The 288,358-nt window shown below is 40.3% G+C and overlaps 3 protein-coding genes, 1 non-coding gene and 1 pseudogene across 10 annotated transcripts; 3 read left to right on the top strand and 2 right to left on the bottom strand.

Moving 5' to 3' along the window:
* Positions 1-75,602: 75,602 nt before the first annotated feature.
* Positions 75,603-233,276, top strand: Rev3l (REV3 like, DNA directed polymerase zeta catalytic subunit). 6 transcript variants are annotated; one of them, XR_013105471.1, is made up of 34 exons: positions 75,603-76,186; positions 122,685-122,874; positions 130,806-130,880; positions 134,674-134,834; positions 152,099-152,195; positions 157,499-157,593; positions 158,655-158,759; positions 159,739-159,823; positions 159,906-160,057; positions 167,040-167,159; positions 170,211-170,448; positions 173,040-173,182; positions 173,715-177,885; positions 179,756-180,669; positions 182,977-183,056; positions 184,489-184,614; positions 186,819-187,011; positions 188,377-188,488; positions 190,902-191,017; positions 195,184-195,302; positions 197,378-197,496; positions 200,508-200,649; positions 201,050-201,294; positions 202,520-202,628; positions 205,792-205,918; positions 206,380-206,586; positions 209,069-209,178; positions 211,069-211,209; positions 213,175-213,289; positions 218,799-218,936; positions 219,858-220,048; positions 220,624-220,870; positions 224,573-224,782; positions 232,152-233,276. XR_013105471.1 is itself a non-coding variant. In XM_076917130.1 (34 exons), the coding sequence occupies exons 4-34, from the start codon at positions 122,780-122,782 to the stop codon at positions 232,290-232,292; spliced, it is 9,171 nt and encodes a 3,056-aa protein (XP_076773245.1). In that variant the 5' UTR covers positions 76,046-76,186; positions 77,932-78,080; positions 85,652-85,779; positions 122,685-122,779; the 3' UTR covers positions 232,293-233,276. The 6 variants fall into 6 exon arrangements, 4 of the variants coding, with proteins under 4 accessions (XP_076773243.1, XP_034379912.1, XP_076773245.1 ...); XM_076917130.1 differs by lacking the exons at positions 205,792-205,918; positions 211,069-211,209 and adding exons at positions 77,932-78,080; positions 85,652-85,779 and having other exon boundaries at positions 76,046-76,186; XR_013105470.1 differs by lacking the exon at positions 205,792-205,918 and having other exon boundaries at positions 75,608-76,186.
* On the top strand, positions 91,944-92,071 carry LOC117724978 (U6atac minor spliceosomal RNA). Its single transcript, XR_004608852.1, has one exon. It is a non-coding gene; the product is annotated as a U6atac minor spliceosomal RNA (small nuclear RNA).
* LOC117724653 (E3 SUMO-protein ligase PIAS2 pseudogene) lies at positions 193,001-194,363 on the top strand (annotated as a pseudogene).
* A 10,548-nt stretch (positions 233,277-243,824) lies between the features above and the next one.
* On the bottom strand, positions 243,825-252,369 carry LOC117724810 (sodium-dependent glucose transporter 1C-like). 2 transcript variants are annotated; one of them, XM_034524733.2, is made up of 4 exons: positions 252,009-252,369; positions 248,760-248,928; positions 248,019-248,135; positions 243,825-246,868 (listed from the first exon to the last, which is right to left on the bottom strand). In XM_034524733.2, the coding sequence occupies exons 2-4, from the start codon at positions 248,806-248,808 to the stop codon at positions 245,619-245,621; spliced, it is 1,416 nt and encodes a 471-aa protein (XP_034380624.1). In that variant the 5' UTR covers positions 248,809-248,928; positions 252,009-252,369; the 3' UTR covers positions 243,825-245,618. The 2 variants fall into 2 exon arrangements, with proteins under 2 accessions (XP_034380624.1, XP_076773246.1); XM_076917131.1 differs by lacking the exon at positions 252,009-252,369 and adding an exon at positions 251,856-251,987.
* Positions 252,370-271,498: 19,129 nt separating this feature from the next.
* Positions 271,499-280,859, bottom strand: LOC117724638 (sodium-dependent glucose transporter 1B). The gene is made up of 4 exons (XM_034524563.2): positions 280,653-280,859; positions 278,921-279,089; positions 276,385-276,501; positions 271,499-274,102 (listed from the first exon to the last, which is right to left on the bottom strand). Exons 2-4 carry the CDS (start codon positions 278,967-278,969, stop codon positions 273,141-273,143), a joined length of 1,128 nt encoding a protein of 375 aa, XP_034380454.1. The 5' UTR covers positions 278,970-279,089; positions 280,653-280,859; the 3' UTR covers positions 271,499-273,140.
* Positions 280,860-288,358: the final 7,499 nt, after the last annotated feature.

Below are 288,358 nucleotides of genomic sequence, written 5' to 3'. Positions count from 1 at the left end.
CTGGTAAGATAATTCAGTATGATTCTCACTGATCCACATAAAGTAGCTTTGGTTATTTCTGATGCTAAGGTATGTCAACAAAATGGCTACCAACACATTAAAAGTTAAATATTTTCATGCAAGTAACCCTACAGTGTCAATTCAATTTTAACAGAAAATTATGATTCTAAAATACGTGGTAATGCAATGGACATCTCAGATGAATCATATAAGTGTATATTTTATTACCCAGGTTATTTTTTGATTGTTGAAATTAAAGTACACCATTATTATGGAAAGACCATCAATAATATAACCAATGGAAACTTTTGTCAGGTGAGGGAAACATACTAGAACCTACATAAATAATGTAAATCTTAAAGAAGTATAGCATCAGAAGAATGGGAGAAAGGAAGGGCTCACATAGGAGGGCTACTTAGGCCAAAGGGTAAGAAAGGCTAGGGTCAGTCTGACACAGAGTGTCAAAGCCAAAAGGTACTGCAGGGATGGTATAGTTCAGGGAACTGGGACCCCAGGTGGGCTGAGGCTGTAGGTGCATTCTGGGACATGGTTTCAGATTCTACATGAGGTACAGGATTTTTGCAAAAAGGTAGGTTGGTGTATGTGCTGGAGTCCAGGCAAGTTGAAGAGAGCATCCCAAAAGAGAGGTTATTTGATGTAAGATACCAGAGTGTGGGTGAGACGAGGGAAGTGTCTGTCCAGGAAAATTCTCCATCAGAGGTTGTTAAAGTCAAAGTAGACATGCTCTATAGCACAGCACACAGTAAGAAGAACACATGGCACCTCTGCAATGCTTCTAATAACTCTAATTGCCAGACAAACTCAGTGAAGGATATTCTAATACAAAATACCAGCTCATAGTCTTCTAAAGTATTTAGGGTCTGAAAGTCAAGTAAAAACTCAGGGACTACTCCAGAGTAAAAGAGAGAATAAGAAGATATGGCACACAGTTTAAATACATAGTTCTGGGCAGGAAAAATTTTCTATAAATTAGAATTTGTTGTTAAGAAATGGAGAGGACTTAAGGAGTATCTCAGTGGCTAAGAGCACTTCCTGTCCTTCCAAAGGACCTGTGTGTGGTTCCCAGCATCCACATCAGTGACTTATAGCTGCTTGTGTCTCTCGTTTCGGATCTGACATCCTTTCTGGATTCCATGGGCACCTGCACAGATGTGGCAGACACAGGCATGTACACACACACACACACACACACACACACACACATACACATACACACAAACACACACACATCTTTTAAAATGTTAAAGTGAAAGAGATGTAGAGATATCTGACTAGTGTTCGGGGATTAGACTCCAATGTAATCTATCTTAATTTCCCAATTTTACAGTTTGAACTTGAGTTATATAGGGCAATGTCTCGTTGGAAATTTTTTCACAAAGATATTTGTAAATGATGGGGAAATCAAGTTGGCAGCTTCTTCCCAGTTGTTCAGAAGCCAAGAAGGCTTTTGAGTTTTTTGAGAAATCCTGGCTGTCTTAACATTTACATATTAAATAAGAAAGTCTAATAAAAGGGGCATGATTAAGGGAAAGTTATTTGTTTAGGTTATGTAGTCATTAGAACGGCAGGCCTAGTGGTGCATGTCAGTAATTCCAGCACTATAGAGGCTGAGGCTGAAGCAGGAGGATGGTAGTGAGTTTGAGGTCTACCTGGGCTCACTATGTAGAAAATAAGTAAAGATTTGGGGAAATACTGGTGCCACAAAAAAAGAATAAAATAATGTGTAAAGTGTGATAACTGTTTAGAAACACACAAAGCAGCACACCATCCTATACACTTACTCTGTGTTCAGTATTTGTGTAAGAAATGTGTTACTTACCTCATTTACACTTCACATGAAGCTTACAAAGTAGGTGCTACTACTTTCTCACACAGATGAGGAATCTGAAGCACAGAGAGGCTAACAACTGGCCCGATAGAGCCTGTTTGCTGTCCGGAGACTGCAGGACGTGCCCGCATGGTAACAGCTGTCCTGGACAGCGGCCTACAGAGGGTTCCTGGACCCTCCTGATGTTGAGTTTTCAATGTTTGCCCAAACATTTGCCATAGGATACTGGCTTGTAATTGGGGCGGGGGGTGGGGGGAAGCTGCTGTTTTAAAAGAAATAATTTCTTGTAAAAGAATGTGTAAAATGTGCCCATTGTTCAAAGCTATACCGAATAGCTCAAACTGCTAGTGATGCTGTTGTCTCTCAGCAGTATACATTGTCAACATTCTTAAGCGTTCTTGCTTCTTTGTAACCCACAAAGTTTGTATGGTTAAGTCCTTCATTCAGTCAACAGTGACCCTCTGCTATGTTATACTCTTATAAGGGAAATATTTAAAAGACCTGGACCTCATCCTCATACAAAAATCTACACGGCCGACCTTTAGAAGGTTCTACCCCTGCAACCCTGCTGACTAAATTCTGCACTTGATCTTAGCCAAAAGGCCAAAAGCAGTGCTGAGTAAATTCTGGGCAGCAATCTTCTTATTCACAGCATGCCAGCCTCCTTGATTCCCCTGTCTTCCCTTAAACATGCCAGACTGATGGCTCTTAAAGTTTCCTTTACACAAAGTTGTCTTCTGCGAGGATGCTCTTCAGATGTCTCTTTCTGGTGACATCGGGTAGAAGCAAGTCTCCCAGGCACCATCCTGTACCTTGCTTTTCTTCGCAGCAGTCATCAGCATCTGGGGCACCTCTGCCTGCCAAGAGTGGTTCACTTTCCTGAACATGTGGTATGACTACACTTTCTGGCCCTCTGTAGCTGGCTGTAACCCTGTGGTTTGTTTTGGCTCTGAAAATGAGAGATGTGCCATGTGCCATAGTTATAAGCTTTTCGAATCAGTGCAAATGTATCATTTGATCTTCTCCCTAAGACTAGCCTTACCCCATGATAGTTCTCTGGATGACCCCTGTGCCATGCAGAAGTGACCCAGAGGAGAGTCCCTCCTTCTGACCTTCAGTGAACACACTTTGATGAGGAATGAACGTTTTTGTTTCAAGCCTCTGAGATACAAGTGTGTTTACTGCCACAAAACAATGTAATCTATCCTGACAGACTCCCTGACATATTTATCTGTTTCCTGTCTCCCTTCTCTAAATTATTATCTGTATAAATATAGGACTCTGTTCCCTGCTGCATCCCTAGTGTCTGGAATAGTGTACACAGGTTATATTCTCAGCATTTGCTGGCTGGCTGTGTGAACCATGGCTTGATCACACTGTGTGAGACAGGGTATTTAACAATGGCAGGTAAATCTAACTCTGGATAGAATAATTCTACAGAAATATTCATTCAAGCTGATGGGGACCTGTTTCAAGATCCCAGTGTTTAAAAGGACAATGCCTACAAGTAACAGCACATGAAGTGGCCAAAACTGTAAAACAAATGGAGATCTGGTGTTAAGCTGAGGGGCTCAGTGACAATCTAACTAAAAAGGATCAGCAGTGTTTGTGTCAAAGCTGAATACTGATGTGGTTCCCTTTCCCTGTGTGGACATTAGCATTTGAAATGAACAGAGCTTCACAGACCTGGGATTTTATCTGCTCTTATCATACACTGGCCCTCAGCCCCTCCAAGGACTCCCCCTAAAGCTGTGTGGGTTTTTGTGAGCCACTTTCCTTTCATGGGCTTCCTCCTGGTATGCCTGCATTGGGACAGGGATAATGCACTTCCTGTACCATGTGGCACAGCACAAGGAAACTCTTTGTATCCCTACAGAGGAAGAGTACATCTGTAAGTAGTTTTTAAGAGTGTACTGAAGGGTCTTGTTAGGGTGACTTACTCTCCCAGTTAGATTTGGGTGATGGAGTGGATCACGTGACAGACATGCATAATGAACTGCTTCAGCTGCTGCCAGTGGGAAGCGTGGTTGGTGAAGTGAGAATCTCACGGAATCATTGAGAGCAGGACCAGAAGCAAGAAGCTAGCCTCCTTCTCAGTTGCCTTTTCTCACTCCACAATGTCTCAGTGTTACTGGGTTTCTGCGTTTACTGGTTTCTCCCAAAGCAACTGCCTTTCCAGTTAGTTCCTAATTCAAGCTAGAAAAGCATGATTTCTGCACACAATTCCCTAAAGACCAAACATTAGCAAGATGGGTCAGTAATCTCTCATTAAATGCACTTGCAAGGATTCTTTTGATGTTTTGTCATGAAAACAGGAAATGCATCTCATCCCAGAATGAGAATGCTGGATCTGGGTTCTGCCTTTTCCAAACTATTTCTTTTCCTCTTCCTTGTATTTTTTTTTTTTTTATCTGTTCCAATAATTCCCTTCTCCCTTCTTATCCTCATTAGTAATTCCCTAATGACTATGACAAGGCATATAATTGGTGGCACATTTTCTGTGGGTGGCAGACAACAGTGATGTACAAACCCCAAACCACTGGCTCACAAATCTATTACTGCAGTGGCCCACCTTGAGGTTAACTCTGGATGCTTCTGGTGGTGCTGATGAACTGACTTCAGGTCGGCTGTGTTCACTTCTACCAGAGAGCTGCCATGTGTGCTTAGCATGGCCCTAGGCACTGGGCAGGAGAGGCTGAAGCAGCAATGCGGCTATGACCTGCCCTTTGATGTGATGAGTTCATGGATAAATGATACCTCTGATAGCAAATCCAAATCCATTACAGCTGCTGGGGTACTAGGTCTTGAGGTGGCCCTGAGGGGACTGTCAGGAAAAGGACTGGTAGGAGGCAGGAACTGAGTTGAACCTTCAGGCACAGGTATGTTTTAGATGTTGATACTCTATTAGAGGTCAGGAAAGTGACTGAATTCAGCTTTTTTTTTTTTTTTTTTTTTTTTTTTTTTTTTTTTTGTGGCAACGAACTTCATAGCCTCAGTCTTTCAACTAACCACACGTCAGCTACGTAAGTCATCTAAGGAAGGTTTTTAAATATTCATCAGATGTTTGTAATTGGCAATTAATTCCAGCATAGAGTACCAAGACTCCACAGCTGTGAGCTTTATGCGGGATGTGAAGACGGAGAATTATTTGTCCAGTATACCAGTGAGTGTCACAGATCAGTGCTGCAGAATGGGAGGAAAATGGAAAGTAGATTCTGAGCAAGGAGAGCACAGGCTTCAAACAGCTTTGGAGGCCTCCTTTGAACACTTAAAAGTATGTCAATTTCACACTGGTGACTTTAGAGAATTTTTTTTCTAAGTTTATTTTTTTGTATGAGTGCACTGTTGCTCCCTTCAGACAGAGCAGAAGAGGGCATCAGATTCCATTACCGATGGTTGTGAGCCACCATGTAGTTGCTGGGCATTGAACTCAGGACCTCTGGAAGAGCAGTCAGTGTTCTTAACTACTGAGCCATCTCTCCAGCCTGAGAATTTTTCTTTATGAACAGAAAGCTGGCACTCTAGAAAAAGTCTCGGGCTCCTCAGCTAACTCCTCCTGACTGGCTCTGGCTGACAACTCTGGCTCTATTCTGCAGAGGAATGGCAAGACCTGGCTGCATCTGTTGAGTTCACAAAGAGAGGAATGGCTTGCTCTTAGGGTCAGCATGGGCAGAGGTGAAGAGTTCAAGTCCAAGTGTTGGTTTCCAGACCCTTTCAGAAAAGTGAGACCCTCTCTAATAGCCACCTAATTGGAACCAGCCTCAGGACACAGCACAGTAACCGCCTCCTCTCAGAAAACCACCTTAGATTTGATGCAGTGTCAATTCCAGAACAGCTCTTACCTAAAGCTGATACCAACAATAAATATCCCCTCACTTTATCTCATGGATCCTAGTAATACCATTTCTGAGGACTTGAATCTGACCATATTTATCCCTTTGGTTGTAAGTGGTGGAAGAAACAATATTCAACAGTGTTTATGAAAAAAACAAAACCTTTTCGACCATTTTCCCTATTGTGAGTTCTATAAATACTGGAATGTGGGACCACAGACAGACACATGGTTTGCACGTGTGCATAAATATGCATCCTTGTACCTCATTTATTTACTGAGAAGTGTTGTGCCAGAACACATATTATGTCTGTTTAAGTCCTGCTTGTGGTTCTTTGGGGACAAGGATCTAACAGGTATGTTTGCTGGCCGCCAGAAACCTAAAATGAGACTAAGTTACTGGCTCTTTTATGAGAGATTGTCCTTCAGCATTTTCATTCCCACACTTTGTTTCCCTACTCCTCACAGGGGCTGAGATCACCACAGACTCTGCTCCAGAGGAAGAACTCTTGAGGGACTGTCGCAGGAAAATCAGCATGCAAACGGCAACTGGCCCAGAAGCCAAGGACTCTGGCTGGCTACAGTGGGGGAATAGTAAAGCCACGGTGGACTCAAAGGCATCTGTGTTCCCAGGTTTAAATGGCTATTGTTTCCATTGTAGCAGTAATGAAATCCAAGAAAGTGAATTCATGATTTAACTTTTAGGGCCTTTAATAAAGGAGGTATTTTTTGGTGTTATTCCTTAAAAGATGGTTTAAAACAAATAGCTGCTGATGTTTGGGTGCCTCTGAGAACGACTTGGAATGGTTCTGTTTGCAAAACTGGGCATCCCTGCTACTCTGTGAATCAACTTTCATTATTCTTTAACGAATCTTTGCAATTATTTATCCTAAAATTTTGCAGGCCTGCCTTGTGCTCACTGTGCTGTGGGATGCCTTAAAGGACGTTTCGTCTGTCGACACAGAAAGAGATAAGCTATAAATGGCAAACCACACAGCAGTGATTTAGATAGCACTAGGGTAAGAGTGTAAACAATAAAATAAAGTTTCTCAGACAACCACTACATAACCAAAGAGGGATACACCAACATGCTTATTAATGTGCAGAATTGAGGTTTTTTAACTTTGAAATTACAAAGCAAAATCCTGGAAATTTTTAATCAGTTCAAGAAGTTCTTTCATATTCATGAAAGAGAATGTAGTAACTTTATTTTAAATGTGGTGACATTTACCTGGGGGTGACTCTGATTTTGTCCTTGTAGCTCTGTGACCTTCAGGTTACTTACTCTCTTTAGTCTTCTATTTCCTTAGCTATAAAACTGGGAATATAGTCTTTCCTACTTTAAACCACTTGAGGGCTGAGAGTATAGCTCGGTGTGGAGCGCGAAGCCCTACATTCAATTCCCAGCACTGAGCAAACAAACCAACAAACCAGCACTTGAACTAAGATTAGCAGAGTAATCAGAGTAAGTGGTCAATGAAACTTGTTCTAGCATATCTTAACATTTTTTTCTTTCTTTCTTTTTCCTTTTTTTTTTTTTCTGGATATTTTCTTTATTTACATTTTAAGTGCTATCCCCTTTCCAGGTCTTCCCTCCAGAAATTTCCTATCCCATTCCCCCTCCCCCTGCCTCTATGAGGGTGCTCCCCCACCCACCTACCAACTCCTACCTTCCCGCCCTGGCATTCCCCTACACTGGGACAACAAACCCCCACTGGACCAAGGGTTGCTCCTCCCACTGATGTATAACAAGGCCATCCTTTGCCACAAGGCCGTTGCCATGGGTCCCTCCATGTGTACTCTTTGATTGGCCGTCCAGTTCCCAGGAGCTCTGGGGCATCTGGCTGGATGACATTGTTGCCCCTCGCCCCAGGGCTGCAAACCCCCACAGCTCCTTCAGTCCTTTCTCCAACTCCTCCATCAGGGACCCTGTGCTCAGTCCAATGGTTGGCTGTGAGCATCCACCTCTGTATTCGTCAGGCTCTGGCAGAGCCTCTCAGGAGACAGCCATATCAGGCTCCTGTCAGCAAGCACTTCCCGGCATCCACAATAGTGTGCAGGTTTGAATACTGTATATGGGACGAATCCCCAGGTGGGGCAGTCTCTGGATGGCCTTTCCTTCAGTCTCTGCTCCACATTTTGTTTCCATATTTCCTCCTGTATTTTGCTCCTCCTTCTAAGAAGCACTGAGGCATCCATACTTTGGTCTTCCTTCTTCTTGGGCTTCATATGGTCTGTAAATTGAATCTTGGGTATTCCGAACTTTTAGGCTAATATCTATCCACTTATCAGTGAGTACACACCATGTGTGTTCTTTTGTGGCTAGGTTACCTCACTAGGATGATATTTTCAAGTTCCAGCCATTTGCCTGCAAATTTCATGAAGTCATTGTTTTTAATAGCTGAGTAATATTCCATTATGTAAATGTACCACATTTTCTGTATTCATTCCTCTGATGAAGGACAGCTGGGTTGTTTCCAGCTTCTGGCTATTATAAATATGGCTGCTATGAACATAGTGGAGCATGTGTTTTTATTACATATTGGAGCATCTTCTGGGTGTATGCCCAGGAGTGGTATAGCTGGGTCCTCAGGTAGTACTATGTCCAGTTTTTTGAGGAACTGCCAGACTATTTCCAGAGTGATTATACCAGCTTGCAACCTCACCAGCAATGCAGAAGTGTTCCTCTTTCTCCACATCCTTGCCAGCATCTGCTGTCAACTGAGTTTTTGATCTTAGTCATTCTGACTGGTGTGAGGTGGAATCTCAGGGTTGTTTTGATTTGCATTTCCCTGATGACTAAGAATGTTGAACATTTCTTTAGGTACTTCTCGGCCAGTTGAGTTTCTTCAGTTCAGAATTCTCTGTTTAGCTCTGTTCTCCATTTTTTAATAGGGTTATTTGGTTGTCTGGAGTGTAACTTTTTGAGTTCTTTGTATATATTGAATATTAGCCCTCTATCAGATGTAGGGTTGGTAAAGATTTTTTCCCAATCTGTTGGTTGCTGTTTTGTCTTATTGACAGTGTCCTTTGCCTTACAGAAGCTTTGCAATTTTATGAGGTCCCATTTGTCAATTCTTGATCTTAGAGCATAAGCCATTGGTGTTTTGTTCAGGAACTTTTCCCCTGTGCCCATGTATGTGTTCGAGGCTCTTCATTTCTTTGTCATTCTCATTCCACATGACCTCCCGACTTGGAACAGAGATATGTGCATTGAATTTGCCTCAAGGGGGAAAGAGCCAAGTGGTAAAAGCTGTGTATACAACAGAGGGGATGGCAGTGAGTGTGGATAAGGAAAATTTAGAAGTATTTCAATAAACAAATATCGATCTATTTAATGAGGGTGGACAACAGCAGAAATGAGGAAAGGGGACTCAGAGACACAAAACAATATAAGACGCAGTAGGGTCCGGCTGATGTGAAAGGTGAGTTTGATCGCTTCAGGGACTGTGTCAGGACAAGGAAGGGAAGAGGGGCTAACAACAAGAGACAGCTGTGTAACTGGGGTTAAGGCACATTCGCCTCCAAACCCTGACTCCCTCATGCTTGTGTTGTGACCGTGCACTCATTCAGTAAACATCTGTGGAACATTAGCGTGGTTGGGCACTTTGGCTGTATCAGAGAATAAAACAGATAAAGAACTTGTTTCTCTGGTACATACTTTCAAGCCACGTTTTAACTTTACTAAGCTTCTGTTTCTTCATACATGAAATGGATAACGATATCCACTCAACAGTTGCTAGGAAGATTAAGCCGTCAACAAATCTGAGAGTCATTATGCTCACAGTTTGAGTCTGGGTAAGCAGGATAAAAGTGACACTAACAGGAACTAGGAAGTCTGCACTTCTATGGGGACAAGGTCCAAGGTGATCATGTCACACTATCAGTCTGCTATCACCCCAAGGTTCTTGCAGTATTCCAACCTTCAAGTGACTGCAGAAAATACAGCTCAAGATGAAGGCAGAGAAGACATTACTGAACAGACAGAACTCTGGCAATATGGAGGTCATCTGGAGAGAGAGTAAAAGAGAGAGAGAGAGGGAAGAGAGAGAAAAAGAGAGAGAGACAGAGAGAGAGAGAGAGAGAGAGAGAGAGAGAGAGAGAGAGCGAACATTACCTAAGGGTACATGTCTAGCTACTGAGGTTCTCAAGTGTGGTCTCTGACCCAGCACCATGGAGATATAGAAGAATGAAAGAGAGAGAGAGAGAGAGAGAGAGAGAGAGAGAGAGAGAGAGAGAGAGGTAGGTTATGAATTCTCAGGTTCTAAACAAAACCTATTCACAGAATCTCCAAAAACGGGGAACAGTCTTTATCTAGATGCCCCCCCCCAAACTAACGTTAGTGAGCTACTGAGACAGAACTAAACCAAGAAATATTTTCCAGCTGGAAGCCTCCAGCCTTCTACTGACTCCATCCCAGTATTTCCCATGAGGGAGGCAGGCACATTTTCTAGACATTTTTCAGCTTGTTGTGTTATTGGTTCCCTTGCTCTCCATATACCCCAGAGTCCTATGTAGCCCAGGCCTGCTATGAAATCACTATGTAATTCAGGTTGCCCTCAAACTTGTGACTTCTGCCTCAGCTTTACCAGTGCTAGGACTACAAGTGTATAATGCCACTCTTGATCATTTGGTATCTGGGAAGATCTTATAGAGACTTAAGTCAGAGAAAACCCTCAACCTCAACATACATTCATATAGGACTTCTGTCTTAGGGTTTCTATTGCTATGAAGAGACCACCGTGACTATGGCAACTATTATAAAGAAAACCATTCAATTATAGCTGGCTTACAGTTTCAGAGGTTCTGTTCATTATTGTTATGATGGGAAGCAAGGTGCATACAGGCAGACATGGAGCTGGACAAGAAGCTGAGAGTTCTACATACTGATGAACAGGCAGCATGAAGAGGACTGGCTTAACCTTCTAAATCCTCAAAGCCCACCTACTAATGACACACTTCCTCCAACAAAAGCACAGCCCACTCCAACAGGGCCACACCTCCTAAGAGTGCCATTCCCTATGGGCCAAGCATTCAAACAGATGAGTCTATGAGGGCCATTCCTATTCAGACCATCCCAAATTTCCACATATTTCTCTGTAAGATATTTCTGGCTTTTCAGAATTCTATGCTGGATTATGAATATCACAGAACTGGAATTCAAACCCATTATAGAAGTATAGATAACAAAAATAACAACAGTAACTAAAATTAGACACTATGCCATAGGCAGTGTACTACATTTTACATGACTTAGTTAATTGTCTAACAACTTAATGCTAAACTCTTATCCAATTTTACAGATAAAAATATCAAGGCTCAGATAGGCTAAGATGCAAACACCTTGAGATGGCAGACCTGCAGTTTAAGTCCAGTCAGTTTAACTTTACGGCCACAGTTTTAACCACTTTGCTATTGGTCATCATGTTGATTCGTTTTTTTGTCAATTTGACACAAACTAGAGTCACCTGGTGCTGGAATGGGTTTTCTGGGAAATGGTGTTTAAAGCTTGCCTTTACAATCAAACTTTTACTCAACTAGTAACCAAGTTAATAATGTACTTCAAGATCATTTCTAGCTGCATTCTCATTCAGCTTACATACTGTATACTCAACTGTTCAGAATTAACCAACTTTAAGAACCATTGTAACCAATCTCACTGTGTTTTGGACACCCCACTGTACCCTATCTCCTATCCCCTATCTTTCCTTCGTGGCTATCTCAGCCTTGTGACTTAGAACAACACGGCCAGGTCTGTCTTATTCACTGTTCTAGTGTGGTGAAAACACACCATGACCAAGACAACTCTTACAAAAGAAAACACCATTTAATCGGGGGCTGGCCTGTAAAGACTGGAAGCTGAGCTGAAACAGATACCATGGAGGAGGAATCTCCGGTAATTCAACCCCTGGGGACCTGGCATTTAAATATATGTGCCTGTGGGGGCCATTCTCAACAACTACTAGATCTAAAGCATGTACTGACAACATGGAGATGCTGAATGCAAAGGCCCTGCCACAAGTGTACTGGAAACAACACTGGGCACAGAGTGATAATATCTGACTGTGGCTCTGTGCACTATTTTCAGTCAGCAAAGCCAGAAAAACAATTTTCTCCCTTGTGAGACGCCTCAGAAAGGTTGATTAGGACAAAAGCTCCTCATTCCTTTCTGTCATCAAATTTTCTGTGATTTTCTGAATATGTCCTTTGTTCAGGACTACTTCTACTTACATTCAACTCTCGTAGATTAGAACACAGGAGACCAAAACAATGCAGAATAAATCAGGCCCACTCGAGTAAATAACCAAGAGTTATTTTATTTTTTTGTGCAGTATTGCCACAATCTGGGAAGAACAAACGTCAAACGAGGAACTGCCACAATCAGATAGGCCTGTAGGCAAGTCTGAGGAATATTTTCTAGATTAATGATTGGTGTGGAGGGCCCGGCTCACTGTGCCACCCCTAGGCACAACGGGTGATCCTAGATCATGTAAGACAACAAGCTGAGCAAGTGATACTCTTCCTCTATCCTCCATGAGTTTCTGTCCTCACTTCCCAAGGGATGGATTGTGTCCTGGGAACTGTACAATGAAATAAACTCTCTCCTCTCAAATTGGTTTTGGTCATTGTCTTATCACAGTAACAGAAAGCAAACTAGAGCAATCTTTAACATTAGAATAACTAAGACATATTCAAAAAAGTGACTCACGACGGGTTCCCATTTCTGAGTTAATTAGTGTGGGATGGGGTCTGGTAGACATCCTTTCTAGAAGCATCCAGGTGATTCTACAACAGACAGGATAAGGATCATGTCAATAAACAATAATAATTTCCATGTTTAAGCATACTGTCCAAAGTCAGTAGCTGTGAACAGTGGAGCTGGCTGCAAACTCAAATCATATGAATCCAGTTTGGTTCTGCCTCACCGCCACTGTGGTTACACTTCTACCATTTCTACTCCAGCGTCTGTCCTAGTCAGGGTTTCCAGTGCTGCACTCAAACACCATGGCCAGACCGACTTCTTGAGGTTTGGTTATGGTCAGAAATATGTAAGTAGGTATAACCTGCACATCAGAGGGCAGCACTTGACATTGTAGTCTCTTTTAAAAGACAAGATTCAGGTTGAGGGTTCAGAGGGTCTGAAGTTTGTAAGATCTAAGTGAAGGAGTTTGGGCGGATAATTTAATCTCATTGTGCCTCAGTTTCCTCATTTGTAAAACAAAGCTTGGCACATTAAGTGAATTCTAAATCCAAGTCCATTTCACTTACAGTTCCACATCATAGTTCATCATTGAAGGAAGTTAGGGCAGAAAACCAAACTGGCCAGGAGCCTTGAGGCAGGCGCTGAAGCAGAGGCCATGGAAGAGTGCTGCTTACTGACTTGCTCAATTTGATTTCTTACAGGACACAGGACCACCGGCCCAGGGGTGTTCCCAACTCCAAAGGGTTGACCTTCCCTTATCGATAATTAAGAAAATGCCCTACAGGCCTGCCAATAGCTGGATCTTCTGGAGGTGTTTTCTCAGTTGAAGTTGCCTTCTCTCAAATGACTCTAGCTTCTGTCAAGTTGACACAACTAGCCAGGTCAGTCACCTTACATTTGAAGGAGCCTTGCAATTTATAATATGCCATATTCAAAGACAGAAAATATTCAGTCACCATATCTTATGAAAACTGTTGCTGTCAAAAAAGCAGTTTCATAGTTCTTAAATAATCTAATATTTTTCAATACATTGTTTCAAAATTTTGATCCCTAAAAAGTACTCTTAACATAAATATGAAAATACTTTTTCTGTGACCTTATAAATTGAAGTATTGTTGGGCTAATAAAATCTTTTCAACTAAAATTTTAATTGAGACCAATTTTAGTATACTTGGGAATTAGTTCCAATGTGTTTGGCTTGTTGTTTGTTTTGTTTTTGTTGTTGTTGTTGTTTTTGGGGGGGCACTGGTCCTGAGTTCTGGCCCTTGGCCCTATAGTGGGTCACCTTACAGCTGTACCTCAAGGCTACTTGCCAAGAAGTTGGTCTTGGGGTAGCACTACTCATGGCTTAACAGCAGAGCACTGAGCCTGAATTCCCAGTCTGGGACTAGAAAGTCACATGACTACAGTTTACCTAGAAAATTCCCTAATGGAGTAATTTAATGTAGAACTGTGGCACGCTCCGACGCTCTGGAAGAAGACAGGACACATTTTCTTTAGTTTGCTCGGAGATGTTTGTTTCTTGAGGTTTGATTTATAGCTAGAAATGAGTAAGTAGACATGACCCGCACGTCAGAGGCCAGCACATGACATTTTATTTGTAGCCACATTTGTAGCTACTCTTTCAAAAGACAAGATTCAGGCTGAGGGTCTGGAGAGTTCAAAGCTTGTAAGATGATCTAAGTGAAGGAGTCTGGGTAGATAATTTAACTGTGCCTCAGTTTCCTCATTTGTAAAATGAAGCTTGGCTCGTTGAGCAAATTCTAAATCCCAGTCCTAAAATTATAACATACATGAATATATATTTACATTTTTCTTGTTTTTCAAAGCTCGGACTCTTCATACAGAATTTCTGAAACTCTGAGATTGCTTAGGGATCTAAGGACTTCAGGACAGAGGATTACAGAGTCTTAGCTGTGGGGCTATTTTGACAATTTAGACTAACTTAATCATTCTAATTTCTTACCTCTTCTTTTCGTACTTTAAAAACTACTGTTTCCAGGAGTTATCCATCCCAAGTGCAGACCAAGAGAGAGTCTAGCCTTCAAGAACCAGTATTCCACAGACAAACTTACCAAAGCCTCGGGTGATCAAAACCACAATCAGTGTTTCAACGGAGCATGTGCTGCAAGGGCAGGCAGAGGCTCGCCCGGATGAGCGAGCTGGGAGTCAGAGAAGGGAGCCCAGAGAAGAGGCATGTACATACCTTCACAGGTAGGAGCTTCACATGTGTCTTTGTATAGGAACCCGAGTCAGTGGAAGGACTGCCCAAGGACACAGAACTGGCCAGTGGCAAAATTGACAGGAGAGTGAACTCAAAGCTCACACTCAAAAGCATAGGCTCAGATGAATGTTAATGACATGAATCAAAACTTTTGTCTTGGTTTATTGGAGCAGATGAAAGGTTAACAGCCCTGGCATTTGCTGCAACCAAATTTAAATGAAGTCTTAAGATTCTTCTCTGGGTTCCAAGTCTAGGGCTCCCTCCTTTCTGCTCTAGTGACCCACCGAAACCTGGTGTCTGAGGACTCACTCCCGTGTACTTTAGGGATGCACAGTCCAGGCCTGAATAGCAGGCGCGGATAAAGATCCTGATCTGAAAGCGTCTTTGTTAGTGATGCCTCGGGAGCAGGACAGTGGTGAAATGAGGTGATGGTCTTCAGGTAGGTGAAAGATTGTTGGAGGGATTATTCTGTGGAAGCTGGAGAGGGAAAATAAGAATCAAAGGGTATACAGTTTATTTTTCTACATAAGAAAACCTGGAGCTGTGCCGGTAAATGATGAGTGTCTTTACACAGAGACAGACGGCAGCTTCCTTGGGGCAGTCCACAGGGCGCTCATGGTTTCAATACAGTCTACATTACAGAGTTCCCGTGACTCTCTAGTGCCACTGTTCCTTTTACATCATCTTGCCACAAGTTAGAATCATTTCAGTAGGGAACTTTAAGAACTGTCCCAGTTGCCTTAACTAATGTGTGAATGGCACCTTCCAAGGCAGCCAAGATGAAAAGGGCGTGGCAGAAGGAAGATTAGTCTCCATCTTTGCTCACGTGACTGCCCCTCTGTTGCCACCAAGCTCATTTACCCTGTTGTTCTGCTAATTCCTTCGCTAGGTATCAGAGCCAGTTCCGAGGCTGGGACTGTTGAGCCAGCCTGTCCCCGGGGTGCCAGCCTCTCAGGTGTGAAATCTGCTGTGGGAAAATCCCACCTTGGAGTTATGCAGCCTCTAAGAGCCAGCAACCTCTCCATATGTTCATCTTACTGGTTCTGTTCCTTCTGGAGACCCCATGTCATCCACCATGCTCCACAGTCGGCCAGCGGAGGCTAACTGTTCTGCTTTCTTATTACTCCTCATTAAACTTGTGCTTTCAGTGCAACTTAATTAGCATTCCAAGCACGATGCTTCTACAGTCTATGCAAAGATACATTATTATATACTGTGATATTTAAGAAAGCGATTTAATGAATTCCCACATGATATATTAATATGTTTGCTGCTAGGCAGTGAAACTTAGAACGTGAGAAAATGGGCAGTTAGGCACAGAAACACAGCCTACTCCTGCACTGTCCTCCTAGACACACTTGGTCTGACAGACTACTGTGCTGATGTCCATCCTTCCACGCCCTCAAGGCTCGGGCGGAGGGGCTTTCTTTTCCTTCCTTTTATTTCTTGTGAAACTGTTGCTGAAATACTGGTTCCACTTGTCTAAAGACACAGAGGAAGTGAAGGGAGAATGCAACCAATGAAAAGGAAAAAATATTATTTGCAGTTTTGGCAGGTGTAATTTAGACTTGCAAATATCAAACTGTTTTTGGAGAACAATGGCAAAAGGCAATTTACATGGTTTTGTAAGGCAGATTATTCTGTTGCCAATAGAATAAAATAAAATTTACAGTTTTTTATACCTACTTTATATGCTTGGTGCCTATAATGTTTTAAATCAAATATATTTAGTGGTACTTGGTGTAAAATTAGTGTTTAGATATTACCTAAAGTCTGAAAACATGTATGCTTTAAAACAATATAATAGTCTCTTATTTTTAAAAGCTTTATTATTATTATTTATTATTATTGTGTGTGTGAGTATGTGTGTGTATGACAGAGTGTAGAATCGGTTCTTTCCTTCCACTTTTATGTAGTTCATAGGACATCTTTATGGATCCAACTCTCTCCTTTCATCTCTTGCATGGGCCTCAAGAGTTGAACTCTGCCTGGCGGTGGTGGCGCACGCCTTTAATCCCAGCACTTGGGAGGCAGAGGCAGGTGGATTTCTGAGTTCGAGGCCAGCCTGGTCTACAGAGTGAGTTCCAGGACAGCCTGGGCTACACAGAGAAACCCTGTCTCGAAAAAAACAAAACAAACAAAAAAACAACAACACAAAAGAGTTGAACTCTGGTCACCAGGTTTATGCAGCAACCTCACTTTCTAAATGAACAAAATCAAACAACACCACAAGAAACAGTGCATGTAAGCTGGTTCCCTGTTAAAGCTGTGAGACATAAGCTCCATTAACATACTGGGAAAAGGTACTTTATCCCTCAGGGTCCTCTATAACCTACCTTAGCTACAAGTCTCTGCTCCACCATGTTCTTTGTTTGTTAGTTTTTTTTTTTTTTTTTTTTTTTGGTTTTTTTTTTTTTTTTTTGGTTTTTTTTTTTTTTTTTGGTTTTTTTCGAGACAGGGTTTCTCTGTGTAGTCCTGGCTATCCTGGAACTCACTCTGTAGTCCAGGCTGGCCTCGAATTCAGAAATCCGCCTGCCTCTGCCTCCCAAGTGCTGGGATTAAAGGCATGTGCCACCACCACCCGGCTAGTTTGTTTTTTAATAAGTCTGTAACTACTGGTTTCCATAGCTCTGTTGGGAGTGGCTTGTCCCCTGACACTACGGGAAGTTACAGGAAGCCTCTGGGATTTTGCTGTGCCCAGGAAGACTCTATCATGTCTTTCAAGGTAATTCAATGGAGTCTTCCCTCAGAGCTACAATCATCTAGCCTCTCTATGCAAATGTAAAATTAAAGCTTTAGATCATATTCACAAGGTAGAGAATGCCACCAAGCAGAGCCTGGGCAAGCAGCGGCAAGCACTTGATATTGTAGAATAGGTTCTTTTTTCTGTCCCTCTCCAACTTAAAATCAAATGTGTCACTAGCATTCTTTTTAAATTTAAAACAGAAATAGTGGTAAAAGGAAGGAAGAAAGACATCGATGGGCCAACCTGAGACTGCAGCAGGCACCCATGAGGAGGAGCAGGCACACATGAGGGGGACTGGGCAGAAGAGGGCAGGCAGTGAGCCATCCAGAAAGGAGAACAGAACAAGCTGGAGCAGACTGTGGGTGGGCGGGCTGGTGTACTCAGAGGGAGCAGATGCCATAGGTTGCTGCAGCTGCTCAAACATCTCCTCTGCTTCAGACAGGGGCGCAGGTGCTGAGAATGCAGGGGAGCACGAACCTTCCTTTTCTGACAAAGTGGAACATGATCTTCACAAAGCTCATTTTGTTCTCATAAGGTGGCTATTTTTAGGATGCAAAATGCTAACCAGGAGGAGGGAGCAGAGACAAACTAACCCCACCCCTTTGTATTTTCTTCACAATACATGATATACCAAAAAGAAGTCTTCAGCTACTTGAGGGTAGAGAGCAGTTATGATCAGAAAAGAAAAAATACTGTTCTTTTAAAATATTAGAGTTGGGGGTGGGGTGAGGGGAAGAAGAGAGTGAACATGCATGATTATTGAGTTGCTTAACAGGTTAAAAGCAGGCTCATCAAGATTTAGGAAAATTTCCTAAAATCAAGTAAGAGAGATGGAATTCAACGGGTATGTGGCAGTCCAAAACTTTTTTCTGCTACTATCAGCTAACATAAGAAAATGGGGGGATTTGCTGTCTCAGAATTCTGTCAAGTTCATCTTTCTTACAGTCTGTACACTGCAGGCAGAGAATGCATGCTTCATTCTACAAAGCTTAAGCTGTTTGTCAGGCTATATGCCTTCACAGGGCTGAGGCACTGTGTGGCAAAACCTCAAATTCCCATATGCATATCCCAACTCTGAATGGAGAAGAAGGATGAGGGGCAGCAGTGTACAGAATATTTTGTTGTCTTAGGAGCAAACATTCTACTCCTGAAGCATGGGTCCACAGAGGAACCTCACCGAGCGCCTAAACTAACAATGCTGCCTTTAGCTGTAGCAGCACTCATTACCTGACCCAACTCAGCTCATAAAGACCATCCTGACAGTTCCTCAATTTTGCTCTTTTTCAGAAGAGGCATCTCCTCATTGTTACCACATGCTTCTGTCATTTCTGTTTCCCGCCTCAGCTATTGCTGACTTCTCTCTAAAATACCTTCGATCTTCTCCACCCAGCAAGGCCTACCTTAAAATAAATAGGGATAAAAGAGTACCTAACACAGTCATAATTCATTATATACATAAATGAAATTATCAAAGAGTAAACAAGTTTTTAAAACATGCACAAGATTGGGCTAGTCAGATTTTATCACTGACTGGGGGGGGGGGGGGAGGTTTATCAGGCCTCATGCCTCCCTGACAGATTACTGGCAGTTTATGGCTGCTAGGGGTGAAGGGTGGGGTTGGTCACTTTTCTTTAGAGGTGTAGCACATCCCCCCCCCAGGCTGCATATGCTGCAGTAAATAACTTCCCACCCATGTTCATGGAAGCAATCCTAATTAAATCCAGTGGGTCTCTGTCAGATATACAAAAAGACATCAAAGGAGGAAGAAGTTTTGGAAAGAAGAAAGATCTCAGAGCAGCAGGAATGACAGAAGGAAATGGGTGTTTGAAAATTATATATATATATATATATATATATATATATATATATATATATATATGTAAATTTTATATATGTATATATGGTATGTGTGTACATGTATGTATATTCAACCATATACATAAAACTATTGAAGAACTAAAAAATGTAAAAATAATTACTCTTTTTGTTTTTGAGACAGGGTTCCAGTTTTCACTGGTTGGTCTGGTACTAATTATGTATGTAGAGCAAGCTGGCCTTGAATTCAGAGTATCACCTGCCTATGCCTCCTGAGTACTGTAACTGCAGGGGTGCATCACCACAGCTGGCTAAGAGATCAACAGTTTAAATGATGTATTCATTTTATTTTACATGTGTGTGTGTGTGCTGCCTACATGCGTAGTACCTGCAGAAGTCAGAAGAGGGCATCAGACCTCCCGGAACCGGAGTTATGCATGGCTGTAAACCATCACGTGGGTGCTGAGTGTCAAACCTGAGTCCTCTGCAAGAGCAACAAGTGCTCTTAAAAGCTGAGCCAACTCTCCAGCCCAAGAATTCAAAATTTAAAGAGAGAATACTTTACACTATAATTTTATTTACCTTCAAAAAGGTTTAAATGGGTCACCCCAACACACTAATAGTAACTAGACACAGGCAGGCAACATCTGAGGATGTCACAAGAAAGCAGTTGTCAGGCTGAAAGTGGTGGCACTGCTGGAGAATCAAAACTCCTAGAAGGAAGGGTCAGAAAATTCTAGGCCATCCAGGCTACAAAGGGAAACTTTCCTAAGTAAATAAATAACCAAACACAAACACCAAACAGCTGCCTTAGTCTCTTCAGGCTGCAGGAGCTAAACAGTGTAAACTGGACATAGTGGCTCATGCCTATAACCCCAGCATTTCAGGGGCTGAGGCAGGAAGACAGCCGTGAATTCAAGGATGAAGTGAGATCTCTCAAAAAACTAAAACAAAACAAAGCAAACTGAAACAACTAATCAGAAATCATAATGGCTTATAAATAACCAACATTCACTTCTCAGATTTCTAGAAAGTCCAAAACCAGGGTGCTGGCAGATATGTCGAGAACAGTTTCCACATAGGTGACACCATCTCACCGTGTCCTCATGGAGTGCAAAAGATGAGGCATCCTTCTGTGTTTTTTATAAGAGGATAGTTTCCTCCATGAGGGTGTCCTCCCCCACCTTGGGGTTAGTTTATCACAATGTGAATCCTGGAGACATAAACATTGGAGTACAGCAGTGGCTGTCTGTAAGCAAAGAGTTGTAAGAAACAAAATTTACCTGTCAACCCTCTCATCTTAAATTTTCAGCCTCCAGAACTGTTAGAATGTAATCTTCCAGGGCTGGGGATATAGCTCAGCTGGAGACTGCCTGCTGGCAGGGGGTGGGGGGAGTGGGGGAGTGGGTGGGGTGGGGGGTGGGGGGAGAAGGGTAGGGTGGGGGGAGAAGGGTGAGGTGGGGGTGTGGGGGGGTGTGGAAGAACAAACAAACCAAACACAAATGGGTGTGCATATCTAATCCTAGCAAGGTGGAGGCAGGAGCATTAGGGTTTCAAGGTCAATCCAGGTCAAGCTGGGCCATATGAGACCATTATCAAAAAAAAAAAAAAAAAAAAAAAAAAGGGCCACTCATTTAATGTATAATACTTTTATATTAGATATGGCAAACAGTGACTATAAATGAAAAAGTAATGGTTTGCCATTAAATTTGGCAGAATACCTGGACAGGGTTTTCACTTTTATGAGGCTAAAAATCATAGTGGTTAAGAATGTTGTGTTAAGTGTGGTTCAGCCACTTAGGAAGCTTTGACCAGGCAAAAACCTAAAGAGACAGGCAATGAAGGTGCAGGGCCCAGTACTGTCTGTGCCCGTTAGGTATAGGACCCAGTGCTGTCTGTGCCCCTTAGGTAAGTGAGGAAATGTACAGCACAATGTCACACAACATAATAAACACTCAGTTAACGTGTCTAGCCACCTGCCTAAGTGTCTTTTGAAGCAAAAATTGTGTAACAGCACTTTCTTAGCATCTAATATCTTCTACCCCTGTCCAAACCGAGTGAAGCTGCTGTACTGGTTAGCTCTGTGTCAACTTGACACAAGCTAGAGTAATCCGAGAGGAAGGAGTCTCACCTGACTACCACAAAACACATATTTACATTATGGTTCTTACCTATACATTACATTACATTATGGTTGCTTACTGGCTAACAGTAGCAAAATTATACTTATGAAGTGGCAATAAAGATCATTTTATGGTTGGGGTCCCACAACATGAGGAGCTGTATTAAAGGTCACAGCATCAGGAGCACTGAGAGCCACTGCTCTGATTTCAAGTCCTTCTGTCCCACTCTATATTCTCTTTCCCACAGAGCCTACAGGCTCTAACGTGTTGTGCCCACTACTTGTCTAACTCTTGCTTTCCAATGCCTCTGTTTTATGGCTGAGGGGATCACAGAGACCAGGACACTAGAGAATTAAATACCATTTTTAAAGTGTCTTCCTACCTATGGGAAAAAAAAACAAAAACAAAAACAAAAAGGGATAACAAAACAAAGACCAAACAATAAGCAGAGGAAATTCTATCTTTAATAATTCTATGGCCCTGCAATGCAGGCAGGCATGGTATAATGGCCTCCTAAGAATGTGGTACAAGTGATTTACATTCTCATATTGCAGTGTCCTGATCTGAACCAAAAAGTTCCAGTTGCTAAAGGATTATAACGTGTACAGCTATTGGACGAACTCTAATATCTAATTTTAGCACATCACTGGCTCTGCAGTATTTAATCCCAGTTAAATAAGCAAAGTATGTTCTCGAGTGCTAACGGATAGCTCTCCATCTCACTCTAACTCCCACACCCCAACTCAGGAATCACACAGCAGCTATGAAGTTATTTAAAGATGTCCCACCAAGGCATTTGTTTTGGCTCTTTAGTAAAACAACGAGGCAGTCGTTTCTTCAGTCATGTGCTCTGTATTAAATCGCCTCCCAGAAGATGCTTAAACTTTTATGTAAGTAGTTAACTTCCATATTTACTTTAGTGTTTGTCAAGAATAGACTAGTCTTAGGAGGACACTGCCAGTTTTGAGATGACTCAGTAAGAATGATCACACACACATATCGATGCTTCAACTAAAACCAGGGTGTACACCTGAGCAACTAGGGGTGTGCTTATTTGTTTTTAGTAGTCCTAAGGTGGTTGGTGAGAATTATTTTACTCTAGCAGGTGTTTTTGTTACTTCACTAGTTTTGTACTGCAAAGGAATTTATTTTGCATGGTATTTAGATATTTGGGGTTTAGATGTAGAAAGTTCTAGTCAATTACTCCAGAAAATTTAAAATACTTTCACAAATCACAAGTCTAACTGAGCTGTTGTGATTGGAATAAAAAATTTGAAAGTTGTTTTAATTTTTTTCACATTTAAGTGAAATATGGATAGAACATAGTTTGAGACAAACAAAAGGCTTTACTTCTTTGTCTCAAGTTCAGGGGTAGTAACTTTCTGGGAAGGCTCCCACTTTCTCACAAGTTTAAGGAGAATCAGAATATTCTTCCAAAACAGACTAAGGGCTTCATAAAGATGATCCATCCTGTGACAGAGGTTGGAAAGCCCTAGCTTCCCTTAGACTTCGCTCCTCTTTCCAGTCATGAAGGACTGGGAGAGGGAGATCAGTCAGAAGAGGGAAGGGTAGTAAAGCACTTCAGACATTTCCCCCAGGCAGCCCCAGTGAAATGCTGTTCTTTCTAAGACATGCCTTGGGCATGGTGTCTGCTCACAGCAGTAAGACCCCAACCAAGACATCCCATCAAGATGGATTCATGCTTCAACTGTTCCTATATGCTCTAAACGCATGGTAATTACAGATACAACAGGAAAAAAAAGCCCAGGATCCATTTCTCATAAAATGAAAAATCATGTGTGGACCAGCAACACAACAGAAACTCAGGTAGTGAGCTGGGTTAAGCTGCACCATCAGCTGTGCTCTTGAAGCAGCTACAGACAATTAAAATTTTAGTCTTTATGTAACTGCAACTCCTACCCAATACGCAGAACAAAGCCAGCTTTGTTACAAGAAGCCTGAAACAGAAGCAAAACTAACTTGATCAAGCATCCTGGGCTTCCTGAGATGCCCCTGGTACCCCCTGCCACCTCCCCCACAAAGTACTTTTAAAGTTAAGTGATGTTTGGGCACAGTGGCTCTGGTCTGTAATTCCTGTGCTGGAAGACTGAAGCAGGAGGATTGAGAGTTTGTGGTCAGTCATCTCTGCACTTCCATTGATTTCCCTATTTCAAAAAACCAAATCTAAGCCAGGAATGGTGGCTCATGCATTCAGGATGCCAAGGTGGGCAGATCTCTGAGTTAGAGGCCAGTCTACACAGTAAGTTCCAGGACAGAGAAACCTGTCTCAAAAAACAAGCAAACAAACAAACGAACACCCAAAACCCAACAAAACAAAAAACAAAAGAAAAAAACCACACCAAGATCTGGGCTAGACCTCTTTGGTATAGCATCTGCCTAGCATGCACAAGATATCAGGTTTTACTGCAAAAATAAATTAATAAAATAATTTAAAATTCTTTCAGACAAACAAGTTAGAAAATTTGTTACTGAGCAGACATGAACTGTAAGATTATAAAATTTTCAGCTTAAAAAATATAAGATCAAAAGGCACATATACAAAAAAGAATGAATACTGGAAATAAAATTTATGAAATAACTTTTTGTTGTTTCTCAATTTAGGATAATTTTATTGTTGCTTTTGTTGCTTGAGACAGGATTTCTCCGTGTAGCTCTGGCTAGCCTGGAACTCACAGAAATTTGCCTGCCTCTGCCTCCCAAGTGCTGGGGATCAAAGGAGTGCACCACCACGCCTGGCTAGGAGCTTTTTTTTTTTTTTTTTTTTTTTTCAATACTATCTGTTTTAGTCAGGGTTACAATTGCTGTGATGAAACACTATGACCAAAAGCAAACTGGGGAGGAAAGGGTTTATTTGGCTCACACTTCCATATCACTGTTCATCACTGAAGGATGTCAGGCAGGAACTCACACAGGACAGGAACCTGGAGGCAGGAGCTGATGCAGAGGCTATGGAGGAATGCTGCTTAATGTCTTGGTCCCATGGCTTGTTCAGTCTACTTTCTTATGGAACCCAGAGTTATCAGAACCCCACCCACAATGAGCTGGGTCCTTCCCCATCAATCATTCATTAAGAAAATGTTCTCCCTTCTGGCTTGCCTATAGTCTGATCTTATGGAGGCATTTTCTCAATTGGCTTTCTCCTCTTCAGTGACTCTGCTTCTGTGAAGGTGACATAAAACTAGCCATCATGGGACTAATTAAAAACTCCATTGTTCGTACTGTCCCCAGAGCTCAGGACAGGTAGAGAGAAGGAACAGAACCCTAAAAAGAGACCTTAATTAAATTGCCCTCGAAAACTGGCACTGGATGAGTAGTGTCCCTTGTCCTGTACCTGTTCTGAGCCCGGAATGCCCCTTTTGTGTGAGACCCCTACTCCTTTGACTCCAACTCTTGACTCACACCCCCCCCCCCCATGACTTTTCAGGCTAGTAAGAGGCTGTCCCTGGTGCTGTTGGCCATCCCGACCTCCGTTGAAGTAGATGGAACAACTGCCTGACTTCACATAACTCAGACCAGCACCTAGCCTGATGCCAACTGGAGAGCAGCCAGACACCTGAGCAACCCCCCTCAAGCTCCAGATCACCTGCTGTTCTGCAAGGCCAAAGAACAGCAGGCCTTGACTCCTGAATATCCCCACCCTAGAGGCACAGGGGTAGAGATTACCCAAATGTCAGAGATAAGAGACTTTTAAATCTAAACCGTGTCCCAGATGCAGCCTTAGAGGGTGGGGCTTAGGATAAATGACAGGTTGTGATTCCAGGATTGGAATCACCAACAAGAAAAAGGGGGGAATGTAGGACTTTCTGGTCTTGGTTTAAATTTAAGATTAAAAGAATCCTACTGTCCCAGGACACATCCCAGGAGGGGCACATTCCTTAGTCAGAGGACACTTGCTGGGTTAACATTCAGAAGAGGAAGGGAGAGGCTGATTAACATTCCTCAGGCCACAGGGAAGAGAACCCACCTGTGGGTGGGGAAGGCCCAGAGCACAGAGACACATTCCAGGATGGGAGATGGTCAAGAAGAAAGTAATGTGCGAATCTGAGTGAGTCATCTATAGACCGGACCTGAGAAGGTCAGCCTTTGTAGTCCTTCGTGGTTGCCCTTGTGTACTCTGTATAAGAACTGTTCCCAGTTTTTGTTCGGGGGTGGGGGGTGGGAGTGGGGTTCTCTTGCCTGCATGCAAGGGAGCCCTGGTGTACCAGAATCATTAAACCTCATGTTGTTACATCGGAGAAAAAACAAACAAACAAGCAAACAAACTAGCCATCACATCATCCCAAAACTTAAACACAATACAGGATTATAACTAGTGACATGGGACTGGGAATACAGTTCAGTGGTAGAGCACTTGCTTACTATCTTCAATACCAAATATGATAATTTTAATAATAAAAATAAACAAATTTAAAGGAGTTAATATTACAAGGATCATTTAGCCCAAACAGCCAGGCTTATTGGTGAATGACTCTAATACCAGTACTAGAAAGGCAGAGGCAGGTTGATCTCTTTGAGTTTGAGGCTAGCCTAGCCTACACAGTAAGTTCCAGGCCAATGAACATTACACAGTAAGACCTTGTCCCAAAGATTACATCTTTGAGATATCTATGTATTTATCTATCATCTCTATATATATTATGTGTCTATCTATCTAAGAAAGAGCACATTTCTAAATGAGTGTCTTACCCAAACATGAGGGGTTCAGATTATGTTCACTGAACTGATCCATGTTGAAGGATTGGAATCAGAGCATATTGTAAACTAGGGAGCTCACAAATTGAGAACAGACTTAATGCATTAGGTGATTAATATATGGTATTTTAAATTATTGTTATCTAGCACTCCATTTAGGACTTAATATTTTAAACATAACACACTATTTGCTCACTTAAAAAATATACTAGTAAAAGATCACCCACTAGGAAGGTGAAACCATTCTAAAGATGTGTTCACTTAACGTATTGTGTAGAAGATCACTGGCAGTTTTAACACTAGTATTTTAACTTCTCCAGTTTCTAGGAAACCGGAGCTAGCTGTAACTTCACTATAGCCTACATGGGCAGCAGTGGGCTGTCATACTTGCACACATTTTGTTTAAGACACTTCCATTTGCCTCAGTCAGCAGGATGCTTGCTCACAGGAATAAACTTATTGGTTTTTCTTTTCTTTCTTTCTTTCTTTCTTTCTTTCTTTCTTTCTTTCTTTCTTTCTTTCTTTCTTTCTTCTTCTTCTTCTTCTTCTTCTTCTTCTTCTTCTTCTTCTTCTTCTTCTTCTTCTTCTTCTTCTTTTTTTTTTTTTTTGACATGCTCTTACTAAGTAGCTCTAGCTATCCTGGAACATCCTATAAAGATCAGGCTGGCCTCAAGCTCTAAACATCTGCTGCCTCTGCCACCAAATGCTGAGACCCATATTAGAAAACAAAGTCAGGTATGGTAAGCTCACACTTGTAATTCAATGGCTGAGAAGGAGAGACAGGAGGATGCCTGAGGCTTACTGGCCAGCCAGTCTACCCTATTTGGTGAGCTCCAGGCCAAAAAGTCTAGGTGTGAAGCAGCTAAGGAAACACATATTTAAAGCTATCCTTGGGCTTCTTTCTATATACATGGACACATACATGTGGGTGGGGAGGGTGAAGGAGAAGGGAGAGACAGAGAGGGAGGTAGGGATAGATAGAGGGTGGGAGAGAGAGACAGAGAAAGAGAGAGACTATGAACAGAGACAAACAGAAAAAAACCCCAGCAAGTTACAAGATGGCAAATAAGCCCAATCATGTCAATAATTACATTAGCTGTAAATGAACTAAGCATACTAATTAGGTAGAAATGTCAGACTAGACAATGAAGCACTATATACTATCGATAAGAAATATGCTCTAGATACATAAACGGGACCCAGCATTTTGCTGCATACTGGAAACCCACCTCAGTGCAAAGACAGACTCTACCTTAGAGTAAAAGGCTGGAAAACAATTTTTTCAAGCAAATGGTCCTAAGAAACAAGCTGGAGTAGCCATTCTAAAATCTCCAGCCCGAGAACACAAAGGGGGGGGGGGGGACTCATGGCTCCACCTGTATAGGTAGTTGAGGGTGGCCTTGCCAGGCATCAGTGGAAGTAGACAGCCTTGGTACCTGAAAGTTTGGATTCCCTGATGTTGGGAAATTTGAGAGCAGGAAGCAAAAATGGGAGGGTGGTGGGAGCACACCCTCATAGAAACTCCCAGAATTATATGGATTAGACATGACAGAGGCAGGCCACCAGAAGACTAGATTCCAGAATTCAAACAAACAATTATCTTGATCCTAAAATTTGTTTTGAGAATTGTATATTGCAGAATACATAGCCTTGGTGTATCTACTCATCAGGCAAGCTGAGCAGACCTTCTCAAACCTCTGATGTCCTGGAATTCCAGCTAGATGCGGTGAAGACACAGTGTCAGAGGCTTATCAATTTACTCTTCACCCAACCCCTCTTCTAATATCCCAACACCCATAATCAGCTTGAAGAAGTTAATGAAGAGTCTGCGCCCCTATTCCCTGGGCTTGGGGACTGAGGTGGTTAATATTGGGCTGTCTTTCTAGGGAAAAGTAGTGGTTTTGGTGGAACACAGAGGATTAGCTAGGACTTATTGCATAACCATAACCTACTGGTAGAAATATGTATAATTGTTATTAAGATGAAGCTATAATTTCCTAAATGGTACAAAATTTACTTTGATTTCAAATTTAAGGTTTTCATTGGTACGAACTTCTTATTAATATAAAAGTGAGATGAATATTGTTACTCTCATAGGCATTGCACCTGTATAACACATTTAGGAATACAAGGCTTAGACCCAGTCCTTCTTTAACTTTTTAAACTTACTTGAGATGGTTAGCCTGTGAGTTAAGGGCCTATAGCAAATTCATGGCTTTGAGTTTATTGTTAGGGTGTTTTCTATATTTTCTTTAGAAATAGCTGAGAGGAGTTAACAGACAACAGTCCAGATTGCCTTACATAAATAGTTGGTTTTCAAAACATCAGAAATCCACAGAATTGACGTTACAAACATTTCTGTATTAATGTTCATTTTGGTTAGAGACCTGTCTGCTCCTGACAGCTTCCTGTCTTGGATTCTAAGAAGAAATTGGGCATCTTTGGAGTTATTCCAATTGTGGTGAGTCAGCCACTCAGCAAGAATTGCCTCTTTCCATCTACAGACAAATCACTGTCCAGAAAAGGACACACTTACAGAATAGTCAACTGATTATATCTGCCAATACAGAGTAATCAGCCCTTAATAATTCTGCATCACTAAGGTCTGTCAGATGATCCTGGGCCAGAAGGCTGAAGATTGGATGCTCCAATGTTCGGTAGTATAGGGACTGTCCAGGTGTTCAGCGGTCTCTATAAATTGGCTATGTTTTAGAAGCTATGCTTTGTGCTTCCCATAATTTCAGTTAACTCAGTCATTCTGGATTTCTGATGGGGTTGAAAACTTATAGTCTCATAGTCAATCCTTGCTATTTACTTTGAGAGAAAAGATTTGAGAGGATGGTTTTCAGCTGACATTCATTCTAAAGCCAAGAAAAAAAAAAAAAAAAAGCCAGGTTCAGAACTAAATCTTTTATTTAGGAGAGATAACAGAGGTTCTGCTTAGTCAACAAAATGATGGACTGGGTATTAGGTATATCTTGCACCTTACTGACATAAATTGGTATAGTTATGCTCTAACTGTATTTTGAGAGAAAAGTTTTGTTTTAACAGGAAAGGTGATATGTAGGAGGAGCTAAGGTGTGAGGAATAAGGAGAGAAGGAGTAAGGCGAGGAGGAGGAGGAGAAGCTAGGTGATGAGAGAGAAAGAGAGAGGGGGGCCAGACATGGAAGCAGATGTTCACATGTCTCCGTCAGTCAAAGGTAGTTGATACATCTGTGTTGGGTATTAGGTTACACTTCTGACTGATATTGAGCATTACCAAATTTATAAAGCTATTGGTTAACATTTAAAAAATTGTATAAAAGCAAAAAGAAGAAGGGGGTATGGGATAGGGGTTTTCTAGGAAGGGGAAATGGGGAAAGGGGATGGCATCTGAAATGTAAATAAAATATCCAATAAAAAAGTGTGGAAAGAAAAAAAAAGAAATATGCTCTAGACATAAAGGCATAAATTAAAAGCAAAATAGTTACACATTTTTAATACTGGTCATAATAATGCTGAAGTCGTGGCTATTATCAAAGTATACTTTAGGTCAGAGGATAAGAATTTCCAGAAATAAAGAGAACGATTTCATAATGGGAAAAGGAGCAATCACCAAGAAATACAACCATTCTAAATATTTGTCTACTTAACAAAGCTTCAAAGTACAAGTAACAGCTAATACACCTGAAAGGTGATTCGATAAATCCACAGTAATAGAGACTTCATCTTCTTTGATTGATAAAATAATTGATGCAACAAACATACAGACACAAAGACACGGACAACTTCAGTCATGTTATCAAGCAACTCAGCCTATTCGTTGTTGCAGAATATACCATATTACATTTTTCTTTTTTTTTTTTTAACATTTCTCTTTTCAAACATTCATATTCATATTGACTATCAACTGTGTCAGTATGCAAGTCTCAAAAATATTTAAAAGGATTTAAAATTATAAAGAGTTTCTAATCATAAAATAGAATTAAATTAGAAATCAAGAAAATTGTAACTGTAAAAGTCCAAAATATTTGGAAATTGAGCAGCATCGTTTTGTTTTTGGACAAGGCTAGTGCCACCAGGAACCCTAGCTGACCTGGACTGCATATGTAGACCAGGTTGGTCTTGAACTCACAGAGACCTGCCTGCTTGTGCCTGATGTGTGCTAGGATTAAAGACATACGTTATCTATGAAGTTCTATCATCATGGTCCCCTAAACATGAGCTGAAGAACACCACCAATAGATGTGCCAAGGTGGATGGGGAAAGCCCATAAGGTCTCAACCCTACACAAAGAACTACAGGCAACTAAAGAACTCTGCACGGGGGGATGGGGGGAAGACATGGAAGAACACACAAACTTGCTATCCAATACCAAATGGTCAGCCCTGAAAACATACATATAAATTATATTATACAGATTAAAATGTGTGTATAATGTTTGACGCGCACGGCTCACGACAGCCCACACCAGGCCAAACAGTTCCACATTAGGTTTATTCAGGAGATAGAGCAAAGGTGACAGGGCAAGAAGAGGGGGATGAGAAAGAGGTCAGGGGGCTCTGCCTACTGATATGGATAATGACATAGTCTCTCGCAGGTAAAGGTGGGAGGTGAGCCAAGTGGATGCTGGGAATGTATGGCAGTTGCCTTGGCAATGATGTGTGGGTTGCCTAGGTGTGCTGTCACTGGGTTCAGAGCCTGATACCAACATATAAGATGGGTTTTCCTTCTTTCATATAAGTGCCAAGGCTCACACTCGGATCATCAGGTTTGGTGGAGTGCCTTTCTTTAACAACTGGGCCATCTGGCTAGCCCGAAGGTACACAATTCTTTCAGAATGTATTTCTCTTAATTCCATAATTCCATTCTCTTAATTTCCATAATTCCTAGACAGGGGAATGCCTGGCTTAGGCCAATTGAAGCTAAACACAAATTTAACTTATGTCCATGAAACAGAATTAGTGAAAGAGATAAAAAACAAAGTCAATCTGCATTTATTTTCCTAAGTCATTTCCAGTTATGTCCTCATAAAAACAAATTTGTACTTCAACAGTGTTTATAGTGTACTTGCAATGTCCCAAGAATACACTAGTAACACGTGCAGAGATACAATGGTAAAAAAGCATGTTTGTGGGTCTTAAAGCAGCTGAGACAGACTGTGGTGGATACACTGGTAACATGTGGCGGTAAAGTGTGTTTGTAGGTCTTAGAGCAGCTGAGACAGACTGTGGTGGTTTGAATATGCATGGCCCACTGTTAGGAGGTGCAGCGTTGTTGAAGGAAATGTGTCACTGTGGGGTGGGCTTTGAGGTCCTATGCTCAAGCCCATCTAGTACCGAAGCTCTCTTCCTCTTGGCTGCCTTTGGATCAAGATATAGAACTCTTGGCTTCTCCAGCACCATGTCTGCCTAGACACTGCCATGCTTCCCACCATGATGATAATGGATGGAACCTCTGAACCTGAAAGCCAATTAAATGTCCTTTATAAGAGTTGCCTTGGTCATGGTGTCTCTTCACAGCAATGAAACCCAAACTAAGACACAGAGTATAAACAATGAATAAGAATATGCTGTAGCTTATAAGATGGAGATAACTAACGAGAGAAACAAAAGCAGGGAGGAGGGGAAATCATTTCTCCTCTAAGCCCCATAAGGGACAGAATCCAGGTCCTTCCTGCATGCTAGGAAAGTGTATATTTACAGTGAACTGTACTTACTGAGGTCCAGGTAGGCAAGAAAGACTTCATTGATTAGGTGATATTCAAGGAATACTAAAAGGAACAAGATGTGAAAATTTGGGCCAAATATTGGGAGTATACCTGGGTATTCAAGAAAGAATAATGAAGCTAGTATGGCGGGTGCAGGGAGAGCTAAGAGAACCTGGGGTATAACTTTGGGGAGGTAAAAGGAACAAGAGAACAGAGAAGACCAAGTAAGGTTCTGTAAGGACTCAGTAAATGTGAGACCTCCAGGAGGTTCTGAGCAGAGAGGTGAAGTGACTGTCTTGGATATTAACAGTATCATTCTGGCTGTCATGATGAAAATGTCAAAGGTGAAGGGAGCTGAAAGCACACCAGATGGGCCACTGCAGGAACCCCGACAACTGGAGCTGGAGAGACAGCTTAGCAGCTGAGTGCACTCTACACTTGCAGAAGACCTGAGTTTGGTTCCCAGTACCCACAGTTGGCAGCTCAGAACCTCTTACAACACCCAACACCTGTCTTCTTCTGGCACCCGCATGTATGAGCACATGTTCCCACCCCCATAATTAAAAATAAAAACAGGGGCTAGAGAGGTCACTCAGCAGTTAAGAGAACTCATTGATCTTCCGGAGACCCCGAGTTTGTTTTCCAGCACCCATGTAAGGTGGGTGCTGGAAATGCTTTAACTTGAGTTCCAGAGGGTCTCACATCATTTTCTAACGTCTTTGGATACCCAACCACACAGAACATACACAGGGGCTGGGCTAGAAAGCAAGGTCTGGGTGAATAAGTGAATGTGTATTGTTGACATGAGCACTGCCACGTCAAGAACTCCAATTCCTCAGACCCCATCCCCTGGCTCAGGCTCAGGAGAGTGGCATAGTCCAAGTATGGCTGTTGACAGTGTGTGCCTGCATTATATAAGGGTGGATGTGGCCACTAACATACAGCCAAGTGAATGGGAGATTGGCCAGTTTGTGGTTCAATGTGCACATGTAAAACTGATGTTTTCTGCTTTGAATTCCTTCCTTATCACAAGAATGCCTAAGGAGAATCAGGGCATTAAAAATCTAGGTGGGCTTATGATTATATGCACTCCCATTTACCCTAAGAGTACAATAAAGGTGAAAACCTTCAGGAGGAAATGAATGTGTAAAGAAGGAAAATACTTATTGAAAGAGACTAGAAGATAAAAATGTTTTCAGAACTACCATGACGACGTTGAACAGGCAACCACAGAGAAAGCTTGAAGGGGTGCATTTTTTCATACTGTGCAAGCACTTCTAATAAAAGTACTCCAATAAACAAGGGGTAAACTGTCGTGCACATGCTGCATAGAGAACAACATCATAAATCCATATGAAGTTTACAGACACTAATTATCAGTTAATGTCCTTATACTGGTACAACTTACCATAAGAATTCCAGGGCAGTAACGATCTAGATGGGCTTCTTCTTTGTGTACTTCCATTTGTTTACAGCCAAGTATACAAGTGAATGGGAGATTGGCTAGTCTGTAGATCAGTGTGCATTCAGGAGAGTAGGGGCTAGAGAGTGTTTTAGTCATGGTGTTTTGTAAGACATGGACAGCATGTCCTAAATTTTATTCTCTATTCGAGAAAAGTAACTCACATCTAAGTTTCACTGTTATTAAAAACCAAACTAATTCATATTCTTTCTCCCTCCCTCTCTTCTCCCCCTTTCTTCTCTCTTCCCTGAAAGGTTATTTAATAGAAATTAGGCTGATACCTATAAACAACTGTTGTTTATGTACAGGAAATATGCTAAAAATAATCATGAATACTGACAAACAACCAAAGACTCAAAAGACTCATTAGACATTTTTGGGGAGTATAACTGAAACACAAATAAACTCAATGGTTCCTAAAAATGTATTTAAAGGTCTAAAACCAGCTATTTTTTCCTATTCTTAAGAACAAAGAAAAGCAATCATAATTCCTAGGCAGAATTGTTTATTTTGTTTGACTCAAATTTCAGTTTTGAGTTTGGTTTTTAATGGCTTTCTACAGGTGTCCATTACCAGACAACATCCATGTAGCTATTTCCAGTACAGTTTGACTCACCATATCTAGATAGTTTGAGAAACACTGAATGAACGTGAATGACAGAAATATTCTAATTAGGTTCAATTTATCATCATAAAGGCCAGAATACTGTGCATGCCATAATAGAGGGCTTTCTTTCCCCTAAAATTTCTCTATGGATTAAGATTGTGTTCCAGAGAAAATGGAACACAATTTATTTATTTATTTATAAATAAAACATCTTGGGGGCAAGAAGTATGCATTGATCACTTGAAGTATGAGGTGCATCTTGCAGTCATCAGGGAACCATGAGTAAGCAGGAGGCACTAGGTCTCCCCTTGATGGTAGCTGGAGCCTGCTTGTCTCAGGCTTATCTCAGTTCCTCCTAGAGTTGAAATGTTACAGGCAGCCTGCTCTGTGACTAAACCACAAACCAGGAAAGGAGGGAATCGCAAACCCTGCAATACACATTAGATAAAAGTTTGTGTCCCAAACCATCAGGATGGCAAATTCAAGAGAGAGCAATCTAGACACCTAGAAGATGATACCTCCCTGATGCACTCAGCCAATGAGGAACTGGGGGGACAGAAATGTAAAAATCACTGCTTTATCATGCCAGCCATGTTCACCTTTTCCCAGGCTGACTTGGAGCTCCTGCAGAACCAAAAATAAATCAGCCTTGCTTTCCTACTTGGACTTTCTAGTACTCATATTATGAAGTATCATTGCTTATCACAGGGAGAATCCAGATTTTCTGCAAAAATATTTCGTATTTTTAGTCCATTCTTTTCTTGAATTAAGAAATTTCATAACTCATATGCTTTATCATTATTTATCCTAAATTTGTCTTTTCATTCTCTCACAGATGGGAAATATAACTCAAGAACATATTCTAGTCAAAATGCCCCTGGCTTAAGCTATTGATGAATATGTTTTAAGAAATTACAGGTAACATAATAAGCCTTTTTAAACAGCCTCTAATGACCCCAGCAATCCCACCCTCATCTGCACAGGTAATTTAGGGCTGGAATACCACCTGCCAGACTCTGTTCAGCTATCATCAAACCATCTCCAGACCTTCAGTATTTCAGCTTGTTAATTCCTTTGCTTTGAAATAATAGAGGGTATGTTTATTTTGTATCTGAAAGATAAGCATCTCTTACATGGGGTATTTGAAAGAATAGTTAATCCTAAAGCCTTATTTGCACCATTAATATAAAAAGAGAAGCCATAAAACCTGAGGTCATTTAAAGTAAGCCTGATAAATCGGTGAGGTGACCTTCTCTGATTCTTCCTCAGAAAACCTTGGTTTCGTCTCTGAGTTTATAGTGCTGCTATACCATGTATACGACATGGATGCTACCATAATCTAATACAACTGTTCTTAAAAGAAACTCACCTCTCATGTAAGCACCATCTATGTATTCTATTCAAATGTACCCCTGTTAGACTGATAAATAATCCTCTAAGGGAATTCATTCTATAGACCAGGCTGGCCTTGAATCTACCTGCCTTTGCCTTCTGTGTGCTAGGATTTAAAGTCATGTACCACCACCGTCCAGCTAGTCCCATGAGTTTTGATGACTGCAATTGCATGTCCACTATAATTAAGACAGAACAGTAAGGAGCTGGAGCCATGGCAGGGCAGCTGTGAGCGCATACTGCTTTTCCAGAGAACTGAGTTTCAGTTCTCTATCAGGAAATTCATAGCCACCTATAATTCCAACTCTAGGGGATCTGGCATCTGTTCTGGTGACCATGGACACTTGTACATACAGAGGAGATACATATGAATAAAAATAAACATTAAGAAAAAAATCACTATCAGTGACCATCTGCTATCTGCTAGTTGAAGTTCCCTCCCCGCAGATGACTCTCATGTCAATTTGATAAAAAAAAAAACAAAAAAAAAAACAAAAAAAACAAAAAAAAACCCAGCTCATTTACTGAACCAGAAGAAAGTCTTGTGGGCCAAATACTCCTCTCACAAATCCAGCTCTTTAGGGTTTTAATTTCCATCCTCCTGAGTTACCATCTTGAGGGCAGGCTGCACCTTGGGTTACAGAATTTGACAGGAAACTCATCCCCTGGTATTCTTAGCACCACCAGTTGTAGGATTGGTGTTCTTAAAGAATTTACTTACTATCATTTGAGAATTGCTGCTTGGGTTTACTATAGTTTGGATCTTCAATGTTCCTCCAAAGCCTGTGTATTAAAGGCTATGTGCCCACCCCAGACCACCCCAGAGAGGTAGAGCCTTGAGGAGGTGAGGCTGAATGGAAGGTTTTAAGTCATACTCTTGAAAAAGATCATGGGACACAGAGTCCTTTCTTTGCTTCTTAGCTGCCATGAGATGAACAGATTGTTCAACCATGTGTTTCCCACTATTATGTGCTTGCCTTACAGGAGGCCCAAAGGTAATAGTGCCAAATGACCATGCACTGAAACCCTAAAACTATGAGCAAAAATATACCTTTTTCCCCAGTTATCTCAGGTATTTATCATAGTAAGAGAAAGCTAACATAAATAATAAACATAGCTAGGGTCCCTAGATGCAGGCTTAGCTCGTTTACTGAAATTCCAGGCCATTCACACAGGACTTCAGAAGAGCAGGCGGCAAAAGCATGGAATGTGCTTTTGCTGACATGGTGCTTAGTGTTGTCAACCTGAAAAAAAACTAGAGTCACCTGGGAGATGAGCCTCTAATCATGGATATTGGGGGGCTAACTTGATGATGCGATTCAAGGTAGGAAGGCGTGCCCACCACGAGCAGCACCATTCTGCAGGCAGGGAGTCAGGGACTGTCCTGTCCAGGAGTGGAGAAACGGAGCAGCAGCACACATGCATCCAGTGCTCTCTTCTTATGACTCAGGTACAACGTGCCTTGACTGCTCTACCATGGTTTAGTTTGTGCTTACTAAACCTTGAATTTTGAGTTGAAACAAACCATTCCTCCCTTAAGTTGATTTTATCAAGGTATTTTATCTTAGCAAACAGAAAAGGAATGAAAACGATCTGGAGATGGGATGAAGGGTCTTTAGTAGAAAAGTAAGTTCCTTGGTGCTGCATTTGCTAGGCACCAGTAGAGAAACCAGAGTTGATTCAAGTTGCCAGTGAGTATAAAGCTAATGGCAGTAAAGGCCTTGTAACTATAAAATCCATTAACTATTTGTGGGTAGGTTTAATCACAACAGGTTTGACTACAGTTTCACTAGTCATTAGATCCATCACTGTGGGGGTTTGAATATGCTTGAGTAGGGAGTGGTACTGTTAGGAGACGTGGTTGTTGGAGGAAGTGTGTCACTGTGAGGGTGGGCTTTGAAGCTCTGACCAGTGTGGACGAACCCCTCCTTGTGTCTGCTCCTGGCTTCCTTTGGATGAAGATGCAGAACTCTCAGCTTCTCCAGAGCCATGCCTATCCTGATGCTGCTGTGCTTCCCACCATGACAATGGACTGAACCTCAGAACCTGTAAGCCAGCCCCAATGAAGAGGAGGACAGCATTTCCACCTCTGAGGGTTATTGAGAGGATGAATGTAATAACATAAGGTTTAGTTAACATGTACTTAGCACACAGTAGGCAGTTCTAATGGTCTAGGGCAAAGCTGAGGTTCACCATGCTGTAGGAGATTTAGTTGACTCAATGCATGTTATTCTCTTTGCATGTAAAAGTACTGACTTTACTCCCACTGGGTAATATTACTGCTTCTGGAGAAAGCTTTGGGAGTCAGCTTTGGGAGCCTGCAGTCAGTTACTCACAAATATACACATTCTCTGGCTGCCATGCAAGGCTGGAGCCTATGAACAGATGAGATAACTTCCACATCGCATTAGCATTTGAAGATTTACATGATCTAATATTACCATCCACAGTAAGGAAACGGTTTTTACTGCTAGAAGGAACAGGGCTAGTTTATTTCAACTAAATCATTTTATGGATTATTCTGGGAGTTTTATGTGATCTGTTTAGGCTCAAAGAACACTTCAGTATTTAGGATTTCTAATTCTGAACGGGGCCTCGTTTTCATCTGCTACACTTTCTGAATCCTGCCTATCTTGATCTAGCCATGAAGCATTCGGTCTACAGATCTTTAGGAAATCACTGATGCTGTTCTTTGTCTCTAAAGTTTTGTTTAGAGCATTCTGAGAAGTAGGAGTTTAAGGTCCCACTGGAACGGTGGAGCAGGCTGGCATGCCAGAAGCCGTGGAGCTCATCTCTGCTCCCACTCCCCATCCTCAGGGTGTCTAAACTAAAGCTATATTGCTCACAGGTTCCTGGTAATCATCATTCCAGCCATGTGGCTCTCATACCAGCTTGTTGGCAATTCCAGCCTGGGAACCCATAGCTCCAGCTCTATATGTAGTGGAGGATGGCCTTGTTGGGCATAGGTGGGAGAGAAGGTCCTTGGTCCAGTGAAGGCTGGATGCCCCAGTGGGGGGGAATTCGAGGGTGGGGATGTGGGAGTGGGTGGGTGGTGGCACATCCTCATAGAAGCAGGAGGAGGGGGATGGGATAGGGGGGTTCCGGGGGGGGGGGGGGGGTAAATGAGGAAAGGGAATGACATCTGAAATGTAAATAAAATATCCAATAAAAATTAATTTAAAAAGAAATCTATATTCCAATGTATTTTTTTAGTTCAAGAGGTTTTTTTTCCCTCCCCTTCTGGTCTTAGATGTAACTTAACCAAAATTTCCCTATGTCAGAAACTTATTTAGAGATGAAAATGATCAGAAGCTAACTTCTAGGTGTGTGGCACATGCAGATGTGCGCGTGTGCATGCATGCATGCAGTTTTTCTGCACGTGGAAACTAGAGGTCGATGTTGGGTGTCTGCCTTGACTAGTATCCACCTTACTTTTGCAGACAGGGTCTCTCACTAAGGGGAGAGACCAATTCAGACACAAGGGTTTGCCAGAGAATTCCAAGGACCTTCTTGTCTCTGGATCCCTAGTGCTTGGGTTATGTCTGGCTCTGTACATGTGTGCTAGGGGTCTGAACTCAGGCCTTCATATTGTATTTAAATAGCAAACATTTTACCAAGAGTCAACTCTCTAGCTCCCAGAAGCCAAGTTTGAGAAAAATACGCATTTTAATTCTTCCTACTTTTGTTTCGAGAGCTAAGAACCTGTCACAGACATCATCCTTAATATGAGATTGGACTCCCTAATTAACCCCGGCAGAGGAACAATTTCAGAGTGGCATATACAGAGAGTACAGTCATCTATCTCTATACTGTTCTCTGTGACGTACTGCTTCTTTTGCTGAGAAAGCTTAAGACTTAACATGGCAGATGATCCCTGTAGCAGAAGAGTTTGATTCCCATTCTTAAAAGAAGGAAACACATGTTGTGATATTTCCTAGTATTTCAGTTCAAACGAGGCATTTTCTCATTGTACTGGATAGATTTTTTAAAATTATAATGAATTGCCTAAATGACTGAAAGCTGGACCCCAAAAGCCAACATCTTAATATCTATTTTTAAAAAATTTTATTTTTATTTTTAATTATGCATATGTGTCGTGTGAGAGTATATGCATGTGAGTGAAACTGCCCTGAAGGTCAAAAGACAGTGTTGGAACCCTGGGAGCTGAAGTTACAGGTAGTTGCAAGTCCCTACACTGTGTGGATAATGGGAGCCAGACTTGGGTCCTCTGCAAGAGCATACCTGTTCTTAATCACCGAACCATCTCTCCAGCTTGGTTAAGATTTGAAGAAACACAGAAATGTGACATTTATCATTTTCTCTAATGGTGTGACCCTACCTATAGCAACCACACACAGAGCAGGCCCTATACCGAAGAGTGTAGAGTGAAAAATTATAAAGGCCATTTTATGAAATATGTGTAGATTTTTTTGCCTTACAGAACTGAAAATAAGATTTCAGGCCTTCACATTCCAGGTGAAGGACACTTGCTGGATTACATTCCTCAAGCCTCGCCCAAGGCAGGAAGGCATTCCTGATTACAGATAAAGATGCTACCACCTAGGTGGGGCCCTAGCCCTATAGCCGGAAAAAGTAAAGATAGCAATCTGAAATGGCCGGATAGGGCACAATGGCATGGTAAAAACCACATTTTTGAGAAGAATGCAGGGCGATTTCCACATGACACTAATCATTTAGAGTGAATACCTCTGAATTGTTCCACTGTTTTCATGTTTTGTATCTTTAACAACCCCATCCCACTCCCCTGGTTTGTGGTTTTTCCCTTTAAAACCCTCCAAGGACTGGCCGAGGGGGTCGGACCTTGACTCCAGCGCGAGTACCTGGTCAGACCGCTGGCTGCCAGCTCTTTCCCTAATAAACCTCTGCTGATTGCATCCAGGTATGGTTTCTTGTGATCTTTGGGTGGTCGCGATTCCGGAGGCTTGAGGAAGGGTCTCCCGAGTATGGGGGTCTTCATTTGGGGGCTCGTCCGGGATATGCGACCACCTTAATCCAAGAACCACGCTGGGAGGTAAAGGGACACCGCGGTTTTTTCTGTCTGGTTGTTGTGTGACCTTTTGTATAAATTGCCTGGTTTTTCATGTACTGATTTCTGGTTTTTCATGTGCGGGTTTGCCTAAATCGTCTGATTTCTCGTGTGCTAGGGTTGCCTAAATTGTGTGCTGTTTTGTCTAGGTTTGTTTAAGTTATTTGGTTTCTAAGTTGTTTGTGCCCGTCTGTCTGAATTATTTGGTTTCTGAAAAGTGCACTTCGGTTTAGACTGGCAGCTGTTTCTGTCTCGTGAGGGGCAGTAAACCATTTGTTTCGAGAGGGGACAAATGAGTGATTAGCAGACGTGCTAGAGAGTCACTAGCTGCTGCACCTCCAGAGACGTTTGGGGGTTCATCTAGGTGCCGGGGAGGACGTGGAATCCCTCTAGGCTGGCACAGGTTTGCATCTAGGTGCCGGAGAGGACGTGGAATCCCTCTTGGCTGGCACTGGAGATTGAGACAGGTTTTTTGTTAGTCTTTTTGTGTGTTAACAATGAAACTAGAGAGAAAAGGTCAGAAATGGCCACCGTGGTTGTTATGCTCTCATGGCAGTGTGTCTATTTTAGGTTTGTTCATTGCTGGCGTGTTAGAAATCTGGTAGACTTGGTCCAGCATAGGCTGACCAAGTTGTCTGAATCTGTTAAATCTGAATCTGTGAAGACTGACCGCGTTGTCTGGTTATTGGAGTCTTACTTGGAAGGCGAGAGGCCTTCCAGAAGGTCAGGGGATCTGACCGTTGGATTTCAGGGGGAAGGTGAGAGGCCTTCCAGAAGGTCAGGGGATCTGACTGTCAGGTTTCAAGAGACTGAGCGCTCCTACTTGGGGAGAAGACGCGGAATCCTTCTCCATCTGTGGTCGTAAACAAATGTAGTTAAGTGTTATTTGTGCCACCCGTGGCAGGGGTGAGCTATCTGTGTTTTATGTACTACCCGTGAGAGGGGTGAGTTATTTGTGTTGTTTTTTTATATGTGTGTGTCTTTTCTTGGCAAATCATCTGTGTGTTAGCTGTTAATCTACTGTGTTAAACATCTTGAGTTAAAAATAGGTAACATGATTGCCGGCAGAGAGAGAAATGAAGCCGCCGGTACAAGAATACAACTGCAGAAAGGCGGGCAGGTCCTTTAATAAGGGGCAGCTACCTCGGTTCGTGCTCGCGGTTCGTGTTCCTACAGCCCGCCTACCGCATGTAGGGTATGCTTCAGGTAACAGCACATGGAGGGTGCCCTCACCCAGCCCGCTCACCCAGCCCCCACTTGGCGGGCTACAACTCGTGGTTCCCCAGCACAGCAACAGCGTGCAACAGCTACCTAGTTTGGTATTCCTGGCTGTACTGGGTACCTTGAGGTCACTAGTGCAACAAATGGCGGTTTTCCACCTGCCGCCTATGAAGATAGATGAGAACCCAGGTGATAAAAGAAAAAAGAAAAAAACCTGGCAGTGGAGCCAGGACAGCTAGACAAACAGCCGCAGCAAGATTGTTCACAAGAACTGGTTAAAACTGCTTACTTAATTTAGTTTAAAACTTACTTGTGAGGCAGTCTTGATTTACACAAGAAAAACTGATAATTCGCCCTGCTCTGTGGCTAGGAGAAGGACACCAGCAGAAAGCAAAAAAAAAGGGGGCCAGCAGTTTTTTTAGCTTCTGTAATAAGGAAGTTGATAATGATTTTTCCCAGTTTTATAAGTAAAGGAGTGCTTTTTTCTAAAATTACAGCTTAAAAGTTATAGGCTGCCCTGAGTCAGAAATATATATATATATGAGTCAGGAATATATATATATATATATATATATATATATATATCCTTCAGTTTTGATAAATTTTTTAGCCATTACTGTTTGAGACAATTTCATTATTTGTATGAGATTTTCATTAAGATTTGGTTCAAAGATGAGAGTTCTGACAAGATAAAATTAAAGAAGTGGTGAAGACTTGTGCTCTTACGTTAGACATAAAAATGTTTACTTTATTGTTCTTGTTGTAATCAGAAATAACTCTTTAAAAGGTTTTTATAGAACTATGACCAAAGTTTCTATTTTGTTAAAAGTTAAATTCAAATAAGTGTCAAATGTAACTCAAGTTGCCTTTTAAAAATTGTTAATAACTGTATGAACCTTCAACATCTTAATAATCCTTGCTGTGAAATGCTACATATAAGGTAAAAGCCTTGCTTTCACAAGACCTTTGCAGGTTCTGGTCTTCAGATTGGGGACCCCGTCAATTGATCAGGCCGTGGTCAGCAGCAGGTCAATTTGGAGCAGATTTGACTGAGACCTCCATGTGACAGAAGGTAAGGGACACCCAGAGGCCCACGCCAGATTCCGCTGATAGGTCTTGAGAGAGAAGATTATATGAGACCCCACTAAGTTTGATCAGGACACATGAGGTTAAGCAGAGATCAGATAAGTTACCCACAGCCTTTCTAGACTAGCTCATAGAGACATTCTGTCAGTGTAGACAAGGCTCCAGAGGCTACAGAGACTACAAGATAAGTCATTGAAAGATTTAGGAAGTATACTACATATTAAAATGATTGATGGTAATAGCAAGTGAGAGAAGATTTAAAAGAAAGGAATAGAGAAGAGGAATAGAGAAGGTTTAGTGTAAGTCTAGAAGAAAAGAGTAGAGAAGAAGAATAGAGATAAGTTGCTGTGAGTCCACAGGAATAGAGAGGAATAGAGGAGACTAGAGAGAGGTGAAGAAAGAGAAAGGTGACAGGAAAGAATTTACAGAAAGCAGAAAAAAGGGATTCCAATCAAAGAGAGATAAAACTCTTTGAAAAAGACCAGTGTGTGCATTGCAAGTAAAGGAGCCAGCTTCAGGGTCCAAGAGGGTCCTAACAAATAGAAGCCAGGGCCAGAAAGTCCCAGGCCTCGAAAAACACCCCAAGTGGCGAAGATAACAGCTCTGTGTGAAGACGGCTATTGAGATAGACGGGGCAGCTTGGAGCCACCCAACTTTTGATAGACACAGGGGCTTCCTCCAGGCCAATGGGTCAAAAGGTATTCATGGACTACCCGAAAATGGTGGACTAAGAGATGGGCTGGGTATCCCATTCATTTATGGTCATCCTAGACTGTTCCTACCCTCTGTCGGGTTGAGACTTACTCCCCAGGATTGGGGCCCAGACAGGCTGCAACTAACTGACAAGAACTCACGGGTAGAGGAAAGGCTCCTCCTACTGACTCCAGCCGGGAGCCGAGGTAACGTGCTTTACAGACGGGAGCAGTTTTCTCCATGCTGGTCAGAGACAAGCCAGCGCTACTGTGGTGGACACATGCCATCTGGACTGACTCCCCACCCCTGAGATCATCGGTGCAGAGAACAACCTTGGAACTTGGGGCTGACAAGAAAGCCAACATCTGCATGGACAACAGGTATGCTTTTGCCACAGTCCATGCCTGCAAGGCTATATGCCAAGAGAGGAAACCCTGATGAAACCGGAAGCTGTAAATATTTGTTGCCCAGGATACCAAAAAGGGAGGAGACTCCAGCCTGAGGCAACAACCGGACAGATCAAGTGGCTTGATACAGGAGCCCTCCCAGGTTTGGGGCCTAAAATAGACAATGGCGCACACAAGAAGAGAGAACTATACTCCCCAGAAAGCAAAGGATTTACCAGGCTAAATACACAGATGGACTCTTAAGATATGAGTGCAACCAAGCAGCTAAGAGACTTAAAGCGTATAAGGGACCTTAGGTTCTAAGCCAGAGAAATAATAAGACTTAGAGTAGATAAGAAATACCTAGGAGAAAACAGCCTAGAATAGGGACCTTCCCGAGGTTTCAAGTGTCCTAGGTAATTAGATCAAAGAGCAGTTTTAAGGTAAGTCAGGAATTGAAGATCCACTGTTTATATTGTCTCCGAAGCTCAGGACAGGTAGAGAGAATATACAGGACCCTAAAATTAAACTACCCTTGGGAACTGGCGCTGGCTAGAGTGTCCCTTGTTCTTGCTCCATACCCAGAATGCCCATTTTGTGTGAGAAATGATTTTTCAGGCTACTAAAAGACTGTTCCTGGTGCTGTGGACCATCCGACCTCCTTGAAGTTCACCATCACCACCTGTGACTGATGTCAACTGGAGAAGATCCAGATGCCTGAACAACCCCCTACTCTTTGGCTCCAGGTCTTCTGCTATTCTACAAGGCTAAAGAAGCAGCAGGCCTTGACTCCTGAGACCACCCCAGAGGCACAGGGAAAATGCTGCCTTGGAGGGTGGGACTTAGTGTGTGTACACCCAAGGTTAAATGACAGCTTGTGATTACAAGATTGAAGTTGAAATGTGAATCTAGAGTTATATAGATTTGTTCCTTTTGCAATTTCTCTTTATTATATATGTGATTTTATGTATATGTAGACAGCTATGTGCCACAAAATGTGGAAAAGTCAGAAGACAACTTTGAAAGTGTGCTACAAAGAAAAGGAAATGTTTTGAAACCCCTAGTCAATAGAATAGAGCCCAAGAACCCCTGCTAACAGATACCTAGTGCCTAAAATTGATAAATGGTAGACTTACAGCTCCGGGTTAACACCATGTGTTTCCACTGCTATCTTTGATGAAAACAAAGATTATTGTGTACTTGTCCAGCTAGATCCTGCAGGTACTCTTGAACTGAGTTTGAGATACACCCTAGATGATTCTGCAGACAGCCTATTTTCCTTGACTCTAGCTGTTACATTGTGACTAGGAGTGGCCATAGGTATAGAGACAGGTGTAACTACATTGATACAGACACCTCATTACTTTCATCAGCTGAGGGCTGCCACTGATGTGGATTTGAGAGCCCTAGAACAGTCAGTAACAAAGTTAAGTTGTTACTAGACTTGCTGTTTCTTAAAGGAGAAAGTCTGTGTGCTGCTCTAAGAAAAAATGTTACTATTATGTAGACCATTCAAGAGTGACCAGAGAGTAAATTCAGAAAAAAGTTAGACCAGAGACAAGATAGAGAGGCACAGCAACTTTGATTCGAGAGTTGGTTCAATCCTCCCTTGCTGGACCCCTTGTGATTTTACTTTTGCTCTTAACCATAGGCCCCTACATTTAAAATAGATTAGTAACTTTTGTTAGAGAAAGGATAAATGCTGTTCAGCTTTTTGTGTTGCGCCACCAATATAAGACTTTGGGTCAAGAAAATGGTAATTATGATGACACTGGAGTTTAAACTTTTCTAAAGATCCTAATCGGAAAAAGTGGGGTGAGAATAGACTTATTAATAATTGAGTTTTTATGATTAAAAACATAGCCAAATCGGAAAAAGTGAGGAATGTAGAGTGAAAAATTATAAAGGCCATTTTATGAAATATGTGTAGATTTTTTGCCTTACAGAACTGAAAATAAGATTTCAGGCCTTCACATTCCAGGTGAAGGACACTTGCTGGATTACATTCCTCAAGCCTCGCCCAAGGCAGGAAGGCATTCCTGATTACAGATAAAGATGCTACCACCTAGGTGGGGCCCTAGCCCTATAGCCGGAAAAAGTAAAGATAGCAATCTGAAATGGCCGGATAGGGCACAATGGCATGGTAAAAACCACATTTTTGAGAAGAATGCAGGGCGATTTCCACATGACACTAATCATTTAGAGTGAATACCTCTGAATTGTTCCACTGTTTTCATGTTTTGTATCTTTAACAACCCCATCCCACTCCCCTGGTTTGTGGTTTTTCCCTTTAAAACCCTCCAAGGACTGGCCGAGGGGGTCGGACCTTGACTCCAGCGCGAGTACCTGGTCAGACCGCTGGCTGCCAGCTCTTTCCCTAATAAACCTCTGCTGATTGCATCCAGGTATGGTTTCTTGTGATCTTTGGGTGGTCGCGATTCCGGAGGCTTGAGGAAGGGTCTCCCGAGTATGGGGGTCTTCAAGAGTAGTCAAAATAAAAACTGGCCTTAGAAAAGGGGGAGGGGAAAGGGGAGGAGTGAAGAGGAGAGACACAGTGAAACATCAAGTTGGATGGGTAGGATGAGGGGGTGTATCTGGGAGGAGTTTGGTGGAGAGAGATGAACACAAACAAAATACAGTGTAACAAGTTATTAAAGAATTATAAAAACACAATTAGAAAGAAGGAAAGGAAGGAAGAAGGAAGAAAAGAAAGAAAAGGAAAGGAAGGAAGGAAAAAAAAGAAAGGAAGAAAGAAAAGAAAGAGAAAGAGAGCCGGGCGGTGGTGGCGCACGCCTTTAATCCCAGCACTTGGGAGGCAGAGGCAGGCGGATTTCTGAGTTCGAGGCCAGCCTGGTCTGGTCTACAGAGTTAGTTCCAGGACAGCTAGGGCTACACAGAGAAACCCTGTTTCGAAAAAAAAAAAAAAAAGAAAGAGAGAGAGAGAGAGAAAGAGAGAGAGAGAGAGAGAGGGAGGGAGGGAGGGAGGAAGGAAGGAAGGAAGGAAGGAAGGAAGGAAGGAAAGAAGGAAGATAGGTAGGTAGTTGGAGATGGCCCAGCTTGTAAGGAACAAGCATTGCTCTTGCAGAGGACCCAAGTTTTAGTGACTTACAACTACTGCCTGTAAGTCTAGCTCCAGGGACATCCAATGCTTCTGGACTCCAGGGACACCTGCATTCATGTTCACCTACCCACACAGATTGAGGTATAGATAAGTAAAAATAAAATCAATCTTTAAAAAAAAGGGAATACATTTGTAGTATAAAAAAATGGGCTAATTTCTAACAAGCTTTTGAAATACAAACTCCTATAGGTTGGCAATATTCTGACTTACACAAATTCTCTTAAGCATGCATTAAGGCAACAAACATTTTTGCATCTTCTAAGCATCTACTATGTGAGAAATTACAGTATCTGTACTAATGTATTTATTACTAAAGATCAAACAGAATGGGGGCTCTCATTATACTATCTACTTCTCTTTTAGATATTTGAAATTTTCCTAATAAAAAGGCTTAGAAACCCTTTAGATATTAATTTCAGAAATCTCCAAAAGATCAGCAGAAGATAAAGCTACATGGCAGTTTAAAGAATCCTAGTTAAAAAAAAAAAAAAAAAAAAAAAAGCCTGAATTTTGTCACATCCACAACAGACAGCAAACAAGTTCCTTAATGTTGAAAACATTTGAAATAATTTATCCAGCTTGGATTTTCCAAAAGGTCACATCATTGTTCTTCAAAATTAAAAATGTTTCCTGTGGCTATCATCTCAGCATGTGGGGGTGCAGCAGGAATGAGAATCAAGATCATCTCTGATTACATTCAACGTCTGAGGTCAACCTGGGCTATGGGATAGTCTATATCTAACAACAGCCCACCACACAAACAAAAGAGCATCCTTCAAATGTATGACATTAAAAATTCATTTTAAGTTGGTGATGATGGCTGAGACTGCAATCCTAGCACCTGGGAGGCTGAGGCAGGAGGATTAAAGCAAGTTTAAGGCCAGTCTTAGCTAAAGTGAAAACTTGTTTCAAAGAGAACAAAACAATATAAAATTTATCTGATTTGAGGTAATTTCCTTACTAAATGGGTACAAATGAATGATCTTTATATCTCTAAGTATGTTAAAATTTCATTTTGTTTTAATCTTAACTCTACTTTCTGACTAAACTACAAACTAGCTCTTTTTAAAATCAAACAGGCAAATATATATTCTTATCAATTATTCAAATAAAATCTCAATACTGATCACCTTTATATATTTCTACTATATTTAAGATATTTAAAACTTCAACACAATTAATATAAACATTTCAATTAATATTTTAAAACCATCTCTTTTTACTGTATCTGTTTTTCTAAAACACCTTTAAAATGTAGCTTAAGACAAATTCATTAGGCTTCTAAATAATTTTATTGAATTCAGAGCTTAAAGTTTACTTTTAAGATATGTGTGGTCAATTTATAAGTTTTCTATAGCATACTTCATATCTTTTACAAACAAAATATATTAAAATTCTAAGACACTGCAAGGTGGTGTCGCACACCTTTAATCCTAGCACTTGGGAGGCAGAGGCAGGCTATCTCTGAGTTAGAGAGCAGCCTGGTCTACAGAAAATTCCAGGACAGCCAGGGCTACACAAGAAAAGTCCTGTCTTAAAAAAAAGAAATAAACAAACAAATCTCCGCCCCCAACCCCATGGTAGGATATAAAAGGAAACAGTAATTATGGTGGAAGAATAATAAATGAAATGTGATATGCCTTCTACAGGGTACCTATGTATGTATGGAGCAGTCATTACAGCAAACGTCCTTAGAGGACAAAGGAGAACAGCAAGCGTCAAGCTGGGAGAGGGCTGCAAGCTGTTTTCTGTTACCTTCTACTGTGTGGTCGTTTACTGCTCCACTCTTTAAACAGAAAAAGGTCTCCTCAAGGGCAAGTCCTGTTTCAGATGTCCCTTATCCTCCTGAGTACAGATAATGTGTTTGTGTAGTATATGGTTACACTAGACAAGGCTGGGAGCACATGTGATTTACCCAACAGTCCTTCCTTTTAAAGATAAAGAATGCTTTTAAGCTGGTTAAACATGAAACTGGCAATTCCTTAGAAGATGTCAACAGAGAATATTATCTTATTTTTACAATATTAGATGCAAAGCCATCTTTGTCTTATTTTCTTCCCAGATAACAATATCAATTAATGTTTCTGTTTATTTTCAGAAAAAAATACAGATGAATAGTTTTCAGTTTTCTTTATAAAAGCAAAATGTCCCCATAAAACATTTACTTTTCAAAAATCTTAATGTGCAAATAACTTGAAAAGGTGTTTTAGGATAAAGAAAAACAACAGTTAAGAGAACAGAATAGCTTCTAGCAGGGCAGACTAAGGCGTACATCTCGTGAAAACAAGCCGCCCACACCCCACACAGCCCTCTGGGAAGAACCCGTTTCCTTAACCTGCTGGATAGTAGACCCCATAGGAATTATTCAAACTGAAAATCCCAAAGCATGCTCACCTAGAGGGAAATGACACAGAGATGATGTGAGTGTAATTATTTCTCAGTAATAACACTAAAGAAAACAACCTTAAACGATAAAGGTTGTATGAGCGTCAACTTCAACAGGTAAAAACTGTGATGTATTTGCCAAACACACAATTTGCTAGTTATATATACATTGTACACAATGAATGTATACATGGCATTTTCCTTTTAAAAAGTAGTATCTCTAGGACACTCATATTTATTAATTATTAGTACCCTTAAATGGTATTTGAAATAATAAAAATATATTTATTTGTGTATTAGATATATTTTAGGTGTTTTACATGGTTTATTTAATTTACTCCTTAATAAACCAGTAAAGTTTATTAAGCAAGCAGTATTATTCCTATTTTACAAGAGCTAAGATACAGGGATATTTGTGTAAACAAGAGATCACAAAACAAGAGTTCAGAATCAGGCATCTTGTCTCCAGAGACCTTGTTTTTAATTTAGCCCCAGTTAATGTGAAATTGAATTTAACTGTATTATTATGCAAGACTATTCCTTGAGGTCACAGCTGTGGATTCGGCTTCTATGTGAACGTCCACCTCCCCCCCCCCCCCCCCCCCCCCCCCCCGACTAACAGACTCTCAGGCCTACCCAATTCATCTTTTGGGTTCATCTGCTTTCCTGACAGCCTAGGTCTAGTTTGTTCAATGCTTGAAAATTCTTCCCATAGCTGCAGAAGGGGGAAAAAAAGGAAAAAAGGAAGGAAGGGAAGGAGGGAAAGAGGGAGGGAAGGAGGAAGAAAGGACGGACGGACAGAAGGAGTTGTTCCTGTAACAGTAGTCATTACTAGTTCCCCCCAGCAAACGGTCACCGATGGTTTATCCTGAGGACAGTCTGCCACCTGAGTTAAGTGAGCGTCACACCTGCTCAGCAACAGTTCACCCATCCCCTGGAGTGTCCACAGCTGTCCCACCCTTTCTCCAGACTTAATTCCTAAACGACTGACCTATTCTTTTAGAAATCACTTCTGAATGGGTTTATTTAAAAATCTACCCACAGCAGAGTTACCAGATAACATAAAGGACACCCAATTAAACTTCAAATTTCAAACATGACTAAAATATATCTCATATGATGTGGTATTTAAGATGATTTTAAAATGATAAATTGAGAAACTACCAAATATTTTGTGTGACACAATTACTAGAAAGTACACTCACTGCAGACCTAGAATGGTGATACATTTACTGGAGCCTAAAGCAGGAGGATGGTGAATTTAAGGCTAAGCTTGGGCAACTGAGATCTTAACTTAAAACATTATCAAAACCGGGGGGGGGGGGGGGAACAGTTAAAAAGTATTCACTCATTATTGGAAATTCAAATTTAATTAGATATCTTAGTAATTTATTACTAAGCCAAATCAATCAAATTCCTTCTTTCCAACCCCAGAAATGTCTTTCTTCTTTTTAAAGGTTAATTCTCTATTGTCTTAGTCAGATTTCCATCACTATAATGAAATGCCTACAGCAATTAGTTTACGAAGAGACCAGGGTTTTTTTTGCCCATTCTTACGGTGTTTCGATCTCAGACCAGTTGCACAAGTGCTTTGTGCCTCTGATAAAGGCAGTGTATCACAGCAGTGCACAGGACAGGACCTGGATATGAGCTAGGAAACAAGGAGACAGGCTCCAGATTTCCATCAAGAACATAGACTCAATGATTTAAGTATCTGCCACTTATTCTACAAAGGTTCTCTACCACCTCCTAATGACAGCCTGGCAAACGAACTTAGCACATGGCAGGTTGTGGGATACTAAACCTTAACACCTATGGGATTCAACTTTCTCCTTCCTTTCCTTTCTCCCTCATTCTATATAAGTAACACCTGTATTGAATACATGCAACTGCCATATCACTTTGCAATCCCTCTACAGAGAGACATTCTCCTTTCCACCCCTGGAATACAGACTGGGCCACACAAACTGCCATGTTAATGGAATGAATCAGAAGTACAAATACGTTATTCTGGACTCTAGATCTCAAGAGGCCTATGCATTTCTATTTGTCTTAGGTATTTTTCCTATTTCTAAGAGAAGAACATGCAAGCTGCCTTGTCCCCAGATACAAGCGATGGTAACTGGAATAGCCTAGTTTAGAGCAAAAGTCCCAGTAGGCTTGCAGCTGTACAAGCTGTCTGTTAACACCAGCCAATCTGCAGACATGTGAGATATGATAGTAATTATTTTCATAGGCTCTGTCTTTGAATGTTTGTTACACAGCAAAAGTACATATTCTTTATTTAAAAAAATCTATCAAAACCTCATTCTGGCGTTATTTCAACTTACTTTCTTGTACTCTCAAACCACTAAAGTATTTCTATTATCTGTACCAATTCTCCCTCCCCAGCCCCATCTCTCTCCTTGGATAGGATCTTACTACATAGCTCAGGCTGACCTCAATTTTGCAGCAAACTATCTCTCCGCCCAGTGCTGAGATCATAGAAATACACAACCACAGTCAACAGACAACTCTCTTTCAACTGCCACCAAAAATGTGCAAGTGAGTCCTATAGCTCTGGGACCTTCCTCATCCATCTAAATGGAAATATTTCACACAAGTTGAGAGTTTTGGGTTATATCCAGAAACTAATTGTCAAAGGCAAAGAGAAGTCTTTTAAGGTCTAGCCTTTGGCAATTTTCATTTTCACCCAGTGTTTGAGAGGTAGCAGCACAACTGGCACCTCTAATGTTATAGTCCTCATGCAGGTCACAAGTGCTGCCACCCAGTCTAGGGTCTGAGATCCTTGGCCCTGAAGACTTGACTTTTTTCTTGTACCCTGGCGCTCTTCTCCAGCATTTTACAGCCTCTTACCCCGATTTCGTCTCAGCTCTCTGCCCTCTTTCCCCATCTCTCATTCCATCACCCGTCCTCTTTCTCGGGTCACTGCACACCTGGAGCTGCAGCTTCTTTAGCTGGAAAGTGGCTAGCTGTCTGATTGCTTTCACACAGGGACTGCTCACTGCTCAGCTGCTCCTGCCACTGGGCCTCTGGGCCTCTGCCATGACCACCACTCCTCTGCTGTCTGCTGCTGCCTTCCTCACTTTACCAGCTCAGCAAGCACTACTAACAGACAAGATCACTGTACAGAAAGAAAAGGTCACTTGAGAGAAGCCTTTTATTGGGCCTGACTTTGCAACACCAAGAGAGGCAGCACAGTGGTGTCTCTCAGGGCAACTCAGTAAGTGAGCCTGAGTTATCTGCTTATATAGACTCAGAAAGGGATGCCTGGACCACTTTGTTTTGCCTCTTAGCGTCAATCATGGTCATTAAGGTGTACATTTTAGACTAATCACTCAGCCTTGCCTCTCAGCACCAGCCACAACAGTCCATAGGCCATCAGCAGAAATGCTCTTGCTCTGCCTAAGGAAACAGTCGAGGATCACCCAGAGCTTTTTAAGACCTGTGATAGCAAAACCTTCAGTACAATCGATTTCAAACAGCTCTGGCTGAGGCTACACCATCAGGAGCCAGAAACAATCCATTGCCATCTTCCTGTAGTTTCCCAAGGTGTCTATGGAGCGTCCTAGAGAGAGCTGCTGCTGGTCTACTGCAGCCCACTTGGCTATGAGACCAAGAGTCCTTTTGCTCAAGGCAGCGGGAATAGAAAGGCAGAGTCCAACAGCTGCTGTATGGAGCCACATTGCCTCCCTCTTCCCAACATCACTGTGTAGCTACAGGGAAATAAGCATCACAAGGTGTATTTAAAATACAAACGTAAAGAATTTACCAACACTAATAGTGATCTTAATTGATTTAAATAATGCTTTTACAGTGCTTGACATCTGCTGGTGACCTAGGGAAAGGTATTCTCCTATTTATTCCAAAACCACTGTTAAAAATTTCCCTCCTTTTAAAGCAAAATCATTCATTCTCATTCTCTCTTATTCTCCCTTCCCAAACTCTCCCTGCCCCACTCCCTGTTCAAGACAGGGTTTCTCTGTGTAGCCCTGGCTGTCCTGGAACTCACTATGTAGACCAGGCTGGCCTCAAACTCACAGAAATCTGCCTGCCTCCGCCTCCCAAGTGCTGGGACTAAAGGTGTGCAGCACCCCTCCAGGCTGCAGTGTCACTGTTTATCTTGTTGCTTACTGACTACTTTAGCTGTCCATCCTTTTTCATTCTTCCAGAAATTCAGCTATTTTCCCAAAAGTGAGCATCATAAATCTGATTCATACAATTGTATCATTACCTTAATCTTCCATTATGTTCTAGTTTAGTTTCTCTATAAGAGGGCCTGTTAATATTCAAAATGCTTGAGTCCCATACTCAGAAAGTCAAAATTAGTAAGCTTAGGGTGGGCCGTGAGACTGAATTCCCAGCAGAGTTCAAGGTGACGCCACTGATGAATCAATGACCCCACGTTGAGGACAATACTCATGTTCCATGTTCCCAACTGTCCAACAGTCTCCACCTGGTTATTAACAGGGCTTTTTGTTGTGATCTGTTTTGAATCAGAAGTCTCACTGTGTATTCCTGGCTGACCAGGAACTAGCTATGCAGAGCAAGGCTATCTCAAACTCAGAAAGATCCAGATGTCTCTGCCTCCTGAGTGCTGGTAATAAAGGCATGTGCCACCACACTCAACCTCCTCCTCCTCCTCCTCCTCCTCCTCCTCCTCCTCCTCCTCCTCCTCCTCCTCCTCCTCCTCCTCCTCTTCCTCCTCCTCTTCTTCCTCCTCCTCCTCTTCCTCCTCCTCTTCTTCCTCCTCCTCCTCCTCCTCTTCCTCCTCCTTCTTCTAACTAAAGCTTAGTAACAATTTGGTAATTTGGAAAGCAGAATTTATCAAGGAGCTCACTGAATCAAGATAAAGGCTGAAGAACCCTATTGCAAGTAAGAAAGGAACCATTTGCCAGTAGGATCTTACTTCTAGTCCAGTGAAATACACTGAACATTTGTCTCCTTTTGAGACCTCCCATTTGAACCAATTCCAAATCTGACTCAGCTAACCACCACTTAGCTATAAAGTTCAGTGTTTGGATGATGGTGGGAGGAGTCACAAAGGGTTCCTTTTCATGTTGTACAGGCCCTCATAATCAACTAGGTGGACTAGCACCACTGAGGACTAGAACACTGGGAAGGGCAGACTCACATTTCTTGAACTATAAGCCACCCCCCTTTTCCCAAGTTTCTTTCAATCACAATCCCTTACTACAGCAGCAAAAAGGTAACTAATACTTAAGATTAAGAACAGAAAATTTTAAAGATAATACCAGTACTCTAGAAAATAGAAAACCCCAGGTTTCTCCTCTTATTTTGCATAGTTTTTAGTCTTCCTCTTCAACATAGATTTTAGTCTTTTAATCTACCAATCATTGAAGTAGCACAAGACCCTAACAGCTATTAATTTTTTCCAGCAACTATTTTGGAAAATTCTAAAATAGTTTACAAAGGTTATACTTCGGGGGGGGGGAAAAGCAAAAAAAACCCCTTAAAGTTGTAAGCAAAAATGTCCACTTAATTATAAGCACTACATATTTACTTCAGAAAGCTGTAACCCTCCCTTCGCATAACTACAATCCGCTGTGGAGCACTTGTTAGCCTCTCGGTCTGAGGATGAACTGAGCACCCCTCAGCCACACAGTGTTTCTTGCACTAACTGGTGGATAGTACTGAGGTAAAGGCTGATGCCCACATAAAAAATACAACAAAATTTACTTTAAACATTATTTTTTAAAATGTACAATAGTTCCTAGCATGAATTACATAGAAAATGTTATTTTTTAAAGCCTGATTCAAGTGCCCATTAAAAGTACTGTCTTAGTTAGGGTTTTACTGCTCTGAACAGACACCATGACCAAGACAACTCTTATAAGGACAATATTTAATTGGGGCTGCTTACAGGTTCAGAGGTTCAGTCCATTGTCATCAAGGTGGGAACATGGCAGCCTCCAGGCAGGAATGGTGCAGGAGGAGCTGGGAGTTCTACATCTTCATCTGAAGTCTGCTAGCAGAATACGAGCTTCCAGGCAGCTAGGATGAGGGTCTTATAGCTCACACCCACAGAGACACACCTACTCCAATAGGGCCACACCTTTTAATAGTGCCACTCCCTGGGCCGAGCATATATAAACCATCACAAATACTTACTGGGGCTGTAAAGATGGCTCAGTGGAAGTGACTGATGCACAAGCCTGCAGAGTTTTTATCCCTAGGACCCACAAAAGACAAAGGCCAAATATGGCAGATAACATTTGTAACCCTAGCACTGGGGTTAGGTGAACCAAGACAGGTGGATCCTAGGGGCTTGCTGACGAGTCAGGCTAGTCCAAACAGCAAGTTCTAGATTCACTGATAGACCCTGTTTGAAAAAAAAAATAAGGTGGAAACATCCTGACATCATCAACACACACACATACCTCACTGCACACTCTCACACGTACACTTTATACACAGTCACATACACACATACAGAAATAAAAATGAGTAAAAGTGCTCTTGCCTTCTTGCTCCTGCTCTGTCCTCTCATCCCTTTCCCCTCCCACCACATGGGCTATTCCCCTGTCTGTCTGTCTGTCTGTCTGTCTGTCTGTCTGTCTGTCTGCCTGCCTCTACTACCCTCTTAACTCCCCTCCCCATGCCCTGAATAAACACTATTCTATACTATAAAAATAAATAAATAAATAAATAAATATGCTTTTTATTCTTTCTGGTTTTGTCAAAAGAGAGACACATTTCTCTATTAGATTCTCTCAGTGTATGAAGCAAGCACATACAAGAGGAAGATTATGAAAGAGGAGGTAAGTGATTGGATGCTTGACTGAATCTTATCTTACGGAGTACTCTGTGAGCATTTACTCCAAGTCTCAATATTCTCATCCACAATCTAAAATCTTAAAACACTCCATTGGTTCTTGATTGGAAGGCTATGATAGACTTGCCCATGGCCATTCTGACTTAGTAGATGTGAAAAGGGAGAGCTCAGGAAACCATATCTTTATAATATCCTAGAAACAATTCTGATCCATGTTACTGATTAAGAACCAATGATCTAAATATTTTCTTCCATCTTTTACAATTCTAAGTGTTACTTTTTATACATTATCACTGGAATTCCAATAGTTCCTGGCTTTTGAAATTTTTTTTCATATTATTAGTGAATAAAACTATTTTTACAAAATAGAAATGTGTCTAAATTGAGACTAACAGCTTCTATCAGTGAGTGCTTACCAGCCTAAGTTTAACTCGTTTAGTATACATAATTGGACTGTTACAACACTGTAAGGTAAGTACTGCCATGCTTATATTATACAAATGAGACAAATATAACACAGAAAGTAACAGCCGAAGTTATGGAGCAGGAAAGAGAAACTGGGTTGCAGAGCCTCAATTCTCAGCTACTATGCTCTTCTATAATTTAATACATTATCCGAACCGGGCAGTGGTGGCGCATGCCTTTAATCCCAGCACTTGGGAGGCAGAGGCAGGTGGATTTCTGAGTTCGAGGCCAGCCTGGTCTACAGAGTGAGTTCCAGGACAGCCAGGGCTACACAGAGAAACCCTGTCTCGAAAAACCAAAAAAAAACCAAAAAAACAAAAAAAAAAAAAACAAAAAAACAAAAACAACAACAACAACAAAAAACATTATCTGTAGTTATAAATAAGAACATCACTGATGCTCACTCAACTAGCACTGTTCCTATGCTATGTTAAGGAAAGGAAAGCATGTCGTGTTTTGGAAAGTGGGAAAGGGAAGAATGAAATGTGTCAATGGACCTGAGTCTAGAGTACTTGGGTTTGTAGAATCCTCTTTAGCTAGTCACTATCCTTAGGAATGATTTCTCTTTAGTTATAATTTCATCCCAGAATATCTAAGATGTGTTCTTTTCAATTGATCAAATATTAGTTTCCAAAATATTAGAAACTTACCGTATCAGATGGACTAGACTCCCCCAACCATAAAGTAAAAGAAAAAAGTGAGCACAGAAGCTATACCAGAGTCAGAGGGAGGTAACACCTGAAATGTGCTCGCAATCACTTTAGATATATATACAAAGGGAAATTTACTGGCATTTAAAGCATGAGCCCAATATACTATAAAGTACAGAGCTCCCTTCTCATCAGCATGGATAAAGAGGGATTTAACTGAAGTCTGTGATCTTAAATGTGCCTCGCTAAAACACTAAGTTACACTGCAGACTTTTTTACACCTAGGTGCACCAAACAATCTGTATACAGGCACCAGGTTAAATTTGGTGGTTACTTACACAAGTTGCAGAACAGAGAAAAAGAGTCTGGCTTCTGGCAAGAGTAGAGACATTAATTTAAGGCAGCTAGAGAAAAAAGGAAGTGAAGACTGGAGAAGGCTGTGAGGGAGATAAAAGTCTACAGACTGCAGGTCCCAAGGCAGACTGACTCTGAGGGGAAAGCACTGGAGATGAAATGTCAGGGAAGCAAACTGATTGAGAAGGCTAAGATCAAGACTGGTTGGAGAATGTAAGGCCTGCATGTATGAACTTTCTGACTGGATATATGGCATGAGCAAAGGTATGGAAAAACAGTGAGTGGCTGAAAGAAAAAGAATCAATAGAGACAATCAGGTGAAGGAACTGCTAATATGGAGTATATTGGGGAGAATTTATAACGCTATATTTTGGAATATTAGGTTTGAAGTATTACAAGATATAACCTTTCCTATTCAACAGCAGTACATAGGCTAACTACATGGATACTGACTTCATTTAGGATGAGTGCAGGAAGAACAGTGAAGAAAATGTCGGCTACATTTTAAAACCTTCAATAAATTAAGTCTTGAAAGATATTTGGTAAACTTAATTTAGGTGAACAAATACTCTAAAAGAGGGGTCCTTTTTGTGCTATGAACTGTTAGTGTAAACCACACAGAGAAGTGCAAACCCAAGCAGCAGCTTAGCAAGAATAAGTAATGTTCATCTTCATTCATAAGCTAATTTTTCAGACTCATGAAGAACCGCTGGTTCATGTTTTGATTCTGAGGCTAGGTTTTCTTGGCTAATTTGAATGAAGAATGAAGTCTTGTGCTAATTCTGGTGACAAGCAAAATATGAGCTCCTGCTCTCCTAAGTTTAGGAAAGTAAATTATAACTCAATTGTTATCATTCTGACTTGAAAGTATCTGGTGAGAATACAGGGTAGCTATCAACTACTTTTTCTTTTTTTTTTCTTTCCTTTGCCTCTCCTCCTTAAGTGTGAAAATAAAGACATACAACAGTTCTTTATAAACTTCAAAGAATAAAGTGGCACACTATTTCCTGGCAGGCTGGTCTTTACCTTCAACAAGCTGGACAGCGCTGTTCCTGATGGCTTTAGAGAATGCTGACTGGTTCAGACTGTGGCAGGAATATCCCTTCCCAATCTATTTTAAATATTAGTGCAGCAAGACGTCTGTGATAGGACAGGGAAAAGGGAGGCAGAGCTAAGAGTGGGGGAGAGAGGGATCCAGGGGAGAAAGGGAAAAGGAAAATGGAAGCAGACATGAACCTGTGTGGCTTTAGTAGCCTCAAGTAGTTAAGCATACATATCAAAAAGTTTGCATAATTGGGATAACCTTTCTAAATTGTGTGGGCGTCTTGTGAATTGAGATTTTATTGATATATAAATCTGACTGGTTAACTATAAGCATTACGAGTTTTGATTTATTGGGTTAGTAGGTATTGTGATATCTAACTGCGCAAGGATGGCGGTTATTGCATGGCGCTATGGCTAGCACCTTGGAGGCAGCAGAGTTGGCTCAGGGGCCATGCCTAGAGCCATGGAGGTCTCGGAGTTGGCGGGCAGAGGCAGCAACCACACCAACATCTGGGGTGGGGGTAGGCTCTGGGTTGGCACCACTGAGACCACCAGCTGGTGTTGATCTTAGTGCAGGAACATGGCGGATGAGCTGGGAGCCAGCCAGATGCCTCTTTTTTAATACCTCCCCATCACATCAGACAGCTGCATGTTTTGTCCAAGTCATACAGAAGTGGCCAGATTGGGCACTGCTTACTCATCAAATGGTGCAATGCAGAGGCTAGCAAGAAAAAAGGATTTCTGAATCACCAACCAAATGTTTATGACTGTGCAAAGTAAAAAGGAAATATCAAGTATGATTCTCAATGTCAAGAAACTTACAACACATACATCAACAACAACACCATGCTTGAGCCCTGGGCTGTTTTACTTTCCTTTTTAGAATCGCCCAGAGCATCTAACGAAGGACTTTAGGAATATCTGGGCATTGATAAAAAGGTAAAGTAGTAATACAAAAAGATTGGAACTAAGTAATAAAATGCATGTTTAGTATAAGTGAAAATGGTTGAGCCGGTGTTTCTGAACACAAACTATTCTTGTCCTTGTGCCAATTTTGTAATATTTTTATTGATGTCAGAATAATTTTAGGGGGGAAAATGCCGCCAACCAAGTCAGGTTTTCCTGCAGGAAAGTAGTGGATGTCAGGTTTATCTGTGCTAGGGACTGAGGATCACTGGGCTTCTTCACTTGTATCCCTTTCCAGATTGCTGAACAAACCAGGCTATGAAAGAGATCTTTCAGACATGTTATTAAAATTCCAGTGGGTATGGTAGCACATGCCTTTAATCTAAACACTTGGGAGGCTGAAGTAGCCAGATGTCTAAAAGTTGATGGATACTCTGGCCTACACAACTGTTGGGTTGGGTTGTAGTTCCTGTGTGTCTGCCACAGTTCAGGGAGGCAGAAGCGCTGAAATTTGACTGAGTTTCCTCTATGCGGACCAGACTGACGCTAAGCTGCAGGGCTCTGCCAGAGTGGGGAGATCTCAGTCTGAAGTCCCGTGGGAGCAGAGCTCCTAAGTGGGGGTCTCCTGGCTGAAGTGGCTGACTGGGAGACTGGTGGTCTCTGTCTTTGGGCTCCCAGACACCGCTGGGAGCCTCAGAAGTACCAAGACATGAGTGCATATGGGCTGGACCGGCCAGTAGCCAAGAGGGACGAGGGAGAGAGCTTTGGCGGTGCCCCACTGGGTGAGAGACTCTTGGTTACAGCACTCCCTTGGCTGGGTCATCGCTGGGTTGGCTAGTGTGCTTGAGTTGGCAGGCCTCCATGGCGGGAACGTAAGCAGCAGCTCAGTAGTCAAAGGCCTTCTCTATGGTTCCACACAGTGAGCCCCAAAGACACGAGGAAGTCCATGGTTTTAAAAGGTTTATTGTCATGGCAAAAAATAAATGTGGTTGTACCCCCCCACCCCCCAGGGCAGGCCTGACTTAAAGGGAGGGAGAAGGGTCTGGGAAGGAATGCTTAATTGGCTACCCTCTGGCCTTTAGGTATCTCATTAATATGGAGAGCTCTTGAGGCTCTGAGGCCTGTAGTCACACCCTCTACCTGTGCTAGGTGACACAAACCTCTCTTTGGGAGGGGCTGTAGGGGCATTTCCCTACGTGAAAGGCACAGATCAATGGAGGTCTTCAGCTGCATGTCAGGAGCCTGGAGTCTGGGAGTGTGGTGAAATGTATGCCGTCCCTGTTGGGTCTCCGGCCATCTCTAGCCAGTGCTCCACCAGAAACCAAGCTTTCCTTTCATGGCCCCAAACACCAGGGCTACAGAGAGATCCTACCTCAACCCTCCCATTCCCTCCAAAACAACAACAACACCATAAACAACTCAAAACACTTCCTGTGGTGGTTTGAATAAGAATGACCTGTAAACACTCATATATTGAATGCTTGGACCCATTTGGTAAATCTGTTTGGAAAGGATTAGGTGTGGCTTTGTTGGAGGTGTGTCACTGGGGTTTCAAAGCCATTTTCTGTTAGCATTTGTCCTCCCCTTTCTCCCCTCACCACTCTACCTGTGTGTGTGTGTGTGTGTGTGTGTGTGTGTCTCCCTCTCTCTCCCTCCATCCCCCCCCCCCCCATTAGATGTAAATTTTTAGCCATGGCTCTAGTACCAGCTGCTATGCTCAGAACTGTAAAACCCCATTAAATGCTTTCTTTTATCAGTTGTCTTGGTCATAGTGTCTCTTCTTGGCAATAGAAAAGTAAGACTGAAGTTGGTATCAGGTTTTTCTTGTTTCTTTGTTTTGTTTTTGGAATGTGAAAGATTTGGCACTTTGGACCAGAAACATAGTTGAATGCTTTAAGTGGGACTTAATGGGCCATGCTAGTAGAACACTGGAAGACAGTGCTGATGGCTATATAAACTATGAATGCTCAGATCAAGAGGTTTCAGAGGAGAACAATGCTGGCCAATGGATGGGAGACCATTCTTCTATTTTGGTTAAAAATATGTCTTCTTTTTGCATTTATCCTAAGAATTTGCCTGAGGCTAAATTGAATAATTGAATAATTTCATTGGCAGAGGATATTTCAAGACAACCTAATACTGACTATGTCATTTGGCTATGAGAGGTCACTCTCTTGCAGGTCTACAAAGAAACACAGCAAGCAGAAAAAAGTAAATACAAAATGTACAACTTGTGGAGATATAGAACAGCAGGAAATTTAATATTGGAGCAAATCTTGTACTCAAAAATTCAAAGACAGACATGATATAAAATGGAATAAGGGACATGGTGTCCTCAAGGCAAGATCCCAATCAACTAATTCAGCAACTTGCAAAAAGGGAAGTTTATGCAACAAAGAAAATCATCAAGAAATCAAAGTTCATGCATAAGAAATTTAAGGAGGTAGCCAGGTTCCATCCCCAGCAGAACTTGGTAGCATTTGTCAGATGGCTCTGACTTTATAGCCATGAAAATTACAAGAGTAAAAGGGTTCTAGAACTTTCTCTGAGGTTATAGAGTCATTGAGACTAGATGTGTGGCAGGGGTGTCCCTGCTTACAGGCCCAAAGAAGCCACTGTGTGAAGCTTAAGTCTGAATTTTGTTGGATATGGAGCTGTGATATATTTACCAAATGCTCCAGACAAGGAGTGGAACCAGCTGAGGAGAGGTGTGTTGTAGTTAGCAAATCTCGAAGGAACAATCTAAGCCCTTAGACATCCAACAGAGAACTTCAGGATGTGAAGTTAGCCCTGCTGGATGTTGCCTTGTTTTGAACCATTATTTCATTATGCTCTTTTAGAATGGTAATGTTTATGATGTATCATTTTATGTTGGAAGTATGTAATTTGCTTTTATAGGAAGTTAAAAGATTACCTTGAATCTTAGAAAAAACTTTGGACTTTATAAGTATTGGGACTGAAAGACTATGGAGACTTCTTGATATGCCTATAGTCTATGGGGCCCAGGGAATGGAATGTGGTAATTTGAATGAGAATAACCCCCACTGGCCCATACATTTGAATATTTGGCCCTCAGTTGGTGGAACTGTTTGGAAAGGATCAGGAAGTGTGGCTTTATGAAGATGGTGTCATATTGGGGTGGGACATTGAGGTTTTAAAAGCTAAAACCATTCCCACCCAGTTAGTGTGCTTTTCCCTGCCCCTATGCATTTATGGTTCAGATTAAGCTCTTAGCTGCTGTTCCAATGCCATGTCTGACAAAATGCTGCCATGCTTCCTGCCATGATGGTCATGGACTTACCCTGAAACTGTAAACCTTTATTAAATACTTTTTGTAAGTTGCCTTGGTCATGGCATCTTTGCAGTGATAGAAAAGTCGATACACTTCCCCTTTACTTTATCTTACACTGTTATCCTTTCATCATTTGTCAAAACACAGAGCATCTCTCATGCCTACAATGTGTTCCTATCTCTTTTACGTATCTCATTCCTTTACTACCACTTCTTTCTCTACATTATATCCCTACCCACTCCTCAGGTCTACTCTACTATTTATCCTTTAGAACTGGCATCCTTCAGAAACTGAGGGTCTCAAGATTCTTAAGTTTATATTTTCCAACTGCAATATTTCAAGTCTCAATGAATGTCCAAATCAAATAGAAGTAGACTATAGTCTCTGTAGGTTTTCAATTTCTTGCTACTGCTGAACCTTACTCTTTAGTTGTTCTTATTAGCAACTCTTTTTCATGTTCTCAGTCTGTCTTTTACTTTATGCCATGCTCACACAAATTTATCTTCAATCAATTTTGAAGCTCAATAATCAATTTTTTCTACTCACTTTATTATCGTTTAGGTTTTCTCTGAGTTCCCTACTACTATTGAAATAGATACTCTTTTTCAGATCTTAAAAGTCACTTCGGTGGTTTGAATAAGAATGGCTCTCGTGGGTTCACATATTTAAATGCTTAGTTATCAGCACTATTTGAAAAAATTAAAAGGATTGTGCGGATTGGCCTTGTTGGAGGAAGTGTGTCACTGGATGGGCCTTGGAGGTTCAGAAGTCCATGTTGGTTTCTCTGCCTGCAGATCAGGATGTCAATTTCAGGAGATTCTCCAGCACCATGTCCACTTGCTTGCTGCCATGCTCCTGGCCCGTGATGATAATGAATCAAACCTCTGAAACTATAAGTAAGCCCCCAACTAAATGTTTTATTTCTTAAGAGATGCCTTGGTAATGGCATCTCTTCACAGCAATAGGACAATGGCCAGGACAATCATCTTCCCCAAAGCAATCTTTATCCTTCTATCCTGTCCTTTTACTTTCAAGTAATCACTTCAAATCAACTGTTTAGTAGCTGTTCTTGTCTGTCAGAAAAGAGATCAATAAATAATGGGCCCTGGGTCAAATGTAGCCCACAACCTTTGTTTAAATAAAGTCTGACTAGAGTTCAACCAGACTCCTGTTTATGTTTTATCTATTAATGATTGGAGCAGAGACCATAAAGGCCTGAGAAACCTAAAACAGTAACTATCTGTCCGCTAATGGGAAGTTTGTTGACCTCTTCAGTAGACTTTAAGCTCCATGAAACTGATGTTTATAATGGTCTTTCTAGCCCACAGACTAATTAATACTCAAACAAAAATACCTTTTTTGTTTGTTTGTTTGTTTGTTTTTTGTTTTTTTGAGACAGGGTTTCTCTGTGTAGCCCTGGCTGTCCTGGAACTCACTCTGTAGACCAGGCTGGCCTCAAACTCAGAAATCTGCTTGCCTCTGCTTCCCAAGTGCTGGGATTAAAGGTGTGCGCCACCACTGCCCAGCCAAAAATACCTTTTGACTGCTTGTATTTAAATCTCTGGTTGTTGTTTGTTTTTAAATCTATGTTTGTGCTTTGCCTGCATGTATGTATGTGTATCATGAGTATGCTTGGTACCCAGATGGGCCAAAGGAAGGCATCAGATATCCTGAAACTAGTTACAGTGACAGATGGTTGTGAGCCACCATGTGGGTATTGGAAACTGAACTCTGGTCCTTTGAAAGAACAAGTGCTCTTAACTCGCGCTAACCCCTCAGCCTTTTAAATCTTAGACTTTAACACATCACTGTGATGCTTACAGGATCAAATGAATCATTCAACATTTATCACATACTTTATAATCCCTTCTAATCCAGATGACTGCAGCATTCTAGTCCAAGGAAAGAAGGAAGAATTAGTCACATAATATATAAATGAGAGACACATGCCATAGAAAAAGTAAATAGTACAACAAGAGATCTAACAATGACTCATAATCAGAGTTTAGAAAGACTTCCCTAAGAAAATGATCTTTCAGATGAAATTTTAATAGTTAACAGGTCAGAAAAACATGGGTGAGGCAGAGCAAACAAACTGGGCAAAAAGAACATGGCATTTAATTCTTGGGAAATATGGCAAGTGTCAGTCATTGGCATTCTTGTAAAATAATAAAACTATAATATGAATGTTTTAAAAACATTGATATCATTCTAAATAGACAAAGGGTTTCAATCAACAAAGTTCTAAATGTACTACTTATAACACTAGAAGGTTTGAACCAGTCTGTTGTCCAACAACAGAAAATAGGTAGGCTACCGTAGATCCATATCACTGTGCATCCTACAGTCATTAAAGTAACTGTGGTGGGTTGAATAAAAATGGCCCCTACAGGTTCATATATTTGAATGATAGTCACCAGGGAATAGAACTGTTTGAGAATTAGAAGGATTAGCAGGCATGGGTGGCTGAAGAAAGTGTGTCACTGGAATAGGCTTTGAAGTTTCAAAAGCCCATGGCAGGCCCAATGTCTCTCTGCCTGCTGCCTGGGGACCAGGACATAATTCTCAGATACTTCTCCAGCACTATGCCTGACTGCCTGTCAGCTTGCTCGCTAACATAATATTTATGGACTAACCCTCTAAAATTGTAAGCAGGCCTATGGGTTTCATACTTTCTTTTATAAGAGTTGCCTTGGTCATAGTGTCTGTTCAGAGCAATAGAACAGTGACCAAGACAATAAAGTATATGAAAAGTTTTAATTGGCATAGGGAGCTTTTGATACATTGCAGAATAAACTGTCCCCACAAAACTAGGACACTAATTCCACTATGTAATATAATCTATGAATGAAAACAATTCTAGAAATAATTGAACTAAAATGTTAATCAGACCATTTCTAGGAGGGATTGAATATTCACACTTTATGGTTTTCCTTAACGTCTGTGCTATACATTTAAAATATCAAATTGAAAAAAAAACATTTGATTGAAAAACTAAAGAAATACAAGGGCCAATACATATTTAGACATCTAAGAATAGTTTTTTCTGATCTCTGGAATAAAGATATAGCATGAGGATCAAATCTCAGAAGAGTTCAGCACCAATAATAGAGGTTACTAAGGGAAGTTTTCCTGGAATTTGATTTAAACTGTAAAAATAAAGGTGTGGTAAGAACTTCTGGGCCAGGAAAACTATCTTGAAATATGTTGTTCCAGATAAGATTCTTGGGTTTGGACTACTGTTAATTGCTCTTAACCACTGAGCTATCTTATCAGCTTTAAAAAAAATCTTATAAAAAATTGCTATCTGAAGTCAACTATAATTTATTGTAGTTTATTTGTATTTGACACTAAATAGAAATAACAAACTCAAATTCAGTCTTTCCTGTTGTCACAGCACACTTCTGATACCACAAGTGTGAGTGTTTTCCCTATTCACTTAGCAAGCCATACTACACTATGAGATGCTAGCTGAACGCCTCTAGTTCAGTTCAGTTCTCATACTAATATATGGGAATAGCATTGGATCTGAGAAGTGAAGACCCAATCATCAGTGGTCTTCAGATGCTTACATCAGATTCCAGGTTGTTTAAGCTGGGCTTATGAGTGGCAATAATGCCAGGTTTCTATAACTCCTACTTAGATTCAATTATTTTCAGGGATGGTTTAAAGAACTCAGAGACACTTAACTTGCTTCAGTTTATTATAAAGAATATGAAGAGGAAATCAGTGAGAAGATTGATGAAAGAGTATAGAGCCTCCATGTACTTTTAGCATACTACTACCCAGTAACATCCATGTGTTCAGCTCTGGAGTTTTCTGAATCCTATCCTTTGGGGTTTTTATGGAGGTTTTGTTATACAGCATACTTGATAAAACTGGTGCTCAATTCACCTTCAGCTATTCACAAGCCCCCAGAGGTTGGAGGATGGGGCTGAAAGTCTCAATCTCTCATCTTGCTTTGAACTTTCTGATGTTGAGCCCCACCCAGAAGGTACCTAGGGGCAACCAGATATCAAGTCAATGGCTAGCATACAAAAAGACATTACTTTGAAGATCTCAGGGATTATATAGGTATATAGCAAGAAACTAGGCTGAACAGCTTTCATAGCATCACATACACAAAAGCCCAAGTAATTTCCTTAGCAATTTTATCCCTCAAATTTGTTTTATAATCAATGTAAATGATATTTTTTTCTGACAATTGGTAGAAAAACCTTGATTCTGTTCTTCTGAGTATGAAATTTGAAAGCTTTTAAACTCAACTTTGTAGGTTCCTCCCTATATGAGTGCCCCGGCCAGCGGGGATTCGACGAGACCTTAGGGAAGGGGGTGAACGAATGAAAGGACAAGAGACACAAAGAATGAGAGCAAGTCTGAGGTTCTGATCAAGCTCTGAAACTTTAATTTGGGGGGCAGGTTATAAAGACACAGCAAACCAGGAAGTTTGGGTGAGGGTCATTGTTTAGGGCTATCTTACTATGGAATCCTTACTGTCTAAGACCTTCCCACTGTCATAATCTTATCACCCTAGACCATCCCACTGTCATAATCTTATCCAAGGAAATGCCAGACGTTCTTTAGGTTCCTGGGACCTGAGACCTGTGAACGTCCTTTCTTAACCTTGTACTTGACTTTCTAAAACAGCAGGTAATTTCCTGGGCTTGGCTCCCGGCATATGAGATACATACATACATACATACACACACACACACACACACACACACACACACACACACACACACATCATGGTTCATAGCTATAGACAGTGAAGAGCACTCTAGGAATTGGTCAAGAATAACAAGTTTTTGCTGGCTTTAGAAATATATGGGACATCTCTAATTGTTATAACAGCATGTAATACACAGGGGATGAGGATGGTAAATGTCCTATACAATGATTGTTACACATTAAATGCATAAATCCCTTTGCTTGGTTTAATGATTTGCTGTCAGAAAAATCTACAAATTCCTGATATTTTTTTTGCTTGAAAATTTATTACTGTGATGGTTTGTATATGCTTGGCCCAGAGAGTAGCACTATTAGAATAGGTGTGTCCTTGTTGGAGTAGGTGTGTTACTGTGGGTGTGGGCTTTAAGACCCTCATCCTAGCTGCCTGGAAGCCAATATTCTGCTAGCAGCCTTCAGATGAAGATGTAGAAGTCTCAGCTCCTCCTGCACCATGCCTGCCCAGATGCTGCCATGTTCCTGCCTTGGTGATAATGGATTGGACCTCTGAGCCTGCAAGCCAGCCCCAATTAAATGTTCTTACAAGAGTTGCCTTGGCCATAGTGTCTGTTCACACCAGTAAAGCCCTAAAACAAAAGTTGGTACCAGGGACTGGGGTATTGCTGTGATAGGTGTGACTATGCTTTAGTTTGGAAGAATGTGGATTTGGGACTGTGGATTTGGAAAGCAGTGGAATGCTTTAAATGGGGCTTAATGGGCTATCTATCCTAGTAAGAATATGGAAGACTTTGTTACTGAGAGTGATTTGAATTGTGAAGACTTGGCCCAAGAGTTTCAGTGAAGAATTTCAGTATGTGCCTAGAGACCATTTTTGTGGTATTTTGGTGAAGAATGTGGCTGCTTTTTGCCCTTGTATGAAGAGTCAGCCTGAGGCTAAGGTGAAGAGATTCAGATTAATTGCACTGACAAGGGAAGTCTCGTAAACACCCATCGTAGACTTTGTTTTCTGGCTCTCATGAAGAGCATTTTAAACAAGCATAGCAAGTTGAGAAAAGATAAATATAAAATATATGGTTTGAATTTTAATGGGGCACCAGGAAGTGAAATGTAGCTGAATCCTGTGTTCAAGGAAATTAAATTGAATTAAGGGAGTAGTGACTTTGGGGCAAGATCCCACCCAGCTAAATTTAGGTCCAGGTATGGTAGTACAAGTCTTTAATCCCAGAAGGCAAAGACAAGCAAATCTCTGAGTTCAAAGCCAGTCTAGAACAGAGCAAGTTCTAGGTGAAAAAAAAAAAAGAAAAAGAAACCCTTAAAATCCAGGCTCAGTGGACCACACCTTTAATTAACCCCAGTGCTCTAGAGAAAGGCATGCAGATCGCTGAGTTCAAAGTCAGTCTACAGAGCGAGTTCCAGGACAGCCAAACTTAGGCAGTGATCAATTTGGAAAACAGAAAGCTGGTGGTAATGTAATAGAACAAAGGAGCCATGTTCCAGCTCCAGCAAGCAGCAGAACTCGGCAGTTTTGGCCACATGGCTCTGGCTTCAGAGTCCAGAATAAAAGGGACTACTGGGACAATTAATGCTGGTTAGCTGCAGCTAAGAAATTAGCGGTGATTAAGAAGAGACCAGCATCATTGAGATAAAATCTTCTGGGAAGTGTTTTTCTGAGAGCACAAACAAGCTGTGTTCCAGATAGCCAAGGTTGTACATCATGCTGCAGCTGTACTTGGTAATGCATAAGAGTCACTCAAGTGGTACTGGTTTTGAAGGCATGAAGGGGTCATGAAGAGCAGCTGAGGCTTGGTACTATGAGAGGCCATAGAAGGCCACTGGTGAAAGTAGTCTCAGTTACAGTTGATGACCCAGGACTGAAGGAGTCATGTAAAGGACTTGAGGCTTGGCACCATGAGGAGAGCCTATGATAGGCTATTTGTGAAGCTTAGTTGCAGCAGAAGACCCCAGCATATTAGAAATGCCAGTACCACAGGGTAGTCACCAAGTACAGCAGCAACTGTGGAGTGGATCAACCTGTGTTTAAAGTGCTACAGAAGACAGAGCTGGAGAAGTGATGTCAGCCCTTTGGAGGATCACAGACATTGGAACAAGAAGCTATAATGTTAAAGTTGTTTTGGAGGCCCCAAGATATTCCAGATGTCAGAGCCCTGAGATATCTGCTGAGGAAAGCTAACAGGGAGTGGAACCAGCCCAGGAAAAGAAGTTTGTTGCAGTCAACAAAGATGAAAAAGGAGTTGGAGATCTGAAGACCTCTTTGACATAAGATATGGAGATGCAGAGTTTGGAGTTTGCCCAGCTGGTTTCCTGTCTTGCTTTGGGGATTACAGTTAAGTGATTGGATGAATCTCAGAAGAGACTTTGAACTTTGGACTTTTAACATTGTTGAGACTGCTGTAGACTGTGGGGACTTTTGAGGTTGGACTAAATGTATTTTTTATTATGCTATATTTATGTATGACCCTCATAGACTCATGTGGTGGAACAAGCCTATAGGGGCCAGGGAGTGGAATGTGATGGTGTGTATATGCTAGGCCCAGGGAGTGGCAGTATTGGAGTAGGTGTGTCCTTGTTGGAGTAGGTGTGTTACTGTGGGTATGGGCTTTAGGACCCTCATTCTAGCTGCCTGGAAGCCAATATTCTGTTAGCAGCCTTCAGATGGAGATGTAGAACTCTCAGCTCCTCCTGCACCATGCCTGCCCAGATGCTGCCATGTTCCTGCCTTGATGATACTGAATTGAATCTCTGAACCTGTAAGCCAGCCCCAATTAAATATTGTCCTTATAAGAGTTACCTTGGTCATGGTGTCTGTTCACAGCAGTAAAACCCTCACTAAGACAATTACTAAGTTAAGCCCAGTGACACAACAGAACATACATAAAGGCAAAGGCTATATATGTTTTTTCTTACTTGTCATCTATACAATACTGTCTGCATGATGCCTTCTGAGGACAAGACAAAAATCAAGAGTTCAAGTGACAAGCATGTTGTATCTATGACTGAGTTAGTCGAGGTGCTGAAAATTCTAAGATGCTATGATCTTCATTTGAATTAAAATTTGCTGCATGTGCATAAAGAAGGTGGTAACATACAAGAAAGGGAGCAAAGAATCCTATTATGCCTCTTCCTACTCAAGTTTCTTTCCTGAGACCAATCACTTACCTGAAAATAACATATAAAGACCAATCTAGACTTCACTTTAGTCCTTCCTTACTCCTTAGTAAGCAGAAGGTAGAGATTATTATTAGAACGTATGGCCGGGCGGTGGTGGTGCACGCCTTTAATCCTAGCACTTGGGAGGCAGAGGCAGGCGGATTTCTGAGTTTGAGGCCAGCCTGGTCTATAGAGTGAGTTCCAGGACAGCCAGGGCTACACAGAGAAACCCTGTCTCGAAAAAAACAAAAACAAAAACAAAAACAAAAGAACGTATGTATAACAAGAAGGGAACTAAGAAACAGTTGAGTTCATTTTGTGCTGAGTTTATACTGTTGTGACATCACAAATACACATGGATGTAGAAGCCATGAAATTCCAACCAGGTGATTTTGGTGATTCCACATATTAGTGAAAGACTGTTATATTTACATTTTAAACTGCTTTGTGCAATATAAAGATGACTGGTGTAATTCATCATCAGAATTTAAATTTTCATTTTTTTTCTTAAAGTGACATTAAAAAAAAAAAAATTAAACCAAGGATGGCATTGCATGCCTATAACCCTAGCACTCAGAAAGCTGGGACAGAAGGATCATATATGTTCCAGGCCAGTCTGGGCTACAAGTCAGCAAATTTAGAAAACATCTTTGCCAGTGGAGGGAAAAAGGGGAAGAAGGGAGGAGGCAGTGGCAACATGATACTTTAGTATAGAAAATGACATTTTGTCTCTGCACTTGAATCCCAGGCCTACATTTTCATATTGCTCTGTGGCCCATAAATTAATGCAATTAGACATGACTGGGTTAGGTTCTTTTTTTAAGTAGCAAGGGATTAATGGATACAATTTAGATCACACAAATCTTTCAAAGCCAGAGAGTCAGGTTTAGAAAGTATACAGTTAGAAACAACTTCCAGGAAAAACAATGCTTAGAAAAATGTACATCTCACATTAGTGTAATTCTTGTAGAAACCCATACATACATACATATTATCTACCAATCATCATTTGTCATAAGAGGAATAAAAGTTAGCACTTCTCCCAGAAGAATCAGATACTCTCATCATGGTGTTTCCCAGAAAAGCGCATCTTTCCAAATACAGGTGAATGGTTATATTACTCACTTTCAGAAACACACCTTGAGTCGGTGTATTTGATTGCTAGAAACTAAACATGCTGAAGCCAGCTTCTGATTGTTAGCACCCTTTTCAACTAATTCATATTTAAGTAAAGTCATTCTGGTGGCTTGGGAGTAACTTTATAAACCTGAATACTAAATATTAGAGCCCAGCTTTTTGGCTGGAATTAACTATTTACCATCACACCACTAATCTCATGTTAGTACCCTAGCTGCAAGGGAGTCTGAAAACCAGTTTTTATTATTATATTTATATTACTATAAAATCCAGCTTCTAAAGTATAGAAGAGCAAGCTAGAAGGTTATGATGGTTAATCTTCATTGTTAATTGGTTAGATTTATAATCACCATGGAAATACAAGGTATATCTACAAGGGTATTTCTAGAATGGTTTAACTGATGAGGGAAGACCCACACTGACTGTGAACAGCTTGAGTCTCTGCATAAAATAAAAGGTGAAACTAAACTGAGCATCTCTCTTTGCTTCCTGACTGGACAAAAATGAGCAGCTACCTCACATTCCTATGACCATGCCTTCCTCACATTTACGGAGTTTATTCCTCCTTATCTTTCTTCTTGTCAAGTGTTCTGGCCAGAGTGAGGAAAGCTATTAATATAGAATGGGTGGCTGTTGTTTACTAAGTCACCATATACAACCCCACAACCCCATACATATAGATGGTCTTTGCCTTCAATTTCAGAAAATCAATAGTTAAAAGCAAATGTTTTCAATTGATGTTTAAAAGTATTGGTATGGAAGGGTAGAAAGGCTTTGAGTAAATGGGTGAGATGATAAATGTCAGTCAATGAGCTCGAGTAACTGACAAATGTTAATTGCTATTATTAAAATATATTTCTTATAATTCTGGTCTATAAATTCTGTAAGGAGACCATGTCACCATAGCTTCCATTCCTTAGCAAATGATAGCCACTTAAAAAATGGCATTTAACTTCACACCTGGCATTTCACATTTCGTATACAAACAAATTAATTCCAAGTGATTTTGGCTGTTTTAAAATGAGTAGTCATCTGGATGTGACCTTTCACCAACATTATTAAATTTTGAGTCTGATTACATGCCTGGAAAGTTAAAACAATTACTATGCATTTCATAGATGAGAAAATAAACTGCTATCAGACAAACTCACATCAAAATTTAAAACTGAAATGCTAACTGAAAATGCTAAAACTTTTTTTCCAGGAGGAATATATTTATAAAACACTATTAAATTGTGGTTAGGAGACTGTCATCAGATTTTTTTTATTTAATCATCAACTTTAAATTACAGATGATGGACACAGTATCAGTATTCCTAATCTCATGATGCATATGTGTTTCAAGAGTGAATGAACATTACCTCCTTGGAGTTTTATAAGGATATGAAAAGTGGTTCTAAGTGCCTTTTGAAATAGTAAATGCACCAGGCAGTGGTGGCTCACACCTTTAATCCCAGCACTTGGGAGGCAGAGGCAGGCGGACTTCTGAGTTTGAGGCCAGCCTGGTCTACAGAGTGAGTTCCAGGACAGCCAGGGCTACACAGAGAAACCCTGTCTCAAGGGGGAAAAAAAAATAAAAAGAAAAAAGAAAAAAGAAAAAGAAAGACAAAAAAAAAAAAAAAAAAAGAAAAGAAAAGAAAAGAAAAGAAATAGTGTTTCGAGGCAATGGTTAAGAAGAATCTTGTTCTAGGAGTTGGAAAGATGGCTCAGCAATTAAAAGCACTCACTGTCTGCTGTCTGTTCTTCCAGAGGGCCTAGGTTCAATTCCCAGTACCCACATGGCAGGTCACAATGGTCTGTAAGCTCCGGGGGAATCCACCACTCTTATAGACATGCATCGAGAACACCAATCCACATAAAATAAAAACAAATGAATTTAAAAATATATTTTAAAAACAGAATCTTGTTCTAGAAAGAGCTAATCTTTGATACCTTTAATTTCCATCAGTTAGAAAAATATAATTTAAAAATTATGTATAAACTTCATCAAAATAGTCTCAATTTTATACTGCTTGAGGTATACAGGGCTGGCTGGTAGGACTGCTAAAAATACAGGTTTCCATGCTCCATCCCCCCAACATGTGATTTAGTAAGTGACAAAATATTAAAATTAATAAAAAATATCCTAAGTGCTTTAGGACATCATGTAAATCACTGATGTTGTCCATCTGACATTCTGATTGTATAAAATGTTTATTTGTACCAAAAGCACATGGTAAGTGCATTCACACACTGCAGATGAACCCGAGGCTTGTGTGTGGGGGTCATATTTTAAAATCACGTCTATAGTCTTCTAATACTTAAAATTAATTCTTAAAAATTTCCCTGTACGATAGCTGTTAGTAGGTTACATTCTAGTCTTGCCACTTATTATGATGCCTTTGAGGCTAATTTACTGTATTGATCAGTCTCAAATCACCCTAAGCATAAATTCATATTAACATTTATGTTATAGAACGTTGCTTTCTGCGATGTGTCCCCTTTAAGCCTTTCGATTTTATGTGAAAACCCACAGTGACTTCGACCAAGGAGTTCTCACCCCACTCCAAACACAAGGCAATCTAACAAGCAGCAGAACGCACCTGTGTAATTTTGTAAGTGGGGCAGAATGAGCTCTACTTTAGATGAATAATGACTGTCAAGTGTCCTAATTCCAGTGGCAAATTTCAAAGCTGAAACTGTAGTTTCTGCTTCCTATTACTGTACTCTTTTTTTTTTGTTGGGGCTGGGCGGGCGGGGGGTGGGGGGAGCGACGACCCACAAAGATTAGTTTTTAAGAGAGTCCCTCGTTTTACAGGTGAGACAAACGAGGCCTAAAGAAACGTAATAATTTGTCCGAGGTCACGCCCAATATTAGTGACCAAGCCAGACAAAACCCATAGGTTCTAATTTAACATCCAACCCCCCGCACCCCTCAATCCCTAACTGCACCACTCCACCTCCGTTCAGGCTCCAAATAAAGTTGGTTCTTATTTTAATTTTATTTTTGGCCCTACCCCACCCCCTTTTTCTTCTGCGTCAACCCGTAGTAAAATCTTGCGCTACCGGTGAATGAAAACACTCCGACTTTCAGGAGCCTTTCCCTTTTGCCAGCAATTTCTCGCAACGGCTCTCGGGGCTCGGAGGGCTGCCGTGAGGGGAGTGGAGGGAGGCAGGTGACTGGGGCAAACACGTCTTTTCGTGTACTCGCTCGTGCCGCGTGCGTGGGGTGTGCAGCCTGCGGGGCCGCGGGGGAAGCCACGGCGAGAGGGGCAGGCCGGGGGGACACCGCGACGGTGGGAAATCCCTGCGCTGCGTGGAGCTGCCCAGCCTGGGCAAAGCTGGGCAGGGCCGCGCGTGAATAAATCTCACTAAGTGGCCGGGCGCAGACACTGCAGCACCGCAGCGGAGGAGGAGGGCGAGGCTCGCCCGGAGTTGGGGGAGGAGGGAGGGAGGGCGGAGGAGGGAGCGAGCGCCAGGGCGGCCCTTTTATAGGCCGAGGCCCGCGCGCCCCCGCCCCTCGCGCTGGCCCGGGCTCCAGCTCCGCCGCCGCGTTACCTGAGAAGGGCCGGCACGTTCAGCGCCCCGCCCGGCCCACCGCCCGCCCTCCATCCCACCCTCCCGCGAGGCCCGGGCCGCACGAGATCTACGCCGCGCCTCCCTTCTCCCGCGGGCCGCTTCCCTTACCTTGTGGAAACAAAACAAAACAAAACAAACAAAAAAAAAATCCATCCTCTCCGCGACAGCCCCCCGCCTCTTCCATAAGATGTGAAATGGCGGTCGGCGTGGAGAACTCGAGCAGCCGCCAAGACCCTGCGCCCCTCTGAGCCCATCCATGCTATCGGCGCTCCCCGGGCCCCCGCCGCAGGCCGAATCATCGATTACCTCGGCGCGCGCCCCGCGGCCCGGCTTCCCGCCGGCCTCTTCCCCCGCCGCGCGCTCAGGGCGGGGAGAAAAACCTTCTCGCCCCCCACCCCGAGCCGGCCCCCGCTTCCAACTCCGGGGCGCGCGCGCCCGCCCGCCCGCCGGCCTCCTCCCCCGCTCGTCGCCGCGCTCTCTCTCTCTCGCGCGCGCGCACACACCCCTCCTCCCCTCCCCCAGTGGTTGCGTCCGTGACATCATCATCATGGCAACAAGAGCTGCAGCCTGGGACCGAGGAGCCCGTGTGATTCCCGGCGGCGGCGGCCGTGGCGGCAGCAGCAGCGGCACCACCCGACCCGACGAACGCGCGAGGGCTTCTCTCCCGCTGCCTCTCGCCGGGAGCGTCTGAGGAGGCGGCGGCCAGCACACAGCCCCCCGCAGCCTCGGCGCGCCGCCGCCGCCGCCGCTCGTCTCGGCGTCCGTGCGAGGGGCGGGGAGCGGGGGGAAAGCCGAACCGAGGAGGAAGGGGAGGAGGCGCCTCTGCGGAGCCCGCCGCCGCCGCTGCTGCCAGGTCGCTGAGTGGAGGGGAGGCGGTGGCGGCGGCGGCGAACATGTTTTCTGTGAGGATAGTGACTGCCGACTACTACATGGCCAGCCCGCTGCCGGGGCTGGATATCTGCCAATCGCCGCTCACCCAGCTCCCTGTCAAGAAGGTGCCGGTGGTGCGAGTCTTCGGGGCGACCCCGGCAGGTAAGCGGGAGCGGGCGGGAGCGGGAGCGCGAGCGCCGGGTCGTCGGGGCTGCCCTCCCCGCCGCGCACTCGCGCGCACGCCGCCGGCCCTCTCCGGGGTCGCTGCGGCGTCTTCCCTCCTCTCGGCTTTGCTCGCCTTCTCTCCCGCGCGTGACAGGAGGCGCAAAAAAAAAAAAAAATGTGGGTTCGCGCGAGCGCTGCGCCCCCTCCGCGGCAAAGAGGCGGCGGGCGCCGGGTCTCCGCGCGGCGGGCGGGCGAGCGGGCTGGAGTCCCTCTCTCGGTGGGTCGAGTGGCTGCGCCTCGTCCCAAGGACGAGTTCGCGGGTCGGTCACCGGTGGGGACCCCGCTCACTCGCCGCGTGTCCCTAGTGCCCGGTTCTAGAAATGGCTTTGAGGGCAGAGGGGAAGTGTCAGGCGCGTTGTCCGTCGCTCCCCGGTGCCTCCGTTCACCCTCGCTCTCCTCTGCCCCTGCCGGAGATGCTGTTGCTGTAGAAAGTGGCGCCCGGGGCCAGATGATCTTTCTCATTGAAGTGACCATGTGGCTCTTCTGGGAGTGCAGGTCGTGACTGCTTGGAGTTTCGTGTCTGGCGGGGACAGAGCGGCATCCTCAGGTGCAATGCTTTCAGGAAATGTGCATCCATGGAAATAGGAACTACGTGTTCGTGTCGCCCAACATAAAATATTACACCTAATGGGGGTGGCTTCGTTAGGAAACACGGCCGAGCTCAGCAGCATAGACATTTTAAAATGCCTCCAGGCTGGGTTGCAGGGTTGCATTTTAAAAATAGATTAAAAAAAAAAGCCATTTTGAAGAAATGGTGGTGGTGGTGGGGGAAATGACAAGCTATGTTCTGGAACGCTCTTTGGGATTTATAATATAAATAGGTTAGAGGCCAGATATACAAGGTTTTTGTGTTTTTATTTTTTCAGTTTTGCTTCTTTTTACATGCTTTAAACTGTTCACATGAAATGATAAAGCCGTATTCTGGAGGACGATGTTCTTACCAAGGTATAGCCCTGTGGGGTTTTAGATAGCGTTTCCCACTTGATGCTCTTGGCCTTCGTCGCCATTCGTCTTTATTACTACAGTCAGCTTCTGTGGACTACCAAGATAATACCACTTTCCAAAATACAGACACTCGCTCTAAGCTATTACGTTTTAATGCGAATTCTCTTTGTTAACAATGTCAATGCCATAAATAAGGCTGGGTAAAAGACTCCCTTTTCTAATAGAGGTTGATGCTGCGAACCTTGGAAGATAGAGAATCCGAATGCTGGTAACAGTTGGTAGAAAGTACAGCATTTGGGACGTGGAAGACTGGAAAAGAAGAGGCATTATAATGTTCTGGAGGATAGGTTTTCTACCTTTTTATATATTGTGGTGCTGTCTTTGTTTTGATTTGGGATCTCAGGGCAATATCCTGCCTGTTCTCGATTCAGCTGCAGAGGATGATAGTGAAGTTGATTTTCAAGTTGTAGACTGACATGCTAATAGGAGATTGTTGTGGTGGTCCAGTTTGTGTGGTGGTCGGGTTACAGGTTTTCCTGCTGTGCTCACTAAATATGTATCCCTGAGAGATTCTAAAACTATTATGTAGGAAAGCTTTGTCAGCTATCAGCACGATTCTGTGGAAGTATCTTTTACAAATAGACTGGTGTATACAGTTGTGTTTCTGAATGTTGGAATGTGAACTATTTCATAAGAAATACTTATCTCTCCTTTTCTTCTTGAATATCTTACAATAGGTCGACAGCCTCCAATTAAAAAGAGAAAACCCTCTGTATTTTTTTGTGGTGTACTTGGAAATGTATAATATAAATGAAGAAAAAAAATAAGCACTTTTGATACAGGCAAAAGCAAAACATCAAGTTGCTAAGGATTATCAGGTTAAAAGGTATACTTCACAGGTTAAAACAAAAATTTCTGTTTCAAGCATGCCGACACATAGATGAATGTAAATGTCAGTTTAGGACTCACTAATTGGTTCATTAATATGTGGTAACAGTTTACCAGCTTGTGAGATGCTGTGGAGCTGAGGTCAGAGAGACAACAGTAAAATAATTCCTTACATATAGTATAAAACAGATCTTCTTTCCTCAACATGAGAAAAAATTGAAGTCCTTGGCAAACACTAAAGTCTCCAGTTTTTATAAATCAAGCATTTTTAATGTCAGAGACCCTCAGTAGAATTAATATTAATCCAGACTCAATGAAAACTATGCTGCAGAATTTTCTGCTTTAAATTCTCTTCCCAAAGAAAACTAGTCCAGGCCATGTAGAGATTTAAAACTTGGAAATAATTAATGGAATAGAGAGGCCAGAATATTTTATTAAAAACCAGTGCTTGCTGGGTGTGGTGCTGAATGCCTATAATCCTTGGTGGCCAAGGCAGGTGGATCTCTTGAGTTCAAGGCCAGTCTGGCGTACTTAGCTAGTTCTGGAGAGCCAGGACTACACAGAGAAACCCTGTCTTGAAAAAGCAAACCAACTACCCAAACAAAAAGAGGAATGCTAGAATTTTTAATGAAAACAAATTTACTATTACAAAATTCAGATATATTACTAATGTGCAAACTATGTTAATGAACATTTGTAACACTTGTAAGTCTTCACCTTATAGGTGTTAACTTTTGGAAGTCTTTAATTCTTTGATTTGGAGAAAAGATTTTTTTCTTAAAACAGTTTGCTATTCAAAGGAGATCCTAAAAATATCGTCGGAAGAAAATTTCTCGCAAAATGGCAATTTGAATTATAAATTCTGAGTCAATTGGATTACTGCTACTGCAGGAAAAGTAATTTCTGCTTTAGGAAACAGTCCAGTTAACTTCTGTTGTCCTGTCTTAAGGACATATTTGGAGTAATGTAAATAAATGTCTGGGATTTAAACACCTGTGTTTTGAGTTTGTGAAATTTGGTAATATTTTTTTAAGTAGCATATTCAAACTTGAATGTGAATTTTTGACTGATTGGTTTGATCATTTGCTAACTAAACATAGTGATTCCTTATACAAGTCACTTTATTTTTTTCATGTGAATGAGGGAGTTACTTTTTACAACACTTGGTTCTTTCAAACTCAGTAAATTTTTTTTTTTTTACATCTATTTGGGTGTGTGTGTATACATGTGTGTATTCAAACACCGTGGTGTGAGTACTTATGTGTATTCAAGCACCATGGTGTGAGTAGGTGTGTACTAAGCACCATGTGATCACTCTCCTCCCCCCACCCCGCCGTGTGTGTGTGTGTGTGTGTGTGTGTGTGTGTGTGTACATGACTACTTATGCACACACATTTGGTGGTCAGAGGGACTCCTTCCACCTTGCGGGTTCCTGGGACCCAGGTCATCAAGCCAGGCAGCAAGTGCCTTTACCAGCTAAGCCTTCTCATTGGCACTAAACTCATTTTTTGTTGTTGTTGTGAGCCTATCCTTTGATGGCTGAGCCATCTCTCCAGACCCCTAAACGAATTTTTAAAACAGTCTTGAACGTTATTTGATGCATTACTATTTGAACATTATTTGATGTGTATCAAGCATTATTATTGTAGGAAAATATTTATAACATTCTAGTAATTTGTGGAAAAAAAGCAATATGACTAAAGTATGGGATAATGTCTTTTTTATTTATATCTGCATGGGTGTGACTACTCAGGAAACTCACTTCACATAAAATCCTGCTGAGGACCTGACTCAGGTGAGGAACTGGATGCTGCCCAGAATCCACATCTCAACTTTTGCTTCTCTGCTTGATGTAGCTCCCTTCCTGCTGAGCTTAGTGGAGACTCTCCCCTGTTTTCTCAGCACCAGGCTAAACAGTTACCTTTTGAAAGAGAGTCCCTGCTGAGATGTGGAGTAGGAGTAAGTAGAAGAGTAAGGTGTTCACATCCTAAGTCATTGAACAAAGTAGGCCAGACTGTAGAGGGAGCTGCTTGCTTTCAAGATTACTGTAAGGAACTTTAATTATGACTTTCTTGAACATTTTCCTCCTATTTGGTGAATAGTTGTACAGATTTTTGTAGATAGTAACATGAAATCAGGTGAGTTCTTTTTTATATAATTCTGGAATTCTACATGACTTATAGGTGCTTATTTAGTTGATTTATTCTCATGTTTTATAAACTTCGTTGTAGTGAACTATTATAATTGGTAATAAATATTTTGAAATGAGTATGATTTTGTAAACTATAGCACTTAGATTATAAAAAATGAGAATCTTGTTCATTCTTTTAGCTAAACATTCAAAAATATTTTAAGATTGTGTAAGACCTATTCAATTATAATTGCTAGAGATTTCTGGTCATGCTAATCACAAACAAAATTGGCCACTTTAATCCATATTTGAAGTCCTGAATAGAAAGCTTTACTAGTTTTATGTATTATATTTGACTAAAGTCAAATCAGCACATGAGGAACAGACAGGGAGCCTCTTGTGTCTAGAAGAGTATGGAGAAGCTACCCTGTGTGTATCAACCCATTCTATGTGCCCTGTTAAAGCAGAAGTACCCTTCCAGAAACTCAGAAAGCAAGGAGTAACACATATGTAAACATAAATTGAACATAAAATTATTAGGCTAATGCAGAAATGTGTGTAAGATACAGTAACAACTTCAGAAGGAGGATGGGATGGCCACCTCAACACGGAAATCCAGGAAAAGGCTTCATGAAGGAAGTATGGATCAAATAATTTAAAATTTTTTAAGAATTAAAATTTTTGAATAGAGGAACAGTTACAAAGTAATTGACAAATGAAAAAAAAAACCTTCTCTCTGGAGGGCAGCTTAGCACTGTATTGCAATCACCAAGGAACTGGTGCATTGAAATGTTCCTTTTTGATCCATTAATTCTAGTTTCAGGGATTTTAATCTATGAACATAAATCTTTTTGGCAAATCTGTTTATCTTTTGAATCCATCTACTTTTCATTATCTGTCACCATCCTGATGCAAGCTCCTAGCATCTTTGATAGCATTTACTATAATAGCCTCCTAATCTTGGTTTAATCCCAATCTACTCTGCCCCTTCTAATCTGATTTCTACACTGTAATCAGATTTTTTTTTCAAAATGCAAACCTGATTACATCACCCTATATGCTTTAGTACCTTTCAGTTATACTTAGACCACAGACAAAACTCCTTGTCTTACTGTGGTGTCAACCACCTGTCCACAAGGTCTTGTTGCATTGTGTGTCCCTACCTTTCTGTGCAGTCATGGTTTGAGCCACCATATTCTTCTTGCCTTGCTCTTGTATTCCAGCCATGTTAGCATTATGTCAGCCCCTTCTTGCTATGCTCCCTCCCACAATGAGGGTTGTACTTGCTGTTCTGTGTGAGTAGAATATTTCTTCTTCAAATCCCCAGTTTATCTTTCCTCAGGGAAGTGTTCCCTACCCAGAAGTGAAAGCTCTGTTGTAACATTGCTGTAGTTATTATTCTGCATATGTTGGAGATTAATGTTTAGTTTTTCCTCATTGTAACCTCCAGAAATGCTAATAGTGTTTTTGTTGTTGTTCACAATTACAGACCTATACATGCCAGCGTGCTTGAAACATGAGCATTCATTGCAAAAATTAATCAATGGATGATAGTCATCACAGAAAATCTAACAATTGAGAAGTAATTTCATAAATGGAGCATATTCCAGCAAAACATTATTCATCCCTAAATCATGTTTTAGATTATATAACTGTTGTGAAAGTATCTCTTACAAAATAATCATTTAAGTCCAGAAAAATTTATTGAAATATAAAGGTTGGTTCTCTGTAGAAAGTGTTTTGTATTTTTCAGATTTTTTCTGCAGATAACCTATATTGACTTAATATTTTGTAAAAGACTCACACACTTGTAAAGAAAAAGCCAGTTTCCTAGATGTGTTTCAGAAGCATAGTAAGAAAAGGGTATGAGAATCATTAGGGTCTCCAAAATAAATATCCACTAAAGTCCATAATTTCATGATAATGTTTTGATCTTGATTATTAATTGAGAAGATGTTAAGAGCATTTTTTTTATAAAGCAAACTAGCACTTTTTAGCTGACATATATCCATTTGTTTGTGAAGTTGTTTTCATTTTCAAGTGTGGAGTGGGTGTATGAAGATGTGCTTTCTCATAGTGAGTGTCAGACTGGTGCGTGTATGTACTGGGGGAGTGCTCTACAGCTGAGTTCTAGCCCAGGGCGTGGAGTGGTTTTGAACCTGGCATGATTTTGACACAGGATAACAGTGTAACAGAGTAAGACTCAGAAATAAACTCATATATGTTAGCACTTTAAAACGAAGACACTATTTTTGATCTATAGTTGAGAAATGATTATTTAGTAATGATCTTTTTAAATAGATTGCTACTATTCTGGACAAAAAATAAGTTGACTTCCAGAGTTGTTAAAAGCATGTGAAATAAGAAACAGGATAATGTTTTTGATGTAGTTTAGTAGTGATAAATGGCTTTCAGAGTATGAAAAAAACAGCACTGAAGCTAAATTCTGAATTTTATAGCACAAGTAAAACTCCATTTGTGGAAAAAAAAATCACAAAAGGTAAATAAAACTAGTAAGTTCATTTGTACTTTTGAAAAGGGCCCACTTTATTCCCAGTAAATAGCTCCTACCAATAGAGAAGTGAACAAAGACAATTTATGTGAAAAGTGTTATATGTAATAATATGTCTTATAAGGTTATAATTATAGCTACAGCATATTCCATCAACTGTCATGTTTGCAAAGCTATTTAGGATAAGTTGAGAATGGTGAAGAAAGAGAATGCCAGTCTCAGACATTGTTGCTAAGATTATAAAGTCCTTGTGCTCTCTGTAATGCAGTTTGGAAATGTTCAAAATTAAAAGTTCACTTTTCATCATCAATTGCACTGAAGGCTTTTATGCTTCACATTTTGCATATGTGTCAAATGAAATATAAGAATATATGTGGCACCATTGTGATAGAATAATGTCTGTACAGCAGTAGTGCCATGTCTTAGGAAAAGGGCAAAGTGAAAGACTGGTGTATGTTTTAGATAGAGATAACAGAATGTAATGCATATGTACTATTGTCTTCAGACATATAAGAAAATTTGGTGGCAGCAATTGCTGCCAGTGATTAAAATTGGTTAAGTTGTAGTTACAGGAATTAGTAAAGCAGAAGAAAAGGAACTGGACTTAATAATTGTTGTGAACAGTTGCAAAATGATTGTTACAGTACTGTTTAACGTTTTATTTTGTTAATGGTCTTTTAATCAGAGCCTTTGATTGATGGGTGTGGTTCTTTGGAGGGTGGCCATAGTGAATTAGAGAATCCAAAAAGGACACTTTGGGGTGGGGGTGTACCAATGAATACCAGGGTGAGAATACTTTTATTAGATATCTTAAGTGCATTAAAGTGTTTTACTAGTTGGAATGACTTCAGCCATCAGCCACAGCTGTTTCTTGAGGAATAGAGATTTTTTGGAGCTGCTCTGAGTTTGTATTCAAAGTACCTGAGGAGCATGCCATCCAGTGCAAGGTGCATCTCAACTGATTATGACAAGGAAGCAGAAGGTTCCTGGGGAGGCAGAGACAGGGCTGGGGAAGGACCATCTCTAGGTCCAAATCTCAATCCTGCTTGCCATGTGCATTGATTGACCATCTCAGATGGCTGCAAGACAACTATCTAATAGAATATGTATGCCCTTAAAAACCATTCTTGATGTGAAGTGTGGATTTAAAATTCATACATACTATGAATTTTTGCATTTTATACATATATCAAAGACTATTGTAATACTCTAAATCTTAACTTTTCTTTATGTATATTTTCCACTAGCCACCATGCAGATGTTCTGTGTTTTCTTCAGTTGTCCAAAGTGTTAAATACCAGTAACATAGTGAGGGTGGAGAAACACCATTCTAGACGTCATTATACATATGTATATATGAAACTGTGGGAATGTATGCATATATTATATATAATACATATAAATATTCACACATGAGTTTTAGACAGGCAGTTTCAGGCTGTGTCCAGTAGTTGGTTAGTATGGGGCAAGATATGACAACTGTGAATCTTGACAGATTTCTACTTCACATTGGCCCTCTCTCTCAAATCTGAAGGGATATAGTGGGATGATATTGATGACAATTGAAAGACAAAATACAGAAGAACATTGGAAGAAATACTAATTTCTTGTACATAGTTTAAAACGTGTTTAGAAGAGAGAATATAATTGTAGAATAGATTTGAGTAAGCTTTCTGTGTGTGTGTGTGTGTGAGATAGAGAGATGATTGTTCTTTGAGAATAAATAAAACTTATATATAACAAAGAATCTAGGACAGCTATAAATGAAAACCAATATTAGAATTGGACACAATCGAAAATGTTTTAGACATCTCAGATTCCTTTGCTGGTATGCATCTTCCTCTGGCTTTTCATTGGATTAGAAGCCATTCAGTTAATTAAAAGAAAAGTAAAATGAAAAAAAAAAAAAAAAAGGTTGCAGTCTAAGTAGGTTGCCATCAGCTTTAGTTGTTTCAAAAGAATACTTATAAGTTTAAGGAGTGTGATATATGATATGCTGTGGAGTGTCTGTTACTTTGGTACCTAGCTGCTATTTTAACACTAGAATGGTATTAAATAATAGGAAATAATGTGAATTAAGATACAATGAACTTTTAATATAATTATGTTAATTTGCAGTTGCCACGCAAATATAAAGAATACAGAAATGGGTATTTTAGACAATTTTAGACTCACTATCCAAACATGCATTAGGAGACCAGAACAAATTAGAAGTAATTGAGACTCCCAGTTACAATCCTTTAACCTTGTTGGTGATTTTTTAAAAAATTATTCTTTTGAAGATATCCAGATGATCCCATGTTTTTTCTGTTTTTTTTTTTTTTTTTTACAGATTTTTAAAAAAGTATTTCAAATTATTGAAATGAAAACTCTGGTTGCTTAATTAGCATTGGCAAACTGGACTGTTTTCTGCAGCAGAAATTGCATATGTCTAACAGAGTGACTTCTGAACACATGAGTAGACATCAGCAGTCAGAAATTATTCACATGTATTTCCTGGCCAATTCTATTTTAGTTTTAGGTTAGGTCAGAGTTTTAAGAATTTGAAGTCAGTTTCTTTGGGTAATTACTGAATTTTCTTTGGGTTCAGAGAACATTATCTATATTAACAAATAAATGTTACTTCAGAAATGCCTTGTCTAATATTTGAAAATTTGTAAAAGTTTTCTATTTTTTCTTATACTTCTTACAATTGCCAAGAAAGTATAACAAGAAAGAAATAAAAGAAGTATTTTAGTTTGCATATACATATATTTACACTTAAAAAGTAACTTATATATTAAATTAGGTTTGTTTAAGATGTGAAATAGATGGCTTTGTAAGTAAGAATACATGTTGCTATGTGAAAGAATGTAAAGTTAAAAACATGTTGGCATACTCCTAGTTTCTCAGAACAAGAAAATGACTAATCTAAATTTCATTTCAGAATAAAAACCAAGACAAGCCACATAAAAGCAACCTAAAAATTAAACTGTCATCATATTATTTGTTTTAAAACTATGGAATAATATATCTGAGGAAGATTACTCTCAAAATTGTTTTTCTCAATTTCAAGTAAGTAATTATTTTGGTTAATATATTGGGGGTAAGGGGGGTGGGTAATCCTTGGCATTGAAGTTGGTACTCATCCTTAAAATAACTCAGATATCAAGTTCTTTAAGCCTCTGGCTCCTTCTACCACTCCCAAAGTTTATCTCCTTGGTTTTCTTAAGCCTGCCCTTTCCCCACGCAGCTATTAAGGGACTTACTGCTTTGAATATTGTTTGTAGAGACAGCCATGTAGTACTATCCTCAGGTAAACCCCTCCCCTCCCCCAATAACTCCTCCATCCTACTGCCTTCTGTGCTGAGATACCCTGGGAAGTTACTTTACTTCTAAGTACCTTAATCTCCTTTTCTGCAAAACAAGTTTTAATGATTTCCGCCTCACAGGATTATTGCTGAAATAATAACCAGCAAGTGTCTGCCATATGTAGTAGCCTAATGTTACCCTTTTTAATACTTGTCTCTAGAATCTTCTTGTTACCTCACATGTACTAAGTGTTCTTTAAAATGTTCAGATTGAAGGGAACTGGAAAATGTCATGTAGCGTTTATGTATTCCTCACATTAGCATAAAGTAGATGCATCCCGTGCACACTGTGGTGGGGCGGTGACTCGTGTCTATAGATGAGATAACTACCTATTTAAAACACCTTTTAAAAGTTGGCCAATTTTTATAATCACCCATCCAGGCATAACTTAAAACAACCCAAAACTTGCTTTTAGGGCAGGGAAATGTCCATGTCTGATCTTTTCCTTGAAAGGGGGCAATGGTAAACCATTGGTTAGGGAGTAACACAGTTCCCAATGCTGCAGATTAGCTTGAATGTATTATTTCTTTGAAGGAGCCTTATTTTCCAAAACCATTAGTGTAGTGCTTTAAAACATACATAAATTATGGTAGAACATAGTAAAAGCATATGCCAATGTCACAATAAAGGTGACTTGTCAAAGGGATTTAATGCTTTGCTTGTTTTTGCCTTTTATGAATTTATAGTACACATACAGAAAATGAAACCTTTGGTTTTAAAACCTATTTAAGATTGTGGAATATAGGCCAAATGATTCATTTGTGCTATATTCATTCAATAGTGCTTCAGTGGTCTTCACTGTATATTTGTAAATACATTTCTAAGTTTCCCCACCCCCAAATCAGAAAGATCATATTTCGGTTGATTACACTTAAGGTTTTAAAAATAGAAAACATATGTTAATTAACTGTTTTAATATTGTTTTCAGTAACAGGTTTTGGGCTATTTACTGATGTTTACTGTATACCATTTTCCAAGTAATTTAGTCTCTGTCTACTTTCCCACTTCACCCTGGAGGAAATGAGATGTGAGGAGGCTGATTGCCTTCCATCTGAGTGTAGCATGTTTGCCTCCTAGCAGGTGAGGTGGCATGAGAGAATGAGTGGGTACTAACGTATTACCCACTAGACAAAGCAAGCACCAAAGCAGGATACGAGAGGTTTCAGAATGCAGTAATAGTTACTGTTGGTACACGACAGTGGATGTGCACATGTTCTTAGTCACAGTAACAAGTCCACTCGTTATTCCTGTTGACTCGGTTTTTTTTTTCTAAACAATACTGCCCTCAGCATTCCCTGATCATTTAGACTGAAGTACTTAATGTAAATGTTTTTATAAGGAAATTGGACTTTACAGTTAATCAAATAGAAAATATTTTCATAAGTTTAGTATAATTACTGCTTCTCTGTGGGCTTGCTTATGTGTCTGCCATCAGTGGATAGGCCAGGTGGTTAGTCAATAATATCTATTTGCATTGGAATTTGGTGCTGGCTGTTGGCTAGGGTACCATAGAACCATGTGTTTCTAGGAGGCTAGAAATGTCACCTGAAGTTAACACCAGAGTTTACAGGAGCAACAAGTAAAGTCAAGTCCCATGTTGTTTTTTGTTTGATGGTCCAAAGCAAACCACAGGGTTTGTCTTTAGGGGTTTTCTAAGGATGTATGGCTCATTAGGGGTCATTATTACAGTTTGTTATACTGTTTCTGGCTGACTCATTTTTCCAAAGTATGCTAACAGTATGACATTACCACCTTTTAAAAGTAAGTAGTACTTTCAAAAAATTTTCAAAATAATATTAGGGGTTGAACCTTGTGTGTGATAGGCAAATGTTGTCACTGAGCTATACTCTCAGCTGGAGGTGTTTATTAAGTAATATATCCGATGGTTCATGTAATTCTTTTACTCATTTTTATTTACTCTATTCTTCTTCTGTGTCCCATTCACAAACACGTCATGTACTAACTGGACAGAAAGTATTAGATAGGTAGTGAGTGGAATAAGAAAGACTCCTGTGGTCGTCCAAGTTTCTTAAAGTTCCCTGTTTGCTTTCAGAGACCCGAGAAAGCAGATACTTACTGATTCTAAATGACCCTAGACCATATATATCTTACGTGCCACATTTTAAAACATGTTTTACTAGGCATTCTTAAATTATAAAAATTGTAATACAGAGGTTATTTAATCTGTACTGCTACCATTAATGAGACCATATGCCAAAGAGTATGTTCTCAAGTGTTTTATCAGCAATCTGGTGGGTAAAATTTCTTCTTCTTCTCCTTCTCCTTCTCCTTCTCCTTCTCCTCCTCCTCCTCCTCCTCCTCCTCCTCCTCCTCCTCCTCCTCCTCCTCCTCCTTCTCCTTCTCCCTCTTCTTCTTCCTCTTCTTCTTCCTCTTCTTCCTCCTCTTCTTCCTCTTCTTCTTCCTCTTCTTCCTCCTCCTCTTCCTCCTTCTCCTCCTCTTCTTCTTCTTCTTCCTCCTTCTCCTCCTTCTCCTCATTATTAATATTAATATGTATGTGTTTGACTTAGTCAGGATTTTACTGCTGTGAACAGACACCATGACCAAGGTAACTCTTATAAGGACAACATTTAATTGGGGCTGGCTTACAGATTCAGAGGTTCAGTCCGTTATCATCAAGGCGGGAGCATGGCAGCATCCAGGCAGGCATGGTGCAGGAGGAGCTGAGAGTTCTACATCTTCATCTGAAGGCTGCTAGAAGACTGGCTTCCAAGCTGCTAGGATGAGGGTCTTAAGCCCACACCCACAGTGACACACCTACTCCAACAAGGCGACACCTCCTAATAGTGCCACTTCCTGGGCCAAACATATTCAAACCATCATGGTGTTTATGCCTATGCATTTTGCACAGCATGTATGGTATAGGTTGGAGGACAGACAACTTTGTGGAGTCAGGTCTTCTCTTTTATTTTTACATGGGTTCCCAGGATCCAATTTGAGCACCAGGCTTGCATAGCAAGTACCTTTACCTGCTGATCTGTCTCCGGATTCCTGTATTCTTTCATTATAGTAAGATTGGCTTTCCATATGCTTGAGAATCATACAAGTGTGTTTAGACAGTGTTTCATGTAGCACAGGCTGTCCTGGACTTTGCTGTTTAGTGACCCTGAACTTGATTGCCCTGCCCCTACTTCCCAAGTGCTGGAATTGCAGCCATTCGCCACTAGACCCAGTTTATGTGGTACTGGGGTCAAACCTGGAGCTAGTGAAGCATTTTGCAACCTGAAGTACATCCTTGGTTCATATGGTTTTTGTTTTTGATTTTTTTTTCCTGGCCAAAACATTTTTAATTTTATTTTATTTATTTTATTATTTTATTATTGTTGTTAACATTTTTTTATTGGATATTTTATTTACATTTCAGATGTAATCCACTTTCCCCATTTCCCCTCTCCTCCCACCCTCCACATAGGAACCCCCATCCCATCCCCCCTCCTCCTGCTTCTGTGAGGATATGCTCCCACTCCCACCTCCCCACCCACGATCTCCCCCACACTGGAGCGTCCAGCCTTCACTGGACCAAGGACGTCCTCACCCACGTATGCGTGACAATGTCATCTTTCCCTACATACACAACTGGAGCCATGGGTCCCTCCCTATGTGGTCCCAGGCTAGTGGTTTAGACACTGGGAGCTCTGGTTGGTTGGTATTGTTGCTCTCCCCATAGGGCTGCAAACCCTTTCAGCTCCTTGAGTCTTCTCTCTTACTCTATTGGGAACCCATGATCAGCTGGATGGTTAGCTGTGAGCATCTGCCTCTGTATATTTCAGGTTGCTGTTGTTTTTTTAAATGTACTGTTTCTCTTTTGCTCGTTTTCTTGTTGGAAGTCTTGGTTCTGAGATGTTCTTTACATGTTAGGAAAATTGACTTGTATCTATTAGTTGTTCTTACAGTAAATGCTCTTTATTTAAGTCGTAATTTTTAAAATTTTATAAATTTGTGTGAATGTATGTGTGTTAAATGAACCTTTTAAAACACATTTTGATGAAGTTCTACCTGAATACTTAGGACAGGAATAAAAAGATAAAAGATCCAGCATGGTGTTTCTTATTTGGAGAGTTCATCTTAAAAGATCTGTGATTTAACATTTTCAAAAATAACTTGTCTTCATTTTTTTCCTCTTCTAGATTTGTTTTTATTTTGAGACTGTCCTTTTGACATTATAGTCAAGAAATAGGGCCATCTTCTAAAGGACTATTTTTAGGTGATCACATTGTATAGCATAGATAGAAAATACTTCATGTCAAGTAGAATAATTGTTCAGAATGTTATTTTGAGTCTTGCCTATTTCACATTGTATATACAGTTGTGATTTTAATACAAAAATATACAGAATTAGTACAAAACATTCCTTTGGTCCTTCCTCTAACCAACCATGTAGACAACACCAGAGTGACTAGATTGTTAGTCTCCCACTGATCACATAATAAAAATGATAAATAACAATATGGCAATTTTGAAGAAAAATAATAATGGTCCCACTATCAAATAAAATGCAGAGATCATGTAAGATTCCAGGGAAGCATGGAATGAGAAGTGTCTGTCTCCTATGAGGTAGCATCCGGCATGAAGCATTTGACCCTTCTGGACTCTGTATCAGAGGGAATCCAAAGCTGTAAAAGTAGACAGATTAGCATGTTTTGGGTAAATTAATATAGTTTTAAGCATTCTTATGGTTGCCAGACCTTTTCTCCATAGTTAATTTTACTCAGTAGTAGGAAAAAAAAATTAAAACCAAATAGTAACTCTTAAGTGACATGGTAGAACATGGTTGAAATCCTTTACATGGTTTTTAACTTTTTAAATTACTGAAGTTTCTTTTAGAATTTATTATGTCACCAATCTATATACATTTCGTTATAAGTAATTTCTCACTTATTTGATACATATTATTGACAAATAGTTGTTTGATTATTCCTTTAAACATTTACAAAAGCATTTCTGAGGTTGTAATGTCGCTCACAGTGTGTTCTTTTGCTGCAATGATTTTCCTTTCCAAAAAAAGCTGATATTAAATTAATGGGGTATCTTAGAATGTAAAACTACATAGGGAAAATATGACATTTAAACATTGTTTTTATTTTATTTATTTATTTATTTATTTATTTATTTATTTATTTTTTTGGTTTTTCAAGACAGGGTTTCTCTGTGTAGCCCTGGCTGTCCTGGAACTCACTCTGTAGACCAGGCTGGCCTCGAACTCAGAAATCCACCTGCCTCTGCCTCCCAAGTGCTGGGATTAAAGGCGTGCGCCACCACCGCCCGGCTTAAAAATTGTTTTTAAATGTTATATATTCTTTATATTTATTTTTGTCTCACCTGTTAGGAACAGTTTGTTTTCTATTTCTGTTTTGTTTTACTTTACATCACTAATGTTTTCTGTGTATGTTATTTGGCTCACACACAAAAGCGCTTCTTGACTGATAAGACTTTTATAGCAGTCCTTTAAACTATTTATGATGAAGAAACTTTCCTGGTACTCGAAACTACAATAAGATGAATTACTAGAAAAAAAAATCAAGCTGCATTTTAAAAAGTATTATATAACAGTGATAGAATTGCTGTTGGATTGTCATAAAGTTCTAAATGGGTTGTACATCTGCCTTCTTGTAAATCTGTAACAGGTTTACTTGGATAGCATTGTAGATATCGCTTTAGTAATTTAAAGGGATTCTTTAATTGATTCCCTCTTGATTCCTATTTCTTGTCCTGTGTCATTATTTCTGCTTCTTTTAAACGTGATTGCTTCTATGATACCTAATGTAAATCATGGCCTGTTCCTGTATTTTAATTGTTATGTCACTATCCCATACACTTTATTTTTTTATCCTCATCATCTTACACGTTTAGTGTTGCATGAAAGGAGAGGAGAGAATGTTAGCACTCCCCTTGACAGGGATGGATGAGGCCCCTGAGCCTACCAACACGCACATGGTTAAGGCATCATTTTATACACTTAACATAACCTTATTTTCCTCTTTTAGTTTTGGCTTTTACTGTGTAAAATGTCTCAGGTATTTTTTATCTTAGCACAATCCAGGTGGTGATGGTGCACGCCTCTAAACCCAGCACTTGGGAGTCAGAGGCAGGTAGATCTCTGAAAAACAAAAACAAATGACAACAACAACAAAAAGAAAGCATAAATATGGGGGGGGGGGAACATATATACTGAAATACAGTTGTAGTTATAAAATTCAAGAACAAGATAAAATATTTTCTTATGGAATACAGATTTGTGTCCCTCATTCAGAATGCATGTGGCCATAAATGTTCCAGAGTTTGTACTATCTGCTTGTACATAATGAAATATCTTAAGGACAGGCCCCATGAAATTCATTCATGTTTCATAATACCTTACTCATACAACCTGACAATGTGACTCCATCCCTATAGGATGGGTGTGAAATTTTCACACTTAGTGTTTGTGCCAGTGTCCAAAATGTTTTGGGATTGTGGAGCCTTGCAGGTTTCATGTTTAACAGTGGAGAGACTGAACCTGTACAAACAGTGGCAGTTTTTGGTACTCCCAGCTTTGTAAGACTGTAAGCATTCAGCGTTCTAAACTATACATGCTCTCTTAAAAATTAGCCTTTTTAGTGGACACAAACTTCTTAAATCTGCCTTACATCCAAGAATTTTGAGTTAACACAAATTGACTTTGATGGGGCGGGGAAAAGGAGGACACAAAGTTGGGAGTAAAGGGGGTGTGGCTCCTGGGAGTGGTTGGAGGAGGGTGCAGAGGATCAAATAAGTGTAAAACTCTCAGGTAATTTAAAAAAAAGACTATTTCTTAAACAACAACAAAGATAGCTTACATATTCAGTTAAACTAATTTAGATTCCACTGTACATACTGACTTGCTCTAGAGCAGCGCCATTATTCCCATTTTTTAAGTTTCTGTTGCTTTCTTGGTTTATCTGTAGTAGCAAGTTGCCCTGTCTACAAGCCTGGCCCTGAACTTGATGTGTTGCCCGAGGTTCAGTTTGCTCTTCCTTCATTCTGACTCTTCAGTTACACTGCGCTTGGGCTCCAAGTTGATTACCTTACTTTCTTCAAATAATGTTTTCAGATACTATTTTGGGGTGATTGTGCATGTATGATGTTTTTCTGAACCCTAGACTATCTGAGAATGACTTGTTGCGTGTGCATACTACTGACTGGCATGGTTAAGAATGGCAAGCTAACGTATACCTTAGTGTGCCTATGTCTTAGAGTTTTGTTTTTTTTTTTTTTAAATTCTCTTGAATATTTTTCTGATATCTTTACTTTTTCTTTTTTTTAACTTTGTGTGTGTCAGAATAAGTATGCAGGTCAGAGGATGTCTTGTGGGAGTTCTTTGTTTTCACTGTGTGAGTCCTGGGGCTTGAACTGAGGTTATCAGTATTGGCAGCCATCTCACTGGCCTTTTAATTCTGACTGGGCTAAAGAAACTCCTTTTGATACAAAGATGCAGGTAGTTTTTAGTTTGGGATTCCTTTATTTTTGTGATATTTATTCCTTTTATTCCTTTTCGTGATATTTGAACATAAAAGTAAATAGTAGTTTTAAAAGTACTATTGTTACCTATGGATTGGATGACAATTTTTTTCTTTCTAAAAAAATACTGTGTCATTTTCACTGTCTCCTTTTTTAATTTTTTAATTAATTAATTAATTAATTATTTTTTGAGATAAGATTTCTCTGTGTAGCCCCAGTTGTCCTGGAACTTGCTGTATATACCAGGACAGCCTCAAACTTAAGAGATCTACAATAGGATCAAAGGTGTGTGTCACCATGCCTGGCCTCACTGTCTTATTTTTAAGCATTTATCTTTTCAGGTTTTAAAATTTTTTATTTATTTTTTCATTTTTAATATTTAGTTATTTAATTATTTATTTTTGTTTTTCGAGACAGGGTTTCTCTGTATAGCCTTGGCTGTCCTGGAACTCACTCGGTAGACCAGGCTGGCCTCGAACTCAGAAATCCGCCTGCCTCTGCCTCCCGAGTGCTGGGATTAAAGGTGTGCGCCACCACCGCCCGGCTTTTCTTTATGTGCACATGTGCCAGGACATGCATATAATTCAGACCGCAGCTTGCTGGAGTCGGTTTTCTTCTATGGTGTGGCATCTTTTGAGTCCCGAGTCCCGTTTTTACTCCTACTGCTAGTTTTTAATTTCTGCATAATTGATAAGCACTTATTGTTTACTACATTACTGATTTAGTTTTCACCAATCTGTTCTTTTTCATTCCCGATGTAGTTTTTCATTTATTTTTATTCCTCTCTCTTTCATAGCATTTAATTTTTATATCTTGGTTCTACATGTCTGTTGTCTTGTAGTTCTTCTTGGCCTTTTCAGTTTATTTGCTTTCCTCATGACAGATAATTAACAGAAATCTTAAAAATTTTACTTTTGTGTATGTATGGGTGTGTCTGTATGTGTACCATGCTCATGTGTGTATGTGCATATATGCATGCACATGTTTGTGTGTGTGTGAAGGCCAGAGATCAGCATTGGATGTCTTTCTTCATTGCTTCTATTTCTGTTTGAGGCAGGTCTCGAAGGATCTGCCTGTTCCTCCTCCTCTCTCTTTCCAGCACAGGGGATATACATGTGTACAGCCATGCCTGGCTTCTTAAGTGGGTTTTGGGAATCGGAGCTAAATTTTTCATGCTTATGCAGCAGGCACTTTACACACTGAGCCATTTCTCCAGCACAGTTGGATTATGAACATAAGGCAGGCACATTCTGCATTTCTTTCTTCTTTTTTTTAATGGTAAATTATCACAATTCTATGTGTGGGGGCAGGGGTGCAGATGTGCATACAGTGCTCATGCATGGGCATGCACACCTTTTTATTTGTATAGTTGAAAGCCAGAAGTCAATTTCAAGTGTTCCTTAGGAAAACTGTCCACCTTGGTATTGGAGTTGGTGGCATGGTCTCTCATTGAGACCTGAGGCTGGCTGGTTAGGCTATGATGGCTGGCCATTGAGCCAAAAGGATCTTCTTTTCTCCACTTTCCAAAAGGTGAACATGTACCACCATGCTCAGCTTTGTATATAGATTCTGAAAATTGTACTCAGGTCCTTTGTGTGGCAAATACCTTATGAACTAAGCTATCTCATTAGTCCATCTGAGAGTCTTTTCTTTGGCAGCTTTATAAAGATAATTTATTGGACTGGTAAGAAACTTGCCACCAAACCTGAGTACCACCCAAATTTGATCCCTGAGACCTACATGAGGGATGGAGAGAACCAACCCCCACAGGTTATCTTCTGACCATCACATGTGTGCCTTTACTTGTATGTGTGAGCACATACAGTAACTGTATTAAAAATTCATCTATGGTGCTGATTATTTGTAAAAGTTCCATTCCAGATGGATCCATCTGTGAACCAGTGACCTAATGTTTCCAATAGATAGGTTACATGTAGTCTACTTTTTCATCCTTATTTTCCACTTACAGGATGATAAAATTGCCCTGCCTACTTTGTAGTGTTAATGATTATGTATGACCCACTCAGACAAGAACATTCATCTGTTGTTTCTCTATTGGACTAAGATTTATTTTCCTTCTGTTGCTCTGAACAGTGCTTTGGTATGTAGGAGCTAATATATTCTTTGGTAACCTAAGACTCTGTGTGTTGTGTCTGCTAAATGAGAGCTTCTAAATTGTAAATGCCCTTAAAAGTAATGGAAGCTAATTTATCTATTCCTTATTTGATTTTTAGTTTTTTTGAGACAGTGTCTCCTCACTGTAGGCCAGGCTTGTTTGAAATCACAGTGCAGCTCTGGATGACCTTGAACTCACAACAGTCCTCATGCCTCAGTCTCCCATTGGTAGAGTTATAGGCATGAACCACTGTACTTGGCTTACTTATTTTTATGAAAGCCATAGAAAAAGCTATGTTCTATCAATCATAAGATAACCTTAGAGAGTTATCTTAGAGAGGTTTTAGTAAGGATTTTTTTTTCCTCCTGTTGGAGCAGACTGTTGTGTCTTGCAGGGAACAGAATATGTATTGTATTTTATTGTATTTAAAGACAAATTTGTATTTTTCATTATGTGTACATGTGAATGCATGTGTGAGTTCAGGTGCATTAGATCCCTTGAAGCTGGAGTTACAGGTCTTTTGAGCTTTTGATGTGCTGAGAATTTGGGTCTTCTCTGTGAAAGTGATAAGCACTTTTAATCACTGTGCCTTCTTTCAAGCCCCTCATAAATATTTTAATGAAAAATTGGTAGAAGAGTTATTTTATATTCATTCATTATAAAAAGCATATTTCCTCCCCATGTTTTTATACACCAGCAGTTGGAATGTGTATGCCTTATTTAGTTGTCAGTGTTTTGCTTGATTGTCTTGGGAAAGTCTTGCTATGTAGTTCAGGCTGGCCTTGAACTTTTGATCTTGTCTAGCCTCCAGGATCCTGAGGTTATAGGTACTGTCTAAGTCTGGGGTTACTATTGCTCTGATGAAACACCATGACAAAAAGCAAGTTGAGGAGGAAAGGGTTCATTTGGCTCACACTTCCACATTGTAGACCATCATTCAAAGAAGTCAGGACAGGAACTCAAACAGGACAGGAACCTGGAGGTAGGAGCTGATGCAGAGGCTATGGAGAAGTGTTGCCTACTGGCTTGCTCATCATTGCTTGCTCAACCTGCTTTCTTATAGAACCACAGTGGGCTGGGCCCTCCCCATCAGTCACTAATTAGGAAAGTATCCTACAGACTTACCCACAGCCTCATGATGGTGTTTTCCTAACTGAGGTTCCCTTTTGCCAGATGACTTCAGTTTGTGTCACATTTACATAAAACTAGCCAGCACAAGTATACATCACTGTGTCTGGCTTTTGCTTTCTTTGTAGTACAGAAATAAGTTTGTGATGTGTTAAAATCATTAGCAGTTTTGATGAATGAAATATATCAATAGATGTTTGGCTTGGTTTTATTCTACATTGATTTTTGTTTGTTTGTTTCTTGTAAAAATAGGACCAATATTAGCCTTTTTTCTCTTAAGACCACTGTGGCTTTAGGTTAGCTTGGTAGCTTTATTCAACTGGGATTGTGATAAGGTAAAATGTCAGTTATATATCTGAGCTCCATTGATTTTGTTAAAATGATTCATAATTAGTAAATTATATAAAAATGGGGAAGATTATGGATGAACTATAATTCTGGGGGACAGAGTTCTAGGTTTGGGCCTTCCTGGGTGTGACAGCTCTTATAATTGAACAAGGCCTTTGCTGAAGCCTTGGCAGCTATTTCTGTTTGCTCTTTGGGGCCCCAAACCTGAATTGCTCTCGCACCAATCCTTGTACTCTCATCTTTTTACACTTGGTTTGTCTCCTGAGGAGGGGACAAAAGAAAATAGTTCCTGAGTAACTTTGAGGATTACTGAAAAGAACAATGCTGTCGTGCTGTTTCATGTTCTACATCTTACCAAGAAGTGTAAGTAATATCTGTTGGGTCCTGTTTGCGTTCAATCTAAAGGGACTAGTTACATCTGTTTATCGTGTTGTTATTTGTTTTAATGTTTGACTGTAGAATGAATATGGATTTGTATTTATTCTCCACAAGAATTTAAATTTATAAATATGCGCACATGCATCCAAAAATTTCTCCAAAATGGATGTGCCAAGGTATGTGACTGTGTAAGATTCATCGTGTTCCACATCCTCACCAGCATTTATGGTTGTCAGACTTTAAGTACCTATGAGTGCATGTGACTGTGTGAGTATATGTCATGTTTATACAGATCTCTGCACAGGCGTTGGTCATGAGATTCCTGTATGTCCACTGAATAAGGAAGAATTGATTAAGGCTAAATACTAATCTGAATTGCTCTAAAATCTCTGGAGCATGATTTAGGTACTCAAAAAGTTTAAGATTTTGTATTTTCTGTTAAGGAATAAATGCTCAACTTGTATATAATGTTATGGCAAAAAATACTAATGAACTAAATGTTCAAATGTATTGAATGATTATTTATAGTACCATCTGTACAGTCACTGAAAGATTTAAGAATCAAAGGAGGGGGACTGCAGAAATGGCTCAGCAGTCAAGAGCACTGACTGCTCTTCCAGAGGTCCTGAGTTCAATTCCCAGCAACCACATGGTGGCTCACAACCATCTGTAATGGGATCTGATGCCCTCTTCTAGTGTGTCTGAAGAGAGTGACATTGTATTCACATACATAAAACAAATAAATCTTTAAAAACAAGAATCAAAGGAAGAAATGTTTTTTTTTTCATGACTATGTGAAGAAGCAGCTTCAGTAATTTGTGTAGCATGATACTTTTGTTTAAAAAAATGTATATATTGTAAACATACAGACAAAAATAATAAAAGCATTAAAAGGTGGGTGATGTTTCTACTTTTGTGCTGTTGATTATTTTTAAAATAAAAGCAATATCTTGTGATTAAAGAAAATATTAATTGGACTGGAAGAGGACTCAGTTGCGTAAATGGTGACAACCTGAGTTTGATCCTTAGAATCTGCCTGGTGGAAATAGAGAATCTACTCTCACAAGTTGTCTTCTGACCTCTATGTATGAGACAGTCATACATACAACACGCACGCACGCACGCACATGCATGCATACACGCACACAGAGTATATCCCCAAGGCTTTGCATATGCCCAGTGTTTAAGGAACACAGACCTTGGTTGTTTTAAGTGTGTAGATTACCTACCTATGTTACCCCTCAAATCAATTTGAATGAGTAAATGCTGTTTCTATGTTTGGTATAACTGCTTGTGTGGATTCTTCATACAAGACAGTTTTGAAACATTATGTTTGTTGTGAAGCCTTTCTTCAGTCATTTTGGCTTTTGTGCCATCATTGTGTTTTATACTTGTTAGAGCAAACAAATGATTTGAGAGTTATGATGACAATATTATCAAATGACTTGAGGGTTTTTGGTTGGCTTCCCTATTGTATTATGAATTCTTGAGAGTGTAGTATACTGTGCATCTCTGTGTCCTCAATGTAAGGTGCCTAGACATGCCACAATTAGGAAGAAAATCTTGTGGAGGAATGATAGTGCATGGTCCATTTATGAAATAATTAGAATAGTTCTATAAAGTAGGATGGTAGTTACAGAGGCTGGGAGGAGGAAATGGAACCTTCTTGTTCATTAAGGACAGTCTCAGTGTCGGGTGATGAGAAAGTTCAGAAGGCGGTTAGTGAGCATGGTTGATCAACAGGGTTGTTGAATTGCACACCCCAGAAGGCTAAAATGATAAATTTTGTGTTATATGTTTTACTTTTACTTTGTGTGTATATATGAATATTGGGTATGATGTATGTGTATTTGTGTGATACATGTGCATATGTGTATGTGTGATGGTAGAGGTCACAGGAGGACATGTTGGCAGACAGCAAGCCCTAGCAGTTGGCCCTTCGCTGTGCTAGACTTCCAGGAGTGTGTGATCTCACTTAGCTGTAAGCATTCTTCTCTGCTGAGTCATCTCTCCAGCCCTGACAGGTTTCTTTCTCACGTCTTTATTTTTCCATGCATTTGTGGGTGTGTGTGTCCCATAGCAAGAGCATAGAGGTCCAAAGACCGTGGGGGTGTCTTAGGGATTAGATCTGGGTTATTGGACCAGCTCTCTGGCCCCAACAACTGTTTGAAAAAATAAAATTCATAAAGATAAGGATCTCGGTCTTTTCACTCACTTTTGTTCTCCACAGTTGGTAATGCTGGTTCCTTTAGATTCATTGTTGAAACTATGTTTAGATATTTTAAAAATGTTTAGTCTTAAAAAAACCAAAAAACAAAGCAAAAATGTTTCGTCTTTGAAAACTTCATACATGTGTACAGTGTAAATCTTGACTGCCCTTCCCTCCCTCCCAAATTATATTTTCTTTTGATACAATACTTGATCGTAGAGGAATATTTGGAATTAAATTGTATATAAAGAGCAAGCCCATGAGAAATCATATTTAAAAAAATTATATAATAGAAAACATAACATGCCACATATAAAATATTCTTGTGATTTTTTTTAGTAGTAAATAAAATTAATGATTGACATGATTGTCACTTGCTGATAAGATTACCAGTTGATAACTAAAACTGGTAGTACTAAACCACATATGGACTATACTTTTCATTTTTGTACATGCAAATCATAAAGCTTAATTTTTAAATCTTGTAATGAATTAATAAAAATTTAATAACATAATAAAAGGTACATGAATGTAGTCTTGTGTTTCAATATTTTATTGTACACTATTTCCTTTCATTTAAAGGAAGAAAGCTTTTTGCAGTTTCTCTTCGTCATATCTGAATTACTAGCATCACTATTCGCTTGTGTTTGGGGGTCATAGTGAAAACTGCAGTTACTTGAACACAAGCATTAGGATATTGGGAGACATCTAAGACAGCAACTCTGACTAGTGGATGGGTAGAGTGGGTCAAAGCATGTGTAAAGCTTCATCATGCTGTAAAGAGTGCACGCAGCTTCTGAGTTGTGGGTCTGTAGAGATGGCTCAGCAATTAAGAGTACTTACTGTTCTTGGGGAGGATCCAGTTTGGGTCCCATCACTCTCATGGCAGCTGACAACTCCATCTATAACTCCAACTTCAGGACACACAGCACCCTGTTTTGGCATCTATGGGTATCAGGTTCATGTAAATACATTAAGACTGTGTAGTCACACACTGAAATTTTGTGTTTGTGTGTGTATGTATATAGTATTTAATATTTATTACATGTTATATATTTACTATCTATTATAATATATAATACTATATATGTATGTGTGTGTATATGTATATATTTGAATTTCCACTTACTGTCTTTAGACTACACAGTGTTTAACTACAAATATAAAGGGATTATCTTTATGTATCATAGCACAGATGTGGTGGTCAGAAGACAACCCTTGTAAGCTGAAAATGGTCTGGCCTTCAATTATGTGGGTCTCAGAAATTAAATTTAGTTTATTAGGTTTGGTACCAGGTGCTTTTATTCACTGAGCCAGTTCTCTGCTTCCTGAAACTTGGATCTTAGTCCACTGTTAAAGCAAATTAATGTGCATGCATACCTGTGCATATTTAAATTTCTAATGCAAATATGTTTTAATAAGTTCTTCAAGACTTATTTATAAAAGAGTTTCTATGGGATAGTTTTAATTTTTTCATATATTTTCAATTATTTAAAACTTTTTAATTTTAAGTATATTTTGATCATACTCTTTCCCTCCTCCAAGTCTTCCAGATCCTTGCCCCCCTCCCTCTCCACCCAACTTCAAGTTATTTCTCAAAAAAACAGACTTAGTTAGGGTTTTTCTGCTGTGAACAGACACCATGACCAAGGTAACTCTTATAAAAACAATATTTAATTGGGGCTGGCTTACAGGTTCAGAGATTCAATTCAGTATCATCAAGGCAGGAACATGGCAGCATCCGGGCAGGCATGGTGTAGGAGGAGCTGAGAGTTCTACATCTTCATCTGAAGGCTGCTAATAGAATACTGGCTTCTAGGCAGCTAGGATGAAGGTCTTGTAGCCCACACCCAGAGTGACATACTTAGTACAACAGGGCCATACCTTCTAATGGTGCCACTCCTGGGCTGAGCATATACACACTATCACAACAGACAAAAACACAATATAATAACATCCCTTCCAAAATAAGAAAACAAAGCCACTCCCAAAATGAGAAACAAATTCCCAAAACAAACCGGTGAAAACCCCCACACCAAACTGCAAGCAAATAAAAGTACACACGCACACATCACCCCCCCCCCCCCCCATCCCCCAAAACCTGGAGTCCATTATACATTGGCATGTCCAGGGGTGGTTTAGATACCCAGTGTCTCTCTATTAGAGAAAACTCATTTTCCTTCACCCAGCAGCTGGAAGGGACAGTTTAGTTGTTAACCTTTACTCTTAGTAGTTAGATATTTCATTCAAAATATATAACAGTATCAAAGGTAAAAAGATAAAAAACCATCACATTGAAGTTGTACAAAACAAACCAGCAGGAAAAGAGCCCAAGAGATAGCACAAGAAAGAGACCCACTTGTTCACATTCTCAGGAATCCATAAAAACACTAACCTGGAAGCCCTGTACTTGCTCCTTCAGTCTCTTTGAGACAATTTCAAGAGTAGATTTAGACTCCTTTCAGTGCCCAGAAATATGTTGGTGCTTCTGAGTTGGATGGCCCTGAGAACCTACCATAAAAAATGTTATTCTGAGCTGGGCAGTAGTGGCACACACCTTTAATCCTCGCCTTTTTGAGACAGAGGCAGGCAGAGCTCTGAGTTGGAGGCCAGCCAGGGCTACCCAGAGAAACACTGTCTCAACAAAAACAAACAGAATGTTATTTTGAAGACACTATTGATACTTTGGTGTCATCTAAGTATTTCTTAGAAGAAGCATAGTCTAATTATTCAAATAGTTAAAAATGTAACTTAAGTGTAGCAGCCTCTTTCTCTTTGTGACTGAGTCTTTCCTGCCAGCTGTTTTTTCTTTTTCTTTTACTGTCAGTCACTGTCACATCTCTACTTTCCTACCTGTTGCTTTTATCTGTCAAGTGTTAATACATCTTTGTGAATGAAGTGAAATGAAGGGCAGGTGTATTCATTTTTCTGCCTAAATTAAATTAGCTCTTACCGAGGTGTGATTTGCACATAGTAAGATGAGCTACTGCAAACATATCTAGTCATCTCAGTATGTCGGCTACGATAAAAAGTTTATGTACCATTGTCTCCTCATCTTGACCCCTAGCTACTGTTGATCTGTGGTATTACTAGGATTCTTATGATTTTACCTTTTCTAGAATTTCATATAGATGGAATCATACAGGATATGTTTCTTTCATTCTCTTGCATGTATCAGTAATGTGGTAGTGTTTTTTAATTTTTCAATTAGTTTTCCATTACATGGCTGTGCCAGTCACTAAACTGTTGGTATGTGGGTTGTTTGTAGTTAGAGTTGTTATGAATAAATGTGCTGTGGGCACGAATGTTATGTTTTTACAGGATTATATACTTTCATTTCTCTTACAGCTTCAGAAGAGTAGGTTCACCAGGCTTTCCCCAATCCCCAAATAACTATAATTTAGCATTAGCTCTAGCAGTGTGTGGGTGGCCAAGTTTCTCCATATTCTTACTAACATTTGTTTATGTACAGTCTTTAGATTGTACCCCTTTTCATACAAATACAATGACATTTCATTGTAGTCTTCAATTTTAAGGACTAAGGACATCTTTTAAAATTTTTGTTATATATTTTTAAAGTGTGTGTGTTTATGTACATGTGTTGCCATGATACCTGTAGAGGATGAGAGAGAGAGAGAGAGAGAGAGAGAGAGAGAGAGAGAGAGAGAGAACATAAGATCCCCCTAGAACTGGAGTTGTGAGCCACTTGACATGGGTGCTGGGAGCTAAACTTGAGGTTCTCTGCAGACCGAATGTGCTTGTAATTGCTGAGCCATTTCTTCAGCTTTGGTACTGAATATATTTTCATCCATTTCCTTCTTTGATGAAGTTATTTATGGTGGGGGTGTGGGACTTTTGAGTTATTTCCTTTATCATTAATTTGAAAGTGTATTTTGTCTAGATCTTTTATCAGGTACCTGTTGTATAATTATCTTCTCTCAGACTGGAAAGTCCAAGTTTTTCTTCTATGATTAATGCTTTTTATGACCATTATACTTACCAAAATACTTACTTGGTAATGTAAGGTACCAGGTATTCTCTCCTGTTTTTTTTAACAGGGTGTAGCTCAAAACATTCACATTTCTGAGTTTTTAGAAGACTTTTTTTTTAAAAGTTTGATTTTGTTTTGACAGGGTCTTGCTATGTAACTTTTTTTTTTTTTTTTTTTTTTTTTTTTTTTTTTTTTTTTTTTTTTTTTTTTTTTTTAATTCATGGCATTTTCTGTCTTCTTCCCTGAGAGTTGCTTATAGGTGTGTGCCACTATGTCCAGCTAGCCAGTTAGGACAATTTTTGGTCAGGCTCATTTTGACTTTGATGTATCTTATAAAACCATCTTTTCTATATTTGGCCAAACGTTTGATTTAAATTTGGGCAAGGTGTGAGTGAGTTACTTGTGCCCTGGAACTTACATTGTGACTTCCTGGGAAGTGTATCTCCCTGGGAATAGTCACACTTAATATTTCATTCACAGTTAAGGCAAGATATATATCTAAAAATGCTATCTCATCGTGTGTGTGTGTGTGTGTGTGTGCATGTGTGTGTGCATGCGTGTTTGTGTGTGTGTGTTTATTCAGATCTAAGGAGATTTTGAATGAAATCAAATGCCTTTCTAAGTAACTACAGTTTAGAAGTTGAAAAGTAGCCAGCTTGTATGTGTGGCAAAGCTACTGGTAAGATACCCTTAACTAAACGCAACTCTGCATTGCCTTTTCCCTGTTGGGATTCCACTTTTGAGTCTCCTTTTTTCTGTAACTGCTAGAGACCTGGCTCCTTGCACTTCACATTTCCAGCTCAGGTCCAGGCATCTACTGTCTCCATGTAACCGATTTATACAGTTTAGTATGGGTCCTATTCATGCTTCTATCTCCTCTGCCGAATTGCCATGCAGAATAAATTTAATAAAAAAGTAGTAATAAATCTTCAGTTCCTCTTGTGAGCTAACTAATATGGTTTATTGGCAGTATTCTTCTACATTAAGTAAGCTGGTTGTGTTTCTCAATCAATATAACATAAACAAAAGCAGATATAGAAAACCTGCTTTCTCTTACTTATTACACCAGACATAAGAGTTTTTAAAAATGTAAATTTTTTGTCTCATCACTTATTCTTAAATGACTCATATATACAGCTTTCCATAATTCTCTCGTCATCTCCTTAGTAGTTTTGTCATATGTGCTACTTTAAGACCTTATCATACACCCATTCCCCTCCCTGCTTTTGGGTAGTTTTCTATAGCACTTCTCCAGAGACTTCAATTATACATTCCATATGTGGGCTGTTTACAGTTGTCATAGTTTACACATGCTTTGGTGGAACATTTTCAGTTTTTTTTTTCATGCTTTAAATAGTTTCAATTTGTTGTGTCTTCAAGTTTATTGATCTTTAAATTTGACATTTTTGATGTGTAATTTTATTTATTTTAATATGTATTTACACCACTAAGCTGAAATTTTTATTGTATTCTTTTTATATAGTATACATCTTTTCTTAATTTCACCATTTTTCTAATTTCTTGTTTTGTCTTGCTTTTTAAAGACAGGGTCTCACTTTGTATCACTGGTTGTCCTGGAACTTATGTAGACCAGGCTGGCCTTGAACTCACTTAGCCTCTGCCTTCCCGGGGCTAGAATTAAAGGCATGAACCACCAGACCTGGCAATATCTCGAATGTATAAATAATGCTTAACTGTTTTGAAGGCTTTTCTTGCTAAATCTGTATACTTTCTTGACTCATCTGTTATTGCTATTGCTAGTTTTCTTCTAATAATTGATTATACTGTTTTTTTGTTTGTTTTGTTTTGTTTTTTTTAAAAATACGGTCTCAATACTAGATGGGCTGGCTTTTTTCTTTCTTTTCTGTACATCATTTATTAGATTTTTCTCAAGTCTTCATGCTAGTAATTTTTCACTAGATACCAGACACTGGACTTTACTTTGTTCTTCTGGTTATTGTATTTCTAGAAGTGCCCTGAGTTGTATTCTAACATATTGTTAATTTATTTGAAATAGTTTAATACTTTTAAGGTTTATTTTTATTCTTAGGTAGATAGGAACAGAGCAACCCCTTGGAGCTAGTTTTAGTGAAACAATAACATAGTTATTTGACCTGAGAGTCTATATGCTTGCCCTCTTTCTGGATGTTTCAAGTCTACTTTCCTAGGATTATTCTGTCTGATTACCACATGACAGAGCAGTGTAGTCAGAGTCAAGGAGTCAAAACAAGAAAGGCAGCTTTATTCACAGAGCTCACTAAGCAAAAAATGGACTTTTGTTAGGAATTGCTTCTTGCTTGGGAGCTGGGTGAGGAGTTGTTCTCCATATGATTGATGAGCATTGTCAGCCTAGTGAATGGCTTCTTAGATCTCAGTGATCAAAGAGTGAGAGGCTGCCTTTTCAAAGCAGGTACTTCAGATAATCACATTTGATTCTGATCACTTCCGCAGTAGCCACTTTTCAGTTTGGCATATCTCAAGAACTAAGATCATTATTCCCTTGGGCTGTTCTTGTTATTGATTGGTTTGTCCATAAATAGTTTTGGACACAGGCTAAAGAAGGTAGCAGCAGCTGCCCCAAGTTGCTCCTCTTGTTGATCATCAAACTTAGTAAAAGAAAACATTCCATACGGTCATACCTAAATTAATACTTGACTATTGGAAGATAAGAGGCAGACAGGTTTAAATAGAGAGCACTGGGCAAGCAGTCTGCTCTCAATGACTGCCTTTACTGTGGTTTTCTGTTTGAGGGAGATTACATAAGCATGTGCTGATATTCTCAGCAAAGATTTTGGGGGACTCTATAGACCCTCTTACTCACTGGACACTGTTCTTCCCTCTATTAGTCTACCTGCCAACCTCTAACAGACTTGGCCTTTGGACTTTGTTTCTTCCAACCAGGGAGATTCCCAGTGTTCATGTGGGTTTCTTTTCCCTGTATTCCCTAGACACTGTAAGTGGGAAGCTGTTGGATGTAGGACTTGCTTTCTTTTCTTTCTCTAAGTACTGCTTTCCCACATAGCCAATGTCAGTGTTTGAAGAACCATTTTGGGGCCTGGAGAGATGGTTCAGCAGCACTGGCTGCTATTCCACAGGACCGATGTTTGATTCCCAACACCCACACAGCAACTCACAATTGCCTGTAATTCCAGCACCAGGGGATCATACCAGATATTCATACCTATAAACAAATATATTTTAAAATAAAAGTTTATTTACCAAATGTATGTGTATTCCTTTTCCCCTTCAATTATTTTAGACAGAAAAGTCCATTCCATATTTCGTCTATACCCAAAGCCTTTTCTACTCAGTTTTTAAAGATTCAGCTCAAATTCTCTCCAGAGTATTTCATACTATATTTTCTAGTCAGAATTACTTGATTGTAAAGAACAAAAGCAATTTCAAAGAAAATTCTGGGGGTCGGAGAAATGGTTCAGTGGCTAAGGGCTTTTATTGCTTTTCGGAGGCCTCCAGTTGGATTCTTAGTATCCTTGCCAGGTGGATACCCATGACTCCAGCTCTTGGGGGATCTGATGCCTCTGCCCCTGTGCACACCTGCACTCATGTGCACATACCACAGACAGATGCACACAGAAACTACTTAATAAATTCAAACTTTTAAAAAAGGAAACTCTAATTTTAAAAGTACATTTATATTACATTATAGAGAATCTTACAGATGTTCATTGCATTGTATAAACAGGGTACAACTTCATTCTCTTCTGTATATCTGTATATTGCTTCACAAAATTCATTATTTCTTCCTTCTTTTTTTCTTTTTCTTTCTTTTTTGAGACAGTTTCTTGGTGTAGTCCTGGCTATCCTGGAACTCACTTTGTAGACTAGAGTGTCCTCAAACTCAGAGATCTGCTAGCCCTGGCCTCTTGCTGTACCAGTGCTGGGATTAAAGGTGTCAGTACCACCTTTGATTCACAAGATTCTTTTGACTTTGACACTCACTTGCCCAGGATATTAACAACTAGTGGACTATGACTTTTCAGCTTTGGTTCTTTTTCAGATTAAAAACAGTTTTATTAGTGTGAGTTCAAGGCCAGCCTGGTCTACATAATGAGTTCCAGGCTAGCCAGTACTACGTACGTAGTAAGACCCTATCTCAAAAGCAAACAAACAAAAAACAAAAAATAAAGTTGAATTTCTTAGTGTGTATATATTAGATTATATATCCTAAACATATCCCATGTATGCACGCGGAGGTCAGACTACAACTTTGGAGAATCTCTTTGCACCTTGTTGAAGCAGGCTCTTTCTTGTTTCTGCTGCTGCTTGCATACTCCAGGCTAAGTGGCCTATGAGCTTCAGGCATTTCTCCTGATCTTGCCTCCCATTTTACTGCAGGAGTGCTAGGATTACAGACATGTACCACTGCATCCACCTGTTTTTCTTTTTGACATGGGTCCTGGGGGTTGAATGAAGATGGTCAGGTTTGTGTGACAAGCGCTTTGAACCATCTTGTCAATCCTTGGCTTTAATTTTTATAAAAAATTGTCAAGTTGCCCGAGGGAGTCAGAAAATTAATATTACTCTTAAATGGACTTCAGTTTTGGCACAGTGATTCATTATAATTGATAGAAGTGATTTTTTAATATAAAAAAATCAAAATATTTGAGCTTAGTGTGAGGGACAGTTTAGAAATTTTACCAAAAGTTTTTAATTCTTTATAATGCTTGATAAATAATGTTTATACCAAGGTAACAGGTATTTTGTTTAAATTCTTTGCTTTTTTTTTTTTTAAAGATTAAAACCATCAATAAACATTTGCCGAACATGTGTTCTGTACACCAGGCATTAAGATGCTAGTGATACAAAGGGGCATATGTGCTAGAAGGGGTCAGCCCTTTTAGGACCTGACGCATCTGTGGAGATAAGTCACCTCTGCCTTACACCCCATCTGTGCAGTTGTTACTGAAGTTTCACTGTATCATACTCACTCCTCTGTATTACATTATTATCTGTGATGCATTTCCATGCTCCAAAAGACTGCCTCCTAAATCCTAAAATAATTGTGTTTTGTCCTGTTATAGAAAAAGTTTGCTAGCCTCTGACATTGCCTAAAATTAAATTAGTTAATTAATTTGCAATGTCCAGACTTTCTTTAATTGGGTCTTAAACTTGAATCACAATAATGTGAAATGATTAAATTACTTTCCGAAGATCTCAGTTTCATTTTCTCTTTATGTCACAGGGCTATTTTGTCTCTTAGTTAACTTAGGGTTAGTGTTACTAAGATTGCTTTTTTTCTATAGAAGGGTTTTCTAGCATTTGAAAGTTGGCTTTGAAGTGTCTCATACAAGGGTATCTGGGTTTATTGGAGACTCAGAACATATGTGTATGCTGGTTGGCAAGAGACTAAAGGCCAACTGTTGTAGCCACCCATGTAGCTGCAAATTGTGAAGGATCTTTGTAACTTCTGCAGTAAATACAATTTCCCCTTCAATATGTTAACACAATGGGTATTGTACTTGAAGGTTAAGTATAGTTGAAAATTAACTCTCGTGCCCCTGAAATGTAAAAATTAAACACAGAAGCTCAGAAATTACCATCCTGGATCTAAATGTGCTTGAAAGTTACGTGACCAGTTCTTTTGTCTTCATGGTTACCATTGATCAAAGCAAAGAAGTTTCATGGGGTTTTCATAAAGGTTCTTGTATTTCAGGTCTCTGCTATGTGAAGAGCAGAGTTACAGCCATCTTTAACACTTCTTCAGTCTTAAATGCTATAGCTGGCCAGTGATTGTGCTCCAGAAGACAAGAGCCCTTCTGACTGAGGGCCCTCAATAGCCACTGCCCCTCCCCCCATGCCATCCAGCCCATGTCCCTGTTACATGCTGCACTGATCTTGAAACCCCTGGCCACTGCAATGTGATTTGGGAGCTTGCCACACATAGATTCCCATCCCCACCCCGGCTACATGCGGCCCACACACGCCCGCCTCCACAGAGGTGATTATAGTGCAGTGCAATAAGTGAGTCACAGATTTTGAGACACTTCCAAAACATATAGCTAACAACTTCTCTATGTCTAAACAACTCTACACTAAATTATAAAAGCAGCCCATTAATATTCTTTAGCGAAATGTCTATAGTCCTTTGCTTTTTGTTGTTGTTTTTAATGAGCTGCTTTAAAGGACTATAGACATTTCACTAAGGAATATTCTTGAATGTCCAGTATGCAAGTGTGGAAAAATAGTTAATATATTTCTGTTATCATAGAAGTGCAAATTAAAGCTGCTATGATACATTTCTATATGACCATTAATGACTAAAACAAATTACCCAGCTCCAAACCCTGGCGTGAATATGGTGATGTGACTGGAGGTTTGATGCACTGCTGCTGAGAATATAAATGAGGTAAACATGTAAGAATGGACTTTCTCTTGACTTTAAACATTGGACCCACTGTGTGACAAGATAAATGAAAACAGACGCACAAACGACGACACAGATGATGGAAATGTTGTACAACACGACAGATGTACTTGTGAAAATTCAGAGTTCACTTAATTTTGCATTTATAGATTTCACTCTATTGGAACTTTCTACACTCAGAAAAGTAAGCACTAAATCATAGTTTTTAAATAAAATTTTCTTAGTAGTGAAGATTAGTAACTCTGAGATTGTGTGTTTATGTGTGTATGTGTTTGTGTGTTCTAAGCTTGTACAAAGCCATACATTTATATGTATATAGTTATAAATAAACCATATATTTAGAATAGCTGGAACCAGGTTTCTTGCTATTGATCAGGGGAGGAACATATAGAGACCTAGAATGTGTTTAGATTGGGTTGAGATTGCTCCAATCATTTTGAGCTCATAGTTTTTCATAGAAGGATAAAAACAGAAATATATGTAGGTGAAATTTAGAAATTGTGCCAAGTTTGATGCCCCACACCAGCACTTGAGAGGCTGAGGCAGGATTGGGAGTTCAAGACCATCTGAGCTACATAGAAAATCTGATTAGGAAGAGAGGGAATTTTCAGACAAATCTCATGTAGTCCAGGCTGGCCTCAAACTTGCTATGTTGCCAAGGGGGAATTCTTGAACATCTTCCCAGTGTTGGGATTATACTATTTCCAGATTCTTATTTCTAAACATCCAATTTTTAAAAAGGGGGGTATCTCTAGAGAAATTACTTATTCTATATCTGGGGCAGACAAAGTACAAGATGAACCTAAAGCATCTTATTCCCAGAAAGAGAAATTCAATTAGATATTGCAATTTATGATTCAATTTAGCTATATAAAGAAATTAGAAATTGTGCCAAGTTTGGTGGCACACAACAGCACTTGAGAGGCTGAGAGACAATCTGTGGTTCAAGGCCATCTGAGCTCCATAGAAGACCTGATTAGGAAGGAAGAGGAGGGAAACGAAATTGTTATACTTTTTCAATAATTAAAAAAAAAATGGAACAACCTGAAAATCTATTTTTGAAAGGAAACCAAACCAAAGCTAGCACCTTTGACCCAGCGCTTGGGTGACAGAAGCAAGTAGATCTCTCTGAGTTTGAGGTCAGCCTGGTCTATGTAGTGAATTCCAGGACAGCTAGGGTTGCATATTGTAACTCTTGTCTTGTTGCGGTAAATCTCTTGCCCATAGGGAATCCATAGAATAAAGACACAAGTCAATAAGTATCAAATGAATGCTGCATGCCTAGATTGGGCAGATTTACCATTAAACTACACTATTCCCCGGCTAAGAGAGCTCTTAACAACTTGCGGTTTCCTAGGTCTTCTTCGTCTTCTCTCTCTCCACCAACTGCCCTCTGCCTCGACCAACTGCCCTCTGCCTCGACCAACTGCCAACTCCGCCGCTTCTCTCTCCTCTCATCTCCTTTCCCTGCCTCTGGCTCCTCCCACTCCTCTTCCACTGCCCAATCACTGGCTGTAGCCTTTATTTAACAAATTTGATTGGACAGAAGGTTTACAAGATTCACTCCTCCTTCGCAGCCCCTCCCAGGAGTGGAATTACCATGACAACAAGAGGCTAGGGCTATCCTCCACAGTGTGCAAAAAAGAAACACACTCGCAGAATAGTCGACTGATTATATCTGCCAAGACAGAGTAATCAGCCCTTAGTAATTCTGCATTACTAGGTCTGTCAGATGATTCCTGGGCCAGAAGGCTGAAGACCAGATGCTCCAATGTTTTGAAATAAGGAACTGTCCAGGTGTTCAGTGGTCTATTTAAATTGGCTGAGTTTTAGAAGCCACGCTTTGTGCTTCCCATATCTTTATTTAACTGAGTCATTCTGGATTTCTGATGGGGTTGAAGATTTATAATCTCACAGCCAACCCAGGCTATTTACTTTGAGAGGATGGTTTTCAGATGCTATTCATTCTGAAGACAGGACATAAGCCAGGTTCAGAACTAAGTTTTTTAATTGAGAGAGATGGCAAAGATTCTATTTAGTTAACAAAAATGATGGACTGGGTGTTAGGTTTATCTTGTTCTTTAACTATCACAACATGGTAATATAGCTAGTGTTCAATTAATATGTAAAAAGAAAAAAAATTTTTTTATTGGACAAAAAGGGGGAAATGTGGAAGATAGCCCTAGCCTCTTGTTGTCATGGTAATTCCACTCCTGGGAGGGGCTGCGAAGGAGGAGTGAATCTTGTAAACCTTCTGTCCAATCAAATTTGTTAAATAAAGGCTACAGCCAGTGATTGGGCAGTGGAAGAGGAGTGAGAGGAGCCAGAGGCAGGGAAAGGAGATGAGAGGAGAGAGAAGCGGCGGAGTTGGCAGTTGGTCGAGGCAGAGGGCAGTTGGTGGAGAGAGAGAAGACGAAGAAGACCTAGGAAACCGCAAGTTGTTAAGAGCTCTCTTAGCCGGGGAATAGTGTAGTTTAATGGTAAATCTGCCCAATCTAGGCATGCAGCATTCATTTGATACTTATTGACTTGTGTCTTTATTCTATGGATTCCCTATGGGCAAGAGATTTACCGCAACATTGTCTCAATAAAAACAATCAATATACACACAAAACAAACAAACCAAAATCAAAGTCATAAGGTAAATTGTCCAAACTAGAAGACAAGTGAGTACTGACAGTCATGTCTTGCCAAAAGAATCCAGTAGAGCCAAGAAGTGAGGAAATGAAGTCTAAAAAGTAGTTGGGATCTGAGCATGAACATCTGTATTAAAAATTGCTGGGTCCCAATATTAGGATCCCCCCACCCTTCCATTAGACTTTTCATTGAAGGTGGTGGTGATGATGATGGTGGGTTGCCTTTGAACTTCTAGGAGGGAAGCTGGAAATGGGAAACTACCAGAGTCTAGTAATTTACAGAAAGAGAAATCCAGTTGCAAACACCACTAGCATTCTTTTTTTATGGAAAAGGGGAGAAAAGCTGAGGAGTGCTTATGAAATCCTAGGCTACAGGCCTACTTACCAGCTAAAATCTAGCTATGGAACTGTAGAACACATACTCTCTCTCAGCTTGTTTCAACAGTTGTAATGTAACTATAAGAACTATAAGGCAGCCGTGTGTGTGCGTGTGCGTGTGTGTGTGTGTGTGTGTGTGTGCGCGCGTGTGTGTGTGTGTGTGTGTGTGTGTGCGCGCGCGCGCGCGCGCAGGCACGTTAAATAGTTCTCAAACATGACATACAAAACAAGGACATTACCTATATACACAAAATAAGTCTTAAAGTTCTTCAAAAACCAACTCCCTTGGACTCCTCAGCAGGAGGTGTGGCTCAGTGGTAGTGTTGCTCAGTGGTAGAGCGATCACTCACTCTTGAGTTCCCACAAGTAGAATAAGCAAAAACCAAACTACTCACCTTGCCTTTTTTGGTCTTATTTATTTATTTATTTTGGAAGTGGGTAGACTCAGTTTGTTAACCAGACTTGTACTTGTGGCAGTCCTCCTGCCTTCATCTCTCCATTGCTTGAGTTGTGGGTGTGAATCAACACATCCCAGTTTTTTTTGTTTTGTGTTTTGTTTTGTTTTGTTTTTCGAGACAGGGTTTCTCTGTGTAGCCCTGGCTGTCCTGGAACTCACTCTGTAGACCAGGCTGGCCTCGAACTCAGAAATCCACCTGCCTCTGCCTCCCAAGTGCTGGGATTAAAGGCGTGCACCACCACTGCCCGGCTCACATCCCAGTTTTTATTTCCCTTATCTTAATTGATAGATTTATGTTAAAAACAGCAAAGGCAATGGCGTAGTCAGTGCTTACAGCTCACCATAACCCGAGTGGCAGCATTGTTACATGGGGCAGGAGATGGGAAGGGGTTAGAATACCGTCATAGGGTGTTTGCACACCTTGCAGAACAGTGTGATGTCTGCAGGTGGATTAGACAAGTTGTTTACTCTAACTTTAGGATAGCACTCCCTTCCCCCCAAAACGACAGCTTCTCTTTAAAAAGCTGAAAAACCACAAAAAGAAAACTTTAAAGGTATGGGTCCCTGACTTGTTTGCATTATATTTAGCAGGTTTGAGTAGTATATTTCTGCCTAAAACATTATTCCTTGAATTTCTATAATTTTTTTTATTCTTCTCAATGATAATTAATGTTTAGTAGAAGTCACTGGACTATCAGTTCAGTCCTCTGACTAATTAAATGTAGTTCTAAGAAAACTTTTTTTTTCATTCATATATACAGAAGTTGCAGAATATTAAATATGAGTCAAGGGCTTTAAAGAATGGGAGAATCTTGTTTTGTCTTGACAGTAAACTATTAAATACTAAAGCAAAAGTTAGTTTTTCTTGGGAAACCTTTTCTCACATGATAATTTCTGATCTTTAACTTTTTTGTTATTTAATAGTAATTAAATCTCTATAACATGACAAAATATAAAGTGACCTAAGGTTTACAGTCCTACAGTCAATAGATCTCTATAAAGAGAAGTAAAGATTGATAAGTGACTTTAGTGCCTAATGATTATTATTTTCCCAGTGTATTCATAATTTCTATTATAAATCCAATAGTTTTGATAGATACATCTATCTAATGGCATATTTAAAGTTGAGCCTTCTCACTAGAGGCTTCAAAAGGAGACAGTATAGATAGATGTAAACTCACTCTGATAGCTTTGTTAGGCTGTAATTCATACACCATGTGACTCACCTCATCTGTTCAAGTCCATTCAGAGTTAGGCCACCAACACCACATTTTAGAGGATTTCTATCACTCAAATATCCTGTGTACCTAGTAGTAGTTACTCTTCATTTTTATACCAATTTCCTACATATGAGCAACCATTAATCATGTTTTTATCTCAAAACATTTGTCTATTCTGGGCCCTAGAGAGATAACTCAGAGGTTAAGAGCACTGGCTGCTCTTCCAGAGGTCCTGAGTTCAATTCCCAGCATCTACATGGTGGCTCACAACCATCTGTAATGGGATCTGATGCCCTCCTCTTTCATGTAGGCACACATGCAAATAGAGCACTCATATATAAAATAAGTGAGTCTACAAAAACTTCTGCATATTTCTTATAAATGCAATCATATGATACATAGTTTTTTGTGCCTGGCTTTAAGGGTCATCTATATCATATCATATATCTACGCTTCATTTTTTTAAAAAAATCAATGAATAACATTTCTTTGGATGAGTATTTTGTATTAAGTTAATCTTTTTGTTAGTTGATGAACAAGTGAAATTCTTTCTACTTTTTGACTCTTATAGTGTTGCTATGAATGTCCATATACACGTTTTTGAATTGATATGCAGTGGGTGAGATTTTCAGTTTCTGACTTTCACATGTTAGCTGTCCTGGTGGGTAGTGAAGTAGTGTTCATTGTGAGTTTGGTTTACATTTTATTGATGGTTGCTGGGGCTGAACATCTTCATGTGCTGATTGTCCATCCGTGTGTTCTTTTTGGAAAGTGTTTATTTAGATTCATTGCTCATTATGCTATTCATTCTTTCATTCTTAGGGGGAAAAAACCCGAGGAATTTATTTTCAAGGAGTAAGGATATATTCTGGCTCACTGTTTAGAGGGTGGAATGGTTGCTTGCACCACTCACTACCTGTAAACTTGTGATGAGGAAGTACATGTTAGAGCTGTGTATTGGAGAAAGCTACTACCTCAGGCCATCCAGGAAGCCCAGGGAAGAGGAGGAACTGGGATCTCATCCCATGAATGAGGATATTTGTTCAGTTACCTAATTCCTGCCACTAGGCTCTACCTCCTAAGGATTTTTGTCATTTTCCAGGAGTGCCATGGGCTGAGGCCCTCACTTCAGATGTGTGTGAGCCACCATATGGATGCTGGGGATTGGAATGCAGGTCCTGTGAAAGAGTAGGCTGCTCCTTTCCCTTTGGCCCCTGAGTATTTGGGCATTTACAGAAACAAACTTATTAGAGAAATCTTTCTTGTTTTCTTATTAAAGTTGTTAAGATGCATTTTCCTTTTTTTTCTTTTCTTCCCTCCCTCCCTCCCTCCCTCCCTCCCTCCCTCCCTCCCTCCCTCCTCCCTCCACCCAACCATCTCTCCTTTCTTTCAAGACAGTTTCTCCTGTGAACCCCTGACTGTCCTAAAACTTGCTCTGTAGACTAGGCTGGGCCTCGAACTCACAGAGATCCTCCTGTGTCTGCCTCCCCACTGCTGAGATTAAACATGTGTAAACCAAGTTGAATTTTCAGATCATAACCGGAATATTAATTTTACTTTGAGATTCAATTATTTCTCTTTAGAAGAATTTAATTTTATTCTGAAGTTTACATTTTCTTAGAGATGCAACCTTACAACTGCTGTTGGCTGTTTAATTTTTTTTTTTTTTAAGACCAGGCTTTACAAAAAAGAAAATGGTATGTCACAGTGTAGGGCTTTTGGCAGTATGCAAATTGAGTTTTGTAGTTACTAGAAGTCAAAGTAATTATTAAATTAAATAAATTTTTGGTATTATTGCAATAACTTTATGATATAAATTATTAAAAATATTTGTAATATAATTTTCTGTTATAGTTGTTAATCTAGAAAGAGACCTTAATTCACTTCATTCTAATTCCCTTACAAAAAGAAGAAGATACAAGGACATTTTAAGTATTTTCACTATTAGCATTTGAAAGGAATTCTAAGTATATAAGATAAGAATAAAACAATTTTCTAACAGGTTCAGTTGCAAGTCCTCCTCCCAGGCCTTCCACGGTTTATTTTGGCTCACAGGAGAGTGTAATGGAAGGAGTGTGAGCGGGCCTCATCCGTGTTCACAGTAGGGAAGGAGAGAGATGAGTGGGTCTCAGTTTATTTCTGTTGTTTTCTGGGGTCCCCAGTCTGCAGAATGGTGCTGCAGAGTCAGGGTAGACCTTGTCAATTCAGTTACAATCCACTTTCAAAGACATACCCAGACATTTGTTTCTTAGATGATTCTAGATCCTGTCAAGCTGGCAGTCAGGAGTAACTGTCACAGCCTGAGTGGGGTGGACTGAACTGAGATAGGGCATGTCTTAGCTACCATCGTGATTCTGAAGAGTTTTACATCTCCCATTCGGGAGTTTGTCTCTTGTTTTTGTACCTCCATTACTTTTATATTGGTGGGGTTTTGTTTTTGTTTCTTACTGTTCTCTTTTATGTCCCTTATTGTTTTCTATGCAGTTTTTTGTTTTCTTTGTGGTAATTACACTTCCCCATCTTACAGTGCTGCTACTTGGATTAGCTCCTATGTTTTATTGTGTAATCTTGGTCAACCGTGGGTCCATTCTCTTCTGTTGCCATCATACGAAGTACATCTTTCTACCTTAAACCCCTTATATGATTTTATAATTATGCCTTTATGTTCTTATCTTTTAAATGACAGAACAGTTACAGTCAAAGTGTGTGTGTGTGTGTGTGTTTAGTTCTTTGAAATAATATTAGTATCTGGCCTTAAAGCTTTTGTCCAGTAAGTTCTGTGGCTAGCATACATCAAGTACAGTTTCTCTGAAGTGCTTTTTTACTCCCTTCTATAAAACCATACTGTTCTGTCTTGTTTGTAGTGTTTTCTTTGAAAACTAGACATTTTCAAGTTGGTAGCAGTTTTTGTTTTGTTATTTTTTTAAGATTTATTTATTTTTATGTATATGAGTACACTTCAGACACACCAGAAGAGGGCATTATCAGATCCCATTACAGATGGTTGTGAGCCACCATGTGGTTGCTGGGAATTGAACTCAGGACCTCTGGAAGAGCAGTCAGTGCTCTTAACCACTGAGCCATCTCTGGTAGCAGTTTTTTAAAGTCAGATTTTCTACACCTTCAGTGTTTGTATTTGTTGTTTTTATTTCTTTAGTAATTTTGCTGGCTAATAGTTGTAGTCTCCATTCTTAGGTCTCTGCACAGCTAGCCTACTACAGTTAATGATTGACTAGCTGTTTTTTTTTTTTTTTTTTAAGGTATTGAGCTAGCTTTTCTCTAAGCTTTTAAAAAATGCTTTTACTTGTTTGAGAATTTCACGCAGTATATTTCGGTCATATTATTTCCCCTTCCCTAGCTCCTCTCGGATCACTGCCTGTTCCCTACATACAAACCCAGCCTTGTGTTCTTTCTTTCAGAATTACTACAACAAACCCCACAAAGTACACGGAGTTGGATCTATAGTGATCACTTACTCCAGAGCTAGGCCTGCCTTGTATGTGACTGATATGCCCAATATCATTGCATTGATGAGAACTGACTCTCCCTCCCCCTGCCAGCAACCGTCAATTGTGGATAACTTTTTGGCTAGGAGTGGAACTTTTCACTCAACTTTCCGTCCTCCTAGCTTTGTCCCAACTTTTATGAAAAAATAAGAAAAAAATTAAAATTTGTTGAGAGACTATGTTTTCTTTTGAATACTAAAATTCTTATCACAAAATAAGTATACAAGGTGATGGATATATTAATTAGCCTTATTTGATCATCTTACATTATATACATATCAAAACACTATATTCTGTTTTTATTATAAACTACATCCTAATAAAATTTCTGGAGACAAGGAAATAAATTTTTTTTTTACATCCACATGTCACCTAGAAACAGCTAATACCCTAAATCTCAAGAATTCAAAACCATTTATTAGATTAAAATACTTTAATTTTTATTAATTTTGCAAAAATATTCTTAAAAGAATATTACATTACATCTCTCCATTACATCTTTTACTGCAGTGTAGTGGATAGTTTTCTGGATGAAGGCAAGGTTCTTCACTAGACTGCAGCTTTCTGTAGTACCTGTTGTCCAGCTGTACCTGTCTTAGAATGCTCTCTCTCTGAGCCTGATCCTGACTAGTGAAGTTGCATAGTTTATTTCTAATAAGATGCTGCAGCTGTGTCATCCCGTGCACCTATATGAGGTAGTGTTGTTATAGGCAGTAGACACATACGGTCCTACCTTGTAAAGATAAGAACAGTGCCACTGTGGAATTACAGAGTTTACAGTAAAAACCGCTGCTATAAAGCAGTTGGTGTGCATGTTCATTTTGTAAAAGTCTCTCACTTTTGAGTTTCTGGTTTTAGTTCTCATTTTTCTTTCTGTGATACCCATTCCATATTAGGGTTGTTAGTATTATGGCAGGAATTCATGTGCAGTTGTTTTTGCGGGGGCTGGGAGGATGGTATGTTTGAGGCACCAAGCCATCCAAGGGACCAGAGAATGGTAGGTCTGTGCTGATGCCATCAGTATGAATGAATGCAGTGAAGTATTCAGAGCAGGAAAGTAAATAAACAGGAACTCTCAGTAGACCCACATGCCCATCTCCTCCTGTATCACAGTCGCCGTTTTCATGGATCACTTTTTCTTCACATACATTCAGGCTTTAACTTCATGTTTTCCCCTTGATCAGTTACTCTATTTTGTTGAGCATTCTTTGATTTTGCAAGTATTTAGTAAACACATTGCATGTATTTGTACATGAGTCCTGAAATTGCTGTGTTCTTTAAACATAAATTCCTTTTGGGTTCCAAAGAATTTGTCATCAAATGAGTTAAAGAAACACAATTTTAATACAGATCATGAACTGAGAAGTTAAAGATTAAGGAAGCCAACATTCACATATTAGAAATTGAACATTTAATTAATGCTGAATAATAAGATGGTTGGCTTCAGATTTGTTAATCTGCCTTCAAGTCTAGCTTCAGTTACTAAAAAGCCATAGCTTAGACCAGCAGGTTGCAAGCTGTGGGTCTCAACCCTTTTGAGGGCTGCATATCAGATATTTACATTACAATTCATAACAGTAGCAAAATTACAGTTATGAAGTCACAATGAAATAATTTTAAGGTTGGGGTCCCCACAACATGAGGGAACTGCATTAAAGGCTCTCAGCATCAGCATCTGCGGAGTTAGCAATGTTGTTTCTAGGTTTTAGAAAGAAATAGATGTAAAACATCCAGCCTGGTACCTTCTACATAGTTTCTACCTTTTCTCTAAGTCATAAATTCCCAGATTTTTGTAATTCCAAAGCTTATGAATAGAAAAGTAGTTTTCCGGACTCCTACTAAGCAGACAATGTAAAAAGTGTAGTATAGAGTTGTTTTAAAAGTCATTATTAAAGGTACCTTATTAATGGGAATCAAATTTGTAATTGTTTCTCTTAAGCATTTTAATTAAAATTCCATTAATATACATTGATCATATTCTTAAGTCCTTACAGTGCCTGCAGGATGTTAGTAGTGAGTCTCTAAATCACTGGTCTTGAATTTATTTGCCAACTTCAAAGAAACATGTCTGTCTGTCTGAATTCTTCAACCTCTATTCAGTATATTCGCTGTTAATTCAGTTGTGGCTTATATCTACCACGGTAGTGTTTAAAACTTTGATTTATGAGATATTTAGAAAGCATGTAAGCAGGTCATCTGTAGATGATATCATTTCTTAAGATACTCCTCATTATTTCTAGAATTTTCTTTATTTGAAGAATTTTTTTAAAGATTTATTTATTCATTTAGTGTATGAGTGCACTGTTGCTGTCTTCAGACCCACCAGAAGAGGGCATCGGATCCCATTACAGATGGTTGTGAACCACCATGTGGTTGCTGGGAATTGAACTCAAGACCTCTGGAAGAGCAGTCAGTGCTCTTAACCACTGAGCCATCTCTTCAGGCCTATTTGAAGAATTTTAAACTATAATTTTAGGAAATAATTTTGTTTAGAACTCAATTCATTACACAATTTGCTTTTAATTTAAAATGGGTTTTCATTCCTCTGAAATTAAGTTTCATAACTGTTGGTCTAAATAGAAACTAAATTTCCAGTGCAGTGACAATGCAGTTTCTACGATTTCAAAACTAGGATGATTGGTAGTTCAGATAGAGTATTTGTGCTCACAGCCGGTGGGTATATAGATCAGTGATCCGGGACTTGCTGCACACACATGCACTCGTAGGTAGTTTGGTTCCAGCACTAAAGTAATAATTAGAATACTGTGGCCTAGGGGTTCTAGAGCTTACTTATTATAAAGCCAACCTTTCTAGTTTTGCTAGATGTGATCACTTTTAGATCTGCCATTTCTGTTTGTAACAGTACCTTAAAAATAAGGTGGGTGGGTGTGGTGGTGTGAACCTTTAGTCCCAGCACTCAGGAGGCAGAGACAGGTTGGGTCTCTATATTTCCAGGACAGAACTACATAAAGAGACCCTGTCTCCAGGGTGGGGTCTATGTCAGGGAGACCATGTTTTTATGATAAAATGTCCATACTGTTTTCTGTATGTTTTATATAAATCTAAGTCAGAAATGGGAAATAGTGATCAATAAAATAGCCACTTCTACCAAAAGAAAAGGCCAACTGGTCAGAGTGAGGGATACGTAGGTAACAGGTAGAAAGAAACTCGAACAGTTTTCTGACAGAAATAGTGCAAGGGAGTGAAGAGCAACACGAGAAACACACGAATGTGTTCTTCTTCGCTGCTGTTCTCCTTGTTAAAATCAGACAAGTGGCATGTCCCCAGGAGAGACTAGGGGCAGTGTTAGAATCAGACAAGTGGCATGTCCCCAGGAGAGACTAAGGGCAGTGTTCTGAGGATAGGAGCCCTGCCAGGCTCAGGGAGTCAATGGTGCCTCTGCTTTTCATCTCTGTTGTTGTGGGCTTTGTTTTGTGGCCTTTCCCCCCTTTCTTTTCCTGTTTTGAGACTTACTAGTATTTCTTTCCTTTCAAAAAAGACTTCATTTTTCTTTATATGTATGCATGAGAGCCTGTATGAATTAATGTGCACCATATGTGTGTAGGAGCCTATGGAGGCCAGAAGAGGGTGGCTCCTGAGAACTAAACCCAGATCTTGCAAGAGCAGTAAGTGCTGAGCCATCTCTCCAGCCCTTCATTCCTTTCTGTATTGTGACTGTGTCCAGGCAGTGTGCTGGTTAGTCAGTCTCCTTTTTGCATCTGAAAAATGCGCATTCTTTTTTTATGTATATATACTTTTGGGTCCCCCACCCCATCAATTGTTTCTCTCTATAGTTCCACTCCATCAAATAGGAGTTTTAAACATTCAGAAGTCCATTTCTGTTACATTCAACTGATCTATACCTTGGGATTTTTTCCTTTGTAATAGCAAAATTTTATCTTTTCTTCCTGTCCCCACTAGCAAAATTTCATACATAAGAACTCCTTTTTGCTATTTTTTTCTTCTAGAGCTATCTCAATTTTAGGGAAAGTTCTCAGTAGAAAACATTAATGCAAAGAGGTATTCATTGTTTTACTAAGTGTTGAGTGAGTTTTACAAGCTTTGTTAACACTGATTCAGTGAGATACATGGAACTAATCAAACTATAATAATAATAGAGGAGCTACATATCCTTATGTATGTGAAACTATACAGACTTGAGTAATAAACTACGGTGCTAATGATTACAGCATACCTCCAAATGTTTTATTGTAAAATATGCTTCACACAGTGGCTGTGGAGTAGCTTTCTTCCACCCTACATAAGCTATATCACCAGTAGAACATTTAAAAGACTTGAGTTCTGAATGTTACATTGTTGCATGTGTCTTGAGACTAAACTTTATAATGTGTTACGTTTTAGGTCAGAAGACATGTCTTCATCTACATGGCATCTTTCCTTACCTCTATGTGCCATACGATGGTTATGGACAGCAGCCAGAAAGCTATCTTTCTCAGATGGCATTCAGTATCGACAGAGCACTTAATGTGGCTTTAGGCAATCCATCTTCCACTGCTCAGCATGTGTTCAAAGTGTCATTAGTATCAGGAATGTAAGTATGATAATATCTTTTAAATTTCACTCTTTTGTATCTTTTCTTATTTTAATTAGAAGAAAACACTCATGAAATATATTTTGTTCATATTTGTTTTACTGTCATAATGAGCTATGGTGAATTTCTTTTTGAAGCTTTACAGAGTAAATTTTTACAGGAATGAAAAATAAATGGCTACCAGTTATTCTTATTTTAACCCCTTTCCATTTTTTTTCTTCCTAGAACTGTAAAAATTCATGTAATTTATACTTACTTTATAAGACCTCTTTGTCTTGTATATACTGTTGTAGGTCCTTGATACGTTGCTCTGCTTCTTGTCACTGTATTAAAACACCTGAGACAATCAACTTATAAAGAGAAAATACTTGATTTGGGTCACATTTTATTAGATTCCATTTATATTATGATCCATTGGTCCAGTCACTTTGGGCTTGTGTTAACAGAGTACATCATTATAGGAACATGTAGCTGAACAAATTACTTGCCACAGGCCAAGAAACATAGGACAGGAAAGGGAAGAGACCTGTCCCATAAATCCTTTTGAGAACATGCTCCTAATGACTTAAAGACATGTGTGTCGTTCCCCCCCACCCCCACCCCCCAATACCTTTTAAAGGTACCTTCTCGGTAGTGCGTTTAACTTGTGGACCTTTGGAGGATATTCAGATCTATCCTGTTTACTTTTGTATATTGCTAAACAAAACAAAGTTTCATAGAGGTTATATTCTAGTAATGAGAAAAGGGTAGTGACCAGTACATATTACATGAGATAGATTTACTTTTTGTCACATGGTAATTGGTATATAAAAAAAGAAGATGGAAAATACTGTGAGAAGAATATAACAACCTGTACAGTTTTAGACTCGGTGCTCAGGAAGGGTCTCATTGACAAGATAAGTGGCATTAACTACCAAATGATGTCCGAGGTAAAAGGGTACAGTGGAGGTGAGGGGGAAGCAAGAGTCCAGGTGGCTGGGACAGGAGATGGAGATAATGACGGACAGAGTGGGCATGTGCGTATGAGAAGAAACTCATGTAGACCACTAATTTTCAAGGCACAGTTTTCACACCAGTTTCTAGTGTCTTCAGCATTAGCTCTGTATGATTGGACAGTTGAGGTTGTGGTTCTCAGATCTCTTAAGGACCAGGATTGTACCTGAACCATGGCATGATGAAACCCAAGGCTTCTCATAGGCTCCATTAGCCAGTCTCTGAGGACAAGAATACTAAGGCAGTCTCTTATTTGAACATTGACAGTTTTGCAATAGTTTTGTTCTATTCTTTGTTTTGAATTAAGCTGCAGTGAAAGATGACTCCCAGCTCCTTCCTTCTTTGTCTTAGATCAGATCAGAGTCTAAACATGATGGCCATCCTAGCCTTTTGTATCTCTGCTTACTTCCTTTCACACCGGTTCTCCTCAGTATATTTCCTACATGACGTTTCTTTCTCAGACAGATTAACCAGCAGGCCTGATACCTTGAGTCCCAACCCAGATCTACTAAATAAGAAACTGTGTTGATTGGGGACTAGCAATCTGTATTTTAATAAGCCTTTCTGTCAATTCTGATGCATACTCAAAATTCAGGAATCACTATAGGCAGCTATTCTATGGACTTAGAATTTTCTTCTGAGCTGTTGCATGATACTGAACAGCCAGGGTCTGACTTAAACTTATTAGGGTTGCTTTAGCAACTATGTAAGTGAACAAAGATGTGGGAAGACATGGATGGAGAAGCAGGAAGCTCAGTATGGCTGTTTTATCAGTCTAGGTAATAAAGTGTGGTAGCTTGAACTACAGTAGTAGCAAGGAAGTTGTGGTAAATCACCAACTTCTGGATGTACTCTGAGGGCTAAGTCAAGACTTGTTGTTCAGTTAGTTGAGAGTTGTGAGATGTGTCAAGAATGACCACAGGATTTTTTTTGTGTTGCTCAGAATTTTGAGTGTGTTGGTGGAGCACACTGGAGGACAGATCTGGAGCCCATGCTTGGATGTTTCAGGTTTATCTGTGTACACTCAAAAGTACAGACCTTAACTTGTCTACTTCTTACATCTTAATCTAGACTTTCCTTTGGATAGTATTTTTCAACTGAATTATTATTTTCCTATTTTCTGATTCCCAATTAGTAAAACCTCTCATTTTATAATGTAATTGGATCAGTTTAGAATTCTTTCCTAGTGTTATGGAACAACATTTAAATTTTGATCTGACCTCTGTTTACCGCCAGTTTACTATTTCCATCCAGAAACACTGATCTTTGTATTCAGTTCCTATGTATAGCAGACTGTCTCCCACCTGAGTTCTTTGTACAAGCACGATTACTATCTAAATAGGATATTGTCATGATCATCATGACTATATATTCTATATATTAGCTCATTTTTGTTTAGCATTTAACAGAACTTGAATTATTTTAGTTTTTGTTCTTCACTAGCTAATAGTTCAGTTGAAAAAATAATCACATTTACTTGTTTATTAGTACACACCAGCACCTTTTCACAGTGTTGAGCACTATATTAGGCAAAAGAGAGACAAGCCTAGGGTACAGATGTAGCTGTGGTAAGAGCACAGATACAGATGTTGAGACAGTGCTTGTTAGGGATTATGTCACGTGGTTAGAGGCTGAGAAGCTACAGTAGTCAGTCTTTATGCTGAAACCCCTTGAATGCTGATAGCCAGTTCAAGTCTGAAAAGCCTCAGAACCAGAAGGGTTGATGGTATTATTCTCAGCTCCAGGCTGAAGGCATGAGACCCTTTGCACACTTTTAATACAAATCCTACAAGCAGAATCAATATGTACAGAAACTGGAGGGCTTGAAGCTGTGGTCAGTAGGAGCAGGAGGATAATTGCATCCCACTTGTAGGAAGAGGAGAGAAAATCCCCTTTGTCCATTTTTTTGCTCGTGCTGAGATTTGGATGGTGCTCACCTGCATGAAGATGGATCTTTCTTATTCCCCAACTTAGCAAGATAAAATTATTCAGAGACTTTTTGGTTTTGGCTAAAAAAAATTAGAAGACAATGTATAGAATTTCTAAGCTATATTTTAGAGCAATATATATGAAACCAGAATTACAGATTTCCAAATAATTTTTATTTAATAGTTAAATATTTATTCAGTGTCTGAAATTAAGAGACTAACTGAAAAAAAAAAAAAAGGGGGCACTAAAGATTACTAACAAACCAAAGCAAAGATAATATGGACCACATAATGTAGGTTGTTTCCCTGTTTATTTGAGTAAAGATGACCTGCCTCCTAAGAGCTGCATTTATGTATATGAAAAATATCATAATAGTAGGAAAAGGTTGAAACTTACCATTAAGAAAGTGAGATCCCATCTATATTAGCCAAGGCTTTCTAGGGAAACAAGAGTTGACAGAATGAGTCTGTGTACATATATAAAGGGGGTTTATTAAGAGTGCCTTATAGGCTGTGATCCTCCTAGTCCAACAATAGTGATTTCCAAACAAAAAGTCCAAGAATCCAATAATTGTTCAGCCCATGAGGCAGAATGTCTCAGCTGATCTTCAGTATACATTGAACTTCTGAAGAAGTAGGGCACAGAAATACCTCAGCAGCAGGGTAAATGAACTTGTCAGTGAGACTGAGGGCAGGCAGGCTAAAAGCTTCTTCCTGCCATGTCCTTTCTATAGATTTAGGGTGGTCTTCCTACCTGGAACGGTCCAATCAAAAAAGTCCCTTACAGACATGTCCAACTGCTTGGGTTTGTAGTTAATTCCACGTGTAGTCAAGTTGACACTGGAGAAGAGCTATCTCAGCACCACACGTTTTATCCGTTTCTTCATGGAAACATTAGCAAATTATAGAAACAATATTATTACATCTTACATTGAGCTCTGGCTCTACAGGCATATGTGTGCACATGTACTATACGTGTGTATCCTGCACATGTGTGTACATTTGTGAGCATACGTGCCACATACATACATAGGATGAAGTAGCATTACTTATAAAATATGAAGTATTATTTATAAAATGATGGGAGTGGGATGATGGGATGCCTCGGTAGTTAAGAGCATTTGTTGCTCTTGCAGAGCACCAGGTTTTGTCTCCTAGCACCCAGAATGTGTGGCTAACAACGTATAACTTCAGTTTCAGGACAGCCAGTCTTACACTTTGTTCTGGCCTCATTGGGCACCAGGCACATATGTAGCACATTCATATATATATATATATATGTGTGTGTGTGTGTGTATGTATATATACATATATATATATATATATATATATATACACACACACATACATACATACACATATACACGCATATATGTATATATATACATACATATATGCGCATATACATATATGTATGTATATATACATATATGCGTATATATGTGTGTGTATATATCTTAACATAAAGGGTGAAAGATGGAGAGAGACAATCAGAGAATACAATTCTGAGGGATGTTAGTTAAGCTGAGATGTGTATCTATGAGAATGAAAGGAAGCTATGCAAAAGCCAGAGACAGGGCTTTCCAGGCTGAGAGAGCAAGCAAGGGAATACATGAGGAGGGATCAAATTAGAGGGCCTAAGGAGGTGAGTGGCCAGTGGGAGAACAGTGAGTGATGATCAGGAGACAAGGATGGATGTGTGCACATTCCAGATGTTGGGAACTAGCAAAATAAACATTTTAATGGCTATGTGCTATGTGTTTATGTACCGTGTATGGCACATACATGGAATTAGAGGACAACTTCAGGTATAACTTCGCCTTCTGCCTTGTTTTGAGATAGGGTTTTCTTTTCTCTGCTGTGTGAGTGTCTGCAGATGCTGGCCCATGAGCTTCTAGGCATTCTCTTGTCTCTGCTTCCCTCTTTCTTGTAGGAACAATGAGATCACAAACACTTGTTATGCATCTGGCTTTTACATGCATTATTGGGATTTGAACTTAGGTCCTTCTGCTTCTGAATGGCAAGCACTTTTACCCTTTGAGTCATTTCCCTAGCTCTTCACTGATGTATTGTTTTAATTACATCATATTTGAAAAACCGTAGTCAGTGTATCATAGGTATAAGAGTTATATGTCCTCCTAAAATTATATGGAAACCTCAGCTTCTTAAGCCTTCATTGAACACTTCTTTCCTTAGCATAACCATCTGCATCTCCCTTTCTCTGTTCAGTCTCATAATAATATAAATAACATAATAGGGTTCTTAAGCCTCTAATCATGCATAGGTACATTCACTCATTTATTGATTTCTCTATCTATCTATTTATTTTATTTTGGGGATGGTCAGAGGATAACTTGGGGGACTTAATACTCCTTCTGCCACGTGGGTTCCAGGAAGTGAGAGTCGGTCATCATTGGTGGCAGACATCCTTAACCATGAACCCATCCTACTGTCCCCATTTCAAGGTCTTAATCTCTGATCTATTTAATTTTCACTGGATTCATTTAATATGTATAGATGTTAAAGACATCAGCTACTAAAATGTGTCATGTGTTGATACACTAATAAACACAACACATATGATACATATGATACATAATTTGCCTCTCCATTGTAAACTTGTGAAACTGATAACAAAGCTGATTAAGAAAGGTCATATAAGTGCTGTTAAAGGACACTGTCCAAGAGAAATGGCAGTAGTCTATATTATTTCAGGGCCTCGTGGACTTTCCATCTAACCTGAAGGGAGATGTCAGGTACTGGGGTTTTTGTTACTCTGTGGCTTCCGAAGTGCAAGGCATTGTCCCCTCTGGTGTCACTCAGTTTTTGCCTTTGTTAAAAAAAGATTTTTTGGACTAGGAGAATAGTTGAGTGAATGAGAATGGTTGTTGTCCATGCATGAGGACATGGGTTCTGATCTCCAGCATCCACTTAACAATCTTGGTGTGCATCTCTGTATTACACTTTTAACTCCACTCTTAGGGGCACAGGTGGCACGGGAGGGCAGCTGCTGGGAATGGCTGTAATGTAAGACTGGCTCCAAAGTCAGCAAGTGTCTTAGTCAGTGTCCTATTGCTGTGAAGAGACACCAGTCTCCCTGAGACTTCTGCTGCTATTCCTATGATGTCATACTTTTTTTATTTCAACTTTTTACTTTGTCTTTTGAGTTTTCAGAATTTTGACTATACTATTCTTCAGAAAGATGCATTTTAAATGAAATGCTTTAGAAGTACTTTGAGCTTTCTGCATATGAATATCAATATAATGTAGCTAGGTCTCCTTTGAGCTCCTGACCCTTCTGCCTTTAACCTCAGCAATTGCCTGGCCAGTCATAGCAGTTTCACTCACTGGTTTTGTTGGCTAGATTTTCTAATGCCCTTTCATTCTGTTCTGAAATCACATGAAGTAAACATTGACCTGCTTAATAGAATTCAGTAATCTGGGTAGGTTATTGCAGAAGACTGTCTTCAGACCCAGAAATTCTTCTGTATGCTCAGTTCTACTGTTGAAGTTCTCAATCAGCTCGATACCTAACTTCATTCATTATGTGTTTTATCTTCAGGATTTTTAATGAGTTCTTTTTGTATGATCTTTTCTTAGTGAATTTCAGTTAGATCTTGAATTCTCTGTTTTTGAATTGTCTATTTTTCTTTAACATTGTACTAAGTTTTCCAGAAAATTCATTCTCTCGAATTTTTGCCAACTAATTCATATCCTTTTCTTTGTGCTCTTACTGGCAATGACTGTGCTTCCTTACAAGCACCATATTACAGTTTTAGTGTTCATGCTGCTTTATGTTGGCATTCGTGCATCTGGTGGTCGATTAGTTCCTCCTACCAGTTTGTGGAGTAGCTTTGTTAGTAAGAGGCTTACTATTGTTTTGATCGAATATACCATGCTGATCTGTGTTCCTCATGAGTTTGTGTGTGTGTGTGTGTGTGTGTGTGTGTGTGTGTGTGTGTTCAGCTTTTTCAGTTGTAATCAATACTAGCAGTATCAGCAAGTTTCTATAGCCAGTGGTTGTTTGGGGATTATATTGCCAGCCAGAAGAAAGTAGTTTCCTTAGCTTGGACCCAGCTAGGTTGCGCTATGAGTAAGTTGTTCTAGGCCAACAGAGGGGTGGACCATGCTCTTGTTCCATCTGGGTATAACATAGGTCAAAGATGCTTGTCACTGTTTAAAGGCTACACAGAGATAAGTGGTACTGTCAGTGCCTGAGAGCTACATCAGTGACTTCGTTGGACCCCTGAAGGATGATGACCTTCCTAGAAATGTTCATCTAGCTATTTTCTAGAGTTAAGAATGGATATGAGATCAAGCTTTTAAGAATAGGCTGTTCCATTACTTCTTGGCCACAGGAGAACTACCAGGTTTGTCTAGTTGATCCCCAAGGTCCTCAAGCAGGCCAAGTCAAACTATACAGGAAATATTGTAGGGACCTCAGTAGACTGAACCAGCACAATTGTACAGCTCCTCTTCTGTGTCTAGAGGTATTGCTTGAGAGGTTCATTGGTTACCTTTCTATCGCCGTGGTGACACCCACAACCAAAGTAACTTACAAAAGGAAGAGTTTGGGAGCTGGGCTTGGTGTGGGCTTTTGAAACCTCAAAAAAAAGCCCACCTCAAGTGGTTCCTCCAAGTGAGGACCAAGTATTCAAATATATGAGCCTATGGGGGCCGTTCTGGCTCAAACCACCATAGTAAACAAGAATAACTTCTTTATAGCATTGGGCAATTCAATGTAAGGTGGAAGTGCTTCACTGTCCCCTTTGGTCCCAAGTTTTGTCAAAGGGAAAATTTCAAAATCTTAAAAATGCTTTGGTGTTTCTTCATATATAAATCTCTAATAGGTTTAGTTGAAAGCTCTTGGGGTATTTCTAAATGTTTTTTCGGTAATATTAAATGTAAGAAGACTGAATTAGGCCAGCAGAGCCTAATTAGGACATTAAGTTGTATTATTTCATCTTTGAATACAGAAATGTTTTAAAATATTTTTTTCTTATATTTCAGGCCTTTTTATGGTTATCATGAGAAGGAAAGACACTTTATGAAGATCTATCTTTACAATCCTGCAATGGTGAAAAGGTACAAAGATAAACAAAACCAAAATATGAATAGACATGACTTAAATGTTATATTAATAAAAAGAAGATGATAGAAGAAAGGCTTTGTAATTTATAACACCATGACAGTAAAGAATGTAAGATGTCTGTATGTGTGAGTAGAAAGAGCCACTGCCTAGGTTGTAATGAAGGACATTTCAAAGGCAGGTCATTAGTTTATAGCCCCTGTCTATTTTTCTGTTTTGGACGTTTTGAGTTTGTTGAATTTTTTTTGGAAGGAGAGATGATAACGGTCTGATACAGAATTAGTGGCCTGTTGACCAGTCCATATGTTCAAGATTAAAAACAAGATAATCTTGTCATTTCAGAGTAAGGAGAATTTTGAGGACGTAAGACTGCAGTGAGAATACTTTTTGTTGACTCCTTACTAGCCGCTTCGTATCTTGATTTTTGTTTTTGTTTTGCCCTTAATCAGTCCTCTGCATCTAGTATTCCAGATTCTAAAAATAAATTTGACAGCCGTGAGGCTTGGGGGCTGGGGGCAGCCAGATAATTCAGTGAAAAGCCACCTGCTACTAAGTCTGACACCTGTGCTTCATCCCCAGGACACACATGTTGTAAGCAGTGCGCCAAGTCCTTCAAATTGTCCTCTGGCCCCCACGGACATACATAACAAGAAATAAATGCAATACAAAACTTCTTTTTAAGAGTAAATTGTCTAAGTTCAACGTCCGACAATTAGGCTTATTAGTTAAATGACTTTAAGGCAAGATACTTCCCCTTCTTCATGTCAAGGTTTCCCATGTTCCATTCTAATGTCTGAACCACCTCCAGACTGATTTGCTGCTCCTGTCAGCAGTGCCTTTATCTGTATCAGTTGGCCTCATTTCTCTTCCTCATGCCATTTAGATGTTAATAGTGATCATTTCACTTGGAACGCTCACATACACACATTTATACATATAAACATGCCCATCTCTCACGTATCCATTCTTCTTGGAAGACTTATCTCTCCATATCAAATGTCTTTCCTCCCATCCATTCTTTACTCCTGTGGTTTCTACCCAAACTAATCCACAGAAATTTTTGTTCACTAACTGTTACTAAATTGGTTTTATGTCTTTATTTTTTGAGCTTGTGCTACTAGTTAGGAGACCTTCAAATACCTAACTGCATAAGTTGGTTTCTGAGACTCTACCCTTCCTTGGTTATCCGCAGACCTTCGTGATCACTCATCTTGGTGCCGCTGTGCATTGTTGCTGTTTCTTCTTTAATGTTGGTGATTGTTCCTTAGGGACTGGCTCTATATCTTCTTCTTCTCCCTTCCATATTTACATTATGTATTCATTTTTATGCGTGTGACCTTTAAGTTAGTATGAATACTCTCCATTTTTCTCTTGAGTTCCCAATCAATACATGAAACCATTAACAGTAAATAGACTAGCTGTGTGGCTAAGCATGAGGACTCACAGAGAAGATTTGCTGGGAATTTTAGCCTTTTCATTTGTGTGTGTGAGTTTTAAAGAATACATTGTAGGCTGTGCGTGTGAACACAGGCACCTGCCGAGGCCAGTGTCGTTTAGTCCTGTGAAGCTGGATTTACAGGGAGGTGGTTGTGAGCCACCCAGCATGGGTGCTAGGAACCGAACCTGGGTCCTCTGCGAGACTAATACGCCTTCTTAAGTACTGAGCCATCTCATGTCTCTGATTCTTATAACATTTAAAATCTCTTGAGGATTCATCACTTTGTAAAATGTTAGCATGGGCTTGTAGTAAGGTTTGCCTGAGGATAAGCATTTGTAGCACACAACCTACTCAGTCTATAGGACGCAAAAGTATGTTAGCTAGTGTGTAAACCTCTACCAGAATGTCCCCTCTGCTAAAACTCAGTATGCTTAAAGCTGTTTTAATTTTTTTCTGAAAACAAACTGACAACCAAACCAAAACTACTTTTCTTTCATTCATTCCATTTTCTATAAACACATCACCACTAGTTGGCCTAAACTCAGTTCCTCCCTATATCACCGTGATCCATCTCCATTCAGTTCTTCAGGTGTGGCCGTGTCACCCTTACAGTTCTCCTGACTCTGGCAGATTTTTGTTTTACAGCAATCAATCTAGGTTTTCCATCATGGCCTCCTGATATGATTGTTTTGTTTGCCTGCTATTTACTTCTCCAGCAAATTCTACTATCACTTCATATTTTAGTAGGCTGTTTGTAACTGACTTCACATTGTAAGTAGGCTGTCTAACCTGACATCTGGCATTTGTCTTTCTGTTTCGACACTAGGCTACATACAGTATCTGTGGCTTCCCTTCCTGAATACACTGCTTTCTTAGGACTTTACTGAGCCCTATTGTATTACTGTGTAGCCCCCTTCCCTCTCTTCAGAGTTGAGCCTGTGGGGCAGTGAGCTCACTGCTTAGGCTCCTCGTTTGACGGGAACACCGCTGTGCCTCAGTTCTTGCATTGTGCTCCTTCCATGTGCATTGCTGCTGCTGCTTATGTCCCTAATCGGAGGGAGAAGGCCTTTCAATGGGAACACAGTCTTGAGTGGTGGAACTATGATTGGTATTTCTTTGGGGAATTTTTAGTGCTGTTTATAAAGTTATTTCTGTATTTTTTTAATAGTAGAAAGCAGAAAGAGATTTATCCAATGTGGCCACATTGGGATGAGGGACAAAGACATATAGCTAGGCACCCTCTCCCCTTACATACATACCAGTTTATTTTCAACATCCTGAAGTAAGAGTAAACTTTAGAAAGCAAGTATATACACATTTAAACAGTTTGCTCAAGGTGTGGTGCCACCCACCATCGACCTCATTGTCTAGGCCTGAGTCTCATCCTTTAAATGGGTCTGACAATTTGTTAGAATTATGGGACTTCCTTTCTAGAGACAAGTATCCCATACAGTTGGTGCCTTTTTCTTCTCCCAGCATGACACTTCTAGGGGACCCCCTGCCCACTTTGGGAATTCTTTGTTTTAGTAGTTTGAGACTCACAAGTGTCTCTTTAAAATGTCTTTATTTATCCAGAGCAGTTACAATTCCTCATTTTCTGTTTAACACTTATGTCTGTAACAGAATACAAGTGGGAACCAAGGTTAGACCATGTTTAATTAGTGCCAGGTAGCCATGCATAAGAACCATCTTGAGGGGCTAGAAAGATTGCTCAGTAGTTAAGAGCCTGTATTGCTCTTATAGCAGACCCAGGTTAGGTTCCAGGCCTAACCTGGTGGTTTGTCAGTAACTCCAGCTTCATGGGACCTCCCCTGACCTCCATACACTTAGTAAACAAAAATACATGTAAGGAGACACTGTGCACATAAAATAAGTTAAACCTTCTTAAATAAAAAATATTTGAAAAAAAAAAAAAAAAAAAAACCTGTTAGCGTTTAGTTACCTTTGGAAGGTCTGACATAAGCAACTCCATCCTGGTGATTTGAGACAGGATCTCGTTGGGAAGCCTAGGCTGGCCACAGGCCTTCCGCCTCCTGCTTTGCCTTGCCAAGTGCTTGGATTACAGGCAAGCACTACCATGCCTAATGTGAATTTCTCTAATTTTTTTCTTATATGGTTTTAAATTTTCCCCCATTTAAATCATGAATTATTTTTTTTTCATTGAGAAAAATTCATTTTCTTTACTTTAAAACTGTAGTTTAAACTTTTAACTGGAAATAAAATACGTATTTCTAGAAAAAGTGAAATGAAAAATTTTGAGTATTAGTAGGTTTTTTTGTCCTATTTCTGTAATCATTGCTTCATTTAATATTTTAAAGAACATAATCCTATACTTTCTTTTTCTAATTTAGGATATGTGAACTTTTGCAAAGTGGAGCCATAATGAATAAGTTTTACCAGCCTCATGAAGCGCACATTCCCTACCTCCTACAGCTCTTCATTGACTACAATCTTTATGGAATGAATTTAATAAATCTGGCTGCTGTCAAGTTCCGAAAAGCAAGAAGGAAAGGTACGGTTAATTTTCAAGTTCAGATTAAGGGTGCTCTGTAACCAGTGGCTTACAAAGTAGCATGCATAGTGGATAAAGAAGAGAGGAATGCTGAGAATGGGGTTGAGATGGTCAGGAAGAGCTTTGCAGAACTTTTTCTGGAGCTGTAGAGGTTAAGAGCATTGGCTGCTCTCCCAGAGGACCCAGGTTTGATTCCCAGCACCCACATAGTGCCTCACAACTATTTTTAATTCCAGTTCCAAGAAATCCAGTGTCATCTTAAGGCACCAAGCACACACATGGTAAATAGACATTCTTACAGGCAAAATACCCATATACATACATTTCCTAATTGATGGAGATACTCACATGCTGTGTAAATCACCCACTCATAAAAAGACAACTTGAAGATTTTTCATCTGTTTGGAACTATGTAGACAAGGTCATAGATTTCAAATATTTTACTCACTTTGAAGGAAACATTTTTATACTTTGGAACTGTGAACTTACCAGCCCTGCAACTCTAAGCAATCAATAATAAACTTTCCATTTCCATATAGGTACCTGTAGTGGTGAATTAGTTAAACTGCCTTGGCCCCCCAAAACTCACTGGATTTGCTAATGAGACACACACACCCACCCCAGCTAATTTTGCTATTCCTTCATTAGCACAATGGCTAGGCATTTCTAATCATCCCCGCAGTTATCATACATTCTTCTCTTCAACTTTCCTGAGTCAACTTGCTAAATCAACATTTCATCTGTGCTACTGCAGACCCAATGGGGGAGTAGCACTTTTTCAGATTATTTTTTTATTTTTTTATAATTACACTTCTGTGTAATAGAACACAAGACTTGTTCCCCACATCTGGCTGTAATTTTTTTCTTTTTATTGGATATTTTCTTTATTTACATTTCAAATGTTTTCCCCTTTCTAGGTCTCCCCTTCTGAAACTCCCTATTTCTTTCCCCCTACCCCTACCTCAAGGAGGGTGCTCAGCCACTTCTGTCTTCCTGCCCTGGCATTCCCCTACACTGGGGCATCAAACACCCTCAGGCCCAAGGCCTTCTCCTCCCTTTGATGTCCAACAAGGCCATTCTCTGCCACATATGTGGCCAGAGCCATGGGTTCTTCCATGTGTACTCTTTGGTTGGTGGTCCAGGGAATCTGTCCAGTTGACACTGTTATCCCCTCCATGAGTCTGAAAGCTCCTCAGCTCCTTCAGTCCCTTCTCCAACTCCTCCATCAGGGACCCTGTTCAGTCCAGTGATTGGCTGTGAGCATCCACCTCTGTATTTGTCAGGCTTTGGCAGAGCCTCTCAGGAGACAGCTATATCAGGCTCCTGTCAGCAAGCACTTCCCGGCATCTACAATAGCATCCGGGTTTTTGACTGTATATGGGATGGATCCCAAGGCAGGGCAGTCTCTGGATGGCCTTTCCTTCAGTTTCTGCTCCATATTTTGTTTCCATATTTCCATCTGTGAGTATCTTGTTCCCCCTTCTAGGAAGCACTAAAGCATCCACACTTTAGTCTTCCTTCTTCTTGTGCTTCATATGGTTTGTGAATTGAGTCTTGGGTATTCCGAACTTTTAGGCTAATATCTATCCATTTATCAGTGAGTACACACCATGTGTGTTCTTTTGTGGCTGGGTTACCTCACTCAGGATAATATTTTCAAGTTCCAGCCATTTGCCTGCAAATTTCATGAGGTCATTGTTTTTAATAGCTGAGTAGTACTCCATTGTGTAAATGTACCACATTTTCTCTGTATCCATTCCTCTGATGAAGGACATCTGGGTTGTTTCCAGCTTCTGGCTATTATAAATATGGCTGCTATGAACATATTGGAGCATGTGTCTTTATTACATATGGGAGCATCTTCTGGGTGTATGCCCAGGAGTGGTATAGCTGGGTCCTCAGGTAGTACTATGTCCAATTTTCTGAGGAACCCCAAGACTGATTTCCAGAGTGGTTGTACCAGCTTGCAACCCTACCAGCAATGCAGATGTGTTCCTCTTTCTCCACATCCTTGCCAGCATCTGCTGTCAACTGAGTTTTTAATCTTAGTCATTCTGACTGGTGTGAGGTGGAATCTCAGGGTTGTTTTGCTTTGCATTTCCCTGATGACTAAGAATGCTGAACATTTCTTTAGGTGCTTCTTGGCCATTTGAGTTTCCACAGTTGAAAATTCTCTGTTTAGCTCTGTACCACATTTTTAATAGGGTTATTTGGTTGTCTGGAGTCTAACTTTTTGAGTTCTTTGTATATCTTGGATATTAGCCCTCTATCGGATGTAGGATTGATAAAGATCTTTTCCCAATCTGTTGGTTGCCACTTCGTCCTATTGACAGTGTCCTTTGCCTTACAGAAACTTTGCAATTTTATAGGTCTCATTTGTCTATTGTTGATCTTCGAGCATAAGCCATTGGTGTTCTGTTCAGGAACTTTTCCCCTGTGCCCATGTATTTGAGGTTGTTTCCCCACTTTCTCTTCTATTAGTTTCAGTGTATCTGGTTTTATGTGGAGGTCCTTGATCTACTTGGACTTGAGCTTTGTACAAGGAGATAAGAATGAATCGATTTTCATTCTAGTACATACTGACCTCCAGTTGGACCAGCACCATTTGCTGAAAATGCTTTTTTCCACTGGATGGTTTTAGCTCCTTTGTCAAATATCAAGTGACCATAGGTGTGTGGGTTCATTTCTGGGTCTTCAATTCTATTCCATTGATTTACCTAACTGCCACTGTACCAATCCATGCAGTTGTTTTATTATTATTATTATTTATTATTATTATTATTATTATTATTATTATTATTATTATTATTGCTCTGTAGTACAGCTTGAGGTCAGGGATGTGTCAGCTCCTTAAAGCTGTCAGATCTAGGCAAAAGGAGAGAGATGTCCTGGTCTAGCCGGGTCTCTCCCGAGCTGAGCAGGATGGTGAGTGTTGGCACCCAAAGAAACATACCTGGTTGGGAGTCTTGTCAAGGCAGGAACTCAACTTTAATGAAACAACCTCTTGTTTATATAAACGTGGAGCATAGGGAGGAGGGGTTTTGGTGGGGTGAGATGACGTAGGGGGTGGGAAGGGTGATGGAGGGTATGGGGTGACTGACAGGGCCAATTGCAAAACTCTACATCAGCAACAGCTGATCAGTGTCCTGTCTAGCAGGGCATTGAACAGAGTCCGGGGAGAATGGGGGAACAGGCAAACACAAAGAGCGGCTTGTCTATAGTCTGATCAGTCCGCTGATTTTTACTTTTTCACACAGGGGTTATAAACACATAAAGTCAGGATGTGGGGAAGGGGATGATGCAGGAGCGTAGGTGTTCAGGGGGAGCGCAGATATCTTCCAGAACAGAGTATTGGATGTATGATGGTTCAGCGAACAGGCCACTATGACTCTGCCTATGATTCACTTGTCCTTATCTAAGTTGTTACTATCCACCAAGGCTACCTATCCACAAGGTCTATGACTATCCAGGCTGGTACATTTCCACCAAGGATACTTGTTTACAAGATCTTATAGCCATCTGTTCAGTGTTTTTCCGAAGAGACCAAGACTTTGTGTTAGCAAGCTGACTTAGGCCTATGGCTGATTTTAGGCCTTCAGTGTATAAGCAAGGCTGCCCCTGACAGAGCAGAGTCAGAGCTTAAACAGATCCTGTTGAGCCACTCCAATACAGAAGTGACTAAGACAGGTCTCAAACTTGAGCCAGCCTTAGACTCTCCCACAAGGCCACAGAAACTTGAGCCAGGCTCCGGTTTGTTCACAAGGCCCAAACCAGGCCGGAAATGAGGCCCAACAGGGATGGTGAGTCCTCCAGAAGTTCTTTTATTGTTGAGAATAGTTTTTGCTATTCTGGGTTTTTTGTTACTCCAAATGAACTTGAGAATTGCTCTTTCTAACTCTATGAAGAATTGAGTTGGAATTTTGATGGGGATTGCATTGAATCTGTAGATTGCTTTTGGCAAGATGGCCATTTTTACTATATCAATCCTGCCAATCCATGAGCATGGAAGATTTTTCCAAATTCATTCTTTGAAGCCACAGTTACACTGATATCAAAACCATACAAAGACCCAACAAAGAGAACTTCAAACCAATTTCCCTTATGAATATGATGCAAAAATACTCAGTAAAATTCTTGCAAACTGAATCCACAAACACATCAAAATGATCATTCACCATGATCAAGTAGGCTCCATCCCAGGGATGCAGGGTTGGTTCAATATTTGGAAATTTATCAATGTAATCCACTACATAAAACCACCTGAAAAACCAAACTCAAAATAAAAACCACACGATTATTTCATTAGATGCTGAAAAAGCATTTGACAAAAGTCAGCATCCCTTCATGTTAAAAGTCTTAAAAAGATCATAGTAAAAGCAGTATACAGCAAACCAGTAGCCAACATCAGACGAAATGGAGAGAAACTTGAAGCAATCCCAATAAAATCAGGGACTAGACAAGCCTGCAAACGGATACAAATTGGAAAGAAAGATGTCAAAAATGTCAGTATTTGCAGAGGTTATGATAGTATATTTAAGTGACCCCAAAAATTCCATCAGAGAACTCCTACAGCTGATAAACAACTTAAACAAAGTGGCTAGATATAAAATTAACTCAAATCAGTAGCCTTCCTATACTTTACAGATAAACAGGCTGAGAAAGAAATTAGGGAAACGACCCCTTCACAATAAATTCAAACAATATAAAATACTTTCCCAAATTCTCACATGGCTGGTTGCTTTCTTTTCTGTAGCGCTGTCTAATCCCTTTGCTTTCCCATCATGGTGATCCTCCGCCTCTTCCCCTCTCACTTTGTCTCCTGCTTGCACAATCTAAAACTCCTGCCCTGTCTTCCTACCCAGCCAATGCTTTATTATTATTATCGATCAAAGCCAGCTGGGGGCAGGGATCCTCGGGTCTGAAAACACAGGATTTTGGGAGCTGAGATCCGACTAAGCATTAAAACCAATGCCCATACAGGATAGGTGCCCATCCTGCACATGTACTGTTAGTGGAATTGTACCCTGTGTGAGAACATGACTTCTCTACGTAATAGTCTATCATTGTAATCCATGTGTGCTGGACTAGTACTTCACTCCTTTTAGTGACACAGAACTAGCCTGCTGCATGGATAACCTACATAGTTTTGTCTTTTCCAGTTGGTGGGCATTTGGAGATTTTTTTTTTTTTTTTTTTTTTTTACTCTTGTGTACACTTGTGTACAAAAGTTTCTTTTTATAACATATATTGGGAGTAAAATTTCTGGGTTCATTGATCTTCTTTCCTTTACATAAGAGTTTGTGTGTGTACCTGTTTACACATTCACACATGTACTTCTGTAGGCAAACACTTTACCTGCTGTGTTATCTCTTCTTCCTACTTCTTTTAGGATAAAATAAAATGGGTATTTTCTTCGGGCCAGCAGATGGCCACATTTCCTTCTCTCGTTGACATACTTATTCAGCCAGGGACCGGCATGTTGGTTTGAGTTTACTAACCATTCTCCTTTGGTTTCCTTTATTCCCATTTTTTTCTTCCCAATCTTCTTTTGTTTGTTTGTTTGTTTTTTTGAGACAAAGTTTCTCTGTGTAGCCCTGGCTGTCCTGGAACTCACTCTGTAGACCAGGCTGGCCTCGAACTCAGAAATCCGCCTGCCTCTGCCTCCCAAGTGCTGGGATTAAAGGCGTGCGCCACCACTGCCCGGCCCCAATCTTCTTTTTGTACCCATGAATAATGAGCTATATTTTCAGATCAGTCTCCTTAAAAAACAATCGTTTAAAAACCGGGTAATATTTAAGTAATAGTAAACACACCAAAAAAATTTGCAGTAATAACAAAAGTTTTAGACTAAAAGAGATAGTAGTGTAGTAAGATGACTTTTGCTCTGAGGATCTTCTTTGAGGCAACCATACTGGTTGTAAAAGAAACTCAAATCCAGGTCTACCTGCCTGGTAGAACGTCCAGAGCATAGAGCACAGAGTAGGACTGCGGGTAGATACACTCTGAAGTTGAACACAGATGGAGAACTTGAACATTCTTGAGACATTCAATCCAGTGTGGATCTCCTAGGACTAAAAATCCCCAAATCCAGAATGCGAGCTAAGATGTTACTAATGTGTTAATAAATACGTTCAGATCTGGTTGGCGAAGCGAGTGTAGAGCCTCCCTGGAGCATACACTCTCTTCTGCTGCTGTCGTATATTAGATCTAGAATCCGTAAGTACACACCTCAAATCAGCAAAGAATCCAGATGCTGTCATTATTAGTGGCTATTGAAAATTACCATTTATAATCTTTGTTAAGTAAGGATGCTATGTGCAGAGTTCTACTGTACAGTGTTATATTCACTAGTCGTTTTAAAAGTTAAATTGGCTCACCAACTAGTAATAGTGTCTTTGTATGGAACAATTTAGTTTCAATAAAACTTTTTAGAAAGAAAATTTTTGTAATGACAGCATATACTATATACTATATACATATACTATATACTATATACTATATACATTTTTAGTCCACACGATTAATGCCTTGAACCCAGTCTATTGCTCCCCTTCAAAGACCAAAATTATTTATTTATAAACTATAATACTAGCTGATAACCTCAAGTTTTTATAAAAATTATTCTTTTCTCATCTTCTCAGTGATTGGAGTAATACAAAATCTCTCATAAGAAACCAACTTTCTATATAAGAAATAAGTAGTTCTCCTTAAATCCTAAGAATCACTAAGAAAAAAGGTCACATAAGGAAGCATGAGATAGGCTTGACTGTCTCTTAGCTTCTTGACCGCCTCTTAGCTTCTTTGAAAGGATAGCACTTTGAAGCCCAGAAATAGGTTCACACTGAAAACAACTCACAAATAATCATATCTAGTCACCTTAACTTTGACAGTGGTGCTGTGATAATTCAGTTGAGAAACAATAGTCTTTTTTTTCTCTTGTTTTTTTTATTTGTTTGTTGTTGTTGTTGTTGTTCTTCGTTTGTTTTCTTCTTTTTTTTGTTTTTTTTTGGGGTTTTTTTTTTTTTGTTGTTGTTGTTGTTGCTTTACAATAGTCATTTCAAAAACTACTTCTAGAGCCGGGCAGTGGTGGTGCACGCCTTTAATCCCAGCACTTGGGAGGCAGAGGCAGGTGGATTTCTGAGTTCGAGGCCAGCCTGGTCTACAGAGTGAGTTCCAGGACAGCCAGGGCTACACAGAGAAACCCTGTCTCAGAAAAAAGAAAACAAAAACAACTTCTAGAATTGTTGGATGTCCATATATTATTACTGGGACATATAATTTATTGGTTTATGGTGTGTGTGTCTGTGTGTGTGTGTGTGTCTGTGTCTGCCTGCCTGTCTGTCTGGGCATGCACACATGCACCTGTCTGCAAACTGAATCCAGAGGTCTGTGTATCCTAGACAAACATTCTCCACTGAGCCACACCCCTCTTTTTATTTTGACTTTAATGTGGTCTCACTAAGTTGTTCAGGCTGGCCTTGAACTCAGTCTGTAGCCCATGTAGGCACTGGACTTAAAAATAGTCCTGCCTCAGTTGCCTTAATTGGGATTAATGGCCTGCACCACCATTCCAGATGAATTATACATTTTAAGTCATTAAGATGCGTGTGTGTGTGTGTGTGTGTGTGTGTGTGTGTGTGTGTGTGTGTAAAATATATGCTATTGATATATAAAATAAATATATATGTATGTAAGATGTAAAATATCAAGTATTTTAGATGAAAACTCTGCCCAACCTTGAATTTGAAAGGGAAGTTTTAGATACAGCTATGAGGGGAAAAGTTAGTCGGTTGGATTTTCTTAAAGTTTAAAACTTTTGATCAGTGAGAACACATTTTAAACATGAAAAGTAAAGGCTGAAGAGACGTCTCAGCAGTGAAGAACACTTGCTTCTCTTACAGGGCTCCCAAGGTTTCAAGCACTGACATGTAGTTTGCAACAATCTGTACTCCAGTTCTAGGGTTCCAGTTCCCTCCTTTGTCCTCTAGGGCACACACGAGGAACACATCCATCCAGGCAGGCACATACTCATCCATGTAAAGTAAGAACGCATTTCCTAGTCTACCAGTTCTTGAGAATCTTCTACAATGTATTTAAATCCTATTTACTCTCCCTCTATACCTCCCAGATCCGTGCCCATCTCCTTCCCACCCAGCTTTGTGTCCTGTTTTTCATCTCATCAAGTACAGTTGGTGCTGCCCACATCCTCGTAGACGTGTGGCCTTCACAGGAGTGGTTGACTGTGAGGGACCACACTCTTACAGAAAACTGACTTCCTCTCAGTAGCTGTGCTTGCCAATATTTCCATAGCCTCAAGTGGCTGTCCAGCTCCTCGCTCCATGCTAGAGTTTTGCCTGCCTTATGCTTGCATAGGTTTTGTGCATGATGTATTTACTGTTATAAATTTGTATGTTCAGTTGCCTTGCTGTGTCCAGAAAACACTGATTCCTTTTATTACTCTACTGCTTCTGACTCTTACAATCTTCCCACCATCTTTTCTGTAATGATCCCTGAGTGCAATGTAGAATGTATATGGCCTGTTTAGGTCTGTGCGTTCCACTGTGTCTGTGTGCGTGCGTGCGTGCGCGTGCGTGCGTGCGTGCGTGTGTGTGTGTGTGTGTGTGTGTGTGTGTGTGTGTGTGTGTGTGTCTGTGTATACTTGACCAGTTGTGAGTCTCTCTGTTGATCGCCATCTACTGCAAACTGAAAGCTTGTCTGATGAGAATTGACAGTTGTCCTGCTAATCTATGGGTATAATTATGAATAATTAGGATTCTGTCTAATACTATGCCCATTCAGCAGAGTAATAATAGATTCTCCTTTAGAGCCTGTGGCCTGTCTAGCTACCAGTTCATGTCTCCCATGTCAGTGCCAGATAATGGATTTCAACTTGTGGAACAGTTCTTAAATACAACAAGACTATAAATGGCTACTCCTAAGACCTTTGTGCCACTGTTGTACCAGTGAGCTGGTCATTTTTATTGCAGAATTCATAGCTGAGTAATATTGGTGGTTACTTTTCTCTTCTTGTAGCAGAGACCCTGTAAGTACTAGGGAATCTAGCCTGCAGGGATAAGGCTTCTAGGTGGATAGCAGCTTGATTTCCTTTTGTCCTGAGTCAGTTATGTGATATGTTTACAGTAGGGACTTACCTTCAAGTTCTAGAGAATAATCAAGAGCATTGGCAATACCCTATCATTCCCATATATCATACAAGCACTGCTGATGATCTTTAAGGGGCTCTTAAACGTTCCTGTAGAAGTTCACAAGCCATGCCTCTATCATCTTGCACTGCTATCAACATTATTCTTCCAGTTTGGTAACAATTGGATATTACTTCACTTGGTAACAACTCCAAAAGAGTTAACACATTCCTGGCTCTGGGCTTTTTATATGTTGTTCTCTGGTGTTTTGTAAGGACACTGTTGCCCTGTTATGGGGTGATTGTAATTGTGTATATGTATATTTAATGAGGCTTCTCATGTGACTTCTTGAAATGTTTTAGTGTGCCCATAGGCTAATATATGTGCCTATTTTGTCACCAGGGAGTAAAATGATTTAAAATGATTTAGAAAGTTTAGGAGGTGTGGCCTTGTTGGAGGAAGTGTGTCACTGGGGGTAAACTTTGAGGTTTCAAAAGCCCATGCCAGGCCTAGTCTCTGTCTACAGATCAGGATGTAGAACTCTCAGCTATTTCAGCATCATGTCTGCCTGCATGCCACCAATGCTCTCTACGGTGATAATAACGGAGTAACCTCTGAAACTGTAAGCCAACCCCAATACAAGCTTTCTTTTATAAGAGTTTTCTTGCTCATGGTCTGTCTTCACAGCAATAGAACAGTGACCAAGATGTCCCCCATAGTCCTGCTGTACCTTAGCATCTCATTCCCATTTAATACTTTCTGTTCTGCTTTTCTTTAACCCAGTATACCACTGCATTCTATCGTCCTTCCCTTGAACAGCCCTTCTCACTATAGCCCCTTACCAATTTTCTGACCTCCATGGTTAATTCCAAATGGAGCAAACATCTCAAAAAGCCAACACCCATAAACCAGAAAAAACATTTGTCTTTCCAGGTCTGGGTTCCCTGAGAGTGATTGTTCCTAGCTCCATCCATTTACCACCATTTCACAAGTGTCTTGGTCCTGGAGCCTAGGCTTGTGGCATTGAGGGACGAAGAAAGGACAGACACAGTTGCAAAAAAGATGAGATCTGGCGGCTTTCTGTAGCCTCCACCTCTATCACTGTAGGAACCTCAGCACATTTGTTAGGTTCAGCCTAGGGGAGGGCTTAGGTAGTCTGAGTAGGAGGCCTCTGTCTCAAGGCTGTGGACCACCTCCTCCAAAGTAAGTCGCAGGTGCTAGTCTTTACACACTGGTCAGTGTTTCACAGACTTCATACTCAGACTCCTAGGAATGCTTTCCCATTCCTCCTGAGCCTGGCCCATGTGGATAATGGCTTTGTCAACCTTCCATAGGCCACTTGATCTTGCAGTTCTCAACAGCACCTGCAGGTGTGAAAATATACATTCACCCAGGCATCATTCACCCGGGGCTTCCTCTACTCTGCACAATTTACTTGTCAATTTCATAAGTTCACTTTTCTTAATAGCTGAGTAAATGTTCTACATTTTTCTTATCCATTTATTAGTTGATGGACATCTAGGCTGTTTGCATTTCTTAGTTATTATTAATAGAGTAGCGATGACCATAGATAAGCAGATGCTTCTATAGTAGGATACATGGGGTCTTGGGTATATGCCCAACAGTAGTACAGCTGCATCGACCATATATGTGGTGGTAGTTACTGCTAGCTTTCTGAGGAACTTCCACACTGATTTACATAGTGGCTATGTGACTTTACATTCATACCAGCAGTGAGTATTCCTCTTTTCCCACAAACCTAACGGTATTTGTTGTCATTTGGGGTTTTTTGTTTGTTTGTTTTTGTGACAGCATTTCTCTACATAGCAGTGGCTGCCCTGGAACTCAAGTTTTTTAATTAGTAATGTAGGGACTAAGGCCTGTGCCACTTCACTCTGTTTGTCATTTGTTTTGTTGTTTTTTTGGGGGGGTGGTTATTCTGGTTTTGTTTTTATCTTAGCCATTCTGATTGCAGTAAGATGAAATCTCAGAGTAGCTTCAATTTACATTTCCCTTATAGCTTAGGATGCTGAATATCCTTTTAAAATATTTCTTAGTTGTGTTCTTTTCCTATGAGAGCACTGTTTACTTCCTTTCCCCATTTTTAAGTTGGATTGTTTTCTTAATGTTTAGTTTTTTTTAGTCCTTTGTATATTCTAAAACTAGCCTCTAACATGTATAGCTGGTAAATCTTTTTTTAGATTCTCTAAGTGGTGCTGTGTTTACTGAAGTGTGATTTTTAGTTTCATGAGGTCCTGTGTAATCAGTTATTTGCCTCCATGCATGCCCTTTTGGGGTCACCTTCAGAGACTTTCCCTGTGTCATTGAGTTCAAGTGTATTCCCTACTTTTCTCTTGGTTAGATTCAGAATTTCAGGTCTATTTTGAGGTCATTGGTCCATTTGGAGTTGAGTTTTATGCAGGGTGAGATGTAAGGATCTAATTCATTCTTGTGCATGTAGCTATACACTTTGACCAGCACCATTTGTAGAAGATGATTGCTCTAATGTGCTATTGGCCTCTTTGTCGACAATAGCATTGCTGTATTGTATCACATGACTGTGTGAGTCTTCGTGGTCTGTACTTCTCTTCCATTTGTCAATGCCTGTTTTTGTACCAGCACCATGCTGGTTTTATTAATGTAGTGTCCTAGTTTGCTTTCTATTTTTCTGATACAAACCATGACCAAAAGCAGCTTGAGGTGAGGAAGAAAGGTTTGGCTTACACATCTTTAGTAACAGTCTATTGAGAGGAGCCGAGACGGGCAGGCACTCAGGCAGAGGGCATGGAGGAGTGCTGCTCACTGGCTTACTCCACTTGACTTCCCATTTTGCTTTCTTATAAAAAAAGGAACTTCTATAGGAACCACCTCCCCAGGGATGGCACCACCTGCAGTGGTCTGGACCCTTCCACACCATTCAAAAATAAATGACCTGCAGACTTGATTACAAGTCACTATGATGGGGCATCTTATCAATTGAGGTTCACTTTTCCGAGATCACTCTGGGTTGTGTCAAGTTGAAAACAAAACAAAACAAAATAAAAATAACCCCCAAAACTAACCAGTATACAAATGATCTAAGTATGTGGTATAACTTGAAATCTAGAATGGTGGTACTTCCAGCCATTTGGTCTTGTCCAGGATTGTTTGGACTCTCCTGGGCCCTTTCTAAGATTTTTTTTTTTTTTCAGTTTCTGTGATAAAACTTCTGTGAAAACTTGATGAGTATTGCATTGAACCTCTAGTTTGTTTGATGGGATGTGAGTTTTCCTATTCTTCTGTTGACCCATGGGCATGGATGATTTCTCCATCTTCTGAGATCCTTTTCAGTTTTCTTTTTTCAGTGTCTTAAAGTTTTCAGTCTACATATTTTTTTTTACCTTTTTAGGTTAGATTTATTCCAAGATATATTTTTAAAGATTTATTTACTTTTATTTTATGGACACATGTGTTTAGCCTGCATTTACATGTGTTTGCCATGTGTGTACCTGGTGCCTGTAGAGGCAAGAAGAGAAAACTAAATCCCCTGGTACTAGAATTAAAAGTGCTTGTGAGCTGTAGTGTGGGTGTTAGGAACTGAGTTCAAGTTCACTGCAAGGATAGTAAGTGCTCTTAACCACTGAGATATCTCTCAAGCCCCAAGACTTTTGTGTGTGTGTGTGTGTGTGTGTGTGTGTGTGTGTGTTTAGGCTATAGTAAAGGGAATTATTTCCCTGATTTTTTAATCAGTATGTTTCTCATTTATATAGGAGGGCTAGTGATTTCTGTGTGCTCATTTTTATACTGTTACTTTGCCCGTTTATCAGCTGTGGGAGCTTTCTGGTGGAGTCTTCAGGGTCTTGTATATGTAGAATCATATCTAAAAATAAGAATGCTTTTATTTACTTATTTCTTTTCTATTTGTATTTTTCTTTCCTTGGCATGTCTTATTTCTGTATAGGCTTAAATAGGAATGGAGACAGTAGATGGTTTTTTGTCTTCTCCTGATTTTAGTGGAAGTTCTTTTGAGTTTTTCTTCATTTAACAAGGCGTTGGCTATGGACTTGCTTTATTATGCTGAGATATGTCCCCTGCCTTCTTAGATTTTTCTAGGACTTTTAATTTTTATTTTCAATAGGTTTTTGTGTAATTCTACTATCATTGATAATGCCTTTGTAAATTGTATTTGGAAAAATTCCTTTTTTTTTTTTTTTTTGTAGAATAATTTGAGGAATATTGGTAGTTTTCTTTGAAGCCCTGGTAGAATTCATTGCTGAATCTATCTCGCCCTGGGTTTATTTTTTAGTCAGGAGATTTTTAATTACTGCTTTTATTTCAATTGTATTTCATAGGTCTATTTAAATTATTTATTTAACTTTACCTTTCATGGGCCATATATATCTAGAAATCCTTCCATTTCTTTAGATTTTTTAGTTTAGTGGAACATAAATTATAATTTCTAAGTCCTTATGATCCTATGAATTTAGTGTCTATTGTGTCTCCATTTACATCCTTAATTTTATTAGTTTTATTGGTTTTAATCATCTCTTTTTGGTTAATTTAAGTAAAGATCTGTCAGTCTTGTTAATCTTTTTAAAGAGTTGACTTCATTGATTTTGGTTTTGTACATTTTTTCCTGTATGATTAATTTCAGCCCTGATTTGATTATTCTGTTTGTTTACTCTGTTGAGGTGTTATCTGCTCTAGTTTTCCCAAGGCTTTTAGGTGAGTCATTAATTTAGTAGTTAGAGATCTCTCAAGATTTTGATGTAGGCACTTAGCGCTGTGAACTTTCCTCTTAGAACAGTTTTTGGTGTATCTCACAAATTGTATACAATTTGGAATGTTGCATTTTCATTTTCATTCATTTCTAGGAATTTTTATATTTTCTTCTTGATTTTATCTTTCACCCAGTTATTATTCTGTAGTCTGTTTATTTTGTGTTTGCATATTTTCTGTTGTTTCTGTTGTTGATAATCCAACTTTATTCCATTGTCGTCAGATAGAATGCAGAATATGATTTTAGTTTTTCTATACTTGTTGAAACTTGCTTTGTCCCCTAATATGTGGTTGATTAATATGAAAGTCGTATAACCTGCTGATAAGAAAGTATATTCTATAGTGATTGAGTGAAAAGCTTTATAGATATCTATTAGATTCATTTGGTATTTTTATGTATTTAGTTCCAGGGTTCTCGTTTATTTCCAGATGACCTGTCTGTTGGTGAGAGTAGGGTGTTAAAGTCACCCAGTATTATTGTATTGAGGTTAATCTAGTGTTTTAGATCTAATCAGTGTTATGAAATTGGGTGTCTCTGTTTAGTGTGTCTATACTCAGGATTGTTATAGTCTGTTGGTGGATTTTTCCTTTAATGGGTATGATGTGTCTCTTATATCTTCCAACTAATTTTGGCTTGAAGTATATTTTGTTGAATATTAGAATAGCTGCTTCTGCTTGTATCTTAGTTCCATTTGCTTACAATATCTCTTTCTTATCATTTTTCTTCCTAAGGTAAGTCTGTCTTTGTTGGTGAGATGTGTTTCTTGGGAGCAGCAAAGGATAGATCCTGTTTTCTAATCCAGTCTCTTATTTCTGTGTCTTTTTATTGGGGAACTGAGACCATTAATAGTCAGGATTGCTATTGAAAGGTGTGCATTAATTCTTGTTATTTTGATGGTTTTGTGGTATTTTCTCAGATCTTTGATTATCTGTCCTGACATTATTGTTTCCTGTGGTCTCTTAGGTGTGTTTATTCTTCTCTTCAAATTGAAATTCGTTTTTTTTTTTTTTTTTCTAGTACTCTTTATAGGGCTTGCTTTGTAGTTATAAATCCTTTTAGTCTGTTTTACCAGGGCAAATTATTTCTCCTTAAATTTTAACAGATAATTTTGCTGAGTCTGATAGTTTAGGTTGACCATTTTGGTTGTTCAAGACTTGGAATAGATCTTTCCAGGCCCTGTTGGCTTTAAATGTTTCTGCTAAAGAATCCGGTGTTCTAAGAGGCCTGACTATAAGTCACTTGACCTTTCTCCCTTGCAGCTTTTAATACCTTTTCCTTATTTTGTGTTTTTAATATTTTGACTACCATATACGTAGAGCATTATTTTCTGGCCTTGTCTATTTAGTGTTCTATAGGCTGTTTGTATCTAGGTATGCACCTCTTCCTCTGGGCTTGCTCTCCGCTATGATTTTCTTCTGCTGTGCTCATAATTAAGAGGGTAATTGTCTTCATAGTGTCCCAGGCTCTCCCGTGTTCTGATCTTTTGTTTATCTATTTTTTTATTTATTGACCTTTACACAGGGATCCATTTCCAATACTGTCTTCCACCCTGCCTCTGTTTTCTGTTGGTGAGGCTTTTCACTGGATTTACTGGTGTTTTCCATTGTAGCATCATTTCAGTTTGGGTGTTATTTAAAAATTCAAACTGTTTCCATGTTTGGATTGACTTCTTGTGTTATTCATTTCTTTTTCTTCTTTCAGTTTTTGAGGTGCATGTTGCCCATGGGGTTTCCTATCCCATTACCGTGAGATTTTTGTTTTGGAGGTGATATGTGTTATTTTGGATTTTTTCATTACTTTTGTTTCTGCATTGGTATTGTGCATTTAGAGTTATTTGTTCATTGAATTTTTCTTTTTTTGTTTGTTTTGTTTATGTCAAATTTCATCGGAGGTTTGTCTAATGTCCAGGAAGGGTCTAATTCGTAGGAGAGTTACCTCAGTTTCTTGGTTGTGTGGTTTTGGCAGCCTCTATCTTGGCTCCTCTGTTTCTCTGCTGTAATCTAGTGCCTTTGCTGTTTAGTCAGGGAACCTGGAAAAGTTTGTCCCATCAGCGTGGACTGGCATTGGGTCTCAGAGCCAGATAAAACAAGGGAGGGTCCCAGTCAGGCAGCTGACAAGGCTCTGGACCCTGAGTCACATGTGGTGGCTGGAGGGTCCCTGTGGAGGTCAGGCTGAGATCTGGAAGGTCCCAGAGGGAGGAAGACAGGCTAAGAAGAGGTGGCTGCCCCTGGTAAGCTTTGGCAAGACACAGGTGGCCCAAATTGAGAGCAGCCAAGACAAAGAGCACAAGTAGTCTTGAGTTCACAATACATGGTCACAATAAATAAATCATATTTAAAATGCAAAGAAATCTCACTGCAAATATTTTTGTATTTAATATATAATAATACCTATAGTATTTAGGTAATTCTGAAAAGTCAATTTAAAAAGCAACCCAATTAAACCTTGCTAAAAAACTCAAACACATTTTTCTCTTCCCTAAAGTTGATGGCAAACACACACAAAAAGATGATATTCAACAGTATTTAATAGGAAAATTTTAATTAAAACCAGAAAGTTCTACTCCTACACACCTATTATAAAAGGCCACAATTCAAAAGAGTCATGATAACCTAACCAACGCTGGCCCATGTGTTATACCATAGCAACTCTCACTGTTGATGGCAAATGTGAAGTAGTCTCGTGTGTGTGTGTGTGTGTGTGTGTGTGTGTGTGTGTGAATTTTTCTTTTTCCCCACTTACTTATTTATGTATTTATTCACTCATTTTACATCCCAATCACAGCTCCCCCACCTGTCTCCTCCCACTGCCCCCCCCCACAGCCCTTCCCTCCTTTCATCTCTGAGAAGGGGACAGTCCCCCCTGGGTACCAACCCACCCTGGCACCTTAGTTCTTTATTTTTTAATGAGGTGTTAATCATTTAGGTATACTTATTATGCTGTGAGATTTTATAAGTGCTTCTTACTCAAATCAATTCATTAGAAATACTTTTTTCCTATTCTTAGTTCAGAATTATTGCTCTCAACTGTGTGTATGTAGTCCTGTGTATCAGTGAATCTTTAAAATATATTTGGGTGTTCTTACATGATTTGTAAATTATTTTACAAAGAGGATAATTTTGTACAAATTATAAATATAATTTGCTAGTTGTAGTAGCTCGTGCATTTAATCTTAGTGTCCAGGATGCAAAGTCTGCCTGGTCTATGAGTTTGAGACTGCCCTAGTCTATACCATGAGTTCTAGGTTAGCCAAGGTTGTGTAATGAGACTTTGTCACCAGTAAGTAAATGGTAGATGGATTAATTAGACAAAATAAAATATTTACAAGTATAATTTATTTAAATTTGCTTTTCTTTCTCTAGGTGATACATCACATGCAACTGGATTATTCAAGCATCAGTTGTCAGGAAATTCTCCTGCTGGCACTTTATTTAGGTGGGAAGAGGATGAAATACCAAGGTTAGCCTCTGTTGTCAATGAAATGAAAACTTTATATATGTACATTTGTGATCAGTCACCAGTGGTCATCATAATTAAAACTTAACGTTTTACTACCTTGGGTCTTTTAAACGTTTATATTTAAAATGTATCAATAACATAACATGGAATCATGGGCTTCATGGACAGAGTGCCATGGTGAGGGCCATGGGGTGGCAGGAGTAAAGGCGCTTGCTGCCAGATCTGATGACCTGATTTGATCCCTGGGATCCCCATGGTGGAGGGAGAGAATGAACTCCTATAAACTTGTCTGACCTCCATGCACATGATGACACACACCTCCACACAGAGACACAGGTACACGAGACAGAATTAACTGTAATTTAAAAATAAATAAAAGACATTGCAGAAAGACATAGTTATTACCTAATTAATATCAAGAACCTGAAGTAGGTTGTTAAACTTTGCCATTATTGTTATCATGCAGTCTAAATTGAGGTTTTACAAGTTACCAAGTTACAAACTTAGTTATTATAAAATAGCAATTTTAAATTAAAGTAGCATATATTTTTAATAAAATAACTCTTTGGGTTTCTAAACATTGCATTATGGAAATAAGTACTTGACAAAATACAACTTGTTTCTTTTAACTATTTTGTTGATTATGCTTTTTGTTAAAGTTGTAGTATATTCCAGATGCTTAGATTTTTCTATCACAAAGCAGACACATAATCACCACCTTTCTCAACCATCAGTCAGTAGCATATCTCTATAAAGTTAATCTTACACAGATGATGTAGATTGTCCTACGTAACTTTGCCCACGGCTTTTTTGAGCCTCTTATTTTGGTTACTGTGGTGTTGGCACATGGGTATAGTTTTCTTCTTTTTAACTTCTTGTATTTATCCAATTTTTAAAAGGTTTAAATTACACTTATTTATTTGTTGTATACGTGCACACATGCACAGAAATTAGTACAATTTATGGGAGTCAGTTTTTTTTTTTTTTTTCCCTACCAGATAGATCCCCGAAACAGAACTCAGGTCATTAGGTTTGCTATCAAATGTTTTTACCCTGTGAGCCATATTGCTGGCCCTATTTTTTAAATTTATATTTCTTTTAATTTATATTTATGTAATTATTTGGTGAGTGTGTATATGCATATGTGTTATGGTGCAGTGTTGGGGCCATAAGACAAATGTCAGGTTGCATCTTTCCTTCTATATTATGAGATCTGGGGATCAAATTTAGGTTATAGTAGGTCTTCCTGCAAGCACTCTGCTGAGCCATCTCAGTAGCTCACTAATCTTTGTGGGGTTTGTCTGTTGGTTGGTTGGTTGGTTTGTGTGTGTGTGATAGTCAGGAATCCTTCTCACTCACTTTCCGTCTTGTTTCTTAGAAGCCTTTCACTGAATCTGAAACTTGCCAGTTAGGCTGAACAGCCCTGGAGTACATCCTCTCTTATTCCTCAGAGCTAGAATTACAGATTCAGGGTACCACATGAGCTTTTTACATGGATACTGGAGATCTGAACATAGATTCTCATGTTTGTGTGGCAAACATTTTACTGGGGTATCTCTCAGCCCAGCGACCCAATGATTCTTTTTTTTTTTTTTTTTTTAAGAAGCTTTGTGTGTTTATATGTGTGAAGAAGTGGGGTGGGGACATAGTATTCATTGATTTTATTTTTAATATATATTAAGAAAATGTATTGCCAGACAGTGGTTGTGCACACCTTTAATCTCAGCACTTAGGAGGCAGAGGCAAACAGATCTCCAGGTTCAAAACCTGATCTACCTAGTAAGTTTGAGGACAGCCAGGGCTACCAAAAACAATATAAAATGAAACAGAACTTTCTGGCCGAACTTAAGATGATCATGAAAATACTTGTTTTGAGTGATGGATACGACTTTATAATCCCAACACTCAGTAAGTTGAAGCACAAAGATTGGAAGTTTGAGGCTAAAGCTGGCTGTTTAGTAGAACCCTGCTGGATGAGCCAATCCAAAGGATCTTTTTTTCTGAGAGCTTATCTAATTGCCCTAGTTTACTTCGAGTTGCTGTGCTCAAAAGGAGCTTCGGAAGGAAAGGATCTATTTCACCTTACAGCTCAGTGCATGAAGGAAAGTCAGGGCAGGCCCTGGAGGCAGGAGTTTGGCTCTAGGGACTGAAGCAGAACCACAGAGGGTGCTGCCTGCTGCTCTGCTCTGTCTGGTTTCCTTAGCTTGTTTTTTATACAACCAAAGACCACCTGCCTAGAAGGGCCATTACCCACAGTAGATTAGGGCAGATATTTGGTCACCAGTTTGAGATGTAGTCTTGGTCACTTCTGGATTATAGCTTCTGTGTAATAATATTTGTATTACTGTACTATCCCTATCACAATGATTTTTAAAGGTTTTTAAGTAATAAGGGTAATCACTATCCATGAATTCTGCTCATTAATAACAGTTTGAAGCCTCATCCAATCATCTTCCTTCTTGTTAGGTCATAAAAGTATAATAAAGGACACTAGGATTAAAATTGCAATTTTACTATAACAGAAATTGAATTTTAGAATGTTTGTAAGAAGCCTCTTTTTTTGAAGTTCTACAAACTAAACTATAGGGAAAGATATAACTAGACAAACTAAGTTATACTCAGTGAAATTATTAACTCAATTAAACATAGATGACCTTCTCTTTAATACCTATGTATGTATGTATGTATGTATGTATAGGTAGTCTCATGGTATAGTCGTGGCTAGCTAGCCTGGAATTCACTATGTATACTCAAACTTGTAGCAGTCCTCCTGCCTCCTCTTCCCTCATGCTGAGATTACATATGTATACCACCACTCCTTGCTAGCTCCATGTGTTGTTGTTTGTTTTAGAGCCTGTTGTTTCCCCCAATGTTTATATAATCTGAAAATCTATGATTTCATTAAATATAAGTAAAAGATAATGTCAGACGTTTTCTCATAAACTAGTAGAATTGATTTGTCTCATTTCTCTTTCTAGTCTAGCATGTTCTTCTGGGTGCCTTTACAAAATACAGTGAATTATTTGATATCCTTTTATAAATGTTATTACATAGGCCATAGCAAATAACAAAGTTTTAAGAAGACGGGAGTGCCAAGTCAGGTGTTGTACTTTATTTTGTGTTTTAAGTGGAAGTGACCAGGTGCCGTGGTTCTCAGAGTCATAGTCTGAGAACAGGAAGTCCACTGTGTGTGTGTGTGTGTGTGTGTGTGTGTGTGTGTGTGTGTGTGTATGTGTGTGTGTGTGTGTGTGTGTGTGTGTGAGAGTGATGTCTCTGTAGGCTCATGAGACAGAATGGGTGTTGTGGTGATCAGAGGACATCTTAAGGAGTGAGTTTCTCCTACTGTTGCATGGATTTGTCTTCAAGATTGAACTCAGGCTGCCACACAAGTAAGGCAAGCTGAACCAACCTGTAGGTATTTTTAGAGTGTTTAAATTCTGTCTGCCTTGATTCTAATTAATTGATCTCTTGTATTCAGTCGTTAGAGGATACCTAGGAACAATCTGTAAGTTCCATTGTCATTTTTATCTAACTTTAATAACCAAAATGAATTTTCTGCATTTACTTAATGACTCAAAACTTTTAAATCATTTTTTTTCTACTGAAAATAATTTATTTTGAAAAGATTGTCCCCTCAAGAAATACTGCATGGAATTTCTGAATAGTTTTGTGATAAAGACAAAAAAGTTACAAATTTATTTTTTCTAGATATGGTGATACATACCTATAATCCAGGTCCCAGGCCAGCCTGGGCTATATGCTTAGCTAGACATTGTCTTTAAAAGCAACCACAAGACTTGGTGGTGTACATTTAATCCCAGCACTTGGAAGACAGAGACAGGCAGATCTCTGTGAATCTGAGGCCCACCTGGTCTGCACCATGGATTCCAGGATAGCCAGGGCTATGTAGAGAGACCTTGTCTCAAAAAGAATTTTTTTTTCTACTGTGAGATATTTTTTCAATGTTGCTGAGTCTTTTCCCCTAAAGTACCGCTCTTAGTAATGTTTATCTTTATCATAACTCCTCTATTTTTCAATATGATTCTTTCAAGTGTAAGAAGACAATTGTTAACTGAACTCTTCTGTCTAGCACTTAGTTCATGACAGCATGGCTTTGGTTCATGTATATGGGCAGGGAGGCCAGCCTACTTTGGGAATTCTGTTTTCCAAAACGGAAAGGGATATGTTATAATAGCTTAGCTTGCTATGTCCTTCTTTAGAATTGGCACAAAGGTAGGGGTGTGTGTGTGTGTGTGTGTGTGTGTGTGTGTGTGTGTGTGTGTGTGTTTTAACAAATTCACTTATTTGCTCTGTTTTGTGGTGGTGAGAGAACTGTAGAAGATGAGAGCCAGACCTCAGGCATTCCAGCAGACTTTCTTTTATGGAGCTATATGCTGCCAGCCGTGACAACTTAGTGTCTAATGTCCACCAAATTCTCTTTAGGAAAAGGCAATAGAAAATCAAAGTTTCTTAATGTTCACCTTAAAACCTTAAAAATCAATAAAAAGTTACTAAAATCTGCATCCCCTATTACAAGCAGTGTTTCTAATCTTTCATTTTCATTTAATAATCTCTCAGGCATGAAATATAAAGTTTGCAAGAGGAAAACTCGGATCTGCACAAGTTTCTATGCATTCTGGGAGGAATGGACAGTTACATGGTGTCATCCTCTTTTTCTTTTTAGTGCCTCTGCAGGAACTAAACAGTGTTTTCAGGTCAAAGAGTGTCAGTGAGAACAGTCTGTAGTTCTCATCAGAAGGAAGTCTTGTCACCTGTGCCAGCTGGAACTCACTGCTCGTGTGGCTATCTCTTCAGCAGTGGGAAGAATGTTAGTGCCTCCAGCTCAGCAGGGGCTGAGGACAGGAAGAGGGAATGTCACTTGCCAACCTGTCAGAATGCTCACCTCTCCTTATCTAAAAATCATGTGTGATTGCAGGGGAAAATATCCATGAGCAGCTTATTTTAAATATTTATGAATTTTAGTGAATCCTTGTGTTGTCTTAACTATGCTTAAGCCGGATCTACATTGCTAGATATTAAATATCCCTCACATATAAAATATGATGCTGAATATATGGATGGTAAATGGTATCCAGAGGTTATCATTATAATTTTTCTTGTCCTGTTGTTATTTCATACACATAGTATCATGACTATTCATGAATTCATTTAATATTCTCAGGTTTTCTCATTACTATCAAAGCATGAATTCGTACATAAGAAAATTCTCAGATCCCCAGCAATAACAACAACTTGGGAAGTTTGTGCTAATTACTATATTTATTGATATCCTTTCTTTACAGTTCTTTATTGCTGGAAGGTGTTGAACCTCTGAGTACATGTGAATTAGAAGTGGATGCTGTAGCTGCTGACATCTTAAATAGGTTGGACGTTGAGGGTATGCACATGATTATTCTTAATAAACATTTTTACTTGTAAAATGTACAGAGAAAGTAGAACAGAGGCGTTACTAGAGAAATAAGATACAGAAGGAGAAGGCAAGATATCTTGAAGTTTGCTCTTTGTTTATGGTGGGAGGTATGTTGGCTGCCTCTGTTGCATTGACAGAAATACGTGGGGAAGCCATCTTAAAGGTTGAGTTTCAAGGGTTTCAGTCCCTGGTCGTCTGGCTCCATAATTTCTAGGCCTATGGTAAGACAGGATGTCATGACAGACGGGCATGATGAGCAACGTTGTCTGCCTCGTGGAAGCTAATGATCAGAAAGGGATTGAGACAAGACATGTATCACAGACTGCAGCACCCCCTCTCCCAACAGCTCGTTCAGCTCTACAGTGAATGACTTCATTCACTGGTTACCTTAGTGCCCTTCAAGTCTACTCACTCTCACAGACAGCTGTCAGCCTGGGACCAAGCCTTCATCAGTGATTCTTTAGAGAATATTTCATATTTAATAATGACAATAGATAGTTATTTCTGTTGCTCACTTGTATTTCTTTTATATTACTATGTTTACCTAAATAGGAAATAGAAATAGGTGGCACTAAATACAATTAGCCAGTATAAAGTAATTTTACATACTCTGCCTTTTAATAATTTTATCTGCAGGTTATATGCCATGGATTGAACTTTAGACTCATCAATGTTTGAATTTTACTTACTTGGTATGGTTTTTTTTTTTTTTTTCAGTCAAAATAGAAAAATTAAAAAGGAAGCACCATGATAAACTTGGAATTGAGATAATTGTTCATAGCACACACCATGTTTTTCTTAAAAAATACTAATATTAGGCATGATAGTACATTCCTTTAATCCCAGCACTGAAATGACAGAAGCAGGCAGATCTCTATTGGGTCCCAGGTCAGCCTGGGTTACATAGAAGTTCTAGGCCAGTCAGGGATATGCAGCAAACTACCCCCTACCAAGTACTTACTAAAGTTTCAGCAGTCTATAGAGAAGAAATTTTCATTTTGACTCTTGTAGTATTGTTGTGATTACAGCTCAGATTGGTGGAAACCCTGGGCTGCAGGCCATATGGGAAGATGAAAAACAGCGGCGAAGAAACAGGAATGAAAGCTCTCAAATCAGCCAGCCTGAATCACAAGGTAAAAGCCTAACAATGCTCTGATGATATAAGTAAACACTCCTAATGGGAAAATAGACATTGAGTTTGCCCTCAGCACTAGATGTTGTGTCTTAAATTACCCTTAATCTTTCTATGTAAATCTCCTGTGGTCATTGCTATACAGCCAGTACATCTTTATAATTACCTCCAAAATACCACTTTATTATAGTCATCCCTTTGTCTCTGGGTGTGCTTGTTTCTCATGTGCTTCACCCTCCTGACACAACAGTTAGTTGTTCCCTTTCCATCCTCACATATAGTCCTGTTTTCTTTTTCCAAATAAGGTACTGAAAACCATGGATCCTCACTCAGGAACACCATTTTATTTGTTGGCCATGAAACACTGTCCTCTGAAATGTCATATAACCTCTCACCTTGATCATCATGTGCAGCTGAGGAAAATGTGCCTTCATAATTAAATGTTACTATACTCTGAATTTGAGGGCTTACAAACCATGTATATAGAACAAATTTAAAGATAAAACTTAACAGTGTAAAGGACAGCTCAGGAAAAAAAATGTTGTGATAAGTCTCTACTGAAGCCCTATTAAAAATTTGAATTTCACTGTAATATCTAAAGTGCCAAAAAAAGTATTGGTAAAATTTAAGTATTTATTAAGTATTAAGTATTGGTAAAAATTAAGTATATTAAGAAATGTATTTGACAAAGGAGGAAATTTCTACGTTCAGGATACATGATGTATTTATGGATAGAGAGCAATAGTTTTGTTGTTATTCTGTATGTTTTAGGTTATAATTATAGAACTTGAAGTGATAAGCTCTTAATTTCCTTGTTTAATAACCTTCATTTCTCTTTTGTTGATTCTATAACAGACTGCATTTAGGTGGTGGGGTATGAGTCAGGAGAAAGATAAATTGCTGTGATTTTCAAAGCTCCTTTAAGGAGAGAGGAAAATTATTTCATCCACTTGCTCTCTAATGCACTTTTTAATGTAAAGATTGCAGATTTGTGACACCAACAGAAAGTGAAAAAAAATTTCAGAAGAGACTTCAGGAAATTCTCAAACAGAATGACTTCTCAGTGTAAGTGGCTATTTATTAGCGACCTCAGCTAAATTCACTGCTTTGATAAATGGTCTGTTATAAAAGTTCTGTTTTAATGAAGCAGAGCATTGTCAGGATCCGTGGACTACAGCAATGGATCCCAAGAGTTCTCTGCTGAAGTAACACTGCACTCTGAGATTCTTTCTCCTGAGATGCTTCCATGTTCTCCAGCCAATATGATAGAAGTCCACAAAGACACGGAGCTGAGCAAAGGTAGGAATATCTGATTATCTTCTCAATTAAACAGAAATATACTAAAACAAACATTGTACTGGACACTTAGGTTAATATTTAGCTGTTTCCTTGTTTGTTTTTCTCCTCAGAAATAAATATGGATGTAGCAAAAACTATTTCCAGTTCTTCGACCCTTCCTAAATCTCTAAAGATAAACACTATAGTAAAGTTTCTATGAACTGTTATGATGAGCAATTGTGTGACAGTTTTTTATATATGTATGTCCTGTTGCCTAATGTTTCAAATTTTATACAGATGATGTCACTATTGGCATAAATTAAGTAACTAGCGTTTATACTCAAAAATGTGTTTTTAACCAGCTAATCGAGAAATAATTTGAATAACACAAATTCACTCACTTTAAGGACATAATTACTCCATAATCTAATTTTAGAAAATACCCATCAGCCTACAGGCTTCCTTATTGGCAGTCATGACCTTTCCCAGCTCTGGTTTCCCAAGCAGCCATTTTCTTAGACTTTTGTCTGTCTACATTCCTAAATATGTTGTATAAATGAAATCATACAATATGGATTTTTTTCTTCTATCACTTAGCAAATACTTTCAGGGTTTATGCTGTGGTAATTATCAATAATTCATTTCTCTTTAATAACCAGTTTTTATATTTGTTAATCCATTTACAAATTGGTAGATGTTTGAGTTGCTTTCACTTTTGATGGATTAAAAATAATGTTCACACAAACAATAAAACATGAAATTTAAAGTAAATGTATGAAAATTATAAAATATTGGAAATAGTAGCAAATAAACCAATTGCAAAGTAAGCCTTACTATAAAGTAATGCTTAAATAAGTATGATTTTATTTCTTTTCAGTAGACACCAGAGTATGGAATTTGTAGAGCATGTGGCAAATTTGTGGGTTTTTTTTTTTTTTTTTTTTTTTTTTTTTAATGAAGTGCCAAGTTGTCTCCATAGTGGGCACTCTGTTTTATGTTACTACCAGCATTGTGTAAGGGTTCTTATGATTCAGTGTTTTTGTTTAACACTTGGTATTATGTCTTTAATTTTTCTAGAATATATGAAATGCTATCTTACTGAAGCTTACTTTTTATTTCCCTCATTACTAACAGTGATTATCATCTTTTCACGTCAACATTTTCACTTTGAAATTTATCATTGATTGTTCATTTAAGCTGCTGACTGCTTTAATACTTACTGGTCTCTACACAAGTATTAGATTGTTTTTCACTTTTGCCCAGGGCTACGTCTGCCCCCTTAATGGCTTTGTGCAAAATTTTCTCTACAGAACACAAGTGAATAGTTGGCTGATAGGATGTGTGCAGAAACTATGCTTGTATACAGTTGGTAGGTAAGAAGGTAGCGAAGGCTCTGGTGATCGGTTTCCTTGCTTCAGATGGCGTGTGCTTAGGCAGGATGACCCTTGGTCACATTTAATAGATGGAAATACAGTACAAAGAATGTATCCTACTGTAGTTCTTTGAAGTGGAATTTTCTTATTTTAATCTTCATTTTCTGACTATCAGGAAGTTGGATCAATTAAAGGCCATTTCCCATTAGGAAATTTGTTTTAAAGAGTGTGTGTGTGTTGTGTGAGTACGTACGGGTGTCTGCAGAGACCAGAATAGGGAATTGGTTGCTAGGAGGTTGTGAACTGCCTGATGTTGTTGGGAGTGAACTCTGCAGGAGCATTAAGGATTTAACTGCAGAGCCATCTCTCAGGTCCTGGGCCCTTATATAAGACTTCCTGATACCTTGTAGATAAAAACCTTTTTTTATTTCTCCCTATCAAAGCTTATTCTATAGACAGCTCCCATTTTTAAGCTTATTTTATCCATCTTATTTCTTCCTTATGGTTTTTAATTCTGACATGTCTTCAATTTTAATGTCGTGTTTACCTGTGTGTTCTGATGGTGTAGGTTTTGTACTTGGTGTCTGACCCCTTCTCTATCCTGACGTAAGGAAAGTTTCCTAATGTAGTTATCCTAAGGCTTGTGTATGTTCTAGTTTGCTTCTGCCGCTGTCATAAATACTACAACCAAAAGCAACTCGGAGAAGGAGGGTTATTTCACCTCATGCTTCCAGGTAAGAGTCCATCAGTGAGGACAGTAAGGACAAGTACTCAAGCAGGCGTAGAGGCAAGAGTCATGGAGGAGAGCTGCTTACTGTAAGGCTTGCTTCCTCTGGCTTCCTCAGCTACCATTCCTACACATTAGGAGACCCCCTGCCTGCGGGTGGCATTTGCCCACGGTGGGATGGACCTTTCTACAGCAGTAAGCAATGGAGAACACATCCCTCAGACATGCCCCAGGGCAGTTTGATCCAGGCAGTTCCCAGTTGATATGTCCTCAGATCACTGTAAGTTGTGTTGACAGTTGAAGCTCACCAGGAGACTAAAACCCTTTCTTTCTACTGGACACATAAGCTTATCACTGTAGACCATAGCATTTTCTTTCTGGTTTATGTACAAGATCTTATATTATCATAATTTAAAGTAGTCTAACTTTTAAAGAATTCCAACCGTTTAAAAGTCCAAATTCTCTTTAAAAATCTCACTCTAGCCACCACAGTGTCTTAACTAGGGACACCTGTAAGAACAACAAAACTCACTATAAATCTTGGGTACAAAGAGGGAAGAACCATGACATAGTTAACAGTCAAATCAAAAACAAAATCCAATAATGTAAAAAGCTCCGTGTCCAACACCTGCAACCTCCTTGTGATCTTCTGGGTTCTGAAGGGTTGGATAATTCCACTTCTTTTTCTCTGCCATCCCTGGCACATGGGACATGTCTCAGAGACTCATGTTGGCTCCATGTTACACCTGTCATCTTGCTGGCAAGTGCCTTGGTCCTGGCATTTTTAGCGTGCTGGGACGTCCACTGCACCATCATCATCAATGGCCATTCTTGGCCTCTCCAGGGATTCCGAATCTGCCATGCAGTGCTAGGCTTGAGCTGCTTTCTGTGTCCTCGTCAATCTTGCACCTGACATATGCGTATTACCATGTGAAGGACGCTTAAGACTTCGGCACCAGTACCAGGTAGAGAGGACTTTCAGGTACCAGCTTGATACGCAGTCTTCCTCCACCACCACTACAACTTCCGTGTGCTGACCTGAGAGACACTTCCCGGAAGACTCATCCCAGTGGTGCTGATTACTTATCAGCCACAGCGGATTCTTCAGCCACAGCCAAGCAGCATCCACTGCTCCAGTAAAGCAGTTTTCTTTGCACTGATTCTTTTGTGTGTTTGTGATATTATAATTACATCGTTTCTCCCTTCCCTTCCTCCGTCCACACCTTCTGGTGAGCCCCTGCCTACACTTCTTCAAATTTATGTCCTCTTTTTTCTTCACTAATTGTTACTGCATATACATATATATGCATATTCCTAAATACAACCTTTTTAGTCTGTATAATGTATGTGTGTTTTCAGGGTTGACTGTTTGGTACTGAACAACCAGTTGGTGTGTTCTTCGCTGGGGAAAACCACCTCTCTTGCTTTCAGCTTTTCTCTGTTGCCCACAGTCCTTTGTATAGGATTGAGACCTTACACTTCTACAGATTCTTAATTAAAGTATAACACACAAATGGCCTCAGTGGATTTCTGGGGGGATTCCTAACTTTCCTCGGAAACGTCAAAAGCCATGTCTCCAGCGTCTGCATTTCTCTGCAGTTTTTACCTTCCAAGCTCACCATAGCTCATTACGTCTAGCGCTCACTGGCTCTTCCCTCCTAAAGCTCTGACTGCTTCCACCGTCCTCCATAGACCCAGCACACTCAGGCCCTTGACAGCAGCTCCCTGCTCTCGGACCAACATGTGTTCTAGGTTCAGATTGACTTTCTGTGTCTGTGATAAACAACTTGTGGAGACAGAGTTAGCTTCATTCCAGTGTCAGTTCATCACTGCTCAATGAAGAAGTCTGGGCAGGAACCTGGACGTATGAGCTGAGGCAGAGCCCACAGAGGAGCCCTTCCTTACTCCTAGGTCCTTGCTTAGCTTCCAGGAGTAGCACCACCCACAGTGGGTGGTGTCATTAAAAAAAAATGTTTCCAGATCAAGGCAGTTCCCCAGTTAACTCTGGGCTGTGTCAAGTTAGTAACTATTTTTTTCAATTAAGTTCTCTAATTCTTATATGAAAAAGAAAGCCCTAGTCATGCCATGCATTTATAGGACTCTATAAGTAGTCGTGCGAATATATTTATTAAGTAATCTTGTTATGCTCTAGATTCCCCACCATCATGTGTCCCTGTGGTCATTTCATACATCTCAGTTGTCCTTTATAAGACCTTGTCAGGACAGCTCTTCCTGTTGTCACCCTGAGAATTGTCTACTCTTGATCATGGAAAATAGCTTTCCAATAATAACTTCAGGGTCTCATGGTTATTCTTGTTTTATAGATTGGTTTAAGAAGGATTTTAACCTTTTTCATACCAGCTCATGTACAAACATGACAGAGTTATCATTTCACTTGCTCTTTTTCCCACAGCCTTCAATAGTTTTATAATTCTATTAATTTTTAATTGTTACAGTTATGAGCTTTATTTTTTAAAATTATGTAATTGCTGATATTTGTGAACTTCATTGGCCTTTGTGTATCAATTCTTTATCTAGAAACTTTTATTAGTACTAATAGTTCAGATGTAATTTTCTTAGGTTTTCATCACTGTCTGCAAAGTACTGTTTCCCTTCTCAAGCCCATTTTATCTCTCAGATCCTTAAAAGAATATCATTTCTTTTTGCCTGCTTTTGTGTCTGAGTAACACATGTGTGCAGTGCCCATGAAGGCCAGAAGAGGGCATCAGACCACTTGGAACTGGGCTTGTAGATGGTTTTGAGCTGTCATGTGGATGCTAGGAATAAAAGCTGAATCTTGTGAAAGACTAGCCAGTTCTTTTAATTTCTGAACCGTCTTTCCTAGCCCCTTCCCTCATATCCCATGGTCTGCAACATCATCGAGAGGGATGCAGGACAGAGATGTTGACAAGCAGGGCCTTCAATCCTAATGCTTCTCTTTTTTCTTTCCCTTTTCTTTTCTTGTCTCCTCTTCCTCCTCCTCCTCTACCTTTTCTTCCACCTCTTTCTCTTCCTCCTCTTCTTTTTTTGTTTTTTGTTTCTTTGAAGTTGTTTGTGGGTTTTGTTTGTTTGTTTGTTTTGTTTTGTTTTCAGCCTAGGCTAGCCTAGCACTTTCTATATAGACCAGACTGGTCTGGAATTAAAGTGGTCTTTCTGCCCCTGTCTCTTCAATGCTGGCGTTTCAGGTATAGATATATTTTAAAAATTTACCAAGACTGAAGTTTACATTGGATCATGGTAAATGTACTTTAATCAGGTTAGTAACCTTTGTTATTCTTATTTTGCTAGAAGTTGATGAATATTAAATTGAGATTTACTAAATTGTCTTCTGAATTTATTGAAATTAGTCTTTCTTTTATACTCTATTAATATGGTGGGTTAATTTTTTGAACATTAATTTATTTTTCTAATAGTTTTCTTCTATCAGTGAAAAATACCCATACTTTCCTCATTAAACAAGTTGTAAGGTTTCAACTTCTCTTTTGAGAATTGTCATTAAGTTGGGATCATCTGTCTCTTTTGGGTTTTTTAGATAAAACCACCCAGCCCCTCCAGATGCTGCCATTGTGTGAATGGGCTTTTTTTGTGAAGAAGCTATTTAACTCTGCTCTGACTTTCTTCTGTTCTGCTTTGAGTCTGATTTTATACCATTTTCTCCTAAGACATTATTCATTTTACCTGAGTTTTCCATGGTTTAGCATAAAGCTGTTCATAGTATTAATTTTTTCACCTGTAGAATTTCCCTTTCATTCTATTATACTGTGTGTTTATGCTTTCCCCATAGCTACTTTGATCATTGTTTGTAATTATCTATATCATTATTGGTTTCAAACTACCAGGATTTGTTTTTAACCAAATGCTTATTTTAGAAAGCTGTTGTCTGTGTTTTGATTATTTGTTTGTTTGTTTTGATTAAATACTCTGTCTTAGATCTGATATTTTGTAGTATATTGTATATAAAAATATTTTTTATTTAACCCTCTAAAAACTCAAAAGCATTTAAGTGTCAAGTCTAAATGTCTAAGCAAAACTATGTTTCCAGTTAGCTGCTGATTTTGTATGTGTAGTCAGTCTCTCCCCCCTCCCTTTAATATATGCTTTTTATCCCCATTCTCTCTCTTACTAGATTCTAACTTGGGGTTCATTTTGTCTGTGTTCATAAAATTACTGATTTTTACTGGGATTTAGACCCTCTATTACATGTTGAAAGAAACTTTTTCAGTAACAAATGGGAAGCTTTTGAAAAAAATACAATTAATGTAAAAAGGAATTTACTTGTTTTTGAACCACAGAGAATAAAAAACTTCATTGTTCAAGATCTGAGAGTGGGTCATACCTGCCTATATTCCCAGACTTAGAAATGGAAGCAGACTTATCAAAAGTTAAGATCATACCAAGTTAGGGGCCAGATGGGACTACAAGAGATCTTATCAGAAAACACAACAAGAACAGAAACACAAACACAGTGTGTGTCTCAGTACTGATTTCTATCAGAATACTATAACTATATGGGTGTGTGTGTGCATATATATATATATATATATATATATATATATATACACATATATACATATATATACATACATATATATGTATATATACATATATATATGTGTGTATATATATATGCCTCCCTCTGGGATTAAAGATGTGTGTTACAATGTCCAGCTTGCTTGTTTATTTTTACTTTTTAAAATACATGTGATTGATGATGATATTCTTTGGGCTTTTTATTGCATTTGTATTGCATTTTTATTTAGTATATTTTAGTAATATTTCAAAGTTTTAAGGTGAAGTTACATTGTAATATTCTATAATTTATACAAATTCTATATTATTTAAGCTGCTAAGTTTTAGAACTGAGGCATTGCCTTAATGCTCTTGTCTTCTTTGTCATCTTAAGGTAATACTAAACATAAAGTAGAAGAAGCACTTATTAATGAAGAAGCAATTTTGAACCTCATAGAAAATAGTCAGACTTTTCAGCCTTTGACTCAAAGACTGAGTGAGACACCAGTTTTCAGTAAGTAACAACACTACCTTAAACGTGTCATGTTTTAAAAGTAAGTTTCTGGGTTTTTGTTTTTTTTCCTTTGACTTGAAGAAGTGAACATTTCATATTTAATAAATGCTGAGTATAAAAATTGTATATCACATTAGATCAAGTAATTGTATGTTTTCTTGTTTTTCCTTAAAAAATAAATAAACAGCTGTGAAAGAAAATTTTTTTCTTGAACTATATTGGGTGAAAGCATGTTGCTTTAGGGGTAAAACAAATTTATTATTTTCTTTTTCTATTTTCTATATGTGTGGTATGCATACAAATTGTACATGTTTTAACATGTGTAAGGAAAAGCAGGGATGTGTGTACATGCATCTGGAGGCTCGAGAACAATGTCAGAAACATCCTTAATCGTTCTTCAACCTTACTCACTGAGATAAGAGTCCGTCAAGCCCACAGATCATTGACAGGGCTCGTCTTGATAGCCAGCATGGTGTGGAATCCCCTTCTCCACCTCCAGAGCAAGAAATGCAGGGGGCTGCTCTGCCCTCCTGTGTTTATCAGGGTTCTTGAGGATTTGAACTGTGGTCCTTACACTTGCAGAGTAAGTGTACATTAACTACTGAGCCAGCTCCCCAGCAACCAAACACTCATTTTAAACAGTATCCAAATGAAACAGAGTAACAAAATGGTGGCTGCTTTGCTGTAGTGTGAGGCAGTTGAGCTGTAAGTCATGACTTCTGAAGAAGCACAGTGCACTGCAGTGTTCTCTGAGTGTTCTTTTACCCCCTTCATGCACTTCAGCCCTCAACATTTATACATTATGCTTCTCAGTTTCCTTGGTATCATCAACATTATGCTGCTGCTTCATTTGTCCTTTTAAGTTTTTATATTGTGTATTTGAATTCTTTATATATTCTTGGTATCAATCCCATTATATAAATTACTTAATTGAAAAGATATTTTCAGAAATGCTAATGTGGAAAAAAAATGGAGATTCCCAACATCAACCTTAGACCTCTACATGCACATGCGTAGGCATCTGCAGACATATTTGCACCCATACCATGCACGAACACACAAAAGAGAAAAAATGTATATATGTAATGAAAGCAGGTGTGCCAGTTGATTGGGGGGAGGCAATGGGAGGAAGGTAGAAAAGGAAGAAAAGGTAACTGAAGCATAGTGAAGTGTATGAATCTATCAAAATGACTGAATGAAGCCATCAGTCCATATGCTGATGCATATAGTAGAAGTAAAAAGTATAAAACCATCAAATTACTTTCAATTTTCTTGCATATGCATGTGGTAGAGGAATTAATGGGTTATGTAGTGTGGATATAGGGGAAAAGTAAACTCAGTTTCTCCTTTATTCCTTACCACAACAGTCAACACAGAACATGTCTGTGACTGGATATCTAGGCATTTCCCACATGCCAAGCAAGCAGTCAGTTTTGGATTGGATATCTCCTTTATGTTCTCTAATTCAATTTTATTCTAACCCTCATCAACCTGGAGACTATATCAGATTCCACAGGTGAGGGCTCCCATACCCTCAGGCTCAATACATTAGGTTGAGCAGATCACGGAACTAGGACAAGCAGACTTATTACTGAATTAGTTAAAGGCTATTACAAAGGTTACCAATAACAGCCAGAATCAATGAGTAAGGCAAGGGATAGGAGAAGATGCACAGAGCTCCCATGTCCTATTTGTCTGTGCTAGCCTCCAGGAACATAACTCTCCGTGTGTGTGTGTGTGTGTGTGTGTGTGTGTGTGTGTGTGTGGTGGTGGTGGTGGTGGTGGTGGTGGTGGTGGTGGTGGTGGTGGTTATTTAAACTTTCTGAAATGTATATATTGTACACTGAATATATCCTCCTCATTCTTGGTAATTCCTTTTCCTCCTCTCCCCTTCCCTCCTCTTAAATCCTCCCTTAGTCCATTTAGACCAGCAGTTCTCAACCTGTGGGTCACAAGCCCTTTGAGGTTGAATGACCCTCTTACAGGAGTCACAGCATGAGGAGCTGTGTAGAAGGGTTGCAGTACTAGGAAGGCTGAAAGCCGCTTCTATTTTCACTTTGTGTGTGTGTGTGTGTGTGTGTGTGTGTGTGTGAGAGAGAGAGAGAGAGAGAGAGAGAGAGAGAGAGAGAGAGAGAGAGAGAAGGGGGAGTGAGGGAGGAGGGAAGATTTTAGATTTTATGTACCTGTATAAATCTGGGAACCACAAATGAAGGAAAATGTGCAGTATTTTGGGTTTGTGAAGTTTCATTATGTGGGCATGACTCATTGACCAGTATAATTAAGCCAACTATCAGCTGCTCTGACTACCTGAAGGTTGGGGGATGGGACTGAGAATCAGCTCTTATCTTGCCTTTCTCTTTCTGGTTGTCAGTACCCGTTCTGTCCTATTTAGTATATTAAAAGACACCGATTACAGGGATTTTCGATGTGTGCCAGAAATCCAGACATTTTCAACCTGAGCAGTAGTAAATTAAGGTCCAGCTTCATCACAGCCTCGGCAGTCCTTGATACTATGTGACTTTGTCACTTTAAGGATCTTAGCATATATAGTATGGTTTCATAAAAATTGAACTATTAACTTTTTAAAAGCAGTCTTATATATCTCAACTAGATTTTATTTGACTATCCTGTGAGTTTAGTTGAAATAAAAGTTAAAATGTTTACATGTGTCTTTCTTATACTTAATTAGTTATTATTGCTTTGAGTATATTTTATTTTGAACACTCACGGCCATATTTTCTTTAGTGCTCTTCATACCTAGGTAAGCCTGGAAAAATCCTTAAAAGCACCGGTCCCTGAGTCTTGCCCTCAGACGTTCTCATAATAGATGAGAGTTGGAATCTGAAAATCTTCTTTTAAATAGTCACTAAGTTCTTGTCGTTCAGATGGTGGGAGGCACTGCTTTTGATAAGAGCTACAGCATTAACACCTTTAGTGTTAATTCCTTTAGCGTGTGTCAGCACCCATTACACTGTTTTGGGATCAGTCTCAATTGTTAGAGCATTTAGAAACCTTATGCTATTTTTGGTGATTGATTTGCTTGTTTTATAGTGGACAGTAGTCCTGATGAGTCGCTGGTTCATCTTCTTGCTGGTTTGGAAAGTGATGGATATCAAGGAGAAAAGAATAGGATGCCATTACCATGTCACCCCTTTGGAGAATCTCAAAACCCCCAAAATAGTGACGATGAAGAGAACGCACCACAGATTGAGAAGGAGGAGATGGAGCTTAGTGTGGTGATGTCCCAGAGATGGGACAGTGATATTGAAGAACATTGTGCCAAAAAGAGGTGATTTCTCTTAAAAGTTATTTCAGTTACTCTAACACGTACCTTTTCTCATTGCTGCACTTCATTAAACACTTGTTATTATCATACTGTAAAATGCCCCATGAACTAAATTGACTTTCAAAATCCCCTTTAAATAATGACTTTTTTCATGTAGCGTATATTTAATATTCTAAGAAATACCATGTTCTGCTACATTTAAAAAACTAACCTAGCAACCATGTGTTTTATATACAGTACTGACGTGTGTGAGGACAAATGGGAAACACTGAAATTCCTCCTTACCACAGAACTCGGGAAGTGTCATCCCCCTGAGAGTAACTGTTAATGGAGCCAAGTAGCCCTGTGCAGATTCTGTTTATGTTTATAATGAGTATATATAATGTAGAATATATATATTAAGGGGAACCCATTGGATTGGCTTACAGGATTTAAGACAACAATGGCTGTCGTACAGTGGAGAAGCCAAGAGTCTGGTAGTCACTCAATCTATGAGGCTGATGTCTCAGCAGCCCCATTCTGTGGTTGAATGCCAGGGGGCTTCCTGGACACTCTACATTGGAATTCCAGAGACATCATTTCTAGTATTGGTGAAGGAATGCCACAGCAATGGGATGGATGGACATGCCAGAAACAGTGAGGGCAAGCAGGCCAAAAGCAAGTTCTCCTCCATATCTGGGCTGCCACCAGAGGGTGCTGCCCACATTTAAGGTGGGACTTCCTGCTTCAAATAATCTGATCAGGAAAATCCTTCACAGGATGGCCCAGAGATACACGTTTCAGTGGATTCCCAGTCAGGTTGGCAACCAAGATTAGCCATCGTGAGTGGCACTGTGGTTAGCTGAGCAGCCTCTGTGGGCCTGAGTCTGCCTCCAAAACTCAAAATATTTCATAACCATATTAGAGAGCTTGAATAATAGAAACACAGAAAGAAATTTCTTAAGTGTTTATTAAATGTTGTTTGCCATGTGTATCACTGTTTAAGAAGACAGAAAATAAAGGGAAAGAAAGGGAAAACTAGAAAGATCCAGTGAACACTATCATTTAAAGAACATTTGAATAGAGACTGTTTGGTCTAATTAGGTAACTAAGGGAGAAATGACCAACATTTTTATATTGAAGATTAACACGTAAAAAATGGCACATATCCATTTCTTATGTGACAGAGGATAAAGCATGAATACAGCACTGAAATTGAAAATATTCATGTGATTGTGATATCAAAAAACAATTAGCTACTAAGAGAGTTGGTAATAGGGTTATCCTGTGAGACAAGACAGCAAGCTCCTGATGCAGAGAATATGATAACAAAGATTGTATCATTTATTAAAAATAAGATTTTTACATCAGATAGCAAATTTGATTAAAGTCATTAGATGATGTCTGATGTAGTATTTCTTCCAGCATATAATGGTGATTTTTATGGCAAATTGAAGTTGTAAAAGGGGGAAATTATTCTGTATATAATAAAGAGATATTTTCAAGCAACTGAGGCCAGAGAGAATATGTTGGGTATAGAAAGAAAGACTTTGGGCATATATATAGGAGTGAAAGTGTCAGACTAACATAAATATGGGATAGAACTTAGAGAATCTAAACCTCAATTCATCTCAAACTTTCAGTAACCTTGCAGCTCCGTTACCATATTGTCATCGAGCCCTTATTAGGTCATTGCTACTTTCTCTTGAGAAATCTCTTGAGATTTGAATGCCCCATCTCACCTTTCTTGATTTTCATTTCATAGTTTAATGATCCCTGTATAAACTCCTTAAAATATATTAGGATGTTACATTTTTAGAAGTCACCTAATTGTCATTTGTGTATATCCTATCCACAGATAGTTTAAGGGGAGAACATGAGCAAGCGCATGCCTAGATAGGATAATAATCTAAGACGCTGTGGCTGGGATGTAAGAATCATATGCTGGGCAGTGGCAGCTCAGGCTCTTAGTCCTAGCCCTCGGGAGGCAAAGAGAGATGGATCTCTATGAGTTTGAGGCCAGCTTGGTCTGCATAGTGAGTTCCCAAAAAGCCAGGGAAACACTATCTTGGCAAAGAGAAAGGAAGGAAGGAAGGAAGGAAGGAAGGAAGGAAGGAAGGAAGGAAGGAAGGAAGGAAGGAAGGCAGGCAGGCAGGCAGGCAGGCAGACCATGATGCCTTCTGCATCACATGAATGAGATTATAAATCCTGTTTATAGTAACTTTTTGCAGGTCCTGTAGCAGTGCATGTTAATAAAGCAAAATAAACCTGGTTTTTTAAAAAAATGGTACTTTTATATCTTTATATTTTTCACTGTCATAGTCAAGTCAGAAAATTTGCATCTAAGATGCACCTTTTTCTTTTAAGATCTTATTTACTTTTATTTTATGTATATGAGTGTTTGCTTGCATGTGTATCTGTCCATCACGTGCCTACAGAAACAAAAGAGGGTATTAGATGCCCTGAAACTGGAGTTACAGACAGTTGTGAGCTACCATGTGGATGCTGGGACTGAACCTAGAGCCCAGTGTGTTTAACTGCTAGGTCATCTCTCCAGCCCCAGATGTGCTGTTTTCTAATGACCGTACTCACCAGTGAGTTGTAATGTCCTCTAGGTCACTGTGCAGAAATGTCCACAGAAGTTCTACTGAAGAAGATGACTCATCCTCAGAAGAGGAAATGGAGTGGACTGATAATAGTTTGCTTTTTGCCAATCTCTCTATACCTCAGTTAGATGGAACTGCAGATGAAAATAGTGGTAAGAAAACAAACCTATTGTATTTGGTTATTTAGTGACTCAAAATGTATTTTACTTGTGACATATTTGTGTTGTCTTTAAGTAATTATAATTTGTCTTTAAGTGACTACAATTTAAATGACTATATATTGTGTTTTTCTATAAGTGACTATAGCTGTGTGATTGCTTATGCTAAAGAGGGTAGGATATTTGTGAGTTGCTTGGTTGAAACTCTGGAAATTTTATTCACTTTATTGTATCATTGAAGTAGCACACGAAACTAAGAAATATGCTAACATGAGGCAGCATATTATTTTATGAAAAAAACTTAAATATGATAGTATTTTCCCATATTCCTTAAAGCTACTATAACATTTTTCTGATCCAAAGAATATATGTTTAAAATAATGACTACTATGGTCTCTTGATTGTTTAGATTCTATAATTTCTTTTTGTCAAGTAACTGTTTTAGACATATAAACTTAATATAAATTCTTCCTTAAGAAATTAATACTGTGAATGAGTACCTTCTTTTTTTCCCCTCTGATTTTAGACAATCCATTAAACAATGAAAATTCCAGAACCCACTCTTCTGTGATTGCAACAAGCAAGCTATCAGTAAGACCCTCCATCTTTCACAAAGATGCTGCTACATTGGAACCTCCATCTTCTGCTAAGATTACCTTTCAGTGTAAACACACAAGTGCCCTTTCTTCCCATGTTTTAAACAAAGATGATTTAACTGAAGACCTTTCACAACCAAACAGTACAGAAAAAGTTCGAGATAATTCAGTCACTTTTACAAAGGAAAGTCCTTACTCCATGAAATACTCCAGCTCTTTAAGTAGTACTGTTCATTCAGATAATTCTCATAAGGAGATTTGTAAGAAAGACAAATCTTTGCCAGTTTCTTCCTGTGAAAGTAGTGTTTTTGATTATGAAGAAGATATCCCATCTGTTACAAGACAAGTACCAAGTAGAAAGTACTTGAACATGAGAAAGATTGAAAAGGATGCCTCTTTCATGCATGTGAACCGTCACACTAGTGAGAATTCATTGGGAAAAAACTCTTTCAACTTTGCTGACTTAAATCATTCCAAAAACAAATCGCCCTCTGAAGGAAAGGGAAACAGCACATCTATCAATAGTGTATTTCCCTGTTCACTAGCAGAAAACTGTGACTTGCTGCCATCTTCAGGGGAGAACAGAAGTGTGGCTCATTCTCTCGATAGCATCACTGATGAGAGTGGACTAAACAAACTTAAAATCAGATATGAAGAATTCCAAGAGCATAAAATGGAAAAGCCAAGTCTCAGCCAGCAAGCAGCACATTATATGTTTTTCCCTAGTGTTGTTCTTTCTAATTGTCTCACTAGGCCACAGAAACTCTCTCCTGTCACATACAAACTACAACCTACCAATAAACCTTCCCGATTAAAATTGAATAAAAAGAAGTTAATAGGTCTTCAGGAAACTTCTACCAAAAGTAGTGAAACTGGAGCCACAAAAGACAGTTGTACGCATAACAATCTGTACAGCAGTACTTCCGAGAAGGACAATGGATTGAGTAGTGACTTGATTAAAGCTACTCAAGGGACATTTGAAAATAAAACACCTACAGAACATTTTATAGACTGTCATTTTGGAGATGGATCTTTAGAAGCTGAACAGTCTTTTGGACTATATGGAAATAAATATACTCTTAGAGCCAAACGCAAGGTGAATTATGAAACAGAAGATAGTGAGTCAAGTTTTGTAACACAAAACTCAAAAATTAGCCTACCTCATCCCATGGAAATTGGTGAAAATTTAGATGGAACTCTCAAATCCCGAAAACGAAGAAAAATGTCTAAAAAGCTGCCCCCTGTCATTATAAAGTATATTATTATTAATAGATTTAGAGGGAGAAAAAATATGCTTGTGAAGCTAGGTAAAATAGATTCTAAAGAAAAACAAGTAATATTAACTGAGGAAAAAATGGAACTTTATAAGAAGCTTGCACCTTTGAAGGATTTCTGGCCAAAAGTTCCTGACTCCCCTGCAACCAAATATCCCATTTATCCACTAACACCAAAGAAGAGTCACAGAAGGAAGTCAAAACATAAATCTGCTAAGAAAAAACCTGGGAAGCAACACAGAACAAATAGTGAGAATATTAAAAGAACTTTATCTTTCAGAAAGAAACGGACACATGCTGTTCTTTCTCCCCCCACCCCATCATACATTGCTGAAACCGAAGACTGTGACTTGAATTATAGTGATGTCATGTCAAAGCTAGGCTTTCTTTCTGAGAGAAGCACAAGCCCTATCAATTCTTCTCCACCTCGCTGCTGGTCTCCCACAGACCCTAGAGCTGAAGAAATGATGGCTGCTGCAGAAAAGGAATCAATGCTCTTTAAGGGTCCTAGTGGATATAACACTAAGTCTGTTAGTCCTCGAGTGGGAAAAGCTAGTCGAGCAAGAGCACAGGTTAAGAAGTCAAAAGCAAGACTTGCCAACTCCTCTGTAGTTACTAACAAAAGAAACAAACGGAATCAGACAACTAAACTAGTGGATGATGGAAAGAAGAAACCAAGAGCAAAGCAGAAACAGAGAGCCAATGAGAAAGGTCTGTCAAGGAAGCATGCAATACCTGCAATACCTGCAATACCTGCAATACCTACGGACGAAAAGGTGAAACCACATTCTGAGGCTGAGCTCACACCAAACCACCGGAGTGTGGCTGAGCTCACGAGTAGTACTGGCGCTCAAGCACTTTCTAAACAGAAGGAGACGTCACCGACAGGCGCTGCCATGGACCATCCACTTCCTCCTTCCCAACCCACTGGAATTAATGCACAACAGCGGCTGTCTAGCTGCTTTCCCTCTTTCTTAGAAAGCAAGAAGTCTGTAGATTTGCGAACATTCCCCATCTCAAGAGATGATTCACATTCTTCTGTTTATAGTTCTATAGGACCTGGAATCTCAAAAATTAATATTCAGAGATCTCATAATCAAAGTGCTGTGTTTACTCGAAAGGAAACAACCTTGATTCAAAAAAGCATATTTGACCTTTCTAACCATTTGTCTCAGGTAGCACAGAGTACACAAGTGTGTTCAGGTATAATATCTCCAAAGACAGAGGAGAGTTCAAATGCACAAAAAAACTGTGGGTCATCTACGGGAAAGTTAAATGAGTATCGCAGCTCTCTAGAATCAAAGCCAGAACAAATCTGTGCCCCTAATTTTTTGCACTGCAAAGACAGTCAGCAGCAGACTGTGAGTGTGTCAGAACAGTCAAAACACAGTGACACTTGTTCTCCGGGAAATGCAGCTTCTGAGGAGAGCCAGACACCTAATTGTTTTGTAACTTCTTTGAGAAGTCCCATCAAACAAATAGCCTGGGAGCAGAAACAGAGGGGCTTTATTTTAGATATGTCAAATTTTAAGCCTGAAAAGGTAAAACAAAGGTCATTGTCAGAAGCAATTTCACAAACCAAAGCACTGTCTCAATGTAAAAATCAAAATGTGTCAACACCTTCAGTATTTGGTGAAGGACAATCTGGGCTAGCTGTTCTAAAAGAACTGTTACAAAAAAGACAACAGAAAGCACAAAGTACAAATGTCGTACAAGACTCAGCCTCTGCTCATCAGCCAGATAAGAATGTTTCTGTTTCTAATGAGCATAAGAAAGCAAATAAACGAACACGACCAGTGACTTCTCCAAGAAAGCCTCGAACTCCCAGAAGAACAAAACCTAAGGAACAAACCCCCAGACGTCTGAAAGTAGACCCTCTAAACCTACAGACCTCTGGCCACTTGGATAATTCCCTATCAGATGACAGTCCCATCCTTTTCTCAGATCCAGGTTTTGAAAGTTGTTACTCACTTGAAGATAGCCTGTCTCCTGAACACAATTATAATTTTGATATCAACACAATTGGTCAGACTGGATTTTGTAGCTTTTACTCTGGCAGTCAGTTTGTTCCAGCTGATCAGAATTTGCCACAGAAGTTTCTAAGTGATGCTGTTCAGGATCTTTTCCCAGGACAAGCTATAGAAAAGAATGAGCTTCTAAGTCATGACAAACAGAGTTGTAGTGAGGAAAAGCATCATGTGTCTGACTCAAGCCCATGGATTAGAGCAAGTACTTTAAACCCAGAACTTTTTGAAAAAGTGGCTATAGATAACAATGAGATTCATCGGCACAGCCAGTGGAAAAATAACTTTCATCCTCTGACATCTCATTCTAACTCAATAATGGAGTCTTTCTGTGTCCAACAAGCAGAGAACTGTCTAACCGAAAAATCAAGACTGAATAGGAGTTCAGTGAGTAAGGAGGTGTTTCTCAGTCTCCCACAGGCAAGCAGCTCAGACTGGATTCAAGGCCATAACCGAAAAGAAACAGAACAGTCTCTAGACTCTGCTAATACCTCTTTTACAACCATACTTTCCTCCCCTGATGGAGAACTTGTAGATGCAGCTTCTGAAGATTTAGAATTGTATGTTTCAAGAAACAATGATGTGTTGACACCAACTCCTGATAGTTCACCAAGGTCTACCAGTTCTCCCTTACAATCTAAAAATGGCAGTTTTACTCCTCGAACTGCTCACATTCTGAAACCACTTATGTCCCCACCAAGTAGGGAAGAAATTGTGGCAACTTTGCTAGATCATGATCTTTCAGAAGCTATATATCAGGAACCGTTTTGCAGCAATCCTTCGGATGTGCCAGAAAAGCCCAGGTAATCAGAATTAATCCTCTCCCCCTTGGGTCACTTTGAATAATTTTTATTTCTATAACATTTCATAACTGATTGCTCATTTTCTAGCTGTGATACTGCATTTTTAAGAACAGTGAAGAAAATTATTTGTAATTATAGTCTGATTAAGCACATTCACAAACTAGAAAACTGCACCTAGAGAAATTAAGTTGATGACTCTTAGATTTGAATTTACTAGTACTTAACTCCATGTCTCCATTGATGATTAGAGGAGCAAAGGATCACTTTGACATGTTTCAGAATTTAAAAGAATGTCAAAATACCTCGATGTATTGCAGGAGGAGGTGGGAGGAAGGGACAGGATGAAGAGACTATGTATGTATATGAAAATTTGAGGTTGAGAACTGAACCCAGGGCTTCACCTCATAGGCAAACACTACCCTACTATGATCATTTTTGAAATGGAAGCTTTACTCTATATTTTTATATAATCTCTGTGTGTGTGTGTGTGTGTGTGTGTGTGTGTGTGTGTGTAAGCGTGTAAGCATGTGCATTTCACAAGTATGGAGGTCAGAGGACAACTTGTGGAGATCAAGTCCCACCTTTCACCATGTGGGATTTGGGGAATCAAACTCAGTTCATTAGCCTTGGCAGCAGGGGCCTTTATCTTTAGAACCATCTCACCAGACTAAAATTAAGCTTTTGGAATTTTTTTAAAAAGTGTTTCTTTAAGGTTTTTATTTGTTTTCTGTCACTGTGAGAAATATTGGATACAACCGAGTTTATAAAGAGGTCTGACTAGACTCATAGTTTCAGGGGTTCCAATCCATGATGAGATGATGGCAAGAGCACATCAGCATAGGCATGGATGGCTATGGATGACCAAGAAGAAGAGACCAGTACCCATACTCTAAAGACCTCTCACTAAATCCCATCTTACAGCCTCTGGCAACTCCCCAAATCTCAAGCTAGGGACCAAGCCTCTAGAGCGTGGTCTACCTTGCTCTGCCAATTCCAAAGTTCCTATGTTTCTATCAAACTCAGGTCCCTGACAGAGTAGAGTTATGGCAGTTCACCTCAGCTCTGTAGATGGGGATTTTGTTTGATACAGGACATCGAACCCAAGGCCTTATGGTGTACCACCAGCAAATACATGTTTTTCTTAATTTTGGGAGGATTTAAATACAAAGCCTTGTTTGAATTGATTGGCTTTGCTAAACTATGATGGGTACTAGGGGATCTAGAAAGAGGCTGTAGAGAAGTAAATGATAACTTATTTTACTGTTTTAGATAAAGTTCCTGCTGCATAAGCATGAGCACCTGAGTTTGGATTCCTGGTGCTCACAGGAAATCTGGACCCTCCTCCATAACCCCAGCACAGGGGAGGGACAAACACGAAGAGCTCGGTAGCTCATTGGCCATCCAGCTAATCAAATTGATGAGCTTGTGTTTAGTTTGAATGCTATCTCCAAAGATAAGGTAGAGAGCAACTAAGGAAGGATGTCACCCTCCGGCCTCCACATGTGTTCACTCGCCCATATAAAACACACACCCGGACACATGCAGATTAATAAGAGTGGTAAGGATTCTGATGAGTTAGTGTTATGGGACGCTAAAAAAAAATTAAATTAAATTAAATTAAAAATAAAACCTTCTTTCTTTTGAAATAGGGCTGCTTTCCAAAACAAATTAATTTTGTAGTTAAAGACCTATGAAGAAAAGCATATTGAAGCTGCAGATAGAGTATTTTGTCTGCAATTGGAGTGAATGGGGAAAAAAGAAATTGTCATATCTGAGACACTGAAGGGCACCCTAAGTCTGTCAGATAGGAACTTATTTTCGGTAATTGTTTATTGAGACAAAAACATTTATTCTAACAATGTATTTATAGGGAAATTGGTGGGCGGCTCCTAATGGTGGAAACTCGACTTCCAAATGACCTGATTGAATTTGAAGGAGACTTTTCCTTGGAAGGACTTCGCCTGTGGAAAACCGCATTCTCAGCAATGACGCAGAATCCCAGACCAGGGTCCCCACTTCGTAATGGCCAAGCAGTTGTCAATAAAGAGTCAACTAATAGCCATAAGACGGTAGAAGATAAGAAAATTGTAATTATGCCTTGCAAATATGCTCCAAGTCGGCAACTGGTTCAAGCATGGCTTCAAGCCAAAGAAGAATATGAACGTTCAAAGAAACTCCCTAAAACTGAGCTAACCCCAGTGATAAAATCTGCTGAAAATGTCAGTCCTGTAGTTAATCCAGGTGACACTCGTGCAGTGTCTCTTCTAGTGGATAAATGCCCACATACACTTTCTACTACAGCACATACCAAGGAAGAAGTTAGTAAGTCTCAGATTGCTTTGCAAACATCAACTACAGGATGCAGTCAGACAGTAAGTGCCAGTCAGACACTGCTGCCAGCTGTCTCTGCATCTGTTCCTGAGGAGGATGAAGACAATGACGATAACTGTTATGTTAGTTACAGCTCCCCTGATTCTCCAGGTATTCCACCTTGGCAACAAGCAGCATCCCCAGACTTCAGAGCATTAAACGGAGATGGCAGACATTCGTCCCCAGTCGAGGAGCTTTGTTCCCTAGCTGTTGAGAACTTCTTAAAGCCAATAAAAGATGGCATCCAAAAGAGTCCCTGCTGTGAATCTCGGGAGCCTCAAGTGATCTCTCCGATCCATGCTAGGACGAGAACTGGGAAATGTGAGCCACTCTGTCTTCATAGTACACCAGTTACGCAGAGGAAGTTCCTGGAAAAGCTTCCTGAAGCCACTGGCCTTAGCCCTTTCTCTGTAGGTAAGTGTAGAAATGGTAGGAAGGCAGTGTTCTCAAAGGTAGAGATGAAGCATTTGACTAGATGTAAATGACCTTGTAAGTGAAATTGTAGCTCAGGAAATGAAGGGTTGTGATTAATGCATCACGCTTTAGAAAGTCATGACATGGAAATGCTTTCATCTCTCTTCTGCAAGCCCGTTGTATCTGTCTACCTCTTGGGCAAAGTACAGGAGCCTCGCAGAACTTGATTTTCCCTGTTGGCTTTTTCACACTCACTCAAATCTCCACCACCTTTTTATTTTTGTTTTTCCCAGTTCTGAGTCTCAAAAACCCAGGGCCCATACATACACTTGACTATTGAGGTAAATCTCCAGCTTCTTTCCTGCCAATTACTACAGAAACAACCAAAAATTTTCCTCAACCTTATATCTTAAGCCAAATTTCCTTCTTCAAAGTCAACTTTCTTTTTAAAACATTCTCTTAAAAACAGCCCTGCTTATTTATTTTGTATTCATTTATCAGCCTACTCTAATCTGAATTCTGCCTGTAATTCTACTTTTAAAAAAGTTTCTCAAAAATTTTCTTATGACTAAATCCAGTGGATATGTTTTAATTGTGGCTTCTCAGCAGTCGTTGGCCTGTTGACTACAACTTAGTTTTTGGAGTTTCTCTTGTCTTTATTTGTATTTTTCTACTTGATTTTCTTTTAAATAGATCTTACTATTCTTAGCTGCTGTCAAAGTGTTGCAGTTTATTAAGTCTTAAGCCTTTCTTGGGTTTTCTCCTAAATGATCACATTCCTATCCATAGGGTTAATTCTGGTAATTTGCACATTTGTATTTCAAGCTGGGAATTTAGGCAGCAGAAAACTGACCATATGGCATTTCTACTTGACCGTTCAAAGGACCACAAGATTGGCCCTTAAATCATGATGTCAGTGCCTGCATTCATTACCACCTTACCAAAACACTCAGGCCCATGTGCCCCATGAGAATTCACAGGTACATCTGATCTTTCAGTTCCCCAGCCTGCATATCTCTCTCTCTCTCTCTCTCTCTCTCTCTCTCTCTCTCTCTCTCTCTCTCTCTCTCTCTCTCTCCTCTCTCTTCTCTCTTTCTGTCTTTCTCTTTCTCCCTCCCTTCCCTCAATGAATACTATATCATCCACACAATATATATATGTAGCATCACCTGACTGCCTTGGTAAGCACCTTGGTTTTCAGTCCATTACCAGGTTCCTTCATTTTATTTCTGCCACCACAGCTTTATGCTGGCTCATTATCATCTCTTGCCTAAGTGTCTACAGGCCTTCTTAGATACTCACTGCATGGCAACCTACTATGCATATTTCAGTTCAGAAAAAAACCAAGATTTAATTAGATATAAATTACCAATTAGTTCCTCACTCACTCAGAATTTGGCTTTTTGGAATTTCAGTTACATACAGACAACTGCAGTCCGAAAATACTACTTATAATACTCTGTAAATACATGATCTATAAGTTTTAAGTCATATGCTATTTTGAATATCATGAAATATGAACCATGTCTAATGTATCCATTCTATACATGACACCCTCTTGTTCATCATTTAGTAGTCGTCTTGGTAATCCATCCAACTGTTGTGGGATTGGAGCACTTATGTTCAATAGTCTTTATTTTACTTCATGATCCCGAAGCATAGAAGTGATGATACTGTCGGTTCATAGATTCATAGATGCCAAAGGGCAACAAGAAAACGTGGTCTTTATGAAAAAGTAAAGAAAATAAGAATGTTTGAGAAAGAGATAACATGCATGTAACTTATTAGAGTATATTATTGGGATTCTATTTTATTACTGGGTATTGTAATCTTACTGTGCCTAGTTTATAAATTAAATGCTATTATGGGGAGTAGGTAGGCAGGTAGGTAGGTAGAGCAAACGTAGTGTGATAGAAATCAGTAGTGTCTACAGTTGTCCACCAGAGGGCTCAGAACACCCACACAGGTAAGAACTGTTGTTCTCTCACTTATGTATGTGTGGTGAATTATGATTCTTTCTAGAACACAAACTTTATGTCACTCCTTCCTCATCATAAATATGTGATGAATGAGTGAATTAGCCCCAAGTTAATGACTAAGATATAAAACTCAGTAATTAAATGTAAATGTGCTTTTTTAAACATGTAAGAGTTTGAGGTATTTTATAGAAATTGGAGATTTTAATTAATTTCATTTTAAAATTATGAAATCTAGAAAAATGTGTATGACAGAATTCACAAATGATATTTGTTTGAAAAACAAAACAGAAGCAGATGTACAAGTTAAAAGTGAAATCTCTTTCTACAGAACCAAAAACCCAGAAGTTGTATAAGAAAGGAAGTGATGCTGAGAGTCTGAGGAGAGTTCTCCTGACAACGCAAGTAGAGGTAACTATACCCGACACATACAGCTCAGTGCAAGGCCAAGTCTGCGTTTGAGAGCTCACTCTGTCCTAACTTAATTTTTACATTATTTACATATTGTTGAGAAAATAAATAACATTTTTCTTTAGCTTTTTTTATTGTTAGGTTATAAAAGATTCTTATGTGTAAATACAAATATTACAGAAAAAGTGACTATGACAACCAGAATGTAAATTACGATGATTTGTATACATAACTGGTAACTGGCAGTATCAAACAGTCTAGTCACAGCAGAGCTTAAGGAAGAGATTATTTGCTTCCTTGGTTGCTTGGTCTGTTTTGATTTGGTTTGGTTTGGTTTTTGAAACAGGGTTTCTCTGTTTCAAAACACAGAGCACTGGCTGTGTTGGAACTCATTCTATAGATCAGGCTTAGCCTTGAACTAACAGAGATTCACCTGCCTCCACCTCCCAAGTGCTGGGATTAAACACATGTACCACCACCACCGGGCTAAATAAGTGGACTTTTTTTATTTCACCAAAAATATATCCCTTTTTTTTTTTTTCAAATATAACTTAATTCTTAAATTTTTTTTACCAAGTTACAAAAGAAAGCAGCATTATCTACTATTGAAGTTGAGAAATTATAATTGTCCTTATTCAAATACTAAAGATAGTACTTTATTGAGAAGTATAAGGTTATGTGAAAGAACTGTGTTAGACATTGTCTTTGGAAATAAATGTAGGAAACCACTTCCAGATTACCTACTACTCAGAAAGGTCATTACATAGAAGATGTGTTTTAGTATTTTTGCATTGAGGCTATACCACAAACTTTGACTTATAAAACTTTTATATTATAAGCTATTGATACTAAAAACGAGTAACAGTGCATTGTAAACATAAATCAATATGTTATGGGAAATTATTAATTTATTTAAATAGCATAAAGGTATTTTAAGAACAGAGAGAGCTGGATATAGTGGGTCACATGTGTAATCTCAGCACTGGGGAGTCTAAGACAGATCACCGTGAGGACGAGGCTAGTCTGGGCTGCCAGTGTGTGCAGCAGTGGGTAAGGTACACATGCATACTTTCACACCATTACGAACTTCAGCCAAGTAGTTATAAATATATTAAATACTTGATCTTTCTTTCAAGAAAGGTCAAGATAAATATCCATGTAGTATAAATATCAGCTCTACCTGACTCCTGCTTTCAGTATTTGGGGCTTGTAAAATCAAATGTCAACACATGCTTTGTTTATTGATTGTATCATATTTCTACAGTTACTAAAATAAAATGAATGTTAATAAACTTTTTCTTAAACATAAAGAGAATCTTTATGTTTATCATGTTCATTATTTAATACTAAGTATATAAAGTGTTTAAACAAGAATAATTGAAAGAAAGAACGGTTGCTTATGTCTTTTTCTGGCTCTGTCTTTTTTAAATAGAATCAGTTTGCAGCAGTAAATACTCCAAAGAAAGAAACTTCTCAGATTGATGGACCATCCTTAAACAATACTTATGGTTTCAAAGTCAGCATACAGAACTTACAAGAGGCAAAGGCTTTACACGAGGTAAGACTGCAGCAGTAAGCCTGCACACACTATGCTTAACTATCCAGATCTGTCATAGGACAAGTATGGAAATGTTTAACCAGAAAGGGATATGTTACATTTTCTTCATTGATCATCATCTTGTTATTCTACTGTAGTTGGGTAAAACAGGAAAAAAGTAAATATTGACTAATTATTGAGACTGACTTATATTTTCACCACCTTTGCAAAATTATTAACTAAAACTTAGTTTATAGAAGTTAAATTAGAAAATATTTTGATATTTTAGAATTATATATTTAAAAAAACTCTGTTTTATTATGCTATTGTTCTGAAATGTATCATATCTCAATTGTGATTTTCTTTTTCTGTTTGGTTGTCTTAGTAGATTATTTTTCTATAAAAGAAGAAAATGATGATTCACAAACTATACAAAGTACTTGACTTTTACATTTTAAACATGTATGTGAAAGGCTAGGACACTTTCTTACAAAAATGTAAATTAATCATAGTGTGGATTGGAAACTCAAAGCACTTGCCTATCTGATAGGCATTTGACACTACTTGTCATTTGACACTACTGTGTATGTCTGAGGCCCCAAGAGGCCAGAAGAGGGCACTAAATCCTACCATTGTGCTATGCACCAAAAGCAGGAGTACATAGCAAATGCTCACAATTAAAAATTAAAGGAAATGTTTTTTTCAGCTCTAATTATTGGGATGGCAAGCTGGTTTGCTCAGTAAAGGCACTTGCCACTCAGCCTGACAACCTGAATTTTCAGTCCCTGGAGCTCACGTGGTGGGAGGAGAGAACCAGCTCCCACAAGTTGTCCTTTGCCTACACAACACACACACAAACATACGTGGCCACATGTGTGCACACATACAAATAAAAATTTTTTATTTTGCAAATAAACACAATATCTACTAAAGCAAAATAGATAGCTTTAGCAAAAAAGTCTTGTTTTTTAAAAATAATTTGTGCTTTTGGACATATTATGCTGGTGTGTATGTGTTTCTTGTCTGTCTGTCTATCTGTCTGTTTTTCTGTGTTAATATGTGCAAGTGTCCACAGAGGCCAGAGAAGGACATGAGATCCCATGGAGCTGCAGTCACTGTTGTTTACAGGATGTGGCATGTTAACGTGGGCGTTGGGATCCTCATCGTTGTCCAGCAAGCTCCTTTAACCACTGAGCCATCATTCTATCCCCAGAAAACCTTGTTACCTTTGGTTGTTTGCTTCTTATTTGAAAAGCATAATTCTATTTATTATCTATTTATAATCCTTGTGGATTATAACTACAAATCCTTTCTAATTTATATGATCTGAATAATTATGAAGAGACAATAAATAGTCTTATTTTCCAATGCCAGCTGCATGTATATGGTAGCATACACCATGCAATCATGAATTCAGGCCAAATCCATATGTTGACTTTTAATTTATTTTTACTTTTCCTTATTCTGAGACAGACTATTGCTGTTTCCTATTGGATTTGAGATTGTGAGCAGAAGCCCCAAGTGTTAGGACAGCAGGCCTGCTCTGCTGTGCCTATCTCTGTCTTGATTCTAAAAAGACATTAAGAATTGCAATTGAGAAGTTTTTATTAACAAAGCATAAGTGTGAAAACGATTTACCGTATGCTGCATGCCTGTGAGCATATGTACGTCATCAGATGAAATGGCTTGTTACATAGTGGATTTCATAACAGTTCTTTAAATTTTATTTCTTAAGGTAAAATTAAAACTTAAAAATTGGCTCATGTGCAAAAGGTCTAAATTTAGGTAATCCTTTTATAGTAGCAGATTAATACATATAAACTTTAAACTAAAAGACAATTTCTGTTTTGAGTTTAAAGGTACAGGTCTAATATAGTTAACTATGAAATGTGATAGACTGGTTTGAATGTGGATAAGCATTTGAACTAATTCTTTTCCTCAAAAACAAATTAAGACACACTGCATAGATTGTAAATAAATACTTTTTAAGTACTGCCACTGAGAAGTGACAGCCCAAGCATTTTTTGAAATAAGAACATGAATAAATCTAATTTTGGAAACAAAAGTCTTAAGTTTAAGAAATTCATGGGCTAATTGCAACTTTGTCTTTTATGTCCATATTTTCTATATTTTAGCTTGTTTCTTCAGAGTCTTAGTGAAAAGCACTTCTTTGAACATTCATGCTGCAAAACACTTTAAGCATAATTTTTAATTTCCTTTGGTAGATACAAAATCTTACCTTAATCAGTGTGGAGTTACATGCTCGAACTAGAAGAGACTTACAGCCAGATCCTGAGTTTGACCCAATCTGTGCTTTGTTCTACTGCATTTCATCTGACACTCCACTCCCAGACACAGAGAAGACAGAGCTCACGGGCGTGATAGTGATTGATAAGGACAAGACAGTCACCCATCAAGGTATTGTTCATTTTTAACAATGACATGCTTGCCCGCCAGTTGGGGTTGTGGGTGCAGAGTGACAGGTTCTCACATAGCCCACCTTGTACTGGCAGTGTAGCTGAGGCTAGCATTGACGTTGTACTGGCAGTGTAGCTGAGGCTAGCATTGAACTTGGATCCTTTCGGCCTCTACTTCCCAAGTGCTAGGATAACAGGCATCTGCCAGCCACCATGCATGACTTGGAATGACTCTTAAGAAAATTTCCTTCCTAAAGAACTGTAAGGAAACAGGAAGACTCTTTTCTAATGTTGGCTGAGGTTGAGGTAGGAAGCTATACTTTTTCCTAGATTTGTGGCTCTTATTTTAATTGTTACAACCAAAGGTAGACTGGAGATGGGATGGAGCACTTACCTAGCATGTGTGAGTGCTCTTGGTTCTGTCTTCGGCACCACAGGGGAGGAAAAACCAGAAACCCTGTGGACACAAAGATCTTAATTAAACTTTTAATTAACACATAACTCATAAACGACTGATTATTCACAACCAACCCAAATAATCATGTCTATCGTTAGCTTGGGTAAACAATCTTCATTATCTGCAGATATTTTGCTGCTAACACAGATTGTTTGCTTTAGAACATTGTTAACTACTATAAATTAATTGTTTGTGAGTTATCATATTTTCTATTTATATATCTTCCTAAGTAATTGTACTTTGGTTCAAAGGTTCTTCTTACACCATAGAAGCATTTTAGGAAATGCAAGTATTTCTCTGAGGTTTTAAAGGGAACTCTTACAAATTATTTAAGTCTCTTGTGGAAGATTTAGTATAGAAGAAAGAAGAATCTTATGTTTAATCATGGCTAACACCAGCTAACATACCAATCACTGAATTTTTATAAATTTTTCATAATAGTCGGTGTTGACAGTTTGAAATTAACCATGGTAAGATGATTTTACGTAATGGAAATAGGCAAGCAAAGACTCATGTAAGGATTTTTTTTTTTTCTTGAAGAAGTGTTTATTAACCATTTTCTAGCATAATTGTGAATAAAATATTCTCTGCTAAACAAAGCTTTATCATTAGGAAAATTAAGCATAGAAGCATTAAATTGTTTTCAAGTGATATGTTATTGCTTGGGAATTTTATAAATGAAGACTAAGGGGATAACTGAAAATGTAAAACTTGATTTTAGTTAATGTTACATTAGAAAAACCATTTAAGGAAGTTTTCAAGTAGTTGGACTGTTATAGTTTTACTTTAGGGGGGGTCAGTTTTTTTTTTTTTTTTAATTCTTTAATGCAGAAGTAAAGACTGATACTACTTTTATATAATAGTATATGATATAATGTTATATATAAAACAAGTATTTTATTTCCTTAGATATCAGATGTCAGACCCCATTACTTATCAGATCTGGGATTACAGGATTAGAAGTGACCTACGCTGCTGATGAGAAGGCTCTCTTCCAGGAAATTACGAATATAATAAAGAGGTATTGTCTTATATTTTCTGAGTTTTGCATTTGCATTATTCAGTCGTTTCACATAAGATATAATGGAGGGCGAGAGTTACCTTCAGGACCCTGGAAAGTGAGTGATCATCCTTAGGAAGTTTACTATACTCAGCCTCCTGTTCTCAGTTTCATTCCATCAAACACGGGACAGGAAAAGCAATGCTGTGTTATTACAATTAGGGGAATAAAGAAAAATATATGCTTCGAGCTTCTCAATTGGATTTTAAGATGATTTTTCTATAGTTCTGAAGTAATGTGGATTGGTACAAAAGTTCAGTTGTGTTACTCACTTAAAGAAGTTTCTGCCTTGGGAGCTAGCCATCATTTCAGTAATATTTTGAATCCGTTGGTTTTATTTATTTTTTTTTTTACTTTAATAATTAATCTTTGTTAAAAGTACATCTAGTACTGCATGGCTTGAAGTACATGGCTTGAACCTGAAAATGGACCCCCAGACAAAGTTATTAAATTAACAGGCTGGCAAGCCAAGGACAGGTAGATTCTGCATAGAGCCTTACCAACCTAAGACAGAAGTGCATTGCCTTTGATAATGCATATTCCATGATGGGTAAGAAAGGCATTCTTGTCAGGACGACCTAAGACAGGCTCAGTCTTGTTAACAAAATAAAAAAGGGGGAGAGGTGGAGAGCCTTTGGAGCTGCTTGGCAGGAATCTGACATGGACCAAGGACAAGGAAAGGGACTGCTTGGCAGGAATATGACATTGGCCAAGGGCAAGGAAGTAGGCTTCAAGGAGGAATCTGATATTAGACTAGAACAAAGAAGTAATTTCAGGTAGGAATCTAAATCTTAGGCTAGAACAAAGGAGTAATCTCAGGCAGGAATCTAAATATTAGGCCAGAACAAAGAGGTAATCTCAGGCAGGAATCTAAATCTTAGGCTAAAACAAGGAAGTAGGCTTTGGACACATGAAAATGACCTTGGGCTAGGACAGGGAAGTAAGTTCAGATACTTTGGTCATCCTGATACGCCCTTAGAAACAGTGATACTGGGGGTGTTCACATAACTGGGTTTAATGCCTTGCTTTTTCTTTGACTATTTGTGTTTATTGTATTGCTTGTTCCTCGACTATTTGCATCTATTGTGTTGCTAGACCCTCAACCTAGAACTGACCTTATTACATGCATGTAATCAAAATGGTATAAAAGCATAAAGGAAGAGGGGGTATAGGATAGGGGGTTCTAGGGAGGGGAAAGGGAAATGACATCTGTACTGTAAATAAATAAAATAGCCAATAAAAAATGAATCCTATATGCTAAATATAAAAATCAATGAGAAAAAAAAACAGGCATGATGACTTACTTTTATAATCCAAACACTGAATAGTCTAAAATAGGATTGGAAGTTTGAAGCTAGCCTGGGCTACATAATAAGACTCTTGTCTCAAAAATAGTAAGAAGCTGAAAGTGTAGATCAGGGATAGAGTAGTTATCTAGCTTGTGTACAGCTGGTAATGATAATAATAAGTTACATATACAAGTAAATAATACAAATGAAACCCATAGATCAAAAAAAAAAAAAAAAAAAAACACCTATCACCATAGTTTTGAGGGTTTTTTATGTAGCAACTGAAAGTTTTAGTCTCAAAACATAACTATAATCAATTCCTCTCTTCCCTATGGTTTTCCCCTTGAAGTTAAATACATTTATTCTTCTCTTGTATTGTAAGAAAAATATTTCATGGCAGTCACCCATGGAGGGCTTAAGAGGAGCCACAGAACAATCCTGAGTTTGATCAGGCTGTCAGTTGGGCCTTACCAGAACAATCATGCAGTGATGAGGAGGCCCCTCCTCTTGGGTTCTCAAGCTTGATTTTCCTGCATTGGTTTCTCTCTCAGTACTTTCATCTACTACTGAGTGAATTGCCCTCCTTCTCAGAAGACAGACCTATCATCTCTTAGACATTATTTTGTGTGAGAACCCAGTCAACACTAACACCACAAGGAAAGTATTTGAATCTTTTTTTCCTCAGCATTAACACTATTAAAAGGCTGTATAGGTTAAAAATTTTAAATGACGGTTCTGTGACCTGGAAGATCTTTATCCTAATACCATGCCCTCTCACGTCTCACACTTTGCCATTCCTGCCCACATCTTATTTACAGTCTTGCCTTCAGTACAGTAGTAATTGCTTGTCTCTTCCCCCCAGATTTCATCAAATTCTGCCAAGAAATGTGGAACAGTCTTAGTGAAATTAAGCTCAATCTAAGTCATTCGATAGCAACCATTCTGCAGCTACTGCTGACGCATTCCTTCCCAATTGAATGGCCATTGGGGATATAGGTTTTGATCTTGGTCCTCCACCGTGAGGGTGGTTCTTCTGGGCACAGTTCCAAATGTAATGTTGTGTGCTCTGATGTTTTCTTCTCTAGGTATGACCCTGACATTCTGCTAGGCTACGAGATCCAGATGCACTCCTGGGGCTACCTCTTACAGAGGGCGGCTGCTCTGAGTGTGGACTTATGTCAGATGATTTCGAGAGTGCCGGGTATGTAGAACTGCAAATGTTTTGTTACAACTACAGAGAAGTTATAGAGTAAATAATGACAAAATTAGAGGAAGGAAATATCATTCCAGCTCAGTTTTTTTCTATTAAACTGTGATAAATTCTAGATGTGACCCCATATAGAAAGGGTTAAAGCACAAGAAAAAAATCTGAATTCTTACTGCTACATATGTTGTTTTATATATTGGGTCTTTCCCACATTAATCATGTTTCCATATATAAATCTTTTTATAACAAATCGTACCATCTACTCCATCTTTAGTGTACTTTCTTCATCCAGTATCCTAGAACTAGTTTATCACGTTATGACATAGTCCTCATGATTGTTGTGAAGCTGCATAACCCTTGACTTTATAAACCATGATTTTACTGTTTTGTCTTGTTTTATATCTTCATTCATTAAATTGGTAAGAAAGGACCTAACAGCACTAATAAAAATTAATGGTTAAGTAATTGGTCTTTTTTACTTGAGTACAAGTCAAAAAAACATAGTGTGAATTTTAAGAGCAATTCCTGAAAGTTTGGTACTGAGTTTACAGAGAAGGGCTAATAATGTTCATGTCAGATGATATATGGTATATGATATGGTGTTCGGTAACTAACTGGGGTTTTGTCGCTGGAAGACACTAACTCCCTCTCTGGGCAGTCATGAGTGGTCTGTAGAGCTACAACAGTTTAAAATTGGCTTTGGCTCTTGTAGCTTTTGGGAGAGTCTTCCAAGTGTTGAGGAGAGGCAGCCCTCAGATGCGCTTGTTAATTACATTGGTTGTAAGAGATAAAGGTCAAAAGAATGATTGAAAATGTCCTAGATTAGGACTGTAGCTCAGCAGTAGAGTGTCTGTCTGAAATCCTTGAGGTTTTGAGTTTGCTTCCAGTACCACAGAAAAGAAAGGAGCTGTGGAAGGAGAAGAGGGGAGGCAAGGAAGGAGAGCTCGTGTCCTTTCAGAGTCATTGCTAAGGCTTTTGTTAAGCAGCAGAGTACAACAGAAAGGGTGTGTGGTTAGTGAGGTAGCACAGGAGTAGTGAAGTGCAGATTCTGAAGAGAAGACTCCCTGGGGAATAGATCCATTGCACGATTAACTCATCCATAGAGTGGAGGAGGTACTGATAGAACTGTCAAGGTGATTGCAGTTGTGTCTGAAAACAGTGAACACTGTGTGAATGTTGTTGCTAATGTTGTTTTTGAACATTATCTCCTTAGCATAAAGAAAGAAATGAGAGGTGTGTGGGTGAGTGAGTGTACGTGGCCTTCAGGGTAAAGAGATCCTTCTTTGCAATACTACTTGTTCCTTACCATGTGAACCAGGACAAGATGTAGTGCTTCTAAGTAGAATGTTATAATACAAAGGGAAACTTACAGTGGGCGTGCTAAAGAAGCAGTGTTGGAAACGTTCCTAGAACATGATAGATGTATAAAACACAGTACATATATTCAACAACATTCACCAAATCTATTGTTACTTTTATTCTCAGAAAATCATCGCCCATGAAACTAGACTCAGTTCTCTTTGCTCTAAGGAACTCTGAGTTCTCCATAAACTGTTAAGAGAATTTTTTTTTTTTTTTAGTGTCTCAGATTTTGAGAGAATCATGTATATATTAAAGCTGTTACTTGGGCCTGGGGAGATGGCTCCATGAGGGCTTCCTGTATAAGCATGGGGACCTCAGTTGTATCCCCAGTGCCCAGGTAAAAGCTAGGTGTGGTGGTAGGCACCTGTTAACCCAGCCCTGGGAGACGAGGCAGGAGAATCACTGAGGTTTACTAACAGGCTAGCCTCCATAAATTAATCAGTACTAGGTTCAGTAAGAGAATGCCTTAAACAGTAAGGTAGAGGGAGAGCAGTGGAGAAACCTCTGGTTTCCATGTTTACATGTACAGGCACACACACACCATATACAAGCTTTTTGTTTTGAGGGTTTGTTTGTTTTTCAAAAGATAACTAGTTTTTCAAAAGACTTTTGCTTTTGCTTAAGGTGGGTCTTACTGCAGCTCATGTTGACCTTGAAGTTGTAGTATTGCTGCTTCTCTGGCTTCTGTGTACAGGGATCACACCTAGAGTAAAGGCCCTTTTCATGCTAGGCAAACGGATACAAAATAAAAATGCTGCAGCATTAGGTGTTAATAAAAGTAGCAGCAGAAATTACTAAATTAAAAGAAGGAAGGTTATTGATTAAATAAACATAGCCTGGGACATCTTGTATGGCATTCAGTGCAGGATATTGCAGGAGTTGGAGGTGATGGTGACTGAGTAGCCTCTGGGGGAAGGGGAATAAAATGGCAAATTACAAGGAGTATGGTCTCTAGTTCTAGGTTTTCTGAACTACGAATGTTACTAGGCTTTGCTGGGTGGAATACAAGTTTCTGCAAGTAAGTAAATGAAATAAAGGTGCTGCATGTATTGAACAATGGCTGCGGTATTTCAGCTCAGATTAAAAATCAAGAATTTATATGGACAGCAATACCCTTAGACACTTAGAGAACTTTTATGATTTATCCAGAATTAACACGTTGATTTTTTTGGGTTCATCACCAATAGAACCTGACTTAGCAGTGGCTGGAATCCACCCATTGCCTTCTAGTTCAGTTCACCACGTTCACCATCATCTCCTGTTAGTCCTGTGCTACTTCAAGATACTAAACCCACACTTGGGATGGGCAGCAGCCATTTCCTCTAGTTCTGGCCATCCTGACATGCAGTTAAGAACCCGATCCATTTTTGAATGCCCTTGATTTTCTTATCAAACCCATAAGTTTAGTTCATGGTAGTATTCACAGGTTTCAAGAGAAGTTTTGTTTTTTGTTTTTGTCAAATGACTGGAGAGATTATACAGTCCAAGTTCAGCTGTGACTTTGGCAGACACAAGTTGTCATCAGAAAGATAACTAGTCTATTTGTAAGAGTAAATGGGAAACTCCTTTGCCTCGCTGTGCACCACCACCTAAAAGTGGCACTGACAGGAGCTCTCTGGGCACCCTTGAGTATTACATCTTTCCTGAGGCTGTCTTCAAATGTACCAAATCATATTTCTATTTCTTGTGCATCTGAAATTAGAATTACTTCATGTATGTATATCTTATATGATAATTCACATCAGCCTTGTTGTTACAGAGATTCAAAATGACAGGGAATAGAAACCGTGCCCATTCTAGAGCACTTAACCACTGCACAGATGGTAGTGAAATTGATTAGCGTGAAGTCTTCGAGTAAATGTGAATGTCCTCTTTAGGGAAAATGAGGCTGACCCTCCCCTTCCATGCAGTGATGCGTACACATCTGTAATGGTGTGATGTTGCCCTTTATCTTCAAATTAATGAGAACAAGTGTTGAGTTCTGTCGGCTCCCCACAAACAAGTCCTCTTAGATTTGTCCTGTTGATGACAAAAGGCGGCCTGTGAAAATCTGTATTAGATGGCTTTTTCATAGAAATTCTCAAGTCATTGATTCTCATGTACTTGTGACCAGTGTCCTGTGAAACTGAAGAAAATGCGTCCTGCCTACCGTTGATGAAACATTTATATGCAAAATAATATACTTAAAAGGGAAAAATATAATTTTGAAGATACTTTACCTATTAGTAGGAATTACATTTAAAGTACATTTTCAAACTTCATTGAAATGTTTTCATTGAGAAATATTCAAATTTAAACCTTTTTGGATTTTGTATAGACAAAAATAAATATACATGGTCATCTCTTAGCATCCTGGGTTCCACGTCTGTGGAGTCGGTTAACTATGAATCAGAATGCACATGCACTAAGGAGCTGTGTAGATGGTACATGTAACTAATATGGTAATGTTCATAGACAGATACTAAGGCATTTTATTTAAGGAGCTGTTCCCTTTGTTATCTATAGGATACCCAGGAACCATCCTCTAGATTCCAAGGGACAAGCATATACTCTGTATAGAAAGAGGAAGAGAATGCCTTGTTGTCTTTATATTTATTTTACAAAACTTTTACATGATTTAAGAAAGAAAAATTGATTTTTTTTTAGTTAAAATAATGAGCAATAATGAAATAGACTGAATCAGATTTTACCTTTAGTCTTAGTTCTTAGTTCTTTATATTGGTCTCGTTTTCTTTTCCATCATTCACCAAACGCTTGTTTTTGTGAGCCTTGATGCAGTCTACATTCTTTTTCCATAGATGACAAAATTGAAAACAGATTTGCAGCGGAAAGAGATGACTATGGATCGGATACAATGAGTGAAATCAATATTGTTGGAAGAATTACACTGAACCTTTGGAGAATCATGAGAAATGAGGTAAGGTATTTTCTCTAAAATGCTTGGCAGTAAGATTAGGCCAATATAACAGTGTACTCATTACAAAGTATTAGGATAAATTCTCTATGTTTTGTGATTTATTATTGTATGTAAATAAAGTTACAAAATATAAAATGGCTAAATAAAAAAGAATTACACCTTCATTGTTTTTCTACTTATATCTAACTAACTAGAAGAAAAATGAGTATCATCATACATACTTGTATTTCTCAGAACTTGAAAGTAAGACAGGAGAATCATGAACCTGTGGCTAGCCTGGGCTGTGGCTAGCCTAGGCTGTATCCTGAGACCCGTTATAATGACAGTCTACAGCTGTAATGGAGTATTATGAGGTTCTTGTTCAGTACTGTGTAATTTCATCATTAAGAAAATCTAGTCTAGACTTCAGAAGGAAACTCTCTTAGTGAATAAATTTAAATACTGGGCCAAATTGGAGAGAAGATATTTAGACATAGTTAATACCAGCATCCAGTTGAGTGGGCTTTTGGGTTAAATGATTTCAACAAACTCTCCTGTTAATTTTTAATCCTTAATAGGAATAATTATTTCACACACAATGAAAACATGCTTGTAGGGCTTACTAAATGATATTTATGTCTTTGAAGTTGTCTGTTTTCTCTAAGTGAAATGTAAGTTTCCTGCTCTAAGTTGGTTGTTTTCAGATTCTGGGCTTTTGGGTAATAATAGGTAAAATGTCTAGATGGTAATTCATTCTCCAATGGCATCTCCTATTTGAACTACTTTCTATTTTTTCCTTGCTATTCATTGATTGTTGTGGCTATCCTGAGCTTATGCTCAACACTGACTTCCAAGCATGCTGGAGCACTGTCACCTGCTAACCATGTCAGATGGGGCAGTGGGTTCTTTAGATACAATTTAGGTAACGTCAGTTTTTCCCATTTCTTCTTTGTGCCACGAGTCAGGAGTTATGCTCACATTTAATCTCATTTGGAACCGTGCATTAGTGAATCTGCTTGACGACAGTGCTATTTCATGTGCAGTTGTGTGCTGTGAGGATTTGCATATGCACCTGTCTGTGGAAGCCAGAGGCCAACCTTGAGTATTGTTTCTCAGGAGCCATCCACCTTGTACCTTGTAACAGGGTCTCTTATTGGTGTGGATCTTTTCTCCTCCCCAGTACTCGGATTACAAGCTATGTTACCATGGGTGACCTTTTTTATGTGAATTCTGTAACTCATGTAAAGATTACCCTCACCTCTTAAAATTTTAATCACTGGCAGTTTGACAATTTCCATAAAATCCTGAATGATAGTCATCCTGTATCTCAAGCCATTCTAGAATATCAAGACTTTGGACCAGAGCTGGTCTTGGGTATTTATTTCATACTATAGACATTCAAATTATGTTTTCTGGATTTAAGTAGTTCTAAAGGTTCCGTTTTAATCTTTGTATTTTTTGTTTGTTTTTCTCATAATGCTTGGCAATTTGTAACTTGTGTGATTATTCTAACCATAAAATAACTGCTGCTCCCACTGGACCTTGAGTCCTTAATGATAAAATTACTGACTCCTAGATAATAATTTTTATTAGACATATATTAGCTGCTCAAAGGAACATATGACTGTTACCATGAAAACTGAATATATTTCCAGACCTTCTAAATCATCCACTTTCAGATTTTGACAATACAGAGAACAGAGTGTTAGATTTGATCATTGGGATTTTTCAGTTTCCTCTAAGAACTTGATCTGCCTATATGTTAACACTCTTATTTGCTAATCATGTGTTCCCCATGTGGCCCCTTCTGTTTTATTTTCATCTCTTTGCTTATTGTGTGCATTCTGAGAAAGCCACTTAGGTTAATTTTCCACACCACTAACTCGATTTGTGATATACTTATTTGTGTTCTACTTAACTGCTCTAACAGTGGGCTTTGTTTTCCTGTTACCAGTGTCTTGCAGACCTTTTATGAAAAGTTCTAAGTGGTATTAGGACTTTTTAAAACCAAATAAGCTGGATTGACTGAAAAAAGGCAACAAATGTTTTGCATAAAGATAAGAATAATTATAATTCTGCCTTGCACTTTTTTTTAGGTTGCCCTGACTAACTACACTTTTGAAAATGTGAGCTTTCATGTTCTCCATCAGCGTTTCCCCCTTTTTACCTTCCGAGTCTTGTCAGACTGGTTTGATAACAAGACAGATCTCTACAGGTAATGTTTCACCAATCTCCAGAGGATATGGTATTTTTTTTTTCAAATCATCATTATTATGGGCTGGGAAGATAGCTCCACAGTTGTAAGCACTGGCTACTCTTGCAGAAGACCCAGGTTAGATTTCCAGCAGCCACGTGGCATCTCACAGCTGTCTATAACTCCAGTTCCAGGTGATCCAGTGCCCTCTTCTGGTTCTGCAGGCACCAGGCACACACATGGTGCACAGCTACACATGCCAGCAAAGCACTTGTACACATAAAATGATAAGTTAATTTTTAAAATAAAATTAAAAGTCAGTATCATGTAACTTTATATTACATACAATAAAAGGCACACATTTAAAGTGTGCTGTCCTATGACTTTGTGTATGTGCATTCACTCTGTAACCAGAACCTTGTCAAAAGGAAGATACCTGCAGGAGAACACTCTTAAACAAATTTGCCATCAGTCCACTCAAACCTAACTATCCATGTAAATACTAATTATATTTCTATTAGCTTAACATAAATGGAAATATTAGTATTCTATTGCTTTTTGTTGGACTTTTGTGATAAAATTCAATATAATTTTTTAACTGTTGTGAGATTCAATATGTTGCATGTTGTTCGTTCTTATTATTCAGTAATATTAAGTTATATGAAATACACAGTAGTTTATTCATTCAACTCTTAATAGACACCAGTGTGGATTGTAGCTACTATGAATAAAACTATTATAAATATGTATACAAGTCTATGTGAACATATATTTTCATTTCTATAGTTAACATATTTCTGGGCCATATGGTTGGTTAGTGTCTGTTAACTTTGTCTGCTTCCTTTAGAAGTTCATCTACTGCAAGTCTGCTGGAAATAAATTATCCTAACCCTTACTTATTAGAAGGAAGGAAGGAAGGAAGGAAGGAAGGAAGGAAGGAAGGAAGGAAGGAAGGAAGGAAGGAAGGAAGGACAGACTTTTGACTGATATTTTACTGTCTCATTTTAGGCTTGAGTTTTGCTTAGTTTGTTTCTTTCTTTCTTAACTACTATAAAGATTTTGACTGCCTTTCCTTTTATCCTTCATTGTTTCTGATAAATCAATAGTAATTTACATTTTGCTAATTTGTCCAATTCATTTAATGCATTCATTCACTCCCTCTCTCCTTCCTTTCTTTCTTTCTTTCTTTCTTCCTTTCTTTCTTTCTTTCTTTCTTTCTTTCTTTCTTTCTTTCTTTCTTTCTTTCTCTTTTGTCTTTCTTTCTTTCTTTCTTTCTTTCTTTCTTTCTTTCTTTCTTTCTCTCATGTTTTTTTTTTCAAAGACAGTATTTCTGGGCATAACCGAGGGTAGCCTTGAACTATATAGGATGACCTCAAACTTGGAATTCTTCCTCAGTCTCCCAGGTACAAGGATTATAGTTGTACAAAACAGAGGCCGTCTCCTTGTTACTTTGTGTAAGTTGTAGAGTGGATTGGAGGGAGGGAGTTACTCACTCCTGGCCCAGCTGTAGTCTTTGGAGTGTCTTGCTTTCTGGGCCTAGGCATGAGCTTTCTCAGCCTTCCTATTGTTAACACAGTGGGGTTCAGACAGGTTTTCTGCCTGTCTCCAGAGGCAAGCAGTGCTATCCTGCTTCTTCATTAGCAGCTGAGCTGCTTGGCTCAGGTGCTGGGATGGGTAGTATCCTGCTGCTTTCTCAGCAGCTGTTCTTCTGTTTAATGCCAGATCTGTGTTTGAAGTAGTGAACACCAGATTAACACCTCTAACTTGACAGGACTTAGACTCCAGAAGAAAAAAGAAAGGCTTTCTTGCACTCTTGTTCTCCTGATCTCCTGCTCTCTTTCCTCTTGCTTGTCCCTTCCACTCTCTCCTTCCCCATTTCCTTCCCCCTCTCTCCACATGCTCATGGCCAGCCTCTACTTCTGTCCCTCTCTTTGCCTCTACTATCGTCTTAAACCCCCTCCCCATGCCCTGAATAAACTATACTAGGAAGGAAGGAAGGAAGGAAGGAAGGAAGGAAGGAAGGAAGGAAGGAAGGAAGAAAGAAAGAAAGAAAGAAAGAAAGAAAGAAAGAAAGAAAGAAAGAAAGAGAGAGAGAGAAAGGGAGGAAGGGAGGAAGGGAGGAAGGGAGGAAGGGAGGAAAGAAGGAAAGAAAAGCAGGTATCCAGGATTTAAAAATAGTGCATTCTGGCTTATTAAAATACAAGGGTAAATGGTGGTAAAGATGCAAAAGATATAGCTTTTAAAAACAACTCATGTGTAAAAAAACAATTTTATTGAAAATAGTTTTAAAAACAGATATGTTCTGATTATGGTTTTCCTCTCCCCAACTTACCCAGATCTACACTCATTCATGGTTTCATGGTTTCAACTCATCTTCCGTTTCCTTTTGAGAGACCTCAGGGAAATGACATAGAACTACAGTAAGGGCCGAGCAGTGGTGGTGCATATCTAAATTCAAGGCCAGCCTGGCCTACATAGTTATTTCCAGGATAGCAAAGCCTACACAGAGAAACCCTGTCTTGAAAAACAGAACAAAATAAGAAAAAGAAAGAAAAGGAAAAACCTACAGTAAGGCCTAGATTTTGATATCAAATCTTTACAGAGAACTAGGTTATAGCTCAGTGACAGTTCAAGGAAAAAGTAGTACATAAACCCATAAGTAACGTTTATATTCAACTTAACACTAAAAACTGGATTTGATGATTTGTTTAGGGATGGTATAATGTTCTAAATGCATGTATTGCCATCTCTAGTTAGGTATTATCCAGGATTAAAAAAAAAAAAACCTTTTTGCCAAGTGAAATAGAGAACTAGGCCTAGGTTATCAAAAATCAAGGAAACAATTGAAAGAAATTACCTTATAATTCCTTATCGTAAGTACTACTTTAGATTTTGTGTATTATTACTGAGTTTTATTCCTTGAACTTTTCTGACATTTAACTCCACCATACTTTATTTAAAGGTCCATGTTGTGACTTCCCCCTAAGTAATCTCACTTTACCTGTATTCATGCATGCTTTCTTTTTTGACAGATGGAAAATGGTTGATCACTATGTTAGCCGTGTCCGTGGAAATCTCCAGATGTTAGAACAGCTGGACCTAATTGGAAAAACCAGTGAAATGGCCAGACTGTTTGGCATTCAGTTTTTACATGTATTAACGAGAGGTTCACAGGTAGAAATTCTTCTTGTACACTTTAAAGCTATGCATAAGTGGCTCTGGCATGCCAAAAATTTGACATGACAAATTTTTAAAACTTTGTATCTGTTATCAGTACTTGAGTAATTGAATCTTGTGTTATCATTAGAATCACCCCTTAGCAGCAGGGAAACCAAGAACGAAGATCCTCCCATGCTTTATATTTTTTTTTAAGTTTGGCATCTTTTAAGTCCTAATAAATAATTTTAACATAAAAATAAAGAATCTGAACATCAATCTTAGTGACACCTTGAAATTTGACTAAACAATATTTACAGATGTATAAAACCATACATACATGCATACATACATATACACATACATACATATGTAAACAGTATATTTTTATTTAAACATTATTCTTTTCTCTTTGCAGTACCGTGTGGAGTCAATGATGTTGCGAATTGCTAAACCAATGAACTATATTCCTGTGACACCTAGCATTCAACAGAGATCCCAGATGAGAGCCCCACAGTGTGTTCCGCTCATCATGGAGCCTGAATCTCGTTTCTATAGCAACTCTGTGCTTGTTTTGGATTTCCAGTCACTTTACCCTTCCATTGTGATTGCATATAACTACTGCTTCTCTACTTGCCTTGGCCACGTAGAGAATTTGGGAAAGTAAGTGTTCTTCCTTATATTCACAGTCATGGTACCGTACTTTATGTGCGTTAAGATCATGGACTTCCTTCACTGTCCTTAGGAGTCAGATGAATTGGGTTATCGCACAGCTAGCCCATTTGCTGCAGTTGAATTACTGATAGACATGAATTGTAGTGTGATTAGTTTTGTAGGTGGATGGCTGCTGTGAAGAGGATCATGAGCAGAGGGAGATGAGCCTTGCATCTTTCTGTTTTATTCATGAATATCAATAGTCTTCTTGAGAATGAGAATTATTTTTATTAAATCAGCTTCCATTGCAATACTTTGAAACTAATGATTCCAATTGTCAGTTCCTCCTGTCTTAGAAACATGCTGTGATTTTTCAAACGATTGAATTAACTCTTACAGTTTATTAATTCATATAAGTTAAACAGTAATGTTTTAAATTATCAAAGGAGTGGATGTTTTTCTTGATTATGAGAAATGCAGAGCCGGGCAGTGGTGGCACACGCCTTTAATCCCAGCACCTGGGAGGCAGAGGCAGGCGGATTTCTGAGTTCGAGGCCAGCCTGGTCTACAGAGTGAGTTCCAGGACAGCCAGGGCTACACAGAGAAACCCTGTCTCGAAAAACCAAAAAAAAAAAAAGAAATGCAGAATCTTCTTTTTAATGATTTTGTGGACTTGAGACCACATACTGTGATCTAGTCATAGGAAACATTTGTGGAAACTGTATCATTTATCTTGTCTTTTATTAAGAAGAAAATTTGAAAGTACTTTATACTTGAATTTTTCTTTAGGGAGTTTAATATAACTTGATTATATGTTGAGCTGAAATTTTGTATTTGAGTGTATATTTAGTCATAAGTTGTAAAGTACTGCCACTTACGAAACACTTCTTTGCCGGGCAGTGGTGGCTCACGCCTTTAATCCCAGCACTTGGGAGGCAGAGGCAGACGGATTTCTGAGTTCGAGGCCAGCCTGGTCTACAGAGTGAGTTCCAGGACAGCCAGGGCTACACAGAGAAACCCTGTGTGGAAAAACTAAAAAAAGGAAAAAATGGTTCTTTCTATAAATTGTACATATATGAAGAATTTTGGTTAATTAACCAAGTAACCATATTGCCAGTTACATGAATTCATGTTTACATGTCTGAAAGAGAAGTTGTGATTTAATTTTAAAAATGTCTAAAAGCTCTCTGTACTATCCTTGAGAAAGTCTGCTTAACATCTTCTTTCTTAACAGGTACGATGAGTTCAGATTTGGCTGCACCTCTCTCAGAGTGCCTCCAGATTTACTTTACCAAATCAGGCATGACATCACAGTGTCTCCCAATGGAGTGGCTTTCGTCAAGGTAATACTCGAGCGTAAATGCAAGGAGTCAGCTGTGGCTTGCCTTTAGAGAGCAAGGAGTGCTTTACTTGAAGATTTTTCTCTCATAAAATCATTTTGAAGAAAAGTAACCATCTTGCTTTAGTTAAGCTTAGATTTAAAAAGTTTAATTGCTTTAATATATAGATCCTACAAGTGTTCCACATTATTTTAAATTAAATGGATGCTATCTTAGATATATTGACACTAATATTTACTGATTACATTCTTAAAGGAGACATTCACACTAACAACGAGATCCCTTTGTTTTCTATATACTTTCTCCTGAAGAGAGACTGAAGAAACCTTTCTAATTGAATAAACAAAATAGGAGATTCCAGAAGTTATGTTACCTCTTATATGCCAACTTCATTCTTTTCAATTTCCCTAGCAGTGAGTCGGTGTATACTACAGGTATGAGTGGTGTTTGATGGAACAGGCAGACCCCACCAACCCTCCAATTCATTCTGGTGTACTTAGCAAAAATAGCATTCTCTACCACTTAAGAGATGATATTGAACTTTAATTACAATTTAGATGTGAAGAAAATTTTTAGCAGTAAGTTCATGGTATATTCCTTTCTTAGAGATTTTTGGAATAGAATACCTCCAGGTTCTGGTGTAGGTAAAGTTGGAGAAGTTGGAATTGATTTGTTTTGGTGTTTTGTTTTTTTTTTCTCCCATGTTTAAAAAATCCATTTTTAAATAACATTTCTGCATAGTTGGTCATGGTTCTTTTTATATTATGTCTTAAAATATTATGCCTCAATAAGAAAGAAATCAGGAAAACAATCCTATTCTTAATAGGAAAATGGAACCCTGGGAATAAACCTAGCAACAGAAGTGAAAGGTCTCAACAATAAAAATCTCAAAACAGTGAGCAGAGTGTGGTGGTGCATGTCTTTAATCCCAGCACTAAGGAGGCAGGTGTAGGCAGGTGTCTATGAGTTCAAGCTAGCTTGGTCTATAGAGCGTACTCCAGGCCAGCCAGGGCTACATTGTGAGACCCTATCTAAAAAGAAAAATTATGAAACACTGAAGAAAGAAATAGAACAACAAGATGGGAAAATTTACTGTATGAGAGAGTTAATATTGTTAAAATGAAATAATACCAAAATTGAACTACATAATGCAGTCCCTATGAAAGTACCTATGCCCTTCACAAAACTAGAAAACAAAACAAAACAAAACAAAACAAAAAAAAAAAAAAAAAACCTTAAAGTCATATGGAAACACAAATGATAGATACCAAATAACAAATGCCAATCCTAAGCAAAGAGTAGTGCTGGAAGGGAGGCCTCAGAATAGGTAATGTTAAATACACTAACAAAGCCAAAGTAATAACAACTTCATAGTATAGGATTAACGTAAAAAGAACACAGAGACCAATAGAATAAAATAGGCAACCTAAAAATAAACCTGATTGTCTAAGCCATCTTATTCTTGACAATACTGCCAAATATATTTATATAGGAAAAAGGTCACGTCAACAGTGTTAGGAAAATGATTATATGTAGAGGACTGAAACTAGAGCTCTCTACCTTTCATTCAATATAGACATCTTCTAGAGATACGGCTCAGTAGTTAAAAGCACTGGCTATTACTTGGTTTCAAGACCTAACATCCATCTGATTTACACATGCTTGCTACTCCGGATCCAGGGGATCTGATGCCCTTTTCTGGGCTCTGTAAGCACCAGGCACACACGTTGTGCTCAGACAGATATATAGGCAAAACACTCATTTACATAAAGTAAAAAGACATCAGCCAAATTAAAATCACCTTTAAATTAATTAAAGGACTAAAACTTTGAAACTGCTACAGAAAAACGTCAGAGAAACACTTTTGAAATTGGTACAGGTAACAGTTTCCTGAGCAGAACTCAAAACTTGAATTAACAAATGGGATTCCATAACATTTAAAGGCTTTTTACAGTGAAGTAAATAATCAGGATTAATCACAATTAAAGATACAGGCTGCAGAACAGGATGTGTTCAAAATATGTCAAGGACTCAAGGAATCTAATACCAGATGAACACATAATCCAATTAGTAAATAATCTTCTTTTCTTTGTGATCACAAAGAAATATCGTGGCTGAAGAACAGTGAAAAGGTGCGGGTGTCTGGCCATCAGAAGTGTAAGTCAGACTGCACTGAGACTCCTCCTTGCCACAGTGTGAGAGGCCAGCAAGTGTGAGAGCAGAGAGGAGCCTTGCTCTCCAAGCTGGAGAGGAGAGTAAATTACATGGCTGCTATGGAAACACTATGAAGGCCCCTTTCAAGCTAAAATACCACTAGCATAGAATCTAGCACCACTTCTTGGAATAAACCAGAAAGTCAGCATGCAAAAGAGCACGCCTGTTTATTGCTTCACTGCTCACAACAGCTAAGTAAGAATCAGCCTGGATGCCCATCTTACTTATCAACAGATAAGAGAGTGGATTTAAAAAAAAATGTGCTATATATATGCAATAAAGTAGTATTTGGCCATAATGAATAGTAAAACCATGTCATTTGCAAGGAAATGAATGGAAACTGAAAGTCAACATATTAGTACAATAACCCAGACACAGTTGTTGTGGGAAGTGGAGGCTTGTGGGAGAGTACCTGAAAGTAAGCAGGATCTACTAGGGAAAGCGAAGGAAAGCATAGAGAGGCAGTGGGAAAGGTCTAGAGTGGTGACATAATGGTAATATAGTACAGAAGAATAAAGGTTTTCACAATTGATGCGAACTAATAATTACAGGTTTTAAAATGATAAACAGGGAAAGTTGGGTCGGCTTCTAAAGGTACACCAAATGAATTAGAGGTAATCTGCATTCCCTTGTCACGTGTGGGGGTTGTTTGCTTAAACTCCCTGCAATAGCATCTTAAAAACCGGATTTACATTTTGACCTAGTATGTAAAGCTTAAAAAGAAATCATTTTTTTAATATTCAAAAGTGTGATTATCCTATTACTGGGGTTTTAAGTGTTCGGTTTGACATGCATTATTTTGCACGAGTCTGTGAATCATCAATTAATACTGTTTTGTGGTTTTCATTCCTACCGGAGTTCTCATAAATCCTCCCTAGTCTTGATTAATACAAATGATTTTTTTTTTGGCAACAACAAATGTTATCACTTCATTATTCATCCCCTCTTCCAGATTGCTAATAAATGTAGGCCGGAGGGGATGGCTTAGTGCTCTAAGCATCAGATTTGACATACCTAGAGTCCCTGGAACTGCAGGTTTGAATGTCAGCAGAGTCAACCCAGCTCATCATTCTTCCAAGGTAGATAAATGGCGTTCCATGCAGAGCACTGTGTGGGGTCACTAGGGTGAGCGCTTTAAAAACTGAGGTTGGTTATGAGTGATACAAGGCCCGTATGTCTTTCTGAAGGATGGGGGTCTCGATCGAACGTTGAACAGCATTTCCCTCTGAGTCTGTTGTATGGCTATCTGTGTACTAGTTGACACCCTGCTTCCTGGAGTCCTCAGAGCTCATAGACAAGTGCTGCATTCGGGTGTTAGGCAGTACTGGAGCCTGTTAGAAGAAAAAGCTCTCCAACAGAAGTAAACTGTGATGATTGTGATGGCAGCTACTAGTCCCGTGGTTATTCTGTTAGTAGCATGTTTCTGTTTATGACAGTTGGCTGTTGTTATGCTTGTTTTCTTCTTAGTTACCGAAATCTATATGCATGCGTATGTCATTGAGGAATTTTATACATTCTTCTTTTTTCTCCTTTATGATAGCCTTCTGTACGAAAGGGTGTTCTACCAAGAATGCTTGAAGAAATTTTGAAGACTAGATTCATGGTGAAGCAGTCTATGAAGGCTTACAAACAAGACAGAGCCCTGTCACGAATGCTCAATGCCCGTCAGTTAGGACTGAAGCTGATAGCAAATGTCACATTTGGCTATACATCTGCTAATTTCTCTGGGAGAATGCCATGCATTGAGGTAACACATTTAATGAGAGAATTTATTGAAATATTTTGCTTTGTTATTAAACTTTAGACTTAAAAGTATCATTTCCATGACATACTAGTTTTTCTTAAAATGGATCAGTAAACATGCATCTTTCCTTAGTTCATTAATAATTTTTAAATTATATACACATTTTCACATTTACTAGTATAAGGTTTCAGTGCCAGTTTATAACAGTGTTTGCAGTCATTTTGATACTAAATAATTCTTTTTAATTTTGTTTTGATTTTTCAACATAGGATTTCTCTGGGTAGATCTGCCTTCCTCTCCCTCCCGAGTGCTGGGATTAAAGTATGCAGCACCATGACTGACTCCTTTTAATATTTGCTAGTGAGGTCCAAATATTACATTAAAGAAAAATCATTCCATGGACTGGGGAGATGGTTCAGTCAGTAAAGTACCTACTGAATAAACATGAGGGACCTACAGGAAATGTCAGAAGCAGCGACTTCTTACCTGTATTCTGAGTGCTGAGTGGGTGGTGGCAGGAGGATCCCTGGAGCTCACTGACCCTTACTGACTAGTCTGTCTAACTGCATCAACTCTGGGTTCCATGGAAGACCTTGTCTCAAAAAAGTGGAAAATAATTGAGTAAGACACCTAATGTCAACCCCTGGCCACTGCACACACGTGTCTTGTGCATGTTATATGTACATACTACAGCTCACAAGAGGCAAAGTGAGCCTCACACTTTCTCAAAAGCTGGCATTAGAGTTCAGCAGGTTGGGCGCTTACTGAAGCAAGCCTGGTGACCTCAGTTCAATCCCAGAACCCACAAAAATGTGGAAGGAGAAAGGTGGATTCCACGGAGTTGTCTTCTGCCTTCCTGTGTATGCTACAGTCACACAGCACACAGTTTTTTTTAATGTGTCAACACAAAGCTAGAGAGATGGCTCAGTGTGAGAAGGGGAGACAGAGGGACGGGGAGATGCCCAGTTAGTAAAGTGCTTGCTGTGCACACTGGAAAGCTTGAGCTCCTCAGTGCCGCTTAGCGGTGGGCAGAGCTGGTCTGTGACCCTGGGTTATAAGGAAGATGGGAATGCGGCAGAGATGCAGCATTTTATTAAAACGTCATAGTTTCAGTTAGATAACGTGATTCAGTGCTTGGTTGGTTGGTTTTCTGCGTATGTGGTTTGTTTTGAAACAGGATCTCACTCTGTAACCCTAGCTGGCTTGGAACTCATAGAGATCTGCCTTCCTATGCCTCCTAAGTACTGGGGTTAAAGATATGCACCACCATGCACGCTAATTCTTAGCGTGTTTTAATGCATTAAGTTGTCATTTTCTAATATACTCAAAGTCTCAATAGGATATATTATCGTAACTTAAAATCCAAATCAAATTTTTAGATTTTGCTCCTATTTTATCATCGGTCCCTTCCCTCATATACTAGAGTTTACTTTGCAGTGCAGCTTTAGACAGCTTTCTGAATACTATTGAAACCATATTTTGTTTGGAAATTTCAACTTTTATAGCAAAAAGGGAAGCAGCATTATTACTGTCATTTGGTTATTAACAAAAAGAGAAAATGCAAAGGGATTGAAAGCTCCATTTGGCTTGGATGGCAGTCTTCTCTATCCTTTGACCCAATGAGTTTAGTAATTAAAATCTCTTTAATTTACCAAACTACATAACCTAATGAAGATATGTCTCACATTGCTCAAGGCCTAGAATTTTCTATCAGTTTATGCCCTGATTCTTGCTAAAACTCAGTGGTCACAGCAAAAGAACCCTGTGGGCATATTTATGTACCTACTTGTTTTCAATTAAACACTGCTAATATATTTTCTGTTATACAGCTGTGAGTACATTTCTTCTTTTACTTAGTTTTAACAAAAATTATGCATAATCAGTCTCAGAAATGTAATTTCAGCACTTAAATACATTATCATCAACAGAGATTGTTTGGAAGAGATATACCTACATTTCTTATACTTGGACCCAACACACAGTGATTTGTACCCTGGCTGATTATATGGGTATAAAGAACAGGCTTTGAGAAGCCAGATGTGATGATGCACGCTTTTAATCTTAGCACTCGAGGGTCAGTGGCAGGTGGATTTCTGTGAGTTCAAGGCCAACCTGGTCTGCAGTGGAAAGTTCCAGGACAGCCAGGGCTGTTACACAGAGAAACCCTGTCTCAAAAACAAAATAAAACAAAACAAAACAAACAAACAGTAATTCGGTCTTTGAATACAGAAGACTTATTCTTTCAAGAGTCAAATGTACCTTGTAAAAAGTGTGCAGTCCTTTTTACTTCCTGGTATATTCAAAGGCAAGTCTATAGTCATTGATTCTTTTAAATTCATTTTTTAACTTTGTGATGCACTGGTAGTTATTTTTTGTACTATTTCTTTTTTAAAAATATAATAGTTAAGATTTTAATATTATTAAAATCTGTTGACTCTTACTGAGCTATGTTAAACCATTGCCAATGTGTTTGTATCATCACCAGGTTGGCGATAGCATTGTTCACAAAGCCAGAGAGACCTTGGAACGAGCAATTAAACTAGTGAATGATACCAAGAAATGGGGTGCTAGGGTTGTTTATGGTGATACTGACAGGTAATGGATTTAGGGGGTTGTATTTGGGTTTGGGGGTTGGTTTGGGGGTGGGTTTTTTCTTGTTAATTTTTTGTTTTGTTTATATTTATTCATATCTTCTTTTTGATGTTTCAAATAGCTTAGGGGAAATCCTTTTAAATAACTCCTACATCAGTGTTGTCGACCATATGATCTTTTGGTGGATAATTCTTCTGAGTTTCTGTATTTAAGTCTCTTAAAGAAGTGGTGGTGGTGGTGGTGGTGGTCGTGGTGGTGGTGGTGGTTGTGGTGGTCGTGGTGGTCGTGGTGGTCGTGGTGGTCGTGGTGGTGGTGGTGGTGGTGGTGGTCGTGGTGGTGGTGGTGGTGGTGGTGGTGGTCGTGGTGGTCGTGGTGGTCGTGGTGGTCGTGGTGGTGGTGGTGGTGGTGGTGGTGGTCGTGGTGGTGGTGGTGGTGGTGGTGGTGGTCGTGGTGGTGGTGGTGGTGGTGGTAGACAAGTGCAGTCTAGGGAGATGGTTCCAAGTGGCAGTTGCTATACTACCATGAAGACCTGAATGTGGATTTACAGCACCCATATTAAAAGCTAGACATGACACATGGGTAACCCAGCAGTAAGGAGGGCTGGTTTCCTGGCTGCCACCACTGCAGGAAAACCAGGAAGGTTTAGTGAGAGACCCTGTCTTAAGAATAAGGTGGAAAACAATAAAAGGGGGTACTCATCACCATACTCTGTCCTAGATAAGCACCTGCATACATGTACATGCACGCACCCACGCACAGTTATGAAATCTGTTGACCTTCTAAGAGAAGCAAACAGCTAAATGCACTTACCCATTTGCTCCCAGAGAATGTGCAGACTTCTGCAAGCCTATTCATGTCCTGACAAAGAATGGGATGGCTTTTAAATGCTGGATCACTAACACCAGCCTGCTTCCTTTGTTACTTATTCTACTATTTTTCAGGGCCCCGTGGTTTATATAATCTTACTTGTATGGCACCTTGAAATCCCTCTAGAATGTAGATGTTCCAATTTGTTGGAGTCTGAAATGGTTTTCATAGTAACTTTGGAGTCACACTGTGTTCATGCTGTGATCACTATCTAGTACAACAGCAGTAGGAGACAGTGTCCCTACTTAATAAAGATAACCTGTAAGTGATCCTTAAACAGTGTTCAATCCTGCATTCCTTTAAAATGTGTATAAAATCAACAATATATTAATACTAAGTGAGACCTTGTTGCCCATAGCAACTTTCCATTACTATCAGACAGAGATAATTTGGTATTTCCCAAGCTCTATCAGTATTACCTAATGTCCCTCCTAGTTTGTCTTTGGACATTTCACTCCTCAACTAAAATAATGCTTAGCAGTCTATCAAAATAAGTTACTAAAACAAACTTGGTTATGTTATAATTCTTTGCAAAATTAGTAGAAAAGTGAAAAACTTCAAATAGTTAAACTGTTACTTTTAACCCAGAGTCTATATGCGTTAAGTTAACATGATTTTTATTGCATGTTATCTACCATTTAAGACCTTGAAGAATTGAAACAAGTCACAGGTAGTAGTGCACACCTTTTAATCCCAGCACTTTAGAAGCAGAGGCAGATGAATCTCTGAGTTTAAGTCTAGCCTGATCTACATAGAGGTCCAGACCAGCCAGGACTACACAGTGAAACCCTGCCTTTAAAACAAATATATAAACATTTTAAAACTGAAAAATAATTTCAAACAAAATAAAAAAAAAAAAAAAAAACCTCACAGGCTCTCAGAACAAAAGAAAAGAGAAAGATGGATATTTTTTAGGCTGGCAGTTCACAACCTTAGGTAAGAAGTTGTCAGCAGCTAGTCACTACTTGAGACATAAATGTGAACTCCATGCTTTGATTCTTAGCAAGTGCTTTTTCTATATATCAGATTTCACAGGAGTATTGAGATTCCAATCAGTGAAATGTATGGACAGTACACTTTGGCCATCACTCATTACTTGATCTGTACAAGGACAATTCATGTAGACTATGCATTCTAACAAGAACAGTAGCACCCAGCAGAGTACAAGTAAGTTATTAGAAGTACAAAAAGTTCCCAAAATATATGTCTTTCTTAATAATTACTTTCATTAAAAATAAGTAATTTTTTCTTTGGGATAATAATTATGATAAAAGGTTGAAAAAAGCTGCCTTAGAAATAATAAATAATGCTTGGCAGAGTGGAAAAGAGATCTTAACTAAAAGGCTCTAAAATCTGTCTAGCTATAGTTTGTTAACATGGCCAATCACAGTTCACTTAGCATCTGTGCCTCAACTGCTTCATCAGTGGGATGAAGGCATTCGGTAACTGATGAGTGGTGTTACCTTCCTCGGTTTCAGGGATCACAATTCATAGAGAATCGTGGTCTCCATCTTCAGAGGACCTACAGGACTAAGGAGGCTGTTCTACCACTAGATTCAAGCAATGATGACAACAAAGACACCCTTTCCTTTTGAGACTAGTCACCTCTGTCCTATCACCAAAGCTTCTCATTCTCAAAGCCAGTTCTCTTGAAGCATAGCTCCAAACCAAATTAGCCAGAACAGCGTAGCCACTAACAAGCCCATTAATACTCTTAGGTAAAATCTTAGATATATAATAACTTTCAAAGTATAGTGAGTGTGCATGTATTTGTCTGTACATACACAAACTACACATATCTAGGTTTTGTACTCCTGACCCAAGGGGTAACATGACTCACTTTCTATTACTGTAGATTAGTTTTATTTTTTCAAGTATTTTATATAAACGGAATTATACAGTATGTGCTTTCTTACATCTGGTCCTGAGGAGTGAGCACTCTAGGAGACAGATGGGGAGGAAATTAGAGAACATAGAGGTGAGTGCTATTCCAGATGTGTGTGTCATGCTGCAGTCAATTGGCCTGTCTGGTAAAGTAATGAATAGTTTGTGTTTTGATATCTCACACACATACACAACACACGCATGTACACACTTGATTTTATTGAAATGCAGTCGTAACAGAAATGTACAGCATACATATACTTTATATGGAAGTGTATGAGCCTGATGAGCCAGCCACCACTCTAGTCCAGTTACAGCACGTGTCAATTGCCATAAAAAGTTCCTTTACCCCTCTGTGGTCAGTCTCCCCAGTTCCCCAACCAGCACCCCATGTGGCCCTACCTCTGATTTCTGTCACCATACCTGAATCTCACTTGTTCTCTAATATATGTATATATGCGTCTTGTTTCTAAAATACTCATATTCATCACTGCAACTGAAAAACTTAAAAATAATAACCTTTCATAATAAAAATAGTTTGGTCACTTATTAAACACACCCTTAGCATAAAAACCAGCAATCCCACTTCTGTATGTTTGCCTAAGAAAAGGAAAAGGGATGTCCATGCAAAAATGTGTATATAAATCTTCTTTGGAACTTTACTTATTAGAGTCAAATTAATAGATAAAAAGTTGGTATATTCATACAGTGAAATACCCAATTATAAAAAGGAGCTAGCTATCCCAAAATCATAGGTGACTCAGGTATCCAGAGTGAAGGAAGCCAGACACAATAGTGTATTATGTCATAGTTCCATTTATACAAAATTCTTGAAAAAAACAAAATTAATCTGTAATAACAGAAAGCCAATCATGTGTTAATCCTGGGGCAGGAGTATAATTATAAAAGACTGTTTGTTTGTTTGTTTGTTTTTTTATTGACTTAACTGTGCACCAAACACAACCTTAGATGTCCAGGGATGATCCTGAGACCTTCTTGGCAGCTTCAGTGTCTGACTTTTAGTTAGAGCTGAGCCTTTCAGAGCTGTAACAAGGTATACTGCTGAGTATCCAAGGAGAAGCAGTTAGTTAAACAGGAAAGCCTTGATAGGAAGCAACTTGAGAAGGAACAGTCAGGACAAAATAGGTCATCCTTGTTTTAGACTGTTTATTAGCCAGGAAGTAACTCTTGATGAAATTTGTTCTTATGATGACTTCTACATTACCTGCTGTATTTTTAATCTCTTAGTATGTTTGTACTACTGAAAGGAGCCACCAAGGAGCAGTCTTTTAAGATTGGTCAAGAAATTGCTGAAGCTGTTACTGCTACTAATCCTAAGCCAGTAAAACTGAAGTTTGAAAAGGTAAGGGGAGTAAAGTGTTAACAGTCACACGGAGCTTACATGCTTCTTAGATGTTTCTGACTTACTCAGCCAGCAGTCTCTGGCTCCATTAATATATTGAATAGTAAAGTTTTTAGTTTTACATGACCTCTCAGTTTGGGAGAGTTGTATGTGTGTGCTTGTGTGTGTTTGGTTCCTTTGGCTTGGTTTGGGGTTTGTGTGTGGTGAGTGGGTATGATGTTAGGACTTGCACTAACAAGGCTGCCACTGAGCTGTACCCACCAGGCCTCCTGATGTTCTTGTTCAGTAATGTCTTAAAATGTGAAAAGATGGTTTCATTTACTTTTGCTGTAAAACCGATAACTCCAAACTTAATGCTACAAAACAGCCATTGTATCAGTAGGGTTTTCAGTTTCAGGAGTTTAGAAAAGCTACACCAGAATATTTATCTTGGCTTCACATCTCCAGGCCCTCAGCTGAGAAGCTGCAAAGGCTGACTGTAACCTCAGCAGTCAGCAAGTAAGGGCTAAAGTCACCTGACACTTGCCCACTCCCATGAACCCCTGTAATCCCAGCTCTTGGGACTGTAGCAATAGGGTAGCTACAAGTTTGAGGCCAGCCTGGTCTTCATAGTTCAGTTCACCAGTCTATATATCAATATTTGCTTTTACTGTTTTAATAAGTAAAAATCAATGTAGTAGGTAAAGTGTTTGCCATGTAAACATTAAGACCTGATTTAAGATAAAATAAAAAAAAGCCAGGAGTGCTAAGGTGCACTTGTAGTCCTGGCCCTCAGGTCTCAGTGAGAGTCTTTTGTCTCAAAAACAAACAGGTAGCCGGGCAGTGGTGGTGCACGCCTTTAATCCCAGCACTTGGGAGGCAGAGGCAGGCAGATTTCTGAGTTCGAGGCCAGCCTGGTCTACAGAGTGAGTTCCAGGACAGCCAGGCTTACACAGAGAAACCCTGTCTCAAAAAAAAAAAAAAACAAAAACAAAAACAAAAAACAAAAAAGAATAACAACAACAACAACAACAAAAAAAAAAAAAAAACAGGTAAATGAGGTCTGAGGAGAAATAACACCCAAGGTTGTCCTCTGGCCTGGACACCCAAAGGCACACAAATTCCCACACATGGCTATACACATCTGCACATAAAAACACACACTAACTTAAAATTTTGAAGTATTTTCTAAAAGACAAAGATAGTGTATAAATTAATACAATTACTTCTTAAGTGGTGACTGCACATGGGATGGTTACCCAAGTGGAATGGTCTCCAGACGGCCCCTCCTTCAGTTTCTGTCCCACATTTTGTCTCCGTATTTGCTCCCTTAAGTATTTTGTTACTCCTTCTAAGGACTGAAGTACCCACACTTGGTCTTCCTTCATCATGAGCTTCATGTGGTCTGTGAGTTGAATCTTGGGTATTGTGAGCTTTTGGGCTAATATCCAATTACCAGTGAGTGAATACCATGTGTATTCTTTTGTAATTGGGTTACCTCACTCAGGATATTTTCTAGTTCCATCCATTTACCTAAGAATTTCTCGAATTCATTGTTTTTTAATAGCTGAGTAATACTCCATTGTGTAAATGTACCACATTTTTTTTTTTTATCTATTCCTCTGTTGAAGGACATTTGGGTTCTTTCCAGCTTCTGACTACTATAAATAAGGCTGCTATGAACACAGTGGAGGATACGTTCTTGTTATATGTTGGAGCATCTTCTGGGTATATGCCCAGGAGTGGTATAGCTGGGTCCTCAGGTAATGCTATGTCCAATTTTCTGAGGAATCTCCAGACTGATTTCCAGAGTGGTTGCACCATCTTGCAATCCCACCAACAATGGAGGAGTGTTCCTCTTTCTCCACATCCTCACCAGCATCTACTATCACCTGAGTGTTTGATCTTAGCCATTCTGACTGGTGTGAGGTGGTATCTCAGGGTTGTTTTGATTTGCATTTCTCTGATGACTAAGGATGCTGAACTTTTCTTTAGGTGCTTCTTGGCCATTCGAGTTTCCTCAGTTGAGAAATCTTTGTTTAGCTCTGTACCACATTTTTAATAGGGCTATTTGGTTGTCTGGAGTCTAACTTCTTGAGTTCTTTGTATATATTGGATATTAGCCCTTTATCAGATGTGGGATTGGTAATGATCTTTTCCCAATCTGTAGGTTTCCATTTTGTCCTATTGACAGTATCCTTTGCCTTACAGAAGCTTTGCAATTTTATGAGGTCCCATTTGTCAATTCTTGATCTTAGAGCATAAGCCATTGGTGTTCTGTTCAGGAATTTTCCCCCTGTGCCCAAGTATTTAAGGTTCTTGCCCATCTTCTCTTCTATTGGTTTCAGTGTATCTGGTTTTCTGTGAAGGTCCTTTATCCACTCAGACTTGAGCTTTGTACAAGGAGATAAGAATGGGTCAATTTTCATTCTACATGTTGTCCTCCAGTTGAATCAGCACCATTTGTTGAAAATGCTGTCCTTTTTCCACTGGACAGTTTTAGTTCCTTTGCCAAAGATCAGATGACCATAGGTGTGTGAATTCATTTCTAGGTCTTCAATTCTATTCCAATGATCTTCCTGCCGGTCTCTGTACCAATACCATGCAGTTTTTATCACTACTGCTCTGTGGTACAGCTTGAGGTCAGGGATGGTGATTCATTCCTCCAGAAGTTCTTTTATTATTGAGAATAGTTTTTGCTATCCTGGGTTTATTATTCCAAATGAATTTGAGAATTGTTCTTTCTATCTTTATGAAGAATTGAGTTGGGATTTTAATGGGAATTGCATTGAATCTGTAGATTGCCTTTTGGCAAGATGGCCATTTTTACTGTATTAATCCTGCCAATCCATGAGCATGGGAGATCTTTCCATCTTCTGAGATCTTCTTTGATTTCTTTCTTCAGAGACTTGAAGTTCCTGTCATACAGATCTTTCATTTGCTTGATTAGATTCACACCAAGGTATTTATATTATTTGTGACTATTGTGAAGAGTGTCATTTCCCTAATTTCTTTCTCAGCCTGTTTATTCTTCGAGTAGAGGGAGGCTACTGATTTGTTTTGAGTTGATTTTATATCCAGCCACTTTGCTGAAGTTGTTTATCAGGTTTAGGAGTTCTCTGGTGGAGGTTTTAGGGTCACTTAAGTATACTGTCATATCATCTGCAAATAGTGATATTTTGAATTTTTCCTTTCATAGGAAATGCATATACAAATAGTTGTATCTCTTTGACTTTCTTTTGTTGTCTAATTGCTTTGGATAGGACTTCTAGTACTATATTGAATAGGTAGGGAGAGAGTGGGCAGCCTTGTCTAGTCCCTGACATTGCTTTCCCTATGTTTAGGTATGAGCCTTGAATTCCTTATCTTTCCAAGAGTTTTAACATGAAGGGATGTTGAATTTTGTCAAATGCTTTCTCAGCATCGAGTGAGATGATCATGTGGTTTTTTTCTTTTGAGTTTGTTTATATAGTGAATTACATTGATGGATTTCCGAATATTGAACCATCCCTGCATTCCTGGGATACAGCCTACATGATCATGATGGTTGATTGTTTTGATGGGTTCTTGGATTCGGTTTGCGAGAATTTTATTGAGTATTTTTGCATCAATATTCATAAGGGAGAAGTTCTGAAGTTCTCTTTCTTTGTTGGGTCTTTGTGAGATTTAGGTATCAGCGTGATTGTGGCTTCATAGAGTGAACTGGGTAGTGTTCCTTCTGTTTCTATTTTGTGGAATAGTTTGAAGAGTGTTGGTATTGTGTCTTCCTTGAAGGTCTGATAGAATTCTGCACTAAAACCATCTGGTCCTGGGCTTTTTTTTGTTTTGTTTTGTTTTTTGTTTTTTGGTGGGGAGAGTTTTAATGACTGCTGCTATTTCTTTATGGGTTGTGGGGCTGTTTAGATGGCTTATCTACTTCTGATTTAACTTTGGTACCTGGTATCTGTCTAGAAAATTGTCCGTTTTCATCCAGATTTTCCAGTTTTGTTGAGTATAAGCTTTTGTAGTAGGATCTGATGATTATTTGAATTTCTTCAGTTTCTGTTGTTAGTCTCCCTTTTCAATTCTAATTCTATTAATTTGGATACTGTCTCTGTGCCCTGTGGTTAGTCTGGCTAAGGGTTTATCTATCTTGTTGATTTTCTCGAAGAACCAGCTCCTGGTTTTATTGATACTTTGTATAGTTTTTTGTTTGTTTGTTTGTTTTGTTGTTTCTACTTAGTTGATTTCAACCCTGAGTTTGATTATTTCCTGCTGTCTACTCTTCTTGGGTGTATTTGCTTCTTTCTGTTCTATTGCTTTCAGGTGTGTTGTCAAGTTGCTAGTGTATACTCTCTCTAGTTTCTTTTTGTAGGCACTTAGAGCTATGAGTTTTCCTCTTAGCCCTGCTTTCATTGTGTCCCATAAGTTTTTTGTACGGTTCTAAAAAGTCTTTAATTTTTTTCTTTATTTCTTCCATGACCAAGTCATCATTGAGTAGAGTGTTGTTCACTTTCCACATGTATGTGGGCTTTCCATTGTTTTTGTTATTATTGAAGACCAGCCTTAGTCCATAGTGATCTGATAGGATGCAAGGGATTATTTCAATCTTTTTGTATCTGTTCAGGCCTGCTTTGTGACCAATTATATGGTCTGTTTTGGAGAAGGTACCTTGAGGTGCTGAGAAAAAGGTATATTCTTTTCTTTTAGGATGAAATGTTCAGTAGTTATCTGTTAAATCCGTTTGGTTCATAACTTCCGTTAATTCCACTGTGTCTCTGTTTAGTTTCTGTTTCCATGAGCTGTACATTGCTGAGAGTGCGGTATTGAAATCCCCGACTATTATTGTGTGAGGTGCAATGTGTGCTTCGAGTTTTACTAAAGTTTCTTTTATGAATGTGGGTGCCCTTGCATTTGAAGCATAGATGTTGAGAACTGAGAGTTCATCTTGGTAGATTTTTCCTTTGTTGAGTATGAAGTGTCCTTCTTTATCTTTTTTGATAACTTTTGGTTGAAAGTCGATTTTATTCGAATTTGGAATGGCTACTCCAGCTTGTTTCTAGGGACCATTTGCTTGGAAAATTGTTTTCCAACCCTTTACTCTGAGGTAGTGTCTGTCTTTGCCACTGAGGTGCATTTCCTGCATGCAGCAAAATTGTGTTAAGTGTATGTGTTTGCAGAGAATCTCTGGACAGAGCCAGAGGATGCCAGTAAGGGTGTGCCTTTAGGAACTCTTCATTGTTTATTCTTTTAACTTGAGCTTTGTGCTTTCTCTAAGTATAAATTAATTTAAAGTTAATATATGATCAGTGACTTTTGACAGTTTCACTTGAAGTAGAAGCAAGTTAGTGCAGAAAGGAGTGGATTTTTAGAAGTAATAGCAATTTTTTCTGTGTGCTTTTGCATTCCAGGTTTTAGATAGGAATTCATTGCATCCTTGGGAATATTTAAATATTTTATAATGACATCTGAGTACAGAGAACAATAACAGAAAATTAGTCCCAGTTGGGGGAAAGTGGTTACTGTGAGTCATTTGTCCATTTTACTACAGGTATATTTGCCCTGTGTTTTACAAACAAAAAAGAGATATGTTGGCTACATGTATGAAACACTGGATCAGAAGGACCCAGTATTTGATGCAAAAGGAATAGAAACAGTCAGAAGAGACTCTTGCCCCGCTGTTTCTAAGGTAAGCTCTGCGTATGTTGTTTTCAGCCATAAGAAATAAGCTGGTACAGATGAAACTATCCTTAAACATACATCTAGTTAAAGAACTGTGTCTCACATAATTACACGGCAATACTGGAGAAGAGTGAATTTTGAGAATTTTATTTTTAATTGGCAACTATTCTACTTTAGTGTTTAGTTCCCATACCTTTCTATCAATATCTCTATCAAAATTATGAGTTTCTTGGCCATTGCCTTTGAAGATAGGATAACTTCTCATGTAACAGCTCCCAAGAAGTCGGGAGCAGGATGCAGATAGGAAACTGTCAGATACCTCTGAAGAAACTCAATTCATTTCAGATTGACTGAAAATTTTCCCTAGTCAGTCCACTGCATGCTGGATCATGTTGTATCTGGAATACTTGCAATACAGAAACTCCATTACTTACCTTACCTGCACTATTAAAATAGGCAAAGGCTGATTTTTTTTTTAAATTTTATTTGACTCATTGGTGATATTTACATTTCTTGTTTTTTTTTTTTTCTTTAGCTAAATTGGATTCTCTCAGTACATAATAAGATTTTTGTCCCATTTCTTGTTCTCCAGTTGCTTTGACTGGTTAAGAAAAGCAAAGTTTTATGTTTTCTTCACATAGCAAATGTTTCATCTGAATATCACTCCAGTATAATTTTTCTCACACTATGTGATCTTCTAAGAAATAACAAGCTATATAAAGTCTCAAATACTTCCAGTTTCTAAAATTTTTATCCTATCACAAGTTTGAGCATGGGCGTGTGTGTGTGTGTGCGCGCGCGAGAGAGAGAGAGAGAGAGAGAGAGAGAGAGAGAGAGAGAGAGATTCCAGTACCTGACAGCTTTTTAAAGAAAACTTAGCAATAATACTGGAAGCTATTTTATCTTTTCTGCATCTTTTTGTTTTAAGATACTTGAGCGGTCTCTAAAGCTGCTGTTTGAAACAAGAGATATTAGTCTAATTAAACAGTATGTTCAGCGACAATGTATGAAACTTGTGGAAGGAAAGGCCAGCATACAAGATTTTATCTTTGCCAAGGAGTACAGAGGAAGTTTTTCTTACAGGCCTGGAGCCTGTGTTCCAGCCCTTGAACTTACAAGGTAATGATGCATACTGCAGCCCAGCCCTCAGTGCACAGCCAGTGCAGTCCAGAGGTCGTCTGCAGCACCGCAGGAGAAGACCGCTAGTTATAACTCAGTGGTTTGTTTTTTTTACTGTCCCACATTAACCTCGTGAAAATTAAAATGTTCCCCTGTGCTTTGTGAGATGTCTCCTTCTGAGCTTTTCTTAGGAAACTAAATGCAATAAAGCTGATGTCTGATTACATTTGTTTCTTCCGTAGCAGAGTCCTTAGGTTTGAACTGCCAGAACATTTACATGCATTGTGCAGTCAGATTGCTTAATTAAATGTCTCTCTTCTTTCACTGTTGGATATATAACAACACTAAGGACTCATACCTAATCCAGGCAACAGTGCTATAGAGAGTAAGTCTTAAACTGTTATAGCATTGTCCACTTGGTCTCAGCTGAGCAAAGTGTGTATAACTCTCAAAGAATTAACCATCTAATTTGAAAGTAGCCCTGTAGATTGCTCTTGGTTTCAGGCTTAATTCTGAAAGTTTGCTGGCAAGGTGCTTTCTCTGACAGTCTATGTACTTCATTTGGATCTGAACAGGAAAATGCTTGCTTATGACCGGCGCTCTGAGCCTCGAGTTGGAGAACGAGTGCCATATGTCATTATTTATGGGACCCCTGGGCTGCCCCTTATCCAGTTGATACGGCGCCCAGCAGAAGTCTTACAAGATCCAACTCTGAGACTGAATGCCACTTACTATATCACCAAACAAATCCTTCCACCCCTGGCGAGAATCTTCTCTCTTATTGGTATTGATGTCTTCAGCTGGTATCAAGAATTACCAAGGGTAAGTTACTAAATAACACATGTCCTATAAATATTTCACTTCAAATTTCAATATAACTAGATTGTATTTATGTGCTGTGAGAAATTGTCTTCCATTATCCAAACTACAAAGATGCATGCTCTCCAGACTTCCTAAAGGAGAGATTATAAATATCAATATGCACCTTCTCAGCTTGTATCAAGTTCCCAAACTATAGAAACATTCAAATGAGTTTCAGTGGTGATGAGCCACTACAAAATTACTTCAAAATGGGTAGGGTTTTGTTTTGGGGTTGTTTTTTTGTTTTGTTTTGTTTTTTTGGTTTTTTGTTTTTTGTTTTTTAAGATTTTATGAGTATTTTTGTTTATGTGGAGGTATGTGCACAAGAATGTGTCTGATACTAGTGGAGGTCAGAGGAGGCATCAGATATCCTGAGACTGGAGTTACAGATATTTGTGGGCTATCATGTTTGTGCTAGAAATTGAACTGGGGACCTCTGAAAGAGCAGCAAGTGCTTTTAACCACCAAGACATCTCCCCAGCCCTTTAAAGTGGATATTTAAGAAATGCATAGGTGGGCTGGGGGGATGGCTCAGTGGTTAAGAGCACTGACTACTCTTCCAAAGGTCTTGAGTTCAATTCTCAGCCACCACATGGTAGCTCACTACCATCTGTAATGGGGTCCAATGCCCTCTTCTAGTGTCTGAAGACAGCTACAATGCACTCATATATATATGTGTGTGTGTGTGTGTGTGTGTGTGTGTGTGTGTGTGTGTGTGTGTATGTATGTATAAAATAAATAAGTGTTTTTTAAAAAGAAAGAAATACATTGGAGTAGGCTGAGGATATGACTTAGTAAGCAAAGTGTTTGCTGCCGCTAACAAGATGACTTGAGTTCAAATCCCTAGCACCCACATAAAATGGTAGATATGACAGTGTGTGCTCTAACCTCTGCACTAGGAGGCAGAGATAAGCATGTTCCAATGGTTGGATAGCCAGCCAGTCTAGCTCCAAATTTAGTAGAGACCCTGTCTCAAGGGGCGGGGGGCAATGAAGACAATGGAAGTAAACACCCGAATCAACCTGTGAGCTCCCCATGCTATACACAGGCACACATAATGCATGGGTTATAAGCCAGGTGGAGGCATACACCTGTACCTCCAGGAACTGGAGCAGGAGAATGGTGAATCTGGCTACATAGCAAGATCCTGTCTCCAGGAAAAGAACACATGGGATATAGTATCTAGACATAATCCTGCAAAGCCCAGATGAAAGAACTGATCTTCAAATGCCCTTGCACTTGAGTAAAAGCCCAGTGTAGAAGCTTACAACAGAGCTGGCTTGAACTCTGCTTGCTTAGTGTAGGTGCCTGAAAAGTCAATGTATGAGTTGAAGTGTCTGGGGCACAGTTTTCTAAAAGAGTACTTACTTCTTATCTGTCTGTGAGGATTTACTTCAGATGTGCTCAGCCATTTGTCATTAACTCACAGTGTTCAGCCAAACTAATTTAAAAAAACTCATTTCTTTTTTTTAAACAAATTGCAGTTTTAAAAAGAAAGGGAAGCGTAAGCTAGGAAACTAAGGTTAAAACTACTTCAAAGAGCTTTTGCTGGCTGACATTATAAAATGCTGTATCCTGGCTGGAAGCCAGCAGACTCAGATATATATACATATATATTTGCATGACCAGCAAGAATTGTAAGTCAGTGACATTTCTAAAATACTTTACTCCCTATTTATGCAAAGTGATTCTATAAGACTCTAAGAGTAGAATATTATTTTATTGTAAAAAGAGTACCAAATCTCTGAAACAAATATTATTGCCACCTTGTCAGGAGCCATAATGGGACAAGCTAATAATGAGCAGATGATCATCCTGAAATGCTTGCCTCGGATTATTATATAATCTGCGACGAGTGTGCCCCATTAGCAAGGCTGTGGTGGACGTGATTTTAGGAAATATTCCTGCTATTAATATGCTTTTCCAATTATTATTGTTATTATACATATGCTACTATCACTAAGCAATAGCACTCCCCTTTGTAGCAGATCTCTGCAGATCCACGAAGATGTACTGTCTTGTAGTGATACTATATAGACAAATAGATGACTTCTTAAGTCTTAATGATGATCCTATAAGAATTCCTAAAATTATATCAGTGATTATTAAGCTCTTTTATAACGGGACTGCTATTAAGTCCCTCAGGCATAGTCGAAACTGCAAAGAGAACTCTGCCAGTCTCCTGAGTGTTATCAGTTAATTGCCCTGAGAGAGATAGTAACTGGACCTTCTCCTGCTCAGAGCACATTCCAAGAGGTCATAAAACAATTAGCCTAGGTTACTAGAGGGAATCCACAATTTATTATAGGTACCAGGACAGAAGAGAAAATATTGCCTGGGTTTATCTATACAAAACTTCACTAATTTCTTAAGTTATAGTTTCAAACTTTCTGCGAACCTGTGGAGCTAGATAGGTGATGAATGTCTAGCTAGATAATTAATTACTCCTAATGGATATTCATGTAAACATTCTGTGTTGTAAACTTCTATTTCAATTTATGACTTGAAATTTGGTGTGAACTTGTGATGAACCTTGTAACATGTGACCATGTACTCTGAAAGATGTATAAGTTCTGAGGACAAAGAGATGAGAGGCAGTTAGAATGGTGAGTTAGAATGGTGAGTTAGACTAGTCAGTTAGTTAGACCCCATCGCCCTTTCCTTTCCCCCTGCCTAGAATTTTTTCTCCCTTAGGTTTTTTACTTTGTTAGAATCTTTTCTTCTTCCCCACTCAGGACCTTTCCACATTTCCCCTCAGATAGCTTTCATAGGATACTTTTTACACTTAACAAACTCTATAGCAACTTTTCTATAGTTGTCTTTTCTTCCTGCAAGTTAGAGCCCAGCAGTTCTTGCTGAGATAGAACAAAGGCCACATTGCCTAATCCTCTGCTGTTAGGCTACAGGTGTTAATCACCCTAGCCTGCAGTCTCTTATCCTTAGAAGAAGTTTTTAGGATAGTTCAAGGCTATTTACTTAACTCCTTGCTGGTCTTAGGGCCAGGATGCTGACTGCAGGTCAGCTACAGTAGCATAGGGGCTGCCTCGAGAAGAACCGGACCGGTGGGAAGAGGAGAAGAAAGAAGAAGCAGCTGAAGAAAGAAGAAGCAGCTGCATCTCTCTCTCCCCTTCTCTCAAACCCCCAAGCCGGGGGCGAGGGGGTTGGCCCCTGGCACCACTTAAAGAATTCCAAGGTGATATATATCTAATTATCTTTGAAATGCTTCGTGTTTACTTTCATTGGAACTTCCACGCCCTCCTGACTAACAAACGGATGATAGTGATGTGTAGGCTAGGGCTGAACACACAGTCCAGTGGTTGAGAGTACATTTTACTCATAGAGAGGACCCAGGTTCAATTTCTAGCATCAGTGGTGGCTCACAACTACCTGTGGCCCCAGGTCCAGGAGATCCAGCTGGCAGTATGTATTACATATACATGCAAGCAGGCAAAACATTCATACATGTGAAATAAATAAAATCTTTTTAAAATGTAAGGTCCATATAAATCTTAAAAGACTTTGGTCACTTTTATATACTCCCATATCTGAAATGGTTGTTCAACATTTGTTAAAGAAAGAAAAACTGTAATTAGGTGAGTAGCCACTTTGCTGTGAAGATCACTCTGACTTATTTCTAAATAAATGTATTTATTGTATTTATAGATCCAGAAAGCTACCAGCTCCTCCAGAAGTGAACTTGAAGGGCGGAAGGGCACCATCTCTCAGTATTTCACCACTTTGCACTGTCCTGTGTGTGATGACCTGACTCAGCATGGCATCTGCAGTAAATGTCGGAGCCAACCCCAGCATGTAGCAATCATCCTCAACCAAGAAATTCGAGAATTGGAGCGTAAACAGGAACAACTTGTAAAGGTACAGCCTTGATCAGTACTGATTCTTCAGGGTAGAATGAGATGTGAATCCAGTAGGAAAAGTGAAGTGAGCATTCTAACCAGATAGATAGACTCCTAATACAGTTGGGGGTAGAGAAATGGCTCAATGACTACAAGTGCCTATTGCTGTTGCAGTTCCTAGCACATACATTACAGACAGTTAGCAACTCCTGGAGCTCCTGTCCCAGGGATCTGATGCCTTCTGGCCTCTACGGGGACCTTCACGAATGTTATACACATAAGCTCACTCAGGCACATGCATATACATATTAATATTTTAATTAACACTGCAATTTAAAAGTAAAAATGACTTAAGTTATTTTATAATTTAGTTTTTGGTTTTATAGGATAGAATATTATTTATTAACTCTAGATTACAATGGCCATCTACCCAGTATCTTTTATTTAAAAATAATGTGTTACAGCTCTGCAGGGAAGGTTTCTTCAGTGCAGATGTAACAGCTTTGCTCCTGGAGGGCAGGTTTCCTCCATTGTAAGTGTTAGAGTTCTGCACCCAGAGGGGAGGGTTTCCCCAGCACAAGCATTACAGCTCTGTTCCCAGAGGTATCCTGGCAATAGAGAGCCAAGGGATGCCACATCTGACATCTGCATCAGATCCTTCACCCTAACAGCCAGGCTTTATCTCACTTTATTAAAACTTATGTACAGCTGCCCTGAGGATCTATGCTTTCTAAAAATATCACTGCTTCTTGGTATCAGGGACTAGAGTATTGCTGTGATAGGCCTGACCCGTGTTTTTGTTTGTAGGAACATGGATTTGCAGATGTTGGGAAGCAGTGGAATGCTTTAAATGATGTTTAGTGGGCCATTCTTTTAGTAGCATAGAAGACAGTGGTGCTGAGAGTGATTTGAACTGTAGGGGTCTGGCTCAAGAGGTTTCAGAGGAGAAGATTTTAGTATGTTGCCTAGAGATGGTTCTTGTAATTTTGGTGAGAATATGGCTGCTTTTTGCCCTTGTCCAAAGAGTCTGCCTGAGGCTAAGGTAAAAAAAATACTTAGATTAATTGCACTGACAAAGGAAGTCTCAGAAAAACTGACTTTAGACTTTATCCTGTGGTTCACTCTTAGGAGGAACATTTTCATCAAGTGTAGCAAGCCTAAAAAGGAAAAATACAAAGTGTAAGGTTCAAGGATTAAAGGGGCTCCAGGAAGTGGGATGGAGCTAAATCTGCATTCAAGGATATTAATGTAATTAAGGGAGTGGTGACTCTGGGCCAAGAGCCTGCCAACTAAAGCTTATTGTTTATGTGTTTAAAGTTGAACAAGGGATAGTTATATCATGTTAGGTGCTATTATGACCTGGTTATTGTTTTCATTTGGATATAAAGAGATATGACTATGTCAGATTGACAAGGGACAGATTGTGATGGCTGTTCTTGGTTGTTTGTTGCAGACCACTCTGCCCCAAGCTTGGGGGCCAAAATGTCATGGACCACTCTGTCAATGTTGGAACCCGCACTGCCAAAAGCCCTGGGGGCTAAACTGTTAGAGCCCGCACTGCCCCAGGCTGCTCTAGTCTTTGGTCGGGGTTCAGAGAGAGAGAGAGAGAGAGAGAGAGAGAGAGAGAGAGAGAGAGAGAGAGAGAGAGAGCGAGAGAGAGAGACGAGGAGAGGAGAGAGAGAGAGGAGAGAGAGGATGGACATGAGGAATGGAGACCAGACAGAGTGTGATTCAATCCTGTTTATTCTTCAGTCTCTTCCTAGTCCAAGTCCCAAGTCTTGAGTTCCTAGTCCCTAGTGCCTCCAAGTTCCAAGTTCTAGTCTCAAGTACTCTTCCAAGTACAGGTGTCTAATCCAAGTGTCTAATGTCTAATAATTTCTTCTGTCTGCCTCTCACCTTTTATATGTCTCACTTCTAAGCCACACCTTTTAAGTCACACCTTTAAGTCATGCCCTTAGGTCTTATCTCTAAATCACACCTTTAAGTCTCACACACCCAAGGGAAAATCCTGGTTATCTAAAACAAGATGTTATCAGAGTGTGCTCAGCTGTTGTAGGCTATTGTAAACAAGTTTCTTGTCAGGGTATATGGCTCAAGATGGCTGCAAGGATGATAGCTTGCCTTCTGTCGGCTCCCCACAGTTGTCAACTTGACTATATCTGGAATAAATTACAATCCAAAACTTATAAAGATCTTACGAAAAAGTAAAGGCTTAGGTGGTGGTGCATGCCTTTAATCCCAGCATACAGGAGACAGGCATGCAGATCTCGGAGCCCAAGGTCAGTCTACAGAGCAAGTTCCAGGACAGCCAAGTTTAGGCAGTGAAGGATGGAATACAGCAGAGGGGCCATGTTCCAGCCCTAGCAAGCAGCAGAACTTGGCAGCTTCAGCCATCTGGCTCTGACTTTAAAGTCAAGAGTAGAAGGCATTCCTTGGACAATTAATACTAGTTAGCTGGAGCCTGGAGGAGAGCCTATCAAAGTTTCTGAGATGGCTTAGTAGGTGGTCAAGAAGAGAAAGAAGGAATCTAAGCTCTTAGAAAAATCTAAGCTCTTCTAAGAAACCAGCCATCCCTAAGAAGAATAGAATGTCATGCTTGTTAGTGGGACTGTACATGACTGGATTAAGTGTTTTCTGTCTATGATAGTGGCCTTGGCTAATCCTAGATTAGTAGCTTGAGGAGTAGACAGCTCGACCTTAGAGATGAGACTCTATATCCCTTGCTGGACAGTTTAATAAGGTGGAGGTGTCTGCCTGGTGTCTGGCAGAGATGGACTGCAGAGGAAAAGATCATCTACATATTGTATAAGCTTGGATTTAGGAAAGAGATAAAGAGAGTCAGAGGCCAGAGCCTAACCAAATAAATTTGAGCTGTCCTGGACCCCCTGGGGTAGGATGGTCCAAGGAAGTTGGGTAGATGTTTAGCTATAAAAGGGTTTGGGGTGTCCCATATCTGGGGATCTTCCTGAGAGAGGCTAGTAAAGGAAAAGGTATGTCAAAGTATGTGGTTTGGAGGAGAACAAGATGGGAAACATCTGGTGAGCTTGGGGTCAAGCAGATGTGGGGAGTAAAAGAAATAAAAGCTCCCATTTTGGCTAGGAGGGCCCTTCCCAGCAAGGGCTGGGACAGGTTGGTACCACTAGAAAGGAATGGGTAAGAGGGATATCCCAAAATATATAGCTAAGTGATGGGGTTTGGTGAGCCTGGTAAGACTGTCCCCCTATTCCAACAATAGAGGAATGCAGAGGAGAGGTGAGTCCCCAGAACTTTGTCAGGACTGAAAAAGTGGCCCCAGTGTCCAGAAGGAAGGAGATTGAGTTTCCTAATACTGTGATGACTACCAAAAGCTCACTGTCAGATATGGCAGTGGTCAGGCCAAGGGAGCCTGGGCCCCCTCAGTTGTCCATGCCCAGACCAAGATCAGCTATAGAGTGATCTGGGTTTGATTTCCCCAACTGAAGGAGTCTTCCAAAGAGAAAGACTGTTTCTCCTGCTCTCATGATTCCTGGAGTTGTGTATAGTTCTTTGTGTGAGGTTAGTCAACTTAGAATGTCTGTTGATATTGGAGTAGTCATCTTGATTAGTCTTTAGAAGTTAGTATTAGACTGACACTAGTCTAGGAGAGGCAAACTCTCTGATCCTCTAGTTCTCACAGCCTTTCTGCCCTCTCTTCCACAATGCTCTCTGGGCTCCACAACCCTGCATTTTGATTATGTGTGGTTCTATAATGATTCTCTTGCAGAGAGAAGTTTCCTTAATAAGGGTGACCACTTCACTTACCCGAAGGGACAAGGACAGATGTTTAGAATGTAGAGATCATATTAGTTTAGTAAAGTGGTGGTTATAGGTTTGCCTCCAGGCTCTGTGACCTCACAATGATACTTTTTAAATGTCTGCCTTCTTAAGTTAAAACATAGGTATCCTGTTGGTGTTAAAATTTTTAAATTTAAGTGTGAATTGAGCTGTAACAGTCAGGATTTAAATCACCAGTATAAGCCTTATAAGTAAACATTTCAGCTAAACTTAGCAAGTTAAGTGTTCCAGGCTAGATTATTTACCAGACAGGCACGGAGAATTCTTAAATATTCATCAGTGTGTCCTGGCACCTTAGTATGGCTGTCATACATACAGCTGCAACACAGAATGCTCTACTGGGGATAGATGGAGTTTCTTGACAAAGATCTAATTAGCAAAATGCTTCCTAGAACAGTATGCTGTCTCTGCAGAGTATATGCTTCTAAGCAGTTTGCTTGTGGCAATAATGTGACATTAGATACAGTGACCAGTGTGCTTAGGAAAATGTGCCCTTCAGTTGACATGAGGCATTTTACAGATCAAAGTTTCAGTGCTTTGTGAGCCATGTTTAAAGCAGAATCCCGTTCACCCTTTCACAGATGAACTGGAGCTGTAATTGCAGTAGTCTCATTCATCTCCGACACGGTCTAGCGTTGTCTCACTTGATTCTGAAACACGGTCTAGGCCGGCTGGCCTCAGACTGACACTTTGCAACCTCAGCCCCCTTTTCTTACCACACAGTTGTTCTGTTTCCTTGGCTCTGCAGCATTCTTACTAGTATTGGTTTAAGCTAGGTCCTATGTTTAGTGATCACTTTAACTACCATTAAATATCATGTATACCTGATTGTGTAAGGCATCATCATGTTTCCTCTCTGCTGGAAATGTGTTCTGTAACTGATTATTCTTAAGCACTGTCTTAGTTCGGATTCTACTGCTGTGAAGAGACACCATGACCAAGGCACCTCTTAAAAAAGAAAGCATGTAACTGAGGGCTGACTTACAGTTTCAGAGGTTTATTTAGTCTGTTATCGTCAAGGCGGGAAGTGTGGTGACACAATCAGAAATGATGCTGGAGAAATAGCTGAGAGCTCCATCCTAATCCACTTAGAGAGAAGAGACAGATACTCTGGGCCTGGCATGGGCTTTAAAACCTCAAAGCCCACCCCAGTGACACACCTTTCCAAAAAGGCCACACCTCCTACACCTTTCAAATAGTGCCACTCTCTGGTGACCAAGCATTCAAATCTCTGGTCCTATGTGAGCTGTTCTCATTCAGACTACCACATTCCGTGCATTCACTCTAACTTGTAAACTTCCCATAAGCCTATCAGATAGTCTCAACACTATTTAAAGGTACAAAGTTCAAAGTCTCTTCTGAGACTCATGGCAGTCTCTTAACTGTAATCCCCTGTATGCAAATGACATACTTTCAACATATCATGGCATAGAATATATATTATCAATCCAAAAGAAGGAAAGGAAACATAGTGAGGAAATGCGGACCAAAGCAAGACTAAAAACCAGCAGGACAAACTCCAGATTCTGTATCTCCATGTCTGATGCACACTCTTCAGATTTCTAGCTACTGTCAGCTTTGTTGACTGCAACACGCTTCTCTCTCTTGGGCTGGTTGCACACCCTGTTAGCAGCTCTCCTTGGCAGGTATCCCATGGCTACGACATCTACAACATCCTGGGGTCTCCAAGGCAACCCAGGCTTCACTTTCACAACATCACTCAATAGTCTCTCTGAACATCCACACAGGGACCCCCCCACCCCCAGGTGCTCCCCTAGCCTTAGTGGCTTTCCTTAGCCACCTGAGGGAGATTCAACAGTATCTTTCTTGCATCCTTGACTCTAAAGCCGGAACCGTGTGGTCAGAGCTAGCAAGGTCTGCTGCTTAACAGGCTTGAAACCCAGCCCTTCTTCCATTACATTTTTTCTTTTAACACCTTATGCATGTTTAGGTATTAGAATATGATGACTTAGTGTGTGACCAGTATGTAAGGATTGGATCAGATTAATTGGCATTTCTTTGTATTAGTAATACCCCCACCCTCACCCCTTTTTGGGCAAAGGGTCTTAAATCCAGAGCTGGTCTCAGACTTGCTGTCTGGCCGAGGATGACTTTAAACTTGTGCTGATCCTCCTGCCTCTAGCTAGCTCCTGCAGGTCGTCCTGGGGTTATAGGTGTGCACCAGCACAGTCCATTTATACATGTGCAGCACTGGGGATCAACTCAGCACCCTTAAGCAAAGGCCTCTCTTCCAGCTCCTTTAGGGTAATTCCTGTAGATTGTTAGCACCATGCTGTGTTCAAGACTAGAACTTATTCTTCCAGTCTCAATGCATTTGATACCTGTTATGCAGCCTTTGTTTATGTCTTCTCTCCCAACTCTCTAGTGATCATTATTACACCCATTATTTCTATGAGATGTGACCAATTTGAATTTCTGTATATGAAAATGTGGTGGGTTCTTCTATATGGTTTATTTCACTTGGTTGCATCCTTGTTGCTACAAATGATAGGCTTTCCTTTATGGCTGAATAATACTCTATTTTGTAGGTATGCCTTATTTTTCCTATTCATCTGTTGCTACATACCTCAGGTGATAACATATCTTGATGGTTGAAAATAGAAGCTACAATTAACATAGGAGTTGAGTGTGCCTTTGATATAGTGACTTCATTCATTTAGATACATACTCAGTAGTAAAAATACTTGCATCACGATAGTTTTATTTCTAAGTGTTAATGTCCTCATACTGTGTTCTGGTTCAGTAACACCTTTAAAAGTAACTATTCTAATTAAGATTGAATCATATCTCACTGTAGATTTGCTTGTTGGTTTTGGTTTTTTTGAGAGAGAGAGAATGTTATAGCCTTGGCTAGCCTGGAACTCAGGATTCTCCAGAGTGAAGGATTATAAGAATGTGTCAACACCCCCAGATCTCCACTGTGGTCTTATCATCCTGCTTGTTAACTGCTTTTTCATATTTACAGGGTTTGCCATTGAGTTTGTGTTCCTTGTATATATATAGTGGCTATTTCTTATCACATGAATAGTTTCCTAACATTTTCTCCACCACCCTTTGCTATACAGAAGTACCTTAGTTTTATATAATACAGTGTTGGTTTCTGCTTTGATTGCTTATGTTCTCAAATCATAATCCTCAGTTGTGATTTTGTCAGCAGTGTGTACAAGTCTCGGTGGCTTAGGCCAGTCTTGTAGCATTAGAGCTAAGGCAGTACTTTTCCAGGTGCTGGGTTCTGGTTCAGTAGCCTGGGCAAGCACAGATGGCCTGCCTGTGCCTTTCAGTGTGACAAGGTAGTATTGTAAATGAAAGTGAACAGAGAAATGAAATGAATCTTAAGACCATTTTGTACTTTCCATGAAATATGGCTAGGTTTCTTGGATATTAGACAGATGGAATTTTCTGTACTGAGTTAATTTTGCCGGTTAACTGAGGTAGCAGAAAGGAAGGATTCTAAAAACGTGTTATTTATATATATGTGTGTGTGTATATGTATATGTATGTCTATGTGTATATACACAGAGAAGCATTCCTGTTCTGTTTTCTTCCACTTTCAGATATGCAGGAACTGTACGGGTTCCTTCGACCGACATATCCCATGTGTTTCTCTCAACTGCCCAGTACTTTTCAAACTCTCACGAGTAAACAGAGAATTATCCAAGGCACCATACCTACGGCAGTTACTGGACCAGTTTTAAGTTGGCAGTATCACAGAACTCCAGGTGCTATGTGTTCAGTGTTTACCACTCAACTCCTCTGCATGGTGCTTTCTCAACCTCCATCAAGTCAAAAATGCTCACTGTCTGTCTGCCATCAAGGACTGTGAAGACTTCTGCTAAGGGAATTAAAAAGGATACATGTTGCTCTCTGGATAGCTCACTTCTGACAGTGTACAAATTCCTCATCATTTCACCTTTGAACATTGTTTTATAATAATACAGGTGTTGGATTTGCTCCAGTTTATGTACCATCTTGTAAATCCATTTGAACAGATCATGTTCCCTGTAGAAGGAACACTGACAACCTCTTAAAGAAAGTCATTCGTGTGTATTCCTTAAACTGTCTGTATCAAGACGTGTTGCTTAGAGATATCCACTCACTTTATAATTTTGACTGCAAAATATTTTGTAAATACACTTTTTTACTTTTCAAACAACTGAGTAAAATAATGTGCAATGAATTTTATACAATGATTTTCACGTTGTTGGTATATCTCCTCTAGGTTTTGCTTGACTCAAAGGTAGATTTGTTACTTTGATCAAACTGTGCAAATAGTACCATGTGTAGCATTTTTGAAACATTCTTTTCTAAAGACCGCTGTCTTGCTTTAGCTACTAACGGGGCATTGTGAGGAACTGTGCAAAGACATTTTTGTTACAAACCTGTGGGCCTGTTGCAATACTTTAAAAATAAAATAAAAAATTTATTCCATTTTGCTTGTTTTGTATAGACATTTCTATTGCTTCTAAATATGCTTAAAATATTTTCTTTCCTTATGTACTGTACAGTTAATCTTATTTGCCATCCCTTGAACACAAATGTGTATTTAGGATATTTGTATAACTGTATAAAATGAAAAAGGAATTATGTGGTCAGTGCATTGTTTTTTAAACTGGAAATCCCTTTGTTTTGAGAGTTAATAATGGAAACCAAATTAAAGATTGAATAAAATATGAAATATAGTACTATGACTCTTATCTTGCCCTAAGTAGAATTTTCTTCATCAGTTCTATAAGCAACATGGGTTCCATCTAACCCTAGGCTTTCCTGAATTCTAATGAGGTAAATTTAGGGGCTAGAGATGTAGCTCAATTGGTAGTATGCAGGAGGCCCTGGGTTCCATCCTCAGCACCACATAAACACAGCACAGTAAGCATGTGCTTAGAAGGTAGAGGAAGGAAGAACAGGAGTTGAAGGTCATCCTGAACATCCATGGTAGATCTGAGGCCAGCTGGGCTACAAAAGATCCTATCAAAATAAACACAAACACCAGGTATGCTGGCTTTTACCTGTAATCCCGGCCCTCTGAGAGGCTGAGGCAGGGCACCTGCAAATTCTAGTTCAGCTTGGGCTACATGTAGGAAGTCTTGGAGGGGAAGTGTAAACTTGGCTAATTCTTACAACCTGACTTCCATTCTTTCACCAAAACTTTGGGATTGACTTTTTTAAAGAGAGCAGAATGTTCTAGACAAAATTTAACATTCACCTTTTAGGTCAGATTGGTTACTGGTAGGTGGAATTTCACTTACATACAGTCAGACTTTTAGACTGCAGAGGGGAAGCAAAGCAACATTACTTCTTTTAAAAACTCTTATAAAGGACTCCATTTAATTGGTGCTGACTTAACAGGTTCAGAGGTTCAATCTATTACCATCAAGACAAGAAGTATGGCAGCATCCAGGCTGGATGGTGCTAGAGGAGCTAAAAGTTATGCATCTTATTCTGAAAGCAAGTGGAAGAAGACTGGCTCCCAGGTGGCTAGAAGGCTCATCACAGTGATACTTCTTCCAACAAGGCCATACCTCCTAATAATGCCACTACCTGGACCAAGCATATTCAAACCATAGTACACTCCCTGGCTCCTATAGGGTTGTTCAAACACATGAGTCTATGGGGGCCATAGCTAAACAAAGCATAATACAAAATACATTTAGTCCAACTTCGAAAGCCCCCATATAGTCTATAGCAGTCTCAACAATATCAAACGCCCAAGGTTCAGTCTCTTCTGAGATTCAACTACTTAACTACAATCCCCTATAAAGTCAAACACAAAAAGCAGATCACGTACCTCAAACATGACAGAATATACATTACCACTCCAAAACAACATAGTAAGAAATATGGGACCAAACCAGACAAGACCAAAAAAAAAAAAAAAAGCTGGGCAAACTCCAAACTTTGCATCTCCATGTCTGATGTCAAAGCACTATTCAGATCTCCAACTCCTTTCATTCTTGTTGACAGCAACAATTTTTCTTCTGGTCTGGTTCCACTCTCTGTTAGCAGCTTTCCTTGGCAGGTATCCCATGGCTCTAGCATATGTAACATCTTGGAATCTCAAAGGCAACTTCTTGCTCCAGTGTCTGGGATCCACATGTAATCTCCTGGGATCCTCCAAAGGGATTTCTCCATCTCTGCCCTCTGTAGCACTCTGGCTGACTCTACTCCACTGTTGCTGCTGTTATTAGTGGTCATTCCATGGTACTGGCATCTCCAATTGGCCAGAGTCTTCTACTGCAACTAGGATTCACCAATAGCCTCTCATAGGCTTCCTTCTTGGTGCCATGCCTCAACTTCTTTGCACGACCCCTTCAGTCCTGGACCATCAACTGCAACTGAGGCTGCACCTTCACCAGTGACCTTCCCTGGCCCCTCACAAGTCCAAGCCTCGGCTGCTTTCATTGACCCCTTCATGCCTTCAAAACTAGTACCAGCTGGGTGATTCTTACACATTACCAAGTCCAGCTGCAGCATGAAGTGCAACCTTGATTACCTCTGGAACACAGCTTCTTTGTGCTCTCACAAAACACTTTCCAGAAGATTTCACCTCAGTGATGCTGGTCTCAATTACTGCGAACCAGTTGTCCCACTAGTCCCTTCTAGACTCTAAAGCCAAAGCCACATGACAGAAGTTGCCGAGTTCTGCTGCTTGCTGGAGCTGGAACATGTTCTTGTTCTATTACATTATCACCAGCTTTCTGTTATCCAACTCCTAAAATCTACATTTCTACAGAAAAAAACATGGGCAGGTCTATCACAGCAATACCCCACTCCTGGTACCAACTTCTGTCTTAGAGTTTCCATTGCTACAGCCAGAAGTTATGGAAACATTTTCTCAATTGTGGTTCCTTCCTCTCAAATGACTAGCTTGTGTGAAGTTGACATAAAAACTGGCCAGAGCACTACTCCAACATATACAGTTGACAGGCTTTGTAAGAACTAGAAAGGCATTAGCCTGGGAACTAGGCAGTGAGATGCTCCAGTGAGAAGAGGGAGGTTGGCAAAGGCTGTGTGCTGGATAGTTTCATGTCAACATGACACAACCTAAAGTCATCAGAGAGGAGGGTGAAGAGGTCAGCTCAGGAACTTTGGAACACTTGTCCCTCTGGAAGGGAGAGGCTAATTAACATTCCTGGTCAGCTCAGGAACTTTGGAAAAGTCATGGACACTTGGCTCTCCAGAAAGGAGAGACTAATTAACATTCCTCAGACAACAGGGGAGAGAACCAACCTAAGGGTTGGGACACATTCCACAGGATGAACCATTGGCCACCCACAGACAAGGGAAGTCCTTGCCACCTCTTTCCCTAAGACCAATCAGTTTAAAAGTCACACTGTTCTGCCAATCATATTGTCCCTAGTCGCTGTTTCTTTAGTCTACCCCTAAAAGCTGTATAAAAACTGATCAAACGGGCTGCCCAGGATCGCCACTCCACCTTCAGTGTAGGATGACACCAATGCATTGGAACATTAAATTCCTCTTGCTTTTTACATCGATTCTTGGCTCCTTGTGGTTCACTCAGGGAGTCCCTGGTAAGCTAAGGCTCACCAAGAGTCTTACATTCTCACTGATGAGCAAGGAGGCTTCAACTAGAAGTGGTGATGCTGATGTTTTTTGAAGAAGCCAGAGCTTTTCTTTACAGATTCAAACAGAACCATGGAGCCCACAATACGGAAGCATAAGCCAAATAAACCTTTTCCTTCCCAAGTTGCTTTTGTCATGGTGTTTCGTGAAAGCAATAGAAATCCTAACTAAGGCTGCATCCTGACCTGTGAGGTAAATGCCTCCTACTCAACACTGTAGTGCAACAGGCTGCCTACAAACCAGGTCTAAGCTCCCATGTCCTTGTTTGCTGCTCTGACCCACAGGAAGTTGCTTGTGTCAGTATTTGGAATCATCGCTCCAAGAAAATAAAACCATGAAGTCAGAGATCACATTACTTGTTCCCTAGATAGCCCAACACCAAGCAGTACTGTTGTTAGCCTGTGGAAATCACTCCAAATGCTGATAAATGATCACATTAATTAAAGGGTTAAAAAGCACCCACCATATAAAGCAACCATATAAAGAATTGTTATTAGAACTACAGCAGTTCTGCAGGCTGGTTGAGGCTGAGGCCAGATTATAGTGAACAGTAAATGGGGGGATTCAATAACCACCTTAGGTCAGGTCACACAGGGAAACTCAGTGTAAACATAGACCAGCTTAGTGAAGGAAGTATTGGCTTTGAAGCTACATACAGACCTAAACTTGATCTACCTTACCTCCAGGAAAAGCCCCAGCCCTCACATTCTTCTATAAAATAGGGCTAATGACACTTGGCTCCAGAGGTGATTGATGGATGGTTTAACATGGTGCTTGAAAGGTACACGGTGTTCCAAGTGTGGGCAAGGGTTATGACAGCTAAGTGATGACTTACCTGTATTTACACAGCCCCTCCTACCACATAATGGATAGATCAGAAATAAAGGGAAGCTTATGTCTATCTTAGGAAGTACACTTACATAAAAGAATATAATCTTTATTTGAAATGACACATATTTGTAAGTTTATACCCAAAATATGTTTAAAAATAGACCTGAAAGGGATGAGGCTATGAAAAGCCACTACTTTGTAAGATAATTTTAATTTTTAAAAGAAGTTTAAATTCTGTGAGGATGTGCTGTTAAATGAAAATTCCAGTGCTAGTTGTGGGATACCTCCCTTGAGTTGTTGGCCAGGGAGGCCAAAGAGCCCCTGAAATAATACAATTGCCATTACTCCTGGCTTCTCACCAAGTAAAACTTGGTGTTAAGACCCTGTTGCTAACAGCACCATATATTGGTTTCAGGACATAACAAGATAAAACCTGCAATCCCCCTTACTGGCTAGCTTGCATAGTGCCTGAGGTATTTTACAGGCTGCTTGTGAAGAATCACCCATGTTCTTACCTAGCAAGGATCTCTGAATGCTACAGTACTAACTTATAGAGTAATTTTAATCCAGCAACATGGCTACTCTGGCAGAGGATCACATTCAAAGACCTAGGTCTGTGTGATCTGGCTAGAATGACACACCTTTAATCCCTCTGGCTGGAATATCGGCATTTCCTTAAGTGTTTAATCCCAAACAATGAAAGTAAAGTTAGTTTGTAGAAGGAAGCAGCCATGTTTGAAAGTGAGGACTAATTGAAAGGCAGACAAAGTGACCAATCAGAGAAAGTTTTGACAGAATGAAAGAGGCTATTTAAGAGGAGTGCAGAGTGAATCAGGAGGGGAGGGCAGTTCAGTGGAGTTCAGGCAACACAGTAGAGTTCAGTCGAGGTCAGCTCAGACCAGTGCAGTTCAGTGCAGTTCATTTCATGGAATTCAGAGGCACTTTTTCCAAGCAGAGAAATTCAGTGAGAAGCTGAGAGAAGCCAGTTTAATCAGTCAGCTTGGAGAGGAGTTTGAGCCAGAACAGCTGAGTTGAACCAGCCAGCCAGAGTTCAGAAAGAACTAGAAAGGGTGAGCTTATGCAGCAGTAACCTTCCAAGACAACAATTATATCTGGCCTATAAAAGTTACTTTTACACTAACCTACCAAGCAGGCTGTGTCCATTGGTGCAGTAGTGGCAGGACTATTATGGGATAGCCAGTCACTTTCTGCTTGGATTTGAGACCCACTCCACAGGAAGGAATTCATGCCTGGATTATAAACCTGGTCAAATCTCCATGACTAGGATGGTCGCAGGCCCTGGCTGGAAGCACCTACAACTATTGTCTTGCTAAGTGCATATAAATATTTCTCTAAGTTGTCATGTTTATATCCACATGCTGGTACTGCTCCCAACCTTAGTACTAGAAGCTTCTTTTTGCAGAGGGCAGTGGTTAATACAGAGACTCATAACTGGTCAAAGTGCTGTGAACAAGAGGTAGAAAAATGGCTCACTTGTTTCTCTTGCTTAGGACCTGGGTTTGTTTCCCAGCACCCACATGGCAGTTCCCAACCAACTTAACTCCAGGACCAAGGAATCAAGTGCCCTCTTCTGACCTCCAGGCAAACATGAGGTACACATATATGTAAAACACATGAGACCCTACCCATAACAGAGGAGCAGGGACAGTTAATAGCTGCTGGGGGTGGGGGCCACTGGAAAGTTGTCTATGATCCAATCAGAAACTCCACACTCATCACACACCACAACTGCCGATCAGGTACAGGAAGGGCCCTAACTTTAATTGCCAGCACCATAACAAATGTAAGTAAATACAAGCAAATGCATACATCAGCTCAACTGTATATTTCCTTCTGTATTTCTTTCTTTCTCCTTTCTCCTTTCTTTTTCTTTCTTTCACAAGGACTAATTAGCCCAGGCTGGCCTTAACTTGTTATATTGTTATATAGCCCAGGTTGGCCTCAAACTCATAATTCTCTTGCATTAGCCTTCTGAGTGCTACAATTTCAGGCATACATCACTGTGCCTAGCAACATAAAACATTTTTTCAATTAAAAATATAGCAAATTAGGTATATAAAAACTTATGTATAGATATAGTATGGATATGAGCAAAGGTTATACGGTAATTGCCTCAGTGGGGCTGAGGGTCAAAAGACTATTGGGTGTACTAACCTAACATTACAGAGCAACAGGTATACCCTCTTTAGTTTCCTGAGGTATTCTGTCTGACCTTAGCAGCTATAAGAATTATTTAAAACTTTTTAGTATGTATTTAATTAAATACATACTAAAACTTAAAAGAAACTTTAGTTTCTTTAACTAAAAAAGTAAAAATTGGGCTGGAGAGATGGCTCAGCTGTTAAAGGCTAGGCTCACAACCAAAACCGAAAAAAGTAAAAAGTATTTTATAGTTAAAATTCCCTATTTGTGGGCTGGTGAGATGGCTCAGCAGTTAAGAGCACTGACTGCTCTTCAGGAGGTCATGAGTTCAAATCCCAGCAACCACATGGTGGCTCACAATCATTTGTAATGAGATCTGATGCCCTCATATGGGTATTTGAAGACAGCTACAGAATATTTAGGGCCAGAATGAGCAAGGCCCGGAGCAAGCGGGGGGGGGGGGTTGGGGGGGAGGGCACGGGAGAAGGGAAAGTGGAAAATTTCCCTATTTGGACTTCAGGTTTACCTCAGGCACACCCAGTTGTGTGTAGTCCCCTGACCTCTATCATCTGGCCCATGGCTCTCCCTATTGTTCCAAAGAGGCCTGCAGAGGCACCAAGAACATCCACCTTAGGCTCCTCCCCCAACATTCCCCCACCAGTCAGGTCCACCCAGGGCACAGCCAACAGAGATGAGTCACATGTGGTCCCCTGACCTCCATCATCTGGCCTACATCTCATCCTGCTATCCTGAGGAGCCTTTTGGGGCCCCAGGAGCATCTAGCTTAGACCTGTCTACAAACTAATCCCCTACCTGCCAGGTCCACCTGGGGCACAGGCAGCAGAAGTGAGCAATGCCCTGGTCCCTGAGATCCTCTCAGCCTCTCCCTGCCTCCCCAAGCAGTCCTTCAGGCTTCAGGTACATCCAGCCAACACCAGGGACAACCATCTGGCTAAACGACCATGTAAGAACACAATCAACAAGAGCCAGGGCAGTATGGCCCCACTAGAGCCCAGCTCTCCTGCTCCAGTAAGCCCTTGGTTTCCTAACGCTGCCGAGGCGTAAGAAGATGACCTTAAATCCAATCTTATAAAGATGACAGAAGCCGCTAAAGAGGAAATGAATACATCCCTTAAAGAAACAAAAAGGAAAATATAACCAGCCACATGAAGGAAATGAATAAAACTGTCCAAGAACTGAAAATGGAGATAGAAGCAATAAAAAACACACAAATTCAAGGAATCTTGGAGATGGAAAATCCAAGGAAGAGAACAATAGACACATGCATCACCCACAGAATACAAGAGATGGAAGAGAGAATCTCAGCTGTAGAAGATACAATTGAAGAAATCACTAAGGTCACAGAAAATGCTAAATCTAAAAAGTCCATGACACATCTGAGAGATCTGGGACACATAAAAAGACCAAATATAAGAATAATAGGAATAGAAGGAGAAAATTCCCAGCTACAAGGCCCAGAGAATATTTTCAACAAAATCATAGAAGAAAATTTCTCCAACCTAAACAAAGAGATGCCTATAAACATTCAGGAAGTTTACAGAACGCCAAATAGATTGGACCAGAAAAGAAAATCCTCCCACCACATAAATAATCAAAACAGTAAGTATAGAGAACAAAGAATATTAAAAGCTGCTAGGGGGAAAAGCCAAGTAACTTATAAAGGCAGACCTATTAGAATTACACCCTACTTCTCAACAGAGACTCTAAAAACCAGAAGATCCTGGGCAGATATCTTGCAAACTCTAAGAGACCACAGATGTCAGCCCAGCGAATCTTTCAGTCATCTGAATGAAAAAAAAAAAAAAAAACAAGATATTCAATAACAAAACCAAAATTAAACAATATCTATTCACAAATCTAACTCTACAGAAGATACTAGGAGGAAAATTCCAACCCAAGGTGGCTAACTACACCCAAGAAAACACAGGAAATAAATAAATAAATAACCCCACACTAGCAAACCAAAGGAAAGGAAGCACACACTCCAACACCACCACCATCGGATAACAATTAACAATGATTGGTCATTGATGTCTCTCAACAGCAATGGACTCAATTCCCCAATCAAAAGACACAGGCTAACTGTATGGTTGTGAAAACAGGATCCCTCATTCTCCTCCATACAAGAAACATACCTCAGGAACAACAACAGCACATTACCACAGAGTAAAGGATGGGAAAAATGTTTTCCAAGCAAATGGACCCAAGAAGCAAGCTGGAGTAGCTGATATATACTTTAACCAAATTTAATCAAAAGAGATGGGAAAGGGTCAAAGAAAAAATTCCACCAAAATGATGTCTCAATTCTGAACATCTGTGCCCCAAATGCAAGGGGCATATTCATAAAAGAAACATTACTAAAGCTTAAATCACACATTAATAGTGGAAGTCTTCATCACCTCACTCTCACCAGTGGACAGATCATTGAGACAGAAACTAAACAGAAACAATGAAATTTGTTGTGGTCAATATTATTTGAGGATTTCTACCCCACCTTAGATCATTTAGTTCTCAAATAAAAGACACACAGCCTTTATATTTATAATAAGCCTTAAAGCATTAGAGCTGGGCAGATAGCAACCTTCTATGCTACTTTGTCTAGTTCTCTGTCAATAATCCTGAGATATTTACCATGTTCTGCCTGGGCTGCTCCTATACCAACTGGCCATCCCACATGGCCAGGCAGCCACGATCCACCTACTGCATGGTGCCTTCTTTCTTCTTCTCTGTCTCTCTCCTGTCATGGTTCCTGCCTCAGACCCCAAACCCAGGAACCAAAGCTTTGCCTACATCTCTTCTGCCCAGCTACAGGCTGTAAGCATCTTTATTGACCAATTACAGGTAACTGGGGGAGGAGCAAGTGTATACAACAAAGGCTGGTATATGTGAAGCTCTGTTCATCTAGAGCAAGCAGATCTTGGGTTACAGAATTTAACATTTGAATGCAAAGATCATCAGACCAACCCCGTACAGAAACTAAGAAATGTTATAAATCAAATGGACCTGACATATAGCAATAGAACACATCAAACGCAAAAGAATATACCTTTTAAGAACTGCACAAAATCTTCTCCAAAACTGACCAGTGGGGAACTACTTTGAACACAATGGCACAAAAGACAAACTCCTGAACAAAACACCAATAGCTCAGGAACTAAGATCAACAATTAATAAATGGGACCTCATGAAACTGAAAAGCCTCTGTAAAGCAAAGGACACCATCAATGGGACAAAATGGCAGCTTACAGAATGGGAAAGATCTTCACCAACCCTGCATCCAACAGAGGACTAATATTCAAAATATATACACACAGGAAATTAGACACCAACAAACCAAATAACCCAATTTAAAATGGGGTACAGAACTAAACAGAATAATCAACAGAGGAACCTCCTGTTCTAGCCTCATGCCTGGACTAGGGCAGAACCTGTGATTTACTTCAAGCCAGTCAGAGGTAACTGCATCAGGAAGCCGCTCCTGTAAGTACATCACATGCCACACAGCTCCAGGCTGGAGGGATCGGCTGACTAGGAAAGGAGATTTTAAGGGGAGCCCTAGGACCTGGAGAAACATCAACAAGCACACAGAACTGACCAGATGATGGCCAGTAGGAAACAGGAGCTTCAGTCAGCAATAACATTGCCAACAAGCAGGCATCCCCGGAAGATATGTCCAGGCTCCAGCAAAGAGCAAAGCCCTCCCGTCAGTGACCCTCAGTACATACAGTCAAGTCATGAAGAACTGTCTATGTGGTAAATAGAGCTTGATTTGTCTGCAATAAACTTGGCCATTGGTTACTGTGTATGAGAAGATGCTTTCCTAATAGTGTTTCTATCGGAACTCAATTGTTTCCTTCCAGCACAGAAATACATTCCACACTACAATAGCTATATTCTCATTTGTCCATTTACATTTTGGTTTGGGGAATTTCTAATGTGGATTTTCAAGTTCTATGTCAAGATTTGTTTCTGTTGTTGTTGTTGTTTTGGTTGGTTGGTTGGTTGGTTGGTTGGTTTTATACAGACAGGGTTTCTCTGTGTAATAGACCTGGCTGGCCTGGAACTCAATTTGAAGACCAAGCTGGCCTGGAACTGCGTTCTGCCTCTGCCTCCTGAGTGCTGGGATAAAAGATATGCACCACCATCACCCTGCTCGACACCAAGTTCTTATCACCAGGCCTCCCTTCTTGATGCCATCCTCTGCCCTGTAAAGTTAGGTGTTACGGTAGAACGTGTGTTCAGCAAAATAACCGCTGCTTGCCTAATGCCATGCTTAAAACAGCACAAAGCTCACTCCCAGTCTCTAGATAGAGCAACACAATAAAGGAGAGGCCACCATCTCCACTGCCAGCTGGTTCACCCAGCCCCTCCAGTGTTGCCGCATGGGCATATGGGAAACCAATGGGCGGCACTCAAGAAACGTGTTGTGTGGCTGCAGAGATGGCTCAGTGGTTAAGAACACTGCCTGCTCTTTCAGAGGACCTGGGTTCAATTCCCAGCAACCACATGGTAGCTGACAACGTCTGTAACTCCAGTTCCAGAGAAGCTAACCACTTTCCTGACTTCTCCAGGAACCAGGCACCCATGTGGTATACTTATACAGATGCCACAAAACAGTCAACAGTCACACATAGAAAAAAAATTAATCTTTTTTATTTTTATTAGGAAAGTAAGCACTTTTTTTTTTAAAAGAAAACAAATTCTTAAAACTTGGTAAGAGATTTCAAACATATTGCAGTCATGTAGCAATTCATTGTCACTCAGCATAAAACTTGGGAAAAGGTACTCGTCATTTATCAAAGGCTGGCCCAGACTACATTTACCAAAGGCTGGCCCAGACTACAGTCACCAAAGGCTGGCTCAGACTAGCTCTGTCACACTTGTGAAGCTGCACGCCTCATCCCTGACTCCTCGGCCATCCCACTGTCTTTCCATCTTAATTTGGTTTCCAGGTACTTCAAACTCATGGAGTGGTCCTGGAGGGGACATGGGTTCTCTGGTCACCACAAATAGATGACGGCTCATCTGTAAACTAAATTTTTAGCCTGGCTTACAGAATATATGTAATACCCCAACCCAATGAGGGTAAAATCCTACAACAGCAAGGCACAGCCCCAGCCTCTGTTAATGAGGCAGGCTGTGGGCACCAGAGGACCCGTCCATACGGCTGCAGGTTACGCAGTCACTTTAAAACAGCTTCTATAGTTAAAACCTAAGAGCTGGAACTTAGCTCCAAGGTAGAACACTTAACTAGCAAGTGCCAGGCCCTGTGTTAAGTCAACAGCACTGGACAAAAGTAAAAGCTAAGAAAATAATAGAAAATCAACGTGTCCCCAGATGCTCTCTGAATGACACAGACAACAGCATATAAAAATAACCTCTTTTTAAACTGTCAGCAAAAGTACTGAAATGTGATGAACCATTTTACCACTGAACACGAGAGTGACTGGGAAGATGTTTTTGGCTTTTTTTTTTTTTTTTTTTTTTTTTAATATGTGGGAAACAAGAATAGAGTTTATCAGAATACTAAATGACAACTCTTGAGTGTAAGGGACAGGGCATGTTGTAGATCAATGAACTCAGCAGTGCCACTAAATACCACACCTGCCACAAACTCCAGGACTGCACAAGCTCCAGCATGTTCATCAGGCTACCCGTCATTTTTGGTTCACATATTTGAAACAAATGGGCTATTTTAGCAAAAATATTATACAACTTTAAAACTTACACGTTTCACCATGCATGGTGGCACATGCCTCTATCACAAAACTCAGGAGGCAGAGACAGAACGGTGAGTTAGAGGCCAACCTGGCCTACTTAGTAAATTCCAGGCCAGCCTGGACTATAAAGTAAGACTCAAGAAACAAAACAAACACAAACCCTGAAAGTTAAAAATAATCTCACTTGCATTTCTAGAATCACGGGAGATCAAAAATAAACCCGGTTTTTGTCAGAGCTGAACATGCAGTCAGGGAGGAAGCTAGATTCCTAGAAAGCATAGCCTATGTGTCTACTCACAGGAATACATCGTCAGCAGCGTGTTTCAGTTCAACCCTACACAGAGGGGAAAAGAAAGAAAAAGATCCTCCCATCTCCAGAGATGGCCTTTGACAACTCACCCATCAGGGTGTGGACGCACACTCACTGCTCTGCAATCAGCTCGTTCTCCACAGCCTTGACCCCGCACACCACCCAGATCTTCACTTGTCAACGCCTTCTGTAAGGTGGAGACAACAAAACAGTGTCCTAGCGAGAGCCTAGTGCACAAGAACGAATGATAGTTTACAGACTGAGAACTCTAAGCACTTCAATAATTTCAAACCTGCCTGTAAACAGACACAAATTTCAAGTGCCAAAGCATACTGAAAGTCAGCCAGAGATCTGCTCTGAGGTGGTGTCCTCAGGAGCGGCGATCACACAGTAAGTCATTCGGTAACTCGTCCTGAGTGTTGTTCCCGTTTGTCCTGGTGATTCACAAGAGAACTGCTGCTGCTGGCTGACAAAGGCTCAACAATCAGTGCATCTGGAAGGACCTGACCGCAGCCCTCAGCTGTGGGCTCCGGCGTATCTCTAGACATCTCCCCTGCAAACTCCTGTACAGGATCACTCATTTCGACCACTTCAAAATCCATCTCATTCCACTTTTCTGCATCGTCCTCCTCATTCTCTTCCTCACAGTCATGTTGCTCAGAGCTGGAGAGCAAAGCTTTCTGGTCCTCACTCTTCCGTCTTCCTTTGCGCTGGCATTGCAGGGGTAAGGTGGCTAATTTATACATCACAGGGAATAGAACAGCCGTGAATATGGCTGAGCCCAGACCCGTGTACAGAACCACTGGCAGATCCGGGTAGTGTCCCTGAAGAATTCCGATGACTGCAGGAATGGCCATTTCTCCCAGGGAAGCGCCAATTACAAAGAATGCTGCAGATTTCCCAGTTAAGGTGGTGTACTGCTCAATCCAGGAGATGCCGCTGGGAAACGTGGCTGCCATTGAGGCTCCATACACAGAAGTCGCGATCCAGAGACAGAGACGGCTCTTGTTAAAAAGCACCAGAAAGAAAGACGAGGCCAGGCTGCCTATGTTGCTCAGAACGATCATGGTTCCAGGCCGTAAGACCGTCGCAAAGAAGATGGCCAGGCCCCTGCAGGCTGCAAAGGTCCCCCAGAAGATGGAGTTCAAGCCAGCTGCCTCGCTCTCTTCCATGCCGACGTGGGTGGTGGCGAAGGAGAACACGTAAGAGCCATAGGTCACCTCGGCTCCCACATAGAAGAAGAAGAAGAGGAAGAGGAGGCACAGCAGGGCCCAGTGATACTTAGCCCTTCGAGCCCCCTGAGCAGATGCTGCGGACTTTTCCTGCCTTGAATGTTTCTTACAAAACAGACCAAACAGAAAGACAGAGACTACTAAAATGTAGGTGCCGATAGAAGCATATGTCCACAGCAGATTCATGTCATCGGGTACCGCGAACACAGAGTCTGAGGCGGCTTTGGAGGATCGGTTCAGCGCTAGAGAGTTAAAGTCGGACTCGGTGTGATTCTGAGCAGATGCTGCTGTACCCCAGGCCAACTTAGCCAGCAGGGGAGCCAGAAAGGCGCCCAAGGCGAAACTGAAGTGCAAGGCCTGCATGTGTGGGGCTCCTTTGTCCCCCCAAAGAGCCAAGATGAGGACGTTCCCACCTACCAACAAAGGAAATGATTGGAATTAACAATCATTTAGTAAGAGCACTACACTGCTATTTAAGAATAAGAAGGACGCTAACACTACCTAGAACCAATGTGGAAAGAGAAGGCTGCATTTGGGTGCTCTGGCCCACTATCACCAGCAGACTGCATCACAGCATCACCTCCTAACATATAGAATCTATAGGCTGCTAAAACACTGCCCACTAGAGCCAGGCACATTAGCAAAGGCTTTTCATAAAATGTGCTACCACCACACTGGGAGACATACTGATATAACACACCTGTCTACTTACAAGGTTAAAAGAGAGAGAGAGAGAGAGAGAGAGAGAGAGAGAGAGAGAGAGAGAGAGGGATTTTAGCATCAGATAGTGGCCAATCATCAAAGCTGTGTATTTGTGCACCTAGTAGTAACTGTCACGGAAGTCAACACCCAAGGTCCTGATGTACATTACAGCACCAAGCACAGTTGTCAGATTCTGCACCGTCCTGATGGAGACCCTATGAGGTGACGGCCAGAAGCATCCATTCTTTGGCTCTCATAACTTTCAGATAAACACGCATTTCTACTCTGTAACTTCACAACCAAAGGAAGCCTAACGTGTCAAGTATTTCCTCACACTGCCAAATGACATGACAGGAGGAAAGAAAGAGATGGAACGCTGGGGTTGGAGGTGAGCCAACGCCACATTGCTTCATGAAGAGACTCTGCAGCTGGCAAACACGGACTTCCCAGTCAAGGCTTCACTGAGCTCAGAACTCAGCTGGACACTGTGTCTGTTCCTCTGCAGGCCACTATGACTCTATGCTTGCTTTGTGTTCCCAATCATTCCAGCTTCTTACAGTAAGACGGCCAGATTCTATCCTAAAAGAAAAGCCTGCTTATCTGTCCATGGCAAGAACATCCTTCACATTCGGATACTCTAAATCTCCTCTTGCTCGTGGAGAAACATACTTTCGGTTTACTTCACCAGCAAACGCTGGAAAATGGATGTTCTGATTGACGAGAAGAGGTGGCTGGGAGAGTAGCCTGACTAGGTGCCCTGGTCCCAGTCTGACGTTCCTGTGAGACTGTGATGTCATCAGCTGTCCTTTTCCTAGCAGTAGTGTCCCAAACAGCACAGGTGACAATAAATGATTCACTAACCTGTATCCAGAATGCCCATTGAAACCCCGAAGACAGACATCATGACAATCAGTAAGGCTGCTGTCTTGCAGAATGGCATGAGATAAAGACCAACTGTGGTAGCAGAAAGGGACACCCCTGAGAAGAAACAGTAAGAACTCAGCTAAAATACAGCTCTGCTTTGGTAACACAGTATTTACTGAATCATCAGCAACAAGATATTCTTGCTTCCATAGGACTTTTAATAATCAATTGATTTGCCTTTAATCTTGCCAATTGATTGAAAATGGCATGCTAACAGCTCTGCCCTCTTCTCCAGAGTCAGGATCCAAGGTGACAGTCTATGCTCAGCTCTGACAAGGGCAGCAGGACAGAAGTGCACCCTCTATCACTTCCCTACCATCCCGTGTCCCTTCATCTCCAAGCCCAAGTCCACAGAGCCTGGCCAGGTTCCAGGAACTCATTCTGAGCCCTGTGGCCCCAGAAGCCCCGCCCCCATCCCATAAGCAGAGCTTTCTGGTCAGCCAGTGCCTGTGCCTGGAGTGGAGTCTAACTCACAGTAAAGGTCCGAGTTGCTCAGGCTGCCAACACTCACACCCATGGGCCCATCGCGTTCCCAGGGCGATCAGTACAGACTCCCTCCAGCTCCCAGAGTGGATGCCAGCATGCTGCCTGTCTCAGGTATCAACCATCTTCCATATTTAGAGCTGAGTCATAAATTTGTTGACAGAGACAAAGAAGTAAAGAGCAGTGTTTACTTACCCAAAAGTAAAAAATGATTTATACACTCAAAAAGGACTCCTCCAATCATAGAGCCACAGAGATATCCTGAGGCGCGGCCCACAAAAACCAGAGACAGGCTGCTGATGTTTCTGTTCACATTCCGTGCCAAGTCTGGAAAGGTGGGTCCCAGGATAGCAACACTCAGTCCCTACAGTCAAGAACAAGAGAGCTTCGTACCGTTCTTACCATTGCTGGAACACTGACCAAGAAGTAGCTTTCCCACAAGAATAAAATCACAGGGGGGAAGAGGACAGCCTTCTGTAAGGGACTGTAGAACTAAGAGAACATGTACATTATCATCAGTAAAGCCACAGGCTCCCCAGTGGCCTTCTAGTCATAAGCTTTGACACTTTTTCAAAGTTTTTGTTTTGTTTGGAGACTCAAACTTGCTCTGTAGCTCACAACGGCCTCTGTCTGCCTGCCTCCGCCTCCCACCTGCTGGTACTACCAGTGTATCTCAGCACACACAACTTAGAGAACCATTTAAACTTTTTTCTTTTAACTGTTCAGCATTAAACGATACCTTAAAAGACCATTCCATATTACTAATTAATGGGTAACAAAGTAGGAGCTGGGGAGATGGCTCAGTCAGTGAAGTGCTTGTTGCCTGGAAATGAGGACCTGAGTCGGATCCCCACCAATCACACAGAAGGACAGTGTCTTAGTTAGGGATTGTCTTGCTACAGTCAAACACCAGGAAAAGCAGCAAGTTAGGAAGGAGAAGGTTTATCTGACTTATACCTCCAGGTCAGTTCATCTTTGAAGGAAGTCGGGATAGGACAGGAGGCAGAAGCTAAGGCAGGGACCATGGAGGGGTGCTGCTTACTGCCTTGCTCCTCACAGCTTGCTCAGCCTGCTTTCTTATAGAACCCAGGATCACCAGCCCAGGGATGGCTCCACCCACAAAGGGCGGGGCCCTACCCATCAATCACTGATTAAGAAACCGCCCTACAGACAGACCTTGCAGAGGGGTTTTCTCAACTGAGGTTCCCTCCTCTCAGATGACTTTAGCATCTCTCAAGTTGACATAAAACTAACCAGGGCAAGTGACTCCCTGTCACACTGATACACAAACATAACACTGCTAAGCTACCACCTTTCCTGTCTTGTTCATCCCCAGGATCCCACATTAACATCAGCAACACAATATAAAACATTTTACGAACTTTAAAGGCTCCAATCTTTACAAATTCAAACACTTTAAAATCCAGTCTCTCAACTGTGGACTCCTGTGAAATAAAAACTAAATACTTTTTTACTTCAAGAGGGAAAACCCGGGGCACAATTACAATCTTAAGAAAAGTAAAAGCAAACTCTAAATAAAAGTGTAAATAATTCAATGTCCAACTGTCTGGGTTTCACTCATGAGGCTTGCTGCGTTGCTCAGCCTGCTTCCTTATAGAACCCAGGATCACCAGCCCAGGGATGGCTCCACCCACAATGGGCTGGGCCCTCCCCATCAATCACTAAGAAAATGCCCTACAACTGGATCTTCTGGGAGCATTTTTCTCAGTTAAGGTTCTCTCTTTTCAGATGACTCTGGCTTGTGTCCACCTGACATAAAACTAGCCAAGGCACACAGAAACAGCAGTATACGTAGAACCCAGCACTGAAGAACAAGGAAAGAGGTCCCTGTGGCTCACTGGCCAGCTAGTCTGGCTGAATTGGTGAGCTCCAAACTCACTGAGAGGCCCTGTTAAATAAGGTGGAGGGCAATTGAGCAAGACACCTCTGGCCTCTACACACACCATCTGCACAAAAATCAAGAACATGACAAACTAGTCTCAAAAATCTATACTTACATTTTCAAATATGCTATATGCATAAATAAGATAAAAACTTAATTGTTGAAGTTTTAAATTACCAAGAACCAAATTATGATTTTTTTACATTAAGATGCCAATATTTCTGGCACACATAGAGTTGTTTCTTTGAACTGTGTATCTAATGCTGACAACAAGTAATCTGAATGTTCCTATATCTTTAGTTTTTCTCCCATTCCAAAGCTATCAGGAAACATGAGCTTTCATAGCGAAACAAATATAACACAGACAGAATGATTTTAACAAGAAGATGTTACACAATGTACTGGCAAGAACTGAGGACCTCCATTTTCGCTGAAATTCCTAAAAACCTTTAAGGAAATGTTTCTAAGTCATTTTAATTTTGAGAACCATGGATTGTGGGCTGGGGATACAGCTCGGTGAGAGCCTAGCATGAAGGCACGAAGTCCTTGGGTCAATCCCCCATATGTGATAGAGGAAAAAAAAAAAGCCTGATTGCACTATTCTGCTCCAAACCAAGAGTGTGTTCCCTGCCCAAGCACCAGCAACCAGGACAAAGACGGGGCGCACACAGAACCACAGCATGTTCAGATTTTCCTTCAAAGCACTCGCGAACCTGACACACAGTAAGCAGCTCCATTATCTACCGTGCTTTCTTGTTCCTCTACTTCCCCATCAAAATAGTTTAGTTTTAAGAAACCGAGGCTCCAATTCTGAGGGACCAGAAGGGACTCTTGTCAAAGGTTTAGCCCTCATCACGCTCGAGTCAAAAAAAAAAAAAAAAAAAAAAAAAAGATCAATTTAGGCCAGTGGTTCACAGCTATCCCAGCACTCAGGAGGCAGGGGCAGATAGATCTCTATGAAAATTTGAAGCCCTCCTGATCTACACAATGAGTGCCAGCCATCTGGTCTACAATAGGGAGTTCCGGGTCAGCAGTTGGTGATACACTGTCTTTAAGGTGTTTTAGTTCTTGCACTTGAGTGAAGAGAAAATCATTTAAGGATTTAAAAGCTGGATTTAAACAGGGCTGTGAACAGTGTAAGCAACATGTCCTTGCTACTATCATTTAACCAGAAATGTCACTTTGTTCTCTGGGCCTATTTTCCTATCTGGGAAATAAAGCAGTTGGTTGGATTTGGTGAGCCCCCCCACCCCCCCCGGAAAGAGCTCAAAGCAGCTTTTCTGTGATCAATTTGGAGCTTCAGTGGGTGGGTGAAGGGGAGCAGGCTCCCCATCCTGTATCTCCCCGTTTCCCCGAGGAAGCTTAGTTTGCTCGTGTTGGAAACATACTGTGTCCATTTTGCTAGATGACAAAACTGAGACCCAGGAGGATTAACCAATATACACCAAGGGTCACGCTCAGCGCAGGGCATTAGGGAGACCACGTTCCCTGCAGGACGCCTGCTCCAGCCTCGGCCTGGAGGGTTTGGGCCCAGCTCTCACCAGCCCCAGGAAGGCGGCACACAGCACCACGGTGGTGAACCAGCGCAGCACGCTCTGGGCACGGCCTTTCCGCACCGAGGCCACGGTTTCGGACTCATCCCCTGCGCCCGGGCCGGCTGGGAGGAGCCGCTGCCCTCCGGCCCCACCGAACTCCAGCTCCAACTCCAGCGTGGCGGCTCCACCCGCCGTGCTCCGTGCACCCGGCCTCAGGTGTGCAGGGCGGTGTCCGGCCCCGCCCTCGTCCCAGAATCACCCCGGGTGCCAACTCCGCCGGGAGCAGCCCGCGCGCGAGCGAGACCCGGGAGAGAGGCCTCGCACCGCGCAGGCGCGGGGCCGGCAGCCCTCCCGGTAGCAGAGCGCCTGCACGGATCACGTTCCGGAAATAAGGCCGCTCGCCAACCAGGGGGCTTCCTCAAACCGGAAGTTGATGTGGTTGCCTTGGGAATCGGACTTCCTGGCCCCGGTGAGGAATCTCAGTTAGGTGAGGCGGGGAGTTTCGGGGCTGGGGAACCGAAGGCAAAGATGTAGGAGCTGCAACCCTCGCACAAGGCGAGCCAAACGGTAAGAAGTCGCAAAACGCTGGAAGAGAACCGGCCTAGAACTGCAAGACGGCAACTTCCGCAGGCTCCTGGGTTACCTGGAAACCCGAAGGTCTTGTCCCTTCATGATTTACAAACCCTTTGCCCTTGCTCCTTAGACCTACTGGAATGTTGAACGTCAGCTTCTCGCCCCACAGAAAGTTGTGGATCCTTACGTGTAAGCTCACACGTGAAATATCTCAGTTAATTTACACAACACTCAGAATCCCACCGCCTTCCCATCTATAAATAGGAATATTAGGTTAGAGTAACAACTTCCCAAAGGCCAGACAGCAAATCGATGCAGTCCTTTCCTGAATAGTGAAACCATAGCTAAAGAAAGAAATCTGGGTCAGAACGAGTTGCACGCACTTTGCCCATACTTATTTTAACCTGTAGGCAGCAGTTCCATTGTTGATTGGACCTGAACATCAGTTTGTGTTTGCCAAATGGCTATGCCAGCTGAAAAAGGAAGCCCATGTTCTTATGTGACTACAGATTTGACCGCCTGGACCATAGCCTCAAATATCACCACATTTTATTCTTTCTGAAGTTCTTTTCCACTTACATTTCTGTCTCCGATACCCACTCCTACTTAAAGACTCCCAAGCTACTACAAAACTTGGTCTTGTTACCTGTAAACCATCTTTCCACCATCAGTCATATGATCGTAAACTTCATCCCTGTTTATCTCAGAAATGTTTCTTAAATTGGCTTTCATCTCCTCTCTATTCCTACTACGCCTGTCTTCATTTCTTGCTTAGACTATGTCAGAAGTTTTCTGATTGGTTTCAAAGTTTGTGCTTTGAAATTTTCAGTGGGACCTATAGAACACAAAAAAATTAAGGGCATGTTAAAGTGAGAGTCACTCTGCCTGCTACAATACCAACGAGGCAAGATGTCCCCTGGGTGCATGGTGGTATAAGTGTCGTGGAGGTAACTAACCACTTCCTGCTCGGTTTTGAGACCTACTTCACAGGAAGGAACTCTAGCCTGGTACTATATAAATCTGTTCAAAGCCCATGGCTGGGGAGATCATAGGACCCAGGACGGAACCTACTTCTGATTTGCTGAATACATGTGTTTTCAAACTGCCTTCTAAAGACTTATATTTACACCCCTACATAAGTGTTACTCTTGGCCTTTGTTTCTGCAGTGGGTAGAAGTCACCACAAAAACCTCATAACTGGTCAAAGTGCTGAGAATGAGACTGTTGAGTCCTAAATGGGACATAGCAATGCCCTTACTTCCAGGCTGAGTACCAGGAAACAACAAGGAAGTGAGGTTTCAAATGGCCGATTCAGTAAAGGGTAATGCCTCTGTGTCCCACAAAGTGGCTGTTGAGTAGATATTTTTTAAATGGCTGCTGGTCAAACCGACTACCTAAGCTGCAGCATCTCTGCCTAGCTCAGCCACCATGTTTTCTGTGGCCAGAGGCCCCATGCACACTGCAGCTAGAAACGGCCAGCCAGAAACACCAGCCCTGCTACCCATGAGACGCCAGCGTGGGAGATGGCTCTGCCAATCTTCCACGCTGTCTCCACAAGGCTGGGCATTGCCCAGACCATCCTGCCAACCACTCGGGCTCGGTACAAACAAGACTCTAAGACACTCTAATGCTTAGATTATCCAAAGGCTTTATATATTTGGTAATGATCAATAACAAGATGCCCATACAATAAGAGGTGTAATCCAATACCCAACCTAGATATACAAACTACCTTTGACTGCCAGAGACACCTGAACATCTGCCTCCATGTTCCCCTCTCTTGTCTCTCTCCCTCTCTTAGCTCCTCCTCTTCCTTCTCCTTTCTCTTCTTCCTCTTCTTACTCCTCCCACCTTAGCTCCTCCTACAAGTGGCTTATATATTTGTCTTTGGGATAGACAGGACATCCTGTACATTCTATAAGCTGTTGTTGGGGAGGGCTTCCAAAACTATAGTTTACTCTAAGAGATTATGATGCCCAGTGTGTATGTACATGTTCCAAAAGAGGTGATTGGATGCTTATGGGTATTTTAGGCTTCCTGTGTGGACCTGAAAGACCCCCAAACGAGGACCCTCACCCAAGTCCGGACCTGCACAAACCCAAAGACACACGAGAAACCATCTTGATGTAATTGCAGAGGAGGTTTAATGACGAGGGCCCTCGGGCCGGAACATATCTCACGCAGGAGATAGAGATTCTGACCCCGGACCCAGGAAACTTGGGATATTTATTGGTAGGGGTTGGGGAGAGCAGGGAAAATTTAGCGCGGTTACATATGATTGGTTGCACTTTTGCGCGGCTACACATGATTGGATATTTCAAACATCAGCAACTTGCAGAACTGGCAAAACTTGCAGCACCTAGGATCTTCCAGAAAGGGAGAGAGAGAGGGGTAAACACCAGATAGCCCATTACTCACTTGGGCTTGTTTGGACTTGTCTGGGCACGCCCTTGCATGCCTTTATTTTTGGTCACCCTGCCCCTGTAGGGACTTAATATTTTATTATGACTAAATTTAACAAATTGTTGGTGGTCTTTGCTGACCATGAATGTTTCAACGCTGCTTTCAAATTTTATTTTCACAGACCCTCCCAAAACTTACTCTGGGGATTGAGATTCTAGTCCTTCAGTTACCAGTTGTCACTTGGTTGGGACACTTCTGTTAGCCTGAAGGAGGAGGTTAGAAACAGAAGAGGTATCATGAACCATGAACAAGACAGACTCTGTCAGCACATGCAGTTCCACCAACCATACAATTGTTTTTGTTGCTACTTCATAACTTTTGCTTTCTATGTTTGCTACTGTTCTGAACCAAATATAAATATCTGGTAGTGAGGATATCTGACCTGTGGCCTTGAAGACCCCCATACTCGGGAGACCCTTCCTCAAGTCTCAGGAAATCACGACCACCCAAAGATCACAAGAAACCATACCTGGATGCAATCAGCAGAGGCTTTATTAGGGAAATTGGCTGGCGGTCAAACCACAAGCTCTCTCCCTAAAGAGCAAGGTTTGGCCCAGAGTAATGGGTCAGGGGTCTTTTAAAGAGCAAAACCACAAACCAGGGGAGTGGGGAGGGGGTGAGGGGTTGCCAAGGATACATAACATAAGAATAGCGAAACATTCCAGAGAAACCCACCCTGAATGGTTTACCATGTCACTGTGTCCTATCCTGCCATTTACCAAGTACGTCAGATTAACTATCTTCACCTCTTCCGGCTATAGCCCCACCTAGGTGGCAGCATCTTTATCTGTAGTCAGGAATGTGTCTTCCTGCCTTGGGCCTCTCCCACCCATAGGTGGGCCTATTGTTTGAGGCTTGATTCAGGGGCAGAGTGTCCTTCACCTGGAATGTACCCTGGGGAAAGTGAAGGCCTGAAATCTTATTTTCAGTTCCTCGTTCTGGAATCTGCACTTCTGCCTAGGTCTAAGGGCAAAGAAAAAGTCTACATATTTCATAAAATGGCCTTTATAATTTTTCACTCTACATTGCAAGGCCTGTCCCTGAAAAGCAGGCTTAGAGGAACTCTAGATAACAGAGTGGGCTTAGGTACCACTGCATGGCCAGAGATGACTAGCCATTTATGGCCTGGAGATTTTGCACATGTCTCTATCCTCTTTCATTTGCTTCCTTGTAGGTAATGTTGGGTGACCTGAGGGCTGGTACAAGGGACGGTAAACCCATTACTTAATAGTCTTCTATAATGGGTTTGAGTTCATTGGAACTTCTTGCCTCAAGGCAAGAAGTTATTTTTTATATTAGGCAAGGGTTTGCATTTATTTATTGTTACCTCAGCTGGGGCAGTTAGTCTTATTTATTCTACATCTGGTTTTTGTTTGTTTGTTTGTTTGTTTGTTTGTTTTGCACAAATCCTCCTGGACATTGTGAAAGGAGACTGTTGGTTTTCTTCCATGAGGTCTTGTTTGATCCCTTCACAAGCGGCATGGAAAAATGTTGGGACAGGGCTTTTCAGTGTTCCCAGATTAAAGAAAGATACTACCTTCTTTGGGAGATGAATATGTGAGCATTTTGTTTCCAGAGAGTCACATCTCAACAAATGGACAGGGGCACAATTTACCAGTAAAAAGATGCCGTGCCTTAGTTCCTTCCTATTTAAATGTTACAGGTGTGGTCCTTTGAATGAAAATGGCTCCCGTGGGCTCCCAGGGAGCCACACTGTTTGGAGGGACCTGTTAAAGTAGTTATGACTCAGTTGGAGGAAGTGTATCACTAGGAGTGGGCTATGAAGTGTCAGATGCTGAAGTCAGGCCCAGTATCTTTCTCTCTCTCTCTCTCTCTCTCTCTCTCTCTCTCTCTCTCTGTCTCTCTCTCTCTGTCTCTCTCTCTCTGTCTCTATCTCTCTCTCTATCTCTCTCTCTCTGTCTCTCTCTCTCTCTCTCCTGCCTGCTGATCTGGATGTAGAACTCTCAGCTCCTGTGCCTTGCCATGGACTAAATCTCTGAATTGTAAGCCAGCCTAGAATAAGTGCTCTCCTTTATAAGAGTTGGTCCTTCTTCCTAGCAGTAGAACAGTGACTAAGGCAATAGGGTTTGCCTTAGAGGCAGTATGGATAAATTAGTAACTCCCACCATTTGCATTTTATTTTCATTCTGAGGGAGATTTTAAGCCTAGTAGAAATTAAAACAGTAGCCCCAGGCTGTGTTTCCTATTGGTTAATAATTGGCTCCATTTCTCCTACAATGGTAGCAATGAAAACCTCCCTCATTTTCTAGAACAGCCCTGTTCTAGTCTGTGTTTTCTTTCAAGTTCTCTCAAGCCTGCTACTTCTGTGAGAGAACTCCTATTTCAGTTTCTTGGAGAATTCTTGAAATGGCCACAATAGTTACAAATGTCTTTGTCTTTTTTAAGATGGAATGAATTACGTTTCTTTTTTTGTGAGCTTAACTGTTCTTGTAAGCTCATAATTTAGATAGTAGTAATGTAGAGTGAAAAATTATAAAGGCCATTTTATGAAATATGTGTAGATTTTTTGCCTTACAGAACTGAAAATAAGATTTCAGGCCTTCACATTCCAGGTGAAGGACACTTGCTGGATTACATTCCTCAAGCCTCGCCCAAGGCAGGAAGACATTCCTGATGACAGATAAAGATGCTACCACCTAGGTGGGGCCCTAGCCCTATAGCCGGAAAAAGTAAAGATAGCAATCTGAAATGGCTGGATAGGGCACAATGGCATGGTAAAAACCACATTTTTGAGAAGAATGCAGGGCGATTTCCACATGACACTAATCATTTAGAGTGAATACCTCTGAATTGTTCCACTGTTTTCATGTTTTGTATCTTTAACAACCCCATCCCACTCCCCTGGTTTGTGGTTTTTCCCTTTAAAACCCTCCAAGGACTGGCCGAGGGGGTCGGACCTTGACTCCAGCATGAGTACCTGGTCAGACCGCTGGCTGCCAGCTCTTTCCCTAATAAACCTCTGCTGATTGCATCCAGGTATGGTTTCTTGTGATCTTTGGGTGGTCGCGATTCCGGAGGCTTGAGGAAGGGTCTCCCGAGTATGGGGGTCTTCATTTGGGGGCTCGTCCTGGATATGCGACCACCTTAATCCAAGAACCACGCTGGGAGGTAAAGGGACACCGCGGTTTTTTTCTGTCTGGTTGTTGTGTGACCTTTTGTATAAATTGCCTGGTTTTTCATGTACTGATTTCTGGTTTTTCATGTGCGGGTTTGCCTAAATCGTCTGATTTCTCGTGTGCTAGGGTTGCCTAAATCGTGTGCTGTTTTGTCTAGGTTTGTTTAAGTTATTTGGTTTCTAAGTTGTTTGTGCCCGTCTGTCTGAATTATTTGGTTTCTGAAAAGTGCACTTCGGTTTGGACTGGCAGCTGTTTCTGTCTCGTGAGGGGCAGTAAACCATTTTTGTTTCGAGAGGAGACAAATGAGTGATTAGCAGACGTGCTGGAGAGTCACTAGCTGCTGCACCCCCAGAGACGTTTGGGGGTTCATCTAGGTGCCGGGGAGGATGTGGAATCCCTCTAGGCTGGCACAGGTTTGCATCTAGGTGCCGGAGAGGACGTGGAATCCCTCTTGGCTGGCACTGGCGATTGAGACGGGTTTTTTTGTTAGTCTTTTTGTGTGTTAACAATGAAAACTAGAGAGAAAAGGTCAGAAATGGCCACCGTGGTAGTTGTGCTCTCATGGCAGTGTGTCTATTTTTGGATTGTTCATTGCTGGTATGTTAGAAATCTGTTAGACTTGGTCCAGCATAGGCTGACCAAGTTGTCTGAATCTGTTAAATCTGAATCTGTGAAGACTGACCGCGTTGTCTGGTTATTGGAGTCTTACTTGGAAGGCGAGAGGACTTCCAGAAGGTCAGGGGATCTGACCGTTGGATTTCAGGGGGAAGGTGAGAGGCCTTCCAGAAGGTCAGGGGATCTGACTGTCAGGTTTCAAGAGACTGAGCGCTCCTACTTGGGAGAAGACGTGGAATCCTTCTCCATCTGGGGTCGTGACCAAATGTAGTTAAGTGTTATTTGTGCCACCCGTGGCAGGGGTGAGCTATCTGTGTTTTATGTACTACACGTGAGAGGGGTGAGTTATTTGTGTTGTTTTTTTATATGTGTGTGTCTTTTCTTGGCAAATCATCTGTGTGTTAGCTGTTAATCTACTGTGTTAAACATCTTGAGTTAAAAATAGGTAACATGATTGCCGGCAGAGAGAGAAATGAAGCCGCCGGTACAAGAATACAACTGCAGAAAGGCGGGCAGGTCCTTTAATAAGGGGCAACTACCTCAGTTCATGCTCGTGGTTCTTGTTCCTACAGCCCGCCTACCGCATGTAGGGTATGCTTCAGGTAACAGCACATGGAGGGTGCCCTCACCCAGCCCACACTTGGCGGGCTACAACTCGTGGTTCCCCAGCACAGCAACAGCGTGCAACAGCTACCTAGTTTGGTATTCCTGGCTGTACTGGGTACCTTGAGGTCACTAGTGCAACAAATGGCGGTTTTCCACCTGCCGCCTATGAAGATAGATGAGAACCCAGGTGATAAAAGAAAAAAGAAAAAAACCTGGCAGTGGAGCCAGGACAGCTAGACAAACAGCCGCAGCAAGATTGTTCACCTGAGAGTTAATTATTATTTTTTTTTTTTTTAAAGAGAGACAAGAACTGGTTAAAACTGCTTACTTAATTTAGTTTAAAACTTACTTGTGAGGCAGTCTTGATTTACACAAGAAAAACTGATAATTCGCCCTGCTCTGTGGCTAGGAGAAGGGCACCAGCAGAAAGTAGAAAAATAAGGGGGCCAGCAGTTTTTTAGCTTCTGTATGTAATAAGGAAGTTGATAATGATTTTTCCCAGTTTTATAAGTAAAGGAGTGCTTTTTTCTAAAATTACAGCTTAAAAGTTATAGGCTGCCCTGAGTCAGAAATTATATATATATATATATATATATCCTTCAGTTTTGATAAATTTTTTAGCCATTACTGTTTGAGACAATTTCATTATTTATATGAAATTTTCATTAAGATTTTGTTCAAAGATGAGAGTTCTGACAAGATAAAATTAAAGAAGTGGTGAAGACTTGTGCTCTTACGTTAGACATAAAAATGTTTACTTTGTTGTTCTTGTATATCACTTCTACCAACGTTTCTATTTTGTTAAAGGTTAAATTCAAATAAGTGTCAAATGTAACTCAAGTTGCCTTTTAAAAATTGTTAATAACTGTATGAACCTTCAACATCTTAATAATCCTTGCTGTGAAATGCTACAGATAAGGTAAAAGCCTTGCTTTCACAAGACCTTTGCAGGTTCTGGTCTTCAGATTGGGGACCCCGTCAATTGATCAGGCCGTGGTCAGCAGCAGGTCAATTTGGAGCAGATTTGACTGAGACCTCCATGTGACAGAAGGTAAGGGACACCCAGAGGCCCACGCCAGATTCCGCTGATAGGTCTTGAGAGAGAAGATTATATGAGACCCCACTAAGTTTGATCAGGACACATGAGGTTAAGCAGAGATCAGATAAGTTACCCACAGCCTTTCTAGACTAGCTCATAGAGACATTCTGTCAGTGTAGACAAGGCTCCAGAGGCTACAGAGACTACAAGATAAGTCATTGAAAGATTTAGGAAGTATACTACATATTAAAATTATTGATGGTAATAGCAAGTGAGAGAAGATTTTACAGAAAGGAATAGAGAAGAGGAATAGAGAAGGTTTAGTGTAAGTCTAGAAAAAAAGAGTAGAGAAGAATAGAGATAAGTTGCTGTGAGTCCAGAGGAATAGAGAGGAATAGAGGAGACTAGAGAGAGGTGAAGAAAGAGAAAGGTGACAGGAAAGAATTTACAGAAAGCAGAAAAAAGGGATTCCAATCAAAGAGAGATAAAACTCTTTGAAAAAGACCAGTGTGCGCATTGCAAGTAAAGGAGCCAGCTTCAGGGTCCAAGAGGGCCCTAACAAATAGAAGCCAGGGCCAGAAAATCCCAGGCCTTGAAAAACACCCCAAGTGGCGAAGATAACAGCTCTGTGTGAAGACGGCTATTGAGATAGACGGGGCAGCTTGGAGCCACCCAACCTTTGATAGACACAGGGGCTTCCTCCAGGCCAATGGGTCAAAACGTATTCATGGACTACCCGAAAATGGTGGACTAAGAGATGGGCTGGGTATCCCATTCATTTATGGTCATCCTAGACTGTTCCTACCCTCTGTCGGGTTGAGACTTACTCCCCAGGATTGGGGCCCAGACAGGCTGCAACTAACTGACAAGAACTCACGGGTAGAGGAAAGGCTCCTCCTACTGACTTCAGCCGGGAGCCGAGGTAACGTGCTTTACAGACGGGAGCAGTTTTCTCCATGCTGGTCAGAGACAAGCCAGCGCTACTGTGGTGGACACATGCCATCTGGACTGACTCCCCACCCCTGAGATCATCGGTGCAGAGAACAACCTTGGAACTTGGGGCTGACAAGAAAGCCAACATCTGCATGGACAACAGGTATGCTTTTGCCACAGTCCATGCCTGCAAGGCTATATGCCAAGAGAGGAAACCCTGATGAAGGCAGCAACTGTGAGTACTCGTTGCCCAGGACACCAAAAAGGGAGGAGACTCCAGCCTGAGGCAATAACCGGACAGATCAAGTGGCTTGATACAGGAGCCCTCCCAGGTTTGGGGCCTAAAATAGACAATGGCGCACACAAGAAGGGAGAACTATACTCCCCAGAAAGCAAAGGATTTACCAGGCTAAATACACAGATGGACTCTTAAGATATGAGTGCAACCAAGCAGCTAAGAGACTTAAAGCGTATAAGGGACCTTAGGTTCTAAGCCAGAGAAATAATAAGACTTAGAGTAGATAAGAAATACCTAGGAGAAAACAGCCTAGAATAGGGACCTTCCCGAGGTTTCAAGTGTCCTAGGTAATTAGATCAGAGAGCAGTTTTAAGGTAAGTCAGGAATTGAAGATCCACTGTTTATATTGTCTCCGAAGCTCAGGACAGGTAGAGAGAATATACAGGACCCTAAAATTAAACTACCCTTGGGAACTGGCGCTGGCTAGAGTGTCCCTTGTTCTTGCTCCATACCCAGAATGCCCATTTTGTGTGAGAAATGATTTTTCAGGCTACTAAAAGACTGTTCCTGGTGCTGTGGACCATCCGACCTCCTTGAAGTTCACCATCACCACCTGTGACTGCCAACTGGAGAAGATCCAGATGCCTGAACAACCCCCTACTCTTTGGCTCCAGGTCTTCTGCTATTCTACAAGGCTAAAGAAGCAGCAGGCCTTGACTCCTGAGACCACCCCAGAGGCACAGGGAAGATGCTGCCTTGGAGGGTGGGACTTAGTGTGTGTACACCCAAGGTTAAATGACAGCTTGTGATTACAAGATTGAAGTTGAAATGTGAATCTAGAGTTATATAGATTTGTTCCTTTTGCAATTTCTCTTTATTATATATGTGATTTTATGTATATGTAGACAGCTATGTGCCACAAAATGTGGAAAAGTCAGAAGACAACTTTGAAAGTGTGCTACAAAGAAAAGGAAATGTTTTGAAACCCCTAGTCAATAGAATAGAGCCCAAGAACCCCTGCTAACAGATATCTAGTGCCTAAAATTGATAAATGGTAGACTTACAGCTCCGGGTTAACACCATGTGTTTCCACTGCTATCTTTGATGAAAACAAAGATTATTGTGTACTTGTCCAGCTAGATCCTGCAGGTACTCTTGAACTGAGTTTGAGATACACCCTAGATGATTCTGCAGACAGCCTATTTTCCTTGACTCTAGCTGTTACATTGTGACTAGGAGTGGCCATAGGTATAGAGACAGGTGTAACTACATTGATACAGACACCTCATTATTTTCATCAGCTGAGAGCTGCCACTGATGTGGATTTGAGAGCCCTAGAACAGTCAGTAACAAAGTTAAGTTGTTACTAGACTTGCTGTTTCTTAAAGGAGAAAGTCTGTGTGCTGCTCTAAGAAAAAATGTTACTATTATGTAGACCATTCAAGAGTGACCAGAGAGTAAATTCAGAAAAAAAGTTAGACCAGAGACAAGATAGAGATGCACCGCAACTTTGATTCGAGAGTTGGTTCAATCCTCCCTTGCTGGACCCCTTGTGATTTTACTTTTGCTCTTAACCATAGGCCCCTACATTTAAAATAGATTAGTAACTTTTGTTAGAGAAAGGATAAATGCTGTTCAGCTTTTTGTGTTGCGCCACCAATATAAGACTTTGGGTCAAGAAAATGGTAATTATGATGACACTGGAGTTTAAACTTTTCTAAAGATCCTAATCGGAAAAAGTGGGGTGAGAATAGACTTATTAATAATTGAGTTTTTATGATTAAAAACATAGCCAAATCGGAAAAAGTGAGGAATGTAGAGTGAAAAATTATAAAGGCCATTTTATGAAATATGTGTAGATTTTTTGCCTTACAGAACTGAAAATAAGATTTCAGGCCTTCACATTCCAGGTGAAGGACACTTGCTGGATTACATTCCTCAAGCCTCGCCCAAGGCAGGAAGACATTCCTGATGACAGATAAAGATGCTACCACCTAGGTGGGGCCCTAGCCCTATAGCCGGAAAAAGTAAAGATAGCAATCTGAAATGGCCGGATAGGGCACAATGGCATGGTAAAAACCACATTTTTGAGAAGAATGCAGGGCGATTTCCACATGACACTAATCATTTAGAGTGAATACCTCTGAATTGTTCCACTGTTTTCATGTTTTGTATCTTTAACAACCCCATCCCACTCCCCTGGTTTGTGGTTTTTCCCTTTAAAACCCTCCAAGGACTGGCCGAGGGGGTCGGACCTTGACTCCAGCGCGAGTACCTGGTCAGACCGCTGGCTGCCAGCTCTTTCCCTAATAAACCTCTGCTGATTGCATCCAGGTATGGTTTCTTGTGATCTTTGGGTGGTCGCGATTCCGGAGGCTTGAGGAAGGGTCTCCCGAGTATGGGGGTCTTCAGTGTCTTTTTCCTTTTTTAATAATAGTTCTAGAAATTGCTAAGGTACCAAGGCTGTCTGTGGGAAGGGAGACCCATATCTTCTAGTTTTCAGTAATGTAGAATTTACTAAGACATCACTTCCTTGGCCTCAAAGTTATAGGGATTCCCAAGTTGCTGCTGATGTGACATAGAAGTCAAGTATGGTTCTCTGGCCTGACCTTACGTTGCAATATCTTGGCCCAGTCAGTGATCTCTGGAATGACTGGGGCACCACAGCAGAGGTAGTTCTCAAGTCCCGGCAAGACCATTGAGTGTCAGCGATTTATTTGATCAAAGTTCTGAAGGGAAAGCGAGTGGAAGCTTCTCTTTCTCTCATCTTTTTTCCTTCCTTCCCTCCCTCCCTCCCTCCCTCCCTCCCTCCCTCCCTCCCTCCCTCCCTCTCTTTCATGGCAACCAAAGGGTCAGTCCCTTTGCTTCCATGTGAGAAGCTGTCTTCCACTTGAGCATCTTGCCATGCTGATCTACTTGTCCACACCCAGAGCAGCCAGGCCAAGCAACTCCGGACTGAGTCCTCTGAGCTCATAAACAAAATAAACCTTCCTTTCTATGAGTCTGTTACCTTGGATATTTTGTAAGAGACAGAGGTGGCTAACCCTATAAAGTGCCTTTGAGAGATGCTTGATGTGGGAAAAAAAAGCCATGAAAGAGAAGAGAAGATGATTGGGAAAGATGCCACACCAAGAAGCTTGGATTTGGCCAGTGTGCATCTACTAGCAAAACAGGATTAACAAAATAGAAACTGTTTTCCAGGTATATCATCGTAACAAGTTATCTTTTTGTTTTGATTCAGTTTTGAGTCAGAGTCAGGGATGACCTTGAACTCCTGATCCTCCTACTTCTGCCTCCCACAAGCTAGGATTACAGGCGCGCACCACCATACCGTCAGTTTTACTTCTACAGATATTTCTAAAACCGGGCTTCCTCTCTGCTAAAAGTTTAATTACAGCAACTTTAATTAAGGGTACAATTGACTTAGATCATGGGTCTGGGATTAGGCAGCATCTCACTCTATAAGACCGAATGGCCGTTAAGCTGAGCTGAACAGGGGTATTTGGCTTTGTTTGCAGAAGACACTGAGAAATCAGAAACAGAAGAGAAGCGGATGGATCCATCAAGTTGCTTTTCTTGTTGTCTGGTGTGGTGGTGCAAGGCTGTGATCACAACCCTTGGGAAGTAGAGGCAAGACCAGTAAGTCAGGGCCAGCCTTGGCTACAGTACTGAATTTGAGGCCAGCCTGGGCAACAAGAGACCTTGTCTGAAAAGAAAGCTGTATATCCTAGGCTGGCCTCAAATTGACTCTGTAGCCTGTAGTAGATGAGACGCCCTCTGCCTTGGCATTCCATGTTCAGAGACTGTAAGCACAAGCCACATCACACCTGGCCAAAAGCTCCTCCCCTTAGAGGGCTTTAAGAGACTTTTTTTAGTCTAGGGTTCAAGTTCCCTGGCAGAGTGCTTCTCTAGTGTATACAAGGACCTGGGCTCCAGCCCCAAGGGGGAAACAGGAGAGACACCCATTTACTATGCCTATTCAGGTCTCCTGTCCCCTGTGACTAGCTGCTGTGTTCTGATTGGTTGTTGCCATCACATGCTACACTCTTGGTGACAGTGATCATGTCTGATTTGCTTCTCAACATATCCCAGCATCCATACAATGACTGGCAGGTATGCCACTCAAGTTATCGATACACAAGTGACCATATAAAGGGTTAAAGGTGTTCCCAAAGACTAGAACTGTCCCTGGAGCTAGAGCAGATCTGTAGGTGTTTGGCCCATTACAGTGGATGAAGAGCAGTGAGGGGTTAAGCACTCATTAGCGGTAGGTACGTATGGCAGCTGTGAGAACAAAGAATAGACAAGTCAGCACGGGCTTGGGAGCCACACGAATCAAAACGGCAGGACTGGCAGGATGGCTCCATGACTAAAAGCGTTTGCTGATGCCTTCACTTCAATCCCCAGAACCCACAGTAAGAACCCAAGAAGAGGATTGGCTCTCACAAGTTGACCTCTGACTTCCACACACACTGTGGTGCACATACACAGGCACACTATACAAACACACAATAACTTAAAGGACTGGCAAGGTGGCTCAGCAGCTAAGGGTGCTTGCTCCCAAGCCTGAAGACCTGAGTTTGATTCCTGGAACCTACATGGTAGAAGGAGAAAGAAGACTCTTGTTATTTTTCCTGTGATCGCCACACTTGCACTATGGCATGCAGGAGACAGCTAGCCGCTGCACTTAGAACAGCTTGAGTTCTGATAGAACTTCCAGCGGCAGAATCCACCATTCTTGTTACTTGAGCAAGCAGTAGTGATGCTGACAGCAAGCAGGGCATCTCCTCGTCCCAGCTTGCCCTTCAAGGAGAGCACACAGTAAAATCACTCACAGAGAACACACAAAGAGTCACCTGCCTGTGAACTAGACTGTTCCAGCTGTCTGCGTTCCCAAAGGCACTAGTCCTCAGCTTTGCCTGAGGATACACTACACTGAACTGAAAGATAAGTTTTCCAGGGCCTTTCTTCTCCGGGAGCTTATGGGCTGTGGAGGGGCAGAAGCAGAAGGTACTTTGTCCTCCATCAGGATTACTAAACGATTTTCCTATCGCAGTCCAGAGAAAAGCACTTTGTACTCCAAGATAAGAATGGCAATATCAACTTACTGGTTGTGTTAAAATAATAAAACCTTGACCATTACTCATAAACCTGGACTCTATGAGGGCAGTTCTGTGGTTCTGTACATGCATTCACCGTTATGAGGACCTGTGACTTTCATCATGAACATGGTGACCATGGGTGCCTGCTGCTCCTCTGCTTCCGACACAAAACTGCAAACTTAGAAACCTTCACAGGTTTTTGTTTTTCCATCAAATTTATTTTCAGTTAAGCCTTCTTGGGCACTCATCAGGTGAGCTGACCTTTCAGGAATGCATTTGCCTCTGAGTCAAGGCTGGAGAGGTGGCTCAGTGGATGACATATTTTTCATGCAAGCCTGGCTACCTGAGTTCAATCTAGCAGATGGAGAGAGCTGACTCTAAAACTGTTGTCCTTTGACCTCCACATGCATGCAACACCATGTATGTACACACACACACCCACTTTAAAGCAAAGTTAAAAAGGTTAAAAGTCTGTCTGGACTCAGAAGAGGACACACACCTCCAAGAAGTTGTGTTTTCTGTACGTGATAAGGGACAGTGCTGAAAACTGAACCCCTTGGTTACCCTTGGGTATTAGGAGCTGTAACCTAAGATCCAACTCAACCACCGGGGTGCTTGCTCCCTTAGCTCCACTGGACAAACCCTGATGCTGGTTTTCTGGACCTTCTTGTTGCTGCTGCTCTTGGGTTTGGATACATTAACCCACACGAGTTGTGCTAAAAAGAGAAAGAAAAACTGCAGATGAAGTATTTGAGACTTCTCAAACAGCGAAGGATAAAGTGCATCTTGTTTTTCTGGAGCTCCATCAAGTCCTGCCTGCTGCCTGGCTGTATAATGCGGGCTTGTAACCAACTTTAACAGTGAGACTGGCTCTGCTCAGGCAGGGGATTGCCTGTCATTTTACCCCAGAGCAGTGCTCACTGAGCACAGCAAGTGTGTGGTCAGTGCCTGTCAAATGACTGAGCTGCAGGAGCTTGGGGACCTTCTGGTCCACAGGTTTAGGGTGTAATTCTATCTCTTACAAAGGAGAGATCTGTTTATAGCTCTTTCAAGTGTAAATGCTACCCTATTGTATTAGCACTTACCATTCTGGATAAAAAGTACAGTTCAGGGATAAAAAGTACAGTTCCGGGACAGGAGAGATCGCTTAGCAGTTAAAAGTGCTTGCTGCTCTCCCAGAAGATCAGAGTTCAGTTCCCAGCATCCACATAGAGTAGCTCACAACTGGCCAGAGCTCCAGCTTAAGTGGCACCATTGCTGTCTCTGGCCTCCAAAGGGCACCTGCACACATGGGATACATACACACAAGTACGTTTTAAAAATAGAGTCTACGAACTTTGACTAATAGACTTTTACAAAAAGAAAATTGCAATTAGCTGGGGTTTTTTTTCCCCATTATATTTGAAAAGAATGTTTTTTGGGGGAGGGGTTATCAGCATCTTTCAAGTATCCCTTAACAGCAATCCCTGAGCCCAGTCTACCCTGGAATAGACTAAAAGTGAAGCTTCCTGCTGAGTGGTAAACGCCCCTGCTTTCAGAGTAGGGGGCAGCTCTCTAGGAGGGAGCAGAGGGGTAGACCAAACACTCACCCCTTCACGGGTTGGCCAGAAACCCCAGCAGCTAGTCTCACTAGAACAGTGGCAGGCAGTTACTCAGTGCGTGTCAGTCACACAATCTCCCTTCAACATCCAGACAGAAACACAGAGGATGGGAGCCTTGGAATAGGAGCAGAGAACAGTTCTAAAGAAAGGCAGAGCTCCTGTGAGAGGCTCAGGCTAGCCCCGTACATGATTCTCTGGCATGCACTTCTCCTTCCACGGCAGCCCAAGTAGAAAATGGTTCATATGATACAGCACTATTCACTTAGCAGAAAAATAAGACCAAGCCCTGAGTGGTCAGCACTTTCACCATGGTGCCAAAAGTACGTGGAAAGCAAGGCTGGCCCGTGTTACAGCACTGTGAGTCACAAGGCATTACCCTGTGTGAAAGAAGCTAATCAAAATGACAAACTTGATATCATTCTACCTGCATAAGGTACTGACTCAAATCACAGGCAGACTTAGAGTGGTGGATATCAGCGGCCGCACAGGTATGTGGAGTGGGGTCTTAGTGTACAAAAGACAGTTTTAGTTCTACGAGATGAGTTGTGGTGCTGCCTGCAGTGGTTGGATATACAGTGATGTAAATATCCGTATTACCACTGAGCTGCAAATATGAAAGTAGGGAAATACATTTATGTGCTATGAATGTTTTATCATGATAAAAAACAAAATGCCTTATACCATTTAACTTACTAAATAATAACTTTATTGTAATGAACTCACAAATAAAAACATCACATGGCTAGATTGAGGAAGCCACTCAAAAGTTTGCCCAGTCCCAAACTATATATTTTATTGTACAGTTAGAGCAGCTGTTCTGAAGCCCTGAAGCTTTGCTCAGGGTTTTACACACCCACTGCCCATTACACTTCTATACACTTGTCCTCTGCAAAAGAGAGAGAATGCCGTGACAGTTAAACTGGTGGGAAAGGGTAATTTGTTCACCTTAAAGTCTTCGGGAGCTAACCATTCAAGCTATTTGTCTCATGTAATGACTCCAAAATCTTTCTCCAGGCTGTGCATTAACTAACAACCAAACACTCCAGATAGCCCACAGATATCTCAATAAATTTAAGAGACCAGATGCTAAGTGAATTCTGAAGTTAAAAGTGTAAGATACCATAAACTTTGGACCATAAGAGTAAGAATAGATGGCAACTGCTGAAACCAGTCTTCTCATAACAGTTGTGGGAGATGGACCAGTGTGAGAGAGACAGCTGAGACCGTGCACTTTATACATGAGAAAGTTGTCAAGAAAGAGAAATAACATTTGACTCACGTTCAGCCCAGCTCAAATGCCGACTGACCGTGGAACACTTCGGAAGACTTGGAAGTCTTATGACCAACTGCCATTTTATAGACATCCTTGATGCCACTAAGCTATAATGTCTACATGAATGACCTCTTGAGTCTAGGCCTTCCCCTTTTTAAAAACAATTTCTTTTTATTTTATGTACATTGATGCTTTGCCACCCTGTATGTCTATGTGAGGGTTTCAGATCGGAGTTACAGACACTGGGAGCTGCCATGTGGGTGCTGGGAATTGAACCCAGGTCCTCTGAAAGAGTATTCAGTGCTCCTAACTGATGAGCCATCTTTCCAGCCCCAGAGTCTAGGCCATTCTCAAAGGTGGTGGCAATTTAAATTATGCAATTTCATTAAGCATTTACATAATATTTCTGCTAGTTCTTGTTAATCTCCAGAGGAACAAGAAATAAATGCATCCTGGCAACACCTATGTATGTAACAACCTGATTCCTGATAACTAGCTAGACAACCAGTAGAGCGGCCAGTAGTCAGTCAAGCTGTGTATATTTAAATTATGAATGTATTTGCCATCATACAAGCTATATAATAAATAAATAAAACTTGAAAATTATTTAAAATAATAAAAAAAATCATTGAATCAGTATGAATGAGGGAGGGACCATGTTAAGGATACTCTTTCATTGATATAACGCCCAAATTGTCCTGTTAGGTAGATGAATGTAAGCCATATTTTAAGAGCTAAACCCAGACCAAATGTGGCTGTAGCATTACAGGCCAGCACGGATAAGGAATATGTCCATCATCTCGGGACACCTAGGACAGGACACCGTTAGGGATGAAGCTCTGTGGGAACAGTGCCTGTGTGTGTCAGGTAGCCCCACCCAGATGCACACCAACAGTGACTGTGTGTGTCAGGTAGCCACACCCAGATGCACACCAACAGTGCCTGTGTGTGTCAGGTAGCCCCAGCCAGATGCACACCAACAGAAGATGCAGAATGCGTGCTGCCTGGGCTAGAGATACAGCTCCATGGTCAAGCACTGTCTAGTATATACATGGCTCTGAACTTACTCTCCAGGACTGGAAAAAGAAAAGCTGGTACTCCACAGACATAAAGAAAATGACCTTCAGTCAATGAAGTGAGTGGGAAAACTTAAGCATAACTGGATTACAGCTATACATATTTGTACAGGGTATTTTGTTTTGTACATGGTGTGTGCTGTGTATATGTGCCATGGGAGAAAGGGAGCAAATGTCCTCAGGGACTCCCCAAAAGAGGACCATCTTTAACCAAAGTGGGGTTTGTGGGCCAGCAACTCCCCCATCTAGAGGTCTTAACCCTACACAACAGCCATTCTACTTTGGTTGGTGGGATCCATTGTGGGTTTTCAAATGTATGCCACTTTATTGTCACCATGCTTATCTCCCTTATCAAGATTTACAGTGGTGAAGCTGTCACAGGGGTGCTATGTCAGTGCTATGCCTGGGAGCTTCAGAAAGTGCACAAAGGGAGGCAAGGGTCATTTGTAATGCCTACCTGGGGAAGATCCAGCATCAACAAATAACAGCAGTCTTTAGTATCCGCCAGGCCAGTGCAAAGGTCACTGAGACACTCGTGGCTGCCCTAAGAGGTGAGTGGTCAGAGCTGATGCACTTAAAACAAAGCACTTTTATCAAGGGCAAATTTATAGAAATTAGTAAGCATAACAAACATACTGTAATATGGTAGATATTCGATGTCACTTGAAAGATAGAAAATTTAAGTTGGCCCCCTTGAACCGTGCCCATAAAACAAAGACATGAAAGTCAGCAAATTAGACACTGTGGCGCCTCAGTTCCAGGAAATTAGCTGACCACCGGAACAGATGGCCCTAATAAGCAGTCCTGAGAACCAGTCAGTGGGTACGTTTCCATATCAAAGACCATGCCTTTGAGAGGCAGCTCAAGTGGGCAGAGCAGAGTTACAACCACCATTGTGCCCTGGTCTGCCTTAACTCTCTTGTGCTCTTAAGAGGAAAAACATAATTTTGCCAGGTAGGCAAGATGAGCCTGGTAACAACTCTGTGAAAAGAACAACACTGGTATACTCAAGAAACGATTCAGATAATATGGGGACAGAGCCTAACTGGATAACCTCCAGTTGACTAAACATTCAGCGGAAACTTCCTCGGGAACCCTAAACTTCAATTATGGTATAAAATTTTCTTTTCCACAGCTTCTAACACATCTGATGCGCACACTGGCGCTGCAGTGATCGTGGGGGTAATGCCCCTTTAACTAAGTTCTACTCTGTATGACCTAATATTTCCTAAGCAAGTTTTTTAGTACCTTTTATACCATCTTCAGTATCTTTTATGCCATCAATTTTACTACAGATTTCTCCTGCATCAAAATTACTCTCTCCATAGCCTGTTGTGGTCCATGTCTTTGATCTCAGAACTCAGGAGGCAGAAGCAGGGCTATCTCTGAGTTCCAGGACAGCCAGGACAATATAGCAAAACCTTGCCTCAACAAACAAACAAACAAAATATGGATGTCTGGTTGTCTGCTCAGCAAAGTATCTCTTCTATATATCCGCAGTGCCTGCCTATGGGTGCACCACCCAACTGCTCAAATATAAATATCTTTTTGCACACACCACCAAAATAACTCCAAACAGGAGTCTCATTACAAAATCCTACCATATGAGAATATTGTGTTGTAAGTAAGAAGGCATTGTTAGTATAACAGAAGTTATATTTTATTATGCAGAGTGTCTTCACACAGTGTTCACGCACTAAGTTCCTAACTATGGTCCTAATCCTATTTCCCCTAGGCTGCTAACCTGTGCAGTGTATCTTAGCTGAAGGGCAGGTCCAGTCTCTAACAGTTGTCTCTGGTTTGACGGTCAGCATCCTGGGGGACACTGTGCAGCCACAGGGAAGGTCAAGGTGACATCTCTCTAGTCATGCAGGACGAGCATAGCTCTTCGTCTCTGTTTATATAATGTCCAGTGAGCGCCACAGGGTCCTAGGACTGTGTCTGACTATCTTAAGTGATGTCACTGGGTTCTGGTTATCACATGCAGCCTTAGGCATAGTGGGAATCCTGACTAAACTAGTTTTACATGTCTAAAAGGCATTTCTAAAAATGTTCATTACAGCCTAGTACATTATAGAAGACTCTGAAAATTCCAGAACATGTCAAAACATCTTAGCAGTTATATGTGGAAACCTTATCTCTAGGAATTGCTGATAACCTGCTACGGCTTCACCTAGCCCGGCTTCCTCAAGAGTAGCAACTATGCATTTATTAAACAATTCGTCTTTTCCAAATGTTTGTCCATTTTCTCCTGGTGTATCACAAGGGAGTTGCCTCTAGTAACTGGAGAGGGCCCAAACTTAGAGGCATTTGGGAATTGCCTTAGAGGTGTTGGCTGTGAGCTGTATCAAATCAGAATGTTTTTAGAGTACTCTATTACAGAATTCCTTGTATTGTTCATGTCAACTACTTCAGAATCCATTCCATTCCAGTTTCCTGCATGTTTCCATTTATGCTGCTCAGAGCTGGAGAGCAAGGCTTTCTAGTCCTCATTCTTCCTTCCTTTGCTCTGGCGTTGCAGGGGTAAGGTGGCCAATTTATACATCACAGGAAATAGAACAGCTGTGAATATGGCTGAGCCCAGACATATGTACAGAATCACTGGCAGATCCGGGTAGTGTTCCTGAAGAATTCCGATGACTGCAGGAATGGCCATTTCTCCCAGGGAAGCGCCAATTACAAAGAATGCTGCAGATTTCCCAGTTAAGGTGGTGTACTGCTCAATCCAGGAGATGCCGCTGGGAAACGTGGTTGCCATTGAGGCTCCATATACAGAAGTTGCGATCCAGAGACAGAGAGGATTCTTATCAAAAAGCACCAGAAAGAAAGACGAGGCCAGGCTGCCTATGTTGCTCAGAACGATCATGGTTCCAGGCCGTAAGACCGTTGCAAAAATGATGGCCAGGCCCCTGCAGGCTGCAAAGGTCCCCCAGAAGATGGAGTTCAAGCCAGCTGCCTCGCTCTCTTCCATGCCGACGTGGGTGGTGGCGAAGGAGAATACGTAAGAGCCATAGGTCACCTCGGCTCCCACATAGAAGAAGAAGAAGAGGAAGAGGAGGCACAGCAGGGCCCAGTGATACTTAGCCCTTCGAGCCCCCTGAGCAGATGCTGCGGACTTTTCCTTCCTTGAATGTTTCTTACAAAACAGACCAAACAGAAAGACAGAGACTACTAAAACGTAGGTGCCAATAGAAGCATATGCCCACAGCAGATTCATGTCATCGGGTACCGCGAACACAGAGTCTGAGGCGGCTTTGGAGGATCGGTTCAGCACTAGAGAGTTAAAGTCGGACTCGGTGTGGTTCTGAGCAGATGCTGCTGTACCCCAGGCCAACTTAGCCAGCAGGGGAGCCAGAAAGGCGCCCAAGGCGAAACTGAAGTGCAAGGCCTGCATGTGTGGGGCTCCTTTGTCCCCCCAAAGAGCCAAGATGAGAACGTTCCCACCTACAAGTTAAAGAAATAACCTGCGTCACTTAGTAGGAACATATTATTAGGGTCTATATTAGACTGTAGGAGTTTTATGACATTCTAAGTATACCAGAACCACTCTGTAATTAAGGAGCTGTAACCCACCATCACCAGAGGACTGTGTTATATCTCATCTTCATACATGGAATTTACTAGTTAATAAACCATCACTCAAGTCAAGCATATTAGAAACTATTTATTATAATGGTCATCTCAGTGGGGAGTAATGTTAATTGTGCTTGAATGTGAGTGGCCTCAATAGGTCATTTATTTACATGCTTAGTCCCCAGTCATGGAACTGTTTGGGAAGATGAGGAGGTGTGACCTTATTGGGGGAGGTGTGTCACTGGTGGTGGGCTTTGGGGTTTCAAAAGCTCTAGGCCCAGGCCCTCTTCTCTCTCTCTCTCTCTCTCTCTCTCTCTCTCTCTCTCTCTCTCTCTCTCTCTCTCTCTTTTTTCTCCCTTCCTTCCCCCCACCTCTCCCCCTTTCCCCCTCTCTTTCCTCTCCTCTCTCTCTAGGGATTAGAATGTAAAGCTCTCAGCTACTGTCCCAGGGTCTGTGAGCCATGACACTGTGAGCCACCCTGCTCCCTGCCATGATGCATGTGGACTAACACTCTGGAACTGTAAGCAAGCCCCCTATTAAATGTGTCCTTCTATTAGTTGCCTCAGTCGCAGTATCTCTTCACAGCAATAGAAGAGCAAAACACTGATAAATGTATTTGTAACATTTGAGAGAGTCCTCATATATGTTATCCTGGCCATGAACTTGCTATGCAGAGATGATCTTGGATTTTTGATACTCCCATCAGAATCATGTAAGTACTGTGATTACAAGAATGTACCATTCAGTTTATACAATGGCAGGGATCGAGCCCAGTATTTTGTAGACAAATACTCTGCCCACCTGAACCATATCCCTAGGTCCATGTGTAAATATATGTGCAATACTAGGCAAAATTTTATCTAATGGTAGGAAAAATACCAAAACTTCAGTATTTCAGTTGGGTGCTAATTCCAATTGAAGTAATTATTTACTTAGGTCTAAACTAGATACTAAACACCTAGATGCCAGCCAGATTATCCTGGAATTCTGTCATACTTATTACAGGAAACAAAACCAACTTTCAGAATTGTGAACTGCATAGTTTGAACACCCACAATGTGAAAAGCCGGCAGCATCTAGTAGTTGACTATCTTCAAAAATCAGATATTTTGAGACAAGCATGTAGTTCCACACTGCAGTTTACATTCAAATAAATCTAGAAGTGTAAACTGTTTCCATGAACTATCAAATACCTTTCTTCCCATACAGCAAGAAAGGCAGGCATAGAAAGCTGAGATTAGGGATAAATAAAGAACTACATGTACTTTAGGAGGTCTTCAATGACAGGATGAAGCATGGAGATTTTCTGCTGTGGAGGGAAAAAAAAAAAAAGAAAACAAGAAGATAGACAAGAATGTGGTACCCACACAGGTTCTCTAAGCGCAGAATCTGGGCTGCATTTTAAGCTGAATTGCTGCTTCTGCAGCCATAAAATAATCCTACTCCTGTAAGGTGGTTTAACTGAGACTGTCCTCCATAGTCTCCACAGTGCCTCAGTTGGTGGCACTGTTTTCATCAGTTAAGCGGTGTCCTTGCTGGAGGAAGTATGCTACTGGGGCAGGCTTTGAGAATGTAAAAGCCTCCAGCCATTTCCAGTTGTTCTCTCTGCTTTGTGCTTGTCCTTCAAGATGTGAACCCCCAACTTCCTGCCCCACCATCACGCCTTTACTCCCTTAGCACGGACCCCACCCCTCTTTCCCCTCTAAGTGCTTTCTTCATAGTGTTTTATCACATCAATTACAAAGTAATTCCTCTAAAGTGGTCAAACTCTATCCCTAAAGGAAAGCTTGCCCGTTTACATTCTAATTTCCTGCAGAAAGGGAGAGCTTCCTGTTTCAGTCTCTCATAAAGCAAAATTCTCCAAATGCACTTCATAATTAGGTGTCCGACAATTGGTACCCTAATTGGCAAGGAGAAATGGTACTGAGGTATGATTCTGAGGTGCTGAAGTGTGATGCTGAGGTGTGATTCTGAGGAGCTGAGGTATGAATCTGAGTTGCTGAGGTGTGGTGCTGAGGTGCTGAGAGGTGCTGAGGTGTGAGTCTTTGCTGTTTTCACAGCAAGACAAGTGGCACTCTAATTTCATATACATTACTTTTCCTCATAGTACTACTGTCCCTGATAGTGGAGATGACGCTGAGGGATTCACTAACCTGTATCCACAACACCAACTGAAGCACCAAACACAGCCATCATGATAATCAGTAAAAATGCCTTCTTGCACAAAGGAATGAAATACAACCCAACTGCAGTAGCCAACATTGATACACCTGAGGAAAAAGAAGAAGGCCAGCTAGAAAACAAGTGTTCATGACGGTTCGAAGTCAAAGGGACATTATAAGAAATTCTAAAAATGAAAATTAACACTGAATTAAAGCTGATGGGTCTTGGGCTGGGCATCGTGAGGTACATCTTTAATCCCAGCACTTGGGAGGCAGGTGGGCGGAGCTCTATGAGTACAGCTCCTGAGAGGCAGAGGTGGGCGGAGCTCTATGAGTACAGCTCCTGAGAGGCAGAGGTGGGCGGAGCTCTATGAGTACAGCTCCTGAGAGGCAGAGGTGGGCGGAGCTCTATGAGCACAGCACTTGGGAGGCAGAGGTGGGCGGAGCTCTATGAGTACAGCACTTGGGAGGCAGAGGTGGGCGGAGCTCTATGAGTACAGCTCCTGAGAGGCAGAGGTGGGCGGAGCTCTATGAGCACAGCACTTGGGAGGCAGAGGTGGGCGGAGCTCTATGAGTACAGCACTTGGGAGGCAGAGGTGGGCGGAGCTCTATGAGTACAGCACTTGGGAGGCAGGTGGGCGGAGCTCTATGAGTACAGCACTTGGGAGGCAGGTGGGCGGAGCTCTATGAGTACAGCACTTGGGAGGCAGAGGTGGGCGGAGCTCTATGAGTACAGCACTTGGGAGGCAGGTGGGCGGAGCTCTATGAGTACAGCACTTGGGAGGCAGGTGGGCGGAGCTCTATGAGTACAGCACTTGGGAGGCAGGTGGGCGGAGCTCTATGAGTACAGCTCCTGGGAGGCAGAGGTGGGCGGAGCTCTATGAGTACAGCTCCTGGGAGGCAGAGGTGGGCGGAGCTCTATGAGTACAGCACTTGGGAGGCAGGTGGGCGGAGCTCTATGAGTACAGCACTTGGGAGGCAGGTGGGCAGAGCTCTATGAGTACAGCACTTGGGAGGCAGAGGTGGGCGGAGCTCTATGAGTACAGCTCCTGGGAGGCAGAGGTGGGCGGAGCTCTATGAGTACAGCACTTGGGAGGCAGGTGGGCGGAGCTCTATGAGTACAGCACTTGGGAGGCAGGTGGGCAGAGCTCTATGAGTACAGCACTTGGGAGGCAGAGGTGGGCGGAGCTCTATGAGTACAGCACTTGGGAGGCAGAGGTGGGCGGAGCTCTATGAGTACAGCTCCTGGGAGGCAGAGGTGGGCGGAGCTCTATGAGTTGAGACCAACATGATCACATAGTTTCAGGCCAGCTGGGGCTGCATTGTGAGAGCTTGTCTCAAAAACAAAAACTAAAAAAAGTAAAACCAAATCACAACAACAAAAATGTTTGAGCATGAGTGGATGAGAGACACAGTGGCTATATGTGGTGCTTTAATCTAAAGCTTTTATAATATTTGTGGCCCATAAAAATGTAAATTACTATGACTTGATTCTGATTCTATCATTGCTAATGATCAAATTAGAAATTGTAACAAAAGATAATTTTATAGTGTTTGAGTTGGTCCAAAAAGTATTAATTCAAAGAATATTTTTATAAGATAACAATGTAAGCTGGGCAGTGATGGCGCATGCCTTTAATCCCAGCACTTGGGAGGCAGAGGCAGGCAGAATTCTGAGTTCAAGGCCAGCCTGGTCTACAGAGTGAGTTCCAGGACAGCCAGGACTACACAGAGAAACCCTGTCTCGAAAAACCAAAAGAAAAAACAAAACAAACAAAAAAAACCCACACAATGTAAAAATACAAAAGTAAAACTCAATCCTTATAACAGATTATAGGAAAACTTTACCAAATAAATTCATTTGTGGGATAAAAGGAAATGAAGTACAGAAAAAAACATAGTCTTTCAACCCACTTTGGAAGTAATAATGATTACTTATGTATCAGCAATAAATTATTAACCTTGCCTCCAAAGATGTTTTAGTATAGTAATCTAGATGTCTTTAATCTTGCCAATTGATTGAAAATGGCATGCTAACAGCTCTGCCCTCTTCTCCAGGGTCAGGATCCAAGGTGACAGTCTGTGCTCAGCTCTGACAAGGGCAGCAGGACAGAAGTGCACCCTCTATCACTTCCCTACCATCCCGTGTCCCTTCATCTCCAAGCCCAAGTCCACAGAGCCTGGCCAGGTTCCAGGAACTCATTTTGAGCCCTGTGGCCCCAGAAGCCCCGCCCCCATCCCATAAGCAGAGCTTCCTGGTCAGCCAGTGCCTGTGCCTGGAGTGGAGTCTAACTCACAGTAAAGGTCTGCGTTGCTCGGGCTGCCAACACTCACACCCAGCATAGAGCTAATCACGTTTTTAGAGGATTCAGAATAGTTTTCCTCCAGCAAAGGGTATGGAAGCCCAGCTGCCGGGAGGATGCACACAACTGTTTCCATTGCCAACCGTTCTGCAGTCTATGCTTTTAATATTTAGAGTAAATTGAAAATTCATTTTAAAAAAAAGTGAAAAGCAGTGTTTGCTTACCCAAAAGTAAAAAAGGATTCATATAGTCAAGGAGAACTCCACCAATCATAGTGCCACATAAAAATCCAGAGGCGCGGCCCACAAAGATGATAGAAAGATTGCTGATATTTCGATTCACATTTGTTGCCAAATCTTGAAATGTAGGGCCGAGGATAGCAACGCTTATTCCCTGAAATTTAAAAAGAGAAGAGCTGTGAACTTACAGCCATTAAAATTATGTTTATTTAGATGGTTGTCTTTTCCTTTACAGAAGATGGGAGGAGAATTATAGTGTAATATAGGGGTTCCTTTATTCAAACAGGAAAAACGTACAACCCTTTACTATTAGAGTCAAATGCTCCTGTGAGTTTTCTTCTACTCAACTTTTAAATTTTATTTGTTTGCCTTTGGTTGCAATTCTCTTTTAGATTTTGAATAACACTTTAAAAGATTTTCCTGCACTTATAGTTAAGATATATCAAATTTATTTTCAAAATATTTTCTTTATTTTAAATCTGACTGATATAGGAATTTAGATGTCAAAATTAAATTCTCAAACATCAACTTATGACACGTTGGTTATGTTTTTTAAAAAGCAATACTTCTGGCACACATGATCTCTTTCTCTGAACTATACACATATAATATGCTGGAAATCAACTATCTGAATATTTCTAAATCTATAGGCTTTAATGAAACGCCAAAGCCACCCGGCAGGAGTATAGACTATAAGGCTTTTTAGGAAATACTTACATATACTTATACAAAAAAGGCTTTATCAATAAAATTGTGCCTGTAGCAAAAATGTGTTAGCAAGAACCAAGGGTTGAAGAGAAAATTCACTGAGGCCTTTGAGAAAAACGTTTCTAAGTCAACTATATTTCAAGAGTAATTGATTATAATGCACTGGTCTGCCCCAGAGCAAATGCTCTCCTTATCTTAGCCGCAGGGACCCGGGACTAAGGACTACAGCGTGGCCAGGCCCGCAGCAAGTACCAGGTTCAATGAAAGAAGACTGATTACAGGTTCTAACCAAATTCCTTCACAGGACTTAGGCCTTTGCACACAGTGAAGACTCTCTAGCACTTGCAGTATTTTCTAGGGTAGGCCCTCCTATATCGAAGTGGCCCGAAAAGCAAGCCAGGTGTGGGTGATCTGCAATCCCAGAGACAGGCTGCACAAATTCAGCCGCAGTCTGAGCTACTTAGTGAGATAATGCCTCAAAATACTGAAATCTCAAAAAACGGATGTGGCTCCGCCCAGCTACTGGCCGCTGACTAAGAGACAGGCTTTTGCCTACCACCTAACCTCCTGGATGATGAAGAAAGTCACTTTCCTCTCAGAGCCCGTTTTTCCGTCTGGAAAATTATCAGTTGGCATAACTTGGTCAGGTTATCAGGAAGAGGCAAGGTGGCATTTGACAGCTTAATAATTTGGAGCTTGCGGGGTTGATTGCGGAGGAGAGCAGGTGAAGGCTCTGGTTTCCCTTCCTGTATCTCCTCCCAGCGCACCCAGGTGACAATGAAAGTTTAACGACGTTGGAAAACACATTAAGGTAATCCGTTTGAGTTAACAAAAAACCCTCCAAGATTAGAACCGTGTCTATTTTCTAAGTGGGGAGCCGGAAACCCAGGAAGATGAATGCACCCGGGCTCCCTCTTTGCAGGCTGGGGAGCAGGTCTGCGGCTGGGGAGGGCTCGTTCCCTACAGAGCCTCCTGCCCCAGCCTGGGAGGGGGCAGCCTCGGCTCTCACCAGCCCCACGAAGGAGGCGTACAGGACCAGCGTGGTGAGCCAGAGCAGCACGCCCCGGGTTCTGCCGCCGCGCCCGGCCGCCTCCCGCTCGCTGCGCGTCGCTGGGACCCCGGCGTCCTGCAGGAGCCGCTGTCCAGTCGTCGGGGCCACGGCCCCGGGGAGCTCCAGTTCCAGCTCCAGCTTGGCGGCTCTGAAAGGCTCTGGACTCCCTCAACCTCTCCCCGGCCACTAAGCCCTGGGTGCAGCCCGGCCCCGCCCCGCCGAGCCTCTCCCCACGCCACCTCCCTGACCGGGTCCACAAGGGCTCGCCCAGCCCGCACCTCTGCTAGACTCCCGGGGCGCGGGCGCAAAGGCAGCCTCGCCGCGGGACCACAATGAAAAGTCCTGCTAGACCCACAAGACGAGGTCCGTCAGCAGAGTTTCCTGCAGAAGGGAGGGAGGTTTGGCATTCATACAGTTCCCAAAACCTGCTGCCCAAGATTTCTGAGCCTTGTGTTTGTCTTTCACTCCACAAACATTCGGTGAAGCGCACTCAGGAGCTTTCCTATGTGCTGATTGATCCTCACTACGCTGTCGCCCAGTCAGTCGCCAACCACCGTATAACAGCAACTCCAGAAACAAAAGTAGGTTCAAAGCTGTGGTTTTGTATATATGCCTCTTCCAATTCGGCACATAGTTCTGGCAAAGCATGGTATGTAGAAGGTGGTTAAGTAAAGTTTTGCTACCTGAGATCTTAGAGTTTGAGATACAGTTTCTATTCGGTTGAAAGAAAACATGTAAATAATTACTGACTGCAGGATTCAGCCTTCTAGGAAAAGCACTATGAAGAAAGGGCTATGGGGATGTGTAGAAAAGAGGAACTACTTCGATTTGGGGGGCTTGAAGAAGACTTCATTGGGAAGATACGCCAATGGGATCTTGGCCGAATAATGGAGTTGTCCGTAGGAAAGCAAGCATTTCAGGTGGAAAGTGTAAGGGCAGTGTATGGACAAAGCCAGCGGGCACGAGGTATCTTAAGGTGGACAGCGCTAAATGTTGGGAGAACATGCCCACAGTCTACAGTTCCCACCTTTATAGGTCTTGCAGGCTAGTGGAAGAGACTGCAATCAAACAGCTACACCAAAAACATAGTGTAAAGCTGTGCTTAGTACAGATACACATGAAGGAACACGCGGGACAGTGATTTCAGAAACCCACTTTGGTTTGGAGTGTTTAGGAAGCCGTCTTTAAGGAAAGTGTGGACGCTGTGCCTCAAACACAGTGCAGGGAGATTGGGAGACCTAAGTTAGGACCATGTAGTAAAGGTCTTTGGATGACACACCCGTGAGTTTGGACTTCAGCAGTTCACTCCTGATGACACACGGAGATTTAGCATGACAACAGAATGTGTTCCAGGAATGTGTTAGCCCTCACGATAATTCCTCTTTTCTCACCTCAAATTGAGCTCATCCCATCCTCAAGAAATCTTTTCCCACTCCTGTGACACCATGCTGTCGCCACCATCTACCTGATCTTCTCTGGACAGACTCCAAGGTCACACCTTAATATTCCCTGTTTCTATCTCCTCAGTGTATCTACCTCATTATAGTACCTCATTAGAAATACTCTATAGGTATTTTTTAAAAAAACAGGTTTTTCCCTATGAAAAGGCTGGATTGAAACAAATTTGGTTTAAAGATTTAATTGATCCCCCCATCCCCTGCAGTAAGATCCTATTATGCAGCTCTGGCTAGCCTCAACTTCTCAACCTTCTGCTTCACGTCACCAAGACGGGGATTATAAGTACACGCCAGCAGACCTGACTGTAACGGTCTGCTTGGGGACTCTAGGACCCAACAACACCCAATTCCATAAGGAAATCATTGATGTGTAAGCCAGGCATGGTGGAAAACACTCGTAAGCATGACACTGAGGAAGCTGAAGCCACAGATCCACTTGTCCAACGACAGCTGAGGCAGCAAAACAAGAAAACAAGAATTCCCCGAGACTGGGTGGTCAGACAAGCTGAGTGAAGCAGCTGGTTTTTTATGTAGTGTGGGAATCTGAATAGGTATGGCCTTTATAGGCTCCTGTGTTTGAATGCTTTGCCCACGGGGAGTGGCACTATTGGGAGGTGTGGCCTTGATAGAGTAGCTGTGGCCTTATTGGAGGAAGTGTGTCACTGTGGAGGTGGGCTTTGGGGTCTCATATATATGCTTTTGCACCCACACCCGATTTCCTGAATAACAACTCAGAGGCTTCAGTTTACTTTTAAAAATGCCTAAGTTGTAGGTTCTGCTGGTTCCCCAACTAACTCTTAACTTACTATTTATTCTAACCTGGACTTAGCTACATGGCTGCTTTCTTCTCAGTTTCATACATCTGATTTCCTCAGAGTCTGGGCAGGGAAACTCCTGCCTCTGCCTATCTCTCAGAGTTCTTCTAGCCCTGCCTCAGCTCATTGGCCATCAGATTGGTATTGATTGGTGATACTTCCACACAGTACACAAGGGGGAGACTATCCCCATATCTCCCCTTTTAGTCCAATAAAAGGCTCTTTCTCTAACATCAATAAACTATATACAGTAAGAACAATTATGAAAACCACCAGGTAAGAATTACATTCACAATGTCTAGTGTATTTGTATTTGGGAACTTTGGAGAAAGTACTCTACCATCCTATCTTGGTGAGTCCAAAGTTCTGTACCTAAATCACTTTCTATCATAACTTGCATTACCAACTTAAAAATATCTTTTTAGATTTAAAAACACCTTCTTAAATCCTAAACCACTTAAGCTTAATTGTGAGACTATAACCATCTGTCTCATCTTCAACCCCATCAAAGCCCTGAGGATAAATATTACTGGAGAAAATGGGAAGTGCAGAGCAATCAGCTTCCAAAACTATAGAAATGGCAGTTTGCTGGATACCTAGACAGTCTCTGAGCCGTTGGAGCGTCATCCTTAGCCTTCTGGATCAGAACTTCTGACAGACTTTTTGTGAGGCAGGACTTTACTGAAGGACTTGCCTACCTTGTCCTTGAAAGCTCAACAGTTGACTTCCCTGCATCCTGGTTGTCCAGTTTGAACATCATACTGTTAGCAGTTGAAGCGGGGCAATTTCTTGCCCACTGGCTAGCTTGCCACACAGCAGCAAACTGCACATGGAGATTCATGTGGAAGGTCTTCAGTGCTCACCTTCTGTGAAGCAGAATGGAGGTGCTGCCAGGAGCAGACATGTCTCACTGCCAAAAATGCTTTTGTTAATAAAACACTTTTAAATGTCATAATCTGTAGATCTCTGACAGTTTTGAAGAACATCTATCTATCTATACTATATCTGAATAGGCAAACATTCCTCGTTTCTAACTTCATTGTCTGTTTAACCTAGGAAACATATTTCTGTAATTAACTAAATTAATATCTAACATGACCATGAGTTTGATAGACTGACTACTAATTTGGATTTCTTAATTATCCCAAACAGTAGCTTTCAAGGGCTAAAACTTTACATTGCAATTTTAAATGAGCTTCATAGGTACAATACCTTATACAAGAGTTGAAACCGATATACAGTATGAAGCAGCAAAAATAATCTTAAATTTGTATCAATATACAAAGTCCATACCAACGGAAAAATGTCTGGCTTGTTGATGCTCTTTGGTCTAAGAATAGATTCAATGATCTACCCTTTTTTCTTATTATTTCTGTATTCCCCCCTTTTTTTCTTTTTCATCCCTTCTCCCCTTTCCCCCCAATACTGCATAGGAGAGAAAAAAGGATAGAGGAAAGAAAAAGGAAAAGAAATCTTTGAATCTAGCCTCTTATACTTTGTTTCCTCTTTGACCAAGACCATTAACAACTTGTGACCAACCTGCCTTAAATTATGATATCCACCCCATTTTGGGGTTCTCTTTTAAGAGGACCCAAAGAGTAACCCCTGCGCACTGTGGGTGACATCCCCTTTTAGAGGCCCTAAGAAAATTGGGATATTGGCCAGTCTTAAGAAAGCCAGTTGCAGCATTTGTTGTCCGGTCTCTGTGTGCTATGAAAGTGCAGGGCTTACCTGAAGTCCTGGCTGGAACGCTGTGATGTTGAACGGTCTAGTTAGCCATATAGAACTTTTTCTGGATGCAGATTTTTGAGGAAACAGTAATTGGGGCAGCCTGTGAGGCTGAATCACCTGGGCTGCCTGCCTTGTCTTCTTTGGTGTCTGGTCCTTTTATTCTGCAGACATATGAGCTTCCAAAGGTAATATATGTTTGCATTAACACATGTATGGCACGCTCAGTGTGCAAAACTTTGTTAAAGACGATTCTCTGCTCTATGTTCAAAAGGCACCAAACTTCATGTTCTTTCGGACTGTATAGGCAAACTGTAATATAATTTTTTATCTATGCCATTTGAAAAGATGGCATGAAGAGTCCTGCAGACTCTGAACCCAACGAGATTTATTTATTGGCTATGCTCAGCTGAAGTCCTGGCTGGAGACATTTTCATGTCTCAGTCAGTCTCAGAGCTGCTCCCATGGAGAGGGACCAGAATTCACGTCATTGTCTTTCTTGGTTTCCTCCTTCGTGGGAGCAGCCTAGATCTTCAGCGGCTTTCACCTAGTTAAATCTATTTTTTATTAATTTTGATGAAATCCATTGTTGCATGTAATTTTTTAAAACATGCTACCACCTTCCCAGGAGCTCTGCTCTCGCTCACACCTTTCCTGGTTGGTTCCCTTTGTTCCATCAGGCTTAGCCCAGGATAGGAATGCAACCATCCCCCAACCTGGGAATTGGGAGCTGCCGTCCACACTCTACCAGTTCCCTTTCAGCTTTCTTTTCTTCCTCCGGGCTAGCTTTGCCCCGCCTTTGCCCGCGGGTGAGAAGCACTTCATACAGTTTTAGTATTTTAGAACTGGCCAGGTAACACAATTGCTGGGCACAGAAATCTCTGCCCTAATCTTATAAGCCTATATCAGATACCCACTGGTGGTGGAGGCCACTGCTTCTGGCTGCCCCAAGACCTTACATGGCTGTGTGTCCTAGTTCCAAAGCCTGGCCCAAAGAGCTCCCTTCTCTCTCCCTGCATCTGGTCTTCCTCCCATGGAACCCTTTGCCCAGCAATTGGCTTCTGCCTTCATTATTGACCAAATAAAGAACCAATTAGGGAAACAGCACCTCCCCTACAATCCATAGCTTTTCTTCTGTTGAAACATAGACAAAACCTCTTCCCCAGTCCAACACATTTCCTGCCTTCCATTTTGAAATTAAGACATCCTTATACTATATTGGCTGGTTTATTTCTGAAGTTTTGTTTTCCACAACCCAATGTCTCTCAGCAGCTGTTGGTTTTTGTTCATTAGTATTTAAAATTTTAAAGTCAATAAAGCACTATGTGATTTATCTCTGGGGGTCTTCGTTACCCCTTTCTGTGTGTTAAGCGTCTCTTTTAAAAGATGATTAGCTCTCTCAACAACTACTTGACCAGTCAGGATTGTAAGATGTCAGTAACATGTTTTATGCCATAATATGTCTAAAATATTGTTGAATTCAAATGGATACACACAGTCAAAGTATCATCAGCTTCAGTCTGCAAAGGCATTTCCAAGGTAGCCATCATCTTAGTAAATGTGCAATCTCAGACTCAACCCTTTCAGAACTCATAGCTGTAGCTGCCTGCAGCCACGAGTCAACTGGGTTCTCCTGAAAGGGGGGCTGGGAATGAAAGGGGGACGGAGGGTGAGAAGAGATGAAGCCGAGACAAAGTTCTCTGATCAAGGCTCAAAGCTTTAATGTTCAGCTCTCAATTTAAAGGGGAAGGCCCAACCCACAACCCCTCCTGGTTTCAGCTGGAGATGGGTTGGATAATCCATAATCCAGTTCTAGGTCACGGCCAGAGATGTCTCAAGGCAAGCCCAGGGGCAGTTCTGCTTCTGTGTTCTGTGCAGCCAAGGTGGGTAATTCCACCTAGAGCCTTATCACTTGGTCTGTTGTGGTAAACAAGGTCTCTCAGGCCTGCTCAAGACCGGGGGAAGGGCACACAAGGAAGGAGCCCCTTGGAATTCTGAACTTCCACCAACTGTATGATGTATCAACACAAGTACTGAAGACGCCCATACTCGGGAGACCCTTCCTCAAGTCTCAGGAATCACGGCCACCCAAAAATCACAAGAAACCATACCTGGATGCAATCAGCAGAGGTTTACTGGGGAGAGTTGGCTAAATGGTCAAAACTAATGGTCAAAACTGCTCGTCCACGCAGGAACAGAATTTTGACAAAAGGCCCGAAAGCTGAGGGGGTTTTTTATAGCATGGGGTGGGGAAAGGAAGGCATTTTTGTGCAGTTACACATGATTGGTTGCATTTTCGCGCAATTATACATGATTGATTGTTTTACAAATTTTGAACATAACACTGGGAAGACCAAGGGAGGGAGGGGTAACCAAGAACAGTGGAACATTCCAGAGGAATCTAGCCTAAATGATTTAGAGCCACGTGAAAATTACTCTGCATATTCATTATTCTCAAAAATGTAGTTTTACTATGTCACTGTGCCTTACCCTGTCATTACCAACTATTTCAGGTTAAATATTTCTCACTTTCTCCAGTCACAGCCCCACCTAGATGACTTGTATCTTTTTTGTGGTCAGGAATGTGTCTTCCTGCTTTGGGCTTTTCCCACCCACAGATGGGTCTACTCCCTGAGGCTTGAGGAATGTAATCCAGCAAGTGTCCTCTGATTCAGGGATAATGTCCTCTACCCAGAATGTGTCCTGGGGCAGTGAAGGCCTGAAATCATATTTTCAGTTCCGTGTTCTGGAACTTGCACTTTTTCTGTTCAGGTCTAAGGGCAAAGAAAAAGTCTACATATATTTCATAAAATGGTCTTATAATTTTTCACTCTACAGTACATGTCTTAATTCTCCAAACTCTATAAAATGAAACACATAATCTATTGTATGAGATTACTTTGTGGTAGAATCATTAGGCAGAATCTGGTTTTGTTTGTTTGTTTGTTTGTTTTTTTGAGACAGGGTTTCTCTGTGTAGCCCTGGCTGTCCTGGAACTCACTCTGTAGACCAGGCTGGCCTCGAACTCAGAAATCCACCTGTCTCTGACTCCCAAGTACTGGAATTAAAGGCGTGCACCACCACTGCCTGGCTAAGAATCTGGATTTTTAACTCAGAATATTGTGGGTTGTCATTCTGATTTCTCAAGCCTTTGTGGATTTTTTTTCCTGGAAATACATTTTCTGCTGTTGCTGTGGGTTCTAGGTTGGATTCTTCTGAAGATTTGTTATTCTGATTAAAGACTCCTCTAACTTCTGCTCTATGGCCTGTAACCTAGCTTTCCATCTTTCAGTCCTCTCCTTCTCTGAATATTTTTTATTTTTTTTATTTTTTATTTTTTTTGTTTTTGTTTTTGTTTTTCGAGACAGGGTTTCTCTGTATAGCCTTGGCTGTCCTGGAACTCACTTGGTAGACCAGGCTGGCCTTGAACTCATATTTTTTTTTCTTAAAAAGGATATATTAAATTGCAATCATTAACCCCCCCCCCAAAAAAAAAAAAAACATTTGTATGCTGAGTGCAGGGAAGGTGTCGTTTCCCTAATTGGTTCTTGATTGTGTCAATAAAAATAGCGGAAGCCAATCACTGAACAAAGAGAAAAGTGGGATTTCCGGGTCCCAGGAGGAAGAGGAGGGGAGAAGGAGGGCCTTTTTTGGCCAGGCCTTG

Source organism: Arvicanthis niloticus, chromosome 20, assembly GCF_011762505.2.
Source record: "Arvicanthis niloticus isolate mArvNil1 chromosome 20, mArvNil1.pat.X, whole genome shotgun sequence".
Lineage (NCBI taxonomy): Eukaryota > Metazoa > Chordata > Mammalia > Rodentia > Muridae > Arvicanthis > Arvicanthis niloticus.
This window is presented reverse-complemented; position numbering and strand designations above follow the sequence as displayed.

Bases quoted from the DNA above. Each gene is read 5' to 3' on its own strand.
- Rev3l (XM_076917128.1), top strand. From the start codon at position 76,048: ATGTTTTCTGTGAGGATAGTGACTGCCGACTACTACATGGCCAGCCCG. The intron at 122,875-130,805 runs GTAAGTATGATA...CTTATATTTCAG, and splicing joins GTGTCATTAGTATCAGGAAT to GCCTTTTTATGGTTATCATG. The intron at 191,018-195,183 runs GTATGTAGAACT...CTTTTTCCATAG, and splicing joins GATGATTTCGAGAGTGCCGG to ATGACAAAATTGAAAACAGA.
- LOC117724810 (XM_076917131.1), bottom strand. The intron at 248,136-248,759 runs GTAAGTAAACAC...GTTTCTTCTCAG, and splicing joins AAATCATTTTTTACTTTTGG to GGGTGTCCCTTTCTGCTACC. The intron at 246,869-248,018 runs GTTAGTGAATCA...CTTTGTTGGTAG, and splicing joins AATGGGCATTCTGGATACAG to GTGGGAACGTCCTCATCTTG.
- LOC117724638 (XM_034524563.2), bottom strand. From the start codon at position 278,969: ATGATTGGTGGAGTTCTCCTTGACTATATGAATCCTTTTTTACTTTTG. The intron at 276,502-278,920 runs GTAAGCAAACAC...CTTTTTCCTCAG, and splicing joins GAATCCTTTTTTACTTTTGG to GTGTATCAATGTTGGCTACT. The intron at 274,103-276,384 runs GTTAGTGAATCC...TTTAACTTGTAG, and splicing joins AGTTGGTGTTGTGGATACAG to GTGGGAACGTTCTCATCTTG.